Consider the following 259143-nt stretch of genomic DNA (forward strand, 5'->3'; position numbering starts at 1 on the left):
TCCACAGGTACTAATGTGGAGAGTGCACTAGATGATACATCTGCGGGAAGGGAGCAGAAGGAGACTCTGCTGATTGGAAGGCATGAGATGCACTGTCTTAGGGAAGGGAGTTCCATGACCACCGCTCCCAAGAGAAGGAGGTGGGTGGTGGTGGTTGGGGACTCCCTCCTCAGGGGGGCTGAGTCATCTATCTGCCGCCCCGACCGGGAAAACTGAGAAGTCTGCTGCTTGCCAGGAGCTGGGATTCACGATGTGATAGAGAGACTACCGAGACTCATCAAGCCCTCGGACCTCAACCCCTTCCTGCTTCTCCACGTGGGCACCAATAATACTGCCAAGAATGAGCTTGAGCGGATCACTGCAGACTATGTGGCTCTGGGAAGAAGGATAAAGGAGTTTGAGGTTCAAGTGGTGTTCTGGTCCATCCTCCCTGTGGAAGGAAAAGGCCTGGATAGAGACCGTCGAAGCGTGGAAGTCGACGAATGGCTACGCAGGTGGTGTTGGAGAGAAGGCTTTGGATTCTTTGACCATGGGATGGTGTTCCAAGAAGAAGGAGTGCTAGGCAGAGACAGGCTCCACCTAACGAAAAGAGGGAAGAGCATCTTCTCAAGCAGGCTGGCTAACCTAGTGAGGAGGGCTTTAAACTAGGTTAACTGGGGGAAGGAGACCAAAGCCCTGAGGTAAGTGAGATACCGGGAGGAAGCAAGAGCAAGAGGGGAAGTGCAGGAGGGGAAGGCTCCTGCTTCATACTGAGAAAGTGGGATGATCAGCGAGTTACCTCAAGTGCCTATACACAAATGCAAGAAGCCTGGGAAACAAGCGGGGAGAACTGGAAGTCATAGAATCATAGGGTTGGAAGGGACCTCAGGAGGTCATCACCAGACCAGGGCGATGAGGTGGACAAGGCTTTCTTCCGGCAACTAACAGAAGTTACTAGATTGCAGGCCCTGGTTCTCATGGGAGACTTCAATCACCCTGATATCTGCTGGGAGAGCAATACAGTGGTGCACAGACGATCCAAGAAGTTTTTGGAAAGTGTAGGGGACAATTTCCTGGTGCAAGTGCTGGTGGAACCAACTAGGGGCAGAGCTCTTCTTGACCTGCTGCTCACAAACTGGGAAGAATTAGTAGGGGAAACAAAAGTGGATGGGAGCCTGGGAGGCAGTGACCATGAGATGGTTGAGTTCAGGATCCTGACACAGGGAAGAAAGGAGAGCAGCAGAATACGGATCCTGGACTTCAGAAAAGAGACTTTGACTCCCTCAGGGAACTGATGGGCAGGATGGAAAAGAGGGGGAAAGGAGTCCAGGAAAGCCAGTTGTATTTTAAAGAATCCTTATTGAAGTTACAGGAACAAACCATCCCAACGTGCAGAAAGACTAGCAAATATGGCAGGCGACCAGCTTGGCTTAACAGTGAAATCCTTGCTGATCTTAAACATAAAAAAAAAAGCTTACAAGAAGTGGAAATTTGGACAGATGACTAGGGAGGAGTATAAAAATATTGCATGCAGGGCATGCAGGGGTGTAATCAGGAAGGCCAACGCACAACTGGAGTTGCAGCTAGCAAGGGATGTGAAGGGTAACAAGCAGGGTTACTACAGGTATGTTAGCAACAAGAAGGTGGTCAGGGAAAGTGTGGGCCCCTTACTGAATGGGGAAGGCAACATAGTGACAGATGATGTGGAAAAAGCTGAAGTACTCAATGTTTTTTTTGCATCGGTCTTCACGAACAAGGTCAGCTCTGAGACTGCTGCACTGGCAGTACAGTATGGGGAGAAGATGAGCAGCCCTCAGTGGTGAAAGAACAGGTTAAAGACTATTTAGAAAAGCTGGACATGCACAAGTCCATGGGTCCCGATCTAATGCATCCAAGGGTGCTGAGGGAGTTGGCTGATGTAATTGCAGAGCCATTGATCATTATCTTTGAAAATTCGTGGCGATCTGGGGAGGTCCCGGATGATTGGAAAAAGGCCCATATTTTTAAAAAGGGAAGAAAGAGAACCCAGGGAACTACACCGGCCAGACTCACTTCAGTCCCCAACAAAATAATAGAGCAGGTCCTCAAGGAATCCATTTTGAAGCACTTGGAGGAGAGGAAGGTGATCAGGAACAGTCAACATGGATTCACCAAAGGCAAGTCATGCCTGACCAATCTGATTGCCTTCTATGATGAGATAACTGGCTCTGTGCATATGGGGAAAGCGGTGGATGTGATATACCTTAACTTTAGCAAAGCTTTTGATATGGTCTCCCACAGTATTCTTGCCAGCAAGTTAAAGAAGTATGGATTGGATCAGCGGTGGCCAACCTGAGCTTGAGAAGGAGCCAGAATTTACCTATGTACATTGCCAAAGAGCCACAGTAATACATCAGCTCCTCATGCCTGCCAGCAGCCCTGCTGATCAGCGCCTCCCCCTCCCTCCCCATGCCTCCTGTGGCATGCAGGAGGCTCTGGGAGGGCGGGGGCGTGGCAGGCTCAGGGAAGGGGGCAGGAAGGAGTGGGGGCCTTGGCGGAAGGGGTGAAGTAGGGGCAGGGCCTGTGGCAAAGTCAGGGGTTGAGCAGTGATCATACACACACCCCTGCACATTGGAAAGTTGGCATCTGTAGCTCCAGCCTCAGAGTTGGTACCTGTGCAAGATAGGGTGACCAGATGTCCCGATTTTATAGGAACAGTCCTGATTTTTGGAGCTTTTTCTTACATAGGCACCTATTACCCCCCAACCCCTGTCCAGATTTTTCACACTTGCTGTCTGGTCACCCTAATGCAAGGAGCCACATATTAACTTCTGAAGAGCCGCATGTGGCTCTGGAGCCACAAGTTGGCCACCCGGGATTGGATGAATGGACTATAAGGTGGACAGAAAACTGGCTAGATTGTCGGGCTCAACGGGTAGTGATCAATGGTTCAATGTCTAGTTGGCAGCCTGAATCAAGCAGAGTGCCCCAAGGATTGGTCCAGGGGTCGGTTTTGTTCAACATCTTTATTAATGATCTGGATGATGGGATGAATTGCAACCTCAGCAAGTTTACAGAAAACACTAAACTGTGGGGAGAGGTAGATACACTGGAGGGTAGGGATAGGGTCCAGAGTGACCTAGACAAATTCAAGGATTGGGCCAAAAGAAATCTGATGAGGTTCAACAAGGACAAGTGCTGAGTCCTGCACTTAGGACAGAAGAATCCCATGCACCGCAATAGACTGGGGACCTACTGGCTAAGCAGCAGTTCTGCAGAAAAGGACCTGGGGATTATGGTGGATGAGAAGCTGGATATGGAATCAGCACTGTGACCTTGTTGCCAAGAAGGTCAACGGCATATTGCACTATATTAGTAGGAGCATTGCCAGCAGATTGAGGGAAGTGATTATTCCCCTCTATTTGGCACTGGTGAGGCCACACCTGGAGCATTGCGTCCAGTTTTGGTCCCCGCACTGCAGAAGGGATGTGGACAAATTGGAGAGAGCCAAGCAGAGGGTAACAACTTCCTGCCACCGGTGAGTGCAGGCCCAGGCCTGCTGCACTCCTCAGGGGAGTGGGGGCATGGCTGGGGCAGAGCAGGGCCGGGAAAGGGCAGGGCAGGGCAGGGCAGGAAGAGCTGGAGCAGCATGCAGCTGCGCAGGGCACCAGGAAATTTGGTGCCCCAAATTTCCTGGTGCCCTACACAGCTGCGTACTTTGCGTATGGGTAAGGATGTCCCTGGTTCCAAAGAGGATGGAGCTAGGCTGTTCTCGCTGGCAGGTGGCAGAACAAGAAACAACCGTCTCAAGCTGCAGTGGGGGAGGTCTAGGTTGGATATTAGGAAACTATTTCACTGGGAGGGTAGTGAAGCACTGGATTGGGTTACCTAGGGAGGTGGTGGAATCTCCATCCTTAGAGGTTTTTAAGGCCCAGCTTGACAAAACCCTGGCTGGGATGATTTAGTTGGGGACTGGTCCTGCTTTGAGCAGGGGATTGGACTAGATGACCTCCTGAGGTCTCTTCCAACCCTAATATTCTATGATTCTAATTGTAAGAAAAAAATAATACTATTGAAAGATGAGTGGTTTTAAAGCCTTTTTTTCCAAGCACAGGGTTAGACGGATGTAAATAAAGGTAATGGTGACTATTGGTTTCCCCTCAGCACTTGACATTTCATTGAAGATCTGGGTGATTTCAAGGAATTTCGCTGGTGGCCACCATGTGCCAAACCGGTTTCCCATGTATTAGTGTATCAAGCCACTACTACTATTTTTAGAGCACTAGTGAGAGCCCCACGAGGCCAAGTCTATAGACCTGGGCTGGGAGGCTCACTCCAAAACGCTGTGGGGACATACCAAAAGTGCTTTTACAAATGAGACCCTTTTACAGATGGGGAAAGACACCAAGAAGTGAAGTGATTCACCCAAGAGCTGGGATTAGAACCTATTTCTCCTGACTCTCAGGCTGGTGCCCTAGCTCCTAGACAATACTATTTACAATATTATTTATAACACAAAAACATAGTACAATTAACCAAAATACGTTTTAGAACACCATTCACTTTACTCCATCTTAGAATCTTCCTTATAAAAGATTAATCCTTCAAGGGTGTTTAAATTATTTGTACAGGTTAGACTCTTGGATATTCCTATGAAGGGAGACAGAAGGATGTCTATGTTTCAAAGTCCTTCAGAGACAACATATTGGACATGAGAAGCCAGGGTTACAGAACTAGTTAGTTCAGGAAAAAAGGCATCACACATCCACTATGACATTCGAGAGATACAAAGCTCATTGCAATTTTAAAAAAACCCAACTCTCCCCGCCCAGAAAAAGGAACTATCACCTCCACATGAACTACCACGTTTCAAGCAACAGATGAGCCCAACAACAAGTCAGCCTTAGAGCAATTACTGTATCCTGTGGAAGTTCCCAAAGCTCTAAACAGGATCAGATCAGTGTATGCTAGGTGCTCCACAGCCAAAAGACAAGGTTACTATCAAGGAGCTAGAAGGTGGAAGGAATGGGGCTAGGCATAGTTATACAAGTGATGATGGGCACCTGGCTCATTAGTTCCATTTCTTATTTTTCAACATTTGTTCATTTTTATTTATAGATTTTAATTTTTGTTACAGGGCAGAGGTGAGCGAACTACAAGAAAAGGCTTCAGTAAGAGGGAAGGACAAAGACTCATCTCTAGAAGGAACTGTGACTTCCTCTGTTGTGAATACAGACTACACTTTACAAAGATGTAAGTGTGACCCATCCTTTCTCTGACATGAAAAACTTCCCACAGTGCAAGTTAAAAATATCCTAGCCAGGAGAGGCCTTCATTCCCAGGAGATGTTCCATCACCAACAGTCATATGGTAGCCTCTATTTAAAAGTGGATAGTTCTGTGCCCCTTGGGAGTGAGCTCGGCTCCAGGGGTGCCACAGTTTTCAAATCACTTGGGTGGAAGTTACCCCTTACAATGTTGTTTGGTTGGGAGACTCGTAGGAGCACACAAAGAATGAATACAGTGACCACACACACAGTTACAAGTAAAAAATCTTGTTTGTATTATAAAAGTTACAGTCATATCTCCATATAGCCAACGTTGGGTTCATATTCAAATACCCAAGGATCTTAACAAGTTGGGTGGATCTCCTCACAGGTAGTCATTAATAGAGGGGTGGTTCCCGCTGTGGTCTTCCCACCCTAGTCATATCAGGAACCCCATTTTATCTTGCTGTCATGACCACACTTAACACCCTATGAATATGCATGAGGGTTCCATCCTCTTCCCTGTCTGTACTTCCACACATAAATAACGGGGTGCCCTGCTTCTCATAGGTTGTTCTCTTAGTTCCCCTTATTCTTATTAAAATTTATGTAAACATGTTCCCATGACAACCTGCACTCAGAGCAGAACTTTTGTGATGTTACAATTGGGTGTCTTGCATTCTAGATGGGTACATTGGGACATTTTCCAGGGACATCACCTATTGGTACATCCTCTCCAGTAAACCTGTAACCTTACTGGCATAGGGCCATTCCTGTGTCACCCATTCATGACACATCTCCTTAAGCCCGAGGCCTAGTGTGGCTGAGCTGAAACCTCACAGGCCTTAGCATATATCCTTGTATTATGGCCTTACTTTACCTATATACCTAATACACACTTACCACTCCTAAATATTTATCAGTCTTGTACTCCTATAATCCTATCCTACTTATATCTAGTCATCACAATTGATTACATATGAAACAACATATGAGTTAACCAAGACAACAGATAACTCAATTAAATGACAAAATGAACTAATTGGCTACAAAACATAATGCTCAAGAAGGTCCTTAGTAGGCTAGTGCTGTCCTAGGTTTTATGTGCGGGTGACTAACAAAATGTCTACACTGCAATTAAAAACTTGCAGCTGGCCCATGCCAGCTGACTCAGGCGCATGGGGCTCAGGCTAAGGAGCTGTTTAACTGCAGTTCAGATGTTCTGCTGCTGCCTTAGCTCTGGGACCCTCCTGCCTCACAGGATCCTAGAGCCCAGGGCTCCAGGCCAACATCTACACAGCAATTAAACAGCCCCTTAGCCCAAGCCCCATAAGCCCAAACCAGCTGGCATGGGTTTTTAATTGCAGTATATAGACATACAGTAATAGACCAACTAGCTGCCAACAAATGATAGTGAGATGGAAATATGCTTTACTGCAACTACTAACTGCTTCAGCAAGTTTCAGTTAAATACACTCAAAATAAATAAAGGTAAAGTCCAAAATGTCACAAGGGCGGGTGGAGATCAAAGATCTCCCACAGTGCTTTAAAGTCTGTTCATCTAATGAGTTAGGATGAGTTTGCCCACAAGAGGCAAGAAAGGGATTTTAATCTAGTCTTTTCCCTCTTTTTGACAACCTGCAGACAGCCCTTGGGTGACTGGAAAAAAGAGACGTGGATTGCAGCTGAAGGGGGTTTAAGGAAGAATAACCCTATTATGCAGTTTTTGGCACAATGAAAATGGATTACTGTAATTACTTTCTATACCATTCTTTTTAGATATCATCAAGGATGATACTCATTTCTAGGTCTCATGAGTTCAGCTCTTCTCTTTCTGGTCTTCTGCTGCACCCATTGGCTAGCTTGAGGGCTCTACCCCGCTGAGCATCCTCCAACTAGAGGACATTTGGATGTTCCCAGCCAGTTCCTTTGGGCAACTCACTTGGCTTCTCTGTGCCTATTTGTACACCTGTAATATGGGGATGATTTTTATCTACCTGGCAGCAGTGTTGCAAGGCCTCATCCTGGTAGTTAACATTCATGTGAAGCAGATCATAATGCAAGGCTGTGACAAGGTACGCTACCAATTAGAATGTGGGGATAGTTAAATGGTGCACCAAGGCAAACACTTCCTCCCTTCCCCACTACTTTCTCTGTCAGGCCAGTAAAACAGGTAAGTGGTGGGGGAGGAGATGTACCTGGGGCTTATGAACCTTGGGCTCAGATAACATTAAAGGAGAAAGAGAAAATGAATAGCTAAAGAAAGAAACACCTGCTCTGTAGCCCTACTTACATCCCAGAAAGCAGAGGGCTTTTTATTTAGACCCGGGCTACTCTAATTGCCTGTGTGGAATAGCCCACACAGTAACAAAGACATTATATAAATGTACACTGTTGTAATTTCTCCAGTCGCATTTAATATCATTTACATCAACATCCAGCATCTAGATTGCAATCTAAGATTAAATATATCCCAAAGAGTTTCCAGACAGCTTGACAATCATGTTTATAGTCTAATTTTATTTTTACCTTGCTAAACTAAGAGCAGCATAGCAACTCCACAGTGGTCTTTGCTTTAACATACTTGCCTTTACAGCTGAAGCTGCACAGACAGATTTTAAGTTTGCTTCATAAGGCACTTCCATTTTATTCTGAACTTTTTGTTGTTGTAGAAAAACAAAGCAAGCAAGCTGGTGATGGCCATTCAGCTATGTGCGCCTGATGTTGCTCCTGGGTACAGCTAGAGAAAATATAACTGAACTAGCTAGAAAATTAACTAGGGGCCAGCATTAAAAAGAAAACAAATGCAGACATGAAAAGTTTAACATTTTTATGAAAAAAATGTGGCAAAATTAGAATATTTAATAGATTGCAGATGCCAGGATCATATTTCTTCCACCTATGCATCTCTCCTGCCTCCTCCCACCTTGAGCTATACAGATGGAGTCAACTGTTGAAAGCATACAGCCAGGATGCCAAACTTTTTTCTAATGTTTCTTTGACCATGGCAAAGCTGAGAGATGAGCAGATCCTCTTACCCAAGACAGAAGCACACTGTTGATAGATGATATTTCAAGGAGAAGGTCCATGTCACTTTATTCTAAAGTTTAATTTTAAAAACTGCCTGTTGCAATTGCTGGAACAGTCTGCCACCTTCCATACTGGTTCTCTACCAAACCCAGCCAGATGGGTGAAATCTTTAGAAATAAGTCCTCATGACATACTGGTAGTTCTTGCCAAATGTTTGGCATACAGGAAATACATTGGATATTTTCTAGTATCAGTTTTAGTGGAACTGGTGGCACATTTTTATGAGAAATTTGACGAAAATGAAAAAAAATCTGTTGAAATTTGTCTGACAGAATTTTGAGTTGTCAGCCAAAGTTTTCAGACCAAAACTTTTTGCCTCAGTGCCTCATATGAGCTGTAGTTCAAGTAGCTCATGACCCATTCCCCTCTATGGGCAGTGCTCCCTGACTGCAATACATGTCCCATAATGCACCCCTCTTGCTGACCTGTCACAATGCACCAATCAGAGTACCGTAGCCTAAGTGCATCACAGAAGATGTAGTCTGACTGGGGAGCAATATTACTTTTTATACTTAATGACAACCAGGTATGATAAATTAGAGAAGAAATGTATATTATTTATCATGTACATCTTTGTGACAATGCCACTGAAGAACAATCGTGCAATACAAGAAGAGAATCTTTTAAAAAATCTAAACAATTAAAATAGTTCCATAAAGAAAAAAAATGAATAAACTATACAAAAATGTGGATCTGGCTTCACAAGGCAAGCCAGAATGCTAGAAGAAAGCAACAGAGGATGTTGAGTGTTAACACCAAATCTCTTGTATCCTCATTGCACAAATCCTTTAACTCCTTCCACATTTGAGATAATCAGCTCTCTGAACCAAGCAAAGACGACATGCCAAATCCAAAATTTTAGCTAACTGAGAGTTTTAAAAACTAAATCACATTAGTTAGGCATGATCCACTTTAGGGAATCTGTGTTCTTGTATTTTCAGTATCTATAGATAGCTATAGTTTAAAGATTATAGCTTTTTGTTTTCTAGATTTTTCCTAGATTTTTCTTACACATTTATTTTCCCCCCAAACTGCTGCTGCTTCTGTTTTTAGAAGTGTTTTTTAAAAACAAAAAAAAAACCAACAACAACATTTCCTCTCTCTGGTACTTCTTCAGAATGTCATTACATCTGACCCCAAGTTAAATAATTCTTTACTTTAATCTTGTCATTTATTTTACAGTATGATCTTCATTTCCCACAGAATTTTTTCTCCTTCCCCAGAACTCTTATCATATTTGTTTCTGGCACCTTCCTTGCTCCCAAACTTCTTTATGAACACAGTGACAAAAGAAAACTTCACATTTTAGCAATGCCTGCATCTTTTCAATAAATGACCACTGCCATCTCTTTTAATAGGATCTATTTTCTCATTTACTACTGTTACCCCTCAAGTATTTGAACAGTTGTATCTTTAGCTTTACCTTTGGTACAATATTCTTTTTCATCTTGACTTTTGTTTTTATTTTATTCCCATCTTCCCTTCCTCTCAGCAGCTTCTGTATTAAAGTTTGAGGCATCATGTTGAAGGAACTACTGCAAGGGCTACTGCTGCCCTTGATAGACCTGTTCTGTGTTTAACCTGAGAACTTCAGTCCCATATGTAATTCTTTCTGTGAATTTATATGGCACCAATCACTGTAGTATCTTTGCTCCATTAAGATCATTAAATAGTCTAATTACCTTTGGTTCTTGCCTTTTCTCCAGATCAGGTGTGTGAGTTTTATATTTATTCTTCTGGGAGGACAAGGTCAAGGAGATGAATCTTGCATACATTCTTGAAGCGATGAAGATTCATTGTTGTCCTGATTTCTTGTGGAGGAGAGTTCCAAAGCCAAGGGACAGTTGTTGAGATTATTCTATCTCCTGCTCAAGTGAGATTTATTACTTGTGATGAATTTCATTGTTCTCAAAGAGTGCAGTAGGTGCTTGATGGAGAAGAAATCCCTGATTTAACTAGAGTTTAGATATTGAAGCCTTTGAAATCAAGGGCCCTGAATTTGAACCAGTGCTCAATGGGTAGCCAGTCCAGTGTTCCAAACATTGGGAATGATATGCTCACATGATCCTATGTTGCCAGTATTATTCCCAGGTACAGAGCTGTAACAGGGCCCTTTGCCCGTCCCTCTTCCTGGGGCCCGCTGACTGCTCCAATAAAGCTCAGAGAGGCTTCCTATTATGCAGCACCCACGGCTTTATTTACGCACACAGTTCTCTCACCACCAATGTTGAGCTATGTCCAGGGCTTACAGGGTTAGTTCCCTCCTTCCCAAGCAGTCAGCCCACAGCCAGGAGACTGCCCGTTCTCCTGGCAGCCCCCCCTTCATACTGGCTACCAGCCCTTATAACAGCTGGCTTGTCAGGCCCACAGGTAGAGCCAATCCCCAGGCCAGGCATCATGCCTGTTACATCAACCTCAATCTATTTCTCTTGATTGGAGCTGGCTGAGCAGGGGCTAATTAGGTGCTTTTGCAGCAGCACCCTGCTACAAGAGCACTGTAGCAGTCCAGCTTGTTGGTCACAAGAATATTGATCCCTCTTGACAAGATGGAATACAGTATGATGAGGAGTAGTCTCTTGTCCAGGAATAGATGGATGAAAACACTTCCAGCTGAATTTGTGAGTTCAGCAGCAGTGAAAAGTGTAGGATGTCCGCAAAGCTATAGCTTAATTTGTTGAGCACAGGTCAGACACTCTTGACTGAGGCTGATGTTAAAATTTTGCCTTTATTTGCAAAGCAATTCTCTCTCCCCACCAGCATCATTTCCATCTCATCTAGGCTTAGCTTAAATCAGTCACATTTCATCTAAGCGCTGACCTCACTTAGACAATGGGATACCTGGAAGATGGTGTTGTGAGCATCTGCTATGAAAGCCGGTTGTCATCTGCGTATTCTGGACAACTGAGGGCATGCTGCCTCACTGTCAGGTCCTACCAATTTTACACATACAGGGTGTCAAATAGGATAGAGAGCTTTGCAACAGCTTCTGAAGCATACACCAGAGCTATACAACACTTTAAGGCAGATGGAAGATTGACTTTCCCAAGAAGAGTTGTTGGATATTTCAGTCAGCAGACTCAGGCAATTGTGATTGGTTATTCATTATTTCATGCTTCAAGGACTTCGTGTTGTATGAAAGGACCAGTATGAGAAAAAGACTGGTGAAAAGGATATCTGGTTTTGGTTCCTATCACTTGGGATTGTGAAAAAACATTCTGGATTCAGGAAATCTTGTCTGGAAAGTGGTCCATCAATTCCTCACAACTAAGTGGTGCTGGCATCTAGAACAGACAGAATCCAATCAGTGTTGATGAACCAGGTAACAGTTTGGAAAACTCTGTTGGATGTGACTTATGGCTACTCTGATGGTGGAGAAGAAAAAGCTTTTTTCTTTGTGACACGGACTGTTTCTGATCACTTGGTTTTCTTTATTTCCCTTTTTATCTACAGCAGGTTATCAAAGACCCATGCTGACTTGTGGGGGTGATGAGTAAGGATGGGGTCGATTCAGTGCAGTGAGTATATGCTTCCCAGTTTCAGAGAGTTTAAGGCCAGAAGGGACCATTAGAGCATCTAGCCTGACCTTCTGTATATCTCAGGCCACCAAATTTCATCCAGTAATCACTGTATTGAGACCAACAAATTAAGTTAGACTAAAGCATTTCAGTCCTCAGGACACTAATTTGTTGTGTGGCTCAGACAGAGAACAGGAGACCCTGAGGTGCCACCAGTACCTGAGACCCCAGCAATTGCAGGGAATTGATAAAGTGAGATATGTTCAGATGATCCCAGCAGGTGTTCCATGCTCCAGAGCAAGGAGAAACCCCCCTCCTCCCATCTCCATGCTGGTAGAGAACAGATGGTTACACACCAATATCCTGTGAGCTCTGACCTCTCAGCTACACAGGGATTTCCATTAGAACATTTTAAATGTAGCTGGATCTATGCATTTCCTAGGGAGAAACATATATAGATCCTCTTCTTATATAGGGGTGGGCTCTGATTTCAGCCTAGAGGAAGTAATGATCTGACGAGGACTGACTTGCCAGTGCTAGATCTCATAAATGTTAGAAGCACTGTGTTAACATTTTAAAGGAAATGTTCATTTTAATTGTACTTTCACATTCTGGGTATTTCACAATTTACAAATGATGAGTCTCTTTTTATAAGAGACTTTCACAATTCTGTGCATAAATGTCATAGATACAACTTCACTTTCATTTCCCACTTCTCCTTTGGAAAGCTATTCCTCAAAAATTCTTTTGGCCTGTGAATGTATTTCAGTTTCTGTGACAGGAAACCTAGAAAAGCTCAAGTTTAAGGAGCCAACATGTACTTTCCTTGTGTAGCCACTGATGTATTTTGAGAGAGGTCATGCTTCCAGAATTTTTTTTTCCTGTATGTGTGGAAACAAATCCTTTTTATTGAAAACAAAAAAATATAAATATGCAATTACATAATTTTGCACAGTATTGTTCGAGTAGGGGTTTTCCTGAGTTAACACTACTGGCCATGTGAGAATCCTGAAGATGCAGCATAATAATTAAAAAAAAAATTGGTTCATGGCATTTACGTTGCTCTAGTTGCTTATCATTTAAAGCTTTCAGACAGCAATCAATTTCACTGTGGTGGAAGTTACTGCAAAATGCATTAAGAAGTTCACGCCTGTGGCAATGGTCACTGAAAATATTTTGGAAAGCATCCCAGAACTATAAGACTTTTTCCAGACATCCAAGAGAAACTCTGGTATGACTGAGCTTCTGGTCTCAACTTTTCTTTTATTAATATAGCAGCAAGATATTTTTGAAAGGTACATTTCAGCAGTTTTTCCTTAGACAGCCAAGATGCCTGGGCCATGGAAAACATTAACTACTGAGAGACAACTGTTAGAAGATCTCTCTCTCCCTAGCCTCATAAAACATCCAAACTGATCAACAGGGACACTGAATTTAATATTCATTTTGTTTTTCAATTTGATAATTTCAGATTACTATGTAGAAATATATCCTAATTTCTGCGCTTCAGAGAAAAACTGCTGAGTGATATGAGAAGGAAAAAGACACGAGCTGCTTACATCATCACTATGGGATTCAATATCCTGGAAAATAAGTAGCTTGAAGGATGTCCCTGTTTGAAACTAAAAAGTGTTGGAATAGGCCAATGCCTGACAAGCACAATTTTTTTCTTTCATCTGAGGATGAAAAAGATACCTTCAAACTACAAATGGCATAAGCCATCAAATCCTCAAGGTCTTCCTAAAAACAAAATGTTTCAGAATCTGATCAACTAAGCAAGGGACTTCCTGAAAGAAAAACTCTAGTGGGCAGGAAAATTTGAGCCCTCTAACTTTGGAGACAGGTTTTGCAGGATAGACAGCCTCCCTTGCAGCTGAATGGTTCTTCTGTAAATATATACAGGCGGGGATCAAGTGATTGCCTTGCAAGTGTCTAAATACCCCTCAAAGTCACTCTCTCTCAGCAGTGATGTGACTTTCCATGCAGTAGCAACCAGGCCTGAAAAATAAGTGATGCAGTAATTTAAACATGACTTTCTTCATGACAGTGTCACTCAAGATATATGGATGTCAAAACTTTTAACCAGGACCATTTAAAATTAAATATTCATAGACTATAAGCTCTTCAGTGCATGGACTTTGTCTACCTCTTTCATTGCACAGTACCTAGCAAAATCGGGCCTTGATTCTGACTGGGGATTCTAGATTTTACTATAACAAATGTTGAACAATAACAGAGCTTGTACAGAAGGACATCACAAGAATGGGCAAGAAGACATAGAAAAAAATATTGGTAGAACATCCAGTGTAATGTAGAAAACCATCACCCTGTAAGGAAGGAATCTAGGAGGTTTCCACAGTGTCACTTTATCAGGTCCTTTTCATGACAATCTTTTTTGGATGTCAAGTTTTTGAAGGTCCTTAGTGCATACTGGACAGCTTTTGTGTCCACAGCTTCTATATGCACCTGTTTCTGTAGATATTAAATGACCTGGGTGTGAACTCACTCAAGTGGTTTCCCTATTAGGGGTTGAATCCATGATCATTACAGTTTGAATAGGTGGAAGTACAATCCTAATTAGAGACTATCTGGACTGCCACCAGACTGGAGAAGCTGGAAGTCATTCAACTGGATAGGATGTGAGTCCCTGAATGTTTGTTTCAACTGTTATATCAAGGTTCTCTGAGGCTGTTTCAGGGGGATACATGCTACAGGATCTCCAAATCCAGTTACAATCATGAGGGTCAAAAATTGTAGGATGGTCACTTGTAGTCACTGCTGGCTCTTACAAATCTTCCCTGCTGGACTGATGATTTCTTTATTTTGCCCTGGGACAAGAAGGCTTTGAGATAAACATGTCTAGCAGGTCTCTTAAGTTTTCCTAATATCTGTGGAGGGCAGACTGGGACTCTGAGTGGTAAATGAGGCACCTTCCATAGTCGTTTCTTTGCTTGGCCAGTCATTCAGATAGAGAAACATATGCAGGTCATTAATGACAACCAGCAAACATTTTTCTGAAAACACACAGCATCAAAAGACAAACCTACAAAGTTGTAGGTTTATTCCCCTACTACAAACTTGAGATGCATATAGGTACATTTCTAGTGGCTGGAGTGTATGTAAGCATCAATAATGAACAGAGCCTGTAGCCAGTCACTTAATTTGAGAAGCAAATGATCGCAAATGCAAAGCACCTCAGTGCTGAGAGCCTGCATGAAAGCACTAAGCAAATACGCTCAAGCATTGAGACACAATAGGTCAAGGAGGCAACAGACAAATGCTTACTGAACTACTAAAAGCACCAGTATATGGAGTGATCATGCCAAAGAGCTTGTAGCGCTGAAGTTCAGAAGGAAAACATGCACTGAAGTGCCAACAAAATATGCCTAAGTGTTGAACAAAGCCTTGAAGAAACTGGACTAAGTGTTTCAATGCCAAACAAGAAAAAAGGGACCCCCGAAATGCCAAAAGGCACCAATCAAGCCTGGAGAAGCTTGGAGGCAATGAATGGAAAAGTGCCGCAAGCACATCTCAGCTGCAAAATAGCTGTGAGGTCGGATGACTTGGAAAACAGACTATGGAACAATGGGTAACATCTTCAAAAGCACCCAAATGATTTAAGATCCTAAGTCCCCTTGAAATGGGGCTTAGACACTTCTGAAAATATTACCCACTAAGAACAAAAACAGGCTACAGGAGCATTGACACTTAAAGTCCAAACGCAGCTCCTGTAGCAGCTCCTTCAGTGACCGCTGTCAACGAGGAACTGACTGGGAGGCTCTAGGCAGAGAGTTAGCAGCACATAGTGGCATGCTAGTGTTTGTGTATAGTGGGAGGAAGGGGGGACTCATGCATTAGAAATCATTGCCTCAGAGCGTCAACGTCTGAAAGTAAGAGGAGTTTCCCCCTGCTTTGGGTGGAGCTAGGCAGCGTGGGGTGGAAAGTGGCATCAAATGAAGAATGCAAATCTTGTAGTGATGGTATCTTTGAGGAATACAGCATCCCAAATCCTGCTAATCAATCTCAAGATAAGAATCTTGTAATTCCACAACTTTCTTCGTATAGCCTCACAATCAGACTCTCATCAAACCTTGTCTTTTCTCATTATAACACTTCTAAAACCCAGCCCTAGCCTCCACAGCCAAAACTTCCTTCAAACCACTCATCTCTTTTTTCCTGGATTTCTGGAGCAAGCTCCTCTCCTAGTCAAGCCTACATTTCTCTTTTGTGCTGTGTAGTTTGCTGAAGTTCACAGACAGAATAGATTGGAGAGTTTGACTGTCAGTCACAAGATAAATTTGTCCAGAGGTAAGAAATCTCCTACAGAGCATCAGAATTGGAAATATACCCTAGTCCAGAGTGGAAGCTCTGGCGAGATGAGAACTGTCTGCAATTACCTAATCACTGGTGTTAAAATGTACTGTAATTTGGACTCCGCAGCAGCCCAGCTAGACAATTGGGTGGTCCTTCTTCCAGGAAAATCTAATCAGAGGACTAAAATCAAAATGGTCATATGGAGTATCCTCTAGCACATACTGTGTAACTCACAACACTACTCACAGGTTGAATAAGGCTTATAGTGTCACAATCTTATGAAAATATCGGGTTTTTCTAAGGAATTGTTGAACAAAGTCAACCCAAATGCTTCCATAGCAGAAACAGCATTACAATTCCAGCACAAGTTCCTATGTAGAAATCATTCTGATGTCCATGCAAGTCCTCAGAAGGGTTAAAAAAGCAGAGCGTCAGTGCAAGAGGTAGTATACTATTAAAATACAAGCAAGAAGTTACAAACAAAAAACAGTGTACTCAAAAATGTAAAGATGAAACAAGCCCGTATAAGCAAAGAAACTGTAGATGGCTCAACTAGATAAGTGCTGCCAGCCTTATGCACATACAGTTCTTTGTAAGAAAGAGGAGTATTGGGAAATGTTGCATTCCACAGAGAAAATATTTCTTTTCACCAATCTTGGCTCCACACGTAGTAGGATATAAATATTTTTGTGCTCCACTTGCAGGAGAGCACTATAATGCATTTGGAAAGAACTACCCATGGTAAGTACACTAATTCCACAATACACTAGTATAGAATGTAAAATTCCCAGACAGTCAAAGTTCTGGGCAGGAAACCAAATTCCATGATTTTTTTTTTTTTTAAAAAACGTTGTGTCAAAACTTTCCTATTACTAACTTGTACTTTGAAAAAAAATTCTCCATTACACCTTAAAGTCCATATGTTTTATAGATATTGCAATGACAAGGAAATGTAACTGGAAATTTAGACTGTAAAAGTTCCACAAGAAAGAAAAGGATTGTAAGATTGTTTCATAATAAAACAGTGAGTAGTCACACAAATGCAAGTTAGAAAATGTCCACCAATCTATTGGTAATTATTCAGGTTTGAATTTGATAGGGAATTAGCAATATTTCAAGTAACGAAACTACCAATTTTGTGGTTTTGTACAGATTTACTAATTTAGAGCTGATTCCATAAATCTTACTTATGAGTAATCTGCATTTGTGTAGTTAATCCAATTAAATTAATTAAACTAAATACATATAATTATTTCTCAAATGAATAGGAAGGCCTTGTCTATGCTAGACAGCTTGCCAATAGGCCTATACCACCAAACCCTCCATGTGGAGACAGCTTATACCCACAAAAGGTCTTCTTTTGATGGTATAGTTTATATCAGTTCCCCAAATGAAATATGCTATGCCAGCAAAAGGACTTTTTTTTTTTTTTTATTTGCTGGTATAACTGCATCTACACTAGGGGTTTTTCCAACATAGCTACATCGTTCTGGGGTGTGATTTTTTTCCCACATGCCTAACTGGGATAACTGTGCCAGCAAAACTTCTAAGTGCCGATTAGATCTAAAATTTGGGGGAACCACTCACTATCATAATGTAAAAAAAATAAAAGGTTAATATATATTATTATATATTATAAAGATATTGATAGCAAAAAGTAGGAAAATTCCCCCTGCTCATTTCCTCTGAACACCTACTTTTAATGATATTTTGTAGGCATATAGATATAAGTATGAAACAGGGAATAGAGCTGATCAGGAAAAAAAAATCCTGAGAAAAATTTTAAATAAAAACCTTTTTAGTTGTTTTCACAACATTTCTTTCTTCAAAACATTCCTGGATTTTTGTGGACAAAACCTGACAATGTTCTATGAAAATGGATTTCTTTCTGTAAAAATTTTCATTTTGGCAAAAAAATCAATTTCAATTAATTCTAGTAGGCCATATGATTTTTTTTATTTACTACTGTCCATTTTTTAAAGTTTACATTCATTATATTTATTATTTCTTTTAATTTTCTTAGTTCTCTAGCTTTTATTGCATTAAAGGAACATAGGAAACAACTACAAATTATCCAAAAATTTTTACCAAAAACTATATAGCCTAGTAGCTAAGTATCTGTTTTATATTGCCAATAAATTATATTGTACTACTATTGAAGTTGTGTTTTTATTTACATTTCTATTACCAACTGATGTGACTGCAGATTATTCCCAGACAAAATTTGTATTTCAATGGAATTAAGGTTGACTGAACACATCAGTTATTTAGAGTACAATCCTTTACAGGGATGTTGTAATTAAAAACAAAACAAGTATTATAAATGCACAGTAAAGATTAAACTCAAAAGTAATCCAAAAATGTTTAGTTATGGAGTTACAAGTAGCCTCCCTCCCCGCAATAACTCTTACTCATCATGACACTCTGGGAATGGAGAGTTATGAAAGAAAAAATTATATTTAAAAATCAGTTTAATCTAATCTGGGATCACAAACCCCCAAATGCCTTAATTATAATCATATGGTTATTGCAGTATTACTACAGGTGACTTAAAATCTCCCCACCCATGCTTCTTGTACCTCCTTACATTCCTCTGCACACCACCTCCCTCAAATGGCATCACTCCCCAGCCTTGCTGAGTAGATCTGCTTCAATGTGTGACCTTTGAAAGGAAATATTTGGAAATAATGCTCATTTGTCTTTATTCTCCATAACCATAAGTTTATCTGTCAGCAATGGCTGGTGCATGGAAGAACATTATTCTTTACCCTCTGCTGAAGGAAAACCCTTTAGTTATGAAAATAGGAAATAACCATTAATCGTAAATAAGTGTAGCTTCCGCACTAGATTTCAATGAGTTTAAAGTATATGGTGATTTTGAAATGTCATTATTCTATTAAAAAGAAAAGGAGTACTCGTGGCACCTTAGAGACTTACAAATTTATCTGAGCATAAGCTTTTGTGAGCTACAGCTCACTTCTTCGGATGCTGTAGCTCACGAAAGTTTATGCTCAAATAAATTTGTTAGTCTTTAAGTTGCCACAAGTCCTCCTTTTCTTTTTGCGGATACAGACTAACACAGCTGCTACTCTGAAACCTGTCATTATTCTATTAAGATCATTCAAGAGGAGGGAAAAAAGGCCTTATCCCAGGTGCTAAATTTCTTAAAGAGACCATGTTTAAATTAATTTGAATTCAAACTAATTAACAGATGCACCTATAAATTCTCACAAGACACATTCTACACTCAAAAAGTGTTGTAAATTTGGGGAGGATTCACTGTTTTTCATGCATAACAAATAAATCCTTTAAAGGAAAAATCTCAGATCAGCCTTTACTATGAACTGCAACTGTTACCTCCACGATTTATCAATTTTCTAAAGCATAAAAAGTATTTTCTATGTGAATATAAGCACTGCTATTTTAGTACAAAATATACACACTATATTTTGTATCCCTCACCTGTATAGCCAGATACCTTAGTTAGCATGAGTTCAACTGTGCAGGATTCTCGGGAAGTGAAAAATTACAACCAATAATGTAAAACACTTTTCAAAATACCAGAAATAGACATACTAGAAAGTCTGAAGGGCAAAGCACAAGAGCTCCTTAGAACTAGCCTGTTTTTACTCTTGCTCAATTTACACTGTAATCAGCATATTTGCCATACACAAAAATAAAGGGTAAGATTGCTGCCCCAAGACACAATCTAAAGGGGCCAGACTGAGGAGGCTCATGCAGCAGGAGGTGAAGACAGGCAGTACATATGCATCCTCACTCGTTGGTCCAGCTTAGCTCAACTAAGGTGGGACTGTAAATCACGCTACTGCTATTGCCTGCTCCCTTAGGGGAGGAGAACCCCTTTCATCTCTAGGACTGAACTACTAGGCCCTGCACACTAATGCAAAATGGGGGTGGGCCAGCTTCTCCACCCATTGCCCCATCCAGCAGCGCGAATCTCAAATCGAGCCCTAACTGTAGCTTGTCCTTTCTTCCATGCAGTGATAGAGTTGAGTATTAGTCTATCAACTGACTGATGCAGAAATGCACCCAGTAAAAAGCACCATTTAAGTGATTTAAATGAAGGAGATGTGGAATGTACATACACTATACAGAAGATAAAGTCCTTATGCAAGTTCTGGAGTCTAACCCCGCAGGTGGTCTGTACCTGTGAACTGCTAACTTGACTATCCCCAAAATTAACTCAGTTATTTTAAAACTACCTTTAAACCACTGAGAAACTTGTTGGTAAGCAGAAAAAACCTATACATGCCATAAATCCTTGTTCATATTTTGACCTCAGATGCCTAAAGGTACTTGATCTGTTCCCACACTCTGGCATGCCCTCCCACAAAGCACTCGTGAAAGCTGCTGAGGCTATTTTTAAAGGCATATTAAAATGGCATCTCTTATGATTGGAGTCTGTTAGGAAAACTGCAGCTTACTGACCATGTTAGTTCTGTTGATACCCATATTTTTCAGTAATATTTTGATTTAGATGGTGTTTATTATGTGTGGCTACTAATTATCAATTTCATTTTAAATTTCTACAGCTGTTAACAATAAGACTAAAAGGGAAATACTCTTCCTCTTTATTCAAGGACATATCAACCTTAAGAGTGAAAAAAAGAAAACATTATTTCCACTAGGTTTACTGCTAGATTATTACAGCAATTCAACTTTCTAGTGAACCTCTGTCTGTATCAACTTATTTCCAGCTACAAAACCAGATATAAAATCATCTTTATACATTTTACTTTGATTATTTTAACTGGGGGGTAGAGTACACAGAAACAGATATTTTGGCAACTGGCTACTAATGAACTTCTCTTAACTTTTCTGAGCTGTTCTTATAATACTTTTCCAATGGCATTTAGAAGAAAAGGTAAGCGACTGAACGTTTTAAATGGTTGCTCAGAACTGCAGTTGGGGGCATTTAGTATCTTCTGTAGAGGTTAGGGTCTAAAATAGTCCTTTAGATAACACTTCCTGTGGAGTCCCTTCCCTCCTGGCCTTTGCTTCAGAATTCTTCATCCTAAGTGTACTGCGCAGAGCTAAGTCAGTCAATCTGTAAAACAAAAAAAAAAACCACCACTCCACCCATTAGGACTTCTAATGTTACAAAAAATCTGTAGTATTTTTTAACCCACTGTTAAGCATTGACATTTAATAGTGACCCCAGGTACCATTTATACTTCGCACTTCTATAGCATCTTCCATCCAAGAATCTAAATGCCTTCTGTAAACATTACTGAGCCTTGTGTGTGAGGTATTAACTCTGTGTGCGAGGTATTAACCCTGTTACAGATGAGGAAAACTGAGGCAAAGTAAGATTAAGGGGACCCCCATCAACGTGATATTGCCAGTTTTTTAAAAAAATGTGCTCAGAAGTTTCAGGTGCTATTCTTCCCCTGAACGCCTCCATTTTCATGGCTTTACATTCACGTCTCTTTTTGTGCATATTTTCTCTCCAGCACAAACAGAAGGGAAAACTGAGCAGCTGACTGGTGATATAGGGGAAATGCTGAAAGTGACTAGCTAAAACAGAGAAAAGGAAATACCTTTATATACATCTTTATGCTATGGAACTCATTGGCACCAGACATCTTTGAGGATGTCTTAGTAGGATTCCAGAAAGGATTAGCCATCCACAGCTATATTAGAAAGGACAAAAAGTAATATGAAGGATATAAACCCTCATAATCCAGGGCATGAACCAAGCACTATCCAAATGTTCCCATATGAGTAGGTTATTCCATATTTATCTCCTATTGGGTGTATGCATTTCTCTAAAGCAGCTGAATTGGCCACTGTTAGAGACAGGATACTGCACTAGATAGAACATTGATCTGATTGAGGATGGCAATTCCTATGTTCCAAAAACTATATACAAAATGCTAATATATGCACCAGTGGTCAAGCTGAACAAATTGAAAAATCGAAGAAAAATACTTCTTTATTATAATGAAGTTTGGTTTACATATAGCAATAGCAGGTCACAAAATTTCATACAGAAGGCTAAGTTCTAAGTTGTGCCCCTTGAAGGGACTGACCAAGGACATCAACAAATCAGTGGCAGAAATGGGAAGAGAACCCCTGTCTTTCAATTCATAGCTCTGGGTCTTAACCACAAGATCATCCTTCTTCCATGTAAAATTTTAAAATCATTGTTCTGACTTCATTTTCTATTTGCTACTTTACTGTTGGGTAATAAAATTAAAACAGCAGGGCATAAATAGGACACCAAAACCAAACTGCTTAAGTGCATATTTTTAGCACTTGGAATATGTCTCATGAGAGGTTAGGTCTCTAGTAAAAATTATGCACATTCTGTAAAAGCAGTTTTCACTTGCAAGGATAACTTGGAATTTTTTAAAGAAATATTAATATTTGGCCTGATCCTGCAAACACTAGCAAGTGCAATGCTTACGACCATAAACAATATCTTTGAAATCAATGGGAGCGAGGCCATAAGCACAATTCTGGGCACTGCCATCTCTTCAGAGAGTCTGTATTTGGGAGCCAAATCATTTTATGTCACAGAGACATGGGGCTCTGTCTTTTCACACTGTAATTTAGATGACTAGAAATTCTGGAGTTTAACCTATCACACACATGCCACAATTTATATTTAAATTATGTCCCCATTTGGCATAACAGACGTATGCTAGCAGATAGAGTGTAGTTACACTTCCAGGCCTCTGAACATTGCCTTTAGAACATGAGGTACGAGTCTTTAAAAATGTTCTTTTCATCTCTGACCAGATATGCCCAATTGACACTGCAGCAGGGGTGAAAGCCTCTACACACTTAGCAACTCTTGGTATGGTGGAACAAGCTTTCACTTTCATGGAGAAAGACCACCAGGAGGAGTTTGGATACCAGGATGGTGAGCCTCATATACATAGATATACAGAGACTGACTGACAGGGGACCCAGAGGAAGGAAAGATGGTCCAATGATTAGGGCACTATCCAAGACCCAGGTTCAACACTGAGGATGGTGGGTAAGGAGTCCTAGGCAAAAATGGACTATAGCACCACAATGCCAAGTCCAGTGAGTAATGCTTAGTGACAGTATGAAAAATTGCTCTATTGCAAATTTCTGCAAAAGGAACCTGTCCCAGACAAGCTAGGAGTGTGTTTTTAAGCCCAGAGGTACTGGTTCTCAAACTGAACAACAACAATGCTCAATACACCTCTTGATCCAGCGAGGGAAAGTATGTTTACTAATACCTTACACCTTTCCCTGTGGGCAACAAATAACCGGTTAGATTTTCTGAAGGGCTTGGTTCTGTCCAGGTCTTCACAAGGCCCTTTTCACACCTAATGAGTCTAAGTGGGATTCCCCTAAGGAAGCATGGAGCCTGAGGACGAAAACAGGGAGGGAGATGTAGTGTGACAGATGAGTATCTGAGACCACCATAGGCATAAAGCTAGGGTGAGGTCTCAAAATGACTGTCTTTACATACTACTGTATAGGATGGAGACGGCTCCATTTTCTCTGAGGGATCTCCTCCCAATCATCGCACACGTGCCACTCTTCTTGAGGAGGCAATGGTGCCAGTACTGGCACTCATCTGAAACATAGGGGCTCTTGAAGGCCAAGGTGCCGGAGATGAGGCAGGTGCCAGGAAAGTTATCTGCACTGATAGAGCTGCCTCTGATGCTGGAAGGGGCATCAGTACCAATATTATTGTTGGTGCCAAAGTAGGTGCCACACTAGTTTTGGCAGCAACGAGTAAAGCTTTCATTGACACCTCAATGTAGGGCTACATTAATAACTGAAGGGGGGCCCTACAAAGGGTCCTTCCAGGATGATGGGAAATCAGTTAGGCTTTCCAGAGCAAACTAGAGAAGCTATCATGGTTCGTTTTGAGGGAATCCAGTGCTCCTCAAGGACGTTCCAGATGGATACTGGTGATGAATACTGCCGCACAGAGTCCAGCAGTGGAGGTGCAGCCAAAAGCTTTGATGGACGCTACCCAGTCATGAAGGGAAACAGATGGTGTCGGAGGCTTACACAGCAGTGAGCTGTCCACGTCACTCAGCACCAGAGCCTCAAGCTGAGGTGGAGTACATGCCAGAGGCAATATCAAGACTGGTAAGGAGTCTCCAAAAGTTTCATGTATCATTGGAGGAGGAAGAGATTTTCTCCTTCTCCTTGGACCCCTTTTATGGATCAGAATGCTTCCCCTTGTCCCTGTTCTTTCCCTCATGATGTCAATCAGTGCCAGAGGCACTAAGACAGACTTTGGTGCCAAGATAGACAACAGTGGTAGAGCAGGTTTCAGAGTAGCAGCCGTGTTAGTCTGTATCAGCAAAAAGAAAAGGAGGACTTGTGGCACCTTAGAGACTAACCAATTTATTGGAGCATAAGCTTTTGTGAGCTACAGATCACTAGACAGTAAGCTCAGCTCCAGTAATGACGGATTGCCACAGGGAGGTCTATAACTATAAGAAGATAAATTAACTACCTTGTAGAGAGGTAGTTCCATTTAGAACTCTCAGGTGAGGGTGGGGGATATGTTTTCTTATACAGACAGAGCCAACATTGTCATCCTAGCACAATACTACTGTACCCTACAGTAGACGTGGCTCTGGTCCTCTCATGGATCAATAACTGGTTTAAAGATAGGAAAGAAAGGGTCGGAATCAACTGTCAGTTTTCACAGTGGAGAAGGTAAATAGTGCTGTCCCCCAATAATCTGTACTGGGAGTAAACAGTGAAGTGGTAAAGTTTGCAGGCAATACAAAATTACTCAAGGTAATTAAGTCCAAAGCTGACCGAAGAGTTACAAAGGGATCTCACAAAACTGGGTGACTGGGCAAGAAAATGGCAGATGAAATTCAGTGTTAATAAATGCGAAGTAATGCACATTGGAAAACAATCTCAGTGATACATACAAAATTATGGGGGTCTAGATTAGCTATTATCACTTTTGGAGTCTTAGTGGATAGTTCAATGGAAAGATCAGCTCACTGTGCAGCGGCTGTCAAAAAAGAGAACAGAATCTTAGAAACCATTAGGAAAGGGAGAGATAAGACAAAAATATCATAATGCCACTATATAAATCCATAGTACAACCAAAACTCAAGAAAGATATATTAGAATTGGAAAAAGTACAAAAAGCAAGAGAAATGACTCGGGGCATGGAAAAGCTTCTGTATGTGGAGAGATTAAATAGACTGGAACTGTTCAGCTTGGAAAAGAGATAACAAAGGGGGATATGATAGAGATCTATAAAATCATGAATGGTGTGAAGAAAGTGACTGAGGAAATGTTATTTACCCTTTCACATAACACAAGAACCTAACAGGCAGCCGGTTTAAAACAAACCTAAGTTCTACTTCACACAATGCACAGTCAACCTGTGGAACTCCTTGCCAGGGGATGTTGTGTAGGCCAAAACTACAACAGGGTTCAAAAAAGGATTAGATAAATTCATAGAAGATAGGTCCATCAGTGGCTATTAGCCAAGATGGTCAGGCATGCAACCCCGTGCTCTGGGTGTCCCTATATCTCTGACTGCTAGAAGCTGGGACTGGACAATAAAATTGCCCTATTCTGTTCATGCCCTCTGAAGCATCTGGCATCAGCCACTGTCGGAAGACAGGACACTGGGCTAGACCGTCCATTGATCTGACCCAGTTTGGCCATTCTTATGTTATTACAGTTCCAGCTTGACAACAGAGGCACCAAATCCCATAAGTGGGAATGCAGAGACCCTCGAAGAAGAGGAGCCGATACTGCTGAATAATCACTGTAGTATGAGTCAATCTACAAATGTGTTCTAGAAGCTGGGCCAATGATAAATGGAGGTACAAGAAGAGGACCATTTGTAATAAGGAGGAGGGCAGAGCTCCCAACCCTCTCTGGCTGCTTCACGAGCAGCTCACCTGCTGGTGCCAGGGATCTCCTTAGTGGTTCTCTGACTTTCTGTGTCCAGGGATTCTCCTACTAACACTCATCTTCCTTTCTGGCTCTCCTTCTCAGCTGCACTGAACTGTGACATCAGGCTGGGAAAAAAGTCCTGGCAGGAAAAGGGGGAACGCTACATTTCCATTCAGGAGAAGAGGGGGGAGCCTGCACTCCATTTCCCTATATCCCCTGTTTGAAAGGGGGACAGACAGACATCATCCTCCTGTAACTGAGGACAAAAAGTGCAGCAGAAGTAAAGTGACTTGCCTGAGGTCACACAGGGAGTAGGAAGCAGAGACAGGATCAGCACGCATGAGCTTCTGCCTCCCTCTAGTCTTGTGCTCGAGGTGTTGGATAGCAACAGCCTGATTAAGACCAAACGCATTTTCACTTGTGAGTGACAGTGGAATTTGAACTCAAATCTTCAGCATGTCACCAAACCCTCTCTCCTAATATTTAGTCCAAACAACACTGCAGTCATTTCAGGACTCTATGCAATAATAATTAACTAGTACTTGGGGGTGGAGGTGTCCTGCAGGGCTTTTTTGTTTGTTTGTTTTGTTTTTGTATATAACAACCAAAATAATTCTTCTGCAGGTTACATGGGACTGAATACTTTGGCCATGTGGTTACAGTTTGCAGGACTTTCACAACCCTTTCCCCTCCTCTGCCTTCCTTCCTTTCGTTTGTTTTTTGTTTAGACTGATACTCTATTTTGTTTTGAGTTAAAAAAAAATTAACCAAAACCAGTGGGTTTTGCCTGGTTTCGGATCAAAACCAGCTAAACACTGAGTTTTGATGTTTCCACGTCAATGGCAGCCCAATACCAGGTCCGGGATTATCTGAAACTTAGTCCCCAGATTCACCAAAAGGTGAACGAACAATGGTGGTGTGAGGTAAAAATTTTACACGGCTCACTAATTCACTTTAGCTGCACACGACCCTATTAGTTGAGTGCAGTTGAAAAAGGCCCTACTCATTCTGTGGGGGCTGCTGGACTGTTAAACAATCTAGTTGCTGCTGTTCTGGAGGCCCCCTGGAAAGTGGGCAGTACATGCTGAGACACCAGACTAGATGTCCCATGCAGATCTCCCAGATGGAAGAATTGAGCAGTTCTAAACCAGTGGCTCTCAACTTTTCCAAATTACTGTACCCCTTTCAGGAATCTGATTTCTCTTGTGTACCCCCAAGTTTCACCTTGCTTAAAAACTACTTGCTTACAAAATCAGACACAGGCGCCAGCTTCTAATTTTCCCTGGGGTGCTCAACCCCCAGCCCCGCCCCCACTCCACCCCTTCCCCCAAGGTCCCATCCCTGACCTGCCTCTTTCTGCCCCCGCTCCACCCCAGACCTGCTCCCACTCCACCCCTTCCCCCAAGCCTGGCCTCTTCCTGCACAGTTTCACCCCTCCCAGAGTGCGTCCCGTCCCCCGCTCTTCCCAGCGCCTCCTGCATGCCACAGAACAGCTGAACCATGGCAGGCAGGAAGCGCTGGAAGAGAGGGGGAGAAGTTGATCTGCAAGGCTGCCAGCAGGCAGGAGGTGCCGGGGAGTGCTGCCAGTGGGTGCTAATCACCCTCTAAATTTTTTCCATGGGTGCTCTGGCCCTAAAGCATCCATGGAGTCGGCACCTATTAAATCAGACATGAGTGTCACAGCACACTATTACTGAAAATTTGCTTCCTTTCTCCTTTTTACCATATAATTATCAAATAAATCAATTGGAATATAAATATTGTACTTACATTTCAGTGTGTAGCATATAAAGCAGTATAAACAAGTCATTGTCTGTATGAAATTTTAGTTTGTACTGACTTTGCTAGTGCTTTTTGTGTAGCCTGTTGTAAAATAAGGCAAGTAGCTAAATGAGTTGATGTATCCCCAGAGGTACACATACCCCTGGTTGAGAACCACTGTTCTAAACTATTTTCTGTTCTGAAAGACTAAGCTGGATAAACTGGCAACCACAAGGTTGAAATGTATGAGACGTATCGTAAAAAAAAAAAATCTAATAAAGCTTTTAAAAACTACCTCTCACCTCTACAGTTTGACGGTGGTGTGGTGCTGTTATACAATATGTGATGTTGCCATGGCAATGTCACCTCACTTCAGGCGCTGCTGTAACTTCATTGTATCAACATGATGAGCTGTGGCAATTTTTTTTTTTAAATCTTTCCTAGTACAAAGGATTGTCAGATGAATTTCTGGGGCTCCTTTTCCAAAGAATATGGGCATTTGTCTGAAACAGCTTTCACTGTATTCTGATGGAAACACGGACACCAAATTCTAAAATACACTGTTACATCAGCCCCATGTCTGGCAATAAGAAAAGGAGGACTTGTGGCACCTTAGAGACTAACAAATTTATTTGAGCATAAGCTTTCATGAGCTACAGCTCACTTCATCGGATACAGGTAGTGGAAAATACAGTGGGGAGATTTATATACACAGAGAACATGAAACAATGGGCGTTACCATACACACTGTAACAAGAGTGATCAGGTAAGGTGAGCTATTACCAGCAGGAGAGCGGGGGGGTGGGGGTGACCTTTTCTAGTGATAATCAAGGTGGGCCATTTCCAGCAGTTGACAAGAACGTGTGAGGAACAGTAGCGGGGGGGGGGGGGGGGGGTGTGGAATAAACATGGGGAAATAGTTTTACTTTGTGTAATGACCCATCCACTCCCAGTCTTTATTCAAGCCTAAGTTAATTGTATGCAGTATGCAAATTAATTCCAATTCAGCAGTCTCTCATTGGAGTCTGTTTCTGAAGTTTTTTTGTTGAAGAATTGCCACTTTTAGGTCTGTAATCGAGTGACCAAAGAGATTGGAGTGTTCTCCGACTGGTTTTTGAATGTTATAATTCTTGACGTCTGATTTGTGTCCATTTATTCTTTTACGTAGAGACTGTCCAGTTTGACCAATGTACATGGCAATGGGGCATTGCTGGCACATGATGGCATATATCACATTAGTAGATGCGCAGGTGAACGAGCCTCTGATAGCGTGGCTGATGTGATTAGGCCCTATGATGGCGTCCCCTGAATAGATATGTGGACACAGTTGGCAACGGGCTTTGTTGAAAGGATAGGTTCCTGGGTTAGTGTTTTTGTTGTGTCGTGTGTGGTTGCTGGTGAGTATTGGCTTCAGGTTGGGGGGCTGTCTGTAAGCAAGGACTGGCCTGTCTCCCAAGATCTGTGAGAGTGATGGGTCATCCTTCAGGACAGGTTGTAGATCCTTGATGGTGCGTTGGAGAGGTTTTAGCTGGGGGCTGAAGGTGATGGCTAGTGGCATTCTGTTATTTTCTTTGTTGGGCCTGTCCTGTAGTAGGTAACTTGCTTACAGACAGCCCCCCCAACCTGAAGCAAATACTCACCAGCAACCACACAACAAAAACACTAACCCAGGAACCGATCCTTGCAACAAAGCCCATTGCCAATTGTGTCCACATATCTATTCAGGGGACACCATCTAAACTGGACAGTCTCTACGTAAAAGAATAAATGGACACAAATCAGACATCAAGAATTATAACATTCAAAAACCAGTTGGAGAACACTTCAATCTCTTTGGTCACTCGATTACAGACCAAGAAGTGGCAATTCTTCAACAAAAAAACTTCAGAAACAGACTCCAATGAGAGACTGCTGAATTGGAATTAATTTGCAAACTGCATACAATTAACTTAGGCTTGAATAAAGACTGGGAGTGGATGGGTCATTACAAAAAGTAAAATTATTTCCCCATGTTTATTCCACAGCCCCCCTCCGCCCCGCTACTGTTCCTCATGCGTTCTTGTCAACTGCTGGAAATGGCCCACCTTGATTATCACTACAAAAGGTCCTCCCCCCACCCCGCTCTCCTGCTGGTAATAGCTCACCTTACCTGATCACTTTTGTTACAGTATGTATGGTAACACCCATTGTTTCATGTTCTCTGTGTATATAAAATCTCCCCACTGTATTTTCCACTACATGCATCCGATTAAATGAGCTGTAGCTCATGAAAGCTTATGCTCAGATAAATTTGTTAGTCTCTAAGGTGCCACAAGTACTCCTTTTCTTTTTGCAGATACAGACTAACATGGCTGCTACTCTGAAACATGTCTGGCAATGTTACACCTAGTGTGAACACAGTATCATGCCTTTGTCTTCACCCAGTTTTTGAAGAGTATGACTCTTACCATCTCTGTACTGATAGTATATCCTTTTCCCATTAGAAATATCTAGCTGCTGCCCCTTCGTCAGGATCCTAATGGCAGAATTTCTTTAGTTTAAACAACACTAAGATGAGAGATGAAATTCAAGCCCCGGGCTCTTGAAACATAAGGTCAGCATAGCAGAATAGTCACCAGTAAGAGGTTTTTGGGGGAGGGAGGCAGGCAGCTGGAATGAGTAATTATTCTCTCTGTGGGCCAAACCCTGAAGACCACACTTAGTTATTTTCAATGAGATTTTCGCCGAGGCAAGGGCTAGGAACAGAGTGAGGACTTTAGGAGTTCTCTCTGCCGTGTAGTGATTCCAGTTTTTAAGAAGATGCAGTGCAATTTCTTTTCTTCTTTCATCCTACTTGGGTACAGATCCAAAGTAAACAGCAGACAGTAGAAAATCTTGTGAGGGTGTTTTCGTGAAACTCAGCCAAGATTCCTGCTATTTTAATTTAGGGAGAAATGAAGTGTTACAAAATGTCTAGGAAAAGAGTTTGCGCTGAGAGAGCACGTCACTATTTAAAGATTGGATATAGGATTTACTAAACAGAAGGAATACAAACAGTGTCTCAAAATCATTAGGGAAAAGATAGATTTATTAAAGTAAAAACAGGCTGGCTTTTCCCAGTCTACCCTTCCTACCCCTGCCCCTTTGCTGCTCATTCCCATCCCCCTTTTAAACACCGATCTCTGACAGAAAATGAGGTCTGCAATGGCAGATGCTACGAAAGACCCCAGCCCTCACTGTATACACCACAACTGTCCTTCAGTGGAGGTCACTGACTCAGTTATAGCTGAGTAAGGACACGATTGCTACCTCCATTTTTATCCCATTGCCTGTAAAGAGAGCACAAGGAACAGCTGGTTCCGCCTCACTTCAATCAATAAGGTCTATCTCTAAATTCTCTCCAATTTCCCTTTACCTCCCCCTCCCCCCACCAGCTTTTACTAACTGAATATTCTTACTGAGAACTTAATGGTGCCCACCGCTACTCACAGAAGTTAGTGTATCTCATAGAAACCTTCATATGATCGTCTACAATTTTATCCCCCACCACATCCTTTGAATACATTTCTCAAAGGTCAGGACAACAGGCACAGAAAATGGAAGTGAAGCTATTAAATTCAATGATATAGAATGAGTTAAAAATAGAGGAAGAAAGAAGGTACCTAATTACCACTAACCCAGCCTTGCCTATTAGGTTTCAGACAGACCCCGTAACTTCTTTCAAATAACCCCAGTTTATTTTTGAAAAAAATTCCTTTCTTCAGACAGGATATGGGGGAGGAGTCAGTGGATGATGTTTTACACATGCACATCTGGATACAGTCCAGTTATTCCCCTTATACATTCCTCCAGTTGTTTTCATTTTGCTCCATGCTTTGGCATTCATAAATGTGTGAGATTAATTGTGTGCGAGCATTCGCGGTCTTGGAATGGGGCACGGGTTTAGCAGCAACAGAACTAGGAGTGAACATTAGTGAAACTACAGTAAAAAACTCAAGTTCCATTTATACTTATAGGATGGCAGAGTAAGGGTAGAAGTGACCGTTATTCTTACTACATGCACCAAATTGTCAACTAAATCATATTAGTGCAGTTAGTACAAGTCTGATGCACAATCACACAGTTTCAAGGGAAAGGTGACTGCACTCTTTTTAGGCTTGCTTTGATTTGTCTTAGGGGATGATGAAGAGAAGAGTAAAAAAACCACATAGGGGGCTAGATAATGTTATGATCCATTTATGCCTCCATACCGGAGCAATGGTCCATAAAGCTGGCATATCTAGCTACCTGGGAATACCCCAGTTTAGGAATTTTCCAGGTGGCTAGTATAATAACCATGCACCATATCCCTTGAAGCCCCTAGTATACGGGGCTTGACTTCAGCCAGAGTGTGGCTGGACTTCTCCTGGACTTCAGCTATTCTCTGCTGTTGGGGCTTTTTTACATGGGACATTACTGTGTGGCAAGCTAGCACACTGTAGATTCACACCCTGGCTTGCCACACACTGGTGTTCCAGGTAGACAAGCCCTTAGAGCACCACAATAGGGGAAGCAAAAAGGTGGCAAGAAGCCACCTTTGTTGCTCTCTCATCCTTGGACCACAGGCTTCCTTATTTTAGTGGAAATTTACTAATCAAAACCACCTGTTTCTTTAGATGCTATAGCATTTATAGTTTGGCAAAATCAGCTTTACATTTCACTCATGATCAGTGTGCAGTTACACAAGATGCTAACAAAGTTTAGGTGATCCATTAAGAGGTACCACATCGAAGGCCATGTATCTTTAACCACTTCATTGCAAATCTTCTGTACCAAACCCCATGCTGCAGTTATGTTCCACTTACATTTCAAAGTAACACTAAAATCACACATCATGATGTAGCCTTTACATAAGGGCAGCAGAGGGGGTGAATTTTGCCCAACATACATGGCATATTAGGCAGCAAAACGTTTCATGACCCAAGAACTGTAGGTCTGGACAATATGTGAATTTCTCCATGTGATGCTGCTTTTGCAAGATTGGTTTCATTTTTGAACAACTGCCTGATAAATTTCATGGGGTTTTACTGAATAGACGTTGAGTCAAAACCTCTCTCAGCCAGTTTATGCTTTACATAATACCCATTTCATCTTGTAAATGTACAGTATATGCATAACATTTTAATTGTAGGGGGAGCTGACAGGAATCCCTAATATTTAGGTTGCCTAACACTTTTTATGATTCTTGTGACTTTTTCTTTAAGAAATTCTCACACCTCCATTATTTGCAGCAAGCCATTGTGATTCAGCAGAGGGATGGCCCCTCAGGCTACAGAGCTTTTTCTTCATCCCATGAAATTCCATCAGTTTCTCTCTCTCCCTGTCTCTCTAGCAGGAAGAGAGACTCTCTGGGACCCAGCACCTGGACCCAATGGTTAATTCCCCCTCTGGGATAACAGCTTTCTCCTGCTGTCAGCTAATGTAGTTAGTCCTATAGTTTACTTGGCAGCAGACTGTGCTGCAATGTTGAAGGTTCAGAGTTCAGACTCTGCTGATGAGCCATGAGAGGAGGGAGTGTCACAATTACACACAGAAGAATTCGTTTTACATTTTTCCTTTAAAAAACTAGGAAAATAATGTTGAAACAACTTAAATTAAGTTGTAAAGTCAAGCACTTGGAAGTGAGCAAATGCCAGATTTATGGTTGATTATGCAACCCTAATTCTTGTGCATATGCATTATAATACAGTCTTTAATTATAGTCACATACTGTTTTTTCCACAGAACCCCTGTCTCATTCAATCCACAAGATGGACACAGTAGAGGGCAGAATTAAGGTTGCACCGATTACCATAAATCAGGCATTTCCTGACTTTTGAGTGCTTGATTTTGCAAATAAATGTTCTTTTAACATAATTTTAATGTAATATTTATATACAGTTCATCCCCAAAACACTGCTATAAATGATATTATAGTATCCCCTTAGAACCTACAACCAGCTGCCAAAACCTCCTTAATATTTTATGGATGTAACATTTTCAGAAAATCTCATTCATGGTTGCAATGTCACTCCAGTAAAATTCAGCTTTCCACACAAATAGCAGCAATATAAAAACTAAAACAAGCTGTATGCTGACTGGCCAGATTATGTCTGATGTTCCAATCCTACCTCCGAATAATGAATAGTCCTCTGCTTTGAAATCAATGTAGGCTTTAAAAAAATATCTAATATTTACTTGCAACCTAGAGCAAACAATGTTGTTGAACTGTTGTGATGAAATATAAAAAAATACAACATAAATGAATAATCCACCCTTATTTCCCTTCCACCGTTATGAAATGATTACAGTTTATGTATGCATTTAAACATGAAGCAGCATACCTCGCTTGTAACAAAAACTAGATAGGGCACAGATCTCACACAACAGATTTTAAAAGAAAAATGTAAACATACCCCGCCCCACACAAATTTCCATAGTCATCCCCTCACTAATGTTGTTGATGCCTTCGTCACATCACAGTTACATTGCTTTGACTATTTAATCCCAGGCAATCAGAAATGGCAACTAGTGCAGAAGGCAGTTGCCTTCTTAACAAACAGCACTCAGCACAAACAGCCATTACATCTGTGCTCTGTTACCTGCATTGGTTACAGCCTGATTTCTAGGTGAAGCTGTTGGTTTTGATCATTAAAGTGCAGTTCAGCTCTGAAAAATAGCTGCAAAATGATATTGTAGGGTTCCACGTTTATCCTCTCATTGATTCCAGATCAAGTTGGCTCTCAGCTTGCAAGTTAAAAAAAAAATTCTACCTTCCAGTCCTGCAAACTCAATCTGGAACCTGACGGTCAAGCTGGATTTCCCCCACCCCCACTTCATATGACCATCAGTAATACAGATCTTGAAGGCCAAAATATGTGCCCAACTTCAGTTGTGCAACCCTGTTAGCCTTTGATGTGTTTGCACAGGGGTAACCAACTGGAACTTGGCAAACGATTTTGTTTTTAAAAGAAGGAATAGACTCCAGCTTATTCCCTCTGAGATGTGTTGGCTCAGCAGGACAAACAGGAGGAAGCAATAGTAAAAGAACAACACAAACTCTAACCCTAACCTAAAAAAGGATTCAGAGTAAAGTCAACACTGAAGAGAAGAACATGAGCCACTATGCACCATCTTTCCATGCATGTATATTTTCTCCTCAATTTGCTTCCTGTGTTATACACCCTACATGGTGGTAAGAGTTCTTAAACTTTCCTTGAGAGTTTGGGGGAGAGCCTGGATGGAGCTAAGAGTGAGATGCTACTTCAAGAATTCAGACTTTTAATTTAATAGGCTAAATTTCAGCTAAATAAGAGTTGGCATTCCTGGTGGAAACTGGTACACAAATGTATGTTCTGCTTATATGATCTTAAGTGGTGCTGTTGACATTGCAATTCATCCTGGATTTTATATAAAAGCAGAATTTACAATGATTGTTAACGGAGATCAAAACCAGAATTGAGCAGTATTATATAAGGGGTAAAAGCAGTATTAAAGCAGCAGTAGATTTCTGTGCCTGTTCCAGGTAGTTTAGATGCCATCATTTCAGCATCAATATGCAAATCCTTTAACGCTGACCGTGTATACACAATCATGCATTTACAGAAACTGCAGATGATGCTGAAGTACAGGAAAAGCAATTACTTTTTTCCACATTAGAACCAACATCTTTGATCCAGAATGCACATTATTCATATCAACATGTTCAAGCCAGTTTGCAGAGCAAGTGAGAATACCAAGTGGAGAACTACAGGGCTCTACAGTCTGCAACTTTACAGTCTCTCAGGGTTGATGTTCAATTACCTAATAAAAGCCTGAAGGCATTGCTCCTTGTGTGCTCAAATTAATTCACAGAAAATACCTTCACATTCTCGAGACTGATCAGGCAATATATATATTCACTGTGGATAGTTCAATGAAAAGATTGGCTCAATGTGCACCAGCAGTCGAAAAAGCTAACGGAATATTAGGAACCATTAGGAAAGGGATGAATAAAACAGAAATTATGGTAATGCTACTATATAAATCCATAGTACCCCCATACCTTGTATATTGCGTGCATTTCTGGTCACCCCATCTCAAAAAAAAGGTATATTAGAATAGGAAAAAGTACAGAGAAGGGCAACAAGAGTGATTAGGGGTATGGAACAGATTCCATATGAGAAGAGGTTAAAAAGGCTGGGACTGTTCAGCTTGGAAAAAGACAACTAAGGGGGAATACGATAGAGGTCTATAAAATCATGAATGGTGTAGAGAAAGTGAATAAGGAAATATTATTTACTCCTTCACATAACACTAGAACCCTAGAAGACAGCCAATGAAATTAATAGGCAGCATGTTTAAAACAAATGTAAGGAAGTACTTCTTCACACAATGCATAGTCAACCTGTGGAACTTATTTCCAGGGGCTATTGTGAAAATGATAACTGGGATCAAAAGATCGTGGAGGATAGGTCCATCAATGGCTATCAGCCAAGATGGTTAGAGACACAACACCACATGTGTAACTAAACCTCCGACTGCCATAAGCTGGGTCTGGATGACAGGGAATGGATCACTCGATAAATTGCCCTGTTCATGCCCTCTCAAGCCTCTGGCACTGGCCTCTGTCAGAAGATAGGATACTGGTAAATCCTGCAAATCTGCAGATATCCACTTTATATCCACGGACCATGTTTGCAGATCGTGGATCGGATCCAAATACAAATTTCGTATCCGTGCAGGGTTCTAGATACTGAACTAGATGGACCATTGGTCTGACCCAGTAAGGCCATTCTTATGTAACAAAATACCAACTCCCTTGTCTAGTTGTTAGGAAGCTCATGTGAGGACCTCCAACACACCCACTAAAAACTTAAGGATGCTCTCTACAGGGTTCCTCTAATGCATTCACTCATCCCACCAAGTCATCGAAAGCTCAACCATTTCATGGGTTGAATCAGGATCACGCCAGTGCTATTTAGGTTCTTCCAGGTGTGCTGAGCCTAATGAGACTTCCAGTGGGTGGGGAGGGGGAGTTGTGAAAGACCCCAATGAGCTTTTAAGGCTTGCAGAGGAGTGGGCTCCTCCCCACAGAGTAACTGAAGTATTGCAATGTCACCCCTTCCAAGCCATTTGATGTATGCAGGAGAGTGGCATGCCCCCTGCTCTACTGACTCTGCATGTTCTCTTCTACTGCCCCCTACTCCTCTGCCCTCCCTTCTACATTATCTTTCCAGCTTGACAGCAGCCACCATGCATCTTTTCTGCTGCCTTTTCTCTCTGCTACTGCGGCAAGCTCTGTTTTCTTCCAAACACCTTTTACCTACCTCTGCAATCCTTCTGAGGATCTCCTAAGATCCATACGGACTGAATACCCTAGGAAATCTTCAGGAGAAGGTTACTGGGGCTAGCAGTGCAAGATTCAGCTCTGTCCCCTGTGCCTCTTATGACTAGATGAACTGAACAATTTAAATTGCCTCCCATTTTTGCATGTTAGGATCTGGAAAAAAGTGTAAGAAGAATCTTCTACCTGGGGTTACAGCATTTTTAAAAAATGTATCTTAATTTATAAATAGCTTACCTGATTGACTTTAGTGTTGGTAGAAAAATTATCCCTTTGTCATAGACCAGGCTTCCTCGGGATCAGTTTACACTTAGAACTCTATTTCCACAAGAAACAGGGGTACACACATGTTTAAGAAAACCTTAGCTCTCCAGCAGTCATTCGACAGCCTTTTCTAAGCCCAGAGCTGAAGTGACATTTTCATGTTACTACTTCTAAAAGTACTACTTGTCTTTGGTCCTGTATACTAGACCTTAACTAGATAGGTCCCGCTAACTAAGTTATCTAGCCCCTAGTCTTGGTTTGGGATTTTTCGGAGGGAGAGGGGGAGGAAAGACTACAAAATGGTTAAAAGGTATGATTTTTTTATGGTCTTGCATGAAAACTTCCATTTTGAGGTATCATAATTCAGGAATCCCTTCTCTAACTCATTTTGTATTCGGTAGAAAAAAAAATCTACTTCAGTCAGACCTATCTTTCTTGATTTAAGGTTTTGTTTTATGGATTGTAGAAATAGGGCTAAGACCTTGTCATCGGCTAGAGCATCCTTCTGGCCGTGGCTGGGGATTAGCTCTGCCAGGCATACTCCCCTTCTGCAGTTGCACTCTATTAACTCTCTGTGCCTTGCTCTTTTCTGCTCCCGCTTCGTGGCTTGGCCCTCCAGCCAAGCCACTGTAGTTTCTCCTTCCAGGGCTCTCAGGATCCACTGCCCCTTAATGGTGTCACTTCTCCAGTGGCTGGTAGGGGAACCCAAGCCCATCCTCCACTCCAGGTTCCAGCTCAGGGACACTCTAATCAGCAGCCCAGGTCTGCACCATCTTAAACCTTGCTGTCCTTTCCCTGAGCCTTTTCTTACACCCTCTCCAGCTGGTTTCCCTTTTCTTCCCCTCTCTACTGTCCAGAGAATGGCTACAGGCTCCCTCATGGCAGCCCCAATCTACTGCCAGCTTCCCGGCTTTATCCTAGCCCTTCCTGTTCCTTCCCAGCTGGGCTCCATCATCATTCAGGGCATTACTTAGGCCACCTAATTGCCCTCAGCTGTGGCCTATCTGGTTATTTGGCATCGCATCAGCCTCATTAACTGCTCCTAGGCTGGTGTGAGGTGAACACCCCTGCAAAGACCTTCACTAAAGAAATGGCTACATTCCGTAATATTTCTCTTTGTAATATGCTGGGGCAAGTGTGCAAGAAATAGCTGAGACCAGGAAAACAGCTGTAGCATTCAATATTACTCATTGTGACAAGAGTAGAGTCGGGAAGCCTAGTCTTGCCATCCATCACATTTTACCCTCATAATCAGGTTTCTCTATGTGATTGTTATCGCTGGGGTAAAGGTATGTCTACACAGCAGATGGGACAGTGCTTCCCAGCATGGGTAGACAGATACGTGCTAGCTCTGCTTGAGATAGTGTGTTAAAATAGCAATGTGGCCATGGTGGCATAGATGGCAGCTCAGGCTACCCACCCAACCCCGGGTACCTAATCAAGTGGCTAGCCCAAACCAGCAAGCATGCTGGACATGCAGCCACACTGTTATGTTTAGCAGGGTAATTCAAGCAGACCTACCATGCGTCTTCCCAGAATGAGTACACAGACATGTCCACAGTCGCAGGTTAACTTGGGCAAGACAAACCAAGATGGTAAATGACGACAGAAATAACCAAAGGCATAAACATGCAAAGATGAACTTTATATGCCTATAATTAGCAATTAAGATACAAAAGGTGACAGAAGGGGTAGAGGAAAAAATAGAAGGTCAAGAGCTAATCCTCACGGAAACCTACAGAGAAGTGTCTTGGGACAGAGGATGAACTAGCACAAGAGAAAGCACTCTGATAGACAGCAGCTGAACTCTAAAAAGGGAACCAGGGATGCCTTGATAAAGCTATGGAGAGGGTACTGAGAAATAGCATGGTCCATAATATTAAGTACTTCCCTCAGGGCAAGTAGACCAAGGAGAACATCCTCAATAAATTCTACTTCATTTTGGTTTTAAAGACCTTAAGGCTCCAAAAACCAGCCGGAGTTTCTGATTTCCTGGCTCCTAAGGAGGTTCATTGTTTAGTATGATGTATTTAAAGAATTTTTTTCTTACATTATTATATGCAACAGCTTTATCAAAAAGGAATTTAAACTTTAGTTGCTGGCATCTACTATAAGTTTTTATTCTTTTTATTTAAAGATACCAAAAATATATGAAAGTGATAAGTATAAATTCAGCCTCCATACGGAAAGAGATGCCTCAGGAGATTAGACAACAGCTGCATTTTGGTGAACAAGATACACTTGGTTTTCTCAGACTCTCTCCCTTGCAGGTGTCCTATCCAAGCACTATCCAGGCCCAGCCTTGTGTGGCTTAGCAAAAGCACAAGCCATGGCACTACAAGCTAGTGAGTTTTTGCTGTATAATCAGTTAGTCCAGAGAAGCAAGATGAGGGGACAGAATCAAAACCAGATCTCCAACATAACACTGCAGAGCATCACAACTAGATATCAAATCCATAAAAATCATTCAAAGAGAAAGCCTTGGCTTAAATAATACACAATGGTAAAACTGAAAGTATTGAAACCAATTCTAGAGGTTACTTCTGAAATACCATACAAAAGAAACTCCAGACAATGCAGAAGAGGCCACCCAGGAATGCCATAAGACCAAAAGTCTTAAAGAGGATTGAATTGGAGTTATGAACTGGGCCTGATCCAACTCTACTGAAGTCTATGCATTGATTTAAATGGGTATTTAAGATCCTACAGGCGTAAGAGGTAAACCTTACTCAAACTGACAGATTTGCTTCCAAATGGAGAGGATGTGACTCAAGATGACATCTGCATAAACATTATTTTCCTTATATGCACTAAAACTGTCCATGAAGAAAAAGGAGCAGCCAGGAACATCGCCTTATAAACATAGTTCAAGACCCAGGCATGCAAGATCCTTGGTTCTCATTATGAGCAAAGCCTTGCACCTGAACCTGGAGGACAACTGGTACAGAAATATATTAGTGCTATACATGGAATCAGACATACTAGAGATGGAGGTAACCTATTAAACAACTAGGTTACATGCACTCCACCTCCCTTGATATATACTACTGCTTTTTCTAGCCTAATTTTAAGTGTCTTGTGCTACCTTCTTTCACTATTATTTATCATTTGTTTTGCCTTAGCATCAAGAAGCCTCAGCCAATACTGAAGTTCCATTGTGCTAGGCACTATACAAACACAGAGTAAGAAACAGTCCCAAAGATTAAACAGACAAGACAAAGGGTGGGAAGGGAAACAGAGGTGGGGGAAAAAACTTGCCCAACGTCACACAGCACGTCAGTGGCAGAGCTGAGAACAGAAGGCAGGTCTCCTGACTCCCAGTACAGTGCCCTATCCAGTGGGCCACAACAGCCTCTGCCCACCAAACAGACTTCATTGTTTTTCTGAACATTCACATTAATATACCCACATTGGTGAATTCTGAAATTTCCTCCCACTGCATCCTTACTCAGATTTTGCCATTACTCAAGATCTCCATTCCTATAATCTAATGTTCTTATACTGTTGTTCTGTAGCTTCCCACCCCATCCCCAATCCCTCACTGCAATGAATTCAAGTAGCTAATGAGATATACAGGATAGTAGCTTCTAGCAGAAAGCAACAGAGTCTATAGTTACAGGGAAACACACTGGATTTAATTAGGCAACTCATTATTTTAGAAGAGTTTCACAGGTTGATGTTTTGCAGATGTTCTGGAATAGGAGAGGAATGATCTCTGTGCCTCATCTCAGCTATGGCATAAGCTTTCATCAGCTCCTTTTGTGGTAATTGAGAGTCTTGAGCCACCTGCTTAATAGACTTCAGCCCTCTGTTTTCTTCTGACATAGGTCTCAGTGAACCATGGTGGTTTGTCTGGGTAAGGTGGAGGAAGGGGGTATTTTGTGGTGATTAAGTTATGGGTAGCTGATGTTAGGATGTTGTAGAGTCTGAGTAAATTGTCAGATCAGACATCCTGACTGGTACGGCCATCCGTTCTCAAAAGGTCAGAAGTTGTCCCTTCCATTATAACTTGCTACTTCTCTCCTCATTTATCCCAGCATCCACTGAAGCATTTGTAACAACATTGTATAAATTAACACCATAACTTTAGAAATCAATATATAATGTTATAAAGTGGAAGGCTAATGTTGTAATGAACAGATATTAAGCACTGGCAGCAGGAGGAAAATATCCAAACTACATAGATGTTTACATACACTTTCTCTTGTTATATAGGAGGGGTGGCCAAACTGTGGCTCGTGAGCCACCTGCCAGGGCTTTGGGCTTCAGCAGGAGCAGGCCTGAAGCCCCAACCCCTGGCTCCCAGCATGTATGCCCCAGCTCTCAAACTTCTGAAGATTGTCTTATGTGGCTTGGAGGGCCATTAAGTTTGGCCACCCCTGTCGTATAAGAACTTTCTATCAGCCCTTTCCTAAATACAAAGGCTTATACAAAACACCAGTGGTTGTTAAAATGATTGCACAGTAATTTAAATGTAAGCGTAGTCTCTCAAATAGCCACAAATAAGAAATTTCAGATAATTATAACAATGGTACATCATTTTGAAATGAAACAAACATTACATAGATGCTAATGGTAACTATTTTTTTTTAAAAAAGCCTATGATTGAGTTTTCTCCTAGCAAAGGAAGTAGTCAGTCAACACCTCAGAGCACAAGCCAAGCATGAAGTCTCATAAGAGTTTTTTGAATTACAAGCCAAAGCAAAAAAGCACCAGAAATATTTAACAGGTGAAAAATAATTTTCTCCCCGACATTTTCAGATAACTCAAAAAAGTCCAAATAGCTCAAAATTTCCACATACAAAAATATTTACCTTTGGCTAACTGCAACTATGAGCAATTTCAGAGCACATGACAGAATTGTGATTTTATCCAACCCCAAAACTCCCCCACCCTCCAAAAAGTGGAGATACCCAGTGGAAAACTCCAAAAAACCAAAACACACACGTTTTTATAAGATGAACCATAAAACATATGACATTATCTGTAATAAATATTTATATTATGGTATCATCCAATAGCTCTCGTTGGGATCAGGCTCCCTTGTGCTGGGTGCTGTACAGACATGGAAAAAGACAATTCTTGTTCTGACATGCATACAGTCTAAAGACACAAACAGACAAAGGTTATGGGATAGGGATACAACACAAGCAAATTAGTATGGTGAAAAACTGGCCCGAGCTCTGGTTGTGTGGTTTGTTTGTTTTTTAACTACGGTATTTGGAAGCATCTTTTGTTCCTCAAACATAAAATTAAAATGGCCAAATACTGTTCAAAATATAAAGCACAGAATTTAGTAAATAAGTCACAAGGATACAATAATTCTATCCCAAGCAAATTTATTCATCAAGCCAATCTCTCTTTTGCATTTGCCTTTAGGTGTCAGTACACTCTTACAATGTTATTTCTTTTCCAGCACCTAGCCTACTATGAAGTTTCTAACACACCAATTCCAAAAGGATAGCAACATACTCTCTACTCAAGGCAAACTCAACAGAAAGGAATCTGGCTCTTTAAGAAAACTAACAAAACTCTGAAATCAACTGCCGTCTGCCATGATTTTACTTCCACAATTTTAATGCAATGAAATGTAACGCAAACTCCTTTTAGAAATCTTGATCTTTAATTTTAAATGCTAGAAAAGAAGGTAGGAACTCCAGATTATGTTCCATCAGCTACATTTCAGTCTCTCTTCCTGTTCCGCACTCAACTTCCATGACCTTGTATTTGGGATCAGTTACACTGGCTAAATTCAATAGCTTCTCCAAATAGTTTTTTAATTCTGCTCTTGTGTGCTTCCAGTTCTTTGTTGTTAATTATCTCAAGCTTGATTTCCACTAAAACTGTGACAAGAACATCAGCAGCATGCAATCTGTCAAGTATCTCCAAAACCCACTGTAATTGCTTTTGCAAGGTTAGTGCCTCTCTGTGAAGTCCTCTGCCGTGTAAAATGTGCACTATGATTTCATCAAAAAGTCCTTCTCGTGCTCAGTACAAATTTCAATAAACTTATGATAGTTGCATGCAAATGCTGAGAAGCTCCCTCAGGGTTCTAGCAACTGCTGCTGAGAATCAACTAATCATGCAGTGGCTGGTGACTGCAGAAGAATTTTTGACCGCCCACAATGTGCTCTGGACTGTTACACTACTTTCTCAATGAGACAGATTACGTGATGAACATCAGAAGTTCAGGACTGAGCCTAAGTAGTTCTCCAGTTTTCACTTAATTTGAATCGTCTGAGCAAATGCAGAGACCTCCTTGTCATGCTCGTGATAGCATTTTTGGCGGGCATCTTCAGCAGCTTAACACAATGGATAAAGTTAGGCTTTTAAGTCTATGTTTAGGCTGAGCACCCAATAGCTCCCATTAAAGAGGTCCATTTTGTACTGTTTCCAAGAAAGCATCACAGGCAGAAAAATGACAAAAATGTTTTCACCACTTGCCCTTTAACTCTAAGAAAGCTATATTTTCATACCCAAATTAGAAGCTTTAACATGTATCGTATACAAAAACTTTCAAAACATTCCTGCATGTAGTTCCTTTTGTATTATTATTGTTAGTCTTGCAGTAGCATGAAGGAGATCAGGTCACAGACAAGGTCTCTGTTGAGTTGGGCACTGGACAAACACAGAACAAAGAGGTAGTTCCTGCCCCCAAAAAAGCGTTAGAGTGACACAGAAATTCAAATAACTGAAAAAACCTGAGTAAATCTGCTGGATTTTCTGAAAAAAGTAAGGTTTTCTATAACTCCACCAGAGCATACAGGGTAGTATGCGTTGTTGGCTTTTTGTTTTGTTTATTTAATTAAAGAAAAGCTTAAATAAATATATGGGTTCTGCAGAGAAGCATTATCTCAACTTTAATGTTAGAGTTACTACTAGAATGGTATGATTATATTACACATGACGTCAACAGAATTCAAAGGTTACTGTATCAATCCAATCAACAAAGACTTTTTCTCAGGTTATAAAGCCTGCCTCTTCTACAAAGTACTATATAAAAGCATCTTAATAATCAAATATCAGTTTTTTCTTTAGTATGAAATCTACTGCCTTTTATTTCAAATCCCTAAGCCATCCATTTAACAGTTTGTCTCTTTCCTACTAGTAGAAAATATAATGCAACAAAAGAAACGAAAAACAGATTTTTGTGTAGTGAAATGCATGTGGTTTCCATTTTCCTTCATGCAATGTTTCATAGACAGTCAACTGACAAATCCCTCCCACAAATCTGGATTCAAACTGTGACTGTACTTTAAAGACTCTTCAGCACAAGAATAAGGAGAGAACTATTTGTATATGGAGATACTAACACTTGTGTGTTGTATCTTGTTCAAGTAAATCCTTTATAAAAGTACAATCAGACCTGTGCATATGCAAATGATTAAATGCTAACTGCGTTTACACACACACACACAAAATATATTTATTTTTATTTACTTTATACATACATCCATAGTTGATACAGTTTAATAATCAATGGAAAAGATTAATAAAATATAAAATTAACATGTCAACTAAAAAACTCCCTCAGCCCACAAATCTCAATCCACCTGCTTTCATGAAGCACAAAGCTGAGTGACTAGGTAATGTGACCTGAAAATCAACATACTCAGGTTATGTCAAGCCAACAAGAGAAGCATATAAAACACCCACACCCCCCAAATAATCATTTTGAAACCAAAGCCTTGTCTTCACTAGAAGAAGAGAGGAATTCCTGCCTTGAGTTAGCTAACAGAGTCATTAAAATTAGGTAAAATCCCAGTGAAGATATGGCAGTTGGATTAACACAAGAGATGTGAAATTTTTCAGGTTACTAGTTTATTCACTGAAAAATGCAGTTTTTTGACCCCAAACTATTTGTAAATTTGATACAAATTCACCAAACAGTTTCGGCCAAAAATTTCCCCCCAGAATTTAGATGCCATTCACAGAGTAGGTTGGGGGAGGGGAAGGAATGGTGCCCTCCTTACAATTTTTAGCCCAGTGCTTAAGGCATTCACCTGGGATGTGGGAAACCCAGGTTCAATTCCCTGTTTCTGTCAGAGAGGGAGAACATATTTGACCTTGGGTCTTCCACATTGCAGGAGAGTGCTCTGCACACTAGGCTGTGGGCAATGGCGAATTAACACAAGAGCCCACTGGGCCTGTGCCCAGGGGCTCCAGCCAATTTAGAGGCCCATACAGGAACATCAGGACCTGTGTAGAATGGGGAGGGGGCCCCAGAACTGTGGCCCCACCCCCTGCTCCTCCTCTTTTCTACCCAAGACCCCGCCCCTTGGCCAGACCAGAGCCAGAGCTAGGCTGGTGTAAGAGCTATCCAGGGAGTCTGGGCTGTTGTGGAGAGCCCCAGACCCTCCACCTACCCTAGTGCCTGAGAGCAGCCGCCGGCTCATGTCCCCACCCCCTTGGCACATTAACCAGGGCAGGTGGAGGGTCCAGGGCTCCCCACAGTGGCCCAGGCTACCTGGGCGACTCTTACCATGGCCCAGTTCTACCTTTCGGCCTGGCCAGGGCCTCAGGGGAAAAGGAGGAGCAGGGGGTGGGGCCCAGTGGAGAGAGGGAAAAAAGCCCACTTCAGCTCCCCCACCATTCATGATGACAGTGATCTTTTTGATAGGCTGATAGTTACATATCTATCTGACACCGGCGCAGCAAATGAGAAAACCATTGCCTGTGTGTGAAAGCAGGCGACTGCACATGCAGGCTCAAAATGCTACTAAATATTTCTATTACGGTAGCACCTGGAGGCCCTCATCAAGAACGGAACCTGACTAGGTTAAGCACTCTACACACACAGGCAGACCCTGCCCTCTAAGAACACAAGCAACACACAATAGTGGAGGCAAGATTGTCAAATACATACCTATCCATTTGATACCTTTAAATTTGTCACATAAATAAATATCAACTAACCCCAACTGCCCATCGGCCTAGCCATTCGACAGGGGCTGATTTCTTTAAGCGTTGGGGCAGAAGTGGGTCCTGAGTGTAGGGATTTTGGGGCAGAGGACAGCAGTACTACAGTTCAGTTTGAAGAGAGTGGTCCGTGAACAAGTGGTGCCATGGAAGAAAGTGTAAAGACATTTGTGAGATGAACAGACACAGAGCAATAGTGGCTGGTATCAATGACACAGAGGAGAGGGCATGGGCATTATAAAAGACAAGAGGGAGGAGCAGAGTCATGAGGGGCATGAAGGATAAGAGAAAAACACTTGAAATAGTGGAGGAGGACATAGTGGGAGGATTTAAAGAGATTGTGCAGTCTGGAGTGGTGAGCAAGATTTTCTTAGCAAATGCATTTGCTTTGGCTTGAAGGTTATGTGATGGGGGCACTGGGTGGCAATGGGGGGGGGGGGGGCGCACAGAGGGAGGGTTACTGTACATAAGATGGTTTGGGCCGAGATGAGAGCTTTAACTAGCTAGATGGGAAGAAAAGGTCAGATTTTGAAACTGCTTTGGAGAAAGAAGTGGTGAGCTTTAGCGACAGTCTGGATGCACGCAGTCAGAGTGGGGAGCCAAAGGTAGCTCCCCGATTACCTGACTGATTGGCAAAAATGCCACTTCCTGTCAGTGATAGAGAATGGGAAGATTGCTGAGACTTGGGAGGGAAGATCAGAAATTCAGAGCTTTTCAAATCAAATACTAAGAGGTACAAGAGACTGACAATAGCCTGTTTACTGACAGAAGCAGAGGTTCACATATTATTGAATAAACCTGGAACGTATTAAAGAGTTTTGGCGGGCAGAAATTAAACTGCTGCCCAAGATATGGCACCTGTGCAAACATTAGCATGTCTGTGCGAAGACCTCCTAAGACTCCATAACTAAAATATTAATGCAAACTCACGCCTGCCCACTTCAGAGAGCTCAGAGACTAAAATCGATTGGTCTGTAGAGCAAGTTCGTGGGGGAGGAGGAGAGTCATGTGCGTGATTAGAGATTCAGAGGAACGTTAGGCATGTGCTTACAGGAGAGAGGCTGAGAAACAGAGAAAGTAGCCTAAAGAAGTGTGCTATTATTTTTCTGATTTTCTTCTATAAGTGCAAGACTGTGCCATATCTAGCTTAGCTGGATGCCCAGGCTGTCTAGTTAGGATTTTGGTACCACTTACTTTTGATGTGATATGATTTTTATTCACTTTTTTGAATACAACAGGCCATTAAAAAGGTTTATTTATAGCCCTTTATAATTTCTCTTCTGATGCAGTTCTATTTCTCCAACTACCAAACTTGGTAGGCTGCTTTGTTTGAGATTTACATAATTGATTTGAAAAGGCTTTCTATTGTGATTCAAGGGCAAGATAAAGTTTGCTGACCAATACAATAGACCTTACCAAGGTATGTGTTAGTAGGCTACTGGTGAACACCCATGGGTGTGCTGATGGCAGTCTGCCTTCAGCCACCAAGAAACATACCCTGGGGAACGCATGCGGTGATTGCTCAATGTTAGTAAGAGCATGGTTTAGGCTTTGTCCTCACTGCTAAAAATAATGTGGGTTTCTTGCAGGTTAAGTAAGGCACATTACTGAACCCGTGGTAAATGCACTTTTGTTTGTTTGTTTTGTGTTAGCGTACGCATGGCATGGCACAGCACGATCAAGATTCCAGTGCTTGGTCAGGACCCTCAATACAAAACTCCAAACACCTCAGCTGCTTAACATCTCTGAAAATCACAGCACTTATTTAGGTGCCTAATATGGATTTAGATGACTAACTTCAGACAGACACTCAAGTTTGAAAATTTCGTCCTAACTGACAGACCCAAAGTTATACCAGAAGCCGGTGGAATACCCAAAGCCTGTGGAATACCCAGGAACAGAACTCAACTCTCCCAATTCCTAGTCCTGTGTGTTAATCTCTTACTTACCAGTCATCAAAAATCACAACTTTAGAATTAAAAAGTTTAAAATAAACTGCACTGTGTTTCCAGAAAGAAGTAAAATTCCAAAGTGTTGCATGGAGTTGTACGCACACAGCTCCAATGAAGTCCTTTGATAATTAATTACCTCTCCTCAAATACATGCATCTCTCTGTAGCACAGAACAAGCTCAATGTCAGTATTCAGACTCAGGCAAGGAAGTACTCACTGCCTCCACATTTCAGAAACCAATTCACTGTTAAGTTCATATCAAAAGTAAGATAATAATGAAAAATGACAATATGTGCAGTAGTTTTGGTGAGAGAGTGCAGACATTTCAGATAAAGTAGTACTGCCAAAGGCAACAGACACAAGAATAAATGGATTTCAGGATTGTAGTGGTTTGAAGCAATATTGCATAACCTTGACCCAATGGATACTATAACAGAATTCACTTGGGAAAACTTTAAAATACTTAAGAGCAGGGATGTTTTGTTTTGAGTGGTTCATAATGACTGTATTACCTGATCGCCTTCTTAACACTGTAATATTAGTTCAACATCAGTTTGTAAGGAACCCCTTCCAATCTCCCCCCATTTCAAAGATCTTCAGGCATTACTATTGAAAATGTGCTTAAGTAATAAATCATGTATTTGCTCCCACGTGACTGGTATTCTCTAGAGACAAAGATCTCCAAGAACTGCCCCCAGAGCGTATTATGTTACTGAGACACAGAAATAGCTGCAATGCAAAATTTTGCCAGACAAAACCCAAAGCAACAACAATCTCTCTCTCTCAGATGGGCGGAAGAAAGAATGTTCATCAAAGATATGATCCTGTGGGGTTTGATTTCTAATTAGACAAAGCCAGCAGTGTAAACCCAAATAAAAAAATTAATATTTCTCACCAGATTCTTAACTAGAAACTTCTATAAACTATGAGCTGTTCTTGCTGCCCAGTAAATTCTACTTTCAACAAACTTCTTCTAGAATGGACTGAGAAAATATACTACAGGTTTCTCCATTATTTAATTTTGCTGTGGCTAGCAGATAAATGTCATCCCAGTATACTCACTGAAATGGTCCATTTCCTTTTACTGACGAATTGTTTTGCCTTACTGAATACTACAATCACTTGTGTGGCAGAGGTGACATCTTCTATTAGAGAAACAATGATCTTTCAGTGATGTGGTAAGTGGAGTGAATCATTTGAGTCTGAGAAGGGGAGGAGAATGCTTGATTCAGCTGCACAACATCTGGGTTTTATAAAGAGCTCTGAAGTTTAACACTAACTCAGTTTAGGGCTAAAGCAAAGACTGGGGCAATAATAAGCATACAAAATGAAAAATAGTGCTAATCCAGGGCATGTAATGCTCTACTGCAGTACTCTGAAAATTAACTTCGGTCAGCTAATTTTGCATCTCCACTAATTGGGTATTGTCTCTGAGCAAGCAGTGACTAAGGAAACGTCAAAAGCTATTCTATATCCTGCTTTTTCACTGCAGGACGATGTGACAGACCACTAGACAGGAAGCCTCCAGCTGATTAAGCCACAACAAAAACAAGTAAATAAGGTCTATTTTAATAGCAACAAAGTAAGCCAGGGCAAACTACAAGCTCCATTCAATTATTAAAAACATGTTTAGAAAGTGCTATAAATAAAGCCCAGTAAGTGAACTGTGCTAGATAATTGACAGTTCCATACAAAGATTTACAATCAAAAGTCAGTGCACCCGATTTTCAGAGCTAGGTGTACACAGTTACACATGTTGGCATGCACCAAATTTAGGCATGCAAATACCCAGTGAGCACAAGGCCAGGTAGCAATGTAACTTTCCACATGTGCATGCAAATTCCTTATTTGTGCACACACATTGGTTATATGCATACATTGCTCAGGCATTCACAAATGTGCATTTGTAAATCTTAAATGAGCAGCTACAAAGAGAACAGAATACCGAGCAACACAGGACACAAAATGATGCATGGTCACTCTAGTCAGAATGCTTAAAGGAACAGGTTTGGACTCTCCTGGGGATTTCTATATTTAAGGAAATGAGGGATAAAAATTGGCAAGTGTTGGCTGGGAAGCAGGGTTCCACACAAGGTTCCACCTTTTCTCTCTCTGCAAGCATGCATCTCTCACATGCACACATTGAAACTGGGGAGGGGGGGAATATGTGGAAGAGGGAGCAAAAGAGTGGGGTGGGGGAGGGAAAAGTGGAGAGTTAAGGCGTGAGTGGCAGACATGAGGCAATAATGAATGTCAGTTATATAATGAAGAAGAACGGAGTGTGTGTCAGAGGGAATGAGTGAGCAGAGGGGCAGAGAATGAAGACAGGGAGGGAACAGGAGTAGGAGGTATAGTGCTTATAAGTTAACAACTTGCCTGCCAGTCATTTGTGCTGCTCACAAGAACAAAGCAATTGAGGGCAATTGCTTCAAAGATTATTCAGAGTGTATGGAGCAGTGTGAAAGGGCACCAAGTCTTATTAAAGATAGGCCCATTCAGTGCCCCTTAAGACTGGACTGTTCAGACATGCTAGTGCTTCATTTCTCCACCTTAATGTTGCATAAATGCTACTTTTAAAAAATTTTCCGTTTTCTTTTAAAGAAAGGATGCTAAGTGTGTTCATTTACACAGCCTCAACACAGGAGACCTTAATAGAGGTGATCCGTAACTCAACACTCTGCACTGCTCAAAGACAAAACAGTATTGACAACTCCCAGGATTTTGTCACAAATCTCGCAATATTTGGTGATGTCAAGGTCAATGTATCTACCTCCCACACCCCAAGGGTGGGAACAAACAAAATTCTCCAGAATGTGCCCTCATAATAAAGGACCCAAATGACTCAAAATTTTGGATTTCACATAAAATGCAGCAGCCAAACAGTAATAAAGGGGCAATGGAATTTGGGGCTCATATTTCCAAAGTTTTAGCAGGCCAGAGTGAAGCAGGAGACCTTGGAACAAAGGAATTGCCAGACTGGATCTGGCTCATGGCCAATCTAATCCAGTATTCTGTCTCTGACAGTGACCAGCCCCAGTTGCTTCACAGAAAGGTGAAAGAAACCCCTCAGGAAGCAGATACGAATAACCAAATAATGCTTCTCTAAAGCACGTGGTGACCATTACTTCCCACAATACTCCAGATTAAGATGAACTACTGATTTATAATGATGCCCAGGTCCTTCTCTGAGTTGACACTGTTATTTTAGACCTTGATAATTTTGAGTTGTTAAATTTTTCCCTCCAATGTATATTACTTTACATTGTTTACATAAGCAACATTCATTTGCCATCATGTTGCCCATTCACCTCTGAAGTTCCTCACCATCTGCTCTGGGCTTGGCTAACCTAAGTAACTTTGTGTCATCTGCCAGTTTTGCTACCTTGCTGCCCCTCCCCTTTTCTAGATCACGAATATATTAAAATCTGGCCTTCGTACAGAACCTTGTGGCACTCTGCTGTTCACTTTTTAGCACAACAAAAGTTGGCCATTTGCTCCTACTCTGTTTCTGGTCTCTTTAGCTAGCTTTGAGCCATTAAAATAGTTTGCCTCTCACCCCATGACTGCTTAATGTCTTTAGTAGCCATGAGACCTTTTTAAAGGCCTTTGGAAAGTCTAAATACATTTTGTCACCCAGTTATCCTTTATCCGTTACTCCGACACTTCAAGAGAATTCTAATAGATTAGTGAGACATGATTTTCCTTTGAAGAAACCTGGTTAGATGCTATCACATCATGATTTTCATGTGTTTTACTAATCTATTTTTAAGAATCTTTTCAACCAGTTTACCAAGTACCTACATAAGACTTACTGATCTGTAATTCCCTGGATCACCCATAGGAGCTTTTTAAAAATATAGATTCAATATTTGTTACCCTCCAATTCTCCAGTATAGTAGCTATTTTTAATGAGAGAATGCACATTATAACTAGTAGTTCAGCCACTTCATTCAGTCACATTCCTCCTTAGAGGCTGAATAAACCTAAAGTCCTTTATAAATAGAGGAAAGACTATGACGTTGTTGTGCATATATATCCAAGACTGAAACATTCCTGAGGTTTGCAGCCAAAGCTGCTCTGCCCTGGATAGTGCCATGTTGCTGCTCACACTATGTGGAGACCTGCCAGCTTGTAACAGGGAGAACATATCAGACAGTGGGTTAGACATTGTACTCTCGACAATACTGCTTGTGGTATTAGCATCAAAAGAAACAAGAAGTTGGCTGGACTTCCCAAGAGCCTTAGCTCCCTCCAAGTTAAAATCAAAGAATATTTTAGGCTTGTGGAAAAGGACCTCATTGGGACAACTGTGCAAGCATGACAAAAATCTTGGTAAGAGGATAAGAGTCATGAAAATGAAAGTTTGTCTCCATCTCTGGAAGGACTGCAGGACGAATTCATGGTACTACTATAATGCTTGAAAAATGTCGTATAAGCTTACTCATTCTATGACCTACCAAGAAAGTGACCTTCCACTTAAGAAACTAAAGCACATCAAGTGACTCAAAAGGAGTTAACAGCTTTGTCAGGAACATATTAAAAACCCACAACACAGAGGGGGTTTTAAATGGGTAATTTAAAATGCGTCAGGCACAATGTAAATCCGATGATGAGGGTACAGACAATGGTTTGCCTTTGATTGGTACATGATAGGCCAAAATAGTCGCCAAGTAAACATGGATAGAATTAGTCTTACAATCAGACAAATGAAGAAAACAGGTAAGTAGTTTGTTTTTTGTTTTTTTTTTTTTTGGGGGGGGGAAGAGGCATTTAAAAGAAGGGTCACATGGGCTTGAACCACACCATAAGGTTTTTCCACTTAACGCTTTAACATCCATCTGGTAAACAACCTGAAACACCTGCTCAGACACCACATGTCTGGAGCTCTACTCTGTCAGGAACTTTCAAGGAGAGAGCTCCCAGGCTAGGATGCAGCAAGGTGCTCTGGTTCCATTTACTCATTTATGGCAAGGCTCTGTCTAATGGAACTGGTCATCAGTCTGCAACACGATTCAGAAGCATACTTGCCTGAGCCAGTATGGGGCTATTGGAATCATTAAGCCATTGCCTTTTGTTGTTGTTCAGAACCTTTGTTACCAGAAATGCAAGAGTCTGCCTCTCCCTGCCTGTGAATGGAGAAAGCCTCTCTTACTAATGCTGTCTTTTACTGGTATCATTTACAGAAGTTTGTCCTGGTGACTTGTGAAACAATCCATCTCCATTGTCACCCCACTGGAGAAAGATCTGATCCACTGTACCCTCATCTAGAGATCCAACAATGGAGATCAATCACTGGCTCAGTCTCTCTGCAATTATGTCCTCTTTTTCTGCTAGTAACTGGCAACCAGGATTATATCTTGAGAGAAAGAACCTGCTCCCACACCTGCAGGGCTTCATGACACAGGAGCTATGAGCTGTTGCCTCCCTGCTTGTTACAATTGTGTCAAATTTTGTTAAAATTTTAATTCAGGGCCAGGTCTCTGAAGGTTCTAACTTTACACAGGTTCCGCCTCATCTCCAGAGCTCTGATGAGCAGCTGCTGTTCCTGGAGAGACTAAGCTCACTGACTAAAAAGCCTCTCTGTGTAGTGTCTCCATCTATCTACCTTTGGTACTTATCACATCACAGGATGAATACATTCGAGGTAAGCAGCATTTGAATGGGTGGAATCTGGAATTCCAATCCCAATTGGGAATTATCCCTGGCCTGTCACCAAGGTAGAGTGTCTCACAGGTCACCAATCGCTTATTTCTTTTCTTTGGCCTAGGTCTCTGAACCCGTGCTCTGATAAAAGTTAAATCCTACTACTTTGTCTTCCACATTTACTCATCATACTCCTTGAAATGAGAACTCTGTTACCTACTTCATCCAACTCTATGGATACTATTGTACCTTTATTGTATCTATACATGCTACTTGTATTAAAGACACTGCAATCACCCAAGAAGCATTTTCTGACATTTTGGTGTAAAAGACACTATAGCAAAGCATATATTTCACTGCATAGCAGAGTTACTCAATCCAACAAATGTTAGAATTCATGGGGTATGTATTTAGATTTACCAACCAATTTCTTTCAAAAGCTATTTAGGACGTTAGTGAAAATATACCTTTTAATATTGACTTAATATTAATCCATTTGTGTTATATCAACAAGGTATCTATGTAGAAAGAGAGTTAGTGGCATTGATTAGGTAGGTTGCATTTAAAACCTATTTTGCAATCTTCCCTATGTTTGACTTAAGAAGAGTTCGCAAGCTGAATTTACAGATAAATCTTAATTTTTATCCGACATTGTCCTTGTTCTAAAACAAAGGAAGTAAAACGTTTGGAATCAACAGGCAACAGTAACAAAGAAAGTCGGCAGGAGAACAAGGGTAGATCCCTGTGGGGGGAATATCTTAAAATCTACGGTAAAGTCATACTTGGCAAAACTCAATAGATCTGGTAAACATCAAAGATAAAATTTAGCAGGATAATTCCATCAAGTACCATTAAAAGAAAAAATGGGACCAGCAGGGTTACCAGTGAAAAACAATGCCAGGCCTAATAGCACTGATCTACCAGAAGCAATTTATTATGACACCAGAAATAGCTATTTTCACAGTGACTGCTTGAAATGAAAACTTTAAAGCTTCTTTAAGTCTTGAGCTATACCAAAGTATTCAGCCAGCCAGCCAAAATAGCTGAAGGGAAATAGGAAGGCCACATGTGGAACTAATTACTCATGTAGAGGCTATGACAAAGAACATTTCTCCAGACTTTTCATGGGGGCTTCACTTTCAGGAAGTAGCTATAATTACTGTTCAAGTCTAGAGCAGCCTGCATGCCAGTGACAGTTCCAAGAAAAAAAAAAAAAAAAAAAAGAAAGAACCTATTTGCCCTTTCTTAGTCTGAAACATCAAAATATAAAGCATAACTGGAGTTATTAAAGAAAATCAAAATCACTGGCATATTGCATTAGCTTCTCGAAAGAAATTCTTTTCACATATTAGTTTTTGCAGCCTTTACAGAACAGCAAGTTTTGTTTCTACATTAACTCGCTCTCTGTTGGCTGCAGTGAAACTGTACATCTTGACTTTTTACAGCTTTTCCATAGTGGGGCCCACTTCCTGCCCAGTTGAGGAAAAAAATCTGGCCTGAAGATGAAATGACTGCTTAACATTACACTAAAACATCTGGTACCATTTTATACACAGACCCATGTCTGAGAGCAGGCAATTCTAGCGGTCTCACCAGCGGCACAGTGCATACCCAAACCTCCCTAGGGTGACATCATCCCATATATGGACTCTCAGGCCCAACCCTCCCTCTTTTCCTGGTCCTAAATTCATTGCCAGATCCCCAGTCTGCTGCAAATGTGCCACGTCAAGACTGGAAATCACAGCACTTCAGTGTGTTTCAGTGAGTGCTGCAGAGTTTGAGGGGAAGCTGAGCAGAACCCTGATACAGGAAGGCAGTTTTTCCCAAAGACTAAAAGAGGATTTAAAATAAATAAATAGAAGCGTCCGGAGATCCTGCTCCGTCGCCCCAGTGTTCAGACTACCTGTTCAGGACAATGCTGTTGTACAGTAGTCTGCACATTGGTTAGACTGGGCAAGGGAAAGCAACGACATGGACTTTGGGGGACGCCAGTTGCTATTGCCAAGGAGAAGACCATTATTGCTCCTTTCAGATCTCATATACAGTATTTTTCTTCACAGGTTTTACACACTAGGGAATAAGAAACGCTAAGGGACACTGAGAAAGGAGGACTCCAGAATAATGCGGGGAAGACATTCTGGTAAGGCCTACTTTTGAAGAACACCTGGCCTATGACCTGGCGAACCTAGGTGACTTCCCCTCCCCCATTCTTCCAGTCATCACTGCAAGACAGATGGAGCTCTGGTGATTTACTAAAACGTATGCAAGAAAAAGAGAGGTATATCTATATCTATTACATCGAGAGGTGTACATAACTAAGTTCAGTCATTTCCATGTATTTACTTAAAAATAAAGCTTACTTGTCCCCAAACTAAGAAGGTAAATTTAAGTTTTGTAGACTGTAGCAATTGCTATGAATATGTAAGGTGTAACTCAATTAAAAACAATTCTGAAAAATTGATAAAAATATTAATTATAAGTAACTTCTTATGAGTTATGTAATTTTAATGACAATTTAACAAAATTATTTCTGCATTAATAGGGTAAAAATATTAGCAAAGAATGTGTGAATATTAATATTACACATTCTAAAAGATTTATCTATAAAAGGTCGTGACAAAACTGTAATTATATTTGAAATGAAGCTGAAGCTTCATTAGATATTTGAAAATATATGCAATATACGTTGATGAAAAAAAGAAAAAGTGACAGCTAAATATAGCAAGATGCTTTGCCAGCTAGAAAATTGAAATCTTGGACTGGCAAGGGAAATCATCCCTAGGAGAACAGGCTGAAATAGCAAAGCAATAAATGAAAAAATAACCCTACTAACTTTTAATGTCACAATACATGTCTGTGCATTGTTTACAAGAGCCCAGCACAAAACGATGGTTGCAGCTTTCTTGTCTATACTTCATATTGCTGATATTTCTTCTTGCATTCAGAATGATAAGTTACTTTGTCTCAATTCCCACTGATAAAAATGGAATTTGTAAACGAATGCAGAAGTTTTCTTTGGTGAGTTTCCAGCTGTCCTGGTAGGGGAAAAAAGCCCTCAGGCTGAATGAAATCCCCATGGAGAGAATAATACAAAAAGTCTGGACTGCAATTTGATACCAGTTGAATTTCAGAGTCAGCTCCCAGATAGTTAATACTGGTAACAAACTACTGCAACTCCAAAAAATAAAATAAAAAAATAAAGCCCAAAAGTATTCCCTTCTATATGATGCTTGTTATTTATATGAAGATTTTGAATGAGTATACTACAAACAAAAGAACTATAAATAACTCCATTACAATTACTTTTTGCAATATGCATAAGTAGGGATTTTTAAGCAACCTTGATGCTGTGTGATTTTTATAAATATATATAGTATTACCTTTCTAAGGGCTCTTTCAAAGCTCAATAAAACCCTTCCGAGGAGCTGCTATCATGCAGTATTAACTTCACAGTCCCAACATGGGTTTTCATATAGTTTATGCAGTGAGAATTCTCTCTGTCATTTCCCCTACCATCCCATCTAAGCTACTGTATTTTAATTTAAAAAAATTTCTTTATCCACCTTCTTTGGTTTTATTTCACAACAAATGATTATTTTTGGAGCAAAATTATTTTTTTATTAACAGATTACAGTGTGACAAGAACGATTTCACTCTTGTATTTTAGAGTCCTGATCACTAAAGTAGTAACACATTTAAAAGCAAAGTTATTAACAGAAAAATCAGAAGAGACATGAAAAGACAAAGGAGTGAAATTGAATTCATACAAATGTTAATCTTTTATTCTCACTTCTCACATGAGAGGTGTTTTAGGCATGGCAATTCTGCAAAGCTTTATGGTTTATATTGTAAGTGGTAGGAACAATTTTAGGTTTTAGAATATTTGGTTTACATTAAGACAAATTACTTAGTTATAATTCCAAAGGAAAGAGATTGCCCTGTGCAAGCTATTTCCTTTTTCTTTTTATAGTCAATTTTTCAGCTTTCAGAGCTTGCAGACCAGAATCACAAATCAAGAAAAAATTTTATCTATTCAATGAGAACCATTTAATTAAGCTAATAATGTTAAATTAAAAAAGCCTGAGACAACTCCTGTAATTAGGAAAAGATGATGAATGGCATATGGAAATGGTGCGTTTGTCTTCTCTAGTCTATTATTTGAATTAATCTTTACGTTAAATGACCTTTCTGTATTTAGGAAGTGTTTACTCCCACCTCTCCTCCTCAAAGTTACATTTTTAGCCTGTACGGCTGAAGGTGGTGGTAGGGATGACCCCTGGCATGAGTTTTGGAAAAAGGGAGGAAGATTGCAGTACACAAAGCAATAGATAGGAAAAGAAAGAATGTATTGTTAAGGAGCAAGGAAATATCTACTTCAGCACAGCAAAAGAGTTTCATTCTGTGAATTGAGTAACCGTACTCTTCTTGATCTTAACCAGTCAGGAAAAAGTATGTTTCTTTCTTTCTGTTGCCAACACTTGATTTGAAACTTATTGTGAAAGACTATTTGGGGGGAGGGGGAGGGGAATGAGTTTATAAAGTACAGTTTTAAAATACTCATACACGCACAATATACAGATTCTTCAAGAACAAGGATAAAACACTAAGGTTTATGATGACTGAGAAATATGAATTGTGTTCAGTGGGAAATTTACAGTGTGGACATAGTTTAATTCAACCCAACACTGTACTCAAATCTGTTGCATGCAGTGGATAATCTGATTTGAGAAAAAAAAAAGTTGGATTTTAACAGAAAAAGAACAACAGAAATGGCAAATTAAAGTATGTACAACCATTTCACCACCAACAGGTCAATACTGCCGTATGACAGATCAGTTATTTTGTTCTCTAAGAGCAAACACCTTATCTGTTACATCAAACAAAACTAAATGGAGGGAGGGTAGGGAAAGAAATATTTTCAAGCTTTCTGATTAGAACACTGCTCCCTTAATTTTCAAAAGGGAGACCCACACAGGAATTGAAGGCAGCCATTTCTTGACCTTACAGAAGTAAAATATAAATCCAAACAAAGGCATCCAAAGGCAAAAACCAAAACGTTTCTTACAATGGAAAAGAGTCACAGATATTGTTCAATCTTTTGTCAGTATGTTCCCCCTCCCGCATTGTGTAGGACTAATGTGTCCATATTTTTGGAAGACTAAAAGATACTACCTTCTCAGCGCACATACATACACTTTTCTCCAGACCACCCAAATATCATTGCTCGGTGGGAACTATTATAAACAACAACAACAAAAAAAGTCAAATACCAGCATTTTCAAACGTCTCTATATTTTAAATGGTAAAAGGTGATGAGAATGGGGGTGGGGAATCAAATCTATTAATCAGAATGCAGAATAAATAAAAAAGACACCAACTTCCTAGAGGATCTAATTTCTAGTCTTTAAAAAAAAAAAAAATTAGATGAAGTCTTCCCTTTTAGGAATACCACCTTTTCCTTCTCCAAAAACATAGCCTTCACCATGACTTGCAAAGAGTTTTACTTACTAGAACTGTGCTGCATAAAAAATTCCAAGTTAAAATAATATTAAGGCTTTAACCTGCAAGAGACAGGAAATACCACAGTTAAGGTTGGAAAACTTCTTAATGCACTCCAACGTGCCTTAGTATTGCATTTTGTGCTACATGGTATAAACTATCTAAAACCACACACTTGGACAAAGACTAGTAGTAGTTGCAATATGCATAAAATGAGTTACAAATACATTTCTGTCTTAACTCTGAATTTGCCAGCTACTCACAGTTATCAGACCTATTAATGATGTTTTAATATATGTGCACAGAAACCTACTTTCTGTTTCTGAATTTTCTTTTCCTTACTCACTATTAGTAATTCAAAATATTTCTATGCTTCCATAATACCTTTAAAATCTATATTTACCTAATAAATCATATAGTTTACTGTGCCCTTTGGTATATCGTACAAAGAAATTTTTAGCCACATTTTAGAAGTACTATTATCAGTTCAGCGCAAGATCTTTGTAATACCACGGGTGTCTCTTTAATAACGTATACTTATTAATTGACAATAATAGACTAGTCATATGGAGTACTAAATGAACTGCTTAATATAAAGAGCAAAACACACTTGCATCAACTCTACATTTATAACCCTCAGTCCATTTTAGTTGATGAAGTCTCCCTTTGTATGGTCAATAATCACTGATTACAAAACACAAATCAACTCAACTGCCACCCTCCCATAACACCTTCCTCCCCACTCAGGCACCCCAATACCTGCTCATAGACACTAGTCCATATTCTAGGCTAATGTGGCCTACACGTTCTTGTTTTTGATCCTCTTGTGTTATTGATTCCCAGAGGGTATTTTTACTGCACAATTGTTTTGGCATTCCAAGAAAGCACAATATCAAATCAAACACAGCTAATTTTTCCCGCCGTGTAAAGATTTTGAGCACCCAGTCTACATACTAAAGCAGCTGAAACTTTCAATGACCAAAGAAACACTGCTCTTAAAACTGATATGTCACTTATTTTTCATGAAAGCAATTGATTAGTCCACATTATGATCCTATTCTTTAAGTTTCCTTTTAAAATGGTCAGGCTGTAGGAGGGCAAAAGTACTCAATTCTAATTTCACTTGGAACTCGTTTTTTTTAACTATTGTGTTTTACCACAATAAATGTACATTGGCTTAGAATGGGAAAAGGCTTAAGACATAATATGTCATATCTGACTTGGCTATTTATGTATTGTAATTTTTAGTTTTAAAAAAATAGACCTAATTCCAACTTGCTAAATTTAAATCAGACTGGTGATTCATAAATTTCAAACTGATCTATTATCTATAGATGTGTCAGTTTGCTTTATAGAAATCTAGTAACTAGCACCAGAACACTACAGCAGATTTATATCAAATTTATTACATGATGTAACATAATTTATAATTATTTATATAGTATATTTTAAAATTGTAAAATATTTGCTTTTGCCTTTGATAAATTCAGGCCTTTTTACGACCAATTTTCAGATAAATACAACATATGTTTTAGAAACATCTAAATATACTAGAAATGAACAGCAATGATTTAAGGAAAAGTATTTTAAAACAGAGTACTTTAATTTGTATAAAAGTTGATATAGCTTTCTCTTTAAAAATCTTTTAGTAGAAACCAATGTTTGAGGTTTAAATGTCTTTTCAAATTACGGCAACATCAATAATTTACTGAAAGGCATTTCAAATGTAGGTCAAATTTCACTAAGTGTATTTTGGTGCTTTACATGTGTAACATTTCAGCAAAGCAACACCTTTTGTAGGAAAGGTGTTTGTTTGCACATTTCTGTTTTGTAGCATAACCTACATTTAATTGAAAGACCTATATTTTAAGCCCAGGACTGCTCTTTTATTTTAGTTTTCACATATAAAAAGTACACATTTTGAAAGGAATAGGAATTAAAATTATATGCTAAACAATGTATTAGTGAAATATGCTCCTTTTGATTGTTCCAAAGCAAAAGCCTCACATAAATTTTTACACACACACACACACACACTCTCTCTCTCTCTCTCCTTCCAGAATATTCTTTATTGGGACATTCTACATATGGTTGCTTCCATCTATACAGAATTATTTGGTTTTGTTTTCAGTATTTAAGTTTATGGTACTTATCTGTTCCTCGAAAATATTTACTGTATAAACATATCCTTTATCTTGAACTTCAGTATTTCTGTGATTCCAAGAAGAGTAAAAACATCTGGTTAAATTACTACACGCTGTGCAAGTATAGTATCTGGGAAAACGCTTGTATGAACTGGATTTAAAATAAACCATGGTTTAAGTCATTGTTCTTTTTAACAATTTTAATGTGACCATTCTGTTGAAATCCTATCCCATATGCATGTCAGCACAATTATAACTGATGTAAAATGCATATTTTCTGAATAAAGTTAAACGTCGTACTTGTTCCACAGCTCCCTAATGTTTTAAAGTTTAATTCTGTTATTTGTGTTCCCCCCAACAAAGTCCCCAAATCTGGAATGGTACAGACTGATTCTTATCAGCCGGTGAGGAAAGGACCCCCTGATGGATCCAAGGGACTGGCTGGACGGAGTTGTCATGTGTCTGCCTGTCTACACTTGCTGTGCAGAACATCCTCTCACCTGTACAGCAGGCACAGACAGGCAGTCACATGACAACCCAGCCTGAATGACAACCAGCCAATGAGAGATCAGCTCTGACAGACTATAGCATCTTCACCAAGAGCTACAGCAAAGAGTCACTTTCGGATTTAAGTCTGCTGGTTCAATAATTAACTCATGTGTACTTTTTATTATTAACTTGGTCAGCATATTGAAATCCACCCAGAGTAAAATGAACGGTGCCTATCAAATACAATAAAACCCACTGCTGAAATTTTTACTGTGCTTTCAATAGTACTCTTTTCCTAGTTGTTCTGATTAACTCACTAACCATGAATTTTACTTGTACCCTGCTTTGTGGCACCATTGCAAATGGGAAGACGAAATACATTTCTCACGTATATTTTGATAACAGCACATGAATGACTCGAATTTTATTAGATCATGCAAAATTAATTGTATACATGCTGATCATACAAAAAGAGGAAGTTATTCTTTGGCTAGTAAATGCTATTAAAAAGGACACCATAAGATTTCTGAATATTTTTCCCCTCTTTAGTATGTGGGATTTTATTTCCTTCCGGAACAATGAAAAATCCACTTCCTCACTCATTTTCTGTCCTCCATCACAAGACGCACATTATTTTATGACTGTAGCTCAATTGTAAGTTAAATTAATAATACACATTTCCTCACTAATGTTGACAGCATTTTTGTCTTTAAAAAAAATGAAGCATTTGATTTGGAAACCAAAAAAAAAAAAAATACAGATTTTGTAAATAAAGGGAAGAAATAAGTCAAATTTCAGTGGTCTCAGCCAAGGGTCCAACTCTGCATTCCTTGTACCCCAAAGGGTGCCAGTGAAGTTGATGAAAGTTTTGGGTTTCCAGAGAATACAGGATTTGACAGTGTCATATTAAACATGGGACATTTTTTTACAAAGTGCATCCTTTTGTCTGCAATAAAGAACATTAGGTTCACAAAGGAGAATGGCTCTCCTCAGCCCCTCTCCCAAGTCACACTGCAGCAGAATTTTGTTAATTCTCACTGCTCTATCCACAAACCTTAGAATTTGAACACAAAACCCCACATTCTTTCCCCCTTGTTGGCAAAGTAATAATAGCGGAGAGCTAACTCATATTACTAAGACTTCACTATTTTTACAAAATATACTGCAGACTATCCAAGTTATAACTTATTGCACTAATTAAAACTAGTCAAATAAATGACTGCATTAACCTTGCACTCATTTGTTCAATAAGACCCCAAACCTACACAAACTATTACACATGCTTAACTTTTAACAGGCGAATAGTCCCCTTAAAAATCAATGGGATTACTCATCTGAGTAACTTTAAGCATATAAATCAGTGTTTGCAGGGCCTAATTCACAATGGATCTTCCAGTCATTCACACAAGCAAGGTTCTTCTGCTTTCTACAAACTTTTCTTAGTATCTGAAAACTGATCAAACTCATATTTTTGTTTTCACCAGGAGTACAAAAAGACCTTATTCCTCTGATTCTCATTTAATGATCATTAAGATTAAAAATGCTGTACATGTATTTGAACAGCAACAAAACAATATCAATAAAGACCCATAGAAATAAATTGCTTTATGCTTATCCATGCAAGTGGGACAACAAATTTTGAAATCCATTCTTACGGAAATGCATTATTTGCCAAAGTAAGTTACTTCAAAATAAATTCTACCATGGGTTCTTTAGTACAAGGCCCACAGCCAACAAATAAAGCTTCTTCAAATAGCAGGAGAGTACAATACCTGCTTACATTTTTCGGATGCCTTTCATCCCAAAACAAGTCCCAGACTATACAAAGCATGGTTAGTATTGTTCCTTATGGGCACATGCCTACATTAGAGGAGCTGCACAGCTACATTGTCCCAGCAGGCATTGTACCCCAAGAAGGCACAATATAATTCAGAGCTCCCTGACATACAGGGAGAGCACAGCTGCTGCTACACGCTTTAATGGGGTGCAATGTACACTGATTCCATGGCCAGCCAGCTCTGCTGCTTAGTGTAGCAATAGGGGGACCATGGGTCCTTCTCTTCACCCCCTCTGGAGAGGTTAACACTGCCATAGACTAGATTTACATGGACACTGTGCTCACGCATCTGCAAGGACTGCAGTAGTGACTGGCATCTGCTTAGGAGGCACAAGGGGAAGTGACGTCCTTATGTGCTTTCACTGTGCTCATCTGTGAAGAGCCTAGTCAAAATTCAAATCCCTAAATTCAGAAATCATTTCATACACTGCTGAAGGCCACCAGTCTTTGGGTGAAATACAACAGTACACAGCAACCATAATGAATAGTTTAGGACAGCAAGTGACAAATAACATATCCATTTGAAACTAAAGAGAAAGTTTAGGGAAACAAAACATAATTTGTTCAGGAAACCAGAGCTCACATCTCCTGCTCTTGTGAAGCAGGCTGCTAGTCTTTTAAGTACCACAATGGTCACGTCCTCGATTTTAACTGTTCTCATGGAACATCAAACAAGCAGGGAGCTCAGTACTCTTCACAAGTTCTCAGGCTCTAGTTCAGTAAGCAGTCTTGATTAATGCAGTACAGCAGCAGACACTTCCAAAAGTGTTTTCGGGAACTCTGAAGCCTCCCACTGAACACAGATAGAAGACTCAAGAATTCCCAACCATCTTTAAGGTACTTCTAAGTACCTGAGACAGCACTTAGTGAGATTGGTTAATTTAACCACACTACCTTCCAATAATATGCCAAGGCCTTCCGTATAATAAGAATAAAGAGAAGGCTGACATATAATACAAGGCTATAGAGTTCCACAGAGAAGTTTTGGCGTCATCATTAACCAAACAAGTGATTTGTTACCACAAGTCAAAGACAACAGAATTTCCCCATGATATAATGCAGAATGTTGGTCTGTAGGAGTTTCAGTAACTTCTACATTATGATTAGAGTATTAACTACCACTCTATTTTCTTCAAAGAAATTTTTAAAATGCCATACAACACGCCTGTTTTCAAACTTGCACATTCACAAAAACACCCATAAGTTTGATTTCTTGAATGCTGTTTTTATGATCTCATAATAAAGTAACCCAAACAACATCCCTGCAGTATTTTGAAGACAAAACTGCCTTCTCATAAGTTTCCACTGTAGTCCTCAATTCCTTCCTTCTGATTTATTAACAATGATCCTCTTTTCAAGCATGTAGGTAACAACCGATTACATTAATGAGAATTATATGTTTACACTGAAGATACTTTCTTACAAGTCTTAATCAAAGTCAAGGAAATTCCAGGTTAGCCTTGCTCATCCTCATCTGTCATACATGGGTCTTCTAGGGATCTCACAATAGCATATCACCTCTGTTGTGCGCATGCTATAATATCTAAGCAGAGGACGACAAGTTATAGACAGAGTGGAAATTTTAGCATTTAAAATGCCTGCTTTTGTCAGTTTAAGTTAGATCCGTAATTTTTTTCATTGACATTTTTGAAAAATCCTAATCATAGATTACCGGTCTTGTTACCAGTAACTCATAGAAAAGAATATATATCAAAATATAAAAATAGGTTTTTAACAGTGTCCTCCTAAAAGCATGTCCCTTTGTTATTTCCATGCTTGTTTTAAAGAGAGGTTTCAATTCCCCTGAAGAATGCTCTTTCAAGAGAATGGTAGGCCAAGGATGGGCCAACAGCAACAGGTACAGGCAGTGAGATAATGTTCTTTTATTAAGATTTAGACCACAAAGTAACCCAGACCTTTATTTCTTAACAGAAAGAATAAAAAAATATATTCAGTCATTGTCATGGTGGAATAAAATCAGTGAAGGCAAAAAATTTCCTGCTTCTCTCATCTGTCATTATGATTAGTTCATAAGAACAAACTGCAGAAAACAGTAAATCTGTCTTCAAGTCCGTCCCTCAGTTATAATTAACAAGCAATAGCCTTCCTAAATATTAACCTAGGCCATCTGAACCTGCTATGAGAAATATCTCTACTTACCTTATAAAAAACAACTTTACTGTGTTTTAAATAGCTAATATAGTCACAAGATTTGCTCCATAATCAAGTCTGAAATGTATTGAATTCACCTCCTATAAAGTATTGGGAAATTGAAAATATGAATGCTCTATGTGACTTACAAAACAAGGTAGGTGAGGCAATATCTTTTATTGGATCAACTTCTGTAGATGGACAGGACAAGCTTTCAAGCTTTATAAAGCTCTTCCTTAGCTCGAAAGCTGGACCCTTCCACAAACATAAGCTGGTCCAATAAGAGATACTACCCCACTTACCTCATCTCTCTCGCACCCTCAGACCAAGATGGCTACAAACTGCAAACATACATTACTTAAGACATTTAAAAATACATTAAATTGGGTATTACATTTTCAGTCCAGTCTCATCAGCTTCAATAAAAATGAATCATAGCCTTCAAAGCCAACTTAAGGGGTCTAATAACTTCTGAATATATACTTTCCTACATGGCTACAGTCTTAATTCATATTCTGTATATTTTCCCCTCGCATGAAGAACTGACTTAGTCAATTAACAGTAGATTTTCTTAGAAGAATCCATCCCAAAATCATAGAATATCAGGGTTGGAAGGGACCTCAGGAAGTCATCTACTCCAACCCCCTGCTCAAAGCAGAACCAATCCCCAATTTTTGGCCCAGATCCCTAAATGGCCCCTTAAGGATTGAACTCACAACTCTGGGTTTAGCACATCAATGCTCAAACCACTGAGCTATCCCTCCCCACTCCCTCAGTGGTTTGAGCATTGACGTGCTAAACCCAGGGTTGTGAGTTCAATCCTGAAGGGGGCCATTTAGGGATCTGAGGCAAAAATTGGGGATTAAAAATAAGGACCAGCTCCTGCAAACACTACTACTAAAGTCACTACTTGTGGTAGCAAGCACTATACTCAGTGGTTGCAGGGGCCAGGCCTTGACACAATATGTTACATGTAAAGAAACTGCATTGTAAGATTTCTACCCAGTGTGTCTAGAAGCAAGGATGCTGAAGTATAATATTAATAAAGTAAAAACAAAAAAATTAAGGGAGGCAACAGTGACAACGAGCAAGACAAACGTTGGAAACTGACTTTTTAGAGCTTGCTAGAAAAACATTTTCCCCCTGCCAAAGATGAAATTTTCTTCAGAAAAACCCAAAATCTTTCCAATTGAAAACTGCTGAAATTTGAAAACATTTTGGGTTTGGGCTGAAAAGTTCCAGTTTCAGATGAAAATACAAACATATGAAGAAAGCACACACTGAAAATTTGTGTGTAACTGAAGACCTGGTTTTCACTTGAAAATAAAGTCGATGGAAAATTTTCAGTCAAAACCTACTAATTTTAAATTGAAGACATTCAAGCACAGAACAAAGAGTCCCATAGTTAAACTTTTATTTAAGAAAAATTAAGAACAGGACTACTGTAGAGTAGTGGGGATGAGGGGTTTCAAAATGTAAGCCTGGATATTTAGGTAGTTTTACATCCTCAAGCATGGAAGGAAAAACGTTTTTCTAACATCTTTATGTCACTGCTGAGACCATTAGAAATCCAACAATCACATCGAAGCAGGCTGGATCGCAACAAGTCAATATCCAAAGCTATCTAACAGGCTCAAACGAGGACACAGTCTGAATATCATATTATAGGAATGTCCTTCTTTAGCTCTTGCCTGTTAACTACAAATTCATTCATATTAACAATGGTATTCCTTACCAAGGTACCTTTATATCTGATCATCAGTATGGCAAGCTGAAAAATGTAGCTAACACTACTAGAAATGTTTCTACTTCATTTTAGACATTTCACAACTTTAGGCAAAAACCTAGCTGTATTACAAAATATATCTAATTTTAATTGCTTATGGAAATAACAATCATAAGAAAAAGCAAAGAAAACCAAGGTTACTCCAACCTGGAAGCTGACAACCAACTAGATGGCAGGACATCATATGCACAGATGTGACCAGGCTGGGCTTGATGGAAGAACAAGCCACAGACAAGTAATACTGCACTGTTCCCAGTGTCTACAAAGAAGCTCCAGGATGAAATGATGATGATGGGGAAAACAACTTGACACTTTATGACTAACTTACACATTAACTGTAATGAAATCCAAATGAAACAGCTAATAGCAACCAGAAAAGTCTGGTATATTCTCTTATCTTGACTCTTAAAAGAAGTAAGCGTTAAAGATCTAGAGTAAATAATTAGTGTTCCCAAAAAGTTGGTAGAGAAATTTCAGTCGGATCTTAAAGCAGAAGAAATACTGAGAACTGCAAGAGCGGGGATCACACTAAGGAAGTGCTAAATTAGATTACAAGAGAGAATACATACTAAATGCAAATTCAGTATAAACAAAGTTAAAATCTTAACATTAGGAGCTGTGAATGAATACCAGAGTGACTGATGTCTGCAAACGAACTGTGTCTTTACCTCATCATCTTTATACCAGGACAAGCTTTCTGCAGTCAGAACAAACCAGTACTCCTTGGACCCCCCTTTCATGATGCCGATATTGTTGATGGTAAGCCAGCCTTTCCGGATCACCTGTACAGGATTGTAAGTCAACAGACATGTATTAATCGCCAGTCACTCATTCACGAAGCACAATTCGGTTTCTAAATTCATTCTTTTGACTAAAAAACTGCTTTACCAATAAAAGGTGCGCTTTTCAGTCATTGACAAATTTGGAATATAATTTCCACAGGTTCTGATGACCACAAGAAAAAAGCAATATAGAAGAGAATGAATTTTGTGGGGGAGGGGGCTTGGAGGGAAAAGAGATGCCTAAGGACTATCCTCACGTATATATACTATAAAGTATACGGTTGAATAACAGATGTGTGATCTCGATACTATTTGCTTGCAGTGTAGAAACACATTGTGAAAACCCATACAAAAAACAAAAGGTATAAAAAGGATGGTTGCTTTCACTGCTCTGATGCTGCTATTTTTTTAGATCTGGGAGGTCAATTGTGGAGTAGGAATCGTGAGCTAGGACCAGACCATACTTCCTCTCTGGAGCAGTCAGTGGCTTCTGGAAACCTTACCCTTCAGAGAAAAAAGCAGTAACAGAAAAGTAGAGAGTTCAAGGCAAGGGAATAGAGGTGAGGAACAAGAGAAACAGAGGAGGAAAGAAAGGAGCAAAGAGCAGAAAGGAAAGAAAAAAGGAGGTTGGGATGCAGAGAAAGAAGAAAAATGAGACTGACTGGAGAGAACAGAAGGGAAACAAAATGGAAGAATAGAGAGAGAAGGGAGTATAGAAACCAACGCTAAGGTTAAGAGGAAAATCATGCAGGAAAAATGGAGAGCAAGAGAAAATTGGGGAGGGATAACAGGACTCAAGTGGCAAAATGGAAGGAAGAGGACAGGTCAGCAGAGACATTTAAAGAAAGTATGAGTACAAAGGTCCACTGAGCTTTCTGATAAAACTATGACTAGTTCAGTAAAAGTTTCAGAGTAGCAGCCATGTTAGTCTGCTTCCGCAAAAAGAAAAGGAGGACTTGTGGCACCTTAGAGACTAACAAATTTATTTGAGCATAAGCTTTCATGAGCTACAGCTCACTTCATCGGATGCATTCAGTGGAAAATACAGTGGGGAGATTTATATACACACAGAACATGAAACAGTGGGTGTTACCATACACACTGTAACAAGAGTGATCAGGTAAGGTGAGCTATTACCAGCAGGAGAGTAGGGGGCAGGGAACCTTTTGTAGTGATAATCAAGGTGGGCTATTTCCAGCAGTTGACAAGAACATCTGAGGAATAGTGGGGGGGGATAAACATGGGGAAATAGTTTTACTTTGTGTAATGACGCATCCACTCCCAGTCTTTATTCAAGCCTAAGTTAATTGTATCTAGTTTGCAAATTAATTCCAATTCAGCAGTCTCTCGTTGGAGTCTGTTTTTGAAGTTTTTTTGTTGAAGAATTGCCACTTTCAGGTCTGTAATCGAGTGACCAAAGAGATTGGAGTGTTCTCCGACTGGTTTTTGAATGTTATAATTCTTGACGTCTGATTTGTGTCCATTTATACTTTTATGTAGAGACTGTCCAGTTTGACCAATGTACATGGCAGAGGGGCATTGCTGGCACATGATGGCATATATCACATTGGTAGATGTGCTGGTGAATGACTTCTGATAGTGTGGCTGATGTGATCAGGCCCTATGATGGTGTCCCCTGAATAGATATGTGGACACAGTTGGCAACGGGCAAGTCTGAATTTAAAAGGAAAAGGAAAAGGGTTCACTGCATTACATACACCATACAATGAAGTCTTCCAAATCTCTCTGCGAACTCATGTCAATTTCCACTATTTCTTCCCAAGATCTCGTTTACTTGCTTACGAAAGATTGGGAGTGTGGTTGAAAATGCTCTGAGAGAAATTTTTCAAAAAGTGCTTATACTTCCAGTGACTACTACAGAAGCATGGAGTTATGCAATCAAATGGAGGTTGCTGCTTACTTTTATGGATAAGCACTTGGGCTGTGGCAAACTTCTCAGAGACTTCCAATCTCAGCCTGCTCCAACATCAGCAGCAGACAAGAGACAAACAATTCGAAGTCTGCTTCATGGTCAATAATCAAAGTCTGAAACTTCCAAGTATATTTCCCTCAATGTGCACATATAATAAGCTCTGTCAATGCCAATAGCTTTGATATGTACGCAGTGAGAATACCTTGTACTCATTAATAACAAAGCCAACTGAAAAGGGGATGAGGTGCCCTACCACCCGTTATTGCTGACAAAAGGTGGAAAAATGTCTGCAACTATAAATTTAGCACCTTTTGTTGCAGCTTTCCACAAAGGCTGAGACTGCAGAAAAGCTTATGCTATCAGTCCCTGATCAACGCTGATGTTGCTTTGCAAAGCAAATGGGCAAACATGGCTTCTGAATGTTTTTAGAGGTGCATTTTCAAACATCTCAGTCCTTAAAATATCTTTAACCCATTCACTCCAAAGCCACAGCTAGAAAACGTGCCAGAAAAATGGAACATTGGTGGCACAAAGTTAATTTACATCTTCCAGTTCCAGGAAGGGAAGCTGAAATTTTGCACCTACCATAGCCTCAAACAAACAAAGAAGGACTAAAAATGCAGTAAAACCATTGCAAGTTCTACATGGAGCGGAATATAGGCGTTGGGAGGGAGAAAGGTGACTCTTCAGAACCCAGCAATGTGACAACCCAATACACAGCTGCACATAAGGTGCTCTGGCCACGCTATTCAAGTGGTAAGAGTGTAGCAATTTTGCTCTGATATTTAGTCTTAAAAATGGATTGACCAATCTTGTGGCATCACTATGCACTTCCATGGGGGAGATCATGGCTCTGGGTACTAAACATGGTACCCAAATGCCTGGGTTTTCCTGGAGTGGACAGAGCACTACAAAGTCAGCTCCTGCGCGGAAGAAGCATCTCAGGTCATTCTTGAGCAGTGCGGATGGGTACCAGAAGCAGTTGCATCTTCCCTCCTAAGCAGACAATCTATGACAAATGACCCTGGGGTAATAAATAGGCAGGAATGGGAAAATCTGTTGATTCTCTTGGAAAGGACTGGACCTCCCTTGGAAAAATGTTTATCTTTTCCTAGCTAAAAAACAAAAATGAAGCACATAACCCAAATGACTAATTAATTTTGTCTCATTGAAAATAAATAAAGTTGGCCCTCTCTTCCTTGACTTAGCGAGGACCTACACAGACTAAATTAATTTCAGGTAGGTCAGCAATCAGACAGTAATAGTTTTCAAATCACTAGTGACCAGGCCTGGCCTCAAACCAGCAGTCTAGAGAAGAAGAGCTCTGTAAGTCTGAAAAAGGCAGGCAATGTTCACTTAAAGCAGCCCACCCTGTTACCAGCTGTTGAACCTGCAGGGAGAGAATTAAGTTGGTTCTATCAGCCCACTGAGGTTGGTGACTCATTAATAGGGCCCCACCAAATTCACGGCCATGAAAAAAGCGTCACAGACTGTGAAATCTGGTCTACCCCCATGAAATCTGTACAGGAAATCTGGTTTTGTGTATGCTTTTACCCTATATTACACAGATTTCATGGGGGAAACAAGCATTTCTCAAATTGGGGGTCCTGACCCAAAAGGGAGTTGCAGGGGGTCACAAGGTTATTTTAGGGGTGGGCTGCAGTATTGCCACCCTTACTTCTGTGCTGCCTTCAGAGCTTGACGGCTGGAGAGCGGTGGCTGTTAGCCAGGTGCCCAGATCTGAAGGCAGTGCCCTGCCAGCAGCAGCAGCGCAGAAGAGTGCCAATACTTTACCATGCCACCCTTCTGTGCTGCTGCCTTCAGAGCTGGGAGGCCGAAGAGTGGTGGCTGCTGACTGAGGGCCCAGCTCTGCAAACAGAATCACAGAAGTAAGCATAGCAATACCATACCATGCCATCCTCACTTCTGCACTGTTGCTGGCAGCAGCTATGCCTACAGAGCCGGGCTCCCACTCTCCAGCTGCGCAATTCTGAAGGCAGCATCACCACCACCAGCAGTACAGAAGTAAGGGTAGCAGTATCGCAACCCCTTCTACAATAACCTTGCGACTCCTCCACAACACCTTTTTGGGTCAGGACCCCTACAATTACAACACCAAGAAATTTTAGATTTAAATAGCTGAAATCATGAAATTTATGATTTTTAAAATCCTATGACCGTGAAATTTACCACAATTGACCGTTAATTTGCTAGGGCCCTACTCATTAACATACTAAGGGCTTATCTCCACTTACTGGGGGATCAACACATGGCAATCAGTCCACTGGGGGTCACGATCGACTGCCGATCGATCTCCCATCAATTTCGGTACTCCGCTGGAACGAGAAGCATAAGGTAAGTCGACAGGAGAGTTTCTCCTGTCAACCCAGCACAGTGTAGACAGCGCAATAAGTCGACTTAAGGTACATCAACTCCAGCTATGTTAGTCACATAACTAGAGTTGCATAACTTAGGTCAATTTAGCCCCATAGTATAGACCTGTCCTAAGACATAACAGAAACAGGAGTGGCTCTCTAGAGGGAGAATCTAGGGTGTGGGCTGATCAGTATGGAGGGAGCCACCAGGCGTTGAGCAGAAGTTTGTCATCTTGTTAACCTCCATCTTAATCAAACCAAACCCCAAACAGGGGGAGTTTTTACTCTGATATATTGTAGTGTATGGATAATGTGTTCGAGAGGAGGTTGGGAAAGGCATCACAACATCAGTCCAATGACCCATCAGATTCTTTTAAGATGTATTTTACGATATCTAGCAAAGTGTATGGATACCCTTCCAGTACACAATCTCTAACCAGAAACAACCATTTTGCCTATCCAGACATATTTATCAGCCTTCAAACAACTTATGAAGAGTACAGTGACATAGAACCGCAATAATATAATTAAACAAAGCAAAATTAAAGGAATGCTGTGGCGTGGTACACGTTTTAGACATATGAGTCAGGAAGTTATGATTTCCCCCCCCGCCGCACAAGTTTAACTTAGCCTCCTAATAGGGACAATGACAGTTACACAGCGGCCACTGAATGCCCCAAAGCACCCCGCAAATGTTACAGCTTCACAACAACTGTGTGAAGAAGGTATTCCTTGCATTTTACAAAGAAAGAAACTGAGGTATGGGGAAGCCAAGTGACTGGATTCCTTTCAACTGCACCACAATGCTTGTAATTTAAAATATTCCCATGCTCAGTAGAGAGCAAGGCACGAAATGGGAAGCAGCAGAAAGGCAGCCAGACTGATGCTATAGTTAAAGTTGGTTTGGGACAGGGAGCCGGAAAAGATTCAGAGAGGGAGTTGCCACTCTAGAAATGAACAGTTGGGTGCAAGGAGGGATTCACAGATGAATAGCTAAGTGCAGTTTCCGTGTATCTGAAGTTGATGAACACAAACAGGGAAGGAAGGTAGCATACTGTGCATTGGGATACTAGAATAATTTCCTTTGTTCTGAACATTTTATAAAACCAATAATGAAACAGTCACTTTTTTTCTGCAACTCAGGAAAACACGCATTCTAGCTGAGGGCTCAGTATGGGCTATTTTTAAGCATTTATTTAAGCCTAAGAAACACTTTAACAACTTTCTTTGCTGGCCAGGAAGGAACTCCCCATAATGTGGCTCCCAGCAGAGGACCCTTCTGTGATCCCGGCAACTCTGCTGACAGAGCCTCACAGATATACAACCGCCAGTGGGTGAATGCAAAAGCAAGCTGGCTTGCTGATACTACTGTCAGTCACTCCTCCATTAGGTCTATCCAGTAGAGGAATGAAGCTGCCAGCTGTTTCCTCAAAGAATCCTGCTTGTGGGAGATTGGATCCAGCTGCCATTCCCACAAAGCACTGGGTTGTGTCAGTGGCAGGACACCGGATTGAGGCAATACCCTCAGCCTGTGTGTTTTTCAAGGAATGTTGCTGAATTTCCACTAATCGACCAACATGCACGTCCCCATTAAAATAGAGCACTACACTCCCTAAACATACTGAAATCTGCAAAGGAGCAGCAGACCAAAATATCAAGCAACTGGAGACTTATGGTGGATGTTACAGGAGGGAAGGGAATCTAGAGGTGTGCTGATGGCTGGGGAGTGAGCTTGAGGTTGCAAGTTATTTTCAGTGAATTGTACAGGTTCCTAGAACTTCACATGGGCACATTTTATATACAGAACTACAGCAAATCAACAGAATTTCAATACATTCAGGACCAAGCAACGTTGTGTGATAAGGGCTCAGACAATGCCATGTACTCAAAGGAACGCTATCTGGTTAAGTATTCATGTCCTGGTTTTCAGAAGGTGCTGAACTCCCACTAGTCTTCCATTGATTTCACCTCTGAAAATCAAGCAACTTTTTAAAAATAAATTTCCTTGCCTGTAAAACAGATAAGGCATTTAAAACAAAAACATTTCCATTTTAATAATCCAGTTTAGTTTTAACCATTGTGCTGTTTACACTTTGCACTACTCTCGACTTGGATAGTGACAAAAGAGAGTAATTATTTCCATTATTGTTCAGACGCCTGTGATGGGACATTCACCCCACACTAGCCCTAGAGGGGTTAATATAGGCAAGAGAGGCCAACTAGCAATCGGCTGCACCTGAAGGGGAGCTGGGACAGTGAGGCTTAATTGTGAATAAAGCTCACCTGGATAGAAAGAGGCAGGACTTCTATAAAGCCTGGAGCCGGTAACAGTGGGGGCGGGGAGGGCTACATGTGAGGAAGCCTGCAGTCACACCCTCTGATACAAGGGGGGAGAGTAGGAGTCTGTCACAGGAGTGTAGGAAACAGTCCAGGGAAGAAACAATAAGGGCTGGGAGAACAGACGTGAATTGCTGGTTCAAGGAGCCCTAGATTGGAACCTGGAGTAGAGGGCAGGCCTGGGTTCTGCTACAAGCCACTGTGGCAGTGGTGCAGTTAGCACAGTGATAGGGCGGCTGCCTGAGCCTGTGTGGAGAGACACTTTGGTGAGACCCCGGAAAGGCAGGACAACTATGACGTGGCTAGAAGGCTAAATCACGAAGGGGAGGCACTGAAGCTCCTGACCAGCGAGAGAAGGACCACAGAGCGAGTGACTGAGGCAACCAGCTGAGTAACTGCAGGACAGGGTGCGGACAGAGGCGAGCTAATTCCCCAGATGAGCCACGAGGAGGTGTCACTGTCGGGCGCCAGTTACACCATCATTTCACTTTTGTGTTTGGGTTGCAAATATTGCAAGGAATATTTTTTTAAAATCATAATGCCAAATTCCACTCTGCATGTACCGGATATGAGTGACATGAGTTATGATCATCAGGAAGGTGAGAAACATAAGCCATGCCAGAAGTGAGTGGAGACAATATTCTGACTAGCAGCTGGATTGTGTGGACAGGATGAATGAAGGATGACACAGTTCCTTCCTTCAGGATTCTGATAGATAAACTTGGTGTCTGAAAAATGAAAAAATTTGGGGGGCGGATATGAGAGAGAGAGAGAGAGAGAGAGAGAGAGAGACTGTGTGTGTGTGTACACAAATCAGAAGGAAGTCATTCTGCAGATAGTTTCAGCTGCACAAAAACAAATCATATCTGCTCTCTTCCCTCTCCGCCATTTCACACTGGTAAACAGGAAAGCAGGATCTGATGGACAAAGGACAGATTTTTGTGAACTGCTTCACAACTTTACAGTTCCTTGCATCATTTAAGAGATTTCTGATTAATAAAGTAGAACAAAATATACTATGACTAAGTATTAAATAAGCGTGAACAGCTGTGCTAGCCACTCTTCAAAAGTAATGTTTGAGAGGTCATTTTAAGACTGACTGTCATTTGAACTGGCTGGGAAAGTCAGGGAAAAGAAGTGTGTGCAAATCTGAAGGTTAGGCACTGTAACAAGACAGGCATAAACAGGAGTTATTTGCTGAGTTAGCCATTATTTAAACAAGTAACTACACAATAGTTCCACTGAAACAATGTTAGTTGCATTGTAACTCCTAACACTGCTGCTTTAGCTCCCAATACTTGCAGTACAAAATTGTGTCACATCAGCACTGTCAAATTGGGGTACGAATTATAACAAACCAGGGGTAAGGCAACACCACAATGGATTTGTTTCTTAGGTCAAATGTGAAAAGTTCGCTCACACTATAGGCCAGTAGGGAATAATATCTTGGAGGAAATCAGGTCAGCTTCCAAGGATGGAAAACAGAACTAGTGAATGACTTGGATGCAACAGGTCCTTTGCAGTTGATTCAGAAAACAGTAGCAATATTGACTTGTCCTAGTGTAATTTCCCTGCTTTAATTAGTAGAGGACAAGGGTCAAAATATTCAACATATCTTCCATCATGTCTCATGTGAGTTTCTGGTTTGGGCTCATTATAGAAATAGGACCAAATTATTACATCCAAATTGTCTAAAAATAACTTGGACAACAATTTTGGATCCAAGATTCAGATTTATGACCTTCTCCAACTGTAATGGTTACTCCATATGGAGCAATATTGGATTTTGCCACTGAAAGTATCTTACGTTTTGTTCTATTTTAAAATAGATTTTTACATTAAAATGACAATGTTTAAAACACAAGTTTAGTGATGGTGACAAAAACCACAAATCTCACCACACAAAATATACAGTTAAGAGTTGGTCAGTCTTCATGGCCCAGATCTTGCTAGAAGCACTATGTAAAACAAAGTGTTACACTGATTATTTTATGCAGATGGGAAGACAGACTAACCTGTGGCTTAGAAAGAAACCTTGTTGAGTCAGGTCAAAACCTCAGGCGGTAGCAAAAAAAAAAAAAAAAAAAAGCCAAAGATTAAGCACAAGAAGATAAATTAATAGAGGGGAAAATGAGCAAAACTATACTTCACAGAACTGGGTATTATGCATTTTTCACAAAAAAGATGTCTGTATTTCTGATATGTGAAATAATTCTCTATATTATCATTATTCAAAGCACATTACAATCAAGTAGGAAACCCCAGTACCAGTCTGGATTAGTTTAATGATCTTTCCAACTGCTATTAGAGTCAGTTTTGTTTATGCCCTGTTGCCTTACTCAAAACTGAATATCATATTTATTTTAACTCAGTTTATAATGGTTATTGGTGTAATTTGGCAATATAATGACAAACTGGAATTAAATATATCCATTTTCATTATACAGGTCTTATCAAAGAACATATCATATGGCACCAAACAGCACTCGACTTTTACCACTTATATCCACCTGTCACTGAATTGGAAGAGTGGCTTGTTATAGAATTAACTCCTAAATGTTTAGAAAATAACTTACAATTAATAATGTAAAATGTATTCACCTAATATTTGGTGGAAGAACTGATAAAGTAAAAATCTATACTGTGACACACTGATCCTCCTACTGCTATGAAAAAAATGCTATGAAAGCTGTAGTGGTTTAAAAATTGTATCATTTTTTCTTTGAATTGTGCTTGTTGGAAAGGACTTTATGAGTTGTGACAAAAGGCATTTGTAAACAGTACATCCATTTAAGCAATAATTGATATTTCCCGTACTATAATTCACCTACCTTTCAAGAGGCAGAGCCTCCATATACTATAAACATCAAATAAGAAATATCCAATTTTTCCAATGATATAGTTTAAAAGGACATTGTTCATTAGTAAGTTTAGTTCATTTTAAGTCAATTTAATGAAGTAAGCTTAAACATAGATTTGGTTGAAAGCTTAACAACACTTTTTAAGTTGTACTAGTTCGGACTTGTAAGTCACAGCAGGTTAGTGGCAATGAAGGGATGAACTGCAATTACATTTCATTGAGAAGGTGTTAAATGTGAAATAGTTTCAAGGTAAAAAAAATTTAGTGGCTAGCATTAATTAAACTAATGAGTTAGAGACAAACTTTGCCCTTTGAGAAGCTAAATGAAAAAGCAACAATAAAGCTTACAAAACTTAGCTCGTACAATTTGCCGTGAAGGCGGTAGATTGGCTCCCTGAAATAGCAAAGAATTATAAAAATAAAGTTTTATTTCAGAAACATTTTCTCAATTCAGAAGTCATTTTGTCAAGCTCTTCTCACTTCCAAACAATTAAGGTAAATCAAACAGACTTTTGTTTTGTCTTATCTCCGAAATAAGTAAGGTTCAGCAAAGTCTTTTTACCAAGTTACCAATTTTGAGCTTTTTCTTTTAAAGCCAAAATTTTGTGGGGTTTTGCTGTTTTGTTTTGTTATTTTGAGAGACAAAATACAGTCACTCGGACTCAGGAATAGTTACTCCAATTTGTATATTTCTGGGACATAACAGAATTGGGTGGTTTTCCTTCTATAAGACAACCCCAAAGCAGATATAATTATGGCTTTGTCTACACTGGCAATTGAACAACAAAACTTTTGTCTTTCAGAGATGTCAAAAAAATACACTCCCAAAAGACAAAAGTTTTGCTGACGGTGCTCTCATACCGACAAAGCTAACCCCACTCTTTGGGGGTGGAAGTTTTTTGTCAGCCGGAGAGCTGAAAAACAGCGGCCACACTGCGTGACTTTTAGTAGCACGGCTCTAGCGACAAAGTCATGTCACTAAAAGCGGTGTAGTGTAGACACAGCCTTAGTGTTTGACATGTGTTCCTGCACAGTTATCGGAGACGGAAGTCTCTCTCTTTGGAGGGTCTTTGGAGCTGTTTCAGCCATTAGACCTTTCAGTTTTGTTTTGTTTTTAATCCTACCTGGCATGTAACTCCAAAACACATAGAAGAGGGTCAAGCTCTGGAGGTATCATTGCTTCCAAACTTTCCAGAAGCTAATGGACTATTTTGGCCAACATTTCAAAAATGAGTAGTGATTTTTGGTGCTTGTTATTTTGGGCACTCAACGTGAGACACTTTAAAGAGGTCTGATTTTCAGAAAGAGCTGAGTACTTGCCTTCGGCAAGTAAAGCTCCTTTAAAGCATCTCAAAATCACCATCCAAAAACGGAGGCACCCGTCAATACTGGTCCCTTTTGAAAAATCTTTGCTTTTAACTTTTCATTGTAATGTTTAATGCAGGAGCAATTAGATGTGAGAACAACATGCAAGCAAATAACCCAGATTAAAGGAAGTTGACTTCATTTTATTTTGACTATCCAAAATTGAAATCATCACAAATGAACACTGAGATACCATGATGTTTTTTTTATATGTTTTGCTTAAAAGACAAACACTCTGTGGAACCTTAGAAATATACAAGAATATATATTAAGGCTGGTTATATCAATCATCCTTAGTGTTTTAACTTAAAAAGAAAACAGAAATTGATCCTATAAAGTGCTGAGCACCCTTAACTTGCAGTGGAAGTTGAGGGTGACAGCACTTCTTCATAGTATAAGCATCTTGCAAGCATGTACTATACATAAAAAGAAACAGCCATCTAATTTAGTTAATGCCATCTCAGCAAGAGTGCTATTAGTCTGAGACCACCAATCAGCTTTGTTTCTTCAAAACGAGACTGTGGTATGTAATCAACATTTTTACGAAGTCAACTGAAAAGTTTCAGCAGAGGTAAAGACAAGCCTGCTTTTGCATACCGACCTGTCCCTTCACTGTGTTATCAAGCTGTGCACATGTGTGAACTAGTAAACTATTATACAACTGAGAGCAGGTATAAAACAAGTACTCACATGGTATTGGTCTTTGAAATCATTCACAAGTTTGAGCTTAATGAAAACTAAATATTTAGGGACAACACAGGAAAAAATTCTGGGTACTTAAGGGCATCAAGGAGGAAACACTGAAGAGGAGTCCAGTTAGCAGCAAAATTATTAAAAGTTATAGCTGACAACCCTAATGAAGATGTCAGCTGGTTCTGAAAACTTAAGTAAAGCAAGTAAAAAAAGATGCATTTTATATTATGTATCAAATAAAACTGGAAACTTATAAATTTACAGCAAAAAATAAAAGATACAGCCCATAAAATCAACAACTGAAGTTCACTTATACATGCAATTATCCATTCTCTTATCAGATGCCTACCTGAGTTCCAACTGCACTTTTGTTAACCTGACTGCTTCGTTGTTGGGCACTAAGAAAAGCAAAGAGAAAAGTTACATTGAGGAAATTTAAGATGAGTCCTTGAGCAGCATGCTTTGGAAACAACAAAATATAAAAATTTATGAGCCCAGAATCTGAGGTTAAAAAGAAACACAATTCAGCCTCAAATTCACAAGCAAACTCAGTTCATGTAAACTTCTATTTACAGAAAACAGATCAGCACAGATTCTTATTAATCACCTCCTCTGTAATGTACATTGCACTACCATAGTAAATAACCCTTTGTGTTGACTTATATGTCTGATGAGGTTACTAAAGACATAAAAAGTTATGGCTCATCTGTGCACACATGAAATCTTAGGCAATATAAATATTAAAAAGGGGCAAGAAAAAATGAGTCACTTTAGTTCTTTAGAACATTGCAGCAAAATCCTCCCACACCCCATAGGTTCTCTAAAGGCCTAGCCTAGCAGCTCGTTTTGGATATTATTCTAATTTTTATATGTACTTTGAGGATGTAAATATAAAATGAGGGATGAAACCATCACAAAAGGTGGTTAAAAAGCTGGAATCTTACAGCAATGCAGCATAGTTTAAAATAAGTTTTGCTCAGTTTCTGAATTTTGCTAATCCCATTACTGAAATGAAACTCTCCTCTCTCACAAAAATGCACAAGTCATGATAGCTACAAAGTTTAATTCTAAAGGCATTTATATTGCATGATACAGTGGCAGCAAGTTTTGTTTGGAGGCTTCAGGGTTAAATTAATTTGTCCCTTTTCAACAAACATTAATATATATTGCAGATCTGCCACAACCACTGCTTTGAAAGTAGGAAGGAGAATAGACATGAGTAAGTTAATTCCAGGCAATATCTGTTTTGATCCCAGATAAGTGGCCTGATTCTGCAGCTGGTTGGTGCAGAATGGCCATTCCACAGATTGGCTGAAGAGTTGAGCTTAAGCTTGCCAACTTTGTAATATTTAAAAACCAGACACTCCAGCAGGAGTGCTGGAACCTCCCCTGTGCCACCCCTTCCCCCAGGCCTCACCCCTGCCCTGCCCCTTCCCCACAGGCCCTGCTTCTGCCCTGCCCCTTTCTCCTGACCCCAATGCAGGTAGGGGGTGGCCCTGGCTGAGTAGGGGCTGGAACAGGTGATGACTCATTGCCTCCCCTGCTTGCAGTGACCAGATGTTGGGAGTCTGGTCAGGAGATCTGACTGGGCACCATCAGGTCCCCTTTTCAACTGGACTTTCTGGTAAAAAACCAGGCAACTGGCCACCCTAGTTAAGCCCCTATGCACTGATCCTGCAAACACTTTACTCAAGTTAATAGTCCACTTGTTTTCAGTGGGCCTACTCACAAGTAACCTTACTCACATGCATGTTTGCAGAACTGGGCCACTAGTCAATAACCCAGATACCTGGAGACATGTTGATGTTTGGTTAGTCATAGTGCCTCCTTTATTGTATTCATCAAGCATAAATGATGGTTAATATTGTACACACACAAAATATGAAGTTAACCCATTACAGACAAAATAGGTTCTGAGTTACTGTCTCAGTAGCACCCATATAAATTTGCACTAGGAAATATCATTCCATCTTCACTTTTACATGAAACTTTCCTATCTGCTTGTAAAAGATAATTAAATAGGAAACCAACATCACATTAAAAAAGAAGAGCCACTCTAATTCTTTTAATTTCATAACATTCCCTAAAGTTAAGAAAATAACGTCTGATTTATAGTTTGCGGCTAGTAAGGAAAAGGCCCCAATCAGCAAATAAAAGAAAGCCATGAGACTAATGAGTAGTATTACCTATTACTTGCAGTGGGGGCAGGATGTATGGTTCAAAAAGTAACAAATAAAATAAAGAGCTGTGGTAACACGACAAAAAAAATGGTCTTAAAAGAAACAAGCACAAACCTTCCCACTGTTCTGTTAGTCAGCAAAAAGGAGAAGAGATAGGAGGCCTTTGGAAGAAAGGAGATTGGAAATCTTATCTGGATTAATACTAAAAAGAAGGGTGAATCGTCTCAGATGGGTTTTTAGTTGAAGTCATAGAATCATAGAATATCAGGGTTGGAAGGGTCCCCAGAAGGTCATCTAGTCCAACCCCCTGCTTGAAGCAGGACCAATTCCCAGTTAAATCATCCCAGCCAGGGCTTTGTCAAGCCTGACCTTAAAATCCTCTAAGGAAGGAGATTCTACCACCTCCCTACGTAACGCATTCCAGTGTTTCACCACCCTCTTAGTGAAAAAGTTTTTCCTAATATCCAATCTAAACCTCCCCCTGCAACTTGAGACCATTACTCCTTGTTCTGTCATCTGCTACCATTGAGAACAGTCTAGAGCCATCCTCTTTGGAATCCCCTTTCAGGTAGTTGAAAGCAGCTATCAAATCCCCCCTCATTCTTCTCTTCTGCAGGCTAAACAATCCCAGCTCCCTCAGCCTCTCCTCAGAAGTCATGTGTTCCAGACCCCTAATCATTTTTGTTGCCCTTCGATGGACTCTCTCCAATTTATCCACATCCTTCTTGTAGTGTGGGGCCCAAAACTGGACACAGTACTCCAGATGAGGCCTCACCAATGTCGAATAGAGGGGGACGATCACATCCCTCGATCTGCTCGCTATGCCCCTACTTATACATCCCAAAATGCCATTGGCCTTCTTGGCAACAAGGGCACACTGCTGACTCATATCCAGCTTCTCGTCCACTGTCACCCCTAGGTCCTTTTCCGCAGAACTGCTGCCTAGCCATTCGGTCCCTACTCTGTAGCGGTGCATTGGATTCTTCCGTCCTAAGTGCAGGACCCTGCACTTATCCTTATTGAACCTCATCAGATTTCTTTTGGCCCAATCCTCCAATTTGTCTAGGTCCTTCTGTATCCTATCCCTCCCCTCCAGCGTATCTACCACTCCTCCCAGTTTAGTATCATCCGCAAAATTTGCTGAGAGTGCAATCCACACCATCCTCCAGATCATTAATGAAGATATTGAACAAAACCGGCCCCAGGACCGACCCTTGGGGCACTCCACTTGATACCGGCTGCCAACTAGACATGGAGCCATTGATCACTACCCGTTGAGCCCGACAATCTAGCCAGCTTTCTACCCACCTTATAGTGCATTCATCCAGCCCATACTTCCTTAACTTGCTGACAAGAATACTGTGGGAGACCGTGTCAAAAGCTTTGCTAAAGTCAAGAAACAATACATCCACTGCTTTCCCTTCATCCACAGAACCAGTAATCTCATCATAAAAGGCGATTAGATTAGTCAGGCATGACCTTCCCTTGGTGAATCCATGCTGGCTGTTCCTGATCACTTTCCTCTCATGCAAGTGCTTCAGGATTGATTCTTTGAGGACCTGCTGCATGATTTTTTTGGCAATGACTTCACCGCTGTTTGCAAACTCTTAAAGGGTTCATTGCTAATACCTGCCTGACCAGGTTGGAGCTGACCAAGATGGGTCTAAAGCATCACTGGGTTTTGCCCGTTTGGAAGCATCTTGATCAAATGCTGAAAATGTTCAGGTGTAGTGACTGCTTATTTTTAGGCTGTTAAGCATGTTTAGAGCAACTGTATAAAATACTATTTAGCCTTTGGACTTAGAGGAATTTATGGTTAAATTAGTGCCTGGTGGTTTCCCATATTAATGAGAAATATTATTAATAGTTCCAACAGCCACTCTTTCTTAAGCACAGTGACTGGCTTTTTGTTTACCTAGATTAAAAAAATATTGTTCACTGAAGAAATCAATATATATGGCTGTGTTCGGAGAGATTAGATAGATATGGGTTAGAGCTGAGCAAATCAGAATTTCTATTCTGCAGTAAATTCCAATATTTCACCATTTGTTTTCCTCCCAAATAAAGACTTTACATCAAAATATCAAAATTTTTCCTCAAAGTTTTCAGAAGATTTTGGTTCTGAAATGATTCATTCTGACATTAACTGAAAAGAAGAGTTTTGACATTCCCAGTCCAAAATGTTTCATTTGAAGTTAATTTGACATTAACCTGCATCTGCTTAAGGAATAGTGGTATCCCATTGCTCTGATTCTTCCCTGTGGGCCAGTCACCCTGGCCAAACTACATCTCCTGCAATGTACCATAGTCCTATAATTCCCATGATTTACCATGAGACTCCATTAGAGGGGAGGCCATGGTGCATCATGGGAAAGTATAGTCTGGAAAGCTTAGATTTTGCAAAAACTGCATTTAGGCTTCTATAGTTAAGATCCTTCTTGTCTCCTTAATAATTTCTGACAGTAGAGATGCTTACTGACAATTGCACTTATCAAAAAATATAAGTGTATTGCCATTTTCAGGTCTATATATACCAGAAAATGGGTTTTGAAGCTAACTATCACAACTCAAAGTTCTAAGTCACTGGACTCATTGAGGTGTACTTTGAGCCACCCCTGGCACAGGTACTTAGGTTTTTCCCAGTGATCTAACAATCCATTTATTTCCAGTTGGGGGTAAAAATATCCCTTTAAAGATAATCAGTGAAAGAGAATAAGAAGCAGAGGTTCCAAACCTTCATATCTTTGTGGAGAAAAGGGTGGATGAGTAGTATTCCATTAAAACATACCTCTTCCAAGGGTAACAACTGAACATCAGTAATTCTCTGCAACGTTTATACGAAAAAAAGCAAGACTACAATATGCTGTGAAAAACAAACTGGGTGAACATAGGCCAGAGAAGTAACCATTTCCTTTGTTTAATATATGGATAGGTAATATCCCCACAAAATACAGCAGAGGGTAAAGGAAATCCAGGGGCAACCCAAAAGAAATAAAACTCTTGGGGAGGGAGACGGGCACCCTAGTTCCAGGAATATATTGTGTAACACTGAAAAGCCAGATTGGATTCATCTTGAGCTCTGATCTAAGCAATAATGCTAGAATAATGTACAGAACACTGGTAATTTGTTTTTCAGAAAGGTTGTGAACCCGTTCTAGAAAGATATCATAGAATAATAGGACTGGAAGGGACCTCAAGAGGTCATCTAGTTCAGTCCCCTGCACTCATGGCAGGACTAAGTATTATCTAGACCATCCTTGAGAGGTGTTTGTCTAACCTGCTCTTAAAAATCTCCAGTGACAGAGATTCCACAACCCTCCCTAGGCAATTTATTCCAGTGCTTAACCACCCTGACAGTTAGGAAGTTTTTCCTAATGTCCAGCCTAAACCACCCTTGCTGCAATTTAACCCCATTGCTTCTTGTCCTATCCTCAGAGGTTAAAGAGAACAATTTTTCTTCCTCCTCCTTGTAACAACCTTCTGTGTACTTGAAAACTTATGTCCCCCCTCTGTCTTCTCTTCTCCAGACTAAACAAACCCAATTTTTTCCATCTTCCCTCACTGGTCATGTTTTCTAGGCTGTTAATCATTTTTGTTGCTCTTCTCTGGATTTCACCACTTTGTCAACATCTTTCCTGAAATGTGGCACCCAGATCTGGACACAATACTCCAGTTGAGACCTAATCTGCAGAGTAGAGAGGAAGAATTACTTTGTGTCTTGCTTTCAACACTCCTACTAAAACAGTGGTCTCCAACCTTTTTACACCCAAGATCACTTTTTGAATTTAAGGGCAACCCAGGATCTACCCTTCCCTTTCCCCAAGGCCCCACTCCTTCCCCAAAACCCTGCCCCACTCACTCCATCTCCCCCCGCCGCTCTCTCTCCCCCACCCTCACTCACTTTCACAGGGCTAGGGAAGGGAGTTGGTGTTCTGGAGTGGGGGTGGGCTCCTGGCTGGAGCCAAGAGGTTTGCAGTGTGGGAGGGGGCTCCAGGCTGAGCCTGGGACAGGGACTTGGAGTGCAGGAGGGGCTATGGGGTGCTGGCTCTGGAAGAGGGGTTGGGGTGCGGGCTCCCGCCGGGTGGCGCTTACCTCGGGCAGCATCCAGGCAATGACGCAGCAGGGCTAAGGCAGGCTCTCTGCCTGCCCTGGCCCCATGCCGCTCCTGGAAGGGACCAATGCGCCCCTGTGCCCCTCGGGGGTGAGGTGGCTCCACGTGCTGCCCCACTCTGCAGGCACTGCCCCCGCAGCTCCCATTGGCCACAGTTCTCCGTTGCTGGCCAATGGGAACTGCAGGGGTCAATGCTTCCCAGGGCCGCAGGGGCATGCTGGCTGCTTCTGGGAGCAGCATGGGGCCGGTGCAGGCAGGGAGACCCTTAGCGGCAGCCCCGCTATGCCACCAGAGAGCGCGATCAACTGGGAGAGTTTCCAGGATCAACCAGTTGATCACGATCGACTAGTTGGTGACCACTGCGCTAATAGATCCCAGAATGATGTTTGATTTTGTTTGCAATAATGTTACTCTGTTCACTCATATTTAGCTTGTGATCCAGTATGACCCCCAGATCCCTTTCCGCAGTACTCCTTCCTAAGCAGTAAATTTCCCATTTTTTAATGTGTGCAACTGATTGTTCCTTCTTAAGTGGAGTACTTTGCTTTTGTCTTTATTGAATTTCTTCCTATTTACTTCAGACCATTTCTCCAGTTTGTCCAGATCATTTTGAATTTTAATCCTATCCTCCAAGCACTTGCAACCCCCTCCCAGCTTGGTATTGTCTGCAAACTTTATAAGTGTACTCTTTATGCCATTACCTAAATCATTGATGAAGATATTGAACAGAACTGGACCCAGAACTGATCCCTGCAGGACCCCATTTATATGCCCTTGTAGGTTGACTGTGAACCACTGATAATTTCTCTCCAGGAATAGTTTTCCAACCAGTTATGCACGCACCTTATAGTAGCTCCTTCTATGCTGTATTTCCCTAGTTTGTTTATGAGAAGGTTAGTAAGGCATTTGGTACTGTCTCGCATAAAGTCAAGATATACCACATCCATAGCTTCCCCCCATCCACGAGGCTTCTTATCCTGTCAAAGAAAGCTATTAGGTTGGTTTGACACAATTTATTCTTGACAAGTCCATAATGACTGTTATTTATCACCTTATTACCTTCTAGGTGTCTGCAAATTCATAGCTTAATTATTTGCTCCATTATCTTTCCTGCTAGTGAAGTTAAGTTGACTGGTCTGCAATTCCCTAGGTTGTCCTTATTCCCCTTTTTATAGATTGGCACTATATTTGCCCTTTTCCAGTCCTCTGGAATCTCTCCCATCTTCCATGACTTTTTGAAGATAATCACTAATGGCTCAGGCATGGTCTACAGTACACGGTTATTTTGGAATTAGCCAAGTTACTTCGAAATAAAACTGATTCCGTCCACATGACCAAACCAGTTTTTTCAATTTAGAGGGTTCTTTAATCCGATTTCTGTACTCCACCTCAGCAAGTAGAGTAGAGCTAAAATCGAGATCACAGTTCCGGGTTACAGGTACTGTGGACACAATTCGATGTTATTGGCCTCCGGTAGTTATCCCAGAATGATCCCTTGTGACCGCTCTGGACAACACACTCAACTCCGATGCACTAGCCAGGTAGGCAGTAAAAGCCCCGTGAACTTTTGAATTTCCTGTTTGGTCACTATCAGCATAAGTGACCATCAGCATAGTCCACCATGACAGGCGACCATGCAGAGTCCACCATCACAGATGAGCTCCAGCATGGTCCAAACGGGAGATACTGGATGTCATCGCATGTTGGGGAGATGAATCTGTTATGGCAGAGCTACGTTCCAAAAAAAGAAAAGCAAATACATATGCTAAAGTCTCCATGGCCATTACAGAAAGAGGCTACTCCAGAGACACAGAGCAGTGTCGTACAAAAATCAAGCTCAGGCAAGCATGCCAAAAAGCCAGGGAGGCGAACGGGTGCTCTAGGTCAGAGCCCCATACATGGCGCTTCTACCATGAGCTGCATGCAATTATGGGGGGTGACATCACCACTACCCCACCACTGTCCGTGGACACCTGCAAAGGGGGGGGGTAGTAAGGAGCAAGGAGGATGAGTTTTTGGAGGTTGAAGAGGAGGAGGAGGACAGTGCACAGGCGGCAAGTGGGAAATCCGTTTTCCCCCCTAGCTAGGAACTATGCTTAACGCTGGAGGCAATAGCCTCCCCCTACTCCCAAGGCAGGCTCCCGGACCATGACCCTGGAGAAGGCACTTCTGGTGAGTGAGAGCTTGGTCGGAGCCATGCGGTGTGGGGGGAGGGGGAACCCAGCTGAGCTGGGCTGTTCGTGTTTAGTTTAAAGGGCTCATCCCTGCTCAGAGCATCATCGGAGCCACGCGGTGGGTGTGTGGGGGGGTGTTGTGTGAAGCGATCATCCCAGAGAGCCCGCAGGCCCTCCTTTATATGGCAAACCCACCAGGCATTGCTTGCTATGGGAAAGGGGGCCCGGCAGTTTGAAAGCATTGAAATGAATGCGGAAGAAGCAGAACCCCGCGTACCCCGAGGGCTTACCATGGCTGCCTCCACGCTGAATTCTGTTGCCCGGCTGCATGTGGTGGCTTACTCACACCAAAGTGGCAGGCACTTCAGTATAAGAGGCAAAATGCGACCTTGTACAGAAAACATGTGCTGCATACTATGAATTGCCTCTTTCACTGAGAAAGAGTGTCCCCTTTGTTCTCTAAAATGTATCTTTTAAAATACTACCCTCACTTTTTCTCCTCCCGCAGGTGCATATGTTTCAACGCGGCCCCTATCTACTCCATCCCAGAAGCTGGTCCAGATTAGAAGGCGGAAGAACGAACTTGGGATGACATGTTCGCCAAGCTCATGCAGTCCTCCCACACTGATAAGGCCCAGCTGAATGCATGGAGGGAAACAATTGCAGAGTCGCGTAAAAAGTGTTACATAAATACAAAGAGAGGAGGGAAACGCACGATGAGAGCAGGCAGGATGCTATGGTCAAGCTCATGGGGAAGCAAACCGACATGCTCCGCTGTATGGTGGATCTAATGCAGGAAAGGCAGCAAGATCACAGACTGCTGCTGCAGCCCCTGTATAACCACCCTCCCTCCTCCCCAAGTTCCATAGCCTCCTCACCCAGATGCCCAAGAACATGGGGGGTGGGGTTGGCTATGGGTACCACACAGTCTACCCCAGAGGACTACACAAGCAGCAGAAAGCTGGTATATCTGAAATTTTGATTTGGTTTCTGGACTTGTCCTTCCCTCCTCCTCCACCCCCTAACCCAATATCCTCCCCCTGTCTAGCTTCTGATTTCTCTCAATGTTTTGTGCAACAAATAATAAAGAACGTTTTTTAAACAATTGTGAGTTTATTTCCTTTCATATATATAGGGGGCGGATAACTTTAAGAGAAAAAAACACAACTGTCACACCATACTCTGGCCAGTCATGAAAGTGGCTTTCAAAGCTTCTCTGATGTGCAGTGCACCTTGCTGTGCCCTGTTGTCTAGCTGTGTGAAATTGGACACCAGACGAGTTGCCTCAACCTCCCACCCCACCATAAACGTCTCCCCCTTACTCTCACAGATATTGTGGAGCACACAACAAGCAGCAATTACAATTGGAATATTGGTTGTGCTGAGATCTAACCAAGTCAGTAAACTGCACCAGCGCGCTTTCAAATGTCCAAAAGCACATTCTACCACCATTCTGCACTTGCTTAACCTATAGTTGAACTTCTCCTTACTACTGTCCAGGGTGCCTGTGTACAGATTCATGACCCAGGACATCAAGGGGTAGGCTGGATCCCCAAGGATAACTATAGTCATTTCAACATCCCCAACAGTAATTTTCTGGTCTGGGAAGTAAATCCCTTCCTGCAGCTGTTCAAACAGACCAGAGTTCCTGAAGATGCGAGCGTCATGCACCTTTCCCGGCCATCCCACATTGATGTCGGTGAAACGTCCCTTGTGATCCACCAGTGCTTGCAGCACCTTGGAAACAACACCTTGCAGTTTATGTACTGGCCACCCCGGTGTTCCGGGGCCAAGATAGGGATATGCGTTCCATCTATCGCCCCGCCACAGTTAGGGAATCCCAGCACATTAAAGCCATCCACAATGGTCTGCACATTTCCCAAAGTCACTACCCTTGATAGCAGCTGGTCAACGATTGCATTGGCTACTTGCAGCACAGCAGCCCCCACAGTAGATTTGCTCACTCCAAACTGATTCCTGACTGACCGGTAGCTGTCAGGCGTTGCAAGCTTCCACAGGGCTATGGCCACTCGCTTCTCAACTGTGAGGGCTGGTCTCATTTTGATGTCTTTGTGCTTCAGGGCAGGGGACAGCAAGTCACAAAGTTCCATGAAAGTGGCCCTACACATACGAAAGTTTTGCAGCCACTGGGAATCATCCCATACCTGCAACACTATGCGGTCCCACCAGTCTGTGCTTTCCGGGGCCCAGAACTGGCATTCCACGGCATGAACCTGGCCCAACAGCACCATGATCTCCCAATCGCCACATGCCGTGCTTCTAGGAACGTCTGTGTCCATGTCCTCATCAATATAGTAATCACACTGTTGTCACTTCCTCACCTGGTTTTGCAGGTACTGCACATACTGCTGGATAATGCGCGAGGTATTTACAATGGTCAAAACTGCAGGGGAGATCTGAGCAGGCTCCATGGCTATGGCGCCTGCATGGGTAATCCTGGAAAAAGGGCGCGAAACGTAGGACAGCAGAGCGGCAGCAGAAGAGGTGCTGTTCGGTTCACGATAGCTGAAAAAAGGCGGGAAATGGTTGTCTTCTGTAGCTTTCACAGAGGCAGGAGCCCAGGACAGACATGGAGAATCTCAGTAGCACAGCAAGAGCGGGAGAACAGAATTGGCGGTGGAAGCTGTGCTGCTCGGTTTACGATAGCTGAACAGAGTTGGCAGCGGACGCGTTCGATGAGGAAAAGAAAGAATAGATACTAGAGATTACATAGGAAGATAAGAGGAAATGCGAGGTGGATTCATAGTAGCAGGAGAGCAGTGGTGCACCATCTTCTGAAAGCAGTATGGCGTCTGCCCGCCAAAAAGGCACAAAATGATTGCCTGCTGTAGCTTGCATGAAGGTAGGAGCGACTGATGACATACACCCAGAAACACCCGTGAGAATGTTTTTGCCCCATCATGTACTGGGAGCTTAACCCAGAATTCCAATGGGTGGCAGGGACTGCAGGAACTGTGGGATAGCTACCCACAGTGCACCGCTCCAACATTCGATGCTAGCCTCGGTACTATGGATGCACTCCACCAAATTCACGCACTTTAGTGGGGACACAGAAGACCGAATGTATAAAATCGCTTCCAAAAATTCGCATAGAATCATTTCTAAATAATTTCGTACTGTAGACATACCCTCAGATATCTCCTCAGTCAGTATTCCAGGACATATTTCATCAGGCCCTGGTGACTTGAAGACATCTAACTTGTCCAAGTAGTCTTTAACTTGTTCCTTCCCTATTTCAGCTTCTGAACCTACCTCATTTTCACTGGCATTCTTTACATTAGATGTCCAACTGCTAATAAACTTTTTATAGAAAACTGAAACAAAAAAGTCATTTAGCACTTCTACCATTTCCACAATTTCTGCTATTGTTTTCCCCTTCATTGGGTAAGGGGCCTACTCTGTCCTTGATCTTTCTCTTTATGTCTCAAGCTAATTGACTCCTGTTTTGTGCCTGGGTGTTTCCAATTTTGTCCCTACATATTTGTGTTCTTTGTTTATATTCATCCTTTGTAATTTGACCTAGTTTCCACTTTCTGTAGGACTCTTTTCTGAGTTTCAGATCATTGAAGATCTCCTAGTTAAGCAAGAATAGTCTCTTGCCATACTTTCTATGGTCCACTACTTTCTTCTCTAAGGCTGCACTTGTGTATCCACTACTGATTAACCTGGTCTGTCTGCAATTCACTTTTTCATTCCTGCCACATAAGTTGCCACCAGACATGTTTTGTGGAACACTGCCCAATCCTGTGTCTTCAGGGCTTCCAAATACAAGAGGAAAGATTTGGATACTTTTTGTGATAAACATTAACCTAAAGGTCTTCAGAGCATTCACGACTACCCTCATCTCCAGAACATTCATGTGCAGCTGCTATTCCTGAAGACCAAGGATGTTGGAAGAGGTGACCCTTTATATCAGCTCCCCACCCCAGGAACAAATATATCTGGTCACTCAGTTTTGCAATGGAGAAAATTTGAAATCAAGACTTCATTGACATATAACCATTGTATCTATCAGGCCAATCTTTTGCTGCATAGAATCATAGAATATCAGGGTTGGAAGGGACCTCAGGAGGTCATCTAGTCCAACCTCCTGCTCAAAGCAGGACCAATCCCCAATTTTTGCCCCAGATCCCTAAATGGCCCCCTCAAGGATTGAGCTCACAACCCTGGGTTCAGCAGGCCAACACTCAAACCACTGAGCTATCCCTCCCCCCGCATGGCTCTTGCTGATCCAGCTGACACTGAAAATCCTTTCCCTTATGACCTGGACCCTATTCCAGAGCAAGAAGGCTTTGAGTTGTGTTGAGTCACATAAGGTCCTTGTACTCTCCAACTGGTTTCTGGGAACAAGCTAGGATATTGATTAGTTTATCTTAAGCCCTAGTGGCACCAGCATACCAATAGAGAGGCACTGCTTCTTATATCCCTTCCAGATTGCTAACCAGAAAGAGAAAACAAAACACAGAGTCCTATCACTGTAAATACACAGTCAGTACCACCAACTGTAGCTCATAGCAATCCCTTTCCTCTAGAAGAGGTACAATTGTTCTCCAAAACCCAATTCTGAATTTTCCCTTAACCAGTTACCAATGGAAGTCTAACATTCAGGACAGCCTCAAATCCTCCCTTTCTTTTGACCAATAGCACAGGCTCAATGGCATCCTTTTGTCAGAAGGGATTAGATTTACTGTATCTTCTCTTCGGGATGCTGAATTACAGCACATTCTGGAAGGGAGAAATTTGTAATTCTGAGACGTATGTGTCCAAGAATGGTCTTGCATAAGAAATTGACCCTAGTCTCCCTCTAATAGTAAGAGAGTACAAGTCAGGCTGGTTAGTCACTCCAGAATTCAGAAACAGAGTTTTCTTCCAGAAGGAAGGCAGAGTGAACTGACTTTGCACGCACTGGGCACCACAGAATCCAGAGCATATGTATGTGCTGGTTTCTTGGCAGGTGCTTTCCCTAGAAGATAAAAGGAGGAGGAGGGGAGGATAACCTGAGAGAATGAAGGACAGATTTAATTACCTCAGCTTTAATAAGACTATCATCCATTTTCCACCCCATCTTCAAAGTTTCATGGTCCTGAAACTACTGGCGAAACCATCATACAAAGGCTAAATGCAACAATGTGTCTGCAAGCATCAGTGGCACTATCACCAAAGGATCACAGAATCATAGAATATCAGGGTTGGAAGGGACCTCAGGAGGTCATCTAGTCCAACCCCCTGCTCACAGCAGGACCAATCCCCAATTAAATCATCCCAGCCAGGGCTTTGTCAAGCCTGACCTTAAAAACTTCTAAGGAAGGAGATTCTACCATCTCCCTAGGTAATGCATTCCAGTGTTTCACCACCCTCCTAGTGAAAAAGTTTTTCCTAATATCCAACCTAAACCTCCCCCACTGCAACTTGAGACCATTACTCCTTGTGCTGTCCTCTTCTACCACTGAGAATAGTCTAGAACCATCCTCTCTGGAACCACCTCTCAGGTAGTTGAAAGCAGCTATCAAATCCCCCTTCATTCTTCTCTTCTGCAGACTAAACAATCCCAGTTCCCTCAGCCTCTCCTCACAAGTCATGTGTTCCAGACCCCTAATCATTTTTGTTGCCCTTCGCTGGACTCTCTCCAATTTATCCACATCCTTCTTGTGGTGTGGGGCCCAAAACTGGACACAGTACTCCAGATGAGGCCTCACCAATGTCAAATAGAGGGGGACGATCACATCCCTCGATCTGCTCGCTATGCCCCTACTTATACATCCCAAAATGCCATTGGCCTTCTTGGCAACAAGGGCACACTGCTGACTCATATCCAGCTTCTCGTCCACTGTCACCCCGAGGTCCTTTTCCGCAGAACTGCTGCCTAGCCATTCGGTCCCTAGTCTGTAGCGGTGCATTGGATTCTTCCGTCCTAAGTGCAGGACCCTGCACTTATCCTTATTGAACCTCATCAGATTTTCTCTCTTTTCCAAACCTCCAATTTGTCTAGGTCCCTCTGTATCCTATCCCTGCCCTCCAGCGTATCTACCACTCCTCCCAGTTTAGTATCATCCGCAAATTTGCTGAAAGTGCAATCCACACCATCCTCCAGATCATTTATGAAGATATTGAACAAAACCGGCCCCAGGAATGACCCCTGGGGCACTCCACTTGATACCGGCTGCCAACTAGACATGGAGCCATTGATCACTACCCGTTGAGCCCTACAATCTAGCCAACTTTCTACCCACCTTATAGTGCATTCATCCAGCCCATACTTCTTTAACTTGCTGACAAGAATACTGTGGGAGACGGTGTCAAAAGTTTTGCTAAAGTCAAGAAACAATACATCCACTGCTTTCCCTTCATCCACAGAACCAGTAATCTCATCATAGAAGGCGATTAGATTAGTCAGGCATGACCTTCCCTTGCTGACTGTTCCTGATCACTTTCCTCTCATGTAAGTGCTTCACGATTGACTCTTTGAGGATCTGCTCCATGATTTTTCCAGGGACTGAGGTGAGGCTGACTGGCCTGTAGTTCCCAGGATCCTCCTTCTTCCCTTTTTTAAAGATTGGCACTACATTAGCCTTTTTCCAGTCATCCGGGACGTCCCCCGTTCGCCATGAGTTTTCAAAGATAATGGCCAATGGCTCTGCAATCACAGGCGCCAATTCCTTTAGCAATCTCGGATGCAACTCGTCCGGCCCCATGGACTTGTGCACGTCCAGCTTTTCTAAATAGTCCCTAACCACCTCTTTCTCCACAGAGGGCTGGCCATCTATTCCCCATGTTGTGATGCCCAGCGCAGCAGTCTGGGAGCTGACCTTGTTAGTGAAGACAGAGGCAAAAAAAGCATTGAGTACATTAGCTTTTTCCACATCCTCTGTCACTAGGTTGCCTCCCTCATTCATTAAGGGGCCCACACTTTCCTTGGCTTTCTTCTTGTTGCCAACATACCTGAAGAAACCCTTCTTGTTACTCTTGACATCTCTTGCTAGCTGCAGCTCCAGGATAGCCACACCCTGTCTTTTTCTACTTCCTCAAGTCAATTTCTTACAAACTCTTTGCTCCACACCCTTGGAGGCGGGGGGTAGACGGTGCAAACCTTCTTCCACAGCTTGAACTGGTGTTTTCCCATATAGAACATGTACTGTTGTTCCCAAAGTGAGCTGACAATATCACAGATTGAAAAAATCTGGGTCCAAGGGCATCCTAACCTCTGGAGTCATGCTATGGCACCATCATGATTGCAGCTGCCTCCACCACCACCATAATCTTTTGGAGAGGGAGGGAGAAATAAGCTGAGGATATCCCTCCATTTTCCAATAACCATCCTGGAGACATCCAGAGTGGCATGAAGCTGCAGCCAAACCTCACCAACTGGTCGAGCCTAGGATGGAAGAGGGGCACTTGCTACATCATCTGTGAATGAGGCCAGACACATCAAAATCACAGCCTTGGGGTTTTCCTGGATTGTCTGTACATCAAAAGAAGAAATCTTAACAATCTTTTCAATTAAACGGGAAAAAGGGTCAGCCCATACTGGAGAGAATTATCTTTCTTCTCTTCCCTCGGAGATAAGTTCTTGGCTTCTGCTACTATTATCCTCTGTATCCAAACAACAGTCCTGCTCATTTTCAGCAGTATCACTGTCATCCTAAGCAGGCAGTGCAGTGAGTACTAAATCAATGCTGCTAAAATCTGTATTGGCAACTGTGTACCAATGCTGCCAGTAACGGCTGCACCAAAGGCATCTGTGCATCAAAAGCTGTCTCCAGAGACACACAGTTCCAGGTCAAGAGGCTAAGCTGGGCTGGATTTGAGACCTCTCAAGGTTCCTTCCAGCCCTACATTTCTATAATTCTATAAGAAGTGAGAGACAAAGTTTCAGGTCAAGAGATGCATTTCCAGTGAGCCCTGAAATCAGGCTAGGTAGGACAAAGCAAGATAATCCAGTCTAGACCTACAGTAAGGGGCACAGTCAGGTATTAAGTGTTCTGAGGGTGAGCCTCTATGTAATGGGGTGTCCACACCACACTAGGCCTGAGTAGGAAAAAAGGGCCAATTAACCCCATGGCAGGTTGCCCCTGGAGGAGTCAGGGCCAGCTGAGCTGAAGAGATGAAGGAGATGAAGCCCAGCAGGGCAGGGGCAGGCTGAGCTGTATAAAACCAGGAAGTAGAGAGCAAGAACGGGCAGGAGGAAAGAACTGGGCACAACTCCCTAGAGATGATGGCAGTTAGCAAAAGACAAGGAGGAATCCCAGGAGAAGTACGCCCGGGGATCCTACCTGAGAATAAAGACGCTGGCAAGAACCTGGGGTGGGGTGAAATTGCCACACGGAGCAGAGGAAGCTCCAGCGGTAACCCAAAAGGGGCGGGGGCAGAAGACAGAAGAGAGGTAGGAAAGAGTCCAGGGAAAGAGCAACAGGGTTGGAGCTTGCACAGACTGCAGTTGCTGCGTGTAGGGTCCGTGGGTTGGAACCTGGAGCAGTGGGTGGGCCTGGGTTCCACTGCCAGCCACTGGGGAAGTGGCACAGTTGGGGCAGTGGACTGGAAGACTGTCTGAGATGGTTCATCCAGTGGCACTTTGATACCACAGAAGAAGAACTATAGTGACCTGGCCAAAGAGCCAAGCCACGAAGAGGGAGCACCCTGAGTCACGAAGAGGAAGTAACCTGAGTCCAGAGAGAGAGAGAGACAGACAGACAGACACACCACAGGGTGAGCAACTGAAGACATCAATGGGACGTCAGACTGGTTGAGAGCTAATCCCCAGATGAACCACCAGGAGGTGCCCAGCAGTGAAGAGTGAACTGCATTACACACTATTTTCATGTGTCAAGGTTGGCAGGAGGCATCTCTACCATTCTAAATGTTTCAGGCTATTTTTTCCTTAAATCAGTAAGAAGGGAAAATTAACAGTGGATTTGTATAATAAAGTCTCTGTATACATACTTTGCAAAGCCAATGAAGTCTTCATGGTTGGTATTGATGTAAGATACCTGGATATCAATTAGCAGCAGTACCTACCAGGAAGAAAAAAGGAAAAAGAAAATTTGAGTTTGCTGCATTATTGAATATTGTCTTTTATAATCATTCAGGCCAAAAGCAGTACTACCTACTATATCCCATATCTGTTTCTTTGTTTATTTAGAGAACTAGGCTATAATGGAACTATCAGTCAACTACCTCCCTCAGCTTTCTTATAGTTGCCTCATTATCAGCTTCTGTAAAATTTAATTAAGACTAACCATATCTAACCAAAGGGGAGTTTAATATATAGCACAGATTCTAGCACTACATTTTGCAGGACAGGCAATATTTGGTCTCTTATTGCTACTATTACTACACCAGGCTAGTCAGGAACCTCTATGATGAATTAGGGCTCTATAGTGTTAGGCACTGTACAAACATGTAACAAGTCTGCCCAGTGAACTTACAGTTGATGTGTTGGACAGGATAAAACAGGTGGACGAAACAGACAACAGGGGTGGGCTGGTGGATGAAGTAACAAAATGAACAGTTTAGCAAAACAGAGGTTTCAGCTTGCTGCTTGAGTAGCCTTGATCTGTTGATTTCTTGGTGTTTCGGATAATTGGACTGAAACGTCATGATCTAATTAACCTGGAAATACCTTAAAATACACAAAGACACCCACCTCGCCCCCGCAGCCTTCCTAAAGTGTGTACCAGGACAGTGCAGAGGGACCATGACCCTGTTTTCCTCCTGCCATCTTTTCAGATGCTTGCTCCCCAGCAGAGATCAAGAGTGAACCATCCCTGTGCTCTGAGGAATGCAGGGACTGCTACAATAGAAGGCCCTTGCTCAACCATGCAAAGAAGAGGAAACGGTTTTTTGCATGGCTCTCCTCCCCTAGCAAAAGCCTCACAAGTTGAGGGCACGGGCTAGCCACCGGTGTTTAACTGCAGTGTAGACATCCCCAAAGTGTGTAAAACCACATAATTATCAAAACCTCTCCAAGTCTATGCCTCGGGGCAACAATTTATTATTGCCAGAACACAGTGGATAAGAATATTTTGATGCATAGGCCCCAACTATTAAAAAAAAAAAGAATAAAAACTAATAAGAGTTTTCATTTGATAAAATAATATAATGTGACCTTCCTACTAGGATACCAGTCTCTCTGTATCCAACAAAAACCACTATGGAAAAAATAGTTACTTCTAAGTAAAGCCTTAACTACTGAATGCCTTACTGTGCCTGGGCATTGCATCAATCAGTCCTCTTCACCAAGTCCTATACCACTAGACTACACAATTTTGCTCCTTTTTTTGTGTAATTGGTTTTTCTCATGAAGTCCAATATTATTTTTAAACCCCTTTCATTTCACCAAAAATGAGTACAATTGCCACTGCAGAGCTTCCAGAACACTGTACGCCACAAAGATATTTTATTTTTATTCCTCAAGGGGGAGATTTTCAAAAGGCAGAAGGGAGCCCAACTTCTACTGAAAGTCAATGGGAGTTGAGTGGCTCTGGCTTGGGCCTTCTGAACGTCTCCCCAGTAGCCTGACCGATTTTAATACAGTAATTGTTAACAGCATAAGTAAATGATAGGTACATGTATCACAGTCACTAATTTTAACATTGTCTGTGCCCGGACTCTCTCAGATTTGTGTACAATTTGAACAAAAAGAAGTTAGAAGCTCTCTAAATTCACATACATAGGAAGCTGATATTTTGTGCTCATCTCTGAGCACGTGAGAGGACGGAAACAAGGAAAGAAAAAAGGGAGCAGTTATTCCAAGTTACCTGTATCCTTTTCTTCCAAAGTTTGGAAAACTTGGTTGTGTTGATTAAAAACTTCCCCAAGGCACAAGATCAATAACTTGTTTGATTAAGACTTGGAGTAAACATCTATAATATTGACTGAGAGGAAGGGAACAGGATACCATGCAGCGCTCTCAAGCTCCATAGGGCCCGAGGCTCCTCAAGGCTCCATGAGAAGCCAGAGGGCTGTTATAAATTAGGTCAGCTGCCAGTAGCCCCAGAGGGCTATTATGGTTGCAACGGATTGTCCCTTTTCCTTGGCCATGCCCCATCCACTGTCTGCAAGTGGGATTAGAAGAGGAGCTGTTACTCCAGTTCAGCAGGTCATCTACATTTTCTGCTCCCATCTGCGACTGGCAGACTAAATTAGGAGCCTTTGGAACAGCACTGGTCTCCTTCCCTCCCTTCTCTAGAACCTCTCTCCATTCTCTACCTCTCCAACATCTAATATGTCAATGTCTGTTACACTTTCGACATAAGCAATTTACCATGGTTAAGGCTTTTCAAAAATGGTGCAGGTCCTTCATCACTCTCAATTCCTGACCCACCAGATTTCATGTTTATTCCCACCTGTTCCTTGGTCTTCTCCTCTCTGTCTCGAATGTGGCCAGCAACAATCCTTTCCGTTTCCTCACATAGCCTTGGATAGGTCGCCAGCTGTAAGGCAAAATGGGGAGGAATTTAAACTTGCTGAGTGATGTTAAAAGGGTACAAATGGAGAATCTACACTAGTCCCTGAATAGAAGTAAATTTTGTAAACACTAGTTCTAAAGTTAACAAGGCCCTATGAAGCATACTTACCAGTAAGGGTAGTTCAATACAATATGCACAGATCCATACTCTGGGAACTTGCATGCCCATTTGCTTCACGGAATGCTCAAGAAAGTAGTGGCCACTTTCAGTGTATGCTTCTTTGCAGAACTGAATGTTTGGAATGAGAGCATACATGGAACTGCAGCTTGAAACCATCGACTCCTATTCACTTAATCCAAATGTATGTCAAATGACCCCCTGAAAGCCACCCTCCAATCTTGCAATGAGCACCTCAAATACCTGAGAGCTCTTAACCCACAACAGGACCCAATGACAGCAGCTCTCCCACCTTGGACTGGAAGACTTCAAGAGCTCGTGGACTGCTGCAACCAAGGAGAGACGTACAAGATGTAAAGCTAAAAGCAGTGCACATTCATCTTCAAGTGTTTTCACCTGTGGCACTTGCGGACAGGACTGTAGGTCAAATATTGATCACTGATCTCATCTCAAGACCAACAATAAATGACTGTTACTCATCCATCAAACTCAATAGGAGACTCCATCATCATCAGTTTGATTACATGTGTCTATCTGTTCCAAATTGGCCAAAATGAAGGGAACAAAAGAACAGTAATCTTGCTGCAAGTTCACAGTGAAAATCTTTCCTTTTTTCTGGTTAGGTCATTATCAAAGATATCTATGATTTTCCAGAATGATGTGTTAAAGAATCTTGCAAACAATCAGCCAAAACAATTAGCCAAAATCTTTAGGCCAGCAAAGATTTCAGATGGTGGTGAAGAACCTCACCCTGATTCTCTGACAAGAGATATGAAAAAGCTGATAAAACACTCTTGCATTTCTGCAGTCAGGTTCTTGTGTGCTGTTATGCCATCTTTAGGCTAAAAGAAACATAAGATTGAGCACACATTTCCTTCACTGTCTGATCCACGAATGGGTGAATGATTACATTCATGGATTTCAGAAGGGGTCACCAGTTGCTGTTTTAGTGCTATGGACACCAGAAGTTGCATTTGCACGTTGACTTGGCTAACCCTAATCTAAAACAGGAGCTGGCTCTTTGGGTGAGGGGGAGAACCTAAAAGACTTCCTCTAATAAAAGCTATGTTAGGCAGATCTCTCAGCCTGTGCAGACTTAAGCAGTAAAGGCCACACAAATTGAAAATCCTTTAGAGACATCCTTCACTTAGAGACAGAAGAAAATAAATCTGTTGAGCTAAAAAAAATTCTTAAAAAGCAGAACATCCATTTAAGTCCCCACTGCTTCAAGTCCATCGGAACTAAACTGAATGAAACAGATTAGCAGACCCAAGGAACCAGATGGTACCTGCCAAAACCACACCACCAGTGCAGACCCTAACACTGACTAGACAACTGTTATAATTCTCTCTCTCTCAAAAAAGCAGTGTTTTTTTAAAAGCTAAAATACTATAATCATCAAGGCTAACTACTAATGATTAAAAACAAATTAAACCAGTGGTACTGGAAGAAAGGAAAAGAGGTCCCAGGATTTCCAAGCTCAAGGCTGCAGTAATCAGTGAAGAACTGAAAAGAATCAGGTCCATGGTTTCTTTATACCCCATCTCCAAACATTCAGATCCACCAAAGCAAGGTCTCTAGAGGCTTCCGACTTGGATGCCAATGGGGCACGTGCTACCCAAGAGCATAGGCGCCGACTCTGTGGGTGCTCCAGAGCACCCAAGCTCTGGCAGCACCCAAGCACTGGCAGCCAAGCTCCCCTCCCTGCACCACCTCCTCCTTCCCCCTGAGCACACCGAGTCCCGGCTCTTCCGCCTACCTCCCAGCGCTTCCCACCAGTCCGCTGCCAAACAGCTGTTTGGCAGCATTAGCATGCTCTGGGGGCAGGGGAGGAGCAGGAACATGGCACACTCAGGGGAGGAGGCGGGACCGGGGACTTTGGGGAAGGGGTTGGAATGGGGGCAGGGAGAGGTGGGGCTGGGGCGGGGCCTCATGGAAGGGGTGGAGTGGAGGTTGGTTGAGCATCCACCACAAAGAGGGGAGTTGGCGCCTATGCCCAAAAGTATGGAATCATCTGGCACAAAACTTCTCTCATAGATCCACAGGAACAGATCTGTTTAGAGATGAGGTACTCTCCGAGCAAAATCAATGAGAACTGTGTGCACATTCACAGGAATAACAATCATGATCTCTCAAGCAGATAAGTAATAAGGATTTTACCCTTCATTTACATGTCATAATTCAACAGAAGACTAGAAAGAGGGCAAGTTATTTGTATGCAGTTCCTATATACTAATATACAGACTGATGTTTCCATTAAGCTATGCGTGTGCTTACTCAAAAGAAACGGAACACACAGGCTACCTCAGGCATGCCCATGTCCTTCTGCCAAACTGCTCCTTCCAGCAGGCGGGAAGAGGACGCTTCAGTTCTCCTCTTTCTCCTGCAGCTGAATACTCTCTCTACTCATGGCTTTAGTATGTGCTCCTGTAAATTATTCCAAAGTTTCAGATTCCTAGAAGGCTCCACCATGTGGCACCTGCTGAGTCTCAAGGTGGTACTCATAGACCATGCACTGCAAATCATAGCTTCAAACAAGGTAACCAGTGTTATTGTTTTACTTGAGTGGATGTCTTCCCAAGTGGAACTTCCTCTGAGCCCTGAGAGGAGTGAAAAACTGAAAAATTGCCCTAATGGATTTAAGGAAAACTGTTTTTCTTCAACTTTAGTCAAAGAAATCCCAATCACCGGGGTGGGATTTTCAGAAGTGATTTAGGAGCTTAGGTGATTTAGGAGCGTGTGTCCCAATAATTTTCAATGGGATTTGCACTCTTAAGTCACTTGGGCACTTTTAAAAATTCCACCCAAGAACTTTTTCTGAACCTACTGTTGGAATCCTGATGCTCTGAGTTGAGTGTGAGTATAACAACAAATCTTATTCATGCATCACAAGCAGCAAAGCCTGCCATTTTCATGCTCCCCAAAATCTTGATTCTGCCTTGTCATCCTACAGGAGGTGAGAGAGAGCACTTAGGCCATGTTCTATAATCCTTTCGACCTCTAAGGTGCAATAACTGGCAACAGTAATGCTCTACATCAATTTTTTGTCTATTCATTCTGACACCGTTTTTTTTAAAATGGGCTAGAGTGGGAGTAATACTAAGCTGCATTCCTTGGACTAAGTACTTGTGACGCCATCTTTCACTTAAGAATGGAGTGAGCATGAGCCCACATCTCCTGTATTTCCTTCCCTGCTGATCAAAGAATTGATATTTGCAGCGTTGTTGTTGGTCCAATAAAAGACATTACTTCACCAATGTTGTCTCCGCAAACAGGAAGTCCTAGCCAACCTAGATGATTGGGCAACCCTGTTGTAGATCACATTCATGGAAAAGAAATGTAAGGTGATGTACATTGGAAAGAACACTTTACAGCCCACACACTTGGCCTGATCTAAACCATAACTGCTTAGAAAAAGATCCAGGCATCACTGAGGCTAGACATCTACTGTGATGTGGTTTGGAGGGGGCCTGCAGTTCCAACAATTCAGCAACTGTGTCAGCTCTTGCATTTAATGGATAAGGAAAAACCACCATTCTAAAACACCAAAGAAACAATTATTCAGGTGACAAGAGTAAGATACTCTACCTTGATAAGGCAGTTCCACATTGTCACAAGCTGAATCAATGACCTAAATGACATGAGTACATTGAACTAAGGGATTTTTGTTTGTTTTCAGAAGTACAGTACAAGAATGACTCTGGGAACAAAAGCAAATTCCATTCTCATTCTTCCCTGATGATGAGGATGAAGGAGATCACAACCAAATATATTACTTAATCTTAACTGAGATTTACTGCTTCAGACTCAGAGTAGAAATTAACATTTGAGAAGACACTATCAAGAGTCCATAACAACCTTCACAATATTCCCTAGACTCTACAAGCTATTTTCCACATGAAGAGACTGACAGAAGGACTGATCAGAAATGACACTGGACATTAATCATTTTGTCCTCTTCCTGTGCTTATAATATGGGAAAGAGTTACAGTTAGTGCCCCACAGCGCAGAACCTGCTTCTTAGTAGTTTGTTTGGTTCAGTGTACTCTATTATTTGATTCCCTTGGAGCATTTAAACACCACCATCTACAACTCTACTCTGTGCCAGGATTCTGCAGTCATTTTAAAGCTATTCTGATTATTAAAAAGGCAATTTATTCTGTTTGCTCAGAACAGTTCTTCCAGCCCCGCCCACACACAATAGCTAAAAATAAATGCAACTCACAACATCTACTGCAGTTTCCTCCCCTCATTATCCCACAGTGTCAACCAGTCTAGAATTCTTGATACTAAAGCTAGTGCAATTTTCCCATAGCTTACAATATTACATCTGCCAACACCAAGATATTAATTACCTGATCATACTAAGTACCCTTTAGCTATATACCCATCTATGGCTACCATTAAGCATACAGACCTAAAGAGTTAACAACTGACATAGTACTGAATAGCTTAGACTAGGAATAACCTTTTGTCAGAAGGGGGCCCTTAATCTCCCTCAGACTAGATGGGTGAATAGCAAGGTACAAGACAGAAGTGTCAAGCCAAAAAGGTATCCTTCAAGAAGCAGGAATCCAAACTCAGCAAAGCCCGGCGACAGAAACAAGCTGTGGCAGGCAGACTGAAAATGGCAATGAGGGGAACTAAAAGACTAGCTAGCCAAAACCAGAAAAACAAAAGGAAATGGATGTATTTCAGAAGCAGAAATCTACAAGAGTCAGTGGGTCTGCTACACTATCGGAGAATAAAGAAAAATCAAGGTGGAAAGGGACACTGCAGAAAAAGTGAATGGATAAAAATTTTCTCCTAAGGTGCCTGAGTTGCTTCTGAAAAACTGGACTTAGGTGCTTCTGAAAATTTTGCCCATCTACTTCCGTGCATCAGTCTGCAGCACAGAGGATGTTGGGAAATACTTATGTCTGACTTACCCTTTTCAGATAATAAAAATGAAGCACTGTCAGAGACAGACATGTCAAAAGAGAGGTGCTGGAAGAAAGTGAAATTAAATAAGTCCCCAGTATCATACAGTATACCTAGAGTTCTGAAGGCACATAAGAATGAAGTAGCTAAGCTACTGAGGAAATGTAATCCATTAAAAATTAGCTGCTATATTAGAGGACCAGAAGAAAACCAACATTTGTGTCTCTCTCTTAAAAAGACAAGATTATGAAAGCTACAGATCAGCAGGCCTTACCAGGCAAACTGTTTGAAATCAGAGAGATAACAGCATAAAGCATGAACAGACATCGGATATAATAGGGACAAAACAGCATGTTTCTGAAAAAGAAGAACTATTGATCTTTGAGAATGGCAATATGAAAGTGGATAAAGGAGAGAACGTTATTTATTTACATGTTTGAAAAAGGCTTTTATAACATCCCTTAGCCTGTTAAAGGACCTAACATACTGACGTAAAGAACTGTCATCATTTTCAACTGGTTAAGAGACCAAACAAATAGAGGAAATAAACTGTCAGCTTTCATCAAAGAAAGATGCTAATCATGGGGTGCCCGAAGAATCTGGACGAAGACTAACAGTGTTCAAAATAGTTATCAGTGATCTGTACAAGAAAGTAATCAGTGAAATGGCAACATTTGCAAATGACATTATTTATGTTAGTCAGGACAAAAGAAGACCAAGAACTACAGATTTCAGAGTAGCAGCCGTGTTAGTCTGTATTCGCAAAAAGAAAAGGAGTACTTGTTGCACCTTGGAGACTAACCAATTTATTTGAGCATAAGCTTTCGTGAGCTACAGCTCACTTCATCGGATGCCGTAGCTCATGAAAGCTTATGCTCAAATAAATTGGTTAGTCTCTAAGGTGCCATAAGAACTACAGAAAGTCCTACCCAACTAGATGATTGGGCAAAACTATTGTAGATTCATGGAAAAGAAACATAAGGTGATGTAAATTGGAAAGAACACTTTACAGCCCACACACTTGGTTGGATCTAAACCATAACGGCTTAGGAAGAAGATCGAGGATAGCACAATGAAAACACCCAATTAACATGCAATGGAGGTGAAAAAAGAAAACAAGAAGTTAGGTTGTATTAAGAAAAGAACAGAGGGTACTGAAAATATAATATTGCCAATAAATAAATTGATAACCTGCCCCTACCTTGAATATTGTGTTCTGTTCTTGCCATCTCAGAAAGGGATCTAGCAGAAATAGAAAGGTTCTGGAGAAGGGCATTGAAAATTATTAGGAACACAGAAAGACTTCCTTCTAAGGGGAAGTTTAAAAGACTAGGGCTCTCTACAATAATTTTTTTTAAAGGAGCGATAGTTTAATGAGGGGACTGATAAGAGAGGGCATAGCAAAGGTATAGAACATAGTGAATGACATGGAAAATAAACTAAGAGTTCCCATTTACCCTCTTCTCATTGTATAGAAGAGGATATGAAAAAGACAACACGTTTAAAACTGATTAAAAGGAAACTTTTACACACATAATTGTTCTGGCACAGGAGATTGAGGTTAAGAGTTTAGGATTAAAGAGGATAAGACGTTTATGAGTTATATTAGATTGGGTAACAAATTATAAGGAATATAAAAACAAGAGTATTTCAGAGGCAAAAATCAATCACCAACTCTGTGGGAACTAGGAAGAAACTATGAAGTATCTGGTACTGGCAAGCTACTAGATGAGATGGACCATTGGTCTGATCCAGTACAAAAATTCCGATGTTCCCAAGATTAAGACGTGAGGACAGATGACTAGCCCGCCACTGGGACTCTGACATGCTTTCTATCATTGTTATTAAAAGCATTTTGGCCCTATCTGGGGCCTAAGCCATTTTCAGCCACAGTTAATGGTGGTCACTGGGGATCCACTTTTGACCATAGGTAGTTTTCAAGTGATTAAGGCACTTAGGAGGCTAAGCCACTTTTGAAAATCAGACTGACACTTGAAAATGTTATCCCCTTTAACCAAGGCATATACAACTGACTTCTGATTTCTATATTGAATTCAGTTCCATATTAAAACCTGAACTTTTTAGTCACAATAGGAAAATAAGGTTTTCTTTAAAAAAAAAAAAGTATAAATAAACCCGGGTACACACTGTATGCATACCAATCGGCCAGAATACTCATTCATATCTACTAGCTCATTATTTTACTATACTTGTCGGAACCTTAAATTAAGGTTTCATTATTTAGTACACACACTATTCACTTTAGGGAAGTCAACTGCACAACTGTTCTTTCCAATGCAATTTATTTCCTACATTCATTCTGCAGTTCTTCAGACTAGTTCATCCTTCCACCCACATGCATAACTCCCAGTGGGTAAGTGTGGGCAAATCAAGGGGAGATTGGATCTTCTCATGTTTCTATCATGTAGCCTCTTGAAAGTTGGTGATGAGGAGTTCTGGATTTGCATATATGAGAAACAGCACAGGAGGGTATTTCACCACTCTTTGGACACTTAAGTACAATTGTACTCTGAAAAGTTTCTATGTAAAAATGCACCTTTTTACTCAGCAGAACTGCTCTCTGAATATATTTGGAATCTAGTCTGCTGTCTTTAGTGATAGAAGACAGACAACTACTTTTTCCTATTGTCAGTGCTACAAAGACAACTTCCGATTCTGGATTTTTCTGGCTTATGCCTCAACAGAAATGTTAATTAAGTTTCATTTGCAGGGCCATCTATATGATCTCATTTTCTCTATATTAGGCCTTCAGTAACAGCCATGCAACACCAACTGTAGCAATATGGTTATACAGGTGAAAATGGGGCAGTAATTGACTGGGTTTTTTTCCCCTGAAAAAACAAACCATGCTGGCGATGATGCAAGATCTAGAAACAAGCCATTTTGAGCATCAGAACCTAAGATCAGTATTATAGTACTTTTTATTTGTAAACTGGATAAGAAAGCAACTAAGATACAAATGTAGAACCATACCATCTCATATAATTGCATCATTTTTCTGAGCAGAGCCACATGGCAAAGCATCTTGCCCATTATATTATCTACCATAACACTGGATTGACAAGTGTACTTCAACGATTAATGAATCCATTCAAAAGTTACCTTTTTAGTGCATTTCTTGACAGTGTTGATTAACTCTTGCATCACCAGATCCACGCTTTTTAAGCAAGGCCCTTTCAGCTTCACTATCTGTTTTTTAACTATAGCCTCAAAGGCCATGTCTGGAGTAAACAAACCTGTTCTGTGGACATATAATAAAACACGTAAGATACTGAAGAAAGACTTTAGGGGAAAAGAATACAACTTTTTATATTGAACGTAAAGCAGAGTCACAAACATCATTATGATATAAACAAAATGATTCTACAAGTTGCAAGATGAGTGACTAGCTTAAAAAAGTCTAAATGCAGCATATGTTTATTAGTAACAAACATGATGCAATCATCTGACAAGCGCTGTTCAGTCATGATAACAGCTCATAGCATATGCTCTGTAGTTTAGTTTGTAAAAGTAATGAAGTATTAGTAAAGTTAGACCTTAATACAGCTCTGTCTCTGTATTTAAACCATTACTGAGAAATGGAATGAGACCACTGTGTTTTGACATGTGAATTATGGGGTGTATAGATTAAGAAAATGGTGAATTAGAGATTCAAAATAATAGTTTAGCATGGAGAGAGTGTGCACAGTCACTATCTCTTAGGGGTCCACCATTCATGCAGCTACAGTATGGGTAATTGTTGGCCAACATTTCTATCAAACAGCATTTTCGTTTTCAGGGATTGACAGCCCAATTATAAAAATAGTCAGATGAAAATGACATGCAAGGCCTAGCATAGCACTCACTTGGTCTGTCTTTAAACAGAAGATTTAATATGAAAATTAATGTGATTATTTTTTAAATTGTGGAGTCGGAATGAAAAAAATAAAAAGTCCACTTAACCCGCATCTGTAGTTCATCAAGTTGACCACCAGTATACTGTAAAGCTACTCTTGTGGTAGGCACATGTACCTGCAGCAGACAGAGTCAAAACCATCTAAAAGCAGTGACAACTGGCACTATTGCTCACTCACACAGGACTGACCATTTGGATAGAGTTACATAAAAACCCATAATCCAAGTTCCCTGCGTCCCCAACTACATCAAAAGTCCTTCTCCCACCTATTCAAAACCCCATATGAAGGCTCTGAAGAAGCAGGACAGTTGAGTGGTGCATATGGACCTATATAGGCTGACATCTCACGGAACTAGTTACAAATAGCCCTTATTTCTCCTTCAAAAACTGCCTGTAGAGAGCCCTGCTTAAGAGATATTAATTAGAAGTCACACAGCCTTTAAGGATATAGGTCTAAAGAAAAGTGAAGATTATAGGACTGCTATCCCAAATTGACCATCCCATCTAGCCTACAAGCCAAGAATAATGCTTTATAAATGTAAGCACTGATCTCAAGGTAGCAGCCTGAAGTGTCCACAAAGGAGATATTTTCTTAGCTATGTTGGGCAAAGGGCTTTGGATCAAGGGGAGCATGACTTTAGATCCCGAAGTATTGGGACACATAGTAGCTCACAGCAGATCTGCATACAGGTTCTAATTCACTGAAACAATCTCTGGGCAGAGCTTGGTTGCCCCTGGATTTAACTCCATATGCCACAAATAATATGGAAGACTAACAAAAGGATTTGGTCCTACCTAAGCCATAGCCAAGAGCTCTTTAACATCTAGAGTAGCGTTTTCCCAAACTTTCGACAGCTGGGCCTTGCTTTAGGAAAATGAAATAAATCATGTCCACCTGACAACCCTGCCATGTGTTGTTGAAGCTTAATGTATGCATCTTTCATGTTTCTCTCAAGCACAACTGTCCTTCACACCATGCCAAGGGGGAATACCCAACACTTTGAGAAACACTGACCTAGCCTACATAACCTTATCTCCCCTGTAAGTTATATGGTTCAGAAAAAAGTCCAGGTAAATAAATAAGATTGGAGTGGAACTCAAATTTAGTCAAGATCAGGTAAAGGATGGTATCACATTATCCTTATTTTGAGGGAATTCAGCCATCAGGGCTTAGATCTCACCCATTCTCCTTGGTGTTACAGATGCTAGCAATGCTGTACGTACAGGTGATGTAAAGAATATTTTCCAAAGGGCTCCTACAGTGATCCCAAATCACGTGAGCATCAAATTTAATTTCAAGGAGAGTTTCTTCTCAAATGGGTGGAAAAAACATACAAACTGTCCTTTCAGAAACTGTTTCACTGTAGAACATGCAAATGTGGATAATCCTTGGCTGGGCAATTATATTTGTCATCATTCTCTTATAAAGCGTCTCTCTGGAATCCTGTGTGCTAATACTAATCGAAAACAGGACAAATCATCCCTATATAAGATAACCAGCCCATCCCAAACCAAGTATTTCACCTCCTCCAAACACAAGTTACAGATAGTTCCACAAAATGAACCACACTGAACTCCTCAGTAAATCGGTCACTTAGAAACAGAGAACAATGCAAGGCACTGAAGCAGTGCAAGGTGCATTGTCTTGGTCAGCAGCACAAATTGAAAATCTTTTCCATTTCAAGGCATAGGTTTTCCTCAAAGATTTATGACTTTCCAGAAATATTCACTTAACAGTTTGAGAGGACTCCAGATCAGAATTTTGCAACACGGCACATTGCAAGCCATGATATTTAGGAATCTCAGACCTGGATAATGCATTTGACTTTGATACTGTGAAAACAGATGTGGAAGAACTGAAAGGCAGACCTCAGCGGAAGGGGTAATTGGTCCAAATATGAATACTGACATGTTCACGAAGGACAGAACCCTTGCAATCAGTACCATTGCTGAAGCATAAAAGGATAAAGGTAGCAGAGTATGGCCACAAGCTAGAAGAAAGTTGTTCAAGGATTTTAGATCACTATTTCCTACAGAACAAAAATTGAAGGCACACTGAATTCTCCTTCAAGATAAAGAGAGCTTTTTGAAGGATCCCTGTAGTTTGGAATATTGACATGGTCAAAAACTTGAAAAACCCCTCATGCTGGGGCTGATAAATTCCAAATGAGGCTGTCTGCCAAGACCATGTTCTTGCGTGGAAAAAAAAACAGATCTAGAGGTGCAACTTGATATGGAATGCACCACTTCCTCAGGCTAGACAGTTTCTTGACACAAACAACAGAAACGAGCTCCCCCTATTAGTGCATGAGATACATGGCTGTGGTGAGGTCTGTCAAAATCAGTACAGATTTGTCACGGATGTAAGGAAACAAAGTTCTCCCTACCATTCATATTGCTCAGGATTCCAAGAAGTTTCTAATCCTAGATCTCTGTGGATTTTGAAACCCTTGTTGTAACCTAGAGACAGTATAATTGGGCATCCCAACTTACACCTGAGGCATCTATAAAAATCACAGCTGACAGGAGCCAAGCAACAGACTCTACTCCAGAAACATTTTATGGACTGTCTACCATGAGAGTCCTGCATGGTTTAGAGTATTGTCATCAGTGTTTATAAGCCATCTTTCAGCGTCCAATAAATTGTCCTCATCCAGTACTCCACTGGTCTCATTCTGAGCCTAAATAAAGAATCATCTATTAGGCTCACAGAAATAAGAATCCCTTACAAGCAATGTAATATCATGTGTTTATGCAGTTTTTAGCAGGTGATGGATGCTAAGTCATAACCTTCACTAGAAAGCTCCCAAGGTATGTCCCAGAGGAATTTATACAGTCCTTTGGAGCACCAGCAGGCATCTAGGGTAACAGTTGAGAGAGAAACATAATGAAGGTGAAACTTCATGCAGTAAATAGACATAGGAATGAACTTTGTCTAGTTAGTAAAGCTCTGACAGGATCAGATAACTGGAGTTAGAAACAATAACTCCTATCCAATGCCAGGGAAATGTAGCTATAAGTCTCCCCTAGTTTAAAAAAGAATGCAAGTTATAAATGGGAATTTGTGCAATCCAGTTGACTTAGGAATGTACTCTGCCAGCAGAACAAGTTCATTGCAGATGTGTGACACACTTTGATTCTGGCTCTCTGGTGTCTTGACTTAACCCCTGCGCAACATGGGTGTAAAAAGTTACCAAGTCTGAATGGAATTTATTTGCACCCTGCACAGATATTAGTAAGTACAAGTGTAACCCACTGATGAGCTTGTTACAAGTCCTGCTTTGTGCTGATCTGCAAAGGATCTGAGTATGGCAGATATGGAAACTTACTGCCAGATATGGGACCTTATTAAATTAAGGCATCATTGGGCAGCACTGTATTAAACAAACAGTTTGTGTGATTCTGTCCATAGGGAAGGTCTGCCACATTTCCTCCAGGAATTAAAACCAGGTACCACCTCCTGGGAAGGTTCACGTATACTAGTGTAAGCAGAGTCTGGATGAACTCTCCCCTGACATCTAGTGGTGAGCTGTGGAAAAAGACTTCAGAAGCTGATCTCGTTTGCATGGACACACCCACCCTGCCTAAGTGCTCAGCATGATGGGACTACTTGCCCAAATGATCACTTGTGGCTGGTGCTGGAACCCCAGTCTTCTTGTTATTAGGGCAGGAGTAATAAAGAGTTGCTATCCTTGTCGTGTGAACCGAGGGCAGCAGAACTGTACCTGGCATACCCCCATGGAGGGACTCACCCTCAACTGAACAGCACTCGCTAGGCGGGTGATGTGAGTTCCAAAGCCAAATGAGTTGTGAGAGGGTGGGAATAGGAATGTGTACATGGTGGGGTGGGCCCTGTTTAAGGGTCCTAGACACCATTTGACCCTTCCTCTCTCCATGGTATAATAAAAGAGCTAATTTAGACTCAATTGAGAGTCTTGTTACATGTGGCAGAGCTGAAATCACTGATATCTAGGTCTAACTATTAGACTTATTTTGGGACAGTGTCTCTTTTGGAAGAGACTGCCCAGTGTGCACCAGCAGTGAGGCTCCCCCACTAGCAGCTGAAATCACTGACAGCTGTGTTAAGTGTGGCGAGTGGCTAGCAGGGAGGTTGGGAGGAGAGGCGTGGCCCACAGGGCACCTGGCGGAGGAATGCGACCCATAGGGTGGCAGGCGGAGAGGTGTGGCAGGCAGCTAGCAGGGTGGCTGGTGGAGAGGGCCAGAGCAGAGGCATGGCAATTGGCCACTGGGGCGACGACCGAGTGCCTGAGCAGTGCAGCGTGTAAGGTGCCTCCTTACCCCCCACTTCCACACAGGCTGGGAGGTGAACTCTGCAGATGAATCTCTGAAGTCTGGGGCTGCACTGGCCACGGACAGCAACTGTGAGTGGGGTACAGAGAAGAGATGGGCACATTATAGGGACTTTTGGGTTGCTGGACTTAAGACCCTGAGGGGAAAAGGACACTGCCCAACTTACTTGGGGGTGGGTCTTTTGCTCATGGTTTGTGTTTATGAGCCCTACTTGCGGTGTTTTCCCAAATTAATGCTGACTTAATTCCCTCCTTTTATTAAAAGCTTTTGCCACACTCAGACTCTGTGCTTGCTAGAGGGGACGTATTGCCTCTTAAAAGCGCCCAGGGGATGGTGTGTAATTGTTATAGGTCACTGGGTGGGGGTTCGAGCCGGTTTTCTGTTGTATTGTTGAAAGAGAACCCCTAGATACTGAACCTAGCCCTTGTTAATGCTGGCTTCACCTGGCAGAAGGGTTACACTAGTGCAAACTGGATTCTGCATAGACCAAAAGAAGGAATTTTGGATTAACAGGCCAAAGTTAAACTGACTTCTTCTAGCAAACAGACATGACCTGCTGTCCAAGGGGGACCCCAACCCTTGCAGAAGAGTTGAGAGGACTTTGTCCTACTGGGGCCCTATAAGACTGATGGGTGATCTCTGGTAAGCTGTTAGCATGCATAGAGCAATGTTGTTTTTAAATATATATTTTCTCTGTAATGCTTTTATCTGAAGAAAAAATGTGATTGCTTGGAAAGAGCTGTATGGTAACTTGGAAATGCTGGCATTTATACTCTTCAGAGCCCTCTGGTAACAAGCAAAATGCAGGTGCTGGGTTATTTAGGCAGGCTGGCTTGCTGGGGATATCACAGTGTAAGGCAGGGAGCTGTGCAGCCTTAAACCCTGGTCAAGAGGGAGAAAGTTGTGGGTCTCAGCCCAAAAGAGGCAATAGCTGGGAACCAGGAACCTTTAAGTGGGTGCCCTCAACAGGTCCTGGAGGTGCAGCTACCCTGAAACTGTGAAAATGAGTTGTTAACAGCCCTTGGCTACATTGTTATATGCCCAGCTACAGTCTTAGATCTTTAGCTGAAACTATAGCAGTTCATGCTTTTAGCTCTGGAGTTTCCTAGTTCAATCCCCAGTGTGTGGACCAAGATAGTATCAGCTACACAAGGTCATAGAGAATTAAACCCTGTGAATCATGTTCCCAGGAAGCATTACTGGAATGTTCCTTTACTCATAAGACCAATAAATATAATTAAAAGGTGGATAGATTGAGACTTCATGAGTAGTGTTGGCAGTAACAAACAAATATATAGACGTGTGTCAAATTTTCATCAACAGGAAGGTGCCGAATAATTCCACAAAGCCTGGCAGAAAGGTACCAATAGAGCCTACGCAATCCGCTGGCCACTGGGTTTCCATCCTCCTATACACCTTTGGATGCACTTGTTCCTTTTTTCCCATAATTAGCAAATATGACCTTCACTGGCTGAACAGATATGCAATGATGAAGAATCTGGAATAAGTAGAACACATATGGGAATATTTATTTGTTTATCCCAGAATTCATCTTCCTAGAAAGCTTCAGCACCTTGGGAAAATGGTCAGATCCATGATCATAACTTTATTCAAAAGACATAAATATGAATGTTTCAACAGAGCAAAGCCAGAAAGCATCCATGATATACTGAGAGACAAGCTTTGTGTCAGCATCTGTGCCAACTTTGAACCAATCCTGCACTGAAATCCTTGACATATGATGCCTACATCACATCTTCTGATGGCCAGCCTTCAGTGGCAGATGCTCAATCCATCTAAAACAGCATCAACATCCCAAATTCTAACCACCCTGAGTCTCAGTAATGTCTACATACCAAGCTCCAAACAGCTTCAAGTTTGTAATCTGATCACATGCATGGTCTTATCGGCTTTCTATGGAAACAAAATAGTTTTGGGATTTTTTTTTTTTAAGGAATGAAATTCTAATAAAAACTAAACTGTGTTAAGGGTCTTGTTAATGTTTGCTCAGTACACCTCACACACTGTTGTCAAAATATTTATCCAAAAAGTGGGCTATAATAAATCAGAAAAAAAATAATTCACTGATCATTAATATTCTTGCGTGATGTACGCAGAGTATAAATTTTGTAGATTAAATGTACAAACATCACACAAGAATATTAATGATCAGTGAGTTACTAATTTTCCATAGATTTCTTACATGCCACCTTTTGGATAAATACCATGACAACAGTATGTGAGGTGCACTGAGCATGCTAGGCCTGACAAGAGCTGCTGACAGAGTAGTGAACCGCCAATGGGCCAAATAAACGTTCAACATATAGTGGCTGCCCTTAAAAATGAAGCAAAATATTTACTGAAACTATTTTTTTTCTTTAGCCAGAATGCCAACTTATGGAGGGTGGGGGCAGCACAATATGTAATAAGCCTGCATGCTACCCTAGACTTTTTAAAAGTAAATGATAGAAAACCTTTAACACCATTTAGTTTTGATTAGAATTTAATTCCTAAAAACCACCTATTTTTCTTTCCTTTGAGAATTGCTTATGAACAGCACACACACCCTTGCTGTAGGGCAGAACACTCCAGAAAGCAGATGAGGTAATGCACATGTTCAGATTACAAATTTGAGATTGCAGGAAGGTCATTTACATTGTTAAAATCACCAGCTGGGGAGAAGCCAGCACGGCATCTACACCCAGCAGGGGAAGGGAACTCTACCTGGAGGTACACTTCAGAAGAATACATTTCAAAGGTTTACTGGGCTATAAAGAGAGGGGGAGTAAACCACTATGTCATCCTTCACCTGTGGACACAAAGAAACCAAGTGCTGTGAACTGTGTTTGGATCCTGGCTAAGGACTATGCTGAGAAAACGAATATGAACAAAAGACTAGTTTGTTGAGTTTCTGTCTTAATAGCAGGTTTCAGAGTAACAGCCGTGTTAGTCTGTATTCGCAAAAAGAAAAGGAGTACTCGTGGCACCTTAGAGAGTCTCTAAGGTGCCACAAGTACTCCTTTTCTTTTTGTCTTAATAGCATATTTTCACTTTTGTTTGTTTGTGATCATTCCTATGCTTATTCCTTCTACTTGATAGCTCTTAAACCCATGTCCTTTTATTAAAAACTGGTTTTACTTTCACTATAAACCAACTCAGTGCTGTGATTGAAGGGAAAGGTGTGTTAACCTCAAGTAAGCTAACAGGCTGCTGTGTACTGTCTCTTTTAAGGAGAGGAGAACTTGATAAGGTTTTGTGAGAGTGTTCTAGTGGGAGGGACTGGACACTACAGGGAAAACTGTTTGGGGAAAACATGGCTACAAGACCTATTGGTGTTACCCTTCAAGGAGTAACCAGGCTGGTGAAAGCCACGGAGGGGCTACTGTGCTGTGATTCCACAGCGGGTATCAAGGCTCCGAGCCACAGAGGCATACCTGGTTACAGGGCACGTGGTGACAACCCTTTACTGGTCTGGGTTGAACCCAAAAGTGTCCATTTCATATAGTTTTTGCATTTGATATAGAATGTATGTGGTAGGCAACTCAAGCCAAGCAAAGAAATGATAGAGAATCATTCTTTTTTCTGAATTTTGTGTCTTCAATCCATCAATCGCACCAATTCCATCAGCCATCGTGCTACATAAAAATTGTGTCTCATATGTGGGTGCTCTAACAGCAGCGATCAGCACAACCAGAAGAATTGTGTAGACTTGCTCTGTACATGATCTCTCCATAAGTCCCAGACAAATTTGGTATCTCCATGCAAATTAGTGGGCATGAGAGCCACCACTCTCATGGCTATGTTAAAAATGCAGGCATGAGATATATTTTTTAAAAAATCAACTGCCAGGTGGATGAGAAGGTGATGAGTGTGTTTATGGATTAACAAGAGTATGCTTTCTATAGATGTGTCTGAACCTGGAGAAATGGGAAGCACTTGCCTGATACCATGTATGTTTTTGATTGCATAGCTTATTTCTCTCCGCAGTTCTTTCTCATTGAATTCCATCTAGAGGAACCAAAGGATAAAAATCATGTTATACACAAATGCTTTTAACAATTCTGCAGAACATCCTACTAGACAACCAGAGAGGCCAGGGTCTACAAAACACACTCATGGTAGGATTTGGGGATGGTCACCTTAGGAGAAATGTGTTCCATTTATTTATTGTTAAAATTCTGGTGGACTGACACGCACACATACACACAGAGCTTATCTGTAAGACTGGCAGAAGAGCAGATAGGGTGTCTCAGACAGAGTTTTTTAACACAAAACCTGCATTTTTCTACAATCTGGGGATAAATGCTTGCATGTTTTGCACCTTAAACCGAACTGGTAAGAAAAAGCCCAAAACTAATAGCTATTTTCCACAGCTCTAATTTTAAGAAGGTACCTAAGTACTCATCACTAACAAGAGAATCTGAGTTACATCAGAAGCAGTTGTTTACCTGCCCCATCTACCCAGAAAAAAGATGAGGAGAGCAGCCAACAGTGGTAGAACAATGGAAAAGGTATGGAAAATAGTAAGAGCTGGGAAAAAGAGACAGACATGAATAAATATCAAAACATGACCGCTAGTTTTGACATTAGTCCATGCAGAAAGAGAAATGTAAGATGTCACATGTAACAGCTGAATTCTACCAAGACTAATTTTGCAAGGTAAGAAGACATGTAGTTACAAAGATATTTGTTACAAAACATGATTCATTCCTTACCAATTTGCAAGAATACTGGAAATGAAATTGAGAAATTAGGGAGCAAAGCGGGAAATGTTTTTGCAAAAGCCACAGAAAGCGAACATTTGAGCCATTTTTAATTAATGTAGAATTATGACTGAGTTTTGAATATTGCATATGACAACAATCTCAGATTGTGATTTCGTGTTAATAACCAGAAATAAAAATAAACTTCTTTCCTGTGTATTGGTGATAATTCTTCCCTTTTGTGTAGTTTACTCCTTTTAATTAAGGGTTTTCCTGTTAGAACACCTTCAAAGGAAATGTAACTTCATTGCCACTATTAAAATGAGTATGAAAATATAAAAACACAACTCAAAGCAAGGAGGACAGACAGACACCTACCTTTACTAGTTCAAAAGGAAAACGCTCATGGAAAATGCGATTGATTTTGGCACCACCAGATAGTTCTAATGTGTCAACTTGATCCCCTGATCCTTCAATTCTTTTTTCAAAGTCCACTGAGAACTGCTGAACCATCCTTAAATTTCAAAACAGAAACAAACTCAACAATGCATAAGCTAAGCTTTTCATTTCATTTTTATTTCACTGTATTTATTGCCAAAAGAATGATATTTCTAGGGTTAACAGTGGTACCTACATGGCCTTCTCCACTCCCAAAGGACACAAACAAGTATAAGGTTTTTCAAGTCTTTTTATAAATGTATACGGCTTACTCTCTTAAAAACACCAGCTATTTTTAATTAGATTTTCTGTATGGCTTGATATAAATGTCCAGATAAGTTGGCACTCATACTGAACAGAGAGTCCCATGAGGGAACCCTATGATAACAAACAGCAGTGGACGCAAAGACAGCTATGTTAAGAAAACATGTATTTTTGATTAAAAAGCAAGAAAAGGTTCCCTGAACCACACCCGGCATTCCAGGGGGTTCCAGTTTAGCACAGAGTACACAAACCACAGCCCAAGATTATAATGCTCAGCGTAGGACAAAACAAAATGATTTTCATCCAGCCCAGCATATTCTATGACTATTAAAATGAATTATGGAAAAATCTTTCTAAAATGGAAAGTGGCTAAAAATGTTATAATGCTTTCAGCCAAAATAACCTCTTTGAAGTTTGCAGAATGTATAAGCATCCTTCTGCATCTGCCTTTCACTAGAAACATCAATATCCTAAGCTTTAAGCTTAAACAAGCAAGAAACTATTTTACATACATGGAGGAGGAAATGGACACTCACTGCAGTAAGGCTTTAGTCTTTCTAGTCGGATCTTCTGGTTTAAAGTTTTTATATGCCTCTACTTCATGCTCTATAGAAAGCAGCTGGCTCTGAAGTTTGCTCCGGAAGGCTGGCAGTGTGTCTCGAATGTGATTGGTGAGTTGCTACAAAAAAATGAATTCTTTAAAACACTGGAAAGGCAGATGGATGGAAAGGATATAGCCCATTCCCTTTGATTGCCACACAAGAAAATATGACTTGTGCTAGGCTTTCCAATGGAATTCAGGTTGATCTTTGAAGTGACAGGAATACCCACAGGCAATACAAGAGCCTCTTTTCTTGTACACATACTATAATCAGAGCTTGAACAATTATCTGGCATCCCTCCCCCTTATACACACACACACAAACACACACACTCTGTTGAGCACTAAAATGAGGCTTGGTAAAAAACACTTGCTCAGCTACACCAACAAAAGCCAGGCACAGTTAATTGACAGTGGCACAGTTCCACATTAAGTTCTAGCCCTTTCAGAAAGCCACTTATACGATCAACCAATGCCATCCCCTCTCCTCCCTTTTCAGGATTTCTCTACTGCTATGGCCTGCTCTCTCAGGCACACAGCAGACCTTCAGTTTTCCAACTCTTCCATTTTACCTAGGGCCTCTGCCGTTTGCTCCACTTCCCCTTTTAAAGGATCTGCGACTCATGGGGAGTAAGCCATAGACTGATCTCCCATCCAGTTCTGGGGGACAACAAACCTAGCAGCTCTAGCGACACGACTCCCTCTTTACCCCTCATCCCCTGAAAAAGAGCAAACAGCTCTGCTGCTCCCTCCTGTTATGGGATGACAGTGTCTGGGTCACTCTGTTTCTTTCCTTTCTGCTCTTCCAAAATGTCAGCAGCATCCCAGCCAGACACAGCTGATTTACCGGGTCCAAATTTCTACTCATCCGAGGCAAGCATCTGAGCAGTTTTTGCCAGTTGTACTATAATCATACACTCAACTATAATCAGACACTCCACGAGTATACTACATGGACCCTTCAAGTAATGGTCAAAGGGCTCAAATCCATCCACAGTTTGAACACATTCTTTCTAGCCACCTCCAAACCTAGCAGAGGGTTTTAGAAACACACAAATTGCTCCTAGGACAATATGGTAAATCCTGGCTACTCCACTGAAATGTTTTCTCCCAGAAGGCCACATCTGTATTATTGGAGAGTCTCTATTGCATTATTTACCCATACATACAGCACTGGTATCCAACTTGCGGCCCTCAAGTCTCTGAATTGGGGCCTTTGAGGAGAACTGTGTTAAAATGATGTGTATTTGTATAAACTGAAAAAAACAACCACATTCCCTGAACCCCACCCTGATACTTTTAAATAGTGTTTGAATCAGCCTTGTTACTAAAGTGAGGAAATAAGGGGCATCTTCTCCTACAGCCCTGGGAGCAGCTCTGCTCCATTGACACCTTCCCTGCCAGGCCGTGGGAGGCCCATGGAAAGCAGGATAGCTGCTCAATTAGCTCTGTCTGCACCTAGGACAACATCTATTGGAGGATTGCTCCCCTACCCCACACAGGGCAGCAGAAGATATAGGAAAGAAGAAGCTGAGAACCAGCCACAAGTTATAGCTCCCTGTCCCCTAGCAGAAGACTTGTAGGTTGTTTCTTCTCCCTTTGTGCAAAGAGAACTGAACAGGGCAGAGGAACTGCCCCAACATTGACTGGGGCCTCTGGGTCTTTTTAAGATAATGTTTGGCCCTCAGGCTAAGGCAGGCACCACTGTTCTACAGTGTTAGTATATAGGTCTGTTTGTTAGCCTGGGATAGAATTCTGGGTTTGACTTTTTGATACTCTTATACTAATATGCAAAAATAAAGGACAAAGATTGTGTATGTTGCTTCTGGATCAGAGCAGTTAAATTGTTACTTGAGTGGACACTTTAAGACTGCCTCAACCCGTATCTCAAGGCAAAGTCAAGCAACCAGTCAGGAGAGGTAAATGGGTTTGGAGTGGGGGAGGTGTAAAATACTAAAAGACCAAACAAATGCCCGTCCCTGACAGCAGCACAACCTCACTCCTTACCCTTCCCAGTGGGACTGTAGGCGTGCACTGCAGGTATAGTTGGGCCTGCTAAGAAGAATGAGAAGGAAAGAATGGGGAATTGGAAATGAGAAGGGGGACATAGAATATCAGAGTTGGAAGGGACCTCAGGAGGTCATCTAGTCCAACCCCCTGCTCAGAGCAGGACCAATCCCCAATTTTTGGGCCAGATTCCTAAATGGCCCTCTCAAGGATTGAACTCACAACACTGGATTTAGCAGGCCAATGCTCAAACCACTGAGCTATCCCTCCCCCCAAAGGCAAGGCTCTGCGGCATCAGAGCTAGGAACAGAACATTGGGAAACAGACTCTGCCAGCATGTAGAGCTATCACATTGTCTGCACTTCAGACTTCTGCTCTCTGTCTACGTGACAAGAACCCGGGGAAAGGGTGAAGGGAAAGCCCTCTAACATACAGTTTAGATGCTTTTAGTATCAACAGCTATATGGGGAAAAAAATCTTGCCTTATAATCACTTTATCTTGACTTTCATTGGTAATCCTTAAAGCACTGGAGAATGGAAAAGCAGGAAGCACAGGGGGGAAACTAATTCACAAACAAAACTCACTGATTACATGAAGGCCTGACCTTTGCTCATTTATAGTTTCCATGTGTATTGTGGTAAGACCTGTACTATCAATGTCTAATTAGACCGTAAACTCATTGGACCATGGGCCACTTCTGTTTTGTACAGTTCCAAGCACATTTTTGATGCTCTGTAAGAAGAATGATTTTTTAAAATATTTTAATGCGTTTTGGGGCATGTCTGAAACAAGTCAATAATAACCATGAAACAAATAAATACGATACTGTACTCACAGTAAAGTGCATTGGCTTCAGGGGCACAAAGATGGATAAAAATTCAGGAAGAAGGGGGTGGTTGCTATATATAATATCCAATCAATATCTGGCAAAGGTCAAGAATTACGTCAGTTGGTTTTCATATTTTCACTAACTGACCTCTCATCACACTCCAAACATCAACAAATCTAGCAATTTGGAAAGGTGCAAGTTTGCTTTGATCAGTGTCATAGTTTTATAACCACTCAACAGAAGAAGCTACTAAGAAGAGAAGTTACTAGTGCATTTCATATTTGCCCAAGTGATGGTGGGGGTTCTTCCATTTTTAATGGACAAAGATGTAACAGATCATACACAAATAACCACAGTTCATTGATTAAGGACAAAGGGTTTTTTTCAATCTATGTTACAAATAAATCCTCTATTATTTCTCCCTCTAAAACAAACCAGGAATAAATTATTGTTCAGAAAAACCCTGTAAACAGAGTTCAATGAGCTATTTTCCCCATAGAATCACACTCTGGAGTTTCATTTGAGCACCACCTTGTGGATCCAGAGACATTTAAATTTTAAGCAGATTTCAAACAGGCACCAGCACGTGTAACAACAACATGATTCATATGAATGGTACTTACATGGATCTCTACAGCATAACCCGTTCCATTCAAATAAAACCTCACGGAAGTCCAACAATGAATACCGAGGGGCACAGCAGACTGTGTTTTTGTAAAGTAGCCAACTCAGACAAATTTTAATTACTGGTAAGTAAAATAAAATAACTGGGAAGTGATAAGATACCTCCCTATGGTAATGAGAAATTTAACTATTTTAACCTAAAAAAAACATTCCAAAAAGTGACCAAAACAAAAACATTCCAAACAAAAGCAAACGTATAGGATGCATGAGAGTTCTGCCACCCTGTCTCAGAAACAGGTTCTGTATCGCAGATAAACTGCCCTGGTATTCCTCTCTAGTGGTTGCTCTAACCCGAACAGAACATGCCTCAAAACAGCCATCAGATTGCACGCCTGCCAAGTCACTGTAGTGAGAAATGCTAATCATTTAGTCTTGTTCCTCTCGGAAACGGCAGCAGTTATTGGCATCTGTTAACTGAAGTCAAAGGAAACAAAGAAACAGGTGGGCTTTTTAAGGCCCTTATTCTTCTCCAAATAAAGAGCCAAGAACTTTGTAACAGCGAACATGGGAAAAGTCTCACTGAGATGAGCAAGCAGAAACGAGAAGAACATTGGCAAGATGATCAGCTCATTAAGTTGGAACTCTGACATCACTTTCAATAAGGAATTTAGGGATGCTTTCAGAGCACCATCTTATCCTTTTCAAACTTGGTATGAGGTCGATCAGTCACTAGAACCTGTAGCTCACTCACCCGTTACAAGCCAACAGAATTAAGCAAGTAATAAATCCATTTCTTCATGCCTGAATATCGATGACATCATAGCAGAATTTTCAGAAGCCTTCACGATCCATCACTAACTTGGAACTCTCAGCACTAGCCTTCCAGTGACTATCCATCTATCTCATCGCTGGTCGTCCCCTACTATGATGACCCTTCACTATTCCTTCCTTAATAGCGTTATCTAGGTTATTTCCATTACTACACTTAATGTATACTTAAGAAGCATAGACATGGAAATAAACAAGCCAATGTAGGAAATTTGAACTCGTAGGAAATAAATAGCTCAAAAAGAGGCACCATAAGTTTTGTCAGGATTATATGAATATCCAACAACACAAGACTTTTTAAATAGGGGATGTCAAATTCAATATGCCCACATTAGCCTGATAAGTTGCTGAAGAGAGACTTGGACTACCATGAATTTGTTGAAGGGTAAACTAAGAGAGTTGCCAAAATGAACATGAAGGAAATCTGTCTTTAAATCTAGCAGACAATTAACTTGGTTGAATTTTGGAGGAAAGGGAAGGATGGGGCCCAGAGAAAGTGACCAATTTATAAAGGGATCCATGTTGGCCCACACACACCAAATAAACCTTTATGATGTTAAACCCTTTTAGTGGACTCTTTTGGATAAATCAGGAAGACTTGAGACATTTGCTAAGAAACATCATGCCTCTGGAGTTTTACACTATCAAGAGACTGCCTGGTTCCCATCTCATTGCATAAGTCAGTATCATCCACAGCTGGGCTGAGAACCATCTGTCTCAGCCAAAAGAAGGTTATCAATTTCAATCAACCCTTGGTCCTCCCTGAGCTTGGTCAGCACCTTTGCTACCAGAGGTAGTGGTAAACGGTTTTCAAGACTCCCCTCTACTGTGGATAGAAAAGGTATCCCTTGCCAGAATAGTACATTGATAGTTTCTTGTTCAGGTGAGTGACAAATGGATCAGCCTCTAGTTTCCCAGCTGGAGGAAGGTGTGATCCACCACGCTGTTCTCCAGAGGATATTCATCAGAGTCTTCAACCAATCACAAGAACTGCTCTGTGTTCTCCTGGGGTCACAAATCACCTCAAAGGAGATGAGGAGACAGGGCTATGACCCTATACCCCTATTCACTGCCCCAGAGACCAAACAAAGGTGCAGCATGAGCACCCCATGTGTTCCATGGAGCAATTGTGTCTCCTGGGGGACAATTCCAAAACCCCAGCCCACCCTAGCCCTTCTTGGGGTAGCTTCTAGCTCCATATTACCCCTTACACAGGGTTGTGATTAGTGCCAAAATCTAATCCTTAACCTGAAATAATGCACAGAGGGAGATAGGAAAATGCATTCTTTACCTAAAGTCAGATGGACTGCCTAGAATTTTCTTCTTTGGGAACTTTAAATCACACAATGAGTTATAAGTCATGTTTTCATGCTAGGCCGCTTAAAAAGCGAGAGATCAGTATAATGAGTCCAAGTGATATCCTGATGCTTGAAAGTAACATGAAAGAGGTGAAAAGAAAAGGAGTACTTGTGGCACCTTAGAGACTAACCAATTTATTTGAGCATGAGCTTTCGTGAGCTACAGCTCACTTCATCGGATTCATACCGTGGAAACTGCAGCAGACTTATATACACACAGAGAATATGAAACAATACCTCCTCCCACCCCACTGTCCTGCTGGTAATAGCTTATCTAAAGTGATCAGTGCTGGAAATGGCCCAACTTGATGATCACTTTAGATAAGCTATTACCAGCAGGACAGTGGGGTGGGAGGAGGTATTGTTTCATATTCTCTGTGTGTATATAAAGTCTGCTGCAGTTTCCACGGTATGAATCCGATGAAGTGAGCTGTAGCTCACGAAAGCTCATGCTCAAATAAATTGGTTAGTCTCTAAGGTGCCACAAGTACTCCTTTTCTTTTTGCGAATACAGACTAACACGGCTGTTACTCTGAAACCTATGAAAGAGGTGGGGAGTGAATTTAAACAAAAGGGTCACTATTATTGTAATGTATGTCTAGCACAATGATTTAAACTCCACTGACTTCAGCTGAGTGACTCCTGCAATACACTGGCAAGGGGGCAGGGGAGATTGGTTCCTGTACTCTTTGCAGTGAGTTTCATACATAATCCCCTGTGATATGTTGGGGAAAATACAGTGTTATAAACAGGAAAGAAAGAATCAGGTGCACTACAACAGTGATTTTAATACAGCATTTTTTATTGGTCCTGTACACACACACACACACACACACACACACTTTTTCACATTTGCTTGTACCTGATTTAGAACTTTCTGCAGATATGGTGTTCCCATCCTGTCTGCCATATGTCTGTAAGCTGGATGGGAAAGGAAGAATTTCCTTTCTGCCAGCATGGCTGCCTTAATATCCTTCTTCCCATCAATGTCTTTCTGACTTCTGTTTACAACTCCAATATACCCTAAAACAAGATCAAAACAACCCTGTAAGTCAATGCTGTTACTCCCCACGGGGCAGTGTACATGTTAGCTCAGTACAGACCAAGTTCACCTATTTTTGGTAATTTTTTAAAATTATTGCAATAAACTTAATGGGTTCAGCGGGGTTCAGGCTCGGCATATGTGGGCACAGCTTCCATGGAAGTCACTGGCTCAAATTCAGTGATGACTGAAATGGTGGTACAAGTTAAATATTGGGGGTAAGCTGGTCGGAAACCAGGTTTAAATGGGGAGACAATATCACTTGCACTGATTTGGCATTCCAAGGGATGTGCAAAACAAGAGTGACTTGCACACCACAGGGGAGGAAGAGGAGGATGTGGCAGAAGGGTAACAAACAGGACAAGAAAATAGGAGGTCTTGATATCCTGTCTTCTGGTCTGATCCCTCTCTGGCTGGTTTGTTTTCTGGGGTTTTGAGAAAAGAAAAAGGGGGCTGATCTACCTGGTGAAACTGAGTTCCATTTCAATATTACTTTTGTATTATTCTGATGGTGGAAAGGAACATGTCTCTCTAGCTCTATAAACGATCATCTGAAAAGCTTTTGGAAAGGGGCAGAGCTTAGACTGCAGTGACATCATCAAAGATCCAGTGGCTGCTTCCAGACTGCATCAAGGCACTCCCACACATTGCGAGAAACAACAGACATTGTCACAGAAAAGGAAATTTGCAGGTAACCTAAACTCATATTTCCCATTACACCTCGTGCAGCCTGTTCCAAAGTCTTAGTTCATTTCCCCCCCTTATTGGGTATTTTGGGCACCCTTCTCCTCTTACCTTTGCTTTTTCATAGCTTAGTGTGATGATAAAGGCTATGAGCACAATCTCTACTGTAATCTGAAGGTAAACTGCAGAGATTTTCTAACCGAGCACTCCATTAAAACCAATCTTCTGTTAATTTACCAAATGCCTACCTTCCTCATCACCACTTTGCTACAGAAGGAACTGGTACATGGAGTATAATATTAACATTCTTACCTCTACGAAGAGGGAGCAACTTGTTCTCCAGAATCTCTGTTGCATCAGTTCCTTCATCCATCAAATCCAGTTTTGTGATTACACCAATGGTTCTCAGGCCTGCATCACCAACCCCATCCCCCCCGCCCCCCCAAAAAATAGTTAAATATCATTTATGCTGAGGGAAACCAAATCAATTAAACTTTACTCTCTGGTACTGAGTTTACTTGGTAGAAAAGAACTGAGTATTTTCTCACTATTCCTATGGATCTGTAATGGAGTTTAATGCAAGAGAACTGCATCTTTAATCTGTCACCTTAGTTTTACTTTTGTTTTTTTTAATTTTAAAAAACCACCTGTCCATTCCAGACCCAGGGACAGGGTGGGAGCAGGGAGCTAGGTCAGTGTCCATCCACCACGCACATGAACAGAGCCAACAGCTAATAAATGAGATAGCAGAAGTCAGTTTGGGCCTACCGACCATAAGCAGAGCCAAGTACAGGAATCAGTTAAGGTGTGCCAGATAGTGAGGCAGGGATCTTGCATGCTAGCACTATAGTTCCCACTCTGGTTTTCCTTTAGTCCATCAAGCCGCTCTTGGACTCCACACCCACTTTTTTGTTCTTTACCTTGAGAGTGAGTAATACAAATTTAATGTAGCCACAGCCCCACCAGGCAACAGATGAACATGGCTCTCTTGAGCCTGTCAGCACTTCTTTTGAATTGGCGGGGAGTGGGGGCCTCTTGCAGTAATACAAAATGCTCCCAACTCTACCAAGTCAAACTCTTGAATTCTAATCCACCAGGTGGCAGCACATTATATTCTCTCACTCCCTGGATTTGTGCAGGAAATGGCCTAACTTGATTATCATGCACATTGTGTAAAGAGTTGTCACTTTGGATGGGCTATCACCAGCAGGAGAGTGAATTTGTGTGGGGGGGGTGGAGGGTGAGAAAACCTGGATTTGTGCTGGAAACGGCCTAACCTGATGATTACTTTAGATAAGCTATTACCAGCAGGACAGTGGGGTGGGAGGAGGTATTGTTTCATATTCTCTGTGTATATATAAAGTCTGCTGCAGTTTCCACGGTATGCATCCGATGAAGTGAGCTGTAGCTCACGAAAGCTCATGCTCAAATAAATTGGTTAGTCTCTAAGGTGCCACAAGTACTCCTTTTCTTTTTGCGAATACAGACTAACACGGCTGTTACTCTGAAACCTGTTATATTACAGTGGATCTCAACCTTTCCAGACTACTGTATCCCTTTCAGGGGTTTCAGAGTTGTAGCCGTGTTAGCCTGTATCAGCAAAAACAACAAGGTGTCCTTAGAGACTAACAAATTTATTTGGGCATAAGCTTTTGTGGGCTAGAACTCACTTCATCAGCTGCATGGAGTGGAAAATACAGGAGCAGGTACAAATACATGAAAAGATGTGATTTGCGTTACTAAGTGTGAGGTCAGTCTAACGATATAATTCAATTGACAGCAGGATACCAAGGGAGGGAAAATAACTTTTGAAGTGGTAATGAGAGTGGCCCATTTCAGACAGTTGACGAGAAGGTGTGAGTAACAGTAGGGGGAAATTAAGTTCAGGTTTTGTAATGACCCAACCACTCCCAGTCTATAAAGAACGGTCATTACAAAAGCTAAACCTAATTTCCCCCTACTGTTACTCACATCTGATGAAGTGGGTTCTAGCCCACGAAAGCTTATGCCCAGATAAATTTGTTAGTCTCTAAGGTGCCATAAGGACTCCTCATTTTTTCAGGGGTTTGATTTCTCTGGCATACCCCCAAGTTTCACCTCATTTAAAAACTACTTGCTTACAAAGTCAGACATAAAAATACAAAAAAGTGTCACAGCACTGAAAAACTGCTTACATTCTCATTTTACCATATAATTCTAAAATCTATTGCAATATAAATATTGTACTTACATTTCAGTGTGTAGTATATAGAGCAATATAAACAAGTCATTGTCTGTATGAAATTTAATTTGTACAGACTTCACTAGTGTTTTTTATGTAGCCTGTTGTATAACTCTAGAGAAGTCAATGTACCCCCTTGTTGAACTGGTTCATACCCCTGGATGAGAACCACTATGTTATTACATTGCCAAGACAAATTGCATTTACTCTTGCTGTATGTGTTGATTTATTACATAGTCATATCAGTCAGCAAGGCATGCCAAGAAAACAAACATCATTCTAACATTTATAGTACAGTAGCACCCAGGCACCCCAGTCAGCATCAAGGGCCCATGGTGCAAGATGCGATACAGACTCCTCGGCTGACAGAGGCCCTGTCACAAAAATTTCCAATTAGGTATATTTCATACTTCACTCAATTACCATACACTGGTTACTTTTAGACCTCAGTTGATAGTACAATTTACTGAATTATGCTGCATGAGCAGAATTCCTATTCTTCTTCTGATGTTGAAATCAGTATAAAATTTTTAGTTATGAGTAATGAGTTTTCTTGCACTGTTAAATGCATGATCCACCACAGTAAACTACAAGGTATATTTTCATCAATGGTATCTGAAAGCGGGAAAGGTTTACATCTGTTCACACTTACCTTGAGGGTCTACTTCTTTAGCTAACTTCAATGCATCTGAGTTGGCAAGATCAGTGTTGGCTGGAGTCACAGCCAGGATCAGACAGTTTTCACGAGAAATGAACTGCATAATCATGTCTCTGATCTGTTGCTCTATATCTGAAGGTTGATCCCCTACTGGCACTTTAGTGATTCCAGGCAAATCAACAAGAGTCAGGCTTAGCACTAAAGAGAAAGGGCATAAGACCAAAAGGTATGTTGTTAACACTTTACATCCCTAAAGAGAATAAAAAGATGATCCAAGTCTGAAGTTCTGGTGGGGAGCCATAGTTAGAATAGATGTATCAATTTTCAAAGGCTTTTGAACATTATTTTGTAAGCACACACAACTAGAGCTGTGCCAAGACTGGCAATTCCATGTCACAGAAGAGTTCAACATTACAAAGTTCGGTTTTGTTCCAGAATGGAACTGCTTGTCACAACCTACAAATTACATAGCGACAGACAGAACTTCTTGTCCCTACCCAGCGGGCTCAGCTGCCTGTCATGCCTCTAACTTCCACTTCCTTTTTCAGATAAATGGCAAAAGCACTAACCAACATCAACATGCACTCCCAGCCAGGGCTGGATTACCCAATAGGCAGACTAAGCACATGCTTAGGGCACCACCAAAGCAGGGGGCACCAAAAAAAAATATATAGATTTTTTTTGGAAAAAATTTGATATTTGATATTTCAAAAAAAGCATCGAAGTAGTCATCATGGGAAAAATCAGAACTTTGTTAGACTTCCTTACACTCCACTACACACTCTTCCCCCATTTTTCTGTTCTCTTTTTATTACTTATCCCCACCTAAACCAGGGGGGTGTCCTACTAACGTAGATCGAAATAATGCAAGGAAATCAGATCCTGTCATATACTGCAATAAATTTGTTTTATTATTGATATATTCTTCTGAGTTACATGTACTTGATTTTTTTTTCCTCTTTATATACATACACACATAAAAATAGTATACGTTGTGTAATTTGGTTTTGTTTTTTTTTTAAAGTTCAGATAACTGAGATAAGGGGCAGGATGAAACCTAACCAACTAAGTGGAGCACAGAAATGTAAATTGGCGGAACAAAAGAAACAAAAAATTAGTGAAATTTTCCAAAATCTTCCAAAGCTGACATCATTTTTCAAAGCGAATCCATCAGAAGCAACATCTTCTCTCAGTAGCACAGACATCGTTCCAAAACCTGGAGGTGTTTCAGAGACTGACCCTTCTTCTACTGGTGAAACAAACATTCCAGAACCTGTGGATGTGTCAGAGACTGTAACTGATCATCCTACTCCTGGTGGTAAAACAGACATTGTTCTAGAAAGTGTGGATGTGTCAGAGACTGAACCTGCTCATGCTGTAAATAATAGGAGAAAAGATCCTGGTATGTGGGTTGATTTCAGTACTGATGATGTAGCTTACTGGATAGATTGTGGACCATATGACGGTCAACACCACACTGGGCCATTTGAGAAATCACGCTGGACTTTTACCAGTGGCAAACAAACAAGATATTATCCACAAAAACTATTTTTGGCATGAAAGCAAATGGTGAGAAATACACTTGAAAATGGCTACTGTATTCACCATCAACAGGGTTTGTGTACTGTTCTGTTTGCAGACTTTTTGCGTATAAATCTTCAACGTTTGCTGCAGATGGATTTAGTAACTGGCGGAATACTGTTAAATGAAAATAGCAATACTCACAGAGTTTCAATGTTGATATATTTAAATCAAAGACAGGGCTTTGGATTGACAAAAATTGGAAGAACAAATTAAAGGGGAGCATGAATACTGGCAACATGTCTTGCAGCATGTTATAGCTGTTATTCAAACATTAGCTGAACATGGTCTGCCTTTCTTGGGATCAAATGACACATATGGATCATTGCAGAATGGAAATTTCTTGGGACCGTTGGAGCTTGTGGCTCAGTCTGACCAATTTTTAGCAGGCCATATCTCAAAATATGGGAATGCTGGCAAAAGTAACCCATCATACTTGTCCAAGATAATATGTGATGAACTCATTGGTCTAATGAGTGACAAAGTTTGTTCAGCTATTGTGGATGAAATAAGTAATGCTGGGTACTTCAGTTTATCTGTAGACTCTACACCTGATCTTTCACATATTGATCAACTGAGTATTGTACTAAGATATGTGTCTCCCACAGATGGAAAACCAGTTCAACAATTTATAAACATTCCTCAATTTGAAAAGCCACACTGGTGAAGAAATGGCAAAAACCAGTACTGCACTATCTGTGCCAAGTTTGCAAAACAGATTTCTCGAAGTGCAGAGGTCAATCTGTTGTACCAATAAAATAAAAACCAGCAGGATCTTATTAAAGGAGAAAAGGCAAAATACCACATTTATTGTGAATACAGAAAGAATCATAGTAAGCAGTTAGTTATAGCTATAACATTCCATTCAATCTCATATTTATTCACACATTCATTCATACACACACACACACACACAGAGGTTCTGCAAGGTTGTTATCATAGTTACCAGCCTTAGAGTTACTCATGCCAAGCCACTGGCCAGGTGGCCTGGACATGAGGAGGGAGAGGGCCTTGTCAGATGCTCATCTGACGCTCCTGGAAGTTGATTTGCAGAATCAGAACCCGAAGTTCTCACTTCGTAGAGTCCATTTTTATAGGAATTTCCTCCTATGCCAGTCTATGGGAATTGCTTCATCATGCTGTTGCTGAATCAATCAGCAGATGGCACATTCCTGAGGGCTCCGTGCTGTCAGATGTTATCTTGTTCTTTGGTTCTCCCATTCTTGAGGCTGTTGGGTGGATTCCAGTCTGCCCTCCGTGGGTCCTCTGGTTATTTCCACTTGACGCCTTCTTCAGCCGATGGATACTGGATTCTTAGGCTGGCACCTCCCTGATCATTCAGTTATTATCCACACCAAGCATCCATCCACATACATCCTCTATCTCTATTTTAATCACAATTGTTAATACAACAAAAGGGCGGGGAGTCTCTGGGTGCTGTTTCTGTTGTTAGAGTATTGCTTTGAGTTTCTCTCTCTGTGAATTCAGACTCTGTCTTGGAATGTACTAACGCAAGTAGCAGCTTGCAAGTTTCACACATAGAGGGAGAGAAACAGTACCAAAATCCAAGAGACTTCTTAATTAGTAATACCCTGAATTTAAACTATGGGGAATCAAACTCATTTGTGATTTTAATACAGAACTTCTTTAATATGATCCAACAACTCTTATGACAAGCTGCCAACATGTCAGGGAGTTATCAAGGAATGCAGAAGAAGCTTTTAGAACAGAACAAATATGCCATATTCATACCACATGCTGCACACTCTCAATCTTGTTGGCCGCAGTGCTGTTGATTGTTGTCCGGTGGCAGTAAGTTTTTTCTCAACAGTCCAGTTACTTTATACATTTTTCTCTGCCTCAACATACTGATGGGCAGTTCTTAAAACACATTTAGGCAATGATTGTGTGTTGAAATCTCCTTCCAATACTCGCTGGGAGGCACATGCAGTGGCAACAAGTGCAATTCTAGAGTCCTACTCAAAGATTGTGGATGCATTAGGAAGTATAGTTGAAGACCAAACACAAACGGGAGAAACTATATGAGAGGCAGAAAACATTGCAAACAAAATGCAAGAACTAGAGTTTGTATTCATGTTGACCATGTGGAATGAAATTTTGCAACACTTTTACCACACAAGTCAAGCTCTCCAAGAAAAAGAATTGGATTTGAAAACATGTGCAGACCTCTGTCAACCATTAGCAGACCACTTACACACTTTGAGGAATGATTTCCAAAGATCTGAAGACATATCAAAAGATATCTTGCCTGATACTAACGACAAAGAAGCCCAGTCCCACAAGCAAATCAGGAAAAAACAAGCAAATGATAGCAGTGCAACAGAAACAGCACTGAATCCTAGAGACAAATTTTGCGTATCTACTTACTACGCTATAACTGATACACTTGAAGCTCATATGAAGAGGAGAGGTGAAGTGTACAAAGAAGTATCAAGTAGATTTTCTTTTCTAAATGACATGGATTTATCTGATGAACAATATTCACAAGGTTCCCAAAAGCTAGTTGATTCATACCCTGTTGACTTGAACATGAATCTCTGTGGAGAAGTACGGCAGTTCCACTGTTACATGTGCATAAAGTTTAATGAAACAGGAAAAATGAAATTCAGTCACATTGCTCTTCATGACACAATACTGAAAGATGGAATACAAGGCATATTTCCAAACATAGAGCTTGCACTACGTATTTTTCTAACACTGATGATTACGAACTGCTCCGCAGAATGTTCTTTCTCTCAGCTGAAAAGAATAAAAACCCGCAGGGAACAATGTGTCAGGACAGACTTGATTCACTTTCCCTATTGTGTATGGAAGCAGACATGCTTCGTCGAGTCAGCTTCAATGAACTTATCCAGAATTTTGCAATCAGAAAATCTAGAAAGAAGCCATTTTAATTTCAGCATACGTGTAAGTTTTGTGTCATTTCAAAAAAATAAAATTTTATTTTACGGTATAGTATTGTTTTTATTTTGAATTACATATGGGGGGGCACCATAATCTTTTTCAGTGCTTAGGGCCTCTAAAGGTCTTAATCCAGCCCTGCTCCCAACTGTATGAGAAGTGCGGAATGTTTCTCAACATTTGGGCAGTTAGGATCAAGAAGCATCCATGTCTATCTCTTTTTCTTTATGACTACCCATTTTAGGAGCAGAGATGAGATGGCACAGGCTGTTTCCCAAATCCAGAAGACTGCAAAAATAAAAGAGCTTAAGACAAGATTTTTAGACATCCGTTCCTGCAAAGCAGAGGATTAGAGATGGGAGTGGACAGGTTTTACTGACAGTCATGTCTTGGAAGCGAGTCACTCAAACACTTTTGTGATGTCCCATTCTCCCAGGTATATTTTAGCCCAGCTTAATCAGTATGCCTAAAGGAAGAGTAAGTCTGAAACAAGCAGAGCTTTTAAAGATCCTGGGTTTTTCCTCAGCTCATTTGAACATAAGTGAGAGTACCTTAAGGAAGGCCAATACATTTCTCTTCTGTCCCCACAAAGGTTCTGGTAAGAAACCACTACAGTGTGGCCCAACCAGATGAGCATGCATCAATGCCACAATATTTGCAGGAGCTGGAATTTTCTCATAGCTAATCTGACCACTCACAGGTGCAGGAAATCACCACAGAAGATGTGTGTGGGGCAGAAAAAAAAAAAGAAAGAAGGCATACTCATATTTTGATCCTACCACACACCCCTCCCATAAGATCAACTTGGAGACAGTGAACTCACCAGCTGCTGGGAGCCAGAAAATGGGGATGGGGAGTTGGCCCACTGGATTACCAAGGATTACCCCACTGGAAAGACAAAAAAACTCCAGGCAGGAGATCCCATAAGAACACAAGAGCTACCATACTCGGTCAGACCAGGGTCCATCTTGCCCAACAGTGCCATACCAGAGTTTCAGGGGGCACACCCAGAACAGGGTGATTACAGAGTGATCCACCCATTTTGCACTCCTGGCTTCTGGTAGTCAGAGGTTTAGAGAGTCACCCAGAGCATGGGGTTGCATCCCTAATCATCTTGGCTAGTAGCCATTGATTGATTTATCCTCCACGTACTTATCCAGTTGTTTTTTTAATCCAGTTATACTTTTGGCCATCACAGCATCCCATGGCAATGAGTTCCACAGGTTAGCTGTGTGAAAAATTACTTCCTCTTGTGAGTATTAAACCTGCTGCCTATTAATTTCATTCAGTGACATCCAGTTTTTGTATTGGGTGAAAGTATAAAACACTTCTTTATTTACTGTTTACACATCATTCATGATTTTATAGACTTCTCTCACATCCCACCCAGTTCATAGAATCATAGAAGATTAGGGTTGGAAGAGACCTCAGGAGATCATCTAGTCCAACCCCCTGCTTAAAGCAGGACCAACAACAACTAAATCATCCCAGTCAAGGCTTTGCCAAGCTATGACTTAAAAACCTCGAAGGATGGAGATTCCACCACCTCTCTAGGTATCCCATTCCAGTGCTTCACCACCCTCCTAGTAAAACAGACCTAGACCTCTCCCACTGCAATTTGAGACCACTGCTCCTTGTTCTGTCATCTGCCACCACCGAGAACAGCCAAGCTCCATCCTCTTTGGAACCCCCCCTTAAGGTAGTTGAAGGTTGCTATCAAATCCCCTCTCACTTTTCTCTTCTGCAGACTAAACAAACACAGTTCCCTCAGCCTCTCCTTGTAAAGCATGTGTCCCAGCCCCCTGATCATTTTCATTGCCCTCTGCTGGACTCTCTCCAATTTGTCCACATCCGTTCTGTAGCGAGGGGGCCCAAAACTGGATGCAATACTCCAGATGTGGCCTCAACAGTGCCAAATAGAGGGGAATAATCACTTCCCTCAATCTACTGGCAATGCTCCTACTAATGCAGCCCAATATGCCTTTAGCCCTCTTGGCAACAAGGGCACACTGCTGACTCATATCCAGCTTCTCCTCCACTGTAATCCCCAGGTCCTTCCTGCAGAACTGCTGCTTAGCCAGTCGGTCCCCAGCCTGTAGCAGTGCATGGGATTCTTCTGTCCTAAGTGCAGGACTCTGCACTTGTCCTTGTTGAACCTCATCAGATTTCTTTTGGCCCAATCCTCCAATTTGTCTCGGTCACTCAGGACCCTATCCCTACCCTCCAGTGTATCTACCTCTCCCCCCAGCTTAGTGTCATCTATCCCATCATCCAGATCATTAATAAAGATGTTGAACAAAACTGGCCCCAGGACCGACCCTGGGGCACTCCAGTTGATACCAGCTGCCAACTAGACATCAAGCAGTTGTTCACTACCCGTTGAGCCAGCTTTCTATCCACCTTATAGTCCACTCATCCAGCCCATACTTCTTTAACTTGCTGGCAAGAATACTGTGGGAGACCGTATCAAAAGCTTTACTGAAGTCAAGATATATCACGTCCTCTGCTTTCCCCATATCCCCAGAGCCAGTTATCTCATCATAGAAGGCAATCAGGTTGGTCAGGCATGACTTGCCCTTGGTGAATCCAAGTTGTCTCTTTTCTAAGATGAACAGCCCTAATCTTTTTAGTCTCTCCACATATGGAAGCTGTTCCAATCTATGATCATCTTTGTTGCCCTTCTCTGAAGCTTTTCCAGTTCCACTATATCCTTTTTGAGACTGGACTACCAGAACTGGACACAATATTCAAGGCCTAGGCACACCATCTATTTATACAGTGGCACTATGATATCCTCTATCCTATTTTCTATCCATTTCCTAACACAGTGGTCCCCAACCTTTCTGTGGGAATAGCATATTCCTATTCCCAGAAGACTATGGCGGGCGCCAGACACCCCGCTGCTGAAATGCCACCGAGAAGCGGCAACGCTTCTCAGCAGCATTTCAGCAGGCGGTTCTCTGGCGGCCACGCTCGGCGGCGGCATTTCGGCGGCGCGGTGTCCTGTGGGTGCACACAACTGGCCCGCGTTGGGGACCCTGTCCTAACACTTTCTAAAATACTGTTAGCCTATTTGACTGCTGCAGCACATTTAGCAGAAGTTTTCAAAGAACTATCCACAGTGACTCCAAGATCTCTTTCTTGGGTGGTAACAGCCAACTTTCTTTGGATATCTAGAAGAGGAATCTGAGCGTCAGCTTGTTCCACTGGGGAGCTATGAATCATGGTAACCCAGTTGAGCCCTGCTCCCACAGCTGTAGCAGGCCCACACAAGACTGAAGCAAGGTCTAGCACCACAAGTACAGAATGGACCCACTATGGAAGACTGAAAAGATCGATAAAGCACCTTCTTCTTATCCTCCCCTACTTCTATTATTTTGCTCTTCAGTTCATGATCAAGATGATATGGATTGATGCAGACAGAAAAGATGGTACCTCAGCCAACAGCATAAGTTGTTTTAATGTCCAAGAGAGAAAACAACTGGGGAATCCTATTTTCTCCACATTGGTTGCCAGCTACCTGACACATGAGTAAATGCTATATGGTCTGTATTGGTGGTAACTATGCCACATAGAGGAGCCTGACACACCGCCACTGAAGAGAATATTAAAACAAGAGTAGTATCTGCTGTAACAACAAGTTTCTCTGGCGCCTAAGTTTATCAAAACTTGAGTAGATCAAAGGCATTGTCTTGGGACATCGAAGTTAAAAAATACAAAATACTGTTAAAGGTAGGTGAGAGTTTATCTGGAGATCATATGGCTCATATCATGATTATTATGATTATTATTTTAAAAATGCAGACTCAATTTTGCACTTCTTCATCTCATATAAAACCGACCTATCTAGATTAATGGAGAAGAAATACAACAATATTTTTTCACTAGTTATTCTGAAATACTAAAGGAGCGATGCATATCCCAAAAGCAACATAGGTAAAGTTGTCAGCTTTCACCAACTCCTTATATTCTAGTATGTCTATATATGTGACATTTAACTAATTAAGAATTAGTTGAAACTGAAGCAGTTTCATCAGATTACTCAAAACCTTTATAAAAACTTATTTGTGTATTGCCTTAGGATATGCATCTACCTCATGCAGTTTGTAATACCATTACAGGATATAACTTTCATGCTATAGTGGAAATTTCAGTGTGTCTGCGGATGTGGCTTCATGTCCAAGTTAGCCTTTCTGAAAATTGGGTTGCATATGATGATCATCTAAAAGTCCAGTTTTCTTCAGTAAGGATTTAAAAAAAATGGTTTAGTCCTCTCTACACTGTTAACCATTTTCTATACCAGTTGATGACAATCTATTGTCTACACTACGTCACTTTCTTCACATAGACAGGGTTCAAAGTTCACGAAAGGGAGTAATCAAACAGAAGGAAGCCTTTTCAGATCATATACTGTTACATGAATTATACATCCTCAAAATTTTCACTCTAAGTCAATTTTAGCAATAGTGTCTCTCTGGAATTTTTTTAGTCAAGCAATGAGAACAAACAGAATATATAATATTAGTTACATAAATACAGAGTAGAATGACTTTACCTACCATGTGGGGAATACACTCTTAAATTAATAGGAATTGAAGAAATGCCTTTATTCAGTCCCGTCACTCTGTCTGTTTCTGCTTCAATTTCTTGACGAACTTCATCAAAATCTGTAAACTTCCTCCCTTTGCAGTGTAGGAACTCGGCATATTCTGTAACAAACATCAATAGTATCTTTACGTATCACAAAAGATTTAGAAGATTACAAGACACATCCTTTGTGTTCTCTAGACAGTTCTCTAGAAAAGCATGTTGAAGTCACTGAGGATCACAAGGAAAAAGTTAGGTGGGTGACCAAATAGTGTAGGCAGACTTCCTACAGATGAAGATAGCCCAGAATGGAAAGGTTTGCTTAAAAACAAAACAAACAAGTTTATTGAATGCAATTCATTACTTTTATCTGTGGCACCTGATCTTCTGGAATAACAGCATAAAGAAGGGTTTGAATAAATACAATTTAACAGAATAAGGAGCAGATTGTTGAAAAATAACAAAAACAAAAACTTGCTAGGGACTCAAATACAGAGCAATTGAGACTATAGTAGCTGGACTGAGAACTATGATTACTGGAACACAACATGTATCAGTACTAAAGTCTGTTTCTTGAATCTTCTGAGTCATTTTTTCACTAATAAATGTTATTGGCTCAGCTGTACAAAGAAATGAAATGAGAAAATAGCCACTTATGCATCAATGGTATTATTTAACTGACTGAAAAACAAAAGAAAAAAACCTTCCCCCTAAACTTTTGCAATCCCTCTGATTTGAAAGTGTGTATGTTGGGAGGGAAGGGGGATGTGAAGATCCAAGAAGCCCACTATCCCAAAGATAGGGGAAAATGAAATTAATTCCCTAATCTAAAGTGTATAAAAATGCTGCAACATAATTCCACAGCAAATTTTTTTGTTTGTTGATCATCTAGCTAAAACCTTCTGGTTTGCCTTTAACAATTTAAAGAATTCAATATAACTTGTATTCTTTTTTAGAACTGGCTGTACAAGAACAAGTGAATTTATTTCATATATGCAAAATAGTTAACTACTAACAGAACAAACAAAAAGAGAGCAAGTATATGATCCACAATAGTGAGTAAAGAGTATCACAGCTGATCAATCAGATTTGTAAGTTCTTCAAACTTGTAAAGTATTTGGTCCCAAAAAATGGAGGGTTGTCCTTTAAGGATGAAAATAAGCTGATGGCTGGCCCTTATTTTGACAGAGTTCTGCATGAATTCCTTGATACAAAGGAAATTGTGCAAACTTATCTACAATTATTTCAGAGTAGCTGTTACTGTGGTTCATCAGATTTTTTCCAGGAAAAGATTTCAAAATTGAAAGAATTAGCACTGAGTGTACAGCTGGCTTACTCCATTGGGTCACTGACACAGGTGATGCTAAAAGAAGCTTCCCTTTGTTCTGCTTGACTCTTAGTAACATAGCACCCCAATCTGCAAAATTTAAAACCTCTGCAATTACTATACTGCAACTTGGATGAAATGTAGTGTGCTTAACTAGGTTAGTAATTGTTGCCATGAGACTTGAACTAGGAACACGTGTGCTCCCTCCAATTCTAAAGAAATGTGCTTAAATGAAGTATGTAACGTGTGGTGTGTTTGAACTGTTATAGACTAAATAGGTCTACAGAATAAAAATTGCATTGAACAAGTGGTGTTTTGTTTATGAACCTTCCCTCCAGTCCTTTGACTACGTTTGGCAGCAAAGCAAACAGACTGCTTCCACGAGTGTCTCCATAAAAGCAGAATCGAATGTAATCTTGACAAAGATGTACATTAATGACATAGCAAAAACCATTAAAATTAGAAAACAATTCTTTAAATCCTTTGCAGAAGTAACTGCCAAACAGGAACTAGTCAGCAAGTAAAGATGATTCAGTTCAAAAAACAGACTAGAAAATTGTTTGTCATGGCTTTCATGCTCTCCCTTACTCTCTGTAACAGCAAGATCATAGAAGCCTAAGGTGAAAAATCTCTCCAAGTCCAGTCCTCCTTGCATATTCAAGGTATTGTCCCCAGAAAGAGGACATATTGGATATTAATCGGATAATACATAATTTCTTTAGATTGACCCTTTCTAATGTTTAATTTTTGGACACATTTGTTTCATGAAGTCAAGGTATGTTGAGAGGGAGAGAATACATTCAAAAGTCAGGGGAAAAAAGCAAAAATATAAAAAACCTCTCTCTGTACTGAGAACAAATATAAAGCTACCTAACTATTTGAGACGAACACATATTTAAAGCCAACTCTGCACTTTAAAAATAATAGAAAACTGACTCAAAAGAATTCCACCACATTTCACCAGTTATGGGGTTATTCTCCCTGTAGTGGGGCAGCTACCTCGCTCTGGGAGAGAAAAGGCTAGGCTGACTGGGGAAGCAGCCGCAGCTAGGGCCTTGCCCCAAACAGGCCACAGCTGGCCCTATAAAAGGGCTGTGAGCCAGGAGCTAAGTCAGTCTCTCTCTAGCTCTGGTGAGAGAAGCACCTGGCTGCCTGGGAGCTGAGCTGGGTACCTGAGGTAGAGCAGCGCTGCGGAAAGGCAAGAGGAGCTAGGGAGCTCCAGCCTGGCAACTCCCCAGGCTGAGGCTTGGATAAGGCCCAAAGCAGGTACTGAGGCTACAGAGGTGTAGCCTGGGGTTAGGCAAAAGCAGCTGGTCCAACCTCCTTGCCGATGATGAGAGATTTATAGACTACAGTCTGCCCCAGTGAGAAGGGGTGAGATGACAACTGGCAGTAGCCACTGAGGCAAGGTGGGGGTAGGGGGTTGGGGAGACCCAGAGTAAGGGGGTACTGCTGGAGGCAGAACCCTGAGGTAAAGGGGCACCAGGATCTGGGAGGGACACGGGGCCTGAGGCAAGCGAGACACTGACCAGCAGAGGGTGCTCCGGAGCTGGAAAAAGCTAATTCCCAAGATGACCAGCAGGAGGTGCTGAACTGGTGAGTCATCGCTTCATGACACTCCCCAACCATAAATGCTTTGATAACAGATTACTCTAGCAGATATTGATTGGAGAGAAAATGATGCAAACTGGTAAAATAAAACAACATGTTTCCAAACTGCCCCTCTTATTTGGCCTCTTCGTTCCCATTTCTACACCCATTCTGAGGTTTATGACACCGAACATGCTGATATTCTGCTGCTAATAAGCACTACCAGAGATTTGTTTTCTAAGCACTGTAAGAATAGGGCAATTTTATTCCCACCTATACATTGTCTTATAAATCCATCAGTCTAGGAGGCTTGAAACTGCTGAGCTAGGTATGTCCACTGCATCTCACAAAGGTAGTCAATGTTGACACAGCAGCAAAATGAGCACAGACACATGCATGGAATTAAGTGGCAGATCGCAACTCTTATTAAACTTTAACACAAGGGAGGGATGCTACCCATCCATCACCCCTATTCTCCCATACCAGGCATTTAACTGGTTCCAGTTTGAGGGTTGGAGCGCTCCTTATATAAGCCGTAACTGGTGCTAGGGTTTATAGGGCTCATCATCATATAACCCATAACCTGGGGTAGGCTCTACTCAGCCTTCCCCCCCAGAAATCAGCACTGAGTCCTAGCACCCCCCGCCCCAAGAGGGACAGAGGTTGCAGCAGGGTGGGGACTTCGGCCCACGATGGCCACAAAAATCTGACCTCAGCCTGTGAAGCCCAAAGGTCTCATCCTACCACGTGTCCAAGGCCATTCAACAAAATCCCAGGTCTTTTACCTCTGGGAACCATTCATTTCATTCTCTTAACCACACTGGAAACTAGCCACAGCGGGTGCCAATGACTAGCTTGGTCACCCCCTGACCCAACCACATTGCCCGGTATCACAATTCCTGCCCTGTCCATTCCCTTACATCCTGTAGCCATATGTCAACACCTCCATCTGACAAATGTACACTGTCATCTGTGAAAACTACCAGTCAGTGGTAACAGATGTTGCTATGCTGTATCGCTGACCACCCCTCCCCCCATGTCAAGGAATACCTTGGTGACCCTCTCAAGTCACGTTGTTTCTAGTCCTGTCAATGCAGGCTGGGTCTGCAGCTCCCCACCAGACCTGACTTGCAAGCATTGCTCACCTCACCTCACCTCCAGCCATGATTGCTCAATTAAGCTAACGTCCCTCTGGATTCTGTCCCTTGAGTAAAGTCCTATACTGGTGCCAAGATCATTCTCACCGAGGTGAATAACCAGGATGTGAGATGTGTGCACATTGCTCGTCAGTGAGTGCAGAAGTGGCATGAGCTGATCCCAATGTATGCCTCTTCTGCCAAACTATTGGAGGCGAACTGCTTCGGCCCAGCTGCCGTGCTGGCTGCTCTCTCGTGGGCCCAATGAACTACAGATTGCCTGCAAATCAAGACACCGCATATACTCAGTGTAGCTTCTGAAACAAACAAGCACATTGGTTTAGTTACATTTTGCTATTCCCTGTCATATTTTCCAAGGAGCAGACATAAGTCCTGTAATACCTTGATTTCGAGCTCCCTATTGCCTGCACCTGATGTGGGCCAAAACACCCTGTAGCCACTAATGTTACTGTCCAGATCCTCAAAGAACAAGTACCAAATTGGGGGGGGGGGGATGGGGAGAAGTAGTCAAGACAGCAGTAGTGCAAGGTTTTCTCAGTACTGTGCCAAACTGGTATCTTGTCAGGCAACTGCCATCACCATGTATGAACAGCAGTCCTGGTTGCAGGCCCCAGATTCTGTCTGTACAGGGCCCATCTGCACATTCTTTTAACACCACATAAGCCCGCTTTCCCTTCTGGTCTGTTTTCCAGTACCTTAAGAGCAGGGTCACCGCTCCTGCAGATAGTCGCACATCTGTTACACTTCACGCATGCTGGGACCTGTCCACAGATGCCATAGGCACCAGCTTACTCACTCACGCCAAAGAGGCAGCAACAAATGCCACCTTAAATAAAATGGCCTCCTTCCCACAACTGCAGACCTATGGCAGAGCCTGTGTGATGAAGTGGGGCTTTTCCCTTGTTATGTTGTATGTGAGCCTTACTGTTTTGCATGAATGTTTTGTGTACCTCAGTTTCTCTGTGTATTGCACCAATGTCTAGGCGGTGAGAATAAGGGTGTGAGGCTTTGTGGGGGTTGCCTGCATGGATGCTATGGCCACCCCTTTATAACCTTAGACCCAGGAGGGGAATGCGACCAGGTGACTCTTGGCCCAGGAAGAGAGACAAAGGCCGGGGAAGTAGCAACAGCCAGGGCAGGGGCCAGGCAGCTGGAAGTGAGTCAGTCTCGGCTGGCTTGGGGTGCAGGGGGAGGACCAGAGCTCTGGGCTCCCCCACAAGATGGACTTGGCTGAAAGTCATTGACTTCTGTGCTAACAAGTTCTGTTCTACGCTGTATTCCTGTCGACTAATAAACCTGTTTTACCGGCTGGCTGAGAGTCACGTCTGTTTGCAGAGTTGGGGTGCAGGACCCTCTGGCTTCCCCAGGAGCCCAGCCTGGGCAGACTTGCTGTGGCAAGCACATGGTGTGGAAGGGGGATGCTGAATGCTCCAAGGTCAGACCCAGGAAGGTCGAAGCTTTGTAAGCTTCTTGCCCTGGAGACAGTATGCTCAGAGAGAGGTGGCATGCTCCCCCAGAGTTCTGACTGGCTTCGTATGGTGTAGTTCTAGAGCATTGCCCCAGTGACTCCGTGACAGCCTGTATCTAATGATTATATATTTCAGATAAGTTTGCTTTGGACATGAGGGATGTAAGATTAAATCAGATGGAATGGCACTACTGCTTGAAAAAGGAATTCTGAAGCTGTACAAAGGAGGTTATTTAATGGGCAGTGTCTGCCTGAAGGGTCACTGAGCCATAGATGCAATCTTCCCAAGTAAAAAAAAAAAACAACAAGTACATATTCAATAAAGGTTCAGAAAGGGGGTTCCATTACACTCCTGATTTATATTGCACAGAGCAGCAGGATACAATATCGCAAGGTGAATTTTGTAAAGATGTGGTGCTGTGTTGTCCATTTCTGACGAGAACCAGAGGGATCTTTCTTCAGTAATTATCAGGTGTCTTTGAAAATCTAAAGTACTTCTTCCCCCCGCCCCCCCCCCAAAGATATCTAACTGATACACCATCCAGCAGCTCACTGGGCTAGCCCGCGACATATCTAAATATGCAGAGAGTCCATCATAATGATGAGGTGTTTTATATATTTATCTTTCATGAAAGACAATTACATTGCAGCCCCACTGCTTTGCAAACTCCAGGACTGATGCACTAGTTGATTAACTAGCAGAAAGCCCTAACTAAAACTGAACTTGTTAATGTATCTCATTCGTTTAATTCTTAACTTTACATCCCTGTTATTATCAGGAAAGGTTAAGTAACAAAACACTTCCCCAGTTTCATCAGCTCAAGTTACCCAAGAGGAAAAACAGCAATGAAAATACATTTTAATATTAAAAAGTTTTCATTTGGGCTCATTTAAAAGGGTTTTATCTTCATTTGTTTTAAGATCAAAGACAACAACTTCTGATTCAAAAAAGTTAATGTTAGAACATTTTCAGAGTTCATGTTTTTTAATAGCTAAATGCTTGTGGAGAGAAACTAAAGGAAGCTCTATCTTGCCACCAGGTGGCAATAAAAGATGGGTGTATGTGTAGCAAGTTTTACTTCAAAAAACTTGAAATTAACTTACCTTTCCTTATTGATCAAAAAAAAATATATATATATGATCAGTTTGATGAGACTCAAAGCTTTTTACTCTGAAGATGTCCCTTGTCAGACTTCCATTTTGGAATTATTAGCATGCATAACTATTACTGAAATAGGCAGCAGGTTTAAAAATAAATATAAGGAAGTACTTCACATGACACACAGTTAACCTGTGGGACTCCTTGCCATGGGATATTGTAAAGGCCAAAAGTATAACCGGGGGTCAAAAAAGAATTACATAAGTTCATGGAGGATAGGTCCATCAATGTCCGTTAGTCAAGATAACCAGTGACACAATCCCATACTCCAGGTGTCATAAACCTTCAACTGCCACAAGCCAAGACTGGAAAAACACATTTTATTCAAATACAGCCTAATGCATGTTTAGAAGATTGTTGGCTGTATCTACAGAATGGGGGACTGTGTCCTGGAAAGCAGCAACTCTGGAATGGATTTAGGATTTATAGTGGACAAGCAACTCAATATGAATTTCCAGCATGATACTTTGGCAAACAGGGACTATGTGATCCTTGGATATATAAACAGGTGAGTGGGGAGTAGGAAGGTGATTTTACTCCTGTATACAGCATTGGTAAGACCAATACTAGAATACTACATTGTCCATAATATGTCATCCATATTTTAAAAAGGATGCTGAACAATTGGAGAGAGTGCAGAAAAGAGCCATAAAAGTTATTCACGGGCTGGTGAAAATGCCTTATAGCAAGAGACTTAAGGAGCTCAATTGTCTGGTTTATCAAAAAGATGGAAGATGACTTGCTTATGGTGCAAGTACCTTTACACGGAAAAAAATATCAGGTACTAAAGGGCTCTTCAATGTAATGAAGAAAAGTGTAAGAAGAGCCAACGGCTTGAAATGAAAGACAAATTTTTAACAGTGAAAATGATTAACCACTGGAACAAGCTACCAAGAGAAGTGTTGGTTTATCCATTATTGGAGTCTTCAGATCAAGACTGGATGTCTCTCTGGAAGAGATGCTTTAGTCAAACTCAAGTTATTGGCCTCAATGCAGAGGTAACTGAGTGAAATTCTGTGGCCTGTGTCATATGGGTGTTGTCAAACTAAATGATCTAAAGATCCCTTGTAGTCTTAAAATCTATTTATGAATGAATGTGTTTTCACACTGGTGCAAACAAAGCACAGCAACAGAGAAAACAGAGTAAAGAATTTTTAGCTAAAATCCTTATAAATGAAAACAAAAATATACACTTCATATCTATTTCAACCCCCAAAAATCTGCATTTTTTTCAAAGTTTATGGTGGCATGTGAACTTGAACAGTGATTTACCTTTTATTTAGCACTTTAAGTAATAGAACTGGAATGAATTAGAATATTGTCCTCGTAGCTCTTTAAATCACAAGCGGGGGGCTTGGGCTTTGGTTTCAGCCATGGGCACTGGTGCTCAGGCTTTGGCTTTGGCTCTGGCTCTAGGCCCCAGCAAGTCTAACACCAGCCTTGACGACCCCATTTTTGAGAACCACTGCAAGAAGGGCGGCTTCTTTCACCCAACTGACCAACTGCTAGGCAAACAGATTTCCCTCAAGGCAGCTGACCTCCACAGCTAGGCTTCTCTTTACGTAGAGAAATGGGGGATTGGATTCGTCCCACATATACATATTCTGAGGGATGAGGATAAGCCACCACCAATATATTGTCTCTCCTGAAGAAACATGGAGCTCTCAGTCTACCAGCTTCTGAAAGCTAAAAGCATCCTCCTCACAGTTCTAACACATTTGTGTGAATTATATGCTCTAGAGAAGACCATTTCATTCTAGGAACATTCTAGATCATTCTGCACCCTAAACTATCCAAAGACTGCCATCTGTGGTCATTATAAACCAGTGTGTGGGGTCTAATAGATACTTCTAAAAAAGTATTGGAGCAGAGCTTTGGCAAAAGCAATAGGAGACCAGACCCTGGACAGCACACCATTGCTTGGACCAAAACACAAGGACCTGTCCTGTGAAAAAGACAATGCCCCATCTCTTTTGAGCAGACCAGAACCACAGAAGAATAGGAAGAAAGGGCCAAATGCACAGGTGATAAAGGAGGAACTGGAACAGTTAGTAACCAACCCTCCATCCATACAAAGACTTCCTCACGACACTACAGAACTCAACAAGTACACACCAATGAAGGAAATTAAAACAATAGACCCAGTGCAAAGGCACTGACACACCTGAAAGCTAAGCTCCCAAGGGTCCCTGGCACAGAAAACATTCCTGATACTCAGAGCTGTCCTGGCCCTGGGTTCAGATATTCTCATGGTACCATTTGTGCCTTGTCTTTCTAGGCTCTGAAGAGCCATCACTACATCTGGGAGCAGAAGTCTTGAAGAGACAAAGGTTTCTGTAATGGACGAACAGGGTAGCAATACAAAACCACCAAGTTTCAATCTATGCTCAATCTATGTGGCAGTCAGAAAGAACTGTCCCTGTGCTCCAACAAGTAGGTTGTACACACAGCCCAATGGACATTTACCCAGAAACTTCTGAGCTTGTGCGCTAAAGTGCACACATCATCCAGTGTAGGGACCAGTGCAGGCAATGCTCAAAGAAGCCTGTAATAATGGTGGCCACCATAATACATATCAAAATATTCACCACTAAATATAAAGTCTCACTCACAGTACAATGAGACCACAGCTTCCAAAGATAGGACACAAAAGCATTGTTCAGCATGCATTCATAATGTAATAAGGAGACCCTATTCTCCCATTTTCATTACGAATAATGGTAACCAAAGCTAAGTAAAGAATAGGTTGTCTCATTCTGCTGACTACAGAACAAAGGCTGTGCATGTCCATTTGATACAACTTTTAAGCAATGCTTGAAAAAGGCAACGCACTTCACTTAAACCATGAGCTGTTGACTTGGCTTGAGAGTAATGCGTTTGACCTTATCTATAGTCTCTCAAGAGTCCATATGCTATACATGCAATGAATATTAAATCTCTCTTGTGGCCAGCACAGAGCATTTGATGGGTCTCCGGACATTTACAAGATGTTATTGTTTTGGAGAAGCTGGTGTAGTATAGAATATATTTACAAATGCAGCACACTTTGTTTGCAACTATAGTTCAAAACCAGCTGGGCACCCTAATACGAGCCTCATAAATCAGAACAATTCTAGCAGAACTTTCCTTTCAATTACAAGATCACCCATGACATCCAGATTTTTACTTCTCCTGACAAACCACCACCAGATATTGCTGACATCATCAGACTTGGTCAAGAGAAAGTGCCAGCTGCTTAAGGGCTGATGTCACTCACAATGTTTAATGAAAGGCTTTTTCTTCATACGTGGGGCTGTAAGAGAATACAGGATTTATACAACTATGGGAGTACTAGAGGCATAAGATGTGATATACGAGCAATACTTGAACTAACCTCTGTTCCCACCATAAAACTATCAATCTGACTAAACAGCAAGACCACAATGGATCACTACAATATATCCAGGTAATTGCCAAGACTGCTTTAAAGATGAAGCATAGAAAAACCCACTTAAAAGTAAATCTTCCACTGGCTATATATTTTCATTATTGAAGTATTTCATTTTAAAACACCTAGCCCACTGCCTTTCAAGCCAACACACAAGATCCATCCCATCCCACACAAATGCCAGACCATCCTATACCAATGGCTAGGACACCCCGCAGTGGCCATATCCTCCTGTGCCCTTCCACAATATGTCCCCAGTTCCCAAAGTTTGCAAGCAGCTTTAGTGTGCAACACCACCTGAGCTGCCAAACCCTCAACCTCTTTTGCCATCTGCCCCTAGTCCAATACCATCCCTAGCCCTTAGCACCATCTACCAACCCTTCGCACCTGAGAAGCCCCGACTTCACAACTCAATAGGAGCTGCTAATACCCTCTTACACTCACACATGTAGTCTCCTTCCCCTTGATAATATTAAGAAAGGTTTCCCTCACCTGTGACCCAGCTGGCAAGGGACTTACAAGAATATCCTCATACTAGTATGTACATTCTGTTTCACCAAAGAATCCCATGTGAGGTCTTAAATGAAAGCCAGGGCCACAATGGCCATTAATGTCATTGCTGAAATGTATGAACAGATACTGTGTAATGAATTTTCTATGAAAATATGTTCTTGATTCTGTGTTACAGCAGAAGTAGAGAAACATGTTTCCTGTCAAATAAAAGATGTTTATTTTCCGGTCTCTCTGTTGGCATGTAAATTAAGTGTTGTAAGCTAGGACAATGGAGGCACATTTGCATACAGTCAGAGAGCTATGAAGTCAACCAGGAAGAGCACACAATGAGGGAAGAGAGCCTTATCTTGCAATAGACTTGAAACGTTGGCTGGACTATATACATGAGGAACAAAGACATCCCACCATTCTGCACCTAGGAAGAAAACTGGCAGCATGTTTACATTCACGAAAACAGAATCTCAACCAACCTGGGTTTCAAATGTTGCAAAGGACTCTGGGGTAAGAAACTACTTTAGACAGAAGATTAGCCTGGACAGAAGATTAGCCTGTTAAATTAAGTTTAGCCTCTAGAAAGCATGTTCTGATTTTGTTTTATATCTAACCTGTTTTCTATCTAACCAGTTATCCTTACTGACTGTCTCTTGAATCTTTGACAATCAACTTATTGTAGTTTTCCCTGTAAATATATCTCAATGCTGTGGTATTAAGCTAGGTGATGATCCTGAGTTGAATCATACAAGCTGGTGTGCATGCTATTCCCTTGGGGACAGCAGATGTGGTATTTCTGTGAGCGTTCAGTGGATAAGGGACTGGACACTACAGGGGATACTTTGAAGGGGGTCAGGACTGGGATGCACCTACTGTTAAACTGCAAGACAAAGTAAGGGCTTGCAGACTGCTTGAGTGGCTAACAGACTGGTGGTGTAAGGGAAACTAAACACCCAGATAAACACAAGCAAGCCTCCGAGGGGCTGTGGGGGGTAACAAGGGGACTCCCAGTCCTGGGTATCCCAAGAACTATGGCACCATCCCATTGTAGGTTTTTTTGTTTTTTTTTTAAAGTGTATTCCACTTTAATAGAAAAGAAGCCAGGAAAGATTCTAGGATTACAGGTTGGAGAGTCTCTTCATGGTACTGGAGAAACTGTTGCACTAGTCTATCTTTAATTATATTTTCCAACGGTCAAGTAAGTATAAACTGGATAACATCAGTACTGCACAGCTCCTGTCAGAGAAAATGGTGCTTCTCTAACCTGCTACAGCTGTGGGTTCTTTATTTTTTAAATTGGGGAAATGGATAAAGGTGACCCAGGGGATCCAATTTACTTGAAGTTTCTTAAAAAAGAAAAAAAAGCGAAAAAGGAGCAAAGTTTTATTGTATAACAATGAACAATTAATCAATAGGCCAGCATTTCCCAAAAGGCAGGGGCATGACCCACTCAAGGAATATGAAGGATTGGCTAGGGGGCACAGGTAGATTCCTCAATTTTTCTCTAAAGCATGCTGGGCTGGCCTCTACCCAAGCATCCTGCACATGGCCCATTTCCTCCACCTCTTTTCAGCTACCAGATACTGTAGCTAGTTGTCCTATAGCACAAGTGGTAGAAGTCTGCTACAGAGCTGAACATTTGTGGCTCAAACCCTGCTGAGGATTATGGTAGGGATGATACAATTGCACAATCGTATTTGTTTACATTTTCCTTTCTGTAAATTGGGGATAATAAAATCACCCAATACCCCAATGGTGTTGTGCAGATAAACTCATCAATGTTTATGAAGCACACCACTGAGGAACTTAATTTTGCACTCAGCACAGACTACACAATGAACAAGAGAGAGAGATAAAAAAATATTTTAATAACAACCCATTCACTGAATGAAGCAGGGATCCTGTGGAAAGGTAGTATCTGATCAAGTAATTCAAGACTCTGTAATAATGCATTCACACAAGCAAACTAAATTAAGGTTGCATCAACTTTAATTCCGGCATTTCTTAACTTCTGAGTGCTTGCCTTTGCCACCTGAACACTCTTAACGTAGTTTTTGTTTTTATTTACCATATTTTAGCAATTTATAGCTTAAGTCAAGAGCAAGCTAGTGAATTTTACTGAACACACGGTGTTTGACTATTAAAAACCAGTGGGATTATGAGAAATTCCAGATGATTTTAAACACAGTGGGAGATTGAACAGCACAATGGCAGATGAAAGTCCATTTAGATAAGCATAAGTTAACGAATGCTGACAAATACGGTCAGTTTTGCATACACAATACTGTGTCCAAGCTAAAGTATAATTTTTGGTCAGATAATTTTTTTTGATTCAGGAAATTCTATTACTGCCAACTTTGCCCTTCTCCAGAAATTTCCAGAACTCATGACATGGAAAAGTTACCAGAGAAAACAGGCTGTTTGCAAACACCACTGACTGCCCTGGAGAGGAAAACTGAAGTCCCTGTATGTCCATTTTAGTTATATTTTATTTTGTTAAACCTAATTTTATGGGTTACTGAGAACAAACATATCTAATCTAACATTTAAAGATAATTCTTTTTCTCTAAAGTAACTAATACATATTACTTTTTTTTCCCTACTTTTCACATTTAGCCATTAAAAGCAACCACTAGCTACTTGGAAATATGTCATGCTCTTAAGTTTATCCAAAATTATTACAGACTATGGCCCAGATGGGACCATGAGCTCAATGGGACCATGCACGTGTGTGTTTGCAGTGTTGGGACCTTTCTTCCCCATGGCAAACTCTGCTTTGAATAGTCTGTTTCCAACTCAAAAGACTGGTGTAAACCCTCACATTGACAGGCTTATAACACTTAAAAAAAACATTCAAGTAAAAATACTTTGATGCTGAACTATATAAGAGGAATATACATCAGGTAAATTACCTGTTTTGGCAGTGACAAGCTGTAGAACCAATGGTCTCCTTGTTACAATTCCAGATCCTCGAGGAAGGAAATCCCTACAAGAAAAATCAGAATGTAAATAAGGGGAATAGGATCACAACTGAGGAAGTCGGACAATGGAATTTTTACCAATATGGATCATTCTTTTTACAAAAAAAACAAAAACAAAAAAAAAGATGCTACACCATTGTTACATCCACAGCAGACACACAGAGAAGTTAGATTAAAAATTAAATACTCTTTCTGGAATGTTGCAACATAACATTGACTTTATTTCTTAGAATCAAGAACTCCAACACAAAAGAGCCAAAACCAGACAGACATAGAGCAGACAGCTTCCTACGGCAGAGCAGCACAGCTCACCCCCACCTTGCTCTAGGCTGGCTCTTTGCAGACTGACTGCTTCATGCCCCGATCACATACTTCCCTAGAGAGCCCAATAGCCTGCAAGCAGGACCATGAAGCCCTTAAAAATCTGATAGGGATAGCTTGTAATTTGAACACAGTTTTCAGTATACCACAACTTTCACTTTAAAAAAAAAACCTACCCCTTAATGAACAGAAAGATTGGGCACCTTTAAACCTTCTCAATTGTAGCCGAGACATTCGAGGAGGAAGTGCCCATTAAAGTGCCAGACACATTGGCACTCTCAAGGTTCAGCTGGCACAATGATTTTTCAACTCAGCAAGAGGAGTCCCTCTTAAGAAGGGAAAAGAATGGCACCACAGAAGTTCTTTTGCCTTAAACTGGCAGGAGCAGCCTTACTGTGCCAAGTCCATCTCATGTGATAACCTCTTGATGGAAACGTTTGTTGGTACATGTGCAACAATATACGGAGTAAAAAGAAAAGGAGTTCTTGTGGCCCCTTAGAGTAACAAATTTACTTGAGCATAAGCTTTTGTGAGCTACAGCATGCATCCGATGAAGTGAGCTGTAGCACACAAAAGATTATGCTCAAACAAATTTGTTAGTCTCTAAGGTGCCACAAGTACTCCTTCTCTTTTTGCGTACACAGACCAACACGGCTGCTGCTCTGAAACCTGTCAATATACATAGTACCGATTCCTTACAAGTTAGAGTCCCTCCTGTGGCTTATTGTAGCAATACTATGCTCACAACTGAGACAGCATTCACTTTACATCCCTGCAGTTAGGATCTCTGGGAAATGCTGATCTGAAGTGTCACTTTGGCATCGGAGTTAGAATCCACCGAAACGAATGGGGTAGGTCACATCTCAGTGTTATTGTTTCAGGCTCTCTTCAATCACAGCCCAACATTGTTGTATCATTTACACTTGAGACACATTCTGAAGGTTTTTTCCCCTTATCTGATAGCATTTACTTGTTGTGATAGGCCCTAACTTTTTTTTTTTTTAATTAAAGTTGTGACTTTTAAGAACAATTAAACAGCCTGTTGGCAGCTCCATTACACCTCTCTGGCTAGTCCCTCACACTCCACCTCTGGGAAATGCTTACATAAACAAAGATAATATCCATCTCTAGTTAAAATGCAAGTACTGGAGACCCATCTTCATGTGTATGCCTATTAGAATAGGCTGTGCAAATGAATGTCTGCACACTCAAATAAAAAGACACCACAGTCAAAAAACACCAGTTCATTGGATTCCCTAGCCAAATGTATACCCTGCAGTCAAAAGCAGAGTCAATTAGATGTTTAATTTTCCCTTAATTTGATAAAAAAACAGGGTAATTCAATACAAATGCAGCCATAGGCGCCGACTCCATGGGTGCTCTGGGGCTGGAGCACCCAAGGAAAAAAATTAGTGGGTGATCTGCACCCACCGACAGCCATGCTCCCCTCAACCCCCCTGCCCCACCACCTCCTCCCACGAGCGCCCCACATCCCTGCTCCTCCGCCTACCTCCCAGTGCTTCCTGCCCAGCTGCCGCCAAACAGCTGTTTGGCAGCTTTAGCACACTCCGGGAGGGAGGGTGAGGAGCGGGAACGTGGCCCACTCAAGGGAGGAAGTGGGAAGAGGCAGGGCTGGGGTGGGGATTTGGGGAAGGAGTTGGAATGGGGGCGTGACAGGGGTGAGGCCTCATGGAAGGGGTGGAGTGGGGCGGGACCTGGGAGCAAAGAGGGGTCGAGCACCCACAGGAAAGAGGGGAAGTCGGTGCCTATGAATGCAGCACATTAATACATAGATATCACTGATCTTTTAAAAGCTGCAGTGATTAGTTATATAATACCTTAGACAATAACTGTTTACAAAAATCAGTGTAGCTCAAAAGCTTGTCTCAAGGTGACAGAAACTATCTAAGTAAATATGTTCTAGTGCAGTGGTTCTCAGCCAGGGGTCCGGGCCCCCCGGGAGGCTGTGAGCTGGTCTCAGGGGGTCCACCAAGCATGGCGGGTGTTAGACTCGTTAGGACCCAGGGCAGAAAGCTGAAGCCCCACCATGCAGGACTGCAGCCTAGGGCCCTGAGTTCTAGCAGCTAGGGCTGAAGCTTGAGCAACTTAGTTTTGCGGTGCCCCTTGTGGCGTGGGCCCCAGGGCAACTGCCCTGCTTCCTACCCCTTAATGCCAGCCATAGCTTTTATATGCAGAAAAGCAGCTGTTGTGGCACAGATGGGCTGTGGAGTTTTTAAAGCATGTTGGAGGGGCCTCAGAAAGAAAAAGGTTGAGAACCCCTGTTCTAATTGGCTCAAAGACCTTGTGCTTTGTAAGACTAATATCCAGTTTCATATCCATCAGAAAATAGTATCTTTATGTGCCTTTTTTTCCCTCTGCTTCTCAAAAGAGGTGCTACAAAAAGGAAATTGGATTTCCAGATAAAGTTCTGTATGTGTCTAACTTGTGACATACTTTCTCTCACTTTTGGGGAAGGGCAATAGCAAGGTATCGTATTCAGATTTCTGTGAAAGAATGTGCGACACTTTGGGATAAAGTCTGCAAAAGTCCAAAATCTAAAAGGAAGATGCAGTACAGCTCTTTCCACAGAGAGGTTTACTAATTTCGACACCCATCTGGTTGAATTGTTACTAAGAAATGGTCCCTTTACAGAGAAGAAATACCACAGGATTGAATCAAAATTCAACAGGTTCCTCTGGTAGAGCCTAAAGAAGACTAGTGCCATCTAGAAACTGAGGACATCAATAGATTTGAAGATAGTGATTCCCTGAAACTTTTGATCAGTATGTGAAGCTATGCTGTAGTTTGGCATAACTAAAAGAATGGGGTAGAGAAGACATCTGACCACTTAGAGTGGAAGTAGCTAGGCCTGGTTGAAGGCCATCCTAAAGAAAATGCACTAAGAACTTTATTCTTTGGTAATTGTTTGTTGTAGTCTTCTCCTCTCTCATCATTTGCAGATATAGCATTTTCACATAGTATTATCACTCCACGTATCAGAAAAACAGGATTTAACATCATCTCGCAGAACAAAGAGAAAATATAATCTCCAAGCAAGAGAAAATCTTAGAATAGGAGGGGAGAGGACTACAAACCAAAAGAATTACCTCTATCATCCTCTGTACAGCGTGTAGGCAGTGTACATAGCAAGCACTGGTATCCCAGAGAGGATACCTACAGGGGAGCTTGGAACACCAACCAGACAAACAAACAGAAAGGACCATTGTGATAATCTGGTCTGACCTCCTGTATAGCACAGGCTATAGGTAGAAATAGCAGGCTATTGAGTCTGGGTCTCCCGAGTCCCAGGCTAGCCCCTAACCACTGGACCTCTCCATACAGTGAAAGATCAGCATAGCTCCCCAGAATATGCCAAAAATTAGGTGCAACAATGTAAAACAGATAACACACCTCAGCCCAGACCTGTATGCTGTGGTAAAGTGGACCCACTGTGATGTAGCAGAATTGAAAGTTATCCTCACAACCACAAGAAAGACACTTTACAAGTTTAGGATTTAAGCTTCTTGGCTTCATAATAGGACAACAGAATATAATGCTAATGTCTTTCCCCTACTGCAGCCTTCAAAACAAGGAGTTCTTTGGACTTCCAAATGTTGTGTGAATGAAAGAGATACAACTTCAGAGCTTTTTTTACATCAAGGGAAAGGAATTTTCTTTGTTGCTAAGTAAACAATTCTCAGTAAAATAATGAGTATATTCATGTGACATTCTGAATTAAACTTTAGGAACAAAAATTCTAAGGGAAGACAAATTCACCACCTGACAAGGAAAAAACGATAAATATGGTGGGGAGATAGATGCTCAGGGACTTCTGTTCTTGCCATGCTCTTGTAGCAGATATAGATTAACTACAGCACTTACTTCTGAGTAGGGTAGGGTGACCAGATGTCTCAATTTTAAAGGGACAGTCCTGATATTTGGGGCTTTTTATTATATAGGCACCTATTACCTCCCAACCACATCCTGATTTTTCACATTTGCTGTCTGGTAACCCTACTTCTGAGCAAGATACTCTCCAGATGTGCTCATAAGAAGATCATTTAATGTGCTGCCAGTGGGGCTGAGGTTAGTTTAAATAAGGTATTTTACACAGTGCCACCTAGTGGCGGAACAATATAATATGATTTAGCATTCCATTAGATCTTCCCCTTTAGGATCTACATTCCTACCATTCACAAAACTTAGCCTGATGGTGTATCTTTGAAGTTCAGTATGTATCAGTCAGCTAAGTGTTTCTGAATCATACTGGTTTTCTAATTACACAACCCAAACACGTAACAACTCGGTCATCTTTTCCAATTTAACTAATAATTCCCCATAAGGCGTTTGATACCGTGCCACATGCGGAATTATTAGTTAAATTGGAAAAGATGGGGATCATTATGAAAACTGAAAGGTGGATAAGGAATTGGTTAAAGGGGAGACTACAATGGGTCCTACTGAAAGGTGAACTATCAGGCTGGAGGGAGGTTACCAGTGGAGTTCCTCAAGGATCAGTTTTGGGACCAATCTTTTTATTACTGACCTCGGCACAAAAAGTGGGAGTGTGCTAATAAAGTTTGCAGATGATACAAAGCTGGGAGGCATTGCCAATTTAGAGAAGGACCGGGATATCATACAGGAGGATCTGGATGACCTTGTAAACTGGAGTAATAGTAATAGGATGAAATTTAATAGTGAGAAGCGTAATGTTATGCATTTAGGGATTAATAACAAGAATTTTAGTTATAAGCTGGGGACGCATCAATTAGAAGTAACGGAGGAGGAGAAGGACCTTGGAGTATTGGTTGATCATAGGATGACTATGAGCTGTCAATGTGATATGGCCGTGAGAAAAGCTAATGTGGTCTTGGGATGCATCAGGCGAGGTATTTCCAGTAGAGATAAGGAGGTTTTACTACTGTTATACAAGGCACTGGTGAGACCTCACCTGGAATACTGTGTGCAGTTCTGGTCTCCCATGTTTAAGAAGGATGAATTCAAACTAGAACAGGTACAGAGAAGGGCTACTAGGATGATCCGAGGAATGGAAAACTTGTCTTATGAAAGGAGACTCAAGGAGCTTGGCTTGTTTAGCCTAACTAAAAGAAGGTTGAGGGGAGACATGATTGCTCTCTATAAATATATCAGAGGAATAAATACCGGAGAGGGAGAGAAATTATTTAAGCTCCGTACCAATGTGGACACAAGAACAAATGGATATAAACTGGTCATTGGGAAGTTTAGACTTGAAATTAGACAAAGGTTCTAACCAACAGAGGAGTGAAGTTTTGGAAGGGAAGCAGTGGGGGCAAAACATCTATCTGGCTTTACGATTAAAGTCGATAAGTTTATGGAGGAGATGGTATGATGGGATAACATGATTTTGGTGATTAATTGATCTTTAAATATTCATAGTAAATACGCCTAATGGCCTGTGATGGGATGTTAGATGGGGTGGGATCTGAGTTACTACAGAAAATTCTTTCCTGGGTATCTGGCTGGTGAATCTTGCCCATATGCTCAGGGTTTAGCTGATCGCCATATTTGGGGTCGGGAAGGAATTTTCCTCCAGGGCAGATTGCAAGAGGCCCTGGAGGTTTTTCGCCTTCCTCTGTAGCATGGGTCACGGGTCACTTGCTGGAGGATTCTCTGCTCCTTGAAGTCTTTAAACCACAATTTGAGGACTTCAATAGCTCAGACATAGGTGAGAGGTTTTTCGCAGGAGTAAGTGGGTGAGATTCTGTGGCCTGCGTTGTGCAGGAGGTCGGACTAGAAGATCATAATGGTCCCTTCTGACCTTAGTATCTATGAATCTAGCTGTCCACTAGTTGCAATAACAGGCTGTGGTCAATTTGGAGTCATCTTCTACATTTGCCGGATGTGGAGTTTGTGGAGTCAGGGTTCCCTCCTCACTCTGAACTCTAGGGTACAGACGTGGGGACCCGCATGAAAGATCCCCTAAGCTTATTTCCACCAGCTTCGGTTAAAAACTCCCCAGGCACAAATTCTCCCTTACACCTTGGGTTTAAGTAACGCTGCCACCACCAAGTGATTTAACAAAGAACCAGAGAAAAGGATCACTGGAGTTCCTCTTCCGCCAGCAATCCCCCCCAAGCCCTTATACCCCATTTTCTGGGGCTTGAGAATAATATCCTAACCAATTGGTTACAAAATGATCAAAGACCCAAACCCCTGGGTCTTGGAACAATGGAAAAAAAATCAGTCAGGTTCTTAAAAGAAGGATTTTATTAAAAAAAGAAAAGAAGAAAGGTAAAGATCATCTCTGTAAAAATCAGGATGGAAAATACTTTACAGGGTAGTCAGATTCAAAACAGAGGATTTCCTTCTGGGCAAAACCTTAAAGTTACAGAAAACAGGAATAAATCTCCCTCTTAGCACAGGGAAAATTCACAAGAAAAACAAAAGAAACTAATTCGCTTGCCTGGCTTACCTATACTGGTTGCAATATTAGAGACTTGAATTGGGATGGGTTGGAGAAGATGGATTTCTGTCTGGCCCCTCTCAGTCCCAAGAGAGAACCCCCACACAAAACAAAGAGCACAAACAAAACTTTCCCCCCTCCCAAGATTTGAAAGCATCTTCTTCCCCCATTGGTCCTGTTGGTCAGATGCCAATCAGGCTATTTGAGCTTCTTAACCCCTTACAGGTAAGGAGGAATTCTAGGCTACCCTTAGCTGTATGTTTATGACAGCTCTGTTGATTGTTCTTTCTGAGGAATAAACTGTATATGTCAACAGTTTCTGCTGAACTCTCCACTCTCAGTCTCGATCACATATGATCTGGGAGCTGACTTTTTCTTTAGGACAGCTCCAGTTGTCCACCCTTTTTCTCCATCCACTTTGACATGAACATGGGCACCAGGTTCCAGATCTGGCAGCTCTGTGATATCTGCTATAAAAGTATACATCTGTTCTTTTTCAACTAGTTTGGCTACTATCTTCATGTCTAGCCACTTCGTAGATAGATTCTTTTCCAGAGCTGGAACTGTAGTTCTGAGTTGTCTTCCCATCAGCAGTTGTGCTGGACTATATCCAGTAGCCACAATTGATGTTCATCTGCAAGGTCAGAAGAGAAAGGAATGGATCTTCCTGCTGTACGATTTTCTTAGCTATCTGTACAGCTCTCGCAACCTCTCCATTCACTTGTGGGTAATCTGGGCTGCTAGTAATATGATCAAAATGGTATTTCGTTTGGAATTACTTAAATTCTGCTGCAAATTGTGATCTGTCCATCACTAGCTGTTCTGGATTACTGAAGTGAGCAAAAGTGCACTTCAGTTGCTTGATAACACTGCAACAAGTTAAGTCTTTCAAGCATATTTATCTTTATATCTGGGAAAACAGTACACTACAGCCAGATAACGATGTCCTCTGAATTTGCATAAATCTCCAGCTAGTCTCTTGCAAGGTCTGTCTGGTAGAGGTGTTAATAAAGGTTCTTTGTGTTGTGTTGGTCTGTTAGTTCTGCAACTTTCATGTGAAGATATTTTATTGTTTATGTCCTTGCTGACGCCCGGCCACCACATTGACTGATTGGGCCGTTCACAGCATTTAGTTAATCCTTAATGTCCTTCATGGATTAGGTTTAGGATCTCTCCTCTCATTTCATTTACAATTATAATGCAATCACCTTTTGATCATGAGTCCATTTGACTCACTTAATTGTCAGTGTACCATAAAGTAGCCTCTCGTCACTTCCTTAGTGTCCTTTCAATACTTGTGCCAGCCAGTCCTAGTGTAACTCGGAATTTCTTCATGTTGCATCTCTATCAAGATTGCTTTCTGTAGCCAATATAGTCTTTTTTCTTACACCAGTCTGTATGTGTCCACAGCATCTGTGTATGCCTTTGTGTCATTTTCAAGCTCATGAGAAGTTGAGTGTGATACTGGGCTCCATGACAAACCATCTGCTACTACCAGATTTTTCCCAGAACATATTTAGCAATTGATTAATTCACATTAACCTTATCAACAGACATTGGCATCTCATTGGTGCTTGATCCAGGTCTTTTCTACTGATTAGGGTTACAAGCAATTTATGGTCCGTTATCAGTGCAAACGAATACAATCCACACGGATATTTTTTGAAAGTTCTCACATGCCCATATATTTGCCAGGACTCCTTTTCAATCTGTGCATATTGTTTTTCTGCATCTGTGTGTGAGAGAGCAAAATGCAATTGGTTTCCACTCAGAGCCATGTTGTTGCAACAATACATCACCTAGGTCATTACGTATGCAAGCTGCTATGGCCATCGTGGGTTTCTTCACATCAAAGTACTTGAGAACTGGAGCTGCCGAGATAATTTCTTTTACCTTTTTTAAAGCAACTGCTTAATTAAGCACCCATAGCCAAGATGGGTTGGACTTTACCAGTTCATTCTGTGTCACTGTGGAAAGGTACTGACCAAGATAATTTAACATCCCAAATACATATCTCAGTTCTGGGTACTTTCACTGGTGTATTCAATGCTCAAATTCCTTTTACTTTTTAAGGGCCAGGACTGATTCCACCTTTGTTTATTGTCTGTCCCAAAACCTTGATTTGGGGTGGGAGGAAAACACACACTTCCTTGTTTAGCTTCAGTCCTGAGTGAATGATTAGGCTTAGAACTTTGTTGAGGATTTTGTTGTGTTCTTCCATCAAAGACACATATCAAAATATCATCCATGAAACTACAACTCCATTTGTGTTCGTTAATAGTTCTGTCATCTTTCTTTGGAAATTTTCAGGTGCACTGGTGATCCCAAAAGGTAATCTTTGAAAGCAAAAGCTCCCAAAGGTTGTGAAAATAGAGTCAGGTTTAGCATTTGCTTTGACTAAAGGAATTTACCAGAATCTGTTTGAGATATCCAGCCTAGAGAATACTGTAGCTTCTTTCACTTTGGGGAAGCGGTCATCCAGCGTTGGGAGGATCTATGTTGGCGCAGAGATTTTCTCAATTATGCCAATTCACTCTATTGTCTTTAATTCAGTATTCCCTTTATGAAGTAATGGGATAAGAATCCTGCAAGGTGTAATACACACACTATATGGTTCAACATTGTCTCAATTTTATTTGTATGGGATCTCCTTTCAAAAGTCCACTATCACCAAATATTCCATCAAGCTCTTCCACCTTTCTCATTAGCCACATTGCACCTGAGAAGGCTGTTGGTCTGTGGTCTTTTGATTACATGCACTCTGAATGCACTGCTTTTGTTTGTGTAAGTTGCTGCTGTGCTGAACCAACATTCAGTTCAGAACACCTCCAGAGCCATTAGAGCTGTTTCAGGAGATATCAGCTCCAGAAGGAGCTGAAGGTAATTTTAAGTCCCTTTTGAGGTGACTGTGAGGTTAGCCCCCAAGACCATTTTAAAGCCAACAGCCTTTCCACAAATATTCAATTTCACTCTCCAGGAGGGCTGTTACAGATCCCAGAAACAATGGTGCTTGATTGTCTGAAACAAAGGTCAATTCCCTGACTGCTTTGGTGCAGCAAACAGCTACAAATTTCCATATTTTGTGCATTTATTACATCATGTACTCTGGCAGAACATGAATCATCTCACAGGATATTACTTTTTCCACGCCTTGTGCATGTAGGCTGGAATTTGTTCCTCATAGCCTGAGAGTTCTCTCTCCTTGCCTCAGGGGTTTTATGATAATAGATGTTCACACTCAAGTGTCTGTTTACAACTTCTTCTGTGCTTGGCTCACTACAGAAGTGGGAAACTTAACAGTCTTCACAGAGAGGATGAGGAACCAGTGTTTCTTCCCTGAACAGACTGTGAATTATAGATTGCAGAAACATGCACATGCAAGGATTTCACCTTGGAAGCCCTTCTTGAAGCAGAAGTTAGACATTTACACAGTACTCTAGCCTCCAACTGAGAAAGGTGCTGCTCTTAAGGAAACGTTTAGCATCCAATGCCTCTTCCAAGAGCCGCAGCCATAACCCTAGTAGTTCTCAACTTTTTATACTGGTGACCCCTTTCACATACCAAGCCTCTGAGTGCGACCCCCCTTATAAATGAAAAACACTTAATATATTTAACACCATTATAAATGCTGAAGGCAAAGTGGGATTTGGGGTGGAGGCTGACAGCTCGTGACCCCCCTGTAATAACCTCGCGACCCCCTCAGGGGTCCCAACCCCCAGTTTGAGAATCCCTGCTCTAGAAAGCATGATCTGCAACTCCCGAGCTGAAATCCTGGCCTTATGGATGTCAAATATAAAGGGAAGGGTAAACCCTTTTAAAATCCCTCCTGGCGAGAGGAAAAACCCTTTCACCTGTAAAGGGTTAAGAAGCTAGGATAACCACGCTGGCACCTGACCAAAATGACCAATGAGGAGACAAGATACTTTCAAAAGCTGGGGGGAGGGAGAAACAAAGCCTCTCTCTGCTTGTGTGATGCTTTTGCTGGGGACAGAACAGGAATGGAGTCTTAGAACTTCGTAAGTAATCTAGCTAGATATGCATTAGATTCTGATTTTTTTAAATGGCTGACAAAATAAGCTGTGCTGAATGGAATGGATATTCCTGTTTGTGTGTCTTTTTGTAACTTAAGGTTTTGCCTAGAGGGATTCTCTATGTTTTGAATCTGATTACCCTGTAAGGTATTTACCATCCTGTTTTTACAGAGGTGATTCTTTTTACTTTTTCTTCTATTAAAATTCTTCTAAGAAACTGAATGCTTTTTCATTGTTCTTAAGATCCAAGGGTTTGGGTCTGTGGTCACCTATGCAAATTGGTGAGGATTTTTATCAAACCTTCCCCAGGAAAGGGGGGATAACGTTTGGGAGGATTTTTTTTTTGGGGGGGGGGGGGAGAGAAGACATTTCCAAACGGACTCTTTCCTAATAATATAATACCGGTTAGACGTTTGGTGGTGGCAGCGAAAGTCCAAGGGCAAAAGGTAAAATAGTTTGTACCTTGGGGAAGCTTTAACCTAAGCTAGTAAAAGTAAGCTTAGGAGGTTTTCATGTAGGTCCCCACATCTGTACTCTAGAGTTCAGAGTGGGGAAGGAACCTTGACAATGGAACCCAATGGGAGTTTTGCCACGGACTTCAACTGGTACCAGATTTTCACCCAGGTGTTTTAGTGTAATCCACACACCGCCTGGGTGTAGTGTTCTGTCCCATCTAGTGGGCCTGAGACCACTTAGAGAGAGGTTAATAAGTCTGCTACAGCCTTAGCTAATGACCATGTGGCTTTTAGCCCATGCAGTAGAGGCTCATGCATTAAGCTTCAGAGGTCCCAGGTTCAGTCCCACCCGCAGATGACCGGGGTTTGTCGGCATTATATTAGTAATAACTAAGTAATAGGTTCCATGCCAAAATCATTTTAAAGTAATTTTCTCCATTTTTTGTTTAGTTCTTTAGGTACCCATCCAGAAAGGACTAACCCCAAATCCACAGTATGGTCTATAACAGTTTCGTTTTTAAGATCATATCCATATGCTCTAGAGCCCAAATGCAGTAAAAACAAATGTGTACAAAGAAGCATTTGCAAGACTACTGATAACCCAAATAAATTCTCACACACTCTGCTAACCTTCTCCCCTTCCTGATACTGGGGGGAAAGAGTTGGCTTTGCAGCAGGCCTTGTAGACAGGGAATCTTGGGTTCTGGATGACCAAGAGGAGAAACAAATTCCAAAGATTAGGGCCCCCCACAGAAAACAAGCTGCCAGCAGTCCCCTTGTGGTTAAACCTAGAGACTGTCAAAGCAATCACGTCAGCTATCTCAGTTGTTTTGCGTACTCTAAACAAATCTAATGTAATTTATTTGGGAAGCTCCACCAGCGGTTGTAATGGAGGGGCTGCAGTGTGGGCAGAACACTCAGGTATTTTTACAACCGTGGCATCTAATCTAGGAGGTGAATTCCAGCTATGACATTTGCTCATATCGAAGCAACTAGGGAGAGAAGAGTTCTCTCAAATAGTCAGGGTCTAGAACATTTAAAGAGCGAGTTGGCATCTGGCAACTACAGGCCAGTCAGCCTCACCTCAGTCCCCGGAAAAATCATGGAGCAGGTCCTCAAGGAATCAATCCTGAAGCACTTACATGAGAGGAAAGTGATCAGGAACAGTCAGCATGGATTCACCAAGGGAAGGTCATGCCTGACTAATCTAATCACCTTCTATGATGAGATTACTGGTTCTGTGGATGAAGGGAAAGCAGTGGATGTATTGTTTCTTGACTTTAGCAAAACTTTTGACATGGTCTCCCACAGTATTCTTGTCAGCAAGTTAAAGAAGTATGGGCTGGATGAATGCACTATAAAGGTGGGTAGAAAGTTGGCTAGATTGTCAGGCTCAACGGGTAGTGATCAATGGCTCCATGTCTAGTTGGCAGCCGGTATCAAGTGGAGTGCCCCAAGGGTCAGTCCTGGGGCTGGTTTTGTTCAATATCTTCATAAATGATCTGGAGGATGGTGTGGATTGCACTCTCAGCAAATTTGCGGATGACACTAAACTAGGAGGAGTGGTAGATATGGTGGCAGGGATAGGATACAGAGGGACCTAGACCAATTGGAGGATTGGGCCAAAAGAAATCTGATGAGGTTCAACAAGGACAAGTGCAGAGTTCTGAGATAAAGTGCTTTGGAGTATGACAGAACAATCTTCTTAAAGGCACACTGCCTCCCCCATTACTGAATACATCAGTGTCTCACCAAATTCCAGTGACATGCAGGCACCCAAGTCTCCAACAGCATCATCTAAATAATGCATAAGCCACAGCATGCAGTCATCCATTAGAATATAATCAGCTATTTTCAGAGCTAAATATTTTCAGGGCCAAAAAACTCTTTACCCAAAGAGCTATGCAAGTATTTACATTTTACTGCATAAGCTAGTGGTTATTGTACTTTCCCTCTGTGTCTAACTATTAACTCTAAACTTCCAATATTAGCTATCTGGCCAAGAACACATTTTAAAAATGGAAAATTTTAGCAAAGGTTGTTTTACTAGATGCAGATACATATAAGCAGAAGACATCTGACAGATTCAGACTGTGTGTAATTCCTGTGTAAAAATCCAAGTTACAAAAGAACAATGAAACCTCCGGAAGATCTAAAGCAATATTTAAATAGCCATATTCACAACATGTTGCCATTTATCGTTAGAGGACTGCTGGAGGTTAAATCTTTACCTCAACAGGCTTTTCTTCTTACCAGATGTCACAAGGGAGGTTTACCTGTTTTGCCTGTAGCCGCTTTAGAATCTGTCTCTGGCTGACTGATGTTCAATCAATAAAGGACATCCAGGGAACCTGGGACTAAAAAATTACACTCACATGAGGTCTGGGTCTAGTGCCAGACAAGCCCTAGTGGTCCAAAGGATAAGTGACAGTTTGAAACAGACAATATATTACAAGTAACCAGGACTTGAAATCTCAGCTTTATAATTGCATTGAACATTTTTCTAGTGCTGGTAACTTGAGATATCTAACCTTGTAAAACAAAATTTAAATCACACCATTCTGATTAATATTCTGCTTTTTTTCACTTCAGTTCCAACATGTTTTGTTTTGTTTTTTTGCAGGGTGTCACTGTTGGAAAAAAAACCTGTGGTAGCTAGAAACCAATGTTTGATCTTTTCTGATATCATATAAAATTTACAATATGGGATTTAAAATAACTGTTAAAAACATTTAAATCAGTGAATAAGGTCTTCCACAGTAGTAATCATGACAACAATTTTAAACCATAGGAGTCATCTAATGTATTACAATTATTTTTAAAGATTTTTAAGATCTCTCCAATCGGAAGTTTCCATGTTCAAGTGCAGCTACCACAGCTCAATTACTTCAGCAGTTTAAATGAGCCATTGTAGCTCTTCTTGGACACTGAGGAAAATAACCACTTATGACAACAGCAGAACGAGCCTCAAACACCCTTTCAGACTTCACAGTGAGAAGGAACCACACTGGAATTCTGTGGGCCACAAGCCACAGGGGATTATTTCAGACTGATTCTGCCAATGGTAATTGACACCCATGAATTATAATGAGAGAACGATACATTGAAAAACAAAAGACAAAATGATAGGTTTCAGAGTAGCAGCCGTGTTAGTCTGTGTTCGCAAAAAGAAAAGGAGTGCTTGTGGCACCTTAGAGACTAACAAATTTATCTGAGCATAAGCTTTTGTGAGCTACAGCTCACTTCATCAGATGCATTCGATGAAGTGAGCTGTAGCTCACGAAAGCTTATGCTCAGATAAATTTGTTAGTCTCTAAGGTGCCACAAGCACTCCTTTTCTTTTGACAAGACAAAATGTATCATAGTGAAACTGTGATACATGGGGGTGGGAGGGAGTAGCTCCCTTTGACAGACACCCAGCCAGCCAGCTAGCTGTAAAATCCCTCTTGGTAGCTGTTCTCTGCTAGCTTTACCTGTAAAGGGTTAACAAGCCCACAGGTAAAAGAAAAGGAGTGGGCACCTGACCAAAAGAGCCAATGGGAAAGCTAGAACTTTTTAATTTGGGAAAGAAAAACTTTCCCTCTGTCTGGTTTCAGAGTAACAGCCGTGTTAGTCTGTATTCGCAAAAAGAAAAGGAGTACTTGTGGCACCTTAGAGACTAACCAATTTATCTGAGCATAAGCTTTCGTGAGCTACAGCTCACTTCATAGGATGCATACGGTGGAAAATACAGAAGATGTTTTTATACACGCAAACCATGAAAGAAATGGGTGTTTATCACTACAAAAGGTTTTCTCTCCCCCCACCCCACTCTCCTGCTGGTAATAGCTTATCTAAAGTGATCACTCTCCTTACAATGTGTATGATAATCAAGGTGGGCCATTTCCAGCACAAATCCAGTTTTTCTCCCCCACCCCCCACAAAACCCACTCTCTTGTTGGTAAGCTATTACCAACAGGAGAGTGGGTTTGGGAGGGGGGGGGGGGGAAACCTGGATTTGTGCTGGAAATGGCCCACCTTGATTATCATACACATTGTAAGGAGAGTGATCACTTTAGATAAGCTATTACCAGCAGGAGAGTGGGGTGGGGGGAGAGAAAACCTTTTGTAGTGATAAACACCCATTTCTTTCATGGTTTGCGTGTATAAAAACATCTTCTGTATTTTCCACCGTATGCATCCTATGAAGTGAGCTGTAGCTCACGAAAGCTTATGCTCAAATAAATTGGTTAGTCTCTAAGGTGCCACAAGTATGCCTTTTCTTTTTCCCTCTGTCTGTTGTTCTCTGGGCTGCAGGGACACGGAGCAGTAATGCTGTAAGCAGCTTTAAGCCAAGTATGCTTGTAGATTATCAATTCATACCTCGAACCTACTTATATGGAGCCTCAAATATGGAAGTAAAATTAGGGAATGTCTAAAAAGATGCGATTAGGGTTATTTCTTTTCTTTCTTATTGGCTTGTGGACTCCTCTGTGCTAACCCCAGATGCTTTTGTTTGCTTGTAATCTTTAAGCTGAACCCCCAAGAAAGCTATTTTGGGTGCTTAATTTTTGTAATTGTTTCCTTTAAGGCCTAGCAAAAAGCCTAAGTTCCAGATGTATTTTTTCCTTTTTGTTTTTAATAAAATTTACCTTTAAGAACACAATTGGATTTTTGGTGTCCTAAGAGGTTTGTGCGTGTTGTTGGATCAGCTGGTAGCTACAGCTAATTTCCTTTGTTTTCTTTCTCAGCTCTTCCCCAGAGCTGGGGGGGGGGGGGGGCGGGGAGGCTTGAGGGTACCCCACAGGGAAGAATTCTCAAGTGCTCCTACCTGGGTTAAAAGGTTTTTTTTTTTGCATTTGGGTGGTAGCAGAGTTTACCAAGCCAAGGTCAGAGAAAAGCTGTAACCTTGGGAGTGTGATACAAGCCTGGAGTGGCAAGTATTAATTTTTAGAATCCTTGCGGGCCCGCATCTTCTGCACTCAGAGTGACAGAGTGGGGATTCAGCTTTGACAGAACACCAGTTAATGAGAACACCTTTTAAGGGGTTTTAAGGACAACAGGAGACTGAAGATTAAATAATGTATTTGCATTCATACTAGAGCAGTGATCTGAAGTATTTTCTGTAGCAAAGAAAAAGATATGGGGAAGCCCCCAGAAGTATTCACTGAAGGAGAAGTGTGGTAAAGAATAGGCAATTAAAACTCAAACTTGGCTTCACAAAAGGAGTCACTAAAGTTCATTTTGCTTGTCAGTCCATATAAAGTGTCAATGGCATGCCAGTTACTACTGAATTCATGGTGGGTTTGTATGGGCACTTCTTCAAATTGAGGGAAGGAAATTCCAGAAAGTCAACTATAAAGAGCGGAAAAAATCATCTCATTTTCAAGTCAGTTGACATTTCAAGTCAGAACAAACACTAATATATAAGTCAATTAATTTCTGTCCTCTCAGAAAAAAAAAAAGAGTATTTAAATCTCCTCCAACAAACTGGTCCCCTCCTATGTAAGTGTATTTACAATTCCCTGCTTTACAAGGGATCTAGAAATATTAACTCTGGATAAACACTTCCATAAGCTCCTGAATCGTATTTTCTAAAAGCACCCTAACCATCTAGGAACTTAAATCCCAAAGACTTTCAATGGGATTTAGGAGCTTCTGGAGCTAGCCAAATCTATTTCAATTTGCCTAACAGCAATAGCTGTTTTAAGTGCAAAGGTTTTTCCACCCCAAACAAAATCCCTTCACCTATGCACCAAGAAGTTATGAATTCCACACTTAAACAACACTGTGCATGGCTTTATCCCAGAGAGCTGACAAATGCTACAATGTAACTTTAATTGCAGTACAAAGTAATTATGCCAAAAATCAACAGTTTTAACTGGATTTTCTCCACTGTAAAAAAACGAGGAGTACTTGTGGCACCTTAGGGTATGTCTACACTACTAAATTAGGTTGAATTTATAGAAATCGTTTTTATATAGTCGATTGTGTGTGTCCTCACACAAATGCTCTAAGTGCATTAACTCGGCAGAGTGCTTCCACTGTACCGAGGCTAGCGTTGACTTCTGGAGTGTTGCACTGTGGGTAGCTATCCCACAGTTCCCGCAGTCTCCGCTGCCCATTGGAATTCTGGGTTGAGATCCCAATGACTGATGGGGCAAAAAACATTGTCGCGGGTGGTTCTGGGTACATGTCATCAGGCCCTCCCTCCCTCTGTGATAGCAACAACAGACAATCGTTTTGCACCTTTTTTCCTGAGTTACCTGTGCAGACGCCATACCATGGCAAGCATGGAGCCCACTCAGCTCACTGTCACCGTATGTCTCCTGGGTGTTGGCAGACACGGTACTGCATTGCTACACAGCAGCAGCAACCCATTGCCTTGTGGCAGCAGACGGTGCAATAGGCCTGAAAACCATCCTCATTGTGTCCGAGGTGCTCCTGGCCGCCTCGGTAAGGTCGGTCAGGAGCGCCTGGGCAGACATGGGTGCAGGGACTAAATTAGGAGTGACTCGACCAGGTCATTCTCTTTAGTCCTGCAGGCAGTCCTATTGTACCATCTTCTGCCGAGCAACCAGGAGATGTGGATGGCTTGCAGTCCTACTGCACCATCTGCTGCCAGCCAAAGATGTAAAAGATAGATAGAGTGGATCAAAACAAGAAATATACCAGATTTGTTTTGTATTCATTTGCTTCCCCCCTCCCTCCCTCCCTCCGTGAAATCAATGGCCGACAATCGTTTTGGTGAGGTCTGTCAGGGGCACCTTGAAAACTTTAATGTAGATTCAATCCTGCCTGAAATACCGGAGGGAGGGACAGCTTAGTGCATTGAGCATTGGCCTGCTAAACCCAGGGTTTTGAGCTCAATCCTTGAGGGGACCATTCTGTGTGACAGTTGTTTTTGTTTCTCCTTGATGTAAAGCCACCCCCTTTGTTGATTTTAATTCCCTGTAGGCCAACCCTGTAAGCCATGTCGTCAGTTGCCCCTCCCTCCGTCAGAGCAACGGCAGACAATCGTTCCGCGCCTTTTTTCTGTGCAGACACCATACCACGGCAAGCATGGAGCCTGCTCAGATCACTTTCACAATTAGGAGCACATTAAACAGCATGCGCATTATCCAGCACTATACGCAGCACCAGAACATGGCAAAGCGAAACCGGGTGAGTAGGTGACATCAGCATGGTGACGAGAGTGATGAAGACATGGACATAAACTTCTCTCAAAGCACGGGCCCTGGCAATGCGGGCATCATGGTGCTAACGGGGCAGGTTCATGCCATGGAACGCCGATTCTGGGCCCGGGAAACAAGCACAGACTGGTGGGACCGCATAGTGTTGCGGCTCTGGGATGATTCCCAGTGGCTGTGAAACTTCTGCAGGCGTAAGGGCACTTTCATAGAACTTTGTGACTTGCTTTCCCCTACCCTGAAGCGCATGAATACCAAGATGAGAGCAGTCCTCACAGCTGAGAAGCAAGTGGCAATAACCCTGTGGAAGCTTGCAACGCCAGACAGCTACCGGTCAGTTGGGAATCAATTTGGAGTGGGCAAATCTACTGTGGGGGCTGCTGTGATGCAAGTAGCCAACGCAATCAAAGATCTGCTCATATCAAGGGTAGTGACCCTGGGAAATATGCAGGTCATAGTGGATGGCTTTGCTGCAATGGGATTCCCTAATTATGGTGGGGCCACAGACAGAACCCATATCCCTATCTTGGCACCGGAGCACCAGGAGGGTGCGGTGCGCATCACAGAAGTTTTGAAAACCAGTTTCATGACTGGCTAGGCTACGGTGTGAAAGTTCTCTTTGTTTCTCCTTGATGAAACCCCCCGCCCCTTGGGTTCACTCTACTTCCCTGTAAGCTAACCACCCTCCCCTCCTCCCTTCGATCACTGCTTTCAGAGGCAATAAAGTCATTGTTGCTTCACATTCATGCATTCTTTGTTCATTCATCACACAAATAGGGGGATGACTACCAAGGTAGCCCAGGAGGGGTGGTGGAGGAGGGAAGGAAATGCCACGCAGCACTTTAAGCACAGCACTTTAAAAGTTTACAACTTTAAAATTTATTGAATGCCAGCCTTCTTTTTTTTTGGGCAATCCTCTGTAGTGGAGTGGCTGGTTGGCCGGTGGCCCCCCCACCACGTTCTTGGGCGTCTGTGTGTGGAGGCTATGGAACTTGGGGAGGAGGGCGGTTGGTTACACAGGGGCTGTAGTGGCGGTCTGTGCTCCAGCTGCCTTTCCTGCAGCTCATCCATATGCTGGAGCATATTAGTTTGATCCTCCAGCAGCCTCAGCATTGAATCCTGCCTCCTCTCATCACACTGCCACCACCTTTCAGCTTCAGCCCTCTCTTCAACCCGCCACTTACTCTCCTCAGCCCACCACCTCTCCTCCCAGCCATTTTGTCAGTGTGGGAGGACAGCATGAGCTCAGAGAACATTTCATCGCGAGTGCGTTTTTTTCACCTTCTAATCTTCACTAGCCTCTGGGAAGGAGAAGATCCTGTGATCCTTGAAACACATGCAGCTGGTGGAGGGGAAAAAAAAAAGGGACAGTGGTATTTAAAAAGACACATTTTATAGAACAAGGGGTACACTCTTTCACGGTAAACCTTGCTGTTAACATTACAAACACAGCACATATGCTTTTGTTCCAAGGTCACATTTTGCCTCCTCCCATCATGTGGCTAGTCCCTCCCGCCTCCCCGTGGCTAACGGCGGGGAACATTTCTGTTCAGCCACAGGCAAACAGCCCCGCAGGAAAGGGCACCTCTGAATGTCTCCTTAAGAAAAGCACCCTATTTCAACCAGGTGACCATGAATGATATCACTCTCCTGAGGATAACACAGATACAAAAAGAACGGATATTGTTTGAATGCCAGCAAATATACACTGTAATGCTTTGTTCTACGATTCCTGAGTACGTGCTACTGGCCTGGAGTGGTATAGTGTCCTACCATGGTGGACGGAATAAGGCTGCCTTCTCCAGAAACCTTTTGCAAAGGCTTTGGGAGTACATCCAGGAGAGCCGCAAATGCCAGGGCAAATTAATCATTAAACATGCTTGCTTTTGAACCATGTATACTATTTTAAAAGGTACACTCACCAGAGGTCCCTTCTCTGCCTGGCAGGTCTGGGAGGCAGCCTTGGGTGGGTTCAGGGGGTACTGGCTCCAGGTCCAGGGTGAGAAACAGTTCCTGGCTGTCAGGAAAACCGGTTTCTCCACTTGCTTGCTGTTAGCGATCTTCTTCGTCCCCAAAACCTGCTTCTGTGTTTCCTCCATCTCCACTGAAGGAGTCAAACACCGCGGCTGGGGTAGTGGTGGCTGAACCCCCTAAAATGGCATGCAGCTCATCATAGAAGCGGCATGTTTGGGGCTCTGACCTGGAGCAGCTGTTTGCCTCTCTGGTTTTCTGGTAGGCTTGCCTAAGCTCCTTAAGTTTCACGTGCTGCTTCGGGTCCCTGTTATGGCCTCTGTCCTTCATGCCCTGGGAGATTTTGACAAATGTTTTGGCATTTCAAAAACTGGAACGGAGTTCTGATAACATGGATTCCTCTCCTCATACAGCGATCAGAACCCATACCTCCCGTTCGGTCCATGCTGGAGCTCTTTTGCAATTCTGGGACTCCATCACGGTCACCTTTGCTGATGAGCTCTGCACTCACCTGTAGCTTGCCACGCTGGCCAAACAGGAAATTGAAATTCAAAAGTTTCCGGGCCTTTTCCTGTCTACCTGGCCAGTGCTTCTGAGTTGAGAGTGCTCTCCAGAGCGGTCACAATGGAGCACTCTGGGATAGCTCCCAGAGGCCAATACTGTCTAATTGCGTCCACAGTACCCCAAATTCAACCAGGAAAGGACGATTTCAGCGCTAATCCCCTTGTCGGGGGTGGAGTAAGGAAATCGATTTTAAGAGCCCTTTAAGTCAAAAAAAAAAAAAGGGCTTCATCGTGTGGACGGGTGCAGGGTTAAATCAATTTAACGCTGCTAAATTCTACCTCCACTCCTAGTGTAGTCCAGGGCTCAGAGACTAACAAATGTATTTGGGCATAAGCTTTTGTGGGCTAAAACCCACTTCATCGGATGCATGCAGTGGAAAACACAGTAGGAAGATTACACACAATCTTCCTAATCTTCCTACTGTGTTTTCCACTGCATGCATCCGATGAAGTGCGTTTTAGCCCACAAAAGCTTATGCCCAAATACATTTGTTAGTCTTTAAGGTGCCACAAGTACTCCTCATTTGTTTGGGGGTTTTTTTGCTGATACAGACTAACACGGCTACCACTCTGAAACCTCTCTCCTCTGTGTTACTCATTGTTCTGCACTTTTTCAACATGGCACACTATGAACATTAGCTTGTACTGATTTTGGAATGGCAATATCTTGTGCAAAAGTATTTACTGTATTTCATATCCAGTGCCAACACATTTATCTGAACAAGCTACTAAACTGGAATCCAACACCATCACCTTCATTTGTAACCAGTACAAATACTTTAGTGCATCTCCCATTTCTACATGGGAAATTTACACTTAAATTTAAGTACTGCAATGGCTTTCATTTTTCTTTTATTGACTTGTTTTGAAACTAAAAAGCAATGCAAACAGCTCTACAGAACTAACACTGAAGACATGGAAACTAGTGGGGCTCTGCAGGAATAAAACATCAGTAATCAGTAAGGTCCTCTATCAGAGCAAATCCTTATAACCATACATCAAAAACCAGTTGCACCATAATCAAAACTGAACTCCCAGTCTTGGGTTCAACAGAGTCCTGAAAGCCGATGTCTGGAGCCCTGCCTTGACACAGATTTGTGTGTGCTCACGTGCACAAGAGAAGCTAGAGTTAACTCCTTGCGTGCTGAAGATCTGGCATTGCCAATTTTCCACTGCTCCCTTTCACATGTTGCTAAGTTGGATATGTTTTAGCTAGATCCATGTTATACAACAAATAATTGAGGGAGGGAGCTCTAACTATACAGGCTCTTAAACCACGGCTAGCAATTCAATTTCGAACTGAAATTTCCAACCTTCATTTCCAATCAAGGCGTAGCAGAACAGCCTTGTCATCACTAACACTTGCAAGCAAACAAGTTAAAAGGCAACATGCCACAGTTTCACAGTTCATGACTACAAAGCAAGTGAAAACACAGTTTCCCCTCCCTAAAAAATGCCACTATGGAGATAACACTTGTACAATGTTACGTTTGTAACAGGTCCAGTAAGCTATGGTACAGAACATTTGCTTTGTTCAGCTAGATTTTCTAGCATATACTGGTAACTCTAAAAAAGTATATACATTCTCCAGAACAACCCAGTGCTCTGACAAATGCATTCATGCTCATTAGACCTATTGTTGTCATTACTGGCTGAGTTCTTGCCTAGTTACTGATTTTTTACTGATATTTAATTGCCCTTTTTTGCAACGTTTTGTCATTCCATTTCAGTGTAACAGTCCCAGTGGACATTTCTATACTATTTTTCCTGTCATAAGAGTCTTTAGTAGCATTTCCACCAATAATTTTCCCTGCACAGAAATATAAGGTGGGTTTTTTGGAATAGTGCCAGTAATCAATGAAATTTCCCAAACCTTCGTATCAGTGGCTATAAAATGCTGCATTTCTAATACAGATGGATCTGTAGTATGGCTATATACCAACTACTCTCTAATACTGAAGTCTAGCAGCAACCAAATTATCTTGCCTGGAACATTTGGGAGCAAGTTAAGTGAAGCAAGAGACTATGGAGTGTTACTGGACTTGGGGTGGTGGGGGGTGTTTATCTCCCAAATCTAGAAGCCAGTTACGCAGGGTCTTGGTGCAGTAACCTGCAGGGAACAGATATGGTGCTATGATATCTATGCTGTAATACAGTTAGTGACCAAGTCATGAGTTCTTTGAAATTGGCCTAAGATTTGCAGAAACAAGGATCTTTCAGGGTTAATCTGCCATCTACAGATAAGAATAATTTTAACTAAATGACTGTTCAATCAATTAAAAAAAAAAAGCACTGGCTTTTGTATGTTACCATTCCTGTTGTCTGATTTGTGTCCATTTATTCTTTTACGTAGAGACTGTCAGGTTTGGCCAATGTACATGGCAGAGGGGCATTGCTGCCACATGATGGCATATATTACATTAGTAGATGTGCAGATGAATGAGCCCCCCGAGGGTGTGGCTCATGTGGTTGGATCGTCTAATGGTGTTGCTAGAGTACATATGGGAACAGAATAGGCAACGGGGTTTGTTACATGGATTGGTTCCTGGCTTAGTGTTTCTGGTGTGTGGTTGCTGGTGAGTATTTGCTTCAGGTTGGGGGGCTGTCTGTAAGCAAGGACTGGCCTGCTTCCCAAGGTCTGTGAGAGTGAGGGATCATTTTCCAGGATAGATTGTAGATCGTCGATGATCTGCTGGAGAGATTTTAGCTAGGGGCTGTATGTGATGGCCAGTGGTGTCTGTTATTTATCTTGTTGGGCCTGTCCTGTAGTAGGAATCGTAATATACAAAAGCCAGTAGGAGAACACTTCAATCTCCCTGGACTTTCTATAACAGATTTTAAAGTAGCCATACTTCAACAAAAAAAACTTCAAAAACAGACTTCAAAGAGAAACTGCAGAGCTACAATTCATTTGAAAATTTAACACCATTAATTTGGGCTTGAATAGGGCCTGGAAGTGGCTGGCTCACTATAAAAGCAATTTTCCCTCTCTTGCTATTGACACCTCCTTATCAATTATTGGGAGTGGACCACATCCACCCTGATTAAATTGGCCCTGTCAACACTGGTTCTCCACTTGTAAGGTAACTCCCTTCTCTTCATGTGTGAGTATATTTATGCCTGCAACTATAATTTTCACTCCATGTATCTGAAGAAGTGGGTTTTTTACCCACGAAAGCTTATGCCTAAATAAATCTGTTAGTCTTTAAGGTGCCACTGGACTCCTCGTTGTTTTTGTGGATACAGGCTAACAGGACTACCCCTCTGATACTTGTTCAATCCATGACAGGCAGCAAGTACCAGGGGTCATAACTGTACTTAACCTATATAGTTCGCACACAGCCCTGGGGAGGAAAAATTGTGCATCCAGTCATTCCTAAAACTCATTAATTATTTCCTCACTTCCCTGGTAGATGGAGAAACTAAGGCCCTGAGTCTTCCAGCCATTCTTCTGCACTGTTAGTATCCTCCTCTCCTGATGGAGACAATCAGCCAATAAGGGATTCCATGTCTGTCCAGCTATATTTGCTGAGCCCATCATTGTGGTATCTGAGTTCCTCTCAAGTGCTCAGAGGCAAAATTGCCTAGAAGTGGCTGAAGGAAACCTCAATCTGGAGAGAGCCACCCCTTCTTTTGAAAAGGGTGAGCTAGGCTATTTCACAGCAGCACCTTCTAGCACCTGGAACCTCTCTTTGGAGATGCTTTCCTCATTGCACCAAGAGACCAAGGACACAAGTCCTAAGGAGAATGGAAGAGAGGTGTGAGAGTGAGCACACTGTGTGCCTGAAGATGACTCTAGGTAGGAGATGTGAGACAAGTCCAAAAACAGCTTGCTATTGAGCTTAAATGGAGAGGATAAAGAATCTTAATTATCACAATTAGGTGCCTTCCTAATGATCCTATTTAATTCTATGGTCATTGAGGGAGGAGCAAAAGTTAAGGTCCTATACATTCAGGAAGGTGGAGATGCTTTACAGAAGCACGCTTAGAAACCCTTGTGGTCATACTTCTCTCCTGATCTCTGGGATGGCAGAGGCTGGCAGAAGTGTCCCCCAGAAACCAAGTATCTTCAGAAAAGTCATGCCTGCTCCATAGACTGGCCAACAATCACTACTTCTCCCCTTAAGGGCTTGTACTAGAGCTGCTAAGAAATTAATGCCAAAAGTTACTGCACTCTCAGTGGTGGAGTTTTCCAACAGTCAAGGACAAGTGTAGAAAACAATTACTTGGAGAGAGGGGTTGGGGGGGCAACCCTTAAGAGAAACCTGGGGAAAAAAAATGAAACACACACACTATTGTTGGTACCACCATGCTAATTCTGTCAACACTACCTTATCAGTTACATTTCTGCACAAATAAAGAGATCGCATTCAAGCATGCACTAAAGCCTGGAAAACATAAGAAAAAACAACTTTCCAGTAGGAAAGATCTTATGTTAAAAGTTCACTGACTTAACATAAGTGAAAGCTTTCAAAAGAGTCTAGATAATGTTTAGAGGGCTGCACACTAGCTATCCCATGACAGTGATGACAACATGCCAGCCGAAAGCATAGAGATAAAGAGGTGAGATGAAACACTGCTCTGTTCATGCTGATTCTACTTCAGCTGTGCCTTTATTTGCTGCACTAACCAATCAGGATGCTGCCGGTAGGGCCCAGTAAGCAAACTATTGTACGCACCATACAGCCCTTCTCTGTGGCAAGCATCCAGAACATTACAGCATCGTATCAAATCTGCAAAACTACTCCTTTTTCTTGTAAGACAAAGTAAAATTTTCTGTTATCTACTGCCCAGATGGTGTCCCCTCCACTAATTTCAAGGGGGGTGGGGGGGGGAAGAGAATCAGGAAGATTTAAAATGTCTACGTTAAAGAGTAAAATATGTGTCTTCATGCCAATAATGTATTTTGTTCTAACACCGAAACGTTCACTCACATGAGAGGGCTAATTTGCACAGGGTGTTAGTGCGTAGAGGTATGGCATTAAAAAAAATTATATATATATATATATACACACACACACACACACGCATGCAGTGAGATTTTGCATCTCCCTACAAGTAAGGGGAGATCAAAAATTCCTGTGTCACCTAACATCACATCAATATTCTGTACAGAAGTTGCCATTATCATCCATAGTTACCACTCTTTATTTGAATGTTTATTTTAGTGAAGGTCTGAGTAGGAAATTATTTCATTCAAAAGTCAGATTTATACATAATTTACTGAATTTTCTATTTGCAATAATTACATGAAAAATAATGTGGGCACACAACCTCCTACAGATGTGGTGATGATATCAATTTCATAAGCTGAACCACCACGTCATGAATGGCTATTACTCGTTTCACCTTTGATCACTTTATATGTACCCTGGCAACAAGCCCACCTCCACCAGGACTAATTCTAACATCTCAAATCTCAGTGGCACCAACAAAACCTCTGACAAAAATATATCCTTCTTTTGCTCCAAATATGAACCTTCCCAAAAATGTACACTGGTTTGAGACCCAGATCAGCCAATACAGAATTTTTAATTAGTGATATGGTGGAAGGTCTGATATTTCATTTTCTGTCAGGAGCAGAAATGGGACCTTTTTGTCATTAAAATATCATGAAGGCTTTTGCTTCTGCCTCTGGTAGATCACGAGGTGTCAGACCATAAAATTGCCACACTTTTCTATGGAAAAGCTATTTCAGGTCATTTTGAGAGGCTGGAATATTATTGGTTCTAATTTCTCTCTCCCTCCAAAACCCATACAATAGGAATTGCAGTACTAAGGCAGCCTAGCTTTCAGGAGGTTGGATCAATAAAAGCAAGGTGGTTTTAAACCAAAAAGTTTTGTTTCTCATACTAGACATTCACATCTCATTTATCCTGCACATTCCAGCAGCTGCAAAGGACACTGATGTACTGCATGCATGAACCTCAGAATATTACTGAGGCTGATGACACACAAGCTGACAACACACAAGATTAGTGCAAGCTCAAGAGATGTGTAAAATTCAAAATTAAGTTAAATTTCTATCTTCCCGCAACCCGAAGACTGAATTACTACCATGGCATAACATTAATGTAAGGTAGGTCTGGTCAAGCCATACCAATGGTTGCCTACTATGAGAAACAACAGTTACCAGCAAGGGAATTAATTTCTCTCTCTCATGTGTGTCATCCATGGCTTTGGCCATAATTGCCAGAACATCACATACAATAGGATCAGAATATGAACAATCAGTAACAACATAAGGGTGAAGTGGAACATTACACCAAAATCCTTGAAAGAAAATGTTCTTTATTCTCACTAAAAAATAACTGGACACAAACTGAAAGATATGGGCAAGTGGTCCTTCAGTCTAAAGAAGGCCAGGCATACAGAAAAGGAAAAAAAAAGAAAAAAACATACTCTAGGATTATGCTGATTCCAGTCCCATAAATCCCTCTCCCCAGAGTCAAGGCAAACAAGTCTCAAACTCCCTCGCCTCAGGGTTAACCAAACAAAAGTCCTTTGTTCTCTCCTTTATTCAAGGAGAAAAAAACCCAACAAATCCCAAACATCCTTTTCTCAGCACTTACATGCCCCCAGCCCCGCAAACATTTGTTTTCGAATGATTTCCTCTACAGACCAGCTTCCCTCAGAATGACTCTTAGGTTCTCCAGCCACTCCTGGCACTTAACTTCCTCCTTCTACTCCTTTTATATTTTCCAAGCTAGTTTCCAGGAAAACTAATGAGATTGAGCTGCTGCCAGTCCCAGTCCATTAACCCTTGCCTACCATCATAGAATCCTAATAGCCTAGAATTCTGGGGCTTCATGAACCAAGTCCCACATAGGTAGTATAGCCTATCGCTGTCCAAAACCTGTACTTGGTAGGAAAGGGCACTTCTTTTGTAATGGTTAGTGAAAGAATTAATAGATGACCATGTAGCAACTCTGCAGATGTCATCAGACAAGGATGCCACAGTGCCCCTTATGGAGTGTGTAACAAATTTTCTTTGGTGGATCCAGTTTGGCTGCTGAACAGGTCTGGAATATAGCTCTTTTAATCCACCCTGATACAGAGGTTTAAAATGCCTTACAACTTTTCTTGTGTCTACTACAAAGCATTACGCATTTGCCACTGTTTAATTCATTAAAAACAGAACTTAATACCTATTGCACTTTTAAAAATATCCCAAATACTAGAAATTACTGTGTTAAAAATCTGTTTGATAAACAGCAAACAAATCAAACCTTAAGATAGTTTTAAAATGTAAATTGTATCTTTGTTGATATTCAAAGTGATATTCAGAGTGAAATTCTGGCTGTAGTGAAGTGAATGGTGAAACTCCCATAGAATTCAATCAAATTTCTCCCTTAATTTTGTGGAAGAAAATCTATTTACATATTAGTGTGCAAAAATATTAAGCTAAATGTAAAATTAATACAAAGCAAAGTTCTCAAATTATAAAATCCCGGCATTGATGCTAGAAGTGCTAGGTTTAAGAGTGCTTCAAAACTCCCCTGTATCTACAGCTATGATTCATAGATTCCAAGACCAGAAGGAACAACTGTGACCTAGTGTGTCCTCTTGTATCAATAACACAAGTCACAGAACTTCCCCCCAAAAAATTCCTAGAGCAGATCTGTTAGAAAAAACATCTAATCTTGATTTCAAAATTGCCACTGATGGAGAATCCACCACGACCCTCAGTAAATTGTTCCAGTGGTTAATTAGCCTCACTGTTAAAGATTCAGGACTTGTCTCCAGTCTGAATTTGTTTAGCTTCAACTTCCAGCCACGGGACTGTGTTCCACCTTTCTCTGCTAGATTGAAGAGATTATTAAATATTTGTTCCTTGAGTAGATACTTATAGACTGTAATCAAGTCATCCCTTAATCTCCTTTGTTAAACTAAATGGATTGAGCCCTATGAGGGCTCAAAAAGAACTAGAGAAATTCATGCAGGATAGGTCCATCAATGGCTATTAGCCAGGATGGGCAGGGATGGTGTCCCTAGCCTCTGTTTGCCAGAAGCTGGGAATGGGTGATAAGGGATGGATCACTTGATGATTGCCTGTTCTGTTCATTACCTCTGGGGCACCTGGCATTGGCCACTGTCAGAAGACAGGCTACTGGGAAAGATGGACCTTTGGTCTAACCCAAGATGGCTTTTTTAATATTCTTACGAGTCTATCACTATAAGGCATTTTTCTAATCCTTTAATCATTCTTCTGGCTCTTCTCAGAACCTCTCCAATTTATCAACATCCTTCTTTAATTGTGGGCACCGGAACTGGATACACTATTCCAGCAGTGGTCACACCAGTGCCAAATACAGAGGTAAAATAAGCTCTCTACTCCTACTCAAGATTCCCCTGTTTAGGCATCCCAGGATCACATTAGCTCTTTTGCCACATCGTCACACGGGTAGCTCATATTCAGCTGACTATCCACCATGACCCCCAAATCTTTTTCAGAGTCCCCCATCCTCTAGAGCATGGCCTGCATTCCTTGTTCCTAGATGGAAACATTTACATATAGCCATATTAAAATGCATATTGTTTGCTTGTGCCCAGCTTACCAAGCAATCCAGATCACTATTATTGACCTGTCCTCTTCATTATTTCAGATCCCCTAATGTGTGCGTCATCTGTAGACTTTATCAATAATTATTTTATGTTTTCTTCCAGGTCATTAATAAAAATATTAAATAGCATAGGGCCAAGAACCGATCCCTGCAGAACCCAACTGGAACCACAACCACTCAATGACTATTCCCCATTTACAATTACATTTTGAGACCTATCTGCTAGCCAGCTTTTAAGCTATTTAATGTGTGCCATGTTAATTTTATACCGTTCTAGTATTTTAATCAAAATGTTGTGCAGTACCAAGTCAAACACCTTACAGAAGTCTAAGTATACTAAGACAACACCATTACCTTTATCAGCCAACCTTGTAATCTCATCAAAAAAAAGTTATCAAATTAGTTTGACAGGATTTATTTTCCATAAACCCATACTGATTTGCATTAATTACAGTACCCTACTTTAAATTTTTGTTATTCGAATCCCATATCAGCTGCTCCATTATCTTGCCCAGAATCAATGTCAGGCTGACAGGCCTATAATTACCTCGGTCATCCCATTTACCCTTTTTAAATATTGGCATACTATTACCTTTCTTTTCCAGTCTTCTTGAACTTCCACACTGTTCCAAGACTTATTGAAAATCAACTTTAATGATCGAGAGCTTCTCAGCCAGCTCTTTTAAAACTCTTGGATGCAAGCTATCTGGGCCTGCTCACATAAAAATGTCGATCTTCAGTAGCTTCTATTTAACATCTTCCAGAGATAATAATGGAGTGGAAAGAGTGTTATCATTCCCATATGATGAGACTATATCATCAATCTGCTCTCATATCCCCAAGGCCATCACAGACAGTCTGGCAGTACATCAAAGCCTGGCACATAAATAAATGGGATCTCTAATCAAATAATGCTGCCTTGTTCATTTCAGTGCAACTCATTAAAAATATGATACAAGGTCACAGTTAAACTAATAATCTTTTCCCATTATAAACGTATTTACACTACATACTGAGACATGCAGCTCCAAAGGATTGCTAGTAGTCCTTACAGCACCATCAAGCTACCAAACGAAGTGAGTCCATACAATGATATTTATTGTTTGTATTGAGGTAGCATGTAGGAACCCCAGTGATAGACTAGGACCCCACTATGCTATACCAAACAGAACAAAGAGACTTGTCCCTGACTCAAAGAGTTTACAATGTAGTTAAATAGTCTGTGATTACACTAGTTAACACTAAAAATTTAACCAGTTAGATAAATTATTGTTTATTACAGTGGTCCCCAAACTTTTCACCTCACGTCCCCCTTTACCCCATCCACACACACACCCGCCCTCAGATCCAGGACCGGGAGAAGGGACGAGGCTTCGGAGGGAAGGATGTGGACAATGGTAAGGGGGCTGAGGCTGGGGCCAGGGCCACAGCTGGGGCCAGGGCTAGGGCTGGCAGGCGGGGCGCGGCCAGGAGCAGAGCTAGGTGGCACTCCCTCCCCGCCTCTGTGGGGGCTGGCCTGGGCCTAAGCCACTCACCCTGAATGTTCCTCTGTGCCCCCCAGGGGGTGCACCCAACAGTTTGGGAACCTCTGGCTTATTGGTCAAGGTGTATTAATACAAATATGATGAACCATGATGAGGAGTTATCAAGAGAAGACACCTGCAAATACCTGTATTAGTACAGAGAAACAACGTCACTGCTGAAACACAAAAAGGAGACATACACGCTAAAATGTATTGATGCAACATGACTCATACATAATGTCATTACCAAAACATGCTTTGGGTTATATTTGTAGCTAATATACTCTGATCTTATGATCATGCACTCACGCTTCTCTGTGTCAAAATTAGAAAGGAAAAGGAAACTATTGCTTTATGCCTTTAGCTACTGTCTTTTATGTTTACATTCCTTGGTCTTGCAAGTAACGCTGATTGTCATATTAAACATCTTGTCCATTGTTTATTTGTTTTTGTATTTTGAAAAAGAAGAGAAATTTAAAAGATCAAAGGATGCTTAAGACTGTATAAGTAAACAATCGGAATCATGTGACTGTATAGCTATGTAATTTGTCTACATGCTACTATTACTCAGATACAATACAATCAAGCCTTCCACCCTGCTGAAGCAGTGTGAATCAAATGCAGAGATGTCAAGGGCCAGATTAGTGGTGAGAGCGGCAGAGGGAATAGACTGGAACCAAAAAGCATGGGGGAGAGGGTAGAAAAAAAAAAAAGCAGTATATGGTCATGTACTTGATCAAATGCAGTGTGTTCTCTAGAGCACCGAATCTGCAGGACACGTTCATGCAGCCTAATGGCTAACTGCTTTGAAATTAGTTCTATGGCAGAGCACATGATGATTTCTACTGTGGGGATTTGCAGAGGCAATGTTATGAAAGGATAGGCATGACACTGCAGGAAGATAATCCAGTATATATTAAAAACCCAAGGAAGCGTTTGGATTGACATTCTTTAAGGATGCCAAAAGCTAGGTTCTTGTGTAAAAACACCTCGTTCATTAAGAAATAGGGGCTTTTAGATCTGCATAACATAACTAAGTTATTTGTCTTATACGGCTTATTTATCACAATGCGTATCATTTAAGGAGAGAGAATCTATCAGTCTAGATAACTCCTTGTTCAAGTGTATTTTTAGACTTGCTCACCAATGGGTCCTTTTACCACTGCTCACGTGGCAGCTGTAAACACTAATGTAAATGAAAGATGACATTCCTGCATATGAACTTATTTTATAATACTGTTAAATTCTTATACTCCACCTTCCATCTCAGGACTTCACACCGGCGCTATCAAGGTTAACGTTTGAAGCAAGCACCCTTGTATGCATTTTACAGATATGGAAACAGAAACAGAGCGGTTAAGTAACTTGTTCAAGCTGCACAATGAGTCAGTGGCAGAGATGGGAATAGAGTCCCCAAGTCCTGGCTACCTCTATCCTGTTGTAACCATTACACACTTCTTCTCTGTATTTACAGTAGAATAGCCAAGTAGTAGTATTACAAATACCTTTCCTTTAAACGCTCTTCTAGGATTTCTGCTCTGTTTGACCTATTAATAGGGCTATCACATGTTTCAGAAGTTAACGGGAGCGAAATCCTTCAGAGCGTGCCTGTTAGAGAGAACAAAAGAGAAAGGACACTGGTAACCTGTTTACTCCCTCTCAGCCACGCCCCAAGTTTAGGACACAATCCTAAGAGGCAGTGAGGACTACATTTTTAAAGTATTTAGGTGTCTCAAGATGCAGATAGGCGCTTCCAAACAACCTCACTAGGCCCCTCCCTCCCACTGGATTTCAAATGGGACATTGAAATCAATAGGCTGTAGGCACCTAGGTGCTTTCGAGAATCTCACTAAGTGCTTATATACCTTTAAAAATCTGGCCACAGGTTCCTCCTGTGAAATAAGTGTTCTCAATTCAAGGGCAACAAAGATCTCAGCATTGTGCTGGATTGGACTGCTAACAGACACCTCTTACATGTTTTAAAGGTTATTTAGGTCCTGAACAGACCCAAAATATTAAGTTCATGGTTACTATAAAGTCATCAATATATCCTAGTCCTATACAGGATAGGAAAGTTACATGAAGAGTATCCTCTATATAACCATTACATAGAAGTGTTCTTTGATTATTCTGAACTGTTGACAATCCAACTGAGCAAGGATCAAACTCTCATGATTCACATCTGGGCTCAAGTCAGATAACATGACACTGTCTGCCTTACAACTAATCATCTGAAAGCTATTTTTTGTAAAGAGAAGGCCTATGAAAATGTTTACATACCATCTGCTAATACATTTTGACTTGACATCCCTACAAACTGCTTAAATACTGGATTAAGAGCCTCAGGTACCAGACTACATGTCCGAGAGCTCACTCTACTGTTCATTATCAAACACAGGTTTCCTTAAAAAAAGGTAAGCATTCTAACAATTAAGAGTATCTGCCAAAAATAAGGAGGAGGTTACTTAAACTGAAAATTCTAAGGAAAAAACCTTGCCCTCTACATGAAGAGTATCAATTTGTTCACTTGTTGTCAAATGTATTATAGTGAAGTACACATTTATTTGTGTTTACACATTGCACCTAGCAATAATTCTCTAAGCTTGTATGCATGAATAGCAGTTCAAAATCCACATCTATCAAGTTCATATTTAAGGGTGGCGTAGGGGGAAAGTAATCCATATCACGTATACACATTTAGAGGTTGTAGAACAGTTATAAATATGATATGTTGGAAGGATATTAAATAGGGAACTAGACAATGGCACATGACCTCTATTCGGTGGAATATATATTTAAATACCCAGAAACAATGCAGTACACCAGAATATTCTGATTAATGGAGTAACCACAAGCAGTACAATGTTTTAATTAAACTGACGGAAAGAAGGGAAATTACATGTTTGAAGAAGAGGATTTCCACTTTCATTCGATCCTTGAGATTAAAAAATACACACACACACACACACCCCTGTATTTTAGTTTGAATCTACTGTTGCTTTTCTCTGGTCTGAAAAGCTGGAGAAAAAGCTACCAATTTTCTAGGAGATTCTTCGCTGGTTAATCCTATGACAGTACAATTTATTATTACAGTTAAAATCATTGTAGCCATTGTACTTTATGCCTCCCTAGAATGCACAAACTCCATTAAACAGGTGTTTTCTCTGCAAATATCAAATGCTTAGCTTCGACAGTCAGCTGAACTCTCTTCTTTCTCCCCCTCACAACTTGATATAGACTTTTAGCATTAGCAATTACCACGGCAAGGTAAAAGAATTACATATGCACATGAGGAAATGCTGTCATTTGGGAAACATGCACAGGTACATGTTTGAAAGAGGGACCAAAAACTAGAATAAAAACAACACATACTGCTGCTAAAGAATAAGTACGGGTGAGGAAATGGTCAAGAAATAATGGTAGATTCTAAGAAGGCAGCAAAATCATATTACAGAACAGAACCTCAGGCTTTGAAAATTAAAGTGCACAGTCTGCTGTGTATGTTTGACTGTGAATGACGTGATTATAATCAAAAGTCTACATACATCCCGTATAAAGCAATTACTTTGCCACATGCCAATTACATTAAGCAAAGTAGAAAATAGAGAGTTTTCATTTTTGAAATCTAATTATTAATATTTAAATATTCATAAAAGTCAGAAAATAAAGTTATTCCACTTAGGACTGAATAAAGAGCCTCTGAAAAGAGCACAACAAACATAGGAGAGCTGCCATCTTAAAAATTCACTCTGCTGAATGGATTCTCCTCTGGACAAGTCTCTGCTATGCTTTTCCCAACTTCTGAAAGCCATTCACATTAGGTACAATTTACAAGTTTGCTTCCTGCCCTCCTGCCATTATTTTTCTTTTATATTATTACTCATTAGCTTCCAGGGAAAATTTTCAAAAAGCACAAATGGGGTACAGACCTTGATCAGGCACCTACTAAAGTCAATGGTACAGAACCAGGCACAGATCCTCAAAGGTACTAACTTCCCTAACTTCCATTGATTTAAACAGCAGTTAAGCCCCTAATGCTTTTGAGGATCTGAGCCTAGGTGCCCAATTCTCATTGACTTGCAATGGCAAACAGGTACCTAACTTTTCTTTATGCCTTTGACTTTCTCTCCTGCTGGCTCCCACACTGCTAGACTCCTTGGTTATTAGTTTGTGCACATTTACTTTTACTACAATTATCCACCAAGGCTGGGGGGGGGGGGGACAGAATGGAAGAATGTGTGTTGTTCTTACAGTCTGCATTCCTCAGACAGTGGTAGACAATACCGTTTCCTCCAAATGTGTAGCACAAATGCTCCCCTGGGGGAAGGACTCGCCAGAGGGGCGCAGACAACCTCTCATTTGTTCTCCAGAGTCTTAAGAGAGTCTCTAGATGTTACACTGTCAAAGAAAACCTTCAAAATGTGCCCCAAATGTAACCAAATCAGAAATGTCTGCCTAAGTTTGCACTGACTCCAAAATACCGGCTCTGAACTGTGAACATTATGCGTTTCAATGGGTGCTAACTCAGCTATCAGTGATGATGCTGTTGAAATTGCATGAATTGGCAATAGTGCATTTAAAGTAAGTAACACAAATTTAGCCCTGCTACAGGAGTCTCATTACGACAAGAATTTCTGGCCGTTGCTCAGTTTTGTGAAAGCAAAATAATAATACTAATACCTATCTCAAAGTCCTTTGCAAAGGAAGCAAGTATTATTTACTCCCATTTTACTGATGGGGAAACAAAGGCACAGCACGGTGACAATACCCAGCTGGATGTGGCAGAGCAGGGATAGACAACCTGGGTTCTATCAGTCCCAGTCTAGTGCTCTATCCACCAGTCCACACTGCTCCCCAGGGCTGTCCTTATCCCTATGCAAAGTATGCTGCTGTGTAGGGCACCAGGAAATTTGGAATGCCCTGCGCAGCTGCATGCTGCTCCAGCCTCTGCCTCTCCTCTACCCTAGGGCCCCTGCCCCTGCTCCACCCCAGCCCTGCCCCCACTCCACCCATTCCCCAAAGCCCCCGCCCCATTCCGCTCCACCTCTTCCCGCCCCTGAGGAGTGCTGCAGAGCCAGGCCTGCGCTCCCCAGTGGCAGGAAGTGTAGTGACCCGGCCCCAGCCACATCACCGGTGAGTGCTGGGGAGGGGTAGTTCCCTCCTACCCCCCAAGCCAACCGCCCCCCCCCCGAGGCCTAGGGCCCCACACACACACCCCGCGGGGGGACTACATAGGGCCCCAGAATGGCTAGGGACAGCCCTGCTGCCCCCTTCACATAATTCCAAAGTTTGTAGTTTGTAACTGCAAGTTCAGAGACCAGACTTCCACTGACTGCCATTAGTATTTCTGTGCCCTCCACAACCTCCACTATTAAACAAACTTCATACTGCTACCTTAGAGGACAAAACCAATGTGCATCATTCACCCATTGCACAGACAAGATAACTGAGAACTTGTACAAAATCACTTCACTCAGAGCTGGAAGCAGAACCCAAGTCTTAGAGACAAGCCTCAGACATTCTCCCATGCAGCCTTTCAGAAGGGCTACTGCAAACTAGATGCTGCTGTACTCCACACTAACACAGTGTGCCTACACCTAGCAGTCAGGTCACAGAGATTCACAACTCATAGTGCTTTCACACTAGAAAATCTGATTACTCAAGTAGTAGAGAGAGGCTCATGCTTTTACATCCAGCGATCCAGCTTCCACAGACAACCCCAACAGGGGCATTGTCACATTAGTTATGCTGTCTGTAACCAATAGTCCCCAATCTACTCCCAGTGCTAAAATGAGAAACCAAGAATCCTGATGCTTAGCATTCCACTACTGCCTCACAAACACTTGTGAAATCCACTGACAACATGCGTCACATCTCCATGCATGGTCTGGTCCACACAGGATAACATACTTTCCCACCACAGGTAATGCTATAGCTGAAGTGGAGTGATCTGTACTGTGGTTATGAAGACTGTGCGTTCAAAAACTGCTGATGAAAAAAGAATACATATATGTGTAAGTGAGTGTAAGGACCGTGGACTGATTTTATATTGCAAAACATGGTATTTGATGTGGATTTGAATGCTCTGTTATTACCTGTTTTACTGTTACATTTTCACTATCTGTATTTGGTTTAGTGACAGCTTTCCCTTGGATACAACAAGGTAAAGCACACTCAGCATGCGTGAGACTGACAGCAATGTACGAGAGATTTTGCATATGTCCGAGTAGGATGTCATGCCTGTGTAAACTCCAAAAAGGTAAGAACTTGATTTAATAAGGTTATTGTTTCCAAAAATTTAGCTTCACTCTCATCAGTATTTATAGGGACAGCAATGCCCTGAGGCATCCCAGTGCATAGGTGCTGGAACTAGTGGTGCTAGGGTTGCGGCCTCACCCTCTGGCTTGAAATGGTTTCCATCATATACGGGGTTTACAGTTTGGTTCAGTGGCTCTCAGCACCCCCACTATACAAACTGTTCCAGTACCCCTGTCCCAGTGAGTTGTAAAGCCTGTCACTGGTAGGTCACCAGTGTAAATCCGGCCCAGCTCAGCAGGGATTAAAAGGTTGTAGCCATCACAACTATATGAGATGAGTCTGGCAAGTCCACGTTGCAGTTCCCACATCATGGACTCACCACTTTACTTTGCACTAGATGGTAGTCTCTTACCACTAGTATCAGAGGGGTAACCATGTTAGTCTGCATCCACAAAAACGACAAGGAGTCTAGTGGCACCTTAAATACTAACATTTATTAGGGCATAAAGCTTTTGTGAGTAAAAAACCCACTTCTTTAAGGTACCATCAGACTCCTTGTTGTTTTTGTCTCTTACCACATTTTGTAAAGAGCCTAGAACTATGGGTCCTCAGGATCCTCACTGCAGGAGCTCTCACTAGAAGATCAAAATGATCTTCTTTACTATAAGCGTGAAAGTGGGCAACACTGCAATTGTCAAAAACACTGCAGGTGGGCAGGGGGAGTGCAAAAATGATAAATCAGTCCAAAAACATGATTTAAACTCTTGGTTGGTGGTTTTTTGTTTTGTTTTTTAAACTCACATTTTGGGGGCCAATCCCAGGATTTTTGAACTTTTGGGACTGGCAGTTCTGTCAATACCAGCACTGCTGGCTATTTCATTGCTTATCAAAGCATGCGAGAAAGGAGAAGTATTGTATTATAAATATCTACACACCAACAGTTTCCAAAGGAGGGAGGACTATGTGGAAGACTTGCACATCTTAATTTAGGGTAAGTGCTCCCACACATGGTGAGGTTATACTGAGCAGCACATTGGTTTGTTCCCCCCACAAGTGGATCTCTGCTTTCAAAAGGTTAGAAAATGCTGATATATTACACCAGTATTTAACACCACATTTGGTTCTGTACATGCACTATGAATTGTACAAGCGTTTATACATATGCCGGTATACCACCTCTGGCAAAAATTTGAAGAAAAAAATGAAAAAATCTAAAAGACTGAATTCTGAATACTGTAGCATAAAGTTCCTACTGTATGTCCTGCCAAGTAATGCCTACTACAATGGCAATGAGAGACCAAAACACAGCCACAAAGGCTACAACACTGCATACAACAATAGTTATATCAGTTTTAAGCCAAACCCATTGATCAGCAAAAACTAGAATCCCATGTGGTATTTATAGTTGTTTCTTCAACATTTATATTTTCCCAGAAAGATCACTATTAAGTATCCAAGCATAATAAGATTTTAACTGATGTTATCCAAGTTATACGAATTTTTTTCTACATCACAGAAACAAATGAGCTCTTCATAAATATTTTGAGACCGAACAGTGTTCGGTTAAAGGCCAATAAACCTTATGACAGGTTTCAGAGTAGCAGCCATGTTAGTCTGTATCCGCAAAAAGAAAAGGAGTACTTGTGGCACCTTACAACAATAAATGTTAGTCTCTAATGTGCCACAAGTACTCCTTTTCTTTTTGCGAATAAACTTTATGTCCTCCTTAAAAAATAAAAAAAGCTCTATTCCCCTAATCATTTTACATTCCCTTGATTAGTTCTGCAGCACTGGAAGTTGTGAAATATGCCAATGGCGACTAGCTCCTGCATAACCTTTGTGCCCAGTAGCAATCGCATCAGGAACCTTGTCTATTTCTCAGAGGGAAGTACAGATTGAGCTCAACACAACACCGTCCTCTTGGATCTCTAGCACAGATAAACTGCACAAGAAAGGTAAATGATAGCCCATTCCTATACGTGATCTGTGAAGTCAGTTGTATGATTTTAATGCTACAGATCTTTCAGCCAAGAGAAAGATTTGGACAAACATACACTCCCCCAAAACATGCACAACATGGATATATATACACAATATATACACATCAGTATTTACAGACACAAAACCTTTGTTTCTGACACCTGTGAGGAAATTTGTGGCTCTCGTTGGATGGGATTCACTAGAGACTACAACATGTTTCTTCTCTTTATTAAACCCCCCACCCCCGTCGGTTTTGTAAGGGCTGCTTAAAAAAGCATTTAACCTGAAATAAATGACATGGGTGGGTGCTGTTTTCTGGAGTGACTTAGCATCCCTGGCTGGCTGGCAGCAGCCTCTGCAGGCTGTGAGCAAACCTTCGTTAACTGGAAGATAGCAAAATCCCCCAGCCATCCCTCCCTGCACTATTCCCTCGTAATTCAACCTTGTACAATTCTACCAGCAACCCATCTGGGGCAAGTCACCTCTCACTGGCCCTTCGGTTCTCACAGCAAGGAAGGACAAGTGGATTTTCATAACGACTTTGCAAAGAGCTATAAATGTTACGGCCTCCGCTGATTTACCTGCCCCCAGAGCTTTTGCTGACTCAAGCATTAACTGTAAAGGGCACCCCGTGGGGAGGGGGAATTTCAGGGAGGCAATTCGCGGGAGGAAGCTGTGGGTTTGGGGGATGTTAGCAGGGTGAGTGGTTTCAGAGAAGGGATTTGGAGGAGCCCCGGGATTTGGGGCTGTAGATCCGAGGGGGTGGGAGAGGGGTAATTCCCAAGAAGTAGCTCAGGGAAGGCTGAGGGCCAGGGGATAACAGGAGGAAGCGGTAGCTTTCGGGGGGCGAGAGGGGCCGGGGGAGGCTGCGGGTTCGGCGCGGGGCGCGAGGGTGATAAAGGGGGCCGGGGCCGTTAGAGGGGGCCGGGAGGCGTGATAACCGGGGGGGGGGGGCGCGATGGGCTCGGCAGCCGGCTCCGCCTGAGCTCGCCCCGGCCCGCCGGGCTCCCCGCCGCCCCTCACCTGGAGACGAAGTTCTCCAGCACCGAGCTCTTGCCGGCGCTCTGCCCGCCCACCACGGCGATCTGCGGCAGCTCCAACAGGCAGCTCTGCCCCAGCGCCGCGAAGGCGTCCTGCAGCCGGTTCACCAGCTCGATGAGCCCCTCCATCCCGCCGCCGCCGAGGACAGGTAACGGACCGGGCTGAGCGGCGCGCGCATGCCCAGTGCCCAGCGCGCCCGGGGGCGGTGCCGCCCAGTCAGGCCACGCCCACTGCGCCGGCAGGACACGCCCCCCCACGCGCCCGCGCACACACACGACACTTCACATAGATGGGAGGGCGCGGGGGGGGTTAAAAGCTAAATCATGAGATTATTTTTTACCCGCTCCGTTGGGAGCCCGTTGTGTTCACCTTTTGCTGTCTGCAGATGTTAGGGACACAGAGGTCACGTTTTCAAGCTTTTCTCCATACCTCTGGGGCCTCAAAACTTTTGTTTTTAAAATGAGGGCCAAGAGCAGGGGGTCAAACAAACAAACAAACGTTGCAACCAGCTTCTGTTCTAAACCTCTTCTTTCTATCCTACCTCTGACTGTGGGTTGGAGAAAGCACGACTTACCTAAAAGGACAGTAAGGCATTTCTAATGTATCTGAAGAAACCCTGCTAATTAGCTGAGGATTATTTTTAATCCATTTTTTGTCTCCTCCTAGCTCAACTATAGCTTCTTACTACCCCCTTCAAACTCCCCCTTCAGCTAGCACTCCTTGAAAATGCTTTAGGCAGCTGTATATGAAGAAAATTGTTTACAATAAAGCAAAAAGGAGTACTCAGCTCTGGGCTAGCAACCTCTGGCTGAAGGAACATAGGTGAGGGGCTGGGTGTCAAATCTTATGTGTTCAATGTTTATATAAATGGTTGTAAAATGGTGAAGCTGTATCGTGATCAGGAAACTGGGCCTATCTTCCTGCCAGAGGCCATGTATCAGAGACCTACCAGCTAGCCCCCAGCTGATAGCAATATAGCAACTTGATAACTAAAATATGGCACCTTAGAGATTAACAAGTTTATTAGAGTATAAGCTTTCCTGAGCTTATAAAGTCTTCCCACTATATTTTCCACTGAATGCATCCGATGAAGTGAGCTGTAGCTCAGGAAAGCTTATACTCTAATAAATTTGTGAGTCTCTAAGATACCATAAGGACTCTGTTTCTTTTTACGGCTACAGACTAACATGGCTGCTACTCTGAAACCTACAATAACGCAAGTTATGAATGATTTTCAGCATTATACATACTGTGTAAGCCTGCTTTTGGCTAGTTGCACCCTAGAGAGGACAGCTTTTCTTTTGTATGCGGTGTTAGTGTAGCCATGTTGGTCCCAGAATATTAGAGAGATGAAGTGGGTGACAAGGTGACTTGTCTCTCTTACCAACAGAAGTTGGTCCAATGAAAGCTGTTATCTCCCCCACCTTGTCTCAGCTTTTTTTCTAGCTTGAGTGGTAATGGCCTGTTCTTTTTGGAACTCTTGAACAAGGTTTCTGCCTCCAGCTTTGCATGTGTTTAGGCTCCCTCCTACAACTGGCTTCATGTGTCCAGATGGCTGCTCCCCCACAGAGCCCCATTTATATAAAGGGTTCTGCACAGAAGCCACCCACACAGAGCCAGTTGGAAGATTAAAGAACCTTGGAGATGCTATGGCCTCTCCCCCATGAAGGTTCCATCAAAGATCCCATTCTAAGACTGATTTTCATTCATCTTGTAACAAAAGGAAAGCAAGCTGTAAAGAAAACCAAGCTTGCAATATTGTATGGTTAAAAAGCTGAAAATTATAATGTCCTATAAAAATTCAGTAAATATTTCTTGACCTGAGGAAATTTAAATGTCTCCTTTTTTAAAACGTTGGCAAAGTGGCCGTGGATCTGCTCCAAGAAATGACATTACACCACAAAACATGAAACTTAAGTAGAGTTTGACACTGGCTCGTACAACAGCCACTTTTCAAGAATAGGGAGAGTAAAGAAGTTGCCATTATTTTAAACTAGAAATGATTCTCTGACAGTGAAATTGATGCAGAATATTTTCATTGCTGACATCTGAACTGGTCCAGGCTAGAAGATATGGACAAATGACTCCTCCTGCTCCATTATCTACTAAAACTCCCCCTGAGCTTAGGGAGAATATGTGGGGAACCATTTTCTTAAAGTGGTGAACTTCAGCGATTTGCTGAAAGTTACAGGGAATTTGTTACAGTGCCAGAAACTGAAACTTGGTCTCAAGGTGACAAACCCGGCCTCATCTAATCTACTAGATCTGTGGTTCTCAATCTGTTTTGGTCTGTCACTGTGACTCACACAATGACCAAAAAATAGTCCTGTATCCCAACTCCCACAATCCTAAATCATAGGATAGGATTCTGAAGCACTTAGAGGAGAGGAAAGCGATCAGGAACAGTCAGCATGGATTCACCAAGGGCAAGCCATGCCGGAGTAATCTAATTGCCTTCTATGACGAGATAACTGGCTCTGTGGATGAGGGGAAAGCAGCGGATGTGACAAAGAAAATTATCCTATCATAGAATATCAGGGTTGGAAGGGACCTCAGGAGGTCATCTAGTCCAACCCTCTGCTCAAAGCAGGGCCAATCCCCAATTAAATCATCCCAGCCAGGGCTTTGTCAAGCCTGACCTTAAAAATCTCTAAGGAAGGAGATTCCACCACCTCCCTAGGTAATGCATTCCAGTGCTTTACCATCGTCCTAGTGAAAAAGATTTTCCTAGCATCCAACCTAAACCTCCCCCACTGCAACTTGAGACCATTACTCCTTGTTCCGTCATCTGCTACCACTGAGAATAGTCTAGATCCAGCCTCTTTCGAACCCCCTTTCAGGTAGTAGAAAGCAGCTATCAAATCCCCCCTCATTCTTCTCTTCCACAGACTAAACAATCCCTGTTCCCTCAGCCTCTTCTCATAAATCATGTGTTCCAGTCTCCTAGTCATTTTTGTTGCCCTCACTGGACTCTTTCCAATTTTTTCACATCCTTCTTGTAGGGAGGGGCCCAAAACTGGACACAGTACTCCAGATGAGGCCTCACCAATGTTGAATAGAGGGGAACGATCACATCCCTCGATCTGCTGGCAATGCCCCTACTTATACATCCCAAAATGCCGTTAGCCTTCTTGGCAACAAGGGCACACTGTTGACTCACATCCAGTTTCTCGTCCACCATAACCCCTTGGTCCTTTTCTGTAGAACTGCTGCCTAGCCATTTGGTCCCTAGTCTGTCGCGGTGCATGGGATTCTTCCGTCCTAAGTGCAGAACTCTGGTCTAGATAATACTTAGTCCTGCCCTGAGTGCAGGGGACTGAACTAGATGACCTCTCGAGGTCCCTTCCAGTTCTGTGATCTCTATGAATAATTATTTAATTACAGCAGACTTTGAGATTCAAAAAGTGAAAGATTTCTAGCCATTAAGACACAAACTGTCACATCATGTGCCAAAAGTTTAGCCTTAAATAAAACTCAAGTTCTCAAGCTGCATTATTCTTATTTTCCCTATCTGTAGATTTCAATTATTACTAATGAAAAATTTTGTTGGTCGGTTTGTGTATGTATAGTGAAATTGATGTTTATGGACATTTACCAACAAAAATCTAATTCCTCTGAACCCTAATCATAATCTTAACCTGCCACACTAAATTAGGCCTCAGTAGAGCTTTGCCCATTGTACAGAGGCTCCTTATTAAGTCGCAGGACAAAATGACCAATTAGGATGGTCAAAGCCAGACCCAATAACTGCTTCCATCTGCGCTGGTTCAGTTTCGACAGCTTTCATGGTGTGGACATATAATTAGGGTGGAAGACCAATGAATGAATTAAGCATATTTTCCAAGGAATGCCATTACACAGCTGGTCCTCATGTGGTCACCAAAGCTTCAGTGCTGGTAAGATGGCCAGTGATGGACATAAACTCAATATCCAGCAGACCACCATATGGATTTGGCTAGACAGCAGTGTGGATGACACTCGATCTGCAAGGAAGGTATATCCCTCTGGGATTTGCTAGGGTAATGCTCATACTTACTTACTCTAGCAGTGTCACCTACTCAGTCTGGCTTCACGCTAGCCAGCACCTTAGTTCCCCCTCACCCAGGTTGAACAGCCCAACCTTTCAGCCTGGTTCAGTTGCTGCAGTGATACGGCCATCTAGCTAAGTCATTCAAGACAAAGTCCACCCCTTCTAGCAGGGCATCCAAGTTCAAACCAAAAACAAAAGCACCTTCCACCCCAGTCTCAAGCTGGGCCCAGCCCCTCCATGCTGAGGGGCTGTCTTCTCTTAAAACCTGCTTCAGCTCACTCTCTGAGGTTAGCCCTCAGGTCTTCTCAGGTTCTACTCAGTCTTTCCCCTCCACCTCTCCTAGGGTCCTTCAAGTCTCTACTAAGCATACACTCCCAGGATTTCCTACCTGGAATCTCCCTTCTTGCATTCCCAAGCCTTCTGTCTTGTCTTATCTCCTTCCCCCCATGCCTGGTTTAGCCACATAACCTGCCTATCATCTGACTTTGCTCATTTTCTCCACCTGGAAAAGCAAGTGAAGTGTGTTGCAAGTGGGGCTGCCTTCATCTCCCATTAAAGGGCCACTCACCCTCTGACACGTACCTCCTTCCACATGTCACTAGCCTCCAGTGGAGCAGTCCTTGGGCCTCACATAAAGCCCACTGAAGTCAATGGAAATCTGTTGACTTCCATGTGTTTTGGATCAGATCCGGTGATGCTTATCAGGGCCTGTCTCCTGCTCACATTTAAATACATGACTGAAATACTCTGATTTCAAGGGCACAGTATTCTGAAGCAGCATTTATTGCCCATCCAAAATACCCATTACAATAAATTATTCTTTGTATTATGGTAGCATGTTGGGGGCCATCTGGATTAGGGCCCCATTGTTCTAGGCACTGTACAGACACAGAACAAAGAGAGAGTCCCTGCTTACCAGCACTGAAGCTTTGGTGACCACATGAGGACCAGCTGTGTAATGGCATTCCTTGGAAAATATGCTTAATTCATTCATTGGTCTTCCATCCTAATTATACACCCATTGTATCCCCCTGTTGTCTCTCCTCTTAGAGCTTATATATATATATATAACAGACAGCAGGTGTGAGTTTGAGCCCGAGAGGGGGAACTGCCTTATTTTGTCACAGAGAGGAGAAGTTGTGACCTCCAGTAGGAAGGCAGTTTATAACAAGAAATAGCCCCTTCTCATAAGGAAATCTCCTCCCCTGTCCTTTCCCCTACTTCAGATAGATCTTCATAGATTCTCCCCTAGTTCAAATAGAAATCTTTCTGGGCTCCTGCATGCAGCCAGACTGAGAAACTGACAACAAATAGCTTGCATGAAGCAGCAGGCTGTGAAAGTGATAAATGGCATCTGATGGGAAATTTCCCAGGTTATCAATAGTGTCCGGCAGCTGTAGCTCACAATGTCAGCATGAATCTGCCAGTTTGCATTATGCCTGTGCACTTGGCTGGGAAGAGATCTCAGCAGCAAGAATTTGAAGTGATGGAGGCAGGAAATGAGACTGACGGTAAACACCGGGATGCAGTATGCGGTGTTGTTGTTGCCATCGGTGCCAGGATGTTAGAGAGACAAAGTGGGGAAGGGAATACCTGTTATTGGACCAACTTCTGTTGGTGAGCGAGACGTACTTTTGAGCTACAAAGAGATCTTCTGCAGGTACTAAGGCTCTCACAGCAAAATACAAGGTGGAACAGATTGTGTAGCATAAGTAGTTGATACATATTTCAAGGGAGTAAGTTTCCCAGACCTGAAGAAGAGCTCTGTGTAAGCTCCAAAGTGTGTGTCTTTCACAAACAGAAGTTGGTCCAATAAAAGATATTCCCTCCCCCACCTTGTGTCTCTAATATCCTGGGACTGACATGGCCACAACAACACTGCATACAACGAGCGTCTCAATGTAATAAATTTGATGCATCTGCCATTTTGGTTCTTGGTGGAAGCATTTGGGACATTGGAGACACCTCTGATGCGGCTGTCATTAATGAAGCAGGAGGAGCGACAGAGTAAACTCAGGAGCATAGCATTTTTCAGCCACTGCTGGGAGTCTGGATAGAAAGAGGAATGATTCTCAGGACAAGCTGCCACTGCTGCCTATGTGCTGGAGGCAGTCTCAGGTCAGCAGAGGTAGAGCTTTCTGGATAACAAAAACCTGCTCAGTCAGCCTGTAGCCAGCTGTGCTGGGTTATAAAACTTGGCAGCAAGCATTTTGGCTGGGGCAAGTGAATCAAGGCATTCAGAACTTCAGGCTTCATTACAGCAAAGCTTCCCCCAGCTGTTTAATGCACCTGCAGCATATGGGTGGCAACAGAAACCCCCAAGACTCCGGCATCATTTAAGCCTAGCTGACCCCAAAATTGTTACTATGGCAGCTGACCGTGATATGATAAAGTAGAGCTTTGACAGAGTGGATGGCTGGCCTTTGCAGATGAGACCAAAATCATGTTTTAACCACCTGACCGAACTGTGTTATACTCCTCTAGACTGTGTGATAGCCCACTCTGTTTTCCTATTCAAAAACCAAACACATTAATTTCAAAGCCTAGCTAAGGTTGCTAAGTGACAACAGTGCGCGTACCTAGCCCATCGTTTACAAAACCCCAGGACTTCAATGCAAGGAAATGAAGAGTAAAGGACATAATCAAAGTACCCTGCCCATATAACCAGAAACCCAGGTGCCAAACAAATACATCAATAATCTCTGACATGACAGGGCTGCTTTTTGCAGGTGCCTCAACACAAAACAGCCCTAAGCTTGGAGTATCCAAACACTGGAGGATTCTCCCTCTGTAGTGGGGGATCCTTGGACACTGGGAAGCAGTGTGGCCTCGTGGACAGAGCACAGGCCCAGGACTTGGGACACTTGGCTTCTATTCCTGGTCTGTTAGGTGACCTTGGGCAAGTCACTTCCCCTTTCTGTGCCTCCATTTCCCCATCTGTAAAAGTGGATAAGTGCTTTGAGATCACTGGTGGAAAAATAAAGTATTATCATTACACACAGCCTTCATTGTCAACCGTGCAGTTTTCAGGTTAGAACAATTTTCCAAAACAAAGTTATAGGCTTACACTAGAGCTTCATAATAAGCTGGTTGCAGCCTTCTCCATAATTACTCTGCTTCAGATAGATTTCTTTTTCTCCCCAACAAGAGATGGTCCTACAACAATCAAGAACCATATCAGAGATGTAGAAGCTGCCAAAGGAGAGCTAATGTATAGCTGTGTTGGTCCCAGGAAATTAGAGAGACAAGGTGGGGGAGGTAATACCTTTTATTAGACCAACTTCTGTTGGTGAGAGTGACAAGGTTTTGAGCTGCTCAGAGCATTTCTTCAGGTCTGGGAAAGGTACAAAGGAGATCTATACATATTCTTATATGCAGCTGAGGAATAAGTGAACTTGTTTACACATACACACTGTAGTGGTCATGGTTCCTCTCTGTCATCCTCGGAGGGAAACCACTCTGCCTTCCTGCGTCGGGCAGCAAAACCGTCATTAGTTACTACTCTGGCCCTCTAGGCAGGGTCAGGGAACAAGCAGTCTTTAGCCCAGCCTTCTGGCTAGGGCAGACAGCAAACAATGCACAGGTCTTCCAGCCTAGGGAGAGTAGGCCGCCACCCTGGGGCAGAGAGTTGGTGGCAGGGGGACCCAGGCCCACCCTGCTCCATCAGGTCCCAGTCCAAGGTCCTAACAGTGGTGGGTTATTCCACCACTGGGTCAGCGGGGATCCTATCAAAACACGCTGACTCATATTGCAATAGCATGACCATACTAATGTCTGGTTCCCCTGTGCTACTTCCTACCACCTTCTGTTGGTGTGGCTCCGTAGTCTGTGGGTCCTCAGTCTCCTCGGGGTAAACAGCAGATGGCAGTCCCAGAAGCGCCTCTCTACACTCTGTCTCCTCCGGGGTCAGGGCACTACACAGCTCGGTAGTGGGGCCAGTGTCCTGCAGTGGACTAGAGATGTCTGCCTCCTTCCCTGGTTCTCCCTCAACTGAGCTGAAGGGCCCGCCTCTTATACTTCTTGTTCTGCCCCTCTGTTTCCACCCCCCCTGCTTGTGCGCGCACACACACACACACACACACACACACACACACACACACACTCTTACTTTTTGGAGAATTGCAAACAAAATTAAAATAAATGAAAAGCAACATACCACTAATGATCCAGTGTGGGAATTTGCCATTGTCATGATATATTGAATGATGTACTGTCTTAAACAGAAGGTATTTATTAAAGAAAACAGCTAGAAAGTACATGCATAAACATACAGGCTTTCACACAGCTTGAATTCCAGCTTTGTCTGTCCCGTTTACCAGAAACTACACCTTGTCTCGAACGGTACATAGCACAGAGACACCTAGTGGCTGAACTAGTGGAATCTAGTGTATTCCAAGTAAACATATTCTAGTCATCATAGCTATAGTAGGGGTGGAGCGCTGATCAGACCAGGATTTTGAGCTCTGTCCCTCATAAGCATCCCAAATTCCTGAAATATACCAGAAGCACTTTTTAAAAATGTTTATTCCCTCACCTAAGAATCAGGTCAGCCTAAAAAGAGTGCAGAATACAGAAATATCTTGCTTATGAGAATAAAAATGTATACAGCATAGAACTGACATCAGATCTTCAGTAAAATGGTTACAAAAATGAAGCAGACCATCAGGTCAAATAAAAAATTCTGTGCTTCAAAGTAACTAAGAGCTTCATTGTGACAGCACTTTGAGGGTGCAAGTCTCTAGAACTCTAACATCAACTTGGGGCCTGCAGCCCTCCCCACAATCAGCATTTCAGATGGCCCCAAGTAGGTATTGTCAAGAATTAGGGCTAGCAGCTGCATGGGCGGTGTGTAATGGACTAAGCCTCCCCAAACCTTGTGCTGCAAGGGGAAAGGTAGTGGTGGATTACCCCACGGGGCCCATGCCCAGGGACCCCGGCCAATTTGGGGGCCCCAGAAAAATCTCTCCCTGCCACAGCCCCGGGATTGAAGGAGCTCTCACTCCCAGCCATGGAGTTTTTCTGGTCTCAGGCCTGCAGCCGGGGGGAAGAGAAGCAGCCAAGGCGAGAGGTTTCAGGGGAGGAGGTGGAGTGGGGGCAGAATGGAGGCGGGGCTGCGGGGAAGGATGAAATGGGGGTGGGGCTGCAGGCAGAATGGGGGATGGGGCTGCAGGGGAACAGGGGTGGGGCTCAGGAGTGAGAGCTCCACCACAGTCCCAGCTGAGGCTGTGAGCTCGACCTCAGCTGGGGCTGAGCTCTCAGCACCCCCCATGACCCTAACCAAGCTCTCAGCCCCCACCCCCCACCCCAGCTGGGGCCATGAGGGGGCTGTGAGCAGCAAGCAGGGTCGTGGCCTCAGCCAGAAGAGGCGGGGTCTCTGTTGGAAGAGGTGGGGCAGGGGCTAGCCTCCCCAAGGGAAAGCTTCACCCGCTGCCTGTGAGCAGCTGGACCACCCAGCTCCACCTCCCTATGAGCAACAGAGGACTTGCAACTGTATCACAGATCGTTTCTATGCCTACCTCATTTCTGGCCCTGCTCGATTCCTGCTCCAGCCACTAGGCTGGGCTGCCCATGACTCCGACCACTAGGCCCAGCTGCCCATGTGTTGGTCCATGAAAGGTATGTCTGGGGGTGAGTGTCCCCTGCCTCCCACCATCCACTCAGTGCCTGCGTGCTCTTTAGAACTAGCATTTCAGATGGTCCAGGATACTTCTCTATGGGGCTGGATACCTCTCCAGCTTGATACCTGTTGGGTTCCTGTGACCAGCGTTTCAGCTTGCTTAGAGCCAGGTGCTGTTGGTGAGTACCTAACAATACCGCCCCCCCCAGCCCCAACCACACACACATGCAGATTGTATTCCTGTAATACTGCTCTCTGACCAGCATTTCTGACATGACTGGGTAGAACCTATAGGCGACTGACCAGCATATCCCCCGCAATCCTTCATGACAAATGAGATAGGGCTCATGCTGACATTGCAATACTGGCATTGATCACCACCCCCATCACATCCCCTTGCCTTTCAAATTAAGCCGCACATTATAATCTAAGAGAATCTTTCTGGCAAAATTGAACCAAAAGGAGGTGTGCTTGTCATGAGACAGTCAGACTCTGACAGGATTATACAGCATAGCTAACCAATACCTTGGGGGGGGGGGATATGTTTGCTCATGAAAATGACCCACCACAACTGCCCTGCAGTCCCTTCTTTGCTGTGCTATTCTGCAATCAACTTTACTTTCTGTTTATATAATGAAATGCAGGACTCTGTCACTGGCAGCTTGCCAACAGCATACAAATGTTTCAGTCTGAAGGAAAAATCACCCCTGTGCTTAGTGCTGCAGAGCCAGTTGTGTTGCTTCCTCAGTACTCTGACAATTTGTCTTTCCACTGTAACACCCAGGAGCCATCCTTATCTCAGAGGTGAGCAAGCCAGCACAGCCCTGAGCCTCTAAGCTGAATGTAGTTTTAAATGGACAGCCAAGAAAGGGTTATTTGAGACAAGATAGCTCCAGAAGCTGCCAGAAATTGTGTCCTCTCATCAGGGTATGATCAGCCAATGGGAATGTGCAGTGGTTATGTCATGTTTGTAACTGGGTGTTTCATTGGTTGAGAGTTGTTACTTCCTTTGTGCAAGTGGTGCTATCTGGGAGCACCAGTCACTTGCAATCTTCTCCCACTCCTGTCAGCTCTTGCTGTGCTCAGTTGTTATTTTTTCCAACTCCCTCTTTAGATTCTTAGTACCAATTCAGTGGAGCTACATAGATTGACACCAACTGAAGGGCTTGCTCAATATACCTAGTTAAAGCAAGCTCAGCCTCTCCCTCTCACTGCATGACCTTGAGCAAGTCTCTCCGATCTCCTTGTGCTGCGGTCATGGCCGACTCCTGTGGGAAATACAGGGTGTTGTGCCGGAGCTGAGTTTTCTGGGCTATGTGAACGGCACGAGGGGGAGCGTAGCTTTGCTTGAAATGAACTGGATAAATCTGCAATGGCTGGAGCCAGTCAGTGATCTGACCCATTCTAATGATTGATGTGCCATTCATTAACTACACTGTGAAAGCCACCAGGCCATTCCTTAGGGGACAAATCCTCAGCTTAATCCTCAGTGCAACTTAAAGCTGCCCTAGCAGGGCAGCTCGGGAGTCCTGTGGCATGGGGAATCCTTGGGTGGTATAAAGCTAGTGTAGCCATCCCTATGCTACCCTCGTCCTTGACTTCCCAGGGTCGGGGCTGTGCTGGTGATGGGAGCGGATGGCTGAGGTTGTGGCCAGGGTGTGCAATGTTCCAGCAATCCCTGTTGATATAACAGTCCCTTAGGGGCCATTACAAACTGGCATCAGCCCTGAGGCAAGTCAGCCCCAGGCAGCCCAAGGATCAGGGGATGGAAAAGTGGTCGAAAGCCACCTGTGCCCCTCCTCCCTCTTGCACCCAGGAGCATTAGCATGGCTGAACCCTAGTTCTTGGGCACCATGGAAGTAGGGTGACCAGATAGCAAGTGTGAAAAATCAGGACAGAGGGTGGGGGGTAATAGGAGCCTATATAAGAAAAAGCCCCAAATATCGGAACTGTCCCTATAAAATCGGGACATTTGCCTCCAGTGTCCCCACATGGAAGGGACACTGGAGGCAAATTGCTTGTGCTTGGCCAGCTTCAGATCAAATAAACTCTGCTTATCATGATCAGGGGAACTGGAGTCAGCGGGACCATGTTTCCTGGAGAGACTATTATCGATGGGACACCAGAGGAACAGGAAACTGGTACAGTTAGGCTCGAGGCAACTCAGCGACATGGGCAGAGCAATACACAGGGTTTAAAAAAGTCCCACTTGTCCAACTTCACCTGCATTCAGCAAGTCTCTTTGCTAATGAAATATGGTGGCAGCATCAGAGCAGCAACTTCCCTGCAGTGGGAGCCATGGAACTGGGTCTGAAGCCCCCAGAGTCCCGGATTTTCAGACACAAACCTCACCCAGCAATGGACCCAGTGGAAGGAGGAGGTTGAGCTGTACACAGACCTGGCCATGCAGTGGGACGACAGCAGCAGGGACATAAAATGATTATTTAACCTTCCTGGGGAGCCAGGCAGAGAGCTCAGCATCAGGGTTGAAACTCACCAGTCTCACATCAATCCTAGGAGCCCTGTGCAACTATTGTTTCCCAAAGCAGAATGGAGCTGTGGTGTGACCCAGGTTTTGCACTAGAGACCAGTCCGAAGGGGTGGGGATAGACCCCAATGTTACTGCCTTACACACACAGGCTGCTACATACAATTTTGGGAACTTGTCAGACTTCCAAATTTGGGAGAAGATAGTCTGCAGCACTTGGAGCACCATCTGCAGGAGCAACTGCTCTGGGAAGGGGATCTCAGGTTAAACAGATGCTTAGACTTGGGACGTGCAGCAGAAGCCTCAAGAGAAAGGATGAAAGCCCTAGGAGGCACAGCACGCCCAGAAGTCATAGAATCATAGAATATTAGGGTTGGAAGGGACCTCAGGAGGTCATCTAGTCCAACCCCCTGCTCAAAGCAGGACCAATCCCCAATTAAATCATCCCAGCCAGGGCTTTGTCAAGCCTGACCTTAAAAACTTCTAAGGAAGGAGATTCTACCACCTCCCTAGGTAATGCATTCCGGTGTTTCACCACCCTCCTAGTGAAAAAGTTTTTCCTAATATCCAAACTAAACCTCCCCCACTGCAACTTGAGACCATTACTCCTTGTGCTGTCCTCTTCTACCACTGAGAATAGTCTAGAACCATCCTCTCTGGAACCACCTCTCAGGTAGTTGAAAGCAGCTATCAAATCCCCTCTCATTCTTCTCTTCTGCAGACTAAACAATCCCAGTTCCCTCAGCCTCTCCTCATAAGTCATGTGTTCCAGACCCCTAATCATTTTTGTTGCCCTTCGCTGGACTCTCTCCAATTTATCCACATCCTTCTTGTAGTGTGGGGCCCAAAACTGGACACAGTACTCCAGATGAGGCCTCACCAATGTCGAATAGAGGGGAACGATCACGTCCCTCGATCTGCTCGCTATGCCCCTACTTATACAGCCCCAAATGCCATTGGCCTTCTTGGCAACAAGGGCACACTGTTGACTCATATCCAGCTTCTCGTCCACTGTCACCCCTAGGTCCTTTTCCGCAGAACTGCTGCCTAGCCATTTGGTCCCTAGTCTGTAGCTGTGCATTGGGTTCTTCCGTCCTAAGTGCAGGACCCTGCACTTATCCTTATTGAACCTCATCAGATTTCTTTTGGCCCAATCCTCCAATTTGTCTAGGTCCCTCTGTATCCTATCCCTGCCCTCCAGCGTATCAACCACTCCTCCCAGTTTAGTATCATCCGCAAATTTGCTGAGAGTGCAATCCACACCATCCTCCAGATCATTTATGAAGATATTGAACAAAACCGGCCCCAGGGCCGACCCCTGGGGCACTCCACTTGACACCGGCTGCCAACTAGACATGGAGCCATTGATCACTACCCGTTGAGCCCGACAATCTAGCCAACTTTCTACCCACCTTATAGTGCATTCATCCAGCCCACACTTCTTTAACTTGCTGACAAGAATACTGTGGGAGACCGTGTCAAAAGTTTTGCTAAAGTCAAGAAACAATACATCCACTGCTTTCCCTTCATCCACAGAACCAGTAATCTCATCCTAGAAGGCGATTAGATTAGTCAGGCATGACCTTCCCTTGGTGAAACCATGCTGACTGTTCCTGAATAATAAATGAAAGAAACAAATGCAGCAATAATAGGTAAACCCAGACAAGTTCAGCAATTCCGCTCTGATCTGCCTTTCAAGGCTGACAGGAAGTTTAAACTCACTGTCAACCTGCCTGTGGGGTAAGGCTAAGAACTAAATGAACTATTCCAAACAGCTGCACCAGAGCCATTCCTCAGAGGGCAGCAGAGAGACCACTGCCTATGTCCATTGGGGCTGATTATAATAATAATGGCCTAGTGCTACAGACCTAGAGCTTCAGTCCAGGCTACGATTCTCCTGGCATCTCTCACTCCACCTCCCGATGACTCTTTTTCTGCATTCTCCTTCCAGACGGTTGGATGGTAGCACCACCAAAGGCATGGGAGATCCCAGACTGGCTTCTTTGTCTCTTCTTGTTACAGCTCCTTCTAAAAGAAACCACCCTCTGGTGGTAGCCTCTTAATGTCTCCATTACCTCTCACCTATGTCTCAGGTGTTTTTCCCTTTCTCCCATAACCCCGACAGTTTTTCCAAATATCTTCCTAGATTTGCTGGACTGACTACCCCACATAAGGTAATATTGTGCAATTCACTTCCTAAGCGTGAGCGCTAACCCTCCCTGGTACCTGCTTCTAGCTGCACACAAGCAGATAGCCAGTTAACAATAACTAGGGCCAGGGACAGAGGTCAGTTGTTGGGGATATTTAATTCCAACTGGGGAAAAAAGGGTGGGTGGGGCTGAACTCATAGTCCCTGTTCGAACCACCAGCACGCACTGGAAAGCACTGCGATGCAGCTGAATTCCATCACCTGCCTGAGAAGGGGGAAAAAACCTACACCTGTGTGGCGATTGAGTGCCCCTTGGCCACAGGGGGGAAGATCTAGGAGATGAACTGTGGGTCACTTGGGCCATATAAGCAGACTGAGAGAGCACAGTAAGGGAATGAAAGAATTTATCACCTTCTATGGGTATGTTAGGGCTCAGATAAAGAAAGAGAAAAGCTTTTTACACAGCTTAAGGTAACAGAAGTTATATTCTATTGTTTAGTAAAAATGTTGGGGAAATGGAGCAGTATTAGAACGCCGCTGTTACGGTACCTCAAAGATAGAGGGCAGATGACAGACTATCAACCACCAGGTATTTAGGAATTAGAATTGGTGGTGGCTAGAAACAATCCGGTCAAGTCTGCTTTGCCATGGTGGGAGGGAAGGGGTAAAGGCTACAGAGAAGGCAGTCCTCTCCTGGAGGAAGAGCTCTGCTGGAGCAGCAGAGGGGCCTGTGGCAGGGGAAGCCCTGAGCCAGGGCCTGCAAGGAGCACGGAGATCCCTTAGGGAAGCTGTCAGAGTCCCTAGGGAGGGGAGGAAACCTGCTCCATCAGAAGCACCAGAGGAGGAATTCTGCAGGAGCATGTTAGCATCCTGTGGAGGAAGCCCCCAGGAAGGGGCAGTAAGAGAACCGAGAGGGGTTTTGAACTCTTACATGACTTTGCTGGAGGGTCAGGCCCCAGAAGACCCTCGAGGCACGTGGCAAAGACAGGTGGCTTGCAGGGGGTGCCAGAGATGGAAAAACCCTGCAACATCACACCCTGACACAAGGGGACACACTTGTGGTGAGTATGCTGCATTACAAGCACATATAGAAAACCATGAAAATGGAAAAGGTCCGGCTTGACAAAGCCCTGGTTGGGATGATTTAGTGGGGGATTGGTCCTGCTTTGAGCAGGGGGTTGGACTAGATGACCTCCTGAGGTCCCTTCCAACCCTGATATTCTATGATTCTATGATCACTTTCCTCTCATGTAAGTGCTTCAGGATTGATTCCTTGAGGACCTGCTCCATGATTTTTCCGGGGACTGAGGTGAGGCTGACTGGCCTGTAGTTCCCAGGATCCTCCTTCTTCCCTTTTTTAAAGATTGGCACTATATTAGCCTTTTTCCAGTCATCTGGGACGTCCCCCGTTCGCCACGAGTTTTCAAAGATAATGGCCAATGGCTCTGCAATCACAGTTGCCAATTCCTTTAGCACTCTCGGATGCAACTCATCCGGCCCCATGGATTTGTGCACGTCCAGCTTTTCTAAATAGTCCCTAACCACCTCTTTCTCCACAGAGGGCTGGCCATCTACTCCCCATGTTGTGATGCCCAGCGCAGCAGTCTGGGAGCTGTCCTTGTTAGTGAAGACAGAGGCAAAAAAAAACATTGAGCACATTAGCTTTTTCCACATCCTCTGTTACTAGGTTGCCTCCCTCATTCATTAAGGGGCCCACACTTTCCTTGGCTTTCTTCTTGTTGCCAACATACCTGAAGAAACCCTTCTTGTTACTCTTGACATCTCTTGCTAGCTGCAGCTCCCGGTGCGATTTGGCCCTCCTGATTTCATTCCTACATGCCCGAGCAATATTTTTATACTCTTCCCTGGTCATATGTCCAACCTTCCACTTTTTGTGAGCTTTTTTTTTATGTTTAAGATCCGCTAGGATTTCACCGTTAAGCCAAGCTGGTCGCCTGCCATATTTACTATTCTTTCGACTCATCGGGATGGTTTGTCCCTGTAACCTCAACAGGGATTCCTTGAAATACAGCCAGCTCTCCTGAAGTCCATGAAGTGAGACAAGAGCAAAGGAGAGCAGGTGGGCAGGGGGCTCCACACCCACAGTGAGATGTGTTACTGTGGTAAGGTGGCCAGGTGCCTGGTTTTTGACTGGAAAGTCTGGTCGAAAAGATGAATTGGCAGTCAGATCTACTAAGTTGTATCATGGTGGGGGATGGGAGGGGAAAAGCAGCGAGTGAGGCGGGGGAAGAGGAGTGGATGGGGGTGGAGCCTCAGGGGAAGAGGTGGGGCAGGGCCTCAAGGGGGAAGAGGCAGGGGAAGGCACGGTGCCTCAGGGGGAAGAGGTGGGGCAGGGTTGGAGCCTTGGGGGGAAGAGGCAGAACGGGGAGGTTCCAGCACTCCTGCTGGAGTGTCTGGTTTTTAAATATTATCAAGTTGGCACCCTATACTGTGGGAGACAGCATGAGTGAGTAAAGGAGAAGTGCCCTGCACTAGGACAACATTGCAAGGAATGTGGCAAGTTGAACAATGTTATCAGTGTGGGCAAGAGCAAAGGAAGGTCCCAGAAAGATTTTACAAGAGGGGAAGGGCACATCGGACAGCAGTGATGATATCCTGACTCTCTCCTTAAGTCCCAGAGCATATTGGGACAGGAAGGCAACAAGAGAAAACACCAACCTCCGTGCATGCAACAATGTTAATGTGGAAACACTGTGTGATTTCTGTCGGATAGCAGGACCTCCTGCAGTATGATTCTTCATAATGAATTGGATTCCACCACACCCATCACAAAGAGCAGGTGTGAGTTAATAACGTACAATGAGAGCCTAATGCAGCCCATAGGATAATGTGATCTCGTAATAATTAACCCAAAAAATAACAATACCAACTGAAGTTTGTGGTGGTGGACAGTAAGAACCACAGACCCCTGTTGGGGAAGACAGCGATACAAACCATGAATCTGATCAGGGTGCAGCATCAGAATTTTATAGCTCTGGTGCAAGAAGCAAAAAATGGAGTCTCCTGGACAATGCAGACAATTTCAAGAGCATATGGGGATGGTTTCAAAGGAGATGAGTGCCTCAAAAGAAAGCTACAACTGGAAGTAGACCCCCAAACTGGACCCTGTGTGCTTACCACAAAGGAAAATTCTAGTAGCCCTACATAGTCCCGCACGCAAGGAGCTTGAAGATCTGCAGAGTAGAGATATCGCAGCAGAAGCCAGTACACCCTGGGTAAGGAGCATGAGGTGGTAAAGAAGCCATCAGGCAAATTACAGATCTGCACAAGCCCAAAGCCACTGAACTGGGTATTGAAAAGATGCCACTATCCACTGCCCACAAGTGAAGACTCATCTTGCTAGAGCTCTCCAAAGCCAGAATCTTTACAGTCTGTTATGAGAGGAATGGGTTTTGGCACATAAGCTGGGATCGAGAGTCCAGCATGCTGACCACCTTTGCAACACCATTTGGTCACTACAGATGGCTGTGCATGCAGATGAGCCTAAGCCCAGCCCCAGAGGTGTTCCAGAACAGACTCACCCATGTGTTGGAAGGACTGCCCCAGGTGAAAATAACTGCAGAGTATATCCTTGTTGTAGGTGAAGGAAGCAATGATACAGAAAGTGAATGAGGCTATGACAGAAAACTACAAGCTTTTCTATAGCAATGCAGGGACAAGAACATAAAACTCAACTCATAAAAAATGCAACTCAAACAGCATGAGGTGACACCCCTTGGACATCTGCTCAGACCCAGTGGGACTGAAAGCAGATCCCAACAAGAGCAAGGTGGTCAGAGACGGGGGGTGGGGGAACCTTTTGTAGTGATAATCAAGGTGGGTCATTTCCAGCAGTTGACAAGAACAGTAGGGGGGAAATAAACAAGGGGAAATAGTTTTACTTTGTGTAATGACACATCCACTTCCAGTCTTTATTCAAGCCTAAATTAATTGTATCCAGTTTGCAAATTAATTCCAATTCAGCAGTCTCTCGTTGGAGTCTGTTTTTGAAGCTTTTTTGTTGAAGAATTGCCACTTTTAGGGCTCTAATGGAATGACCAAAGAGATTGAAGTGTTCTCCGACTGGTTTTTGAATGTTATAATTTTTGACGTCTGATTTGTGTCCATTTATTCTTTTACGTAGAGACTGTCCAGTTTGGCCAATGTACATGGCAGAGGGGCATTGCTGGCACATGATGGCATAGATCACATTAGTAGATGCGCAGGTGAACGAGCCTCTGATAGTGTGGCTGATGTGATTTAGGCCCTATGATGGTGTCCCCTGAATAGATATGTGGACACAGTTGGCAGCGGGCTTTGTTGCAAGGACAGGTTCCTGGGTTAGTGTTTTTGTTGTGTGGAGTGTGGTTGCTGCTGAGTATTTGAGGTTGGGGGGCTGTCTGTAAGCAAGGACTGTCCTGTCTCCCAAGATCTGTGAGAGTGATGGGTCGTCCTTCAGGACAAGTTGTAGATCCTTGATGATGCGTTGGAGAGGTTTTAGTTGGGGGCTGAAGGTGATGGCTAGTGGCGTTCTGTTATTTTCTTTGTTGGGCCTGTCCTGTCGTTATTTTTGCTGATAGAGTCTAACACGGCTACCATAATGATAACTAGTGACCCCAGCCACAGGGAATCAGGAGGGACTCATTCAATAAAGCTGGGAATTCAGCCTCATGGGAGAGGCTGCAGACAAGGCTGGAGTCTCATGCAGGGGAAGCCCAGCAATTTGCGGCTAGCAGTGGCTAGAGAGCTGAGCCACAGGAGTAGAGCTGACTCCTGGTGGTAGAGCCCTGGAACGAGGGGCCAGGCATCTAGGGGGACAGTCCTGGGGCCACTATTCCAGAAGGGGAACAGGAGACATCCACAGGGAGCAGAGCAAGGTCCTGGGGGGACCCCCTGAGACAGCATTTCCCCTGCTCTTTGTAGGCCCTAAACGAAGCTGCCAGAGTCCCTGGGGAAGGGAGGCAGAGAGGGAATCCTGAGAAGTGGAGACAAAAGAGAAGCTCTGCAGGGGCCTGGAGCAGGAGCCAAGAAGCGGTGGACATCAGTAGAGTCCAAGAGGGGCATTTGTTTTGGATTCCAGTTGGATCCTGTGTTACTCCAGAAGGGGAGTTAACTGTTACGTGACATGGCTGGAGGGCCACAGAAGACCCAGAGACAGACAGGCCTGAGGGCCTGACAAAATGACCAACAGGGGATGCTGAAGACAAGGACCTCTGGGAACATTGTCCCCTGACACAAGAAGGCGCTACTCAAGATGGGGAAATGTCGTTACCAACTGTTTTTGAAGGGACACCAGGGGAACAAGGATTGGGGAGTCAGACCGGCAGCAACACAGCCACGAGGACAGAGCAGCACATGAGGTTCAGTAGAGTTCTACTTCACCTGCATTCGGCTTCACTCTTTGCTAATGAAACACAATCAAGGAAGTGGAATTCTTCCTAAGCCCTTTAAAAACCCCTTTGGTGTAAGTCTGGGGAAAAGAGAGTAGGCTGCGGGATCATGCAGACAGGAGCTAGGCAGATTTCTTCCCTACGCCTCAACTGCACCATCCGCTGCCAGCCAGGCCTGCTCCAAGACAGCCAGCTTAGGCCCAAGATTGGGCCATATCCCTCAGTCTTTACTCAGACAAAGCCCCCTGTTCAGAGGGAATTTAACCCATGTAGTGATGGATTGCTCAGACCCTTACTGTTGTTTCTGGGATGGGGACAAATGTTTCTCGCTCTGCTCCCCTTCTCCTATGCAGAGGGAACTCCATCAGGTCCAAGATGGAGTCAAAGTCTGGAGCCTGCAATGCCTGAATAGGGCTGAAATGAGGCTAAAGGGTTACATTTTCCAAAAGCTACTGAGTGACTCAAGAGCCTATATATCACTGAATTTCAATAGGATTTAGATTCCTAAAGCATAGCAGCATACCTCTAGCTTGCACAGGTAACAATAGCAGTGAAGAAGATGCAGAGTCATTGACCCTAATGCAGGCCAGCAACCTGGGTAGATAGCCAGAGTCCCTGGTAGGCTTGTACTGGGCTGGCCCGCACTGAAGCCTGCACCATTACTCCTGCCAGCTGGATTAAAGCTAGCAGAGCTATGCCTATCTGCATTGCAGTCACATCTTCATCTGTGGTGTGGACACACCCAGCATGTCACTGAATATCATGAAACTCCTCAGTGCTGAATTCACTTTTGAAAATGAAATTTGGGCTCCTAAATGACTTACGTGCTTTGGAAAATTCAATCCTTAGTGACTTTGCCCATCCCTGTTAATAACCTGGAAGGAGCGGGGGGAAATCCAAGGTTTCCAGAGATGAAGTCTATGTCCCACCTTTATCCGAGGCCATGCCCACACTAGAAAGTTATGTTGGCAGAACTTTTGCCAACATCAGTTGCCTAATCTTAATGACCTGGAGCTCCTCCTTATCCAGAGCAAGATCATGTCCCTCACATCAATTAAATAGAGTCATAGAGTTGAAGGCCAGAAGGGACCACCAGAGATCAGCTAGTTTGACCTCCTGTACAGCACAGGCCACCAACAGCACCCACATACTAACCCCAACCCCCAAAAGATTACAGCCCATGGGACACTAGACTGCTTTGTGCCACAGGCAGAGAACAGGAGGGACTGAGATGCACCTCCATTCACCAAAACCTCATTGTCCTGACATTATTCATTATTCCCCTGACATTCCAGCAGCTCTACAGGACTGGGCGCCCTAGACATACCAGAGACCAACTCAGGGCTGAGATCATACCGTTTATCTCATCTCTGCTCCTTTTCAGCTAGGAATCTTTAATGAAACCTGAACTGCTCCACTTTGGGAAACCTTTATGCTGGTGGCAAAGCAGCTTCACAGCTGGCGTTTCTATAGGGGCCCAAAGCAACAGCACTGGAAATAAGCTCACAAGCACATGCCCACCCCCAGACCAATTCTATGGCCCTTCCTTCATGTTATTCTGATCAATAGAGGCTTGTGCACGCGGTCGATTATGGGGGCAGACAGTTCTGGGAAACAGTCACCCATTCCTGCCTGGAGGAGTCACTTGGGGGCAGATGTTTATAAAGAACTTCCCTCCGCTGCTTTGCCTAATGGACCCGTGCCCTTGCCTCAACCCGTTCTCAACTCATGAATCACCATTCAGGCTCCATACTAGGTCCATTGTTCCGGCTGCAGACGGGTAGCATGAAGGGGTTGCCATTCTAAAGCTTGGACTGAATGTGGCAACGTCATCTTGGAAGAAATGTAAGCCTGCCCTTCCCCCACGCAGAGAGTTAAGCGGGGATAGGGAGGGGCCGTGCATGGCCACAAGCTACCCTAGCGCAGTGAGGAGGCTGAGCAGTGAAATGCACTAAAGCCAGGGCATGCCCACATGAAGGAACTGGACCCTCAGTCCCCTATCCAGCTGCTGTGCACTCAGAAAGCCATCACAAAGCTGCCCCAGAGGAGCAGTTGAGGAGTCCCCCGACATAGGGGGATCCTCACAGGGCATCAAGCTGGCATTGCTGGCTCCTGATAGGAGGCATGTCAGAGTCAGCACAGGACACTGCTTAGGGCTGCTCTGAATTACACCGGGGTCATTTTGGCCACAGAATCAGAGGAGTGGAAATGTGGCTTACAGCTGCCAATACCTACTGCTCAACTGCACCAAAGATTTGGCCCTACATCTCCCCCACAACTGTAACTTGGCTGGCTATACTGGAGACACGAGGCCAGACCCTCTGCTGGTGTCAGCCAGGGCAGGTCCACTGATTTCAATGGAACTACACAGACTCTGGAGCTGGTCCATATACCAGGACATTTAATAGCTTGGTTTATAAAATAAATCAAGGCCAAAGCCGTGTTGGTGCATTGATCTGAATGGGAGACCCCGCGCTTACATCACTGACTAGTAGCCCTGAACTGGGGGGATTTCTACAGCCACTCAGCCCCTTCCAACGAGATCTCAGGGCAGCTAGTGGGGATTCAGGAAGTGGCCAGCGCTGCAGGATGGGCAAGTTCGTGTCTGGGGCAAGTGTGGAGTTGAAGGTCTCTTCTCTCACAAGCCGGAGAGTTGAGCTTTCTAGCATTTGAAAGAGGACAGTCTCAGCCCTCCAGGGCGGAATGCAGCACTTACACCTACCCCAAGAGGTGCTGAAACATCAGCTCAAAGAGTGGGACCATGTACAGAGAAGCCCCTTTAACTCAGTTTTTAGATGCCCCTGAACATTGATCAGTTAGTTTTTTAACTGATCAATGTTCAGCAGCTTCTAAAGACTGGGACTGCTAGGCATTACTATACACAATGATCATTTATTATGTGCAGTGTGGTAATGCCTCACACCCCCAGCCAAGTTCAGAGCTCCACTGTGCTAGGCGCTGCACATACACATAATAAGAGATGGTCCCTTCCCCAGAGATCTTACAGTCAGATGAGGCAGACACAGGGTGGGAGGGAAACTGAGGCACAGAGAGGGGAGGTGACTTACCCTAGGACTCACAGCATGTCATTAGCAGAGCCAGGAACAAAACTCAGGTCTCTTCCCCTCTCTGGTCCACTGTTTTGCACATTGTTTTGCTCACCTCCACCAATGCCCTTTGCTCACTGCATTGAGTTCAGACGTCTTGTTCTCCACAGAGCTTCTCAGCTCTGTTCCACCTCACTCAGCCACTCTCGTCTTTAACCACAGCACCCCTTCCATGTCAAGTATGCCCCAGAAAACCAACTTTCCCCCCACTTTCAGGCCTCCTACCTGGAATGCCTTCCCTGCTCAGATTGCTAAGGGCAGTTTGTTAAGATGTTTCTTCTTCAAATCCCCCTGCAAGACTCACTTATCCCATCACCCCCAACACAAAATTAGCCAGCTAATCCTGGTGAAGTAGGAGGGCACTCAGGTAGATCAGAAGGTTTTAAAGCTCTGAGCACATGGTGGGCACTACCAGAATACAGATTATCATAATCATGGTCCCCAAAGGCAAGTTTGATTGCTGAGTTTGATTGTGCAAAGCACTGAAAAACAGGTTGAAAGATTGAGAGAGGGAGAATTAGTGTGGGGGAGAGAACAGGGCTCAGACAGGTCGAGAGACGGAGATTTAGTGTGGGGGAGAGAACAGGGCTCGGCCAGAGAAGAGAGGCGGTAGGGGGAGTAGCGTATAGCAGCAGTGGAAACAATATTTTTAATACAAGGAGGTCTCCATAAATTATGGTTTTGGGGATTTGTAACAGACGTCCTGTAGGATACATGGGCTGGTGCCCTCTGTTGGTGAGGCAAGAAATAGCTCCGTTTGTAAGGGTGTTCTTGGCTGTGCTCCAATCACTCAATCAGCAATGCCCAAAAGCTTCTGGCCCTGGCCTGCCAACTCCCTGAAATCCTTGGCACACTGAACTGAAACAAATGAAGTATTCTGATTAGCCGCAGCATCTCCAGCTGTAAGAGCCCACAACTCCATGACCATCACATGGCTCCCTCTCTATCCTGACTATTTAACCCTAATGCAGCCAAGAGGCAGTGTGGTCCAGTGAATTGAGTCCTTGGTACGAGCAGACTGGAGTTCTGTTCCTGGCTTGGCCTGCTGGATGAGCTTGGGCAAATCACGCCTGTCCTGTGCCTCAGTTTCCCCTCCTACTTTTTGTCTACTTAGACTGTAAACTCCCTGGGTCAGGGACTGTCTCTCACTCTGTGTCTGTACAGCACTGAGCACAATGAGGCCCTGATCTTGGTTGTGGACACGAGGTGTTTCTCTAATAATACTTACTCATAATCTGGCCCTGCTAAGGAATTCGAATGCAGAGATGCTTCTGGGGAACGACAGAGAGCCCCATTCTTCTCATGTAGTCAGTAAACAGCACTGATGCTCCACCCAAGGCAATTTCCTGCTGTAAACTGTCCTCATTAACAGCCCTTCGCTGTAGCTCTCTCCTCCTGAGTTTTAATAAAGGCCACAGCCCCAAATAGCACACCCCACCTCTCTTGTTCCCTGGGAAAGTAGGGGCTGGAAGCTATTGGAGAGCCAGTGTGCTCAGTCCTGGGAAGAGACTTGCTAGATTTTACACCACCACTTCCCCAGCCAATCCACTTTGGAGGGAATCTCATCCAGTCCTCCTCAGCCCAAGGAACTTTGCTGTAACACAGGACGTTTGAGAGGGGGAACGGAAAGGTGGGGTGATCCCTCATAGAGGGTTCCCTAACAAAGAACAACCAACTCCCAAGGGCTCTGAGATGAAGCATACTGCAAATGGTGGGACCTGGTGGGGCTACAGCCAGCTGGAAAAGGGCTCAGATCTCAGCAAACCTCCATGCTTTAGAAACACTGCATCACAGAGAGAAAGTTCCCTCCCAAGCCAGCAGCTGGAATGGAGCTGGGCAAATGGATTGTTTGTCCAGTGCCAGGAGGAAGATTTCCCTGCAGCATAAAGAAAACTTAGACTGTCCTCATCATGCCAATTGCAGGGAGAAAGTAGCCCCGTGGGAACAAAGCCCTGCCTAGGGCACTGGTCGAAGATGAGACACCTTGGGGAGACTGGGGTGGAGCTGTTTGCCTTCCGTCCGCTGGCTCTCCTAATGCTCAAGCAGCCTCTGAGATGATGGACACCAGCGAAACACCCTGGCCAGATGGAGATTCCTAACGGACCTTCTAAGGGCCGGGTCTCACATCATGTGAACAGGGCAGGGGACCAGTCAATATACCTGTTTCCTACTCCACTGTGACCATCGGCCCAGATCCTACAGGTATTTAAGCTTCTTAATTCCACTGAAATTAATGGAATTTAGGAGCCTAAACGCTTTTGTGGATCTGGTTCTTAGTCCCTAATTCTGGAGGCACTCTGGCATTGCAGTGAAGGGCATGGTATGAAAACCTAAATCATCAAGTTTATAGGGCCAGAAGGGACCACTCTGACCATCTAATCTGACCTCCTGCATAACAAGGCCAGAGAATTCCACCCACTAATGTCTATATCAAGCCCATGGCCTCTGGTTGAGCTAGAGGAGCTCTTTTAAAAAGACCCCCAATGTTGCCTTTAAAACTCCGTGTGATAGAGAATCCACCCTGTCCATCCAGTGGTTAACTACCCTCACTGCTAAACCCTGGCACCTTATTTCTTGTCTGGATTTGTATAGCTTCAGTTTCCAGCCATTGGATGTCATTATGACGTCTGCTAGACCGAAGAGCCCTTTAGTGTCAGAAATCTTCTCCCTGTGTGGGTAGCCCAATGAGAGCCTGGGTTGGTCATGCTTTCCAAGCCCAGCTGGGCTGCTTGCTAGTAAACTGAAGTTGGTTTTTAGAAGGGTGGAGACTTCCACCTGTGTTTAGAAAAAGACACTCAGGAAGTCCTGTCCCTTGGCTGATCCCCTTACAGCTCAATAATAAATAATCCAGCAGTTCTCAGCCTTTTCCAACCCTTTGCTATGCTGGAAAACGCTGTCTCTAGCCAAGATGTCTTTCCCCTTTAGCAACATGGGAAAGGCAGGGTGGTCAGAGCTCCAGTGTGGGCTAATCCAGTATCTGTCACCAGCACTGGTTTTTAAAAAGTACAAAGAATATTGGGGAAGTATTCCAGAGTGCCTTGGATAGGGGAGTGCCTTGCTCTGGAGTTGGCCATGGGCTGCAGAGCCTTTCACTGCCCATGTCTAGTCTGTCCCACGCCAGTGTCATTGGCTGAGAGCTGCTGGGACATGAGCAGGTGAAGTGGAACAAAGGCAGCTTGTTTCCTTCCTCAAGAATAAAAAATCCCTCAGGATGGTAGAGGCCAGGTCCCAAAGAGAGGTGCAGAACAGAGATTTGCATACCCCATGCTTAGGCAAAAAGGCCAAGGTCACTGTAACAGAGGCTTCTTCACAAAGGGTCCCATTCTTTGCAAACAAGCCTCACCTGAGACCTGACAAACTCACTACATCAAACACGTCTTACAGAATATTTATCCATAAAGTGTAACATGTCAGGTAGCTACAGAAAGCTCATAATAGTTAAGGAATAATGCATATTGAAAGTGTGCTTTAGGGACTTGGTGGGGATAATCTGTCTTGGTGATGATCCATTCAAATGGGAGGAAACTGTCATCCCACGCTGTTTAGCCAGTGATGCAATGCAAGGCTCAGTGGTTTAGCCTTGCCCCATCTCAAGATTTTCAATGGAAAATCATCAGCAACAATAGCAATGGAAACCACTTAGTCAAAAGGGAATATTACAACAGAGGATCACCCTGCCTCTCAATAAAGACAAAAAGACTGTTTCAATGTAACATTGGGGAGTGTGGAGGGGCACAAGAGGCCCTGTGGATCCATTCACTGAGGAGCCATTGTGTGAGGCAAAGGTGTTTCATGAAAAATTGGACCCTGGTTCCTGGGAAGCCAGCCGGTTCTGCAACAGACTGAACATTGTGGAGGAGAGGGGAGGGGAGAACCTCCTTTTTTAGATAGGAAAGGGAACTATTGGTAAGTGTAAACCCAGATTTGCCTGTTTTGGTTTGTATTGTAACCATCTGTTTCCAGCACTCTCTCGTTTCTAGTTAACTCTCCGTTCTTTCCAAATTAACCTACTTTGGCTTTATTCTAAGTGCTCACAAATGCTGTGTGTTCTGCAGGAGCAGTAGTTTGAGGTAAAACTGGCAAACTGGACTACAGGGCTCATGGGGGCAGAGGATCTGGGATTTCTGAGTAGTGTGTCTGGGGCTGGATACCGCAGGGGAACGATTCAAAGAGACTCAGGTTCACCTGTTGTTAATCTGCAAGGCAAAGGAAGGGCTATGATGAGAGGGAGGCTCAGATGGTCATCTCCACCCAGCAGCCCCCTCCTCTCCCTCCCCCAACAGAACCTGCTGCTCATGTTCTAGCTGCACTTTCCCCTCACCTTTTTATGATGAATCACCTCACTCAGTCCTGGGCACCTCTTCCTGATGCTGGCTAACTCTCGCTCCTGGAGGGAGGTGGCCACAGGGACTCTGTGAGCACAGAGCCTTGGCCGTGCATTCGGGGATCCAATCAGTTACCAGCTGGTAACACCCACTGATGCCTCTGCTCTCTTGACACACTGCCCAGGAAGCAGTGCTGGCGTCCCCCATTGGTTTCCTCCCAGCACACTTCCAACCTCCCCTCCCTACACCACTTCCATCAGCCGTTCCCCAGAAAGAGTTCACTTCTGCTCCCCTAAAGCCCATCCCTTCTGCTGCAGAGGCCATTGCCCCAGTTTTGCAGGGGTCAGGTACCAGCACGCTCCCTTAGCCCTAAATTCATTTCTCCCCCACCCAGTATTAACCCAGAGGGGTCAGTCTCAGGGCTGGTGGCTAGATACCCTCCTTTCCCATAGAGGTGAAAGCTCAAGAGACCTGGAGCAGAAGGGGCGGATGGCACCTGAGTCTACGAGAGGTCTATGCAAAATGGCCTTTGGGGTGGTGCCGAGTCCTTACCCGATCACACCTGCCATCCTGGCTTAGGGCCTAGGATGGGTAGGAACAGCCCCTGAGGGGGAAGCAGTATTGGTGCTCGCAGGAAGGGGCTGCCAGGCCATGGGAGTGAGCACCATGGGCTCTGCCAGCAATCGCAGGGGAATGACTGGGTACTAGGCTGAAGTGGGGGTAGGGATTAGGTGGCCGTTGTAGCCTGGAGGTCCTTCATCAGGGACCAACCTCCTTCCAAAGGGTGCCTTAAGGTGGACCAGAGAGCCAACCAAGAGCACAGCGTGCTGGGGTAGGGCTTGCAGATTCCTGGCCCTGGCAAGTTGGTGCTATTGGAGTTTTGTCTTTAGTACTAAGGGAAATGAGTTTTGATGTGTCTGTTTCTCAGGGCTACAAGGGCATGATTTCCCCTTCTGAGTCGCATCTGCCTGCAGCCCCAGGCTTTGACCTGGGCAGCTCTCCCAGGGCCAGCAGTACTGGGTATGTTTCACGCCTGGATAGGACGCCCCCAGGCAAAGCACCAGTGGAGCAGGAACCCTGGTGCTAATTCAGGCAGTAACATCTCTCCTGCAGCAGTTGCACTGAGCCAGCTCCTGTGCTGGAAAAAGGGCAAAGGTTTAGGAGAGAGACAAAGTGCTCAGACAGGTGACCATCACTGAGCACTGTTCCGAGAAGGAAGAGGCGGAAGAGCAAGTGTAGGCTTACATTACAAGGCAGGTGTTTACATTCAGGCCAGCCTAGTTCGGCACACTGAGTTCTCCTTCATGTCTCATCCCACAAAACACCATTAAGGTTACTATGGACTGTTCAACCTAGCTGTGCTCTAGCCCAGAGGTAGCTGCAGTGTGACACTGGTCCTCAGACTGTCAAAAAGCCTACGTTTTTCCTGGAAGGCACAGGGGGACATACTGGTATTGGCTGAGAGCATTTTCAAAGACATCAGATGTCCACCACATGCTATGTGGTTGCAGCCACTGCAGTACAAACAGATCCATGCAGGACCCAATTCTAACACCCTTACAGAGTAGAGACTCCCTCTGATTTAAAGGGGAGAGAGCCCTGCAGGCTGGAGGAGCTCAGAGCTGGGCCTAGCTCTTTCTCAGATCCTACCTATTCATCTAGGGTCAGAGAAAATTGTGGGGAGTGTGGGCCAGCTGACAGGAGAGCTGGGGTGAAAGTGTACAAATGCCAGGCAGGGAGAGTGACAAAACTGTACATTGGTGAGTCAGGCGGACAGACACAGGAGACAGGTGGGATTTGGGATCAGACAGACCCAGACAGCCCCCTTTTGTAAGTGGGACTTCCTCGCTTTTCCCCAGCCTACCAGCTTTGGCCCCCACGTTCCCACCCTTCATGCTAGCCACCTACTCCACACCCAAGGCCCTGCTTCCCCAATTCTACATCTGCCAAGGAAAAAGATCTTTATTTTAAAAGCAGAGAGCGGGGGAGGCTCCCGTGGCAAACACCCAGGACTGGCCTCCACAGCAATAAGGAGCCAAAGTAGTAGAGCTAGACCAGGCCCCACTCCCATAAGCAGCTGGCACACAGCCACTCGGAGAAGGAAAAGAACTTCTCACACCATTCGCTGCTGCCTAGAGACCCTTTGGTCCTTTCACTATGGCTGGCAGCCCCCCTTTTTCCCCCCAGAGGGAGGTTTTCCCTTCCAGGATCCTGCCTCCCTTCTGACAGGCTGCTCGAGATGCACCCTTCTGGCCCTAGCAGGCGGGAGGAGCACGTGTTGAGGTGCTGGGGGGGCGCCGCTCTTCACTCGCAGTGTTTACAGTCAGACGGCACAACTGCCTTCAGCTCCTCTCTCCAAACAGAGAGCACAGGCGGGTAACCCAGGCGAGGCAGAATGTCCCTCTCACACGATCTCCACTGCCTTCAGCATGTCCGACAGGATGTAGGAGCTGTCCCATGCTCGGCCAGGCCTCCTCAGCGTCGTCTCCAGGGTCCTACCCATCTCCACAAGCTCCGGGGCAGCCAGCTTCCCCTCGGGGTGCGGCTGGCAGAACAGGATTTCATTGACCTCCCCCTCGATCCTCCGGGCGTACAGCAGGGGGAAGACCTCCTTGAGGGTGGCCATAACCGAGTCTTTGAGCAGGGAGTCTCGGCACACCAAGTTGAGCACAAAGACGCCTGGAGCAAGGGGAAAAGAGACCCGAAAGCACAGGCACGTTTGGAACTGGAGTGATTAGTAGCAACCTGCCTCACCCTACTCCCCAATCCTCCACACCAATAGAGGCGCTGCTAGGGGACTACAGATTCCAGCAGGCTGAGCTCCAACTGGAGACAAGCACCCAGGCATGCTGGAACCCACGGTCTCCCAGCAGCACGGCCAGGCTTGCAGCCTCAGTCTCTCCATTTATGCCCATTAGGTGCAGCTCCTGAATTAACAGCCAGAAGGTGCCACGGCCCTTGTCTGGGTAAAGCTTGAGAGCACCAGCACCGAACGTCAAGTGGGTGAGAGTCCTGGCACACAGCGCAAACAAAGAGAGGCCCCTGCAAAGCAGCCATGGGCCTGCAGCTAGTTAGCAGCTGACTCCAGTGTCTAACAGAGGGCTCCCATTGCTGTCGCTAATGCCAGCGAATCACTGAACATACATAGGGCCAGCCCACCATCCCTCATCACCCCTTCCTCCATGAGCAGATCCACTGGTATCAGCAGACCCGCTCATGGAGCAAGATGCTAGTCATCCTGGGGGGAAGGGCATTACAATCTGACCCCGCACTGCCCTGTACATCCATTGAGTGGCTCCATCTGCCTCACCAACGTTATTCGCTCTGTTTTACAGAGTGGGGCTGAGCCACAGAGGTTGCTCTGCCACTGAGTGGCAGAACCAGGCACAGAACCCAGGGATCCTGCCACCCAGTGCTGAGCTTTCACCACTAGGGACACACTTGCTCTCTTCAGCGCACGCAAGGCTGTCGGACAGCCTTTCTGTACCTTCCGGTGCCAGGATGGTTCTGACCTTCTGCAGGAAGGCCATTTCCACAAAGGCCGGGGGCGGGCAGCTCATTCCCAGCGAGGGATCCTTGCTGTCTACATCAAACATGACAGCATTGTACCGGGCTGGTGCTGCAGAAGAAGAACAGCCCAGTTAGCATCCCCAAAGAGCAAGGAAGCAATAGCGTTGGATGAGCCAAGCACTGCTCACTGCCATAGTCACTGTGTGAGTGGCTGAGATAAAAGGTGGAAGATTAAAAGATTCTTTTGCCATTTGCACAGCAGCTTCCATCCAAGGCTCTATGAATGACACTTGCAGGAGTCTTCTCCCCTTCCACAGAAATGCAGCCACCTCTGGAGCGGGCATGGCAGCTGCTCAGCAATTAACAGAGGAAGCAAAGAACACTGTGTTACATTGGAACTACAGGCAGCCAGGCTGGAATTTGGCACCAGGCCAGGAGATCTTTAAATGACCACGAGTGGTCATGCTGCCCATTAGACATCTTGCCAGAAAGACCCCCCCAACGCCAGGCGGTGGCATTAATTCAGTAGGGACTGGGGAAAGAATGTAACCAATGATGCAAAACCACCACTTTCTCCAGCGTTGGGTTCTCTTTGGAGGTCTCCCATCCACATACCAACAAAGGATGACTCTACTTAGCTTAGGAGAGCTGAAAAGGTCATAGCTCACGATGCTAATGGCTGCAGGTGGAAGAGAATTAGATATCCTTCCACACCTTGCTAATGGTACCTCAGCTCACGCGTGTTACATACAAATTAAATGGCTGATGGGTAAAGCGGTGATGGACTGACGTGGAGGCATAGGCGCTAGAGCACCCATGGGGAAAAGTTGGTGGGTGCTCTGCACCCACTGGCAGCCAAGCTCCCCACCCCACCCCCACCTCATCTCCGCCTCTGCCTCCTCCCCGCCGTGTCCCTGCTCCTCCACCTTCCTCCCAGTGCTTGCCACCATCAAACAGCTGTTTGACAGCTTAGCAAGCTCCAGGAGGGATGGGGGAGGAGCGGGAATCTGGCATGCTCAGGGGAGGAGAAGAGGCGGGGCTGGGACAGGGATTGACCTCCTAAGGTCCTTTCCAACCCTGATATTCTATGATTTGGGGAAGGAGTCAGAATAGGGAGGGGACAGAGTTGGGGTGGGGGCAGAGGAAAGTCAAGCACCCACCAGTGCAAGCAGAAGTCTGTGCCTATGCATGGGGGGACTGGGCGGAGGAGAGAGAGGTGGTGTGGCTCAGAATGGAAGAGAACCTTTCACCAGAAGACACTTTTGGGTGGGGAGTAGGGGAATCAACAAGAAAGGGATAGGTATGAGTCAAAGTTGAGGTAACACATCATCAGATCTCTTCTCACCACCCCACAGGGCACTGCCTTAGTGGGATCTCCAGAACTGTGAATATTCTCCCCGTCCCCTTGCCCTGTCCCTGTGGGGTACAAAGCTAACCAACTGCAAGGAGCTTGGAAGATCGGCATTGGGGTTGCTGCGCTCAGGGTCAAGAATCAAGGGGAGTGCTCAGCACTGCTCAGCAGTGACCCTGGCTAGCAGCTACAGGCATGGAACTGATACCATCCCCTCACGGCATTTGAGAGTAGGGAGGCGGGATTGGTGGAGCGTCAGGGATGCATCAGGGGAGGGATAGCTCAGTGGTTTGAGTACTGGCCTGCTAAACCCAGGGTTGTGAGTTCAATCCTTGAGGGGGCCATTTAGGGATCTGGGGCAAAAATCGGGGATTGGTCCTGCTTTGAGCAGGGAGTTGGACTAGATGACCTCCTGAGATCCCTTCCAACCCTGATATTCTATGATCAGTCTGCAGGGACCCTTGCCCATTACCTGCCGCTGCTGCCAGGTTGGCCACGTAGTCCAGGCCGTCCGAAATGTGAACTTTCATCCTGTCGCCTTGGGAAAAGCCGAACCACCGGGTAGCCACCTCCAGCATGGAGGGGTCGATTTCAACTACCTCAATGTGGGACTGGTAGAAATAGTCGTGGATGAAGAGAGGCAGGCTGCCCCCACCCAGCCCGATCACCAGCACCGAGAGCCTGGCTCCTGCAAGTGGGAAGCAAGCTGGGAAATTAACTGCCTCCATGCTGTCCCCTCCAGGCCAGCGTGGGAGAACACTATGCTCACATTCCACCCACCATTGCATCTGGGGTTGACCTTAGGCATGGAAGTGGCTTCCTCTTCATCCATCACAGTCCCTGGGTCCCCACTATCTAAAACACATACCTCTAAACCTTTTCCTCCTGCAGCTGGGTTTAGTTCGCTCTCTGCTGCTCCAGACATCCCCTCCCCACCTGCGCTATCTCCTCCTTGAGTGGATTTAGTTAGCAAGTTTTCAGAGGGGAATTTTTCATTTTAATACCGGCCACATCTGGCCCTCCAGCTGCACACTGGGGTCCCTGTGGCGTCCAGAAACCAGCCTCCTCGTCTCTTTTCCCTCTGTTTCAGGGAAAGAACAAAGCTGATCGACAGCGGGTGACTGTCCAGGGAAATTCTGGCAACTTGGCTCCTACGAAAGCTACACATGTAACAGGGATGTGCACGTCAGGGAAGTTCAGGGCAGTCGGGGGACACCTGCCCAGCACCTGGTGATCCCCGTTGCTGTCACTGCCTTACTGGCCAGGGGGTAGAGTTGCTTTTGCTCAGCTCTTGGTATCCTGAGACAGCAGCAGCCTTTTCCAGAGGCTGTGGCTGCCCACAGGCTGCTGAATAGGAACACAAGGTAGTGCTCAGGATAGCGAGTGAGCAATAGAGCCAGGCAAACAGCAGCAGGCACCAGGCCACCGCCCTCATCTCAGACAATGCAACCTAGCGGGCCCTGAAACTCCCCTGGCTTTGCAATGCCAAGCAGCCACGGCTGGCTGGGCATGGGTGCTGGGCCTGGGACGTACACGACGCCTCCTAGGAATGTGCTGAAGCCACGCTGCTTGTTTCGCTTACTGACCTCACCAGTCTTTTAAACCGGCTCTGTAGCGACAGGTGGTGAGCGCCCTAACCCGGAGCACCAGGTCCGGTGCTAGCGCCCAGTCCCCCCGCCCAGCCAGAAGCACCAACCCAACATCCCCCAGTTACCCATCCACCAGACTGGAAATCCAGTCCAAGGAGCTTCCCTCTGACCAACAGTGCTTGGCGCTCCTCCAGGGCCTGCCACAGGAGGATCTCAAAGCGCTTGGTGAGCTTGAGCTAGCAGAGCTTCCCCTCCCTTCCAGCAGGACGTGGGCAAGTGTCGTCCTTGCCGCTTTACAGACAGGGGAGCTGGGGCACAGTCACATCAACCCATACGCACTCGGTGTGAGCGCCAGGAACAGAAACCAGGAGTCCGTAGTCCAAGGCTCCTGCTCTAACCAGTAGCCTCCACAGCCACTCCATACCGAAACTGACGCGTGCTGATTCTGAAGCACCTTTCATGCTGGGGGAGGCTACAGCACTTGCCATGCTGTGTCCAGATGGCACCAGAGACTCACCCCCACCTCTGGGATAGGGAGGTCACAGACGGACTAGCACCAGCGGCAGCCAGAGAGGAGTCCCTGGGCCCGCCCTGCCATTCGGTCACTGATGGAGATACTTCCCCCCCCCACACCTTAGCTGCCCCTGACTCTGAGTTGACTCAGGTACAAGTGCAGGGAAGACTTGTACTAGGGACTTGCACTCTCCTGGGGCGGGGGAGTGTCATTTCTCTTAGCTCGTGAGCCTCGCACCTGGTAGGAGCTCAGGATTTCTCAGCAGAGCCAGTCCTGCAACCATGGCCTTATGGTGTTCACAGCAGAGGTAGCTCCGGTCAATGGCCTGGCCAGCTGACTCTGGGGGGGCCTCGGCGGAGCCAGACGCCTGTTTCTTCTTGTCCTTCTTCCGCTTCTTCTGACCTGAACAACACAGTAGAGATTAGCCAGATGCCCAGGCAGACATGCAGAGGGGCTGGCACACCCGACATGCGCTGGGGACAACAGGACATATCCTTGGGGGAGGGAGGTCGCTAAGTCCCCATGTGGCCATGCAGAAGCTTGGAGAAGGGCTCGTTTTACTCTGCTGTATCCATTAGGGGTTCCTCTTATGGTCAGACTGTAGCTAGGTTTTCAAAGGGGCTGGATGATCTCTCCCCATTCCCCAAGCCCGCAGTCCTCCCTCTGGCTGTGGTTAACTCCGTTTGCTGCTCCCTTTCCAACATTTCAAACAGACACCCACCAGCCTGGGCTCCTGGAGCCCCACATCCACCGACCTCTGGTATCAGCCTCGCTCCCCTCTAGTCTATACACGTCATCTCCAGACTATCCCACCTCCCCCGCAGGATGGACTCCATCCCCCCAAGTCCCTTCCTGCCTGTGAAAAACCATTTCTGATCACTTGTTCACTGGCAGCTAAGACTTCAAGGGTAGCTGCCAACAGGAAAACATGGGGTGTGGCCTCATTCTCTCCTATCAGTTCAACCGGGACCTTGTGGCTGCTGTGCTTGGCTCGAGGTACTGTTGTGTCAACATTTATCAGTTTTACTCTCTTGTTCTCAGCATGTCGGAGTCTCCCTCGTCCTTCGGGGTTTAGTTTTGTCCTTCCCTTAATGAATTAAAATGCTGCTCCTGGCAGCTGAGAGATGGTGTCAGACCTAAGACGACAATCCATCTTTCTCGAGTCCCACTGAACATCTAACAGATCAGTAATATTCAGACTCTACATCAGGTCATTGTGAAGACCGCCAGCCTTGCTCAGCTGAAGGAGGAGGAGGAGGAGGTGGTGGTGGAGGAATGGTTTAGAGGCACCACTAGGAGCACTGAAAAAGGATTAAGAAGAGGAAAACACAGGATGAACACTAGAAAACGTTTCCTCACAGCAAAAGGTGCAGGATTGGATCGTGGGCTAATCTGCTGTTTACTCTTGTTTAAACCTGCAAGTGCCCCATGCCGCAGAAGAAGGTGAAAAAACCCCGGTCACTGTTAGTGTCACCCAGGAGAAAATTCCTTCACCGCCCCAAATATGGTGATCAGTTAGACCAGGGGTTGCCAACCTGAGCCTGAGGAGGAGAATTTACCAATGGACATTGCCAAAGAGCCACAGTAATAGGTCAGCAGCCCTCCCCTCCCCCCCGCATTAGCTCCCCCCACCCCCAGCGCCTCCCACCCACCGGCAGCCCCACTGATCAGCACCTCCCCCTCCCTCCCCGCACCTTCTGATCAGCTGTTTCGTGGTGTGCAGGAGGCTCTAGGGGGGAGGAGCGAGGGTATGGCAGGCTCAGGGGAGGGGGCAGGAAGGGGTGGAGTGGGGGCAGGGCCTGGTTGAGCAGCGAGCACCCCCTGGCACATCGGAAAGTGGGGCTGGAGCTACAGGCGCCAAGAGTTGGGACCTAGACAAGGAGCCGCCTACTAACTTCTGAAGAGCCGCATGTGGCTCCGGAGCCACCGGTTGGCCACCCCTGAGTTAGACTCTGATCATGTGGGCAAGACTTACCAGGCAGACACCTGGGAAAGAATTCTCTGTGGTAACTCAGAGCCCTCCCCATCTAGTGTCCCTCTCTGGCCGCTGGAGATATTTACTAATAGCAGATGGGTCATTGTAGGCAACCTCATCATACCATCCCCTCCATAAATGTATCAAGCTCAGTCGTGAAGCCAGTTAGGCTTTTTTCCCCCGCACTGCTCCCCTTGGGAGGCTGTTCCAGAACTTCTCTCTTCAGATTGTTAGAAATCTTTGTCTAATTTCAAGCCTAGACTTGTTGGTGGCCAGTTTACATCCATTTGTTCTTGTGCCAACACTAGCCCTTAAATACCAGGGAGGGAGAGTTATCTCCCCATAGCCTTCATTTTGTCAGGCTAAACAAGCCAAGCTCTTTGAGTCTCCTCTCATAAGGTAGGTTCTCCATTACTCTGATCATCCTAGCAGCCCTTCTCTGCACCTGTTCCAGTTTGAATTCATGTTTCTTAAACATGGGACACCAGAACTGCACAGTATTCCAGATGAGGTCTCACCAGTGCCTTGTATAATGGTATTAACACTTCCCCATTGCTACTGGAAATGCCTTGCCTGATGCATCCTACGACTGCACTAGCCTTTTTCACAGCCACATCACACTGACGGCTTATAGTCATCCTGTGATCAACCAATACACCCCGATCTTTCTTCTCCACAGTGGCCCCCTGGGATGAGTTAGATGTCACCTAGTGTGGTTGTTCCATTTACTCTCATGATATGCTCCCATTGCTTCCAATCTGCTTATTGCTGCCCAGAGCCATCCAACGGCTCCTGGGTCTACTGAACTCTTCGCAGCCCTTTACTGTGCTGCCCAAGTCCTGAGAATCTTTCCCAAATCCCTAGGCCCAAGTTTACACACCTCTAGGGGCTGCACTGGACAGCAGCCTGGCTTCCGACTGTACCACGTTCCTGTTGCTGAGGAAGATGAGCCGCCGGAAGTAGCACATGTTGTCCCCTTTCACGTCTTCGATGAGATATTCCCCGCTCATGGTGCTGGTGTCCCGGTGCTGAATGGTACGGACCCCGATGTCCCCCCCTACAGAGAGAAACGGCACCTGGGGGAGAAAGAAAAGCAATGGGGGAAACTAACTCACACAGGAGACACCAGAGACTTTACAGAAAGAACCAGAGGAAGAGCCCAGAGACCGCAATAGGAAAATAGCATTATGAACACAAGGCAGTTTGTTGTTCTAATCAGAGTTGTGCAAACTCCCACCTGCAATCCCTGTCTAGGCTGACTGGAGACCAAGGCAATAGCACTGCAACCCAGCTCAATGGGCCCCCATATAGCATGATGGTCCAGGGACTGTTTGGATACAGATTCTGATGGGTTCAGAGCTTGGCTTGCAGGCCAAAGCAAGGATCTGGTCTGATTTTCAGTGGTGCCAAAATAAATAAATCAAAAAGTCAAATGCTCTTTTAAGATTGTTGTCCAATTTGGCAAGATTCTTAGGAGATCAGTTGTTCTCATGAGAATTCTCACGTCTTGGCTAGAAACCTCATAAACAATTTCAGTTGCCCCAGAACCAGACCTGGTACCAGATCTGCAGGGGCAGGTTCAACCCTGGGGATTTTAATCTGATTTCCCACATCTACTGAAATCTGAAAGGCTGACAGATCATAGAATCCAGTTTTGCCTGGTCTCCTGTACTTTTGCCTTTAACAGGAGACTGGCAGAACAGTTTCAAAGAGTGACAGAAATCTAGGAGTGGAAGGGACCTTGATAGGTCCTCTAGTCCAATCCCCTGCACTGGGGTAGGACAAAGTATTATCTAGACCATACCTGACAGGTGTTTGTCTAACCTGTTCTTAAAACCTCCAAAGATGGAGATTCCACAACCTCTGTAGGTAAGTCTGTAGGTAATTTATTTCAGGGCTTAACTACCCTGACAGTTAGGAAGCTTTTCCTAATGTCTAACCTAAATCTCTCTTGCTGCATTTTAAGCCCATTGCTCCTTGTCCTGTCCTCAGTGGAGAAGGAGAACAATATATCACCCTCCTCTTTGTAAGAATCTTTTACATAGTTGAAGACTATTATGTCTCTCCTCAGTCGTCTCTTCTCCAGATTAAACAAACCCATTTTTTCCAACCTTCCCTCGTAGGTCACGTTTTCTAGACCTTTAATCATTTTTGTTGCTCTTCTCTGGACTTTCTCCAATTTGTCCACATCTTTCTTGAAGTATGGTGCCCAGAACTTGACACAACACTCCAACTGAGGCCTTTTCAATGCTGAGCAGTAGTAGAATTAGTCTTTCACATTATTAAGGCAGATTTGTCTGCTATATGTAGATGGCCTGTTTGACTTACTTCTTGTGTCTTGCTTACAACACTCCGAGTAACATATCCCAAAATGAAGTTTGCTTTATCTGCAACAGTGTTACACTGTTGACTCATATTGAGTTTGTGATCCACTATAACCCCCAGATCCCTTTCTGCAGTACTCCTTCCTAGGCAGTAATTTCCCATTTTGTATTTGTGCAATTGATTTCTTCTTCCAAATGGAGTACTTTGCATTTGTCCTTATTCAATTTCATCTTATTTATTTCAGACCATTTCTCCAGTTTTTCAAAATCATTTTGAATTCTAAACCTGTCCTTCAAAGCGCCTGCAAAAAAACCCCCTTTGGTATCATCCAAAAATGTTGTCAGTGCATTGTCTATGCCATTACCCAAATCATTTATGAAGACACTGAATAGAACTGGATCCAAGATAGATCCCGTTTGACCTGCTAATACTGAAAAAGGCACAATAAACCGTTCTACGCCTCCCCTTAGGAAGTCAAGCTGAACCAGATGCATCTTAGGAACTGGAAGGATATTTGCCGTAGGAAGTGGAGGATATCAGGGGAGGGTGAGGAGCAGACAGGTTTGTGTGGCAAAGTAGCTTGGCCAGTGTTTTCACCACTGTTATCAAGTCAGAGCAAGAATACATGTTTTATGAGTTGCTGAATGGTTCAGTCCTTAGCGAGGTGGGGAGAAAGCTGCAGAAAGAAACAGGAAGGCGGAAGAGACTCAGGCCAATATTTGCAAATAGGCCAAGTGGTTTTGGGTGCCCAACTTGAGATGCCCTCCCTATAAAAATCAGGCCCCGTTGGGGTATCTGAAGTTGAGGCCCTCAAATTAAGGCATCCAAAAATCACAGCCTAAAGGAATGAAGTGACTGCAGCTGGTGTGGGGAGGAGAATAAAACAGCAGCTAGATACTGGGCTGAATTAAGCCTCAGAGCTGAACCCCTCCGTTGACTGGAACCAGATCAAATTTTGCAATTGGAGCCCACTTCCAGCTGAAAGGAAAATATGACTGCACAGAGAGATGGAAGGCAACAGAGAGCAGCAGGATGCCCTGAAGTAGGAGCTAGAGCAGGGGCGGGCTAACCTTTTGGCCTGCGGGCCACATCAGGTTTCTGAAATTGTATGGAGGGCTGGTTAGGAGAGGCTGTGCCTCCCCAAACAGCCAGGTGTGGCCAAGTCGTCCTCTCCCCCCTCCCCCCCCCCTCCCCGGGGACCCCTGCCCCATCCAACCCTCCAGTTCCCTGACTGCCCCGGAACCCCTGCCTGCCCCCTGCCACGCCATCCAACCCCCCACCTTTCTGACTGGTGGTACCCCTGCCCCCATTCAACCCCCCTGTTCTCTGCCCTCTGACTGCCCCAACCTCTATCCACACCCTCGCCCCTGACCACCACCCCGAACTCCCCTGCCCTCTATCCAACACCCCTGTGCTCCCTGACCCCTTACCGGGGTAGGCGGTGGGGAATAGCAGGGGAGGGACCGGGGGCTAGCCTGCCGGGCCAGGAACTCAGGGGCCAGGCAGGAGATGTGGCCCACAGGACATAATTTGCCCACCTCTGAGCTAGAGTGTGGTTATGGAGGTGTGGGGCACAGGCTGGGTTTGCGGCTCTGCCCAAGGAGATGCCTGAACACAGCTGCTGGAAACAGCACTTACTTGCTGCTGGGATGGAAGGCCGGGTGGTGCCAGCTCCATCACCTTCCCTGACAGCTCTGCCTGGATGCCTTCCATCCCTTCGTAGTGCTGATCTCTGTGCAGCGCCACCGTTATCAGCCGCCTGAAGCCTGCGCTGGCAGCCAGCTGCTTCCGACCCGCCTCTGTTCCAAAGAGCCACTCGGTCTCTCTGCCCTGCGGTACTGGAGAAAGGGGTTGCGGTCAGGAGAGCAGAGACCACGGTGGCAGAAACGGATGGTGCTAGAAGTACAGTGCTACCTATGTATCTGAAGTAGCTGCCCTCATCTCTAATGCAGATAAGCTCCAGAACACAGTACATCTGTGCTGCTTGGATCGAGATGGAGCCGGTACACAGCATGCTCCTGTTATACTGAGGACGACAACTGCAATCTTCTCCAGATTTGACAAATTAGATGCAGTCCCATGGCCCTGAAAGCTGCCAATACACCCTTTGATTGAATCCATTTTGGATGCCCCTTCCTCCAACGCATTCATAACACGAAGGCTTGAATGCATTGCAGGACTGTGTATCTAGAGTCTGTGCTAATGAAACAAGAAGACTTAGCACTCCTCTGGATCTCATCCAGTTGTAGATTCCAAAGCACTTGGAAAGTGGAGCAAGTATCTGCCCCATATTTATGAACAGGACAGTTGAGATGCAGTGTGGTTAATTGGTCACACAATGAGTCAGAGAAGGTAACAAACTCCAGGAATCCCAACTCTCAGCCCTGTGCGCTGGACTACGTTGCCTCCTTGGATGAAAATCAAACAGGCCATCTATTATTGTTATTGTCTAGCAGACAAATCTGCCTTAATAATGTGAAAAATTAATTCCACTACTGGTAACAGGTTGGAAGAGGGCAATTGAAGAAATACTAAAAATGCACTAACCAGTGTGACCTGCTTTGTGTGTGGCTAAGAAGAGGGGAGGTTTCTGCATTCTGTTAAGGAGGCTTGGATTTCATACACTGAAATCTCAGTCAAATGGGTTTTTTTTTTTTTTTTTTAAATAGCAGAGTTCTCTCAAATTCAAGGAAGAAGCTACCTCAGAGCTCCTGCTGATCCTAAGGAAGCCAGCAGTTTGTACACACGATAAATACCATACACATGCATCCACCAAGGAAAGGCTAACTGCAGTGAGTGCATTTATGATATTAACACAGAATAAATTGGTCTATTTAACCTTTACCTGGCAGTAACAACAGGACTGAGCATCACAGACAAAGTTAGTAACAAACATGTATGAATGTTCCATGATCAGTATCTGCTATTTACTAGGGGGCAGATTCTGCCACCAGAACTCTCAGCTGCTGGTACCTTTTTTCCATACGTAGCCTCAATGAAACGAATGGGGCTATTCATAGGGGTTGGGAATAGCTCTTTGGGAAGGAGGCAGAATCAGATCCTACAGGTTAACAGCTGTATCTTATATTGTGCATTTGCTCTCCGAGCTGATGTAAGGGGCTATCCAGTATCTCAAATACCAATGCAATAAAGCCTAGGTGTTCACCAATACAGCTTCAGATTACACCGATGGGCACATTTTGGAGATGAAAAATGGGGCAGTTATCCATCCATCTTCATAACCAGTCCCCTATGTCAGATTAAGGGTTTGTATCAGGCCACAGCATCACACTGCTTTTTGGTCAGTGACTGGGCTCTGCCTACACACAATACCATGGCAAGCTAATGTGTCTAGTTCTTTTGCTCCTGGAGACCAAGATTTTCAAAACCGGGTGTCTAAATTTAGGGGCTCAGGAGCCTTGAAAGGCATCTTTGATAACTAACTTGATTTTCAGAGTTGCTGAGCAGAGCTGGCCAAAAAAATGGGAATCTTTCTGAAAAAAAGTTTGGATGGGGGGTGGGGAGAGAATTCATCCTGCTTTGGAAAGAACTGTCAAAACCATGAAAACTTTTCACTGGAAGAAATTTAAAGAAAAATTCCATTTCAGGAGAACTGAAACAAAATGTTTCTGGCTTCCTGACCACCCTCACTTGGGAAATCTCAGCCCAGCTGCTGGAGAGTCACTGAGCCTCCCTATCGGCCCACAGCTCTGGGAGCTGGAGAAATGCTGCTCATCCCCAGAACTGGGGGGTGGGGGTACAGGGAAACCTGCCTGTGTTTTAATGAAAGTTTCATCCAGTCTGTGAGAGATTTGGTGAAATATTTCATACCACCAACTTGGCATTTGCCAGCAGAATAAGTTCAGTTGGAAAATCTCTAACTGTCTAGTGCTGAGCACCCAGCAACTGCCATAGAAATGAATGGGAGTTGTTGGGTGTCCGGCACTGGTGAAAATCAGGCCTATCTTATACTTAACCAGAGGCTTAAGAGCTTAACTTTAGACACCTGAAATTGTGACCCCTGCTGAAATCAATGGGAGTTTTTCTATGGACTTCAATGGGATCAGGATTTCATCCCTATTTTGAACATCTCAGCTAGAGAAATATCCTCTCGGAGGAGCTGAACTCACTGATGAAGATGGCAAAGTGATTGTTCCGGGAGGCTTTCACTGAGGGGCTGTCCACTACATGCAGAGTGTACCGAGGTTTCCCAGCATCCGCATCACACAGATCCAGGGAGACATGGCTCGCGCTGGGGTTTTTATTCAGCTGGCTGCGCAGCAGAGCATACAGCTGCCTCTCCTTTATTGCCTCGACCAACTGCTCAGCGCTCTCCACCCGCACAGGCTTGTCCTGCTCCTCCGTGCAGATCTCGAGGATCTGCAGAACCGAACCAGGGATCTTCTTGAACTTGGTCATGACGTAGACAAAAACAGGCAGAACAAACTGCTGCTTGGCCGCTCCGTCATCACTGCCAGAGACCTGGTGAACGCGCACCATCCAGCCTTCCCGGGAGAAGTAGCCTACCACCTTCTTCACCACATGGGCCTGGGCCAAGGAGATACACAGGTAACGGCCTCCAACCTGCAGCATCCGGCTAATCTCAGTAAACATCCTGTCCACCCTTTCGAGGGTGGCCTCCTCTTCATCAACCAGAATAGCATCCAGGGTGCCCTTGTCCAATACCACCTGGAACTGAGCGTCCTGGAAATCCATCTGCAGCATGTCCATCTGCAGGTAGCTCATCTTTGGCCTCCTGTGGGCATTCCGCTCCCTCATCTGATTTATCACCACCTCACTGATGTCCACGTTCACAATGTCTTGGTAGCCCACATCATACATCTGCTCGCTCAGTTCGGAGTTGCCGCAACCCACTACAAGAACCTGAGAAATTTAAAGAGATAATAGTTTTCCTGTGGTACACACACAGCCCTATTTATCCCCAACCGATCCCAAACACACATACACACTCCATGGAGATCAGCAAACAACGGATTCTCTGGGAGACAAACCCACCATGAATGCTCACTAACCAACACTCTGGGATCTTGCAATAAATATATTACAGCAGAAGTCACCACACAGAAAGGAGGCATTCGACACGTACATGTTAAACACACACACACACGCAGGAATCCCTTCCCCACCACTGCACTATAGCTGCATCCGGGTGGAAGACACCATCTGATGACTAATGCACAGCAACTAGTAAACTCGAGTGGATGTAACCTGGACTGCACATGGAATTCAGGGAGACAGGGTGTGATTATCTGAGCTAGATTTTAGCCAGAATAAGGGGAGCCATACCCCATCTCTTTTGAGAAGTGCTGTGAAATCACTTATGACCACAAGTGGTCATGATCTTGGTTTTATCTACTGGTCACTATCTCCAACACCAGACTGGGCCATTAGTTTAGCACTAGGCTATGGGGAGATACTGGCCTGGATACGCTGAGCATCCATGGGATTACCTGCCAAGCTGCCTCCCTACTCACAGATCCACATCCAATCAAGCAAGTAGTATTTGGAGTCTCCTATTCTGGGATGGATCTGGCATATGTTTTAGGCTTTGAGCCACCCAACTGTAACACTGGGCTGTGAATCAAAGAAATCTTCTGTCCTCAGCACCTAGGAGATCAGCCCAGCCCAGCCCAGCCCCTGCCTATACCTCTTCACATGCCCGTACAAAGCCTGCCCTAAGAGAATCAGAATCATAGAAACGTAGGGCTGGAAGGGACTTTGAGAAATTATTAAGGCCAGCCCCCTGCACTGAGGCAGGACCAAGTAAACCTAGACACTCCCTGACAGATGTTTGTGTAACCTGTTCTTAGAAACCTCCAACGATGGGGATTCCACAACCTTCCTTGAAAGCTTATTCCAGACCTTAACTACCCTTAGAGTTAGAAAGCTTTCTTAATATGTAACCTAAACCTCTCTTGCTACAAATTAAGCCCATTACTTGTTGTCTTTCCGTCGCTGGACATGGAGAACAATTGATCCCTGTCTCCTTTATAACAGCCTTTAACATATTTGAGGACCATCATCAGATTTCCCACCCTCCACCCTCATCCTTCTTTTCTCAAGGCTGAACATACCCCTCTAACCCCCTTTAATCCCCCCCCCCCAAAAAAAAAACAACAAAAAACAACTCACACCTTTCTTCATAGGTCAAGTTTTCAAAACTTATTTTTGTTGCTCTCTTCGGGACTTTCTCCAGTTTGTCCACATCTTTCTTAAAGTGTGGCACCCACACAGTACTCCAGTTGATGCCTCACCAGTACCAAGCAGAGTGTGACAATTACATCCTGTATCTTACATACACTGCTTTGCCTGACATGTCCCAGAACAACATTAACCTTTTCTGCAACAGCATCAGATCCAATCTGCGATTCTACTACAACCCCAGATCCTTTCCAGCAGCAGCACTGCCCAGACGGTTATTCCCCTTTCTGTAACTGTGCATTTAATTTTTCCTTCCAAAGTGCAGCACTTTTCACGTGTTTTATTGACTTCCATCCTGTTGAATTCAGGTTGCTCTGAATTCTAATCCTGGCCTGCCCAGTGCCCCTACCCCTACTTGCTTGGCGCCAGCCACCAACGTTACAAGCAGGCCCTACCCTGCGTTACCCAAGCAGCTACTGAAAACATTGGCACAGGACCCAGGACCGACCGTGGCTGGCAGGACCCCCCAGACATGCACCCTCCAATGGGCCAGCGAGCCCGTGACACCCACTCTCTGGGTGAAAAAAAAAGAGGAGTACTTGTGGCACCTTAGAGACTAACCAATTTATTTGAGCATAAGCTTTCATGAGCTACAGCTCACTTCATCGGATGTACTCTCTGGGTGCGATCCAGTGGTGCCTCCGCCTGGCAGCGATTTCACCCGCTCCCTCTTCCTTGGACTGCTTCTGACCCTACCCGGGGGGCCTATACCCTACTAGAATCGGGGGAGTCGCGAACGCGCTCTACCCTTCGGCCCGGGCCCCACCCAGTGGAGGCGCCCCCGGCCGCCCAGCGCTCACCTTGTCTCGGGGACGCACGTACTTGTGCAGCGCCGCGCACAGCTCCAGGTACCCGCCGTACCACTCGAAGGCGCGCGACCCGCGCTGCTGGAAGAAGCGCTCCCAGTACTGGGCCGAGGCGAAGTCCCGCGCGGTGCGGGGCAGCAGAGCCATGGCGCGGGGAGGGGGCGTCACGCCGGGCCGGGCCTGCCCGTCCCGCCTCGCCCCCAGAGTCCCCCTGACGGGCAGACGCGCTGCAGACCCGAACCCGGAGCTGCCCCCACGTGCGGCCGTGCTGCCCCCACAGTGAGATCCTTGAACGTTGCCGTGCTACGTCCGTGTTCGGAGCCTGCTCATTGGGCCGCTCCTCCGCACACCGACGTCCCAGCTCATTGGTTGCCTCTTTTTTTCCAGCTTTCTTCCCATTGGCTCGTTACCTCCCCCACCCAGTGTGTGTTGTTTGAACTTTGACAGGGAGGCGAGTGCTGGAATAGGGCGCCTGCAGGGTGGGGATCGCGGGACAGGGCGCTGGGAGGCGGGGAGGGGGGATCGCGGGACAGGGCGCTGGGAGGCGGGGAGGGGGGATCGCGGGACAGGGCGCTGGGAGGCGGGGATGGGGGATTGCGGGACAGGGCGCTGGGAGGCGGGCGAGGGGGGATCGGGGACAGGGCGCTGGGAGGCGGGGAGGGGGGATCGCGGGACAGGGCGGTGGGAGGCGGGCGAGGGGGGGATCGCGGGACAGGGCGCTGGGAGGCGGGGATGGGGGATTGCGGGACAGGGCGCTGGGAGGCGGGCGAGGGGGGGATCGCGGGACAGGGCGCTGGGAGGCGGGGATGGGGGATTGCGGGACAGGGCGCTGGGAGGTGGGCGAGGGGGGGATCGCGGGACAGGGCGCTGGGAGGCGGGGAGGGGGGATCGCGGGACAGGGCGGTGGGAGGCGGGGATGGGGGATTGCGGGACAGGGCGCTGGGAGGCGGGCGAGGGGGGGATCGCGGGACAGGGCGCTGGGAGGCGGGGATGGGGGATTGCGGGACAGGGCGCTGGGAGGTGGGCGAGGGGGGGATCGCGGGACAGGGCGCTGGGAGGCGGGCGAGGGGGGATCGGGGACAGGGCGCTGGGAGGCGGGCGAGGGGGGATCGGGGACAGGGCGCTGGGAGGCGGGCGAGGGCGGGATCGCGGGACAGGGCGCTGGGAGGCGGGCGAGGGTGGGATCGCGGGACAGGGCGCTGGGAGGCGGGGATGGGGGATTGCGGGACAGGGCGCTGGGAGGCGGGCGGGGGGGGATCGCGGGACAGGGCGCTGGGAGGCGGGGATGGGGGATTGCGGGACAGGGCGCTGGGAGGCGGGCGAGGGGGGGATCGCGGGACAGGGCGCTGGGAGGCGGGGATGGGGGATTGCGGGACAGGGCGCTGGGAGGCGGGCGAGGGGCGATCGGAGACAGGGCACTGGGAGCCGGAGGGGGATCACGGGAGAGGGCGCCGGGGGATCGCGGGACAGGGTGCTGGGAGGCGCGGGGTGGGGGGGAATCTCCCAATGCCGAGGGTGGAGGGGCTGCTGTGGCGTGCTGTGCACGCAAACAGGATACAAGCTATCTGCGCGCATTAGCTGAAATCTGCCCCTCCAGCAGAGGGAGTGCGTATGAAAGGCTCCCCGTGGCCCGTCTCTCTCACTAACAGAAGTTGGTCCAGTAAAAGATATTTCCTCCCCTACCTTGTCTCTCTAGTAGGCTGTGCAAGCCAATAGCATTTTGCACACTTACCCTAGTGATGGTTCACTAATTCAGACCGATTTGTGCTGGGGTCAGACTTTCTCCTGCTGTCGCATCGCTGCCTACCCTGCTTTATTTTTCACCATCAGTTTTGAACTTTCTCTCTCTTATCTATTACCCACAAATCACTGTTGCTGTATGTACCCCCACTGCCTCAAATGAAACAAACCCTTAATTTTAGCTTAATGACCTGGGCTTATCCTCTGTCAATAGATTATGCAACTGCCACTTCCCTTCCTTTTGTGTTTACTGCCCTTTGTAAATCTGCAGACTGCTGAGCTCTTTGAGTTTGCTTTTTCACCTCCACTGTACAGTCCTGTATCAAACCTGTCACCTTTTCCCATTGGAGCCACCACCCATTAAAATGTGTGTCCAGGGTCACATCCTGATACAGTGACTGCTACCTTATTCAGGCCACTTCCTCCCTTCGCTGCCATCCCATCCTCTGTGCATTTATGCTATTGGTATTTCATGTGTTTCCTGCTGCCACTTCTCCTTCCCCACCTCTCCGTCTAGTTTTAGTTAACTCCAGTCCTCCTTTCATTCCCACATTGGCCAGACGTTCCTGAGAAAGGAGCTATACATTGGTACCACCCAAAGCTATTTGCTGGCAGAACAAAAAGAAGCTTGGGTTTATAGGCTGCTCCCTGAGTCTGCAGTTCTGTATATAGGAACTGCACCCACAGGCAGCTCTGTTAGGGCCCAATGGGGAGCAAGGACAGAAGGCTTTCCAATAGGCATCTACTACTTTACCTGCAAATATACAGCAGCATGGTTAGTCTGTGGATGAAGGTGGCATAGACTTTAGAGCAGGAGTGGCCAAACAGTGCTTTACAAGCCACCTGCTGCTCTTTTACAGTCAAAGTGTGGCTCGCAGAGCCCCTCACACACCCCCATTTTCCACCTACCAGATTGGAGGGGAGCTTGGGACTTCTGTCTGGCAGAGAGGTGGTGGGGTAGGACCTTCTGCCCAGCAGGGAGGCGAATCTCGGGGCTTCAACCCTGGGGAGCGTGCCTGCCAGGACTTGGGGCTTCAACAGGAGCGGGGCTGAAGCCCTGAGCCTCAGCAGGTGCCTCCCATGGGGCTCAAGCCCCAAGCCCCAGCAGGTATGCCCCAGCTCTCAAACTTCTGATGATTGTTGTATGCAGCTCGGAGGGTCAGAGAGTTTGGCCACCCCTGCTCTAGAATCTGCTGTGTCTACACTACAGCTTATGTCTGCATAACTTATATTGCTCAGGGGTGTGAATAAATCACCCCCTTGAGTGACATACATTACACTGACATAAGTGGCAGAGTGCGGGAGAGCTTCTCCCCCTGACATAGCTACTGCTGCTCGCAGGGGCTGACAGGAGAGCTCTCTCCGGAAGGCAAGTGACTACATCAGAGAACCTACAGCAGTGCAGCCGCATCAGTGCCTCTATAAACTCTATAATGTAGGCCTGCCCATACCTGTTGACAAAGAAGATTCTAGTGATGGGCAGGTTTGTAGATTTTGACCGATTCATGCAGCTGGATTTTGTTTAGGTGTAGGGTTTGGCCAGGGGTGGGTAACTATGCCCTGCTCCAAGGTGCCCAGGGAGGCTCCAGCTCAGGGAGAACCTGGCGCTGTGACTATGTGGCTGGTCCTGTGACAGATTTAGGGTCTTCAGAACCATAGCCTCCCTAGGGAACAGTGGCCACAGCTCCACAGGCAGCATCGGCAGACGGACGCCTGCCAGAGCCTGTAAGCAGTGTGAGCCCAGGGCCAGAGAAGCGTGGCCATTATCAGCTCAGCTGGGTGTCAACTCTGGATCCTAATGAGGGAATGGGACAGGGAACAACAGGAGGAGGCCGGGCTGCATGAGCAAGGAAGCAGGCACTGTCCTGTATGTTTTTTGATCGGAACACCCGGTCATAAAGGGACACTGGCAGCTCTGGTCGGCACCACTGACTGGGCTACTAAAAGTCAGGGCAGCGGTGCAGCGGTGGCCCGGAGCTAAGGCAGGCTAAGGTCAAGGCCACAGTCTACTGGTACAAAGTACAGGTATCCATTAGTGCTGAGGAAATACTTAAGGAACATAGGAATTGCCATAATGGATCAGATCCATGGTCCATATATTCAGTATCCTGTATCTGACAGTGGCCAGTACCAGATGCTTCAGAGGAAGGTGTGCATATCTGTCAGTTGTCTTTCTTCTGAGTAATTCCTGTGTCACACATACCTGAAAGGTGCTCCAAAGAATGATTTTTGGCTTTTGCAGAATAAGCTTCCTTCATCAGTAGAAGCCAGGAATACAGAGCTACATCTCCCTTCTTGCCTCAAAGAGAAGGGGAAAAACTTCTTGAAGTTGGCAGTATAGGACCTATGGCTAGGGTGACCAAGTGTCCATTTTTCGACTGGAACATCCGGTCGAAAAGTAACCCTGGCAGCTCTGGTCAACACTGCCAACCAGGCTGTTAAAAGTCCAGTCAACAGTGCTGCGGGTCTAAGGCAGGCCAGTCTCTAACTGTCCTGGCACCATGCTGTGCCCTGGAAGCAGCCAACAGGTCCGGCTCCCAGGCAGGCGGGCCACGGGGTTCTGCACACTGCCCCCAACCCGAACACCAGCTCCGCACTCCAATTGGCCGGGTTAGTCAGAGAACACTTCAATCTCTCTGGTCACTCAATTACAGACCTAAAAGTCACAATTGTTCAACAAAAAAACTTCAGAAACAGACTCCAACGAGAGACTGCTGAATTGGAATTAATTTGCAAACTGGACACCATTACATTAGGCTTGAATAAAGACTGGGAGTGGATGGGTCATTACTCAAAGTAAAACTATTTCCCCATGTTTATTCCCCCCCCCCCCAACACACACACTGTTTCTCACACATTCTTGTCAACTGCTGGAAATGGCCCACCTTGATTATCACTACAAAAGGTTTTGGTTTTTTTTTTCTCTCCCGCTGGTAATAGCTCACCTTACCTGAGCACTCTCATTACAGTGTGTATGGTAACACCCATTGTTTCATGTTCTCTGTGTATATAAAATCTCCCCACTGTATTTTCCACTGCATGCATCTGATGAAGTGAGCTGTAGCTCACGAAAGCTTATGCTCAAATAAATTTGTTAGTCTCTAAGGTGCCACAAGTCCTCCTTTCAGCCTTACTGCATACTCCTCCAATGTGGATGAATCAATTTCACATGTGCCTCCTTTGCGCTAGAGTCTTGATTTGGAATATTTATTTTTCATGCTTTGGCCCTTGGGAATGGAGGTTTTCTCCCCTGTTGCGGAATGACAGACAGCTTCCTGGAGCCTGCTTTTAACTGAATGTAATTTAGTACTGAACTAGGCTTTATGATTCTTTGGATGCCTTGGGGTTTCCAAGGAAGAGACTGTTAAAGCAATTTGCAAACTGAGAGTATTCAGCACTGCTGCATGGAGGGAGGGAGAGAGAGAGCTGCTCCCCATAACCATGAATCATGTGGTCCTATATTTTGTCTCATTAAGTAAGCTGGCATAGCACTGTATGGTGGTATTATTTTATTACTACTATTGGATAGTAGGCAGTGTGTGGGTGGGCCAAAGTGGGGGGACAGACTGGGAGTTAGGCCTCTTCTTCCTGGAAGTCAGTTGGCATTGTACCCTGCAGGGCCCCTGGAGTCTGTTCCCAGCTCTGTCACTGACTTATCCTGCGACCTTGGGCAAGTTACTTAACCTCTTGGTGCCCTAAATTTCCTGTCAGGAAAATGGGGCAAGGCATTTTCTACTACCTCACTGAACTGTTGTACGTAAAGTATTGTTTACAAAGCACACTGTGATCAGATGAATAGTTGAGCATTATTTCACCCATCCTAGCTCTGTACACACACACATCACATGAAAAGCAGTGATACCCAGGCGTTACAGTTTAGAGCCATGTGACAAATGAATTCATCATGGATTTTTGATGGTTTCACCCACATTCTGCCTACTAACCCCTCTCCCCCAGGACTTATTCTAACAGTCCACTCCCTTGGGCAGCTTCAAACAGCCAACATGTTTTAAAATCAACCTGCCAGGGAAATGTTCCCTATCTCCCTGAATTACACCTGCCTGAGGTCCTGGCTGAGCAAGAGTCAACCATGGACAGTGGCCATGTTTTCGAGACATTAAAGTGTCACAACTTTAAAGTCTAATGCTATACAGCCCTGCAGAAAGAGGAGAAGAAAGAGCTTTATCCTCCCACTGTGGAGGAGAGATGCACTGCTTCCCAATGGGGGCCACAGTACTACTAGCCTTTAACCTTGTGGGGCTAAAAGATATTGACCTTTCACATCTCACTATTACCTGTAAAAATCATTTTTAGAGGGTTTTTATTCCTCTCTCTGAACCCCCTACAGTTGGACTCAGGGTAACTAAGGAACCTGGTTTTTCAGGCAAAGGGATAAAAGAATCTCAATAACATCTTTGAAACTCTCAGATAGTTCTTTCTGTGGCATACATGACAGGGACAATATGTATGATGCTGTGGCATGGAATAAAGGTTCAACTGGCACTTTCTTGGGATGACTTTCATAACTTTCATGACTTTGTATGCAATGTGCCCCTCCTAAACACAAGCTAATAAAATCTTTATATCACACTACATCACAAGGAATTTCTGGGTCTGTACATGCAAATGGTTGTGTAAATACATCTTAAAATATAGTCCCTCTCACCCATGCGTTTTGACCTATTGATTCTTTTAAACTGCATTACTGAAACACTTGTAAGGTACTAGTTAGAGGCACACACTCAGCTTTGTCAGTGAAAAAACACACCCCTGAGCAACATAAGTTTCACCGATAAAAGCGCCGGTTTGGACAGCGCTATGTCAGTGGGAGATGCTTTTCCACCAACATAGCTACTCCCTCCCATCGGCACAGAGTGGCTACACAGGAGACCTCGCAGCGGTGAAGCTGCAGCAGGACAACCGTGCTGCTGTAAGGTCCGTAGTGTAGACATAGCCTTAGTTTCCGCTGATATTTGGATGAGTCCTTCCCACAACAACAGAGGAGAGGAAAGCATTTTAAATAGCTGGAAAATATGTCCGTAATGCCACAATGATTGGCGGGGGAGTCAGGACACTTCTTAACTCATTTTTGACTAGATTTCAAGTTCATTGTGCCACTTGAAGCAGCAACAGTCAGAACAAAGGGTATTCCCTGAGGTTAATGCCTGGGAAGAGCCCAGGGCTGAGGTGCAACCAGTAATTAATCCTCTGGAGATGTCATGCACCACAACTGTCGTTGCTATTATAAGGAGGAGTGGGACAGAGGGAGGTCAGAAGAGAGGGGCATATTGATTTTTCTTCATGGCTACTTCATTTTGCCAGCATGTGCATGGCATTTCTATAGAATTAATCAGACTGGGTGCATCATCTCTCTACTTTACTGTAAGCAACTGGTGTTCCCCCTCTGCTCCAGACAGCACACTCACAGACTATAGTTCAGATTACCTTCTTCCTAGCATTTCCTTTTAACCAAGTAATGAACAAACTTCAACCTACACTCCTTTCTGAGCTTGGCTGTTCCTAGGGATTTCTGTCTGCAGGACCCCTCTGGAGGTGACTTTGTCCAAGAGACGCCAATGGCCCAGGCCACCACTCAGACAGAATGGAGAGAACCATAAAGAAATGGGTCAACTGAGAGGAAACGTGAAGGAAGCAACAAGGATGGGTGGGTCAAGCATGTAGGAGGAGGTAGCCAGCAGGGGCCATCAACCTGAGAACCCCAGAGGTCACCCACTGCTCTAAGACCAGGAGAGTCAGTGGAGGCACTCAAGTTAGTGTGGCCCAGGTGGCTGCAAACATGGCAGTTGCCACTGCTGGCCTCCTGTTCTCATCCTAGTGAAAGGAGGTGGGGATCAGGGAGCAGGAGAGCTAATAGTGCCATCTACCGTCATTTCCCTGCCAACGTAGGAAGGGCTTGAATTTTGGAGCAGCCTAGCCCCCTTCCGAACAGCGAGCTGGCAGACCCTCACAGCTGTCCCTCAGGCACACTTGTATGCCGCTTAGTCCAAGCTGCAGTGCTTGCTACAGGCCTTGGCTCACAATCTGGGAGCCTCTAGCATAGATAAAAGGCAATATCATTTTCCACATATCCCCAAATCCTCTACGTCGTGATCTGAGATGGCAGCGATGAGGAAAACCTTGCTGGTGGACTAACCGCTAAGGATGGAGCCATCAGTTAGTGAAAAACCTGGGCAAAGGAGAGGATCCCACAGCATTTCTCAGTGTGACCAGGCTTAGGCTTAGATGTATTTCAGACAGGAACAAATTGCAAAGGGCAGGGCCAGTCACCAGGAACTTGGATCTTGCCCACGGGACAATTAACTTGAGTCAGGTGACATGATGACAGAAGTGATCTTAAGATAGCTGAGCTCTAGGTCCCCAGGGCTTTGTAGATGAAGGTTGAGTAGCACCTGGGAGTTGACTGGCTGTCAATGCAGAGCACCGGAGAAAATGCCTTCACCAATCCACCTTCCTCAGAAATCAAGGGGCCACTTCCTTCTCCACGTTTTACAGATGGGAAAATGAAGGCAGAGTGGGGTTAAGTAACCTGCCCAAGTTCACACAGGAACCCTCTGGTAAAACCAAGAATAAAACCCATATCTGATTCCCAGTCTCCTGCTCTACCCACTGTACCATGCTTCAGCAAACAAAGGCAACTGAATTCCCCTATTTCACCTCAGCTTGAAAAGCCTTTTACAATGAAACATCCTGAGTAAACACTGGATTTTATTGTCTGTTTTCCTACTAAAGTCGAGTCGTTTTTGAAAGAAGATATCTGATTTAGGCACAGGGACAAGAGGCATTTCTGAAATAAGCCCCTAGGCTATTCAAGATGCAAACAGAATCTGACATGCATTTCAGAGAAATCTTCCCAGTGCCAAAGGTTAGGATAGAAATAACTTGATTTCAGCTATTCTTTATATTTTGCAAAGAACATGTGGCTAAAGGTTTTAGATTAAGGTCTTGAAAAAATACTGCCCATGCCTGTGAACTGGAATAGACAAAATCCCAATAGGGTCTGGGTAAAGACAAAATCAGTGAACCAGGAGATAGCAATTCCTGGGTAATTAAGTTGTTGGTGAATAACAAAACAACACTGGGTAATATTAATGGTAATAGTTTTCATTTAGTCAGTGTTTAGTTTCACAGATTTTAAGGCCAGAAGGGACCATTAAATCATCTGCTCTGACCTCCTGCATCGTAGACCCTAGAATTTCATCCAGTTATTCCTGTATTGAGCCCAATTATGGTAAGTGTGACTAAAGCATATCAGGTTATGCTCTGTGAAGTCTAGGAGTGGATTGAGAAACTTCAGAGCCATAAAGTATCAGAGGGATAGCCATGTTAGTCTGTATCCCTAAAAAGAATGAGGAGTCCGGTGGCACCTTAAAGACTAACAGATTTATTTGGGCATTAGCTTTCGTGGCTAAAAAAACCCACTTCTTCATAATTTTCACTCCATGCATCTGAAGAAGTGGGGGTTTTTACCCATGAAAGCTTATGCCCAAATAAATCTGTTAGTCTTTAAGGTGCCATTGGGCTCCTCGTTGTTTTTATAAATTGTACCGGGACTCCTGGAGAAATGTTATTTACAAGACAGCCCAAGTAGATGTAATCCGAAGTGATCAGGAATTTGCAAAGGAAACCACTTGCAGTCCTGTTGGGAGAGAAATGTGCTCTGCTTTAGATTTGTTAACAAAAACAATTCTCTTGGCCAAGGATGGTTTCTGTTTTATTCATTCCTATCCTATTTTTCGCTTCATCAAGATGCCATTCCTCTTTATAGTTGTTTGGAAGTTGTTTTTGCAGAGAACAGTATGGCTTTACTGGATGCATTTGTTCTTTAGCCAATGATGACTCCCTTTATGAGGCCCTCTCCTACGTATCCTAAGAACCTGTGAGAGAGCTTTAAAGCAACTAGTGCAAATCAGTATTGTACCTGCTCAAGCCAAGAAGCATCACTGGTTACAGTCACCTCCTGCTGTTACTTTTGCATCCTACTTATGTCACTCAGCACTGACTATACCCAGTGTCATGTCCCCTGTGATCTCAGTGACAGGAGGGGTCTTCTGATTTGTGGGGTCTCCAAGCATAAGAAGGGAAGGGTGGTGATAAACTGGGCTGTGAATTTCCTCTTGTTGGGTCCCACCCCTGGATTAGGCAATGAGTCTGATTCCATGAGTTGCTGAGTTGGAACAGGACTGATGGGGACAGGCCCCAGCTGTCTGTCACTCATGTTTGCCTGTGTCAGAGTCTGGTTCTGTTCATTGCTCATGCACAGGATGCAGGTGTGGCAAGGGGTGGGGAAGGAGCCTGAAAAAAGGCAAGAGTTAATTTTGGACAGTTTGAAAAAGGAATCTGTTCCTATGGTCAGTTACACTCCAACAACCCAGGGATGGGTGGAGGTGTCAGTCAATATCAGCACAGCTAGGAAAATGCAGGTTTCCGGACCACATGGAGTATAGGCTGCATGATCATGGAGAAAATGGCATCTGCTCTGCCTGTGCTGCTGTGTCGGAGAACAGCTGTATGGTCGTTATAATCCGTTCCCCATGTATGGCTTCCCAGGCTCTGTCTTAAGGTAAAATCATTAGTTAGCGGGAACCTAATGCTGCTTCTGTTGAAGTCAATAGGAAAACTTCCACTGATTTCCCTGGGAGTTGGATCATTGGACCTCAAGAGTGAAATCCTGGCCCCAGTGAAGTCAGTGCCAAAACTCCCTTTGACTTCAATGGGGCTAGGAGTTTTATCCTAAACTTGTAGACGCATTGGACAGACTGACAGCTCTTTCATAGCATCAATCAAGCTGGAAAGCTCTGTTAGAACATGTACTTTCCTACAGTACAGAGTCCAGTATTTTGCCTAGTTCTGTTTTATAAAGGATTCAAGTGATGGAGATTTCAACCTTTTCATTTGCAAGATGATTCCACAGGTTAATAGATCTTACCACTGGGAAATGTTTCCTGACTTCCAGCTCACATTTTCCCTTGTTCAATTTCATGTGATTGCCCCCAATCCATACCACCTGACCCGGCACTCTGAATAATTTCTCTCCCTCCTAGGCATTTATATAACCCATGCTATACGTGTGGGGGAGGGAGGGGTTGTCGTGGTTGGTCCACATAAAAGGATAAAGAAAAGGAGTCCTTGTGGCACCTTAGAGACTAACACAAAAGCTTATGCTCAAATAAATGGGTTAGTCTCTAAGGTGCCACAAGGACTCCTTTTCTTTTTGCAAATACAGACTAACAGGGCTGCTACTCTGAAACCTGTCATAAAAGGATAAGTGTCTACGATAATGGCCAGCTAATGGATTTAGTTCAAGTAGTAGAGGATGATGCTTTTATAGCTGTAAATTGATTCAAGACAAGTTGTCTGCTCAAGTGAGATTTTTATATTTATACCTGTGACAGGATCCCTGGGGTGCAGCCTGGGACTGTGAGTCCACTGTGCCCCCTTAGCTCTCCAGCCTGGGCTGTCTCTAACAATGCTTTGCTAGTGACAAGCAGCAACCCCCTCCAGGCACTGTGATCACTCAGCACAACAGCATGTGGAGCCCCACACCCAGCTATATTGCATGAATGCTCCCAGAACCACTCATGAATCACCCAGAGAAAGGCACCAGCCAAATCCCTCCAGCTCCCAGCCCTGTACCCAGTGATGAGCTGCCAAAATCTTAACAACTGGTTCCCTCCTCACCCCACGAGGGGGTCATTGCCCACCCCCGCCCCCCGGGACTCCTGTCCCATCCACCCCCCCACATTCCTTGACACCCTCCCCAGGATCCCTGCCCCCTCTACTCCCCTCCCCTGTCCCCTTACTGCCCCCAGAACCAGGCAGGAGGGTCTCGTGGGCCACCGTAGTGGGTGCCCACCCCTAAGAGCCAGAGGCACCTGCCGGGGGGTGAGGTGGAGAGTCCTGGAGGTGCTTACCGGGGGCAGCTCCCAGGAAGCATCCGGCAGGTTCCTCTGGCTCCTAGGGGCGGGGGAGCGTAGCTGGGTGGGGGAGCAGCCGCTCCCCCACTGATCACATCAAATGTGGCGCCTTAGGTGCCGACTCCCTGGGTGCTCCAGGGCTGGAGCACCCACAGGGAAAATTTGGTGGGTACAGAGCACCCACTGGCAGCTCCCCGCCCCACGCCCGGCCCCAGCTCACCTCCGCTCCGCCTCCTCCGCTGAATGTGCTGCCCCGCTCTGCTTCTCCGCCCCCTCCCCCGGCTTCCCGCTAATCAGCTGTTCGCGCGGGAAGCCTGGGAGGGCTGAGAAGCAGGCGGCGGCTTCACGCTCAGGCTGAGGGTGGCGGAGGTGAGCTGGGGCGGGGAGCGGTTCCCCTGCCCCCCCCGGGTTACTTGCTGCGGCGCGGGCTGCCCTCCTCGTGTCCCCCTGCCCCAGCTCACCTCCGCCTCCCTGGGCCTGAGCAGGAAGCCGCGGCCTGCTTCTCAGCCCGCCCCAGCTTCCCCTGCAAACAGCTGATTCGCGGGAAGCCGGGTGGGGGGGCGGAGAAGCAGAGCGGGGCGGTGTGTTCAGGGGAGGAGGTGGAGGCGAGCTGGGGCTTGGGGTGGGGCGGGGAGCTGCCCGTGGGTGCTCTGCACCCACCAAATTTTCCCCTTGGGTGCTCCAGTCCTGGAGCACCCATGGAGTCGGCGCCTAAGGTGCCACTTTTGGCCGGTTAAATTTAGAAGCCCTTTTAGAACCGGTTGTCCCTCGCGGAACAACCGGTTCTAAAAGGGCTTCTACATTTAACAACCGGTTCTAGCGAACCAGTGCAAACCGGCTCCAGCTCACCACTGCTTGTACTTCAGGAATACACTGTCTTACACGCCTCAACATGAGCAGTGCAAGTTTATTAATTGGTTCACCACTTCATCAATGGAAAGTGGACATACACCAGCCTTTGCTAACCTGAGCAGATTTACCAAACACTTCAGGCAAAGTCACTGGTAAAGATTAACAGAGTTTATTGACTACAAAAGATAGATTTTAAGTGATAGGCAAAAAGTTAGAGTTAGTTACCAAAAGAAAAGAAAATATAAGCACACAGTCTAAACTCTCAACCCTATTAAACTGGGCAACATCTAGATTAAGCAGTTTTTCTCACCCCATTGGATATTGCAATTCATAGTACACAGGTTTCACCCTTGAAACCTGGGCCAGTCTCCTCTGTTGGAGTCTTGAGTCTTCTGAGCATCCTTGTTGCTTCAGCATAGGTGAGTAGGGTTGCCAGGCGTCCATTTTTCAACCAGTACATCCATTCAAAAAGGACCCTGGTGGCTCCAGTCAGCACTGCTGACCAGGCGGTTAAAAGTCTGGTCAGCCCCAGGCAGGGAGGGGGTTTGGGGTATGGGTTCCAGGTGGCACTCACCTCAGGTGCCTCCCAGGAAGTGGCAACATGTCCCTGTGGCTTTTAGGTGCAGGGACAGCCAGGGAGGCTCCACGCACTGCCCCCGAGCGCCGGCTCTGCCCCCGCAGCTCCCTTTGGCCATGGTTCCAAGCCAATGGGAGCTCCAGAACTGGTGCCCAAGGCTCCGCGCTACCCCCACAGCTCCCATTGGCTGCAGTTCCCAGCCTATAGGAGCTACGGAGCTGGCACTCGGGGCCCCTGTGTGGCGCCTTTTCCCTGAACCTAGAAGCTACAGAGACATGTTGCCACTTCCCGAGACGCAAATGAGGTAAGCGCCGCACCCCCTTCCAGGCTCGAACCCCCTGCCCCAGCCCAGAGTCCCCTCCACATCCAAACTCCCTCCCGTAGCCCACATCCCAACCCCTTGTCCCTGTCCATAGTCCCCTCCTGCACCCCAAAGCCCGCATCCCTGGCCCCACCCAAGAACCAGCATCCCCAGCTGGAGCCCTCACCTCCTCCCGCACCCTAACCCCAACTCGACCATCTGGAGCCCACACCCTGCACCTCCTCCCACACCCCAACCCCCTGCCCCAACCCAGTGAAAATGTGCCAGTGAGTGAGTGTGGGGGAGAGTGAGCAATGGAAGGAGGGGGCAGGGCCTTGGGAAGGGGCAGGGCAAGGGTGTTCGGTTTTCTGCAAATAGAAAGTTGGCAACCCTATAGGTGAGGGAAGGAGAAAAGGCGAAGCATGGGCCCACTGTGTTCTGTTTTATACCCTTAGTCCATGTGCTTGGAGAACACAAGTCCAGGCATGTCCAGTGAGCATTGCTGAGTCACCAGGCAAATTTGAGCAATTCCCCTGGTGTGGCTTTGTGTAAATGAGTCATTGCATTGTAGCTCCCTTGCTGGACAATGGCTGTTGATGGTTCTTTGACACCTGCCCAGGCATTGGTTATCCCCCTGGTTATTGTCTTTGAGGAGATAGTATCTGGGCGTTTCCCAAACCCACAGCATATTTTAGTGACAATCATACAACATGATTCTCATAACTTCATATGCATTAATGATATACATATTTAGATGGAACAGTGGGTTTCAGGAGATCATAACCTTTCCCATGATACCTTACAAGGCATGCTTTATGTGCAACATCTCAATTATATACAAATGATGAATATGGAGGTTACAGGGCATTCCCCTGGGGTGTAGAGTGCCACAACACCCTTCAAATACTTGTCAATAGTTCTCTCCTCCCAATAGTCAGTCATCATTTGGCCAAAATGCAATAGAGGGCTCCCTACCATGTGATTTGTCTGTATCATGCATGACTTTTTGGTCTCTGTAATAATGTGGCTATTGATTTTTCTTTGTAAAAATGGCTTGTTAGTCTGACTCCAGCTAGTGAAGCAGCAGCAGCTGGGTAGTGGGCTCCAGGAGGCAGAGACCACTCACCATATAACAACATCACGATGCAGGGGACCCCACCTGCCTTCCTGAACAACAATGGTCCCTAAGGGCTCCCCAGGGAAAGACTGTGGCCTAGATCAGTGTTTCTGAACCTTTTTGATACCAGGGACCAGCTTGCCGCCTTCCTAAACTGTGTCAGGGAGATCTCAGGGACCAGTGCCCATGGAAACACTAGCCTAGATCATCTCCTAGAGATCTACATGTGTGTGGGTCCTCTATGTGCAGATCCCAACATGCCTGCTTGGAAGGCGAAGAAGTTTGTCTCTCCATAGCAACATCCTTTTCCTGCCTAGAAACATGTAGATATCTCCTGTGGAAAGTGCTCTAATGAGTTTTGGAGACAAAGTTGGGAGACATACTATGCAACCACTTCCTGCTAATTCTGCCTTATTCATACCCATTCAGGGCCCCTCCAAACACTTCCCCCTTGAATGGACAACTGGCAGGGAAATCTGTAAGGTGAATCCTGTGGAGTTTTCTTGTCCCTCTGGCCTCCTCATTTGGGATGTAATGTGGCCTCAAATTACTTGTCTAGACAGCTAATGTTTTTAAATTAGACTCATCCTGGCGTATAAATTTCTGAAACTAGCAGATCAATTTATGAGGGTGAAATCAGACAATCAATTCACTACACTCTCAGCTGAACTCGCACAGGAAAATGACAAAAAGACAAAAACACCATATCACCTGTGGGTGAACACTTTTCACAGAGCGATCCCTCTATATCTGACCTATCAATCCTCATCCTTGAAGGAAACCTGCACCACACTTTCAAAAGATGAGCCTGGAAGCTTACATTCATAAGTTTGCTAGACACTAAAAAACATGGTGTCATAAATACAGGTGGAAGAGTAGCCACCTTTATGTATACAGTAGCATAAAATCCCTCCTTGGCAGCTGTACTGGATTGCTTTACCTGTAAGGGGTTAAACTGTTCCAGTAACCTAGTTGGCACCTAACCAGAAGGACCAATGAGGGAAGAAGATACTTTCAAATCTGGGGGGGAAAGATTTGTTTGTTGCTCTCTTTCATTGTTCCCTCTCCGGATGGAGGGAGAAGCCAAGCAGGTACAACATCTCCTGAAAATATACCTGGAATAATCCATCTAAACTCACAGAAATTGTAAGTAGGGCAAGGAAATGCGTTAGGTTATCTTTTGTTTTAGCTTGTGAATTTTCCTGTGCTACAGAGGTAGTTTTATTCTTGTTTTTGTAACTATGAAGCTGAGCCAAAAGGGGAATCCTCTGTATTTTAAATCTTTTTATTACCCTGTAAAGTTACCTTCCATCCTGATTTTGCAGGTGTGATTCTTTTACTTTTTTCTTTATAATAAAGTTCTTCTTTTAAGAACCTGATTGATTTCATTGCCCTGAAGACAAAGGTTCTGGTCTGTGCTCACATTACTAAGGCAATTAGTTGGTATATTATTCTCAAGCCTCCCCAGGAAAGGGGGTGAAAGGGCTTGGGGGGATATTTTGGGGGAATAGGGATTCCAAGTGACCTTTCCCTGAATTTTTGTGTAAATCACTTGGTGGTGGCAGTAATACCATCCAAGGACAAGAAAAGGAGTTTGTGCCTTAGGGAAGTTTTAACCTAAGCTGGTAGAATATAATCTTAGGAGGTCTTTCATGCGGGTCCCCACATCTGTACCCCAGAGTTCAGAGTTGGGGCAGAACCCTGACACATGGTCTGAATAGAGACACTGGATTTATGGCTTATTCTAACAACCCACTAACGCCCCCACCCATTGTTCCCTCCCCCTCTTCCTTCCTGTGACTGGAGGAGCGGTAATGGGCCACTTCACCTTGAATGGTCTCTTAAAATATGTGCTAACTACTTATGCTAAACAATCTATTCCATCTTGTATTTAGCTGTGACACTCTGAGTACCTTCGCCAGACTTAAAGAAGAGCTCAGTGTAAGCTCAAAAGCTTGTCTCTCTCACCACAAGGAGTTGGTCAGATAAAAGATATTCCCTCCCCCACCTTGTCTCTCTGATAGCCTGGGACCAACATGGCTACAGAAACACTACATGCTCCACCTAGTGGTGTTATTTCCACATTACACTGCACAGGCCCAGCAAGCCATTCTGTTTCAGTGGTTCTCAAACTTTTGTCCTGGTGACCCCTTCCACACAGCAAGCCTCTGAGTGCGACCCCCACCCCTTATAAATTAGAAACACTTTTTTATGTATTTAACACCGTTATAAATGCTGGAGGCAAAGCGGGGCTGGGGGTGGAGGCTGACAGCTCGCGACCCCCCATGTAATAACCTTGCGACCCCCTGAGGAGTCCCGACCCCCAGTTTGAGAACCCCTGGGTTAGGTGGTTGAGAGCTGCCCAAGCTGCCCCTTTCTGTGCCTTGGTACCTCACTCCCCCCTGGAAAGAGAGCAGAGCCAGAGACATGGGAGCATGTGGGGGCTCATCATTGTACTATGTGTCATGCATTACTGCTTCCCCATGGAAACAATGACGCTAGACTAGTTTCTGAGATTGACTCTTTTGAAAGCCCGGCAGAGATTCTAATCTCATGCAGCCTTGGAGAGCTGAGCTGTTTGAAACGCACACACAGAGGAACCCAGTTAAAATGTTCAAGTCTACCATAGGCGCCGACTCCCTGGGTGCTCTGGGGCTGGAGCACCCACAGGGGAAAAATGGTGGGTGCTGAGCACCCACTGGCAGCCCCCCCCTCAGTTCCTCCCTGACTCCCAGTGTTTGCCACCCACCAGCAAGCCCCGCTGATCAGCGCCTTCCCCTCTCTCCCCAGGCCTCCCGTCTGTCATGATCAGACGTTTTGAGGCATGCAGGAGGCTTTGGGAGGGAGGGGGAGGAGTGAGGCCATGGTGCGCTTGGGGGAGGAGGCGGAACGGGGCGGGAAGAGGAGGGGCGAGGATGGAGAGGGGGCGAGGATGGAGCGGGGGAGGGAAGAAGCAGGGCAGGGTGGGGCCTTGGAGGAAGGGGTGGAGTGGGGGCAGTGCCTGAGGCAGAGCCAGGGGTCGAGCATCCCCCGGTACATTGGAAAGTTGGCGCCTGTGAAGTCTGCTGCAAAATACAGGAGCATTATGGGGAGCAAGGCAATCCACTCACCAGTTGGGTGCCATAGCTTGGGGAATTATCCCCCCAGATGTATCCGCTTGCATTGTTCTAGGTCAGATTCCACTTAATTGCTCATATTGGCTCATATTTCTAACCTCACTAACTCCCTTTATCTTATTTCTCTGCCTTCACTGGGGTTCCTAACATCTCCTGGCCTAACATGATTTGCAGATTTAATGCATGTTCAGCTCATCCATTGCCCAGGAATCGGGAGGAGGTGAATCAGGCATGAATTCTAGATCCCTAGCTGAAAGACTGTAGCAATGTTTCCACCATGACATAAAACTGACGAAAGAGGGCCTTTTCTGGGCTCCAAGGACTTTTCTCATCCATCCTTTGTGCCCAAAGAGATGACGGCTGCAGTCTGGGGTCTCAAGAATGGTGATTTATAGTGGAGAGGGGTTGAATTCAACATTCCAGCAGGATGCCAGAAAGACAAATTGTTAAGAATCTACAATTCCCAGACTTTCTGGACATGTATCGGACATGTAATTTACTAGAGCTAGCATGGGGCTATCCATAAGTCTTTGGACTGGGAATTCTCCTTTTTGGGGAAGGGGTGCAAAAGAATATAAGAATGGCCATATTGGATCAGACCAATAGTCCATCTAGCCCAGTATCCTGTCTTCCAACAGTGGCCAATGCCAGGTGCTTCAGAGAGTATAAACAGAACAGGTAGACATAGAATCATAGAATATTAGGGTTGGAAGAGACCTCAGGAGGTCATCTAATCAAACCCCCTGCTCAAGGCAGGACCAACAACAACTAAATCATCCCAGCCAGGGCTTTGTCAAGCTGGGCCTTAAAAACCTCTAAGGATGGAGATTCCACCACCTCCCTAGGTAACCCATTCCAGTGCTTCACCACTCTCTTAGTGAAATAGTGTTTCCTAATATCCAACCTAGACCTCCCCAACTGCAACTTGAGACCATTGCTTTTTGTTCTGTCATCTGCCACCACTGAGAACAGCCAAGCTCCATCCTCTTTGGAACCCCCTTTCAGGTAGTTGAAGGCTGCTATCAAATCCCCCCCACTCTTCTCTTCTGCAGACTAAATAACCCCAGTTCCCTCAGCCTCTTCTTGTAAGTCATGTGCCTCAGCCCATCACTTCCCTCCATCTGCTGGCAACGCTCCTACTAATACAGCCCAATATGCTGTTGGCCTTCTTGGCAACAAGGGCACACTGCTGACTCATATCCAGCTTCTCATCCACTGTAATCCCCAGGTCCTTTTCTGCAGAACTTCTGCTTAGCCAGTTGGTCCCCAGCCTGTAGTGGTGCATAGGATTCTTCCTTCCTAAGGCCAGGACTCATCAAGTGACCCATCCCCTGTCACCCATTCCCAGCTTCTGGCAAACAGAGGCTAGAGACAATTAGATGGTTTTGCATCCCTGCCCATCCTGACTAATAGCCATTGATGGACCGATCCTCCATGAACTTATCTAGTTCTTTTTTTAACCCTGTTATAGTCTTGGCCTTCACAACATCCTCTGGCAAGGAGTTCCACAGGTTGACTGTGCGCTGGGTGAAGAAATACTTCCTTTGGTTTGCTTTAAACCTTCTGCCCATTACTTTCATTTGGTGACCCCTAGTTCTTGTGTTATGAGAAGGAGTAAATAATGCTTCCTTATTTACTTTCCCCACACCACTCATGATTTTATAGACCTCAATCATATCCCCCCTTTGTTGTCTCCTTTCCAAGCTGAAAAGTTCCAGTCTTATTAATTTCTCCTCGTATAGAAGCTGCTCCATAGCCCTGATAATTTTTGTTGCTGTTTTCTGAACCTTTTCCAATTCCAATATATCTTTTTTGAGATGGGACGACTAACATGGTGCAAATGGCCACATTTTTCTGAAGTGGGCCTCAATTCTGAAAGAAATCTCTGTTAAAGGAGAAGTTTCTTTTGCAAAACAAAAGGTTTAGGTGATAAAAGTAAAAAGCTGCAGGGACACCACACTGACTGTATTAGTCTTAGGGACTTGTATGGCTCCCAGAACTGTAGTAGCTGAGCACCTCTTGATTTTTAAGGTCTTTATCCTCTCAACACTCTGTGAGGTAGGGAATTGTACAGATGGGGAAACAGGCACGGGGAGGCTAAGTGACTTGCCCAAGGTTAGACAGGGACTCTGAGGCAGAGCAGCAAACTGATCCCAGATCTCCTATGTGTCCATCTAGTCAGTGCCCTAACCACTATACCATCCTTTTTTTTCTATTGTGTGTTGATCTGGGAAGGATGTGGGGCGGAGGCTGGATTTCCCTTCCCATATAAATATCTAGGGGAAGAGAACAGCACAATTGCGACATTGGAGGGGAAGTGTATGAAAAATAAAGAGCTTGCCGAGAATGGGATGTGGAACTCACAAGTCTACAGAGACAAATGGGAGAAAGAGGACTGGGGAAAAAGGATTGTCTTCCCTTGACTCACCTCCATCAATGTTCCCAAGAGAGTCGCCAACTCACAATTTTATCGTGAGTCATGATACTTGGTGTTTTTCTTAAAGTTCCAGCTCCTGGAGTCATGAGTTTCCATGGGAATATCAGCTTTCATATAAAAGAAAAGGAAGTTTCTAGTCCTTGAGGCTGTTGAGAAAAGCTGGAAAACATGAAACAAGAGTAACCATAGGCACCGATTTCCCCTCTACCCATCCCCTCTTCCCCAGGCCCTGCCCTCCCTCCACCCCTTCCCCCAAGCCCCCACCCTGCCTCTTCCCGTCCCGCCCCCCACTTCACCCCTTCCCCAAGCCCCCCCTTCCCCGCCCCACCTCTTCCTGGGCCCCCCCCCCCGAGAGCTGACCTGCACGCAGCGAAACATCTGTTCATGGCGGATGGGAGGTGCTGGGAGGGACGGGGAGGAGAGATCAGCGGGGCCACCAGCAGGGGAGAGAAGTGCTGCAGAGTGGAGGGAGAGGTGGGAGCTTGGCTGCCCGTGGGTGCTAAGCATCCATTAATTTTTCATGGAGTCGGTGCCTATGAGAGTAACCCAAAGGCTTGGAACCAGAAGGCAAATATAACAAACCCCCCAAATATCATGATTTGTGGAGGCCTGGCTTATGGTTTTTGAAAGCTTGACATTGGCAATACTGCTTGTGACGCTGTATGGACTATGGGAGACACTGTATGATATTATGAATACCAATTTTGTAAAACTGCAAGAAATCTGACCAGATATGCCATGTGAGGTATCTGTGAAAATGTTATTTGCCAAGTATGATAATCTTGTTTATATGTTTGTATCACCTTTGTATTGTGAATTATAGATATGTATAGTATATCTGTATTTCCAAACTTGTGCTGTGTTTCTGGGTGACACCAGCACTAGGCAGGCTTGATGGCCCATCAAGGGACATCAGCTGTACAATGAACCCATTGAAAGGGCCACTAACTACACCTTGTGACTCAGCAAGGCATGCAGGGGCGTGCCTATGGGCAGAACTCTAAGGTTTTTCCCTGCCATGGGC

The 259143-nt window shown here is 43.7% G+C and overlaps 2 protein-coding genes across 2 annotated transcripts; both read right to left on the reverse strand.

Moving 5' to 3' along the window:
- Positions 1–68233: 68233 nt before the first annotated feature.
- On the reverse strand, positions 68234–193240 carry LOC144269550 (dynamin-3-like). Its single transcript, XM_077825337.1, has 17 exons — positions 193221–193240; positions 192629–192925; positions 152257–152330; positions 138685–138834; positions 129617–129820; positions 127056–127154; positions 125880–126040; positions 119306–119448; positions 118446–118581; positions 117305–117372; positions 108261–108399; positions 99978–100064; positions 97573–97643; positions 80499–80547; positions 78456–78485; positions 68473–68586; positions 68234–68287 (listed from the first exon to the last, which is right to left on the reverse strand). Exons 1-17 carry the CDS (start codon positions 193238–193240, stop codon positions 68234–68236), a joined length of 1896 nt encoding a protein of 631 aa, XP_077681463.1.
- Positions 193241–221696: 28456 nt separating this feature from the next.
- Positions 221697–238339, reverse strand: METTL13 (methyltransferase 13, eEF1A N-terminus and K55). The gene is made up of 8 exons (XM_077823984.1): positions 238039–238339; positions 235147–235900; positions 232655–232854; positions 229572–229767; positions 226954–227118; positions 225086–225301; positions 223240–223371; positions 221697–222431 (listed from the first exon to the last, which is right to left on the reverse strand). The coding sequence occupies exons 1-8, from the start codon at positions 238189–238191 to the stop codon at positions 222157–222159; spliced, it is 2091 nt and encodes a 696-aa protein (XP_077680110.1). The 5' UTR covers positions 238192–238339; the 3' UTR covers positions 221697–222156.
- Positions 238340–259143: the final 20804 nt, after the last annotated feature.

This window comes from Eretmochelys imbricata, chromosome 8 (assembly GCF_965152235.1).
Source record: "Eretmochelys imbricata isolate rEreImb1 chromosome 8, rEreImb1.hap1, whole genome shotgun sequence".
Taxonomy (NCBI): Eukaryota; Metazoa; Chordata; order Testudines; family Cheloniidae; genus Eretmochelys; species Eretmochelys imbricata.

What these genes read in the sequence shown, in the direction of transcription:
- LOC144269550 (XM_077825337.1), bottom strand. Translation starts at nt 193,240, where the DNA reads ATGCCTTACTGTCCTTTTAG. An exon ending in TGCAGAAAGTTCTAAATCAG is followed by an intron (nt 119,449 to 125,879) that starts GTACAAGCAAAT and finishes ATTTTTTTGTAG; the next exon opens with CAACTCACCAATCACATTCG. An exon ending in AAGACTAAAGCCTTACTGCA is followed by an intron (nt 118,582 to 119,305) that starts GTGAGTGTCCAT and finishes TTGAAATTTAAG; the next exon opens with GATGGTTCAGCAGTTCTCAG.
- METTL13 (XM_077823984.1), bottom strand. Translation starts at nt 238,191, where the DNA reads ATGGCTCTGCTGCCCCGCACCGCGCGGGACTTCGCCTCGGCCCAGTAC. An exon ending in ACGTGCGTCCCCGAGACAAG is followed by an intron (nt 235,901 to 238,038) that starts GTGAGCGCTGGG and finishes TAAATTTCTCAG; the next exon opens with GTTCTTGTAGTGGGTTGCGG. An exon ending in TCACTTTGCCATCTTCATCA is followed by an intron (nt 232,855 to 235,146) that starts GTGAGTTCAGCT and finishes CCCTTTCTCCAG; the next exon opens with TACCGCAGGGCAGAGAGACC.